Source organism: Ixodes scapularis, unplaced genomic scaffold, assembly GCF_016920785.2.
Source record: "Ixodes scapularis isolate PalLabHiFi unplaced genomic scaffold, ASM1692078v2 PGA_scaffold0__279_contigs__length_252992795, whole genome shotgun sequence".
NCBI classification, from domain to species: Eukaryota; Metazoa; Arthropoda; class Arachnida; order Ixodida; family Ixodidae; genus Ixodes; species Ixodes scapularis.
In genome coordinates, this window is record NW_024609835.1 from 37769688 (window position 1) to 38058045 (window position 288358).

Sequence of the window (288358 nt, forward strand, 5' to 3'; positions counted from 1 at the left end):
AACAGAAGGAATATCTTGAAAAAGTAGAGACTGCATTAAACAAGCATTCAGAATGTCCATAACATGTTCATGATTGGATCACTCAGCAAAACCTACTTTCGTCCTCTACTTCCCTTCAGCTTGTATAATTTATGTATACTCTAAAACGTTGCTCATAGCCTAGAAAATTTGACGTCTTGTAGGTTCAATATTTGTGGGTTGTAATATTTTAAACTATTTTCGGACCCACAATTTTTTATCCCATTGTACTGTACGAACTTCCCAAGAGAATGCTAAATGCACGTGGTTCAAGTTTTGAAATATCGGTTTGATTAAATATGCAATATTTTGCATACACTTGAATTCAAGTTAAACCAAGTTTTTAGTTACTTGTAATTTGACAGACTAGAAAAAAAAAGACCCTTCGGCTTTGCAAAGTTACACCAGCCACAAAAGGATGTTCGTTCGAATTATACCGGTCGGAATATTCTCACATGGCGTAATGGCATAATCTTCGAAACGTGTATCTCAAACTTCAAGACAAAGTGGAAGTGCTTCTTTGAGTATTAGCTTGTAAAGGCTAATCCTCGACTTAAGTATCATCAATCTTCTCATACTGGCAGGAGTTCACCAATTCAGAATTACAAAGCAAACTTTAGCATACAGTAACTATAATCAAACCAAATTTCCCACGTTGCCGAAACAAAAATGAATAAATTAAAAAACTCTGGTTCATTCCCCTCATATTAATTCAATATTTAACACATGTTTTGGAGCCGCCAAATGTACAAAGCACGAACACAATAATAAAATCAGCAGTCCGCCGCTATTCTAATTACGAGAGCAGTTTGAGGGAGCGTGCGCGACAACTATTTAAAGAGACCCGGCGCTCAACGCACGAAAAACAACAGCGACTTCTTATTACGACCGAGACGCGGTTTCTTCTCGATTCAATTTAATCTTCCAAACTCCGCTCCAATTAATCTCCTTTTTTTACTAACTCGGAAACATTTCGAAACAGCCTTTTGCGAAGCTTTTCCAACTTGATTAAGGACTCACGGAGATCGGTTTGTCTTGGTGCGCGCTCCCTCATTAACAATGACGTCAAGCACAAACCTTGTTTCCTATGGGAGGTATTGGACGGGTCCTTGAGATTATCAAAAACGCGAAGACGGAAGGAGAGAGTTTCGGATCAAGGTAACGTATGAGAAGAAGCCAAACGCAATATGCTAATATGCAACAAACCAAACCCGTAAAAAAAAATTGGCTTTTAAGATTGTGGATATAAACCATAAAGTTATTACAATTAGGGCCCTGCATATCCGCGGAATACCCGCGGATCATCTTCCTAGGATATCCGCTGTAAACTGGCGGATGCGGATAAAAATGAATCGGATTTGGCGTTTTGCGGATTGGATATGGATATCCGCGGATCCGGATCTACATTTTCTCCGAGGCGGCTCATCAACGTGTGCGACCGCAGAGGGTTGGGTGAATAAATGAGTGATAGTATGAAGTGCGTCATCCAATGTATTGTGGGAGCAAACGGCTGTCTTAAATGAAAGGTGCCAAGCGAAAGGAAAATGTTCTATACGTAAAAAAAAAAAAAAGTGATTATCATTAAAGATCGCCTTAGAACGTTTTATTTCGCCAAAATTGCTGTCCCCAGAAAAAGTAAAAAAATGCAGGAGCATTAGTCGTCCGGGGAAAGTGTGTTCTTGTTTGGCAGGTAAAGAGCGGAAAACGTTCTTTGGGCAGACAAAACCCAAACAAAACGTACAAGCCACAAGAAAGTACATGAAGCCTGCAAGTACTGAATTCAATCCTCTGGAGTGCGCAAAGTAAAAATTTTAGCACCCATAATTGTGTAAACAGGGTGTAAGAATGGTGTGAGTTAGAAAACACACCCATCTTGCACCATTTTTACACGATTTTCAATTATTGATGGGTGTAACAAGGGTGTACGGACGATTCACACCCATCCTACACCGTTCACACACCCTACAGGTACGTATCGTTCGTAAATTGTGTTAAAAGGGTGTTCGTCTTTCTCTTTACACCCATATCTACAGGGTGTGAGAGGGGTGTATCGGTGAAATGTCGGATTAACCCAAGGCATCAGTTAATCGAACTTTGTTACGACAAACAATGGCGATAAAGGCATCTCGACTGATCGTCACAATCAGGTATAGTTTGAAAGTCCTAATGAACTGCACGGGTAGTCCGACCGATTTAATTTCGGTACGTTGATGCGACCAAACGTGGAAATGTCAATTCGTATGTAGGACGATACAGCCAAATAGAAAAGCGCCGTCACGCGCGAAAGCCGGATGTAGAGGTTGGAAAGTACACGTGATCGAGCCGCCATCGCGTATACTTCAAAAGGAACGTATAAGTAGTCCTAGGGATGCTCGTGAAAATTTGGAATTAACGAAAATAAAAAACCACTCGAAGTCTAAATGTGCTAGGAAGACTTAAGTAGCAGGAGTAAAACACAAAATCTGCATCTTGAGGGTGGTGTAGTGGGTTGGACGCTTGAGCCGTTATCGAGGGGTTGTCAATTCATTTCCACGTGACGGAAGCTTTTTTTTTTTTTTCATTAGTCCGTTTTTGTATGATAGGAACATGAAGCCCACACGCTAATGCGTCGTATGCTGTCACTGACGCCCGCAACCGCGCATTTAATCGGCCGCTTTCGCTACTCGCGTACTTGTCCAAACACCCTTATTTGAGGGTGTGCGATATTACACCCCCTTTCTAGGGTATTTTCTTACACGAATAAGGGTGCTCCCCATAGGACAAGCCATTTACACGAATAAGGGTCTAAGAATATTAAGTGTGTGGTGGAACTTGCGCCAGCACGAGTTTCCGTACCTCACTATTGACGCGCAGTTCGAGCATGCCTTCCGAACATCCAGTGCGCCAACGGAGGAGACTCCTTACTAGCCGGTATTAAATTTAAAGTGGCGAACCAGTCGGGGAATCCGTCCCTGCTAACGATATTGTGTTTCTTCTACGCAGCAACCTCGACAAGTGAAAAGTTGCGTGTTAAAGCGTCATTTTTTCCCTTGACAATTGGCACCGAGTTGTTTTTAAGCATCTGGTCCCAAGCATGCAGTTGGGGGTTAGTATTTAAAACTCAAACCGATAGATGTGATTGCCATTTTAGAATAGCGAGCATTTCCACGTATACACGAGTACTTTGAGGTGGTGAGTGAGCGCCTTTCATCTCTCACTGTTTTTATTGTTTGATTCAAATAAAATTACACAATGTTATTAGTCAGTCCTCTGTTCATTTTCATGTTTGTACAATATATGCTTCTGCTTGAAGTGGGAAGAAGAAGCAAGGAAAAAAAAAAGAAAATAGAGATTAAAATTTTCTTCCTTTTGAGCGCATCTTCTGGACAGAGTGTCAGTGTCACAGACCCCCAAGACTATTTCATAACTGCAATCCTCTTTCCATCGATGCGAAATTTTTCTGGAAAGATAATTGCCCATAGTATATGTAGATCCTTTTTATAAAACTAACTTGCTGCGCCATGTCGGCTTCCGTCCTAAAGAAGGCAGTTCCACTGCCGAAACGTCGATGGACGTCAGCCCCTTTTTCTTTTTTTTATTCTTAGCTCTTTTTTATAGTCTTCATTTAACCATTTATTTTTGTAAATTCTTGTGTTTTACCATAGCCTCCTCTATACGGAGAAAGCCTGGCGCGTCGCGTGAAAAGACGGCCGCCGTAAATGGGAAAGGAGGGGCGGAGAAACGGGAGCGGAGAGAACCTTGCCTGCTAGCGCCACAAAAGAGCGAACGGCCAAACGCAGAAACAATCTTTTTTTTTTCTCTCTCTTTTCTCGTCGCTATCGTGGAGAGGAGAAACTCAACGTCCACCCTTTCCCGTTTCTCCCTGCGCCCTTTCGAATCGCCGCGCCCGTTTCTCCCGGAGTACAAAAACGACGGTGACGAAAACACAAAAACAAGCGTGGTTCGGGGAGCGGCCGCTCATGACCCAAGCGCTCGCTGTCTAGGTCTGCCCTTTCTGCTCTGCGCTACCATATTGGTCACCGTTCGGCGCGCTCCTCCTCTCCTTTTTCCTGCGGCCGCGCGCTCTATGGCTCCGTCGTCGATGTGCCAGGCTTTCTGCGTATAGAGGAGGCTATGGTTTTACCTATGACTTTTATTCCTTTTTTTTAAATATTTTTTCCTAGTCCCTAGTCTTGATTATTCTTGTAAACGAATGCAACTTTTTTTCGGCACTTCACCCTTTTTTCTTGTGTGACTTCTTTCCCCATTAAATTAGAAATTTATTTTATCATCCGACGGGCGGCTGTGTCTGCGCACCTTACTTTTGCCTATATATATATATATATATATATATATATATATATATATATATATATATATATATATATATATATATATATATATATATATATAACGGGCATGGTGGCGGGAGGCCGAAGGCGTGGGTATAAAACTGAAAAGAAAAAAACTGAGAAAAAAAATATATATATACCATAAACCAGAATCCAATCAAATGCCTTTCATCGTATTCTGGTACAAAGTACTTTTGTTTGAAGAAAGGCAAGCAGACGGCGTATATGATACGATCCACATACTTTTTTTAATCTTTTTATTCATGCTTGACTTTATGATGTAAAATGAATGCGCGGATGCGGATAGGATGCGGATGATCAAACTGTCATCTGCACAGTGCTCTAATTATAATGTACGCAAAATGTTCAACTGGCGCTAGTGTCTATGCGACTTGCGGGAAGCAAATTGAAGCAGACGGCAGCCAGTCTACTTTTGCGGTGCTCTGTTCATTCCTATCGGAAAACGTTCGTGCATTTTGTCTCTTCACCGGAAAATAACATAAATAACTTTTGTTATTTGGGCCCTACCGAATAGTATCTACCTTTTTTTAACATTGTAAAAGTGCAATTGTTTTAGTTAGCGCAGTTAGCGCATTTTTCTCTATCAGTGAACGCTGTTTAACTTAGGCCCAAACATGTTTTCCGCAGCAGGTGTGTAAAGACAAGCGGCGATTCTAAGCGAAATTACAATAGAAAAGAATATAGAGTGTGTTCAAGGCTCGCCAGCATTCCGTTAGCGAGCCTTGAATATGCCCCAGTCCTGTCAATATAAAAAAAAAAAATGATTCTGTCTTGCATCTTTGCGAGCGGTTAAAAACATTGGAAACGTAAAGCATAAAGTACGTGGGCTATGAAAGGTGTCTTTTTTTATTACTTCCTATTCCGGGCAGCTCTTATCAGGCGCCTATTTTCAAAGATTTCGAGCGTGCGGGTGATGTTTTGAACGCAGAGCAAACGTCTTCGCACAAAGCAAAAAAAAAAAAAAAATAAAAAAAAAATAGCAGTACTTATTTTTGGAAAATCGGACAATTTTACGGGGTGGCATTAAATTTATTTTGATCGTACATGCCCTGATCCAGTGTTGCTGCGTCGTTCTTGCCGTCTCTCTTGGTTTTCCACATGTCCTTCTTTCGTCTGGTACGTATATCCGCCGTGCTGAAAAGCGCCAACGTCGTGTTTGCGCTAACAGTGTCTGACAGGGAACAAAAATACATGTACGAAGGCGTTTTAGCGCCGTTTTTAATGCGACGAATTTGAACGAAAAACGCCGTAAATGACCAATTATTTCGTCTGCCTGACTGAAAAATGTTCCAAGCTATCTGGTACGTACAAATTATTCGTTATATTTGCTCTAAAAATCGAGCGCAGCGAGAACATGCGCTCACTTTATTTTACCATAAAAATGCATTACCGGAAGTCGAATTTCCACTGGCTGCTGTCTGCTTCAATTTATGACAGCACGCTAGCGCCAGTTGAGCCTCCAGCATACATTATAATAACTCAATGATATAAACTACTCATCGCAGAGAGCTGAAACTCCGTAGCATGAGCTTTCGTACGCTGCGCCACTGGTAACGTGCGCGATCAAAAGCGTCGCTGTGGTCGGCCTGCCATTATTGACCGAATGCTGACTATGACGTTAGCAAATGATTTTTCATTGACGGAAATAAAAGGAATGTAAGAACTTGAATTTTGACGGTGTTGGCAGTGTTGCTTTGAGAGCGTAATAGTTTCAAGCTTCCACCATGCCAATTACAAGCACCATCGAACTTCTGGTTCGCGAGGTAATGACGTCACGAGAGGGAACTATAGCAAGTATTCACTGGCGGCCATAGCTGTGTGCGCGACTGCTGAGCGCGTGCTGATGGATAGCTTCCAGGGTTCTTTTGCAACGTGCATTCCACACCGTCAAAATAGCCGGTCTTAGCAGCCTATTAATGGGGGCTCGTTCTGAGCATGCGGTCTAGACAGCACCCACAAATATGGCGCCCAGTGAATACTCCTTATAGGAGGGCGCCACCAAAATTATATCGTCGCAAATAGAGCGATGACCAAAAGCCTTTATTACATCAACTGAAAAAAAAATATTAACGCTGCGTTTACACTGACGTTCGAACCGCAATCGCGAACCGGATCAGCTCGTTTTCATGATCAAATGCGCGTAAACCTGCACTGAACCTTTAAGTAACCGAGATCACAACCACTTCGCGAATGCGGTCCCACTACCAGTGTCAATGAGGCATTCGAGAGTCACGTCCAGCGAGAGTGGTCGGTCCGGGTTGAACCAACTTTGATCGCTATGATAAAACAGTGAAGGCGTAGGCGAGCTGGTGTAAGTTTGTCAGGACGGAAGGAACAGAAAAAAAAAAAAAGAAACGACAAACATCATTTCCCTGTTTTTTCTTGTTTTTTTTTTCACTTTGGGGGGGGGGGGGGGGGGGGTTGTTTACGTTCTTCACCCAGACTCGGGTGTACAAAGAAACTTTGGCTGAAATATTCCGTACATAAAATTAGAGTCTTCCGAAAAATTTAAGTTAAGTTCCCGCATTCATTCGCACACTCTCCACTCCACTGTAGGACCCGCGTGTAAACGCGAGAGTCACTGGCATCTTTAAACAAATGCAGGGTATGGCGAGTTCTTAGCATATTTTTGATTTCCCCACAGCCAATGAGATTGCTGCATTGGCCGATAAGAGTGCCAAAGAACCAATCACGGAGCGAGAAGCGGGAACATAAGAAGTCACGCTCGGCGTGTCTTATATGATGTCAGTGACTTTCTAAGAATGGAACGGTGCCATTCCACATGTGTCTTCGATTTTTTTTTAAACTTTTATTTATACGCCTATCCTATTGTTCTGGAGACCTCACTCCTGGAAGCTGCGTCGTCAATTTTGTACCACGTGGTACAAACACCGCCTCTTCTTTTTTTTTTTCTCTTGCTCATGTCGTCAATACCATTGTAATAAGAATGACAGGCGCCGGCTTGCTTTGTTCTCGCGAAGTCGGACAAAAGAAAAAGAAAAATGTATACAGCAAGTGTTTTTGTTGTGACGAAACTCGTTTGAAGCTTGGTTAGAACGGGCGACATCGTGCGACGCGCATCGAATGATAGAACACGCTTTATTGTCGGCGCACGCTCTATGTTGTTCGATAAGTATATTGTTGGGTTGGCGGGGGAACCACGTGTCTGGATGAAGCCAAGCCGCATCTTCACGTCCCCCGAGTATTGATTGTATTGCTTCGTTCAAACCCTTGTTGTAAAATAGTTTTTTTTTTTCGAGGGGGGGGGGGGGGGGGGATAAATATTTTACGTCGGTCTCTCGTGCGCCGGTCTGAGGACATATTTTTTCGCAGACGCACGACGTAGAAAGGCTTTCAACTAAGTTGTGTCAGATTATAAAGGCGAACGCATCTTATTACTTATGTACGCCTGCACGAAGTGGAACGCTAATTAATAAACGTGTTTCGGGGTACAAATTGAGAACTGAAGAACGTATTAAGTTTTTAGACGGACTTAAAAAAACATAAAAATACGAAAATTCGCAGGGCCTTCTATGTTAACCCTAAGACGACTTGAAGGCGAAAACCCAAGCGTCGACGCATTAATGATTACCCATTGATTACTTTTACTTCTTTTTAATTACTCTTATTTCACTTCAGTTCCTTTTAATTCAATTTAATTCCTCTTAATTTGATTCATCATCCTTCCTCATTTAATTGCCTCTAATTCGCCTGAGTGGTCACGTAAACGTTTTGGTACCTTTCGCGTCGCCGACGTGTTTTCGCTCGAGGACGTCGACTGAACGATGAGACATATGAGGCTTTCGCCTTAATAAATTGTAGAGACTATACGTGGTTCAACTTTCTAATAAATCAAAATGACACCACTAGTAACCAGTAAGAAAGAAGTGCTGTCGTAGAGTCTTAGACATCGAAAGAGTAATGCAACATACCTCTTGCGAAAATTGGAGCGATCCTAGCGGCGAAGTGCCGTGCAAAGCATCTTGGAAGTGTTTTGGTCACGGTTTCGCTTTCGATTTGCCAACCTCAATTCACGAAATCCCGTCACAACCGGATACAGTGCATGCATTTTCGAATATCTGACTTTGCTTACCATTATAATCGTGAAGGTGTCACCTACCAATGCCGTTAGAATGCTGGGGCACGTTTTTTGGGGGCGCCCGACGTACTAGAGTTTGTGCACAAGTAATGTAAACAGAGGAAGAAGACGTGTACTGGGTAGATCATCCTTTTCTATCGTCTCAATGTCTTTAGCTTCATAAAAGATCCTTGACCCGGGACGGCCATGCTGCCCCCTGGAGTTGCAGCCAAGTCGGCAGAAAGGTATTCTATGCGGCCGGCCGTACTGCTACTCCTCGCTAAGTCTAAGCAGGTCCCTACGGCCGCTGGAATTCCGAGTTCCAAAGGGGCTTTCACGGAGATGCACGCGAGCGCTGACTTTATTTTCGTGCAGTGCTGAGATGCATTACTTTGTCAACAGGAGAAATTGACACTGATACAATGCCGGTCTTACTCATGGTAAAAAAGGTCCCATAATACAATGCAGGTTGGGGTTGCATGCAGGGATTTTTGGGAGTAGGCCATTCTTACCCATGGTAAAAAATGTACCTTAATACAACGCGGATTGGGGTTGCATGCAGGGATTTTTGGGAGTAGTCCATTCCGATTATGCAATAATTCATTTATCCTTCCACCTGCAGGTGGGCTTCCCCTCACTATAAGTCTTTATGTGGCCAAGCCAAACCTTCCTTAATATACTCGTAATCTACCACTCGTATGAAGCCAATGGAGACGACAATGCACCATGGAGTAATTTTAGCACTGCCGCTTTATAATCTAACATATTAAGAGCAACAAGCAGGTTATTGTTCTTATGGGAAGAGAGGAGGAGGTACAGCAGGTATTGGAGCTGGCTGGTTTCATGCGTTGCGCATGACCAGCCCCATTGCAACCAACGCTGTTTCATATTTTAACGACAAGTTTGACTTTATAGTCTTTTTTTGTTTGTGCAAGCTGATATAACTGCAATATGATAGACTGACAGTGAGTCGGTGTGATGTCAATATGACATCATGCCCCTGAGGGAAAAGCAAAACGATACAGAAGCATTGCTATAGCTTTGCTTATGTATCATTTTACTTCTATGTTTGTTTGAACAAACACTCGTAGATACGTGAAGTTTATAGAAAAGAAATACGCTTGTAGATTAAAATCCAACTCCACCGTACTGGGGTAGCATCGGTGGAACAGTAATTATTAAAACTTATATCACGTCGATTGTGTTCGTTTGTTCACGCACTTCCGAGCTTTCATTTTTACCTCAAACAGTCCATGTATTATAAATATTCAAACAAAAACCTAAACTTCGCGTTTGAATATAAAGAGCATGCGCAGTTACTATTTTTGTATATTACGCAGTTTGCTATCGTGTTCAACAGCATACGACAGCGTGATGCCAGCTCTGACTTTGTTGATGTCATGAAAGCATTAGACAACATATGAGCCGATAAAAGCTAAGAAGTAGAAAACATGGAGCCTTTAAAATATAAATTGTAGCCGTGGCTAGCCGCCGAATCGCACTATGAGGAAAACAATGTTCAACTAAAAATTTCGTAAATAACGGCGATCGAAACACCACGATGCCGCCTCGGTGTTATGCGCCTAGTACGGTACAGCTTTATATAAGGATCGAGTGACCTCAGACATATTCAACGCCGACGACGCGCGGGGCTACAAAAAGAAAAACAGACAAAGCAATGGCTTGAGACAAACAGGCGTCGGTTAAAACTGAGACAAAGGAGTGTACCGGGTGAAGTTCTTGCTCGCGTTTCGGAGAAAAGAGTACAAAAACACATCTTGACACAAAACGACATTATCACGCAGCTTAGACGAGGAAAATATTGATCGTAGTATTCACACTCTCGCGAACTTTCCGAAGATTTTGCTTCAGGTTCGCTCCATGCAACCCAGCGATAACAGCAAGTTTTAGTAGACCGTGTTTCCCCCTCCGCTACCCGGAATTCTACAACCAAGGCCATCGGCACGCAGGCGCAGTGGCGGTTTCTTCGCAGCGGAGGGTTAGCGGAGGGGAAACACGGTCTACTAAAACTCCCTATTACAGTTTAAACAGACACCCTAATACGTTGCATGCACTTTCGAGAACTAAGATGGTCACGGGCACAAATCTAATAATCCTCCAGTCGCGTCGACCGAAGCCAAGAAGGAATTCTACTATACTACAAAAGCGGAAGCAAACGCAGAAGGGAGCACGGGCTCGAAACGACAAGAAACCAACGTCGACTAAAGAGACTAGATTTAAGAGAGGGAGCGACAGAAACCACAGAGAGCATTTGCAATGTAAGAGCGGACGGCTCGTGCGCATGCGCGTGTTGTCGAGTGGAGAGGAGGATACCGTGGGTGGAGAGACGGAGTAAGGTGGAGAGCATGTGCAGACGATCTGCACTTTCGACTCCTTCTTGCAGCTCGTATTGTAAACGCGGCCCACTGAAACCAAGTGGCTACAGGCGAGCAGTTGGAAAAGCTCTGTAATCTGGGCGCACTATTGTCGGCCAGTGAGTAGTCGTCGTGCGCCGTACGCAGAGCGCCGGAAAGAGCAAAGGCAACGCTGCCCGAAGCATCGCAGCACGGCCACGCGGAAGACCCCGTCAGGGAAGCTCAGGCAGCTTTGATCATCGCCTGCCCTGAGATGAGCCCTGCGCTGACTTTTTCGGCTGAACCCCCCCCCCCCCCCCCTTCCCTTTTTGCTTTTTTGCAGCTCCTTTTTGCTATTTGTTTGGAGCCGTTCTTGGAAGGATCTTAACCTTGCTTTTTCACGCGTGAACATCCATCTTCGTGCGCTGGTTTCCGCGTATGTGTGTGCGTGTCTGTCTGCTTGTGTCAGTATGCCCGTGTGTGCGCGTACGTCTATGCTTGCGTATATATGTGTGTGCGCGTGTCAGTCTGCTTGTGTCTGTATGTCCGTGTATGCGCGTACGTCTATGTGTGCGTATATATGTGTGTGTGTGCGTATGACTTTGCCTGTGCGCGCGTGCGTGTATGTCTTTGGTCTTTCGCGCGCTTGTGTGTGTGTGAGCATATGCGTGTTTGTGTGAGTGTGTGTATGCATGTGCGTGTGTATGAGTGTATTTGTGCGCGTATGTGTGTGTGAGCCTGGTTGGCCATGTGTATGTTTGTGTGTGCGTGTGTGTGTGCGCGTGCGTGTCTACTTGAGCGAAATGTTTGGCTACGAGTCCGTGAAAGGATGGAGACTCCACGGGGATCCACGCTTGTCTGATGGCGTCTTCCTCGTAATCTGAGAGTTTCCTCGGGCATATTGGTTGCCCTGGGAGACCGCTAAGGTGTCTCGGGAAAAAAAAAAAAAAGCGGCCAGAATGCCCGTCGCGGTGGCGAGGCGGAGAGCGAGGCGCCGTGTTCGTACCGGCAGGAAATTGCCAGATTAGGCGGTCGTGTGTCCGCGAGGAACGAGAGCTCGCGCACGAATTAGTTTCAGGGTTCCTGGAGGGCTAATCTCGCAGCACGTAAGGGTGCCCTGATTCGCGTCCTCTATAAACGGTTTCGGACACGGATGAATGACGGCGAGATACTATTAAAAAAGTCCGACTTTATTTCACGCAAGGTTACTAACATGTGGTCATCATATGAGGTGCGAGTGTAGAATAGTGATTTTGAAATATAATTTTACGATAGCCGTTAAAATCCTAGAAAGCGGAAGTTTCCAGAAAAATGAATTGTTGCTTTAACTACGTGCCTGTATAGCAGTTAAAATTCGTTGCCTGTAAATATAACTATCGTGCGTGTTTTCAAAGTTACAAAGAAGTACCGGTTGGTGACATATTTAAATTAAGACTTGCAGATCTCCAAGCGTTCGTTACACAATCAAGTGTCAACTTCGCTATAACGTTTTTTTGTTTTTTTTTTCAAAACGTATATCTGATTATTAGGATGTTATTCAGCGTCACGTTAAATCGCGTACATCACGTGTTTTACGTGAGCCACCCTTTGTCATAACTCAAAACCTACGGAATGGTACATTGTTTTGCCTTTTCGTTCAGAACGCCATCACTTTTTATTCGCGTTTTAGCGTTGTTTCGTTGAAACGCGAAAAAACTAAAATACTAGAAAATATATGGTCCCGTATTGTGGTAGGTTTCACGGTTGTTGGTTCCGAACGCAAGAGCTCGTTAAATCCGCCCTTCATCTTTCTAAAATACTCCGAGTACGACGCGTTTGGATGAGTCGTGAATGAGCTCCGCAAGCGGACCCCTAAAATGACGCGAGCTGCTGCGACCCAGTTAAGCGGCTCGCAAATTAGCCCGGGCCCCTCCACTCCCAAGCCGAACCCGACTCCGTCCTGACACATCATTGCGAGAGAGATCGCGTCTTAGGCCGCATTCAGCGCCTACGCACAGCGCTCACCGCGGGTCAGTTCGTTCAGGCGTGAGCGTTCCGAATGACGCTTTCGCGCGAAACGTGGTAGGCTAATACCACCGCGAAGACAAGGCTTGCGTATGACGTCATCGTTCGTGGAACCCTTCGCAAGCGGAAAACAAGCTAAAGCTTGACGAAAGGCGACGTATTGGATTCCAAGCGCCAAAAACTTGTCAGACATACAAAAAAAAAAAAAAAAAAGACACACACACACACACACATAAGAAAAAAACATTATATAACAAAGAAACTTGCGAACAGTTAAACGTGAACTTCCAGTAACTCTTGGGTATTTATTGATGACTTTGATAGTAGAGATATGAAAAAAAAAGTGTAAATTCAGGAGCAAATTACAGAAATAATTGAGAAACATGTTCAGAGCATCGCTATAAGCTCCCAATCTGCTAAGCCATGGTACTTGCGCTCACTGAAAGCGTTCGTCAAAAAAAACAAAAAAAAAACAACGACAACACGTCGTTTTCAAACAACTAAACATTTTAAGAAGAAAACACACACAGCTGAATATTAGGATAGGTATAATGAATATGCAATTGAGTACAAAGGAACGCTTGAGCAACATAAACGCATTCTTCACCAGGAAACCCGTCCATTCCTACTATACTCAATAACCTATGTCAATTTGGCAAGTTATTTGTCCTGTTCCGCGTTCCCCCCTTACACTTACTGATGAGTTTAGAAATCCAATGGAGAATAGTCGCTGTGCTTCAGCCCTAAATAAAACGTTTTCTTTTCAGTTCACCGTCAGGGGTCCTCTTACGTTGCCACCACTGGTTTCCTGCAAAATTCCTTGTATTGACCCGATATTTATTTATTTTACTTTTTCTGGTGTTTCTAAACAGCCCGTGGTTCTATGGAAAGGTGCACCAATTGTCAGATAACATATTGTACTGATGCAGAATGCCTGTTGCAGAAAGCATACAAAGTCATTGTAAATAATAAAAAAAAAAGATTGAACACAACGTAGTTGAACGAAAGCAGTATTGGTATTGTTTACGAAGTATGTTTAAAAATATGCAGTCAGTGTAGAAGGAAATTGCACACTCCGTAGTCAATAATACAGTACTGTTACTTACGGTCTAATATAAACGGTTGAGACACGAAACTTGAAGGAAGAAAGGTTCACACAGCGTCTTTTTACATAACAGTTCGAGCTAAAAGGAAAAAAAAAGAAGAAAATTATTAACTTGAAAAGTTTTAGCAGAAATCGAATTGTAAAATTGTTCCCGCAAAACTATATCTGCCTCAAGCTTGTTAATCACACCCGACCGGACATTGGGAGGCCCAGAGTTCAAATCCTGGTTCCGCCGTTTTTTGGCTTTCGGCGGGTTCCTGAAAAACTTGGATTCTTTAATTCATTGGATTAAGTACGGTTCATTCATCTGCACATATTCGTTCATATCCTCCTCGGAGACCACGTACGATGACGTGAAAGTGCCCGTGTTGTATATTCAATAACGTGGCTCTTGATTCTCGCAGATGATGATGATACCGCGTCTCTAAAGCTCATAAACAAAGAATACTACTACATGTACACGGGGCGAGACAAACAGTGGGAGGATTTCTGGAGCACAAACGAGCACGTACCACGTGACACTAAGCGTCGCACCGCGTTCCACGCGGCGGCGTGTGTTTCCAGAACACCTCCGATTGGATACATTTCGTTTCTTGTGCATTAATAAGACAGGTGGGAAACGCCAGAAAGCCAAGGTGGAGTGGTGTAGTGGTTAGCACACCCGACCGGACATTGGGAGGCCCAGAGTTCAAATCCTGGTTCCGCCGTTTTTTGGCTTTCGGCGGGTTCCTGAAAAACTTGGATTCTTTAATTCATTGGATTAAGTACGGTTCATTCATCTGCACATAGTACGGTTCATTCATCTGCACATATATATATATGTGTGTCATTGTGTTTATATGTGTTAGTTGTGAAGCTGTTTTCAAAATTGTTTGATCCATGAAAGTGTCCTCATCCTGTGACATCGATAGCATCAACCCTAAAATATTAGTGCACAAAATGTTCCTCAAGTCTAGTATTCCAGCAATCATTAGGTACGGCAGCAGTTCCTGGGGATTTGAGAATTGACAAGGTCATTCCGGTCCACAAGAGCATTAAAAAATCATTTCCCTTAAATTGCAGGCCTATCTCTCTCACTTTGGTACCTTCGAACATTCTTAAGTACATAATCCACAAACAACTATAGATATATCTAATAATTTTGATACCATTTAATTTTTTCAGCAAAGCGAAGTACAGCTATCGTAAAAATTTCTCTTGTGAAACGCAGTGTTTTTTGTCCAACAAATTACTTTTTTATTAACCTGGATTCCGGTTTTTCCACTGATGCTGTGTTTCTTGACTTTGCTAAAGCATTCGACATTGTATAGCATAACCTACTGCTCCTAAAACTTTCATAATTAAACCTCGACACCAACGTACTCGTTTGGATTAAATATTTCCTCTAACAATGTCATCGGTTTGTTTATTATAACGGTTTGTCATCTGGTTTAGCTCCCGTAATATCCGGCGTGCCTCAGAAAACAAACAGTCCTTGGTCCACTTCTCTTCCTCATCTCTATCAAAGATCTACCGCTTGAAGTAACTTCGCCAATGTGCTTATTCGCAGACTGTGTCGTTCGTCGTAAAATAATATCCTGCCATGATTTCATTGCGCTACAAAATGACCTTGACTTTATTATTAGCTGTAATATCTAGTAAATGTCCCTCAATGTTTACAAATGTGAATACGTGCGTTTCTCTCGTTCCTTCTTTCAAGCCTCTGCTCCCCTTACTCTTAATGGTGCTTCTCTAAAACAAACTATACGCTTGTAATTATCTCGGTGTTCTCCAAACTACAAACCTTTCTTGGGATAGGCATATTCATTCAGTGGTGTGTTCTGCCAACCGAAGCTTGGGTTACCTCTCTCATAATTTCAGATCCGCCTCTTCTAAGTTAAAACGGCTCTTTTACATTCTTCTTTTTATCTGTATTAGAATATTTATTACCATTCTGGCACTCTCACTTCTTTACATTAACGGAGAGTACTGAGGCAGTTCAAAGTCGTGGCGCCCGATTCATTCAATCGGATTATTCACGTTTCGCCAATGTTTCCCTAATGAAGTAAAATTTGTCTCTCCCACTACTTTCAACCCGGCGAAAAAAGATTTCCGTCCTTGCCTTCCACACAAAGTCTTCTTTTTTTCTTTTTTCGTCATTGCTAAATCAGTGTTTTCTTTCTCCACCAACAACTTCTACGGCAATTGCTATATATCATTGTAAGAAAGCAGCACGGCCACGATTTTTTTCCACAGCACATCAAAACGCTGCGAGACGCGCTGCCGGTTGTGCTGACACACTCTATGTGGCGCTGTGTAAATTCACTTGTAATGATGTTTTTTGTTTTTTTTTAGGGAGGGGGGGGGGGGGGTGGGGAAGACGGGACACGTAGACTGTGCCCTGTTGGTGGTATTGAGTGGGTGCATTAGCCGCGCGAACTTCATACGTTATGCGAAAAGTTGGAAGAAGACCGTAGCCTCACGCGTCTTTGGCCCTTCTCGCAACGCTTGACTGGAGATTCGGTGGTAAATCGCTCTACTGCAACATTTCCCCCGGGGCTTGTTTTGAAAGAAGGAGCCACGGGTCGTTGGAACGGCACCACCGCGGTCTCCGGGATGAAACTCTCGGGCGTTGTATTTCTCTCCAGATAGTTCTTACTCGTGCAGCGCTGTAAAAGTAAACCAACAAAAACATTCCCTGTCGAAAAAAAAAAAATATCGGGGAAGTAGTGGAAACGGGGAGATGGGGCTGTTGAGTAAAGGAAGAAAGGAAGGCACTTTGGGACGACGTCGACGAAACGGATGACTGCGGCGTCTGAAATTTTAACGTCTGGCCACGCCGCTGAGCCGTGCACGCGCCGTGACGATGCGGTATATGTGACGGGAGCCATTTGGCTGGGATGGAAAAGCGGCCCACCGGGAACGATCATGAACGTCCTCTTGAAGGGTATTTTGCTCGCGGGGCTTGATGTATGGTAAAGGTCGAGCTCGCTGGTCATTCACACAATGTTTCCGCTGCAGATCGTTTAGTGCGGTAGCTTTGCCGTGACTGGGATGTTTCCTTTTATGACTTTAACCTTTTAGGTTGTTTTCAGGCATTTCATTTCACGGTAACTTTTGCCTTGACGAATTCAATAACGCCCTTCTAAAGTTAAAGTAGAAGCGTTTGACCTTCTGTTGAAATGTTATTTATTGTGCATCATAAAAAAAAAAATGAACTAAAGTTGTTTTGTGCTTTGAGTGAAAAAAGACTTTAATCGTCTTTCCTTTTTAGTTTGTCTCTAGGGCCACTGCCAGATTGCTCCATTGGTTTCACCCTCAACCAGAGGCAACATTTTTATTCCCCCCCCCCCCCCCCCCCCCCCCGAAAGCAACATCTAATAAAAGCAGTTCTATTTATTTAAGCACGAGTGTGAATTGCATGCGTCTCCAAACTCAAAGTACACCGTAAAAAACATTACAATAAATAGAGCGAGACATGTTTGACTTAGAAAGTGGTGTAAAAACTTACACAGTTGCGTTACATTTTTCGTATTTTTATACACGACGAAAACAACTCAAAGGACGAAGGCGAAGTGAAAAAACAAACAAGACAGGACGAGGCTGTCCTGCCGGCCATCTTGAGGGTGCGGAATGCACGTTGCAAAAGAGCTGCGCAAGCTCGCTGATCAGCAAGCGCTCATTAGTCGCGCACGCAGCTATGGCCGCCAGTGAATGACCCCAATCGACCGATGTCGCTAAGCGCACAAGGCATGCGTGGCGCCGCCATAACTGCAGTTCGTAACAGGCAGGCGCCATGTTCTGGAGACAGCTCGTGCCGTCTCGTGCTCCGCTCGCGCAAACCCCTAGCGGGGATGTCGCGCGTGCAGGAGGACTACAGTTCCCAGGATGCATGGCGGCAGCGGTGGCGTAATGGAACTAACTGGCTGTGAGATCGGTCTTTTCGTTACGTTAACACTTCTGTTTTTCATTTACGCGAAAACTACATTCTCATGATGCCAACTATTTCTGGTTGCGAAGGATTTGTGTTACTTCAAATGGTGAATAGTTGCATATTAAAGCAAAAATAAAAAAAAGTGGAGCTGTACTATGTGCCACCATCTATGAGCGACGGCGGCAACCAGACGACCGGAAAGCCGGTTGTCTGGTTGCCGCCGTCGCTCATAGATGGCGGTAGCTGTCCAGATCGTTGTGTCGAGATTTATTGGTCTACGGGCACGAGGTTTGGGAAACTAGCCCTTAACAACTCCACTGTAAAAAAAAAAAAAAAAAGGGGGGGGGGGGGGGGGGGATTGCAAGTAGCAAACGAATGGCGAGCTGGTTGGGTTGTCTTGTTCGCTATTTTACGTATCCTCATCTCGGGGCTTACTTGGATCGGGAGAAGTGAGATTATAAGCTATCTCCGTAATAGGTTCTCATTGCCAAATGCAGGTGAGAGTCTTCCTCCATTGTTAATAAACGTGCAGGAAAGCCACGAAGGGCGAGAACTGTACTCCGTACGTCAAGAGCGTAGCCAATGCGCGTTTCTTTTGGCGGTTTAATATTCCCCGCTGAACCAATCACGCACAAAGAAAATCGCAGGCTCACGGCGCACTCCCGGTACCTTCCTGACTTAGTTGATGTTAACAAACACACTCAGACGACGAGTGTCGTGATAATGCACTTTTTGCACAGCCTGATTGGTTTGATTAGATCGTTGCGCTGGCTACGGTCAGCCTTACAGGGGGTACGCCGACGATTTTCTTTTCGCTACCCCAACTAACTGTATTTTTGGACGTTCCGGCCTTTACACTCTCCGGCATGCTATGTAGCGTCGCGAAACTCGGAATAATTATTGTGAAATCGGCAAATGAAAAATGATCCTAAAACCAACGCTCAAATATACCCGCCCTTGTCAGTGCCACGACGTCAGCGCAAGGCAGGGCTTGCAGGTCGAGCGGGCAGTCTAAAAATGGACTATGCCGATCGTTTGTTTCACGCGCGTGGTAGAACGCCGGTGGCGGAGCGTAATCAGTTGGGAACAAAGTCTACGGTCCAAAGAGAGAACCCCTGCCTTCCTCGGACGTCACTTTTTGATTGTTGCCAGTATGGACTTTCACTTTGAAAAACACAGTCAGGATCAAAATAATAAATACAATAATTTCACGAGAAACAAAACAAAAACGAATTATTTCGGCCCAACATTTGGGTTACTATTTCAGCGAAGTTTGTTGGTGTGTTTAGAAAAATTATTAAAAACAAATCATAATTGGAAAGAAAAAAAAGAAAATCGCCGGAGTATTTTTTTGAAGGCGCCCTAGGGAGGTTTCTGAGATCGCCTAAATATGGCGATACCTCACTCCTGGTGGCTCTAAGCATTCTAGAAATCCCTAAATCATGACGATAAGCAGTCGATTTCTATTAAAAATAAGAAGCAATAAAAAATGGCAACACACCGAGGTCATCTCCGAGGATGGAACGAGCATGTTCCGAAACCAGGACCACTGTCAGTCAATAGCGAGCCAAAGATCCCTCGCCACCGAGCGGTGGAACCGCGTGAGTGATATCTCGAATGCACGCGGCTCGTTGCCCATACAGCGCGGACTGCGATTCAACCCAGCGAGCACACACTCGAGTGCTCGAGAGCTGTCCACCAAACACAACACTCCCTCTCAAAAGCAACATGTGCGTTGCTTTTGAGACGATTAAGCGCGAAACACATGTACGACGAAACCATCCGATCCGACGTCCGACCGCGAATACGACGGTAGGAGGCGGGGGTTTTCAACGCTCTCCGATGCTACGAAAACCCTCTCCCCCCAAGGTCATTCCGGCAGTCCGCACGTCTGTCGGGACGCTGTTCCGCTTTCCAAAGACGTTGCCATGCCGACAATTATCGCGTTCATTTAGGCTTAGAAATGCCCGGAATCAAAACACTATCTAAAACAATGCGGCGATGTCATTGTTCATGCTTTGCGGTTTAAGTGAGGTAAGGCAAAGCGAAAGCCTCCTGCATTATTCGTTGCTGACTAACGCGCCCGATATTGCAACCACAACGACATATTAGTTCCAAAGCGAGCGGCGCTCACTCACTGGGGCAACGCCATGTTTCCCCGCATCCCTACCGAGCCCAGTCACGTGATTTCAAAATCCCTCTCCTAGATACTGCGGCTAACTTTAGCCGCGGTTAGCGCTTCGAGCAAACGGGCCCAGAAGGTTTCGCCGTACATGTGGCTCGCGCTTCATTGAAGTATAAAGACCTGTTAACACATGCAGCGGAGCGCTACAAGCATAGCGCTAACCTCGCGCTAAGCGCGTCCTGAGTGTTCGCCAGCCTTGTATCGCACCGTCAAAACTGTTGCTCATGGCAGACGATAAGTAGCTGATGATACGTGGATAGTGCTCCATCAGCGCTTCGCTACATGTGAGAACCGGCCTTTATGTTCCCTCTCCGCGAAAAATGACAATTTCTCGACTACTCTTATTTGCATTTATTAAAAGCATACACATTTTGTAATAACAGCGTTTTCGTTGGTCCCATGTCGTCCTGGCTGCGTGAACAATGCTCCTCCCATCGCCGCAGACGGCCTCGGTGTGTTCGTTCTTTGATTGTTTCTTTTTAATATGGAAATCGGCCCGTATTTCCATGCTTTATAGAGTTCCGGGATTATAAGAGCCCGCAGATTGAGTTATTGCCATATTTAGGCGATCTAAAAAAGCTACTCAGGGCACCATTAAGTTGAAACGGGGTATACCATTCTTCATTGTCCTTTCCGTTTTTTTTTTTTCTTTTTATATAACTTGTCTGAATATCGTAGGCGTTTCAATAACAGTAGCTAGCTCAGCGGCTCTCCCTGCGGCTGGAGAGTGCAGAGCACATAGCTGCCAATGCGTTCAAGGGTATAGCCATCCGTTTATAATCTTTTTTTTTTTTTCACGTCTCTTATTACATTACTTGATAGTTTCAACCACGGTTCCGACCACTCTTCTTCTATTTGAATCACGTAATTTTGACGTCGAAAATAGTTCGAATTGAGTTACTAGCTGTATCTCTGAAGCGATGACAGTTCTCCACTATATTGACTCAGAAACAAAATATGCATTTCTGACACAAACCAAAAATATTCCCAATATTTTACATGCTTTGAAATGACTAAATACGCCCTGTCCTGTCTGACTCTCTTCTCTGTCCCCCCCTTTTTTTTTTGTGTGTGTGTGTCTATTCCCCATCACGTATTAAGTTTGCCTTTGACGATTGGAATCATGCTACTTCTATCCTATTATTGTTTCTTCTTTTTTTTTTTTTAACGATTCGGCAGCACTGGTCGACATCTCTGCGCCGTCCAGATGAACCCTTTTCAAAGCTCTTTAAACTAACATTCACGGTCGCAATTTTTCTTTAAAGCGTCTGATTAAATGCGACTGGTCGCCGAACGTTGACGATGCGCTCGTTTTCAATACAAGTTGAGCCGCGTTGTTGCCGAATACGGACGCAGCCCTCACGCCCAATTTATGCTCAAAGGGTACCTGCCAAAACAATTGCAAACTCGAGTATTTGGTTTTGCATGCTACTGGATGGTGCGCCCTTTTGAAAAGGGTGTACCCACCTTCACCGAGCGCTCAACGCGTTTCCCTTTCGTTTTTCTTTTTTACGTTGTTCAATCGCCTGTTTGCTATAATTGTAAGTTAACCTTAGCGGTTTTTTTTTTCCCCAAAGTCGGTTTGCATGTGTGTGATAGTTTTACTTCCTTGCCAACCTTTCGTGGTGGTGACCTTTCGTGGTGGTGACCTCACAATTGCGTCCTTATATGTGACAAGGTACTCAGCGCTCAGGGTGACATATATGTCCTCGGGCACACAAATGAAAGTTGTGGTGTATCCACTGGAAGCGCCATGCGTGTAAGCAGCTGTAGCGTGCACGTGAAAGTGTACACGAAACACAAATATGCCCGCGTGTGCCCACGTCAGCACTGCGCGCGCGCTGGAACCAGATTCACCCGAGATAGAGAAGCTGCTCATGCGCACTGCCGACGGCAGCGCCACCACAGTGACGTGGCGTGGTACGGCGCCTGGTTTTTTTTTTCAAAATCACGGTGGTGTATTTTCAAATCAATAAATATCACGCTACAAAGAGCCGCAAGATAACAAAAGAAAGAATTATATTCAAAAGTAAACAAAAAGTTCGAAGTACCTCAATTACGAATTTTGAAAGCAAACTATACTCGAACTCATTTCTGTTACGTCACGGCGCGGTGTTGGAGCGTCGGGCGGCGGGCGCACTTCCTCTCTGGGACTGTGGGCGGATGTCCCCATTTGGGACGTGTATTCGTGCGTTTGTTTGAAAGGAACCAGACAAAAACCTGCTTTCTCGTCAAAACCCCACGGCTGGGGCAGTACCAAAGAAGTCAAGCAAGGTTTGAAGGTCAGTTTTCATGTGCTCTGTTCGTCCAAGAACGGGATATGTGCCGTGAAAAGGGAAAACCAGACGCCGTGGGACCATGATTGCTTGGGCGGGGAGCACTCAGGGTTGAATTCACGGATACTTGTGGTCATCAGATTTATTTGTTTTGTTCCAACATGAACGCCGGAAAACCGTCAAGTTGTACGGACCACCTGCGGACCACGTTCAGTGCGTCTTCAAACGGCCGCCTGATTGTTCGAACTGTCGTCTGCTCTTTCAAACGTTTCTGCTTGTCGTCTGCTCTTTTAGACGACACCGGCCTGTAGACCAAATGCTGGCCCGGTACTTGCAATAAGAAGTAAGTGCAGGCCTCAAAAGACTTAAGTTTTAAGGTTGGTAAACAGGCTCGATGTAAACAGTGAATGCAAGGAGATGTTGATCATTGTTACCAGTGGCCATCACCGACTTGTTATGCCTGACTCACTTGGCCCGTCAGATTCTGCTTGCGATTTTCTGTATCGACGTCGACCATCTCAGCTACGGTTCACGCTTTTGCAGCCCGAGTGACGTCACGAGTGAAATTTGCGAGCGAAATCTCATCATGCGAATCGGGCTTTAGCGACCATTGTGCGGCGTCCAGGCAGCATGAATCGCTGCATGTCACAATATCCACACGAAGTTTTGCGGTGTAACGAGCCTCGGTAATTTCGCTGAGGCCGCTGAAGTAGTCAGACATTGCTGTGAAGACATAGAATCAACAATTCGAACGCGAAAAAGGGCAGGGGGACCTACGCCGACGCCGACAACATCGCATTTCAATGGTTTGTTTATTGGCGACGGCGAGCTTCTTGCCCACACTCCATCGCGCATGCGCGGCGCCGGTGGCGTCCGCTAGGGGCGCTCCGGTTTGTTTGCAAACATGAGTTGGTGTATAGATGAACTCATGTTTACAAACAAGCCGGAGCTCCCCTAGCGGACGCCACCGGCGCCGCGCATGCGCGATGGAGTGTAAGCGAAAAGCTCGCCATCGCCAAAAAAAAACACTGGAAGGTGATGTTGGCGTCAGTGTGAGTCCCCGTGTTCTTTTTCGCGTTGGAATTTTTTATCCTACATCTTACTGGCAATGTCTGACTATTTTAGCTGTCTCATCAAAATTAGCGAGGCTCGTACACCGCAAAACGTCGCGTGAATAATATGACATGCGGCGATTCATTCCGCGTGGACGCCACAGAATGAACGCTAAAGCCTGATTCGCAAGATGAGATTCTGCTCTCTATTTTCAATCATGACGCCGCTCGGGTTACGAAAGCTTGAACTGAAGCTGAGATCGTTGACGTCGATACTGAAAATTGCAAGCAGAATGGTACCAAGTGAATCAGGCGTAACAAGTCGATGATGGCCACATGTAACAATTATCAACATTTCCTTGAATCTACTGTTAACACCGAGCCTACTTACCGCTACCAACCTTCAAACATAAGTCTTTTGAGGCCTGCACTTACTTCTTATCGCAATTAACGGGTCCATATCTGGCCCAAGGCCCGCTGTCGTTCGAACGAGCAGACGACAAGTAGAAACGTTTGAAAAAGCAGACGACAGTTCGAACGATCAGGCAGTCGTTTGAACTTGAAGACGCACTGAACTTGTCCACAAGTGATCAAAGCAACTTGACGGTTTTCCCGCGTTCATGTTGGAACAAAACAAATAAATCTGACGACCACAAGTATCCGTGAAGTCACCCCAAAGTGCTTCCCGCACAAGCACTCGTGGTCCGACGGCGTCTGATTTTCCTTTTTCACGGCCTCTATCCACATACTCGAAAAAACCTAGCAGGCAGAAGACACACAAAAACTGACATTCAAACCTTTCCCGGTTTTTCTAGCAGAGCCCCAGTTGCGGCGTTTTGACAAGAAAACATGTTTCTGCCTGGTTTCTTCCAAAACAACACAGGAATGAACGTTCAACGTGGCGATTTCCGCCCACAGCCCCACACCGGAAGTGCGCCCGACGCGCCTACACCGCCCCGTGACGTAACAAAGCTGAGTTAATTATATTCCTCCATCCCGCTTCCAGGCTTAAGCTCGACAAAGCATTTATATACTACAACAACGTCCCTTCAACCACAATTTTTTTCCTTTCTTTTTTTTTTTTTTCTTTTTTTTTTTTTTTTTTTTGCGTTTGTTGGCTTTGCGAAAGGGTGTTGGTTGCACACTGGTTTCGATCGTCTGGTTGCAACGCTCCGGAGGGCAGGATAGGTATGGGATCTCCCGCGGTAAAAAAAAACAACCTAGAAGACAAGGCCCACGGATGACGTCACCACTAGTGGACCCCAACCCGCCCCACGCGGCAAACACGCTAAAGCTCCGCGAGAGTCGCCGCAAACACGTCAGTCTTTTCGTCTCGTTGTGAGCCGCTCAAAGACACTGCGTGGATCCACAACTGATGACGAGTGGAGGCGAAAGGCGCGAGCGGCCTTGTCTTCTAAAGGTGATATTGCCCCGTCCTCCTGCACGAATTAGATTACGTCAGCGCTCCCTTGTGACGGACGTACCCTAACACGAAAGCAGAGAGCGTTCATTACGCGTTACACGTTTCGGAAAAAAAAAATCAGTGAAACAATGAAAAAAAAAAATAAAAGTGAAACAAAGACGGCTACGTAGAAGATTTCGCCATTCGGTTCGTTTGAGCGGCACGCTCGTCTATTTCTTCTCTTTTCGCCGCTGTGGAAACGATTTTCCCTCGGTTGACAGGCTCCGGAAATTGGAATTGCATCCGAGCTGATCTTAGGCTCCTGTAGTCGAGTACGCGGACGCTCGGTTGTCGGGGTTGATTTCAGCGAACGCTGGGTAACCGTGCCCGCCGTGTTTGTGTTTCTGCCCGACTTATATGTGAGCCCCTATAGTGGTCTCGATTTCGCTGGGTGTGCTGTTGTAGGTAATTTCTCTCGTGTATAAAAGTTTGGCTGATATTTTTTTTTACGTCAGAATTACACAGCACTAAAGATACTTCTATGCCTAACCCGTGCGTGAAAACAACTGGGGTGTGTGCATGTTTCTACAGCCTGAACTTTGTCTGCTTCAACGGGCGACTCCGCTCTCAGCTGTAGATGAGAAATTTAGCGGGTGCAGTACAACCGTTAGCCTGGAGTCTTTGGTGACAGTAATATTCATGGTTTTAAAAATGGAACGAACGACGATATGGTGTTTGTTTCTCAAATAAAATAAGGCATCTAAGTTATTTTTGTTCCTGTTTAATTTTTTTTTTTTTAACCCGAGAGGCACGCGTTTTTTAACAACACGGCTTGTTTTTGCTTTGACCTTGTTTACAAAAAACCGACCTATAGTAATTCACAGAATGAGAGTGGCAAGGCGTGCCTTCCGAACGGCTGGCCGCTAGCACGCGCGCCGTGCCTTCCGTCATGCTTTTGCTGCGCGAGCGTTCGAAGTGCACAAGACGTCGAAGCGTTTTCGAAGGTAGCGATTAGCTCGCGCTTGAGGCGGGACAACTGAAACACCTCGCTGTCGTTCTTATTCCGTCAGTGACTATAACAAAAAAAAATTCTCTGCATTTATTAAAATAAATACCCAAGTACCGCGGTTTTAATTAAGGCCGTTCTTTGTCCTCTTGTCAATACGAGCCAAGCTTCAAACTTAGAAGTCCGAAAATGTTGTCCTCAATGGCGCCTTCACTTCACGAGCACGCGTACACGGTACGGAAGGCTCAAAGCGTTGCACTTGCTCTTCTAATTTTCCCCTCTCTCTCAATTAAAAAAAAAGTTGTTTTTAAACTTCAAAATAATATAGAGCGAGCCAAGCAGATGGTGCGAAAGCGAGCTTATGCTTTGGACGATCGATCGAGACAAGGCTCAGACTTGAACTACAGAAGAAATACATTATATATTTGCTTCTAAGCAGCTGCGCACAGATGCCGGCGTAATTGCCTTTTTTAAATATATTATTTTTACATTAATTTTAACCAACGCGGTTGGGGTTTCATATTTGACTAGTGCTGAAAGAGTTGATTTTAAATGCGGTGTACGTATCCCGTCATGTGCTTTTATGTGTGCGTAAGATATACTTCTCGGGATATTTATCTTTTTTCGTAGTTGATTTTTTTTTCTTTTCCAATTGACCTCTAATATTCGACCAAACAACAAAAAAATTACCCAACGTTTTCCAGCATTTCTTTTTTTCTGCACGTTTTCGATATTGAGCACCGCTGACGTAGTGCTGAAATCCACCAAAGCCTATGTCGTCCTAGTTATAAATGTATACACCAACGCTTATTACTCCGATTCGATTAAATCGCGCAATGAAACTTAAAAAAAGCAACAAAAATATAACACTTGAAAACTCTCCGGCGTCGTGTAGTAAACAAATATCGGCGAAAGGCACACGCACCCTTAACAACCGGCTATTTGCGCCGGCAACTTTTCACGCTGATTGATCTCACGAAAGAAAGAAAAGAGCCCATTTTCCTCGCGACATGACCCTCGTAACGCGTCTCTCCAACGATGAAGCAGGATACCCCGCTCCTCCGCACCGCTACCGAGCGGCAAGAACGGCTCAAGTCATCGACGGTCGTACACAAATACCGCGATCACGGCCCCTCACACAGGCGACCTTACGACGATCGTCCATTCTCGGTGGACGGGAGACAGCTCTCTCTCTCTCTCTCTCTCTACCCCCTCTTTTTCTCTCTCTCTCTTTCTTTTTATCTTTCTCTTCTACGCGACCTGCTCCTCTCTTTCCTTCCTTACCTTTTTCGTGTGCGTGTGCAAACGATCGACTGAGGCATCGATCCATCGGCTGTGAAGATTCCCTCCGAATGTTTCCTCCTCCCTTTCTTTTCCCTGGATCTTTCTCTTCCCCAATACTTCCACTCTGGCCCTGCCGTTTGCGTCCCATAGTGGAGCCACCCTGCTTCCCTCTTTCTTCGCACATTCTTTTCCTAAATCACGAGTTTTATATATTTTGCATTGATTTGTTTTGCTTTCAGCGAAGTTTCCGACAGACAGACAGACTCGGCCACTCTTGTTTTTTTCTTTTTTTTTTTTTTTTTCGGCATTGTCGGGGCCATGTCCTTGGGGAGAGTTGCGAAACTTTTCGTCTGCCAAAATAAGTAAAAATCTAGGCCTCTTTTCTTTTTTTTGTCTCTCTTTCGAAAAATGGGGAATCGTGTAGGCTTAGTCTGCAACCATTCGAGTCAGTAAGAAGTATTCGAGTGATCAAGCAGCCGGCATGTAGTCAGTAGGAAATTCTTGTTTTAGGTCAAGATTTGCTATTTAAGATCGTTCAATGAAGACGTGATACTTGCTGGGCAACGGAAGCCACTTTGGGATAGTCTAGACAAGGTACAAAATTGTACTCCTAGTTCCGGATTGGCTGCCTGCGATCGGTAGATGGAGGCGGGATACTTGCTTGGCAGTGGTAACAACTTTGGGGAACCTATTTAAGGCAAGAAACCATAGTTTCGCTTCCGGATTGACTATTCCCGATCATTTGACGAAGCCGTGGTGGTTGCTTGGCAGTGGTAACAACTTCGGGGAATTCGAACAAGATGTTCTAGCGCCACGGCTGGAATTGTCTCTTCAAAAGAATTTGAAACATCAAAGTAGGATCGGATTCCTTGACAACTCTCTTGACAAAATGTATATGTTCACGTTATTTGGTTGTCTCAGTCAGCGAATAGCGTATCAACGAAAAATGCAGTCTCGTTTAGAAACAAATAACCGCTTGTACTCGGTAAAATGGCGATTATCTACATATCCGCAGTATCCTTATGTGACAATAAACATGTCCGTGACCTTCGATATATTTGCAAACTCACCGAGCTTGACCTCAAAATCCGCCCCTGAGCTAAATTCTTATTATTTTTTCATTTAAGCGAGTCGCCCAACCCAACTACGTCATATTTCAACAACATTTCAACAGTCACTCGAAAAAAGGTGCCCGCATATCTCTGCGAGACGACGCGATCGCCGTGTTACCCGGGGGCTTCCTCGAAACGGGAAGAGGCCCCTCGGACGGCCTCGGCTCTTTTCGGCGTTTCCGCTCGAAGCACCTCCAGCTGCCTCGTCGTCGGTGATCCCGGGAAGCCGAGTCTGGACCGGCATAACTCATATCGGGGTGGTCCGCATATTGGAATTCCCCGGCGACGAAGGGCTCGGGCCGCAGGGCCCAGGGGCTGTCCAAGATGATCCGCTTTGCTGGGAGGCGATAAAGTGAGCGCGCCTCATGTGCCTCCGCTCGCCTCCTGAGTACATACACGTCTATTTCCCGCTTTCTATGTGGCTGTATATTCGCGTGCATACGTCTGCGCGGCGGTGTTTGCCCGCGAGGGAGATTACGCGCGCGTTCGGGAGCTTTATGAGGCTGTAAGGTGTGTGTGTGAGAGGGGGGGGGGGGGGGGCATGAGTATGTGTGTCTGTGTGCGTGTGTGTGTGTGTGGGCATGAGAGTTTGTCGAGATGGACGTAAATGAGCGGGAGTGCGTGATCATGTTTAAGTTTACGCTACGTGCCAGTGCAAGAGTGCAGGCGTACACGCGTGCACTGGTGGGCAACATTACTTTATTCGCCCCCTTTTTGTTTGGCAACAAGCTCAGTGGCGACTGTGGCGTCATATACTGCCAAACTTGAACGTAGTTCAACTACACTACTCAAGTTACCATAGTTTAACTACTTTTCTGAGTAGTTTAGTAACTTTGCATAACATTTTTATTTCGGTAATTAGTAGATTACTTTAATTAATTTTCTCGGGGAAGTTTCACTCAAATTACAAATTACTTTCGAATTTTAGTGGCAGGTGAACTTATCAACAAACATTCCTGCACAAAAAGGGATTAGATGTTGGAATATCAGCTGATATTTGACAAGAGGGGGAAGCATGTGGCGCAGGCTGGGCGGAAGGGGGGGGGGGGGGGGAAGGGGAGGGGGGAAGTTGTTTGGAGGATCCGGAAAACCTTAAAACTTTCAGCCCCCCCCCCCCCCCCCCCCTTCCCTCACTGCAACAACCATACCATAGCTGCGCGGGAAGCGGACAGACACGTCGCAAGTGAGGCCGAGTAACTGCAAGTTTAGATCCAAAAACTGGCGTGTTTTTTTTTTTTTTTTTTTTTTTTTTTTTGGGTGTGTGTTCCGAAGTTCAGGGAGACTTGGAGATTCGAAGACAGGGCTTGTACCCACTGCTCTCTACCGTGGAAACTCTCACCCACTACAGGAGCTGTACATACTGCAACTTCACTTGAAAGTGGCAACAAAATGTAGCACCCATTTTGAAGCTCACATGGTGCTCCTTTAGTTTGCTCTTTACTTGAAGAATCGCGTGCTAAAGGGCAACACAAAGGTTATCTGTTTGCGTTGCCTTTCCTCCCAAAACCTATAATATGCAGATCTCCCAAGATTCGACAATCGTTCGAGAAACCTATGTAATTCCCCCAACGTGTTTTTACACAAAACATAATAAACAATCTGTGTTGGGAAGGGGAACGCGACAGAATAGCACACGCCAAAACAGCACGCGACAAAACAGCACGGTCAAAACAGCACGCGTCAAAACAGCACAGCGTCAAAACAGCACGGCGACAAAACAGCAGGCGTCAAAATAGCACGCGACAAAACAGCACAACGTCAAAACGGCACAGCGACAGAATAGCACGTGCCAAAACAGCGCGGCGGCAAAACAGCACAGCGACAAAACAGCACGCAAGTAGCAACTTCGAGCGCGCTCTTCACCTCTCTCTGCGCAAATAATGTCGAACCTCCTTAACCCTTTCATATATTGTCGCTAGGTTATAAAGGAATTTATTGCCTATTTCATTGCTGAGTCAGTGTCCCGACTGGTGCTGCTGTGCTATTGCTAAAAACAAACGAAGTTAGCAGTTCTTGCTACTACTTAACTACGCTGACCACTGAAGAGATTGGGTAGTTAGAGGTGATATCTTCACGTCGATGCGCGTTGTCTGGTCTTCTTTCTTTTTTTTTTTTTTTTTAGAACCAACGAAAGATGACAACTTATTGGGAAAAAGAAATCCATAAGTTGAAGTTATGAACCGTCTGGTTTACGGCGGTCTGGTGAGGTTCCGTAGTACTCGTCGTTTCGTAATTACCACCTAAGCGTAGAACGTCTCCCCCAAAAAAGCAGGAGATGCGCCGATTACAGATGCCTTGATAGAACCGGGAAGGTAAGGTAACTTTAATTTCGAGCGAATTCAAGGTGTACAATGGGCAACGATTCTGCGGGGTTCATTAGCCGTGAATAAAATGTCCTAGAAACACGTGGCTGCAGCTTGTAGGCGAGAAGTTGTTTTGAGATAAATTCACAGATTATTTCCGACGAAGGCTTCGATCGAGTGGAAACCGGTGAAGCAGAAACATGCCATAACCTCAGTGCTGTTGCCGTACAGCGTGGGCTAAGTACACCGTTGCCGCACACACTTTCTGTTTTATTTTAACAACTAACAACAGCACACTGTCGTGCGATTGATTCGTTTATTGTAGACGACATCACCAGCAAACTTGAGCGTCAATGTTAGCAGAACTTCTCGAGAAATAGCCAGAATGCCCAGGGAGCCTTCATGTGCGAACTTGCTCCCATGAGAACGGATTCGACAAATTGGCCGTCGACGAGATGACTTTTGAGGAATCGGCCTAAACCCTCCATTCTTATACAGTGCCTACTTTGAAACATGAATTTTTTTAACTCCATCGCTATATTTAGGGTTCAGCGTTTTCGGTATAAACCAATAAAATGAGTAAAAGTACGACGAAATCTTTTTTTAAAAATTTGGTTTTAACTGAAAAAGGTCAATATTTTCGAGGGCGTTCGGAGGTGTGGGTGGGGGAATGTGCTTCATTACTGACCGTATGACCAATTCCTTCCGCAGTTTTAACCTGTCTCCGAGATCGGTTCAACTTTCAACAAAAGTTGAACCGACGCAATAGTCTTTTGGACGAAATGTGGGTTTTTCACCTGATAGAAATTTGTGTGTCGAATTCTTTGTTCAGAGAAGAGTTTAATCCGTAAATGCCGCACCCATAGCTTCCGTCCACTAGAGGGGGGCATAAATACGATTGATTTATTGTCGTTTCTTGGACTGCGCGAATTAACCACCTCTCGCAGTCGTGAAAATGGGGAAAAGGCGCACAGAGCAGAATGCTTGCAGTTTTGTGGATTTTGGTATTTGCCGCTCCGACTGAAGTGGTAGTAAAGCTCATGTTTGTCCTGTGTACAAGTACGAGCCCACGACGATAATGTCAGATCACGATAGGGCCCCAGTCCGTCTTGTCGAACAGGCCGCGTCGGCTGCCACAGAGAGCAACAAATAAGAAATTCAGTACCTGGTCCACTCACCATTCATTTTAAAGAAACGTCTTTAAGTATTGCATTTTTGTCAGTATAATGGTTTTCGTCAATAAACCGAAAAGAACTGAAAAGTTTATGCATATACTCAGCAATAAACCGAAAAATTCTGCTTGAAATAAACCGAAAAATGTACGCTGAATTTCAAAATAATTGAAATCGAAAACGCCAAACCCAAGCTCTATTGTCAATGTCCTGTTTTGACGCTGTGCTGTTCTGACGCTGTGCTGTTTTGACACCGCGCTGTTTTGGCACGTGCTCTTCTGTCGCTGCGCCGTTTTGACGCTGTGCTGTTTTGTCGCGTGCTATTTTGACGCGTGCTGTTTTGTCGTCGTGCTGTTTTGACGCTGCGCTTTTTTTGACGTGTGCTGTTTTGACCGTGCTGTTTTGTCGCGTGCTGTTTTGTCGTGTGCTGTTCTGTCATGGTGCCGTTGGGAAGCACTTTAACTACATGGTACTTATAGTACTACTGTTCACAAAACTTGTGCTTTACTTGAAGTATATTCTCTGAGCATGTACTTGTACTCTACTAAAGATTTTTTTTCTGGTATTTTTGAGGGAAGTAAAACTCCCAACTTCAATGTACATCCCCCAAATTTGAAAACAAAAAAATGGCGTATCGTCGTGGGAAAACGCGCTCTTTCGAGACGTCATGTGGTCATCTCTCATAGCGAAGTAATGGCGGCTATAAGAACGACATAAATAAGTCCCTTATCAGTTGATTGTGTCAAATAGCTCGTCAGCGAGAGTAAAACAACTACTTTGTGGCCACTTGACTTTATACATAATATGCTGTCCTTTCCGTAAAAAACGGATGCATCTCTGATTACCCCTGGAGCCATGCATACCACTTAAAAAACACTTGTATAGGGAATGAAAGGGCATCATGAAAGATTATGTTAAAATTACTTGTACTGTTCCTTGAAATATATTGTATTTATAGCGCGTCACTTCAAGTACATTGCACCCGGTGAACAGTAATAAAATTCCCGAAACCCTTTCCATGCCCTGTGTTTAAGCTATTAGGGACTATGGCATAACGGAAAGTCCTCAATCGGGAGTTTTAGTAGATCGCGTTTCCCCCTCCGCTAAGCCCTCCGCAACGAATTTACTACTGCGCCTGCGCGCCGATAGCCTTGGCTGTAGAGTTCCGGGTAGCGTAAGGGGCTTAGTGGAGGGGGAAACACGGTCTACTAAAACTCGCTATTGAAGGCCGTTTAAGCGGTATAGTTTCTGTTGCCGAGACTTGCTTGGCGGACCGCAAGAATATGTGAGTGTATATACATGTAGAACTCATCTCTGTTACGTCACGGCGCGGTGGTGGCGCGTCGGTCGCACTTCCGGTCTGGGACTGTGGGCAGAAGTCCCCCTGCCAGACGTGTATTCCTGCGTTGTTTTGAAAGGAACCAGACAAAAACCTGCCTTCTCGTCAAAACGCCGCGACTGGGGCCGTACCAAAAGTGTCGAGAAAGGTTTGAAGGTCAGTTTTCACGTGCGCGGTTCGTCCGAAAATCTGGATATGTCCCGTGAAAAGGGGAAAGCAGACGCCGTCGGACAACGATTGCTTCGGCGGGAAGCACTTTGGCTTGAATTCACGGATACTTATGGTCATCAGATTTATTTGTTTCGTTCCAACATGAACGCCAGAAAACAGTCAAGTTGTGCGGACCACCTGCGGACTACGTTTAGTGCGCCTTCAAGTTCAAACGGCCGCCTGTTCGTTCGAACTGTCGTCTGCTCTTTCAAGTGTTTCAAGCGTTTCTGCTTGTCCTCTGCTCTCTTAGACGACGCCGGCCTGTAGACCAATTGTTCGCCCGGTGCTCGCGATAAGGAGGAAGAGCAGGCCTCAAAACACTTAAATTTGAAAGTTGGTAAGCAGGCTTGGTGTAAACGAGCAGGCTTGATGTAAACGGTAGATACAAGGAGATGTTGATCATTGTTACCAGTAACCATCACCGACTTTTTAGGCCTAATTTTACTTGGTCCGATTCTGCTTGCGATTTTCAGTATCAGCGTCGACTATCTCAGCTACGGTTCACGCTTTTGCAGCCCGAGCGGCATCGCGACTGAAAATTGCCAGCGAAATCGCATCGTGCGAATCAGGCTTTGGCGTACATACTGCGGCGTCTACGCGGAACGAATCGCCACATGTCACATTATTCACGCGAAGTTTTGCGGTGTAACGAGCCTCGGTAATTTCGCTGACGCCGCTCAAGTAGTCAGACATCGCCAGGAAGACGTAGAATCAACAATTCGAACGCGAAAAAGGGCAGGGGGACTCACACCGACGCCGACAACATCGCATTTCAATGGTTTGTTTATGAGCGACGGCGAGCTTTTTGCCCACAACCCCATCGCGCATGCGCGGCGCCGGTGGCGTCCGCTAGGTGCGCTCCGGTTTGTTTGTAAACATGAGTTGGTGTATATGTGTTATTGCGTGTGCTGCGTGGGGCCTCTCCCCCCCCCCCCCCCCTTTTTTTTTTCTCTCCTTTTTTTACGTAGTTTTAATCTGCTTAAGAGATCCGCCAAAATTCCTTATTCAAAGGGTTGGTAAAGACGGTACGCGTTTGTCTTTGCCTGACGTGCACATAAAAAAAAAAAAAAAAAAGAAAGAAAAGACCAAATCAACTATGTTTCTGTCCAAACTTTCACTCGAGGAAGAAACAATTAAAAAGAAAAGAGTTAGAGGGTTTCGGCATTCCGGACGTGTAATTGTTTGCTGTATGTTTTTGTTTAAACAGCAGTGAGTTAGTCAGCTCAAATGGCCGTCAGGTGTCTAAGCTCCAGAAAAAAAAGAGAGCAAACATAATTCAACAACTCCCCCCCCCCCCCCCCCCCCCCAAAAAAAAAAAAAAAAAGTTGGAGTTTTTATTTGTTTTTGCAACTGAATATTCTTACAAGCTGGATTAAACGAGCCACAAGGTTTGAGCAAAATCTTGGAATTGTTTCCGTAATCTATTTTCGTTGCAACCACCTCACAATTGTTCGCACGTTTGTACGTTCGAGAACAAGCAAAACGCACGCACGCACGCACGCACGCACGCACACGCACACGCACGCACACACACACAAACACAAGTGGTGTTATAGCAGACTTGTACCGTACGCATTACAAGTAATCAAATTACTTGTAATCGATTACTTTTTGGAGTAATTTTGTAATCAGTTGACTACTTTTATTAGGCAGTAATCACAAGAGTAATCTGATTACTTTTTGAAGTAATAAAATTACTTGTAACCGTTACAATTTGTCCACGGACCCCCCCCCCCCCCCCCCTGGCACACGCCTTTTTTTTATAAAATAAAAAAATAAAATTAGCTTTTTTTTTTCAAACAGAAAAAAGAAGAATCGAGGTCAATCTCTTTTTATGTACAGTTTCTGTGGAATGTCCGTTTTTTTTTTTTGTTTTTTTTTTTCGAGCTGGTACTAGGAGTGGGAAGCCCCAGGGAAGCCACAGTGCGTGACAAAGGCCATTCAGGGCGAAGTTTGAGGAAGCAGAATGTAGCTTTGTGAGTCCTTCGTTCAAACTAGCCCCCTCACGCACACACACACACATAAATAAAAAAAGTAAAAAAATCCTGCTTAGGGGTACCTACTCGCAACCCGTAGGAGAACCAAAACCGAAGAATGCCTAAAGCGGATGCAAAATATAACAAATGCAGTTGAAATATTTCCCCATTTCCCCTACGTGGTCTTTGTGACAAGCAATGTTTCGAGTTGAGATGTGGTCGGGGCGATCTCTTCCGCTAATGGACACATGATCCGTTTCAAATCCTGGAGCTGGTGCACCTTTGTATAACATGCGAGCCAATCCACATGTGAATAATAAAATGAGCGACGCAAACTTTGGGCGACAACCTTTGATTAAGCTTAACAAGATCTAGAACCCCCTCCGCTCCCCCCCCCCCCCCCCCCTCACACACACACACTGGCAAACGCCCAAATCATTAAACGTCTTCAAACGAATTCTATGCTTGTGTCCGCATTGCGGAGGTGCAACGACCACGAAGGGGGATCCAGTTTTTCTTCTTCAATACTTGTGCAAATATGAAATATAGGTTGGCAGTAGTTCATTGTTATGAGCGCTAAAGATGTATCTTCACATAATAAAGTAACCGGAAAAGTAACGATTACTTCTTTAAGTAATGTCCAATTACTTTTGCGTCGAGTAATCAAGTAATCTAATCGAATACTTTTAGCCAAGAGTAATAGTAATTGTAATCGATTACTTTTTTTTAGTAACGTGTACAAGACTGTGTTATAGCGAGCTCTGTTATGTACGAAAGCAGCCGACGCTTCACTGATTAATCGTATTTTCAATAAGATGCGATATTTAAATCTTTTTGAAGCGCAGCTCGGGCGAATCTACGAAGATGGGCTTTTTTATATCCTGAACCAACGCAGGACTGAAGAAAATGTGGCCGGGGAAACCGGGCGCGCCTCTCTTTGATCTAGTCAAATTGCCAGTGCACGGCCGCGATAAACTGCAAATAGAAGTAAGGTCGGACGTTTACTTTTCGGCTCAGAACGGAGAATAGATATCCGGTCTTACTAAATTAAAAAAAAAAAATGGGTTCTCGTTTTTTTTGTGTGTGTGTGTTAGTTTAGTATTGACCCTATAGATATCCATTCACATAAAAAACACAAATACATACTTTTCTTGTTGCTGAACATATTGTTTTGCATAAGTGCCTTTACATTTTGTTTTTTCAGATTTGAATATATTAGTAAAATAGGCGGACCTCCGCATGCCGTAGGGTCGGAATCATGTGAGCAGTTTCGCCAAAAGACGCTTTTTTCGAAACTCCGTCTAGCAACATTGGTGGTCGCCATCTTCTGGACCACCTTGTTTGTCTTTTTAGACTGAAGCTAAGTGGCGCAAGCTACTGCCCGTTACAAAAAGGTATGTATACCAATTAACATCCCCCCCCCCCCCCCCCCCCCCCCCCCCCCCATTCATCCATCGAGCACGAACCGTGCAATTGGATCCCGAGTCCTCGTCGAATGCCGACACAGCCGCCTTTCTCGACACGGGCTGAGCCGAGTTCACGCCGAACACTTACGCAGCCCTCGTGTCTAGTACGGAGCGCACGTATCGTCTGCTTCTTTTGCAGGGGTTGTGGTGACGTCAGAACGCCGAGCTCTGATTGGCTCCGATTGAAGGACAGTGGGTAGACCTCAAAGCAAGTCGCCCTTCAGGTCTACCCCCTATCCTTCAATCAGAGCCAATCAGAGCTCAGTGTTCTGACGTCACTGCAACGCCTGCGAAAGTAGCAGACGATACTTGCGCGCTCCGCATACAGACAGAGAACATCTACCCACACAACCTCGGATGATTGGAGCAACAGCTGGCGCACACTTTTCCAAAGTTTTATGAAATGCTTCGGTACAAAGGCTTTTACCACAATCATGGAAAAGGGGTACGTTACACGCTGTTGACTCGCGACAAATGATACTTTAAATGGGAGTTATGTCTGATGCCTTTTTTGTTTAGTAGACGAATGAGCTCTTGAATCCGACTCTGCGCGTTCAACTTGGCTAACCGCGTCCATCCACATTTTTTTTTTATTGAAGGCCTTCTGCCTGAAGGCTTCTAGATTCCCGCGAAAAGGGGGAACTAGGATTGCGTAAATTTGAGTTTAAATAATATGATTATAAAAAAAGTTCGGAGTGCAATTACCCTTCGAAAAGAAATGAATAAATAAGCGTAATATACATTCCCAACTTCATTTTTGTTTACTTTTTGTATATTATACCGCTAGTAATTTCAGGGCCATATAATGTCCGGGTTGGGAGATTGTGGGGACTCGCCACGTTCTACATTTCTTAAGCTGTCATTCGCTATCGATAGTTTTATATTTATTTTTTTATATACGCTCCCCCCCCCCCCCAAAAAAAAAAGAAAAAAAAAAAAAAGGTCGTAAAGGTTTTGCTATTTTGTTTACGTCTTGTTGGTTTGCTGATTTTTTCTTCTTCTACAGGTTGTAATAAAAAAACACGAATGTTAACGATCGAAAGTTAACGTATTAACTAAAACAAGCTTGGTGAAAACGCCTTAAAATTTCACTGACCACGTATACGTTCATTAACCAACGAGAAGCTCTCCGAAGAAATTTCGTTCGTTTAGAGTTTTAAGATGCTTCCCAGAACAGAAGGGCACATATGAAGGATAAAATGTAGGCACTTAAAGACACTGCGAATTTCTGATTTTTTTTTTCTTACGACGGTCAAAACCTTTTCGCTAATTAAGTTAAAAAATTTAAAAAAAATAACGCTGTTTTAAGTTTAGCGACAGCCTTGTTGCACAGTTTCGCGCAGAGGCCATTTCATTAAAGCTACGCCACTAATTAGAAAGTTGCGAACTAATGCAGATGCCACAATAAAGCTTTCCTTAAAACCTCTAAATAAATGTTAAAAAAAAGAACTCGCGCAAAAAAAAAAAAAAAAAAAACGAGTGGGAAAAAAGGGTTTAATTAACTATCGCGCGATACTTAAGATAAAGGTCATTAATAAAAGGGGCCCTAATGACGGCGATTTGTTGTCAAATCCAATATACGAGCTCCGATAACACGCTGACGGCAATAAATTAACTGAACAATTTGCCCAGCCAACGAAGATCACTAAACCCGTCAGCAGAAACTTCCACTTACCGAGCGGCAATATCGTTCTAGTAATGTGAGACCAAATGTTAAAAAAAAAAAAAAAAAAACTTTTTGTTTTTTTATTTTGGTGAAGAAGGAAGACCTGGCGGAGCTGTACAATGGAAAGTAATGGCCGACCGCAAGTCGGCAAGCCAGAGTGGTAAGGCTGCCGCCATCTATGAGCGACGGCGGCAACCAGATATGTGGCTAGCAGCCGTCGCTCATAGATGGCTGTAGGTGTCCAGATTTCGGTGTCTTCAATTCTTTGCGGGGGACACGATCCTGTGGAAACTAGCCCTTAACAGCTCCGCTGTATTAACTAGGAATATTGGCTATATTGTTGTGACTGAAACTCGTGACGGCTGGATAAGTACTAGAAGGAAGGAAAGTGTAAAGTTATCTGCTGCCATCTTTAAAACACAAAAACGCTCTCGCGCGGAATGTGGCACTGAGGGGGGTCGTGAGTTTGTTCGGTGCCACATCACAAACTTTATCTTTATGTCTAAACATATTTGCAGCCCCTTCATTTGCCGATTTTCTTTCCAACTCCAGTCGTTAGCCCTACCAGTCTTACTATACGAAAAAAAAAAAAATTAATTCAAGGGTATTCTCGAAAATGTACGTTGCCTCAGGATTGGGATCTGAGGGAAGAAATGCAATAATGACAAGCTACTTTGGAAGACTCAATACCGTTCCAAGCGCGCGCTTCAAAACGCGCCATAAAAGTGCAAGAGAAAGCTTTCAGCAACGTCATCGTCCGGCAAAACAAGCTTCCAATAAAACGTTCTATTGTCGTTTTGTGTGATTAATCCGCGTACGAGTCTTCAAGGGCTACCAATCTGCTCGACATAAAATTACCCATGCACAAATACGCACGGCATATGGAAAAAACAAAAAAAAAACAATAACGAGGGGAAAGGAAAGGTGGGGGAGTGTTCTATAAGAAACAGGAGAAATAGATACACAAAGAGGAAAAAAAGTATTTCAATAGTGTACCGGACCTTCTCGTGGCTCCTTTAAAAAATATAATGGGCATCTCCTAAAAAGTTTATAAACCTCCATTTGGCGCTGTTGAGTGTTCCGGTTAACACCACGAAACGTGCATTTCTATAACACACAATGTTGCTTGGAAGTGAACCTTATATTTGCTATGGCCCTGTCAACTAGATGGTCTTTTTTGCAGACTCCACTGTGCAGCGTTTTGAGCTCTATCGCAAGAAGAACAAATTGGGAAGGGACCTTTTCCAGCATTCAGTGGTATTTCTATGGACTCTTCCGTGCAAATCAAAGGCACTCTTTGTTTTTCGTCGGTGCGGAGCTATGGCGCCTCTTCAACATACATCACACTGCGGTCATCCGTCAGCTCCTCTATTGGCAACGGTGAAAGCCCTATTCACTTCATGCAGCAGCAGATATAGAAACCTTTCCGGCCGTTCCAGTGATTGAGAGCTGCGTCTGCGCGATCGGTCAGCGAATGTGCGAAACTGACTATTGTCGAAGACGAATCTACGAACCGAAATGCTCGTTCATCGGCTCCCTGTCAGGCGTTCTATTCAAGAGCGCCCTGTGTCAGTCACGTTCACGGGGAGTGCGATATAAATGTGTTCACAGTTTGCACATAACGGAGCGCACGAATCAACAATCCATCATATACTTGGGTTTTGTTTTAGTCTGACTCGAGTCAATGCAACAGACCCGTTGCTCAATTTACAGGGACGTTTCGGAAGCATCCCCCGAGTGTTAATTGATAATGTACTAATTGTGAGACTGGGTGGGACCTTCAAGTACTGCACTTTACGGAGCGTTTTTTTTTTTCTTTTATTTCTCGGAATTAGGGTACTTTAAAGTAAACTCTTATTCAAATCAAGTCAGTATGGAGCGAAGAGAAATATATTCTTTTTTTTTTTTCCTAACCAGATCAAGCAACATTGGTTGTCGCCACTTTTTGAGCCCTAAATGTGTGACTAGATCTCAGTCTTCGTCGAACGTTGATAGCACCCGTTTTCGACACGATGTGAGACGAGTTCACACCGAACACTGACGCAGCCGATACATGTCCAGAGCGCGTGCCCAAATATGGGCGGACTCGAATGATTAGCACAGGAGCTACAAGATGGCATGCACTTTTCAAGAAGGGTGTGTGGTAATTTCGAGCTCTAAGGAGGTATAAATAATGCGCCGCATGCTCATTAAAAAAAAAAAAATTCGAACTATTAAACGCCTATAACGTTATCATTTTATTTAAATAAAAAAAAATTAATTCCTCGGCCAAACACGTACTCCCGTCATATAAACGTCGACAAGGCGTATACCCTGAGAATCATAAAGCGTTCATCTCCTCCATTACGTGTGAAAACGTTCTTTCGTGATCTCGGCTCCGTGTAAGCACTATAGCACCGCGTAATTTCGCGGTTCCTGGTTTCGAACGCGCCTAGAGCGCCGTGCTATAGCCGTTCCCGGGAGAGTCGTTTGCGGGACCGCGCTTTTGTCAGCCGCAAAAAATGAACGCCGCACCGAGGGACTTGCTTTTAAAATACGCCAACGGCGAGGGGAAAGTTACGCGTCGCCCGGAATCGCAGAAAGTGATGGCATCTCGTACCGTAATGGGGTTCGAAAAGAGAGTGACGCTTTGAAGAACGAGTGTTGCAGAAAAGTGAACAACCCATACTCGCGTTTACTTCAAAAATCACAAAAAAGAAGCAAAAAAAAAAAAAAAAGTCCGGCTGCAAGTGGACGTTAATAATTTTCCCCTTCATGCGATGAATTGGTCCTATATACAAAAAATAAACTACGCATCGCAGAACGGAAAACAAACAGCGCAAGGACAAGGACAGAGTAGAAGGCGGTAGACACACACAGCGCTGACTTACAACACTACCGCCCTCTACTCTGTCCTTGTCCTTGCGCTGTTTGTTTTCCGCTAATATGAATGACCAACTAGCCCAATCGTCAACACTACTGAACTTTATCGCAGAACGCTCATTCTGCATCCAAATGTAGCGCTAGGGGTTCGAACCAGCTATGCCAAAGTCTCAGCATTAACCCTTATCTTATTCGAAAGTTGTAAGTGTTTTTCTTAAATTTTTACTGGGAGAGTGGTGGCCCACCAAGCTCTCGAATACGTGGAGTTCTTCGGTGCCAGTTACCAAAAACGGGAAAAAATGGGTACCATTTTCCCGTTGAAAATGTCAAGAAATCACTTATTACTTTTGAGTAGGGTAACGGTTCGCGTGCTGAAACTTTGGCCTCTGGTTCGAACCTCTAGCACTACATTTTGGCGGAGATCGAGCGTCCTGCGATGTATAGTTTACTTTTGCTGTTAAACTTTTTTTTTTCTTGAGACACCCTCTAGATGCTTTTTATAAAATCTGAAAACACTAACAATGCAAGGACGAAAAGAAAGGTGAACAGGACGAGCTCTTACTCGCAACTGAACATTTATTTAAAAAGAACTAAAGTAAACAACCTCCGATAAAAATGCAATGAATCACTCAGTGGCGTCACTCATCACCATGCACGCGTCAATAAAATCACTCTATTTTTGATGCAGAAAAATCCACGGCTAGCTAACGCAGCCTTCAGTGCCCTCTTTCTTTATAGCTTTTTATATTAGCTTTATGTTATTTGATCAAGTCGTACACGTTTCGAACGCTAAAAGCATCGTTGCTTAATTCGACAACCAACTCTTGTAAGAACTACTTCACTCAGCGCAGGAATATTGCGCAAAACGTCCTTTTTTATGTTAGAAACTTGTGTGTCGCGCTGGCATCGATTCTCTGTGTGCGTGCGTGCGCGTGTGTTTGTGTGTGTGTGGGTATGTTTTGAGAGCATGTTGAAGGGGCCTTGCAAGGACTTTTTCTACTGGTTTTTAATTTGCACCGAACCTGAGCGCACTGAACGTAGTAACTTAATGAAACTTTCCTCTTCTCTAATTTTGCTTTTTTTTTTAAAAGTCATAGACAAATTAAAATTACAAAAGCAAGCAAAAAAATGACCCCCTTCGTGACGTCCTTAGTCGATTGAGTGGCCGTGGACTAGAGGAGGGGTAGTGAGCTAGGCGAGCGCTCACTGCTGCCGCACTCCGCGTCGACGGCTCGAGAAGGCGCCACTGAAGCACGTTCTGTATAGGCTTTATGAAGCGAACAGCCAGGGCGGCTCGCGTTGTATTTTCTGCGCGATTAAACACCATTTCGGCGTGACACTTCATTGGCCTCAAACGACAGCAAACACGGGGTAAAGATCAGTTCAGAACGGGAGCCATTTCGCGCTGCCATGCCTCCAAACGTCCAAACCGCAAGCCAAACCTTTTCGCGAAGGCCTTTGGAATGCTCGGAACCGGTCGGATATCCTCGAGCCTGTAACGACCGCAGCGCCGCCGCGTACATCTGGGACCTTTCTACGCTCGCCGCTCGTCGGTGCCTGATCCCAGTACACCTTTCTAGTATCCGCCGCCTTTTTTACTGCCGGGTATGTCGACAGGTCATTTCTTGTTTCCGTACTTTATGAACTGCATTCGTTTCTTTTATGATCTAAAATATTGGACAAAAACTATTTTTATATATAATTGAAGCAGTTCGCGTCACTTATATTTTTTTTATTTCTACTAAAAAGAAGTTTTTAGCGGCTCTGACCAGTAGTAACCCCAGGGCCAAAGACTTCACATATCGCGCGCTTTCGACACCGCGAGTCGCCCCCGTAGGTGGAGGATGTTTCCACGTTGTCTGGTTAAAATATGAAGCACTGATATTTAGTTGCTCTCTCCGTGCCCGCTGGCTTGCCCGAACCCCAAGAGACGTGAAAACCGTTAAAAAAGGTACACGCTTAAATATGATTGCAGGGCCCCTTTAAGGCGCTAGACAAGTGCTCCCTCGTTACTCATTTGTTGAGAGCAATTGTTAATGCAGATGACCCATATCTAAAATTATATATATATATATATATATATATATATATATATATATATATATATATATATATATATATATATATATAATTCCTTTTTTTAAGGATGTAAGCCGTTTAAGATTCTATACGTTACATGCAATTAAACCGTATTCGGCTGGATCCAAGGTTGATGCTCAGAGTACTGTTTTACAATGACTGGAGTTGCCTCTGTTTTCGTGAATACAAAACTGACTCGGCCTCGAATTAACAAAAAACGCTTCCCCTGCCCATCCATGTATGCAAGGAGTGCATTAATTAAGGAAAGCCTCTTTCATTCGATAAAGTTCCCTTTGTCTCCGTTATTAGTCTTGTTACTTCTTTATGAAACCGTCCAGGCGTTCAAACCGGATATATGTCCGATACCCATAACTGCCACGCACGGTGTACTCTATAATGGTGTAAGCAGTCGCCTGTGTCTTGCGACTGCTCCAAACCAAATTAACAGACGACTTTAAAAAACACAAAAGGACGTCACCTCTGTCATCTAACGCACGTAAGGACAGCATTAATTTAGCGCCGTATAAAGATCTCATTTCTCCCCATGCGTATAAGTGATGTCATATTATTCCGAGTGCTTCTTTCCTTTTTTCTTTCCCTCAGGGACTAACAACGGCAGGGATCTCTTTCGCCGCGTATTGAATGAGCCGGGAGCTTGTTGACCCAGTTCCGCCGGTCCCTGCGCTCGCTTCCGTCTCGGTGCAAGCGCGAGCCGGGGAGGACTCGGCTCAAGGTCGGCCATCTTTCGGGGCTCTCAGTGTGTGTGTGTGTGTGCGTACGTCTAGGTCAGAAGTGCAAGGCTACCCGGGGCGAGCAGAAAGGGCGCGCGCGTCCGCGGGCGATATGAAATTCCAGCTGGCTGTCATATATCCCGGCGGAAGGGACGACGCTGCGAAATGTTCCGCCCTCTCCTCGCTTTTCGTTCCGATGAATCCAGCTCCGAGAATAGTGGGTTCTATTGGTGAGTTTTAGTATTGCGTATACGAGCAAACGCAAGCACTGTGTGTCTGCGTTAGCGTTGCGCAAAAATCTGCGCATTTGATTGGGCGCATGGTTGACGACGAAGCTTACACGCAGCGTGGGGCACGCAAGGCTAACGCAAACCATGCTCCTCTACGTAAAACTAAACACTCTCTATTATTACGTATACGAGCAAACGCAAGCCCTGCGTTTGTGTTGGTAATGAATTTTCCAGACTGCGGTATTGCGGGTTGGAGCAAACGCAAGCGCTGTGCGATTATGTTAGCGTCGCATGCACCACGCCGGGCGTGTGTGCGCGTCGTTGCAATGCGCCAATTAGGGACGCGGTTTGGGCTCCGCGTACGTGCAGTGTGGAACACGCAATGCTAACGCAAACGCACAGGGCTTGCGTTTACTCTTATACGTAATACTAAACTCATTATTAGACAGTTTTGATGGACCGTACGCTAAAGAGATTGCGGGTCGGAAGAGCTCATGCGCAGAACGCAATAGAAGGGCTAGCGTATTGTGTGCTCCCGCAACGCTGGGGGTTTTGCGCTCCTAGCGGGCTTTGCGGGAAGCTCTCGAGGTATCTCGGGGTCCGCGAGGGCACTATAGTTTCAAGATAGCGGTTACCTCGACTGGCGCAGCATGGGCGACCTGGTGTTCGCGAATCTTCGTGTTACGTGAAATTACTTGGTGTCCAGCTCGGCGATTCTTTTCGTGACCTACCGTGGTGGAGTCAGATCGCCGTGCAGCTCAAGGTGTGCATGTTGCAAACGTTCACAGCTCGCAATGTGCGTGAACATTGCGATCTGCTTAACGCCCCTTCGCGCAGTTCATCACCGACGGACGAACGCTTCTCCCGAAAATTCGCCGTCGCTGCGCACTGGGCTTCATGCAGTAGGTCATGGATTTCTTCCCGCGATAGCATCGTTAAAAGGTGCTGTTTCCAAGGTATACGATTGACGGAGGCTCCCTGATCGAATTCAGCTACGTACTTGTCTCAGCCTGCGGGCATCAGAACCCCGCAGCCAAGCGAGCTTGTCCAAGCAGCTGCGGCTTGGCTTATTTTAAATAAAATATTTGAAAACGTTTTCATTTTTAATATTTCATTTGAGCAGCATGGTACGCTGTAAGCACGCGGAATTTTGCGGCTCTGGCAAATCGAATCAAGATCATGCGAGATATTCACTCGACAACGTTTAAGGAACGATCAACTAAAATCGGTCCGGGCAGCTAGCGTTTAGCGTACGCTATACTTTTGCGTACGTAAGAGCCAGCAACGCTATTCTAAAACTGTCTATTGTGGCGTGTGTGGTTGGGTCGCCGCCTCCATTAAATTACGTGTTTGCATACGATTGCTGCCTTGGTTCTCACTTTTTCTTTTGACGGATTAATTGAAATAAGAAAACACTATTACAATAAAAAATGCAAAGAGAAAAACATAAGAAAAACTAGGCGTAGAAGGACAGAAGGCGGACAGTACGAAAATGGTACTGTCCATGTTCTGTTTTCCTACGTTTTTTTTTTTTTTTTCTTTTTTGCACATTACCAATTAGTATTCGCTTCAAAACAGCTATAAAAATGTTAATTGAATATGTAGAAAGTATAATATTAATAGGGAGGTTTAGAATAACCCGGTAAAAAGCTTTGCGTATGCAAAAAAGAATAGCGCCGTCGCTATTGCAGATGCGCCAAGCCCGAACCGCGCGTTTTTCGTTGGTGCATCGCAACCGGCGCTATTCCTTCGCGAACTCAAAACTTCTTGAATGACGGAGCGCAAAGTAGGCCAACCTTCCACATAACAGTTTGTAAAATTAGACGTATCAATATTTTCCGTAAATTGTGTAAATAAAAGCAACACCATCGCAAAAAAAAAAAAAATATTGGACGAGTAAAAAAAAGCCGAAACGATAGAATTAATATTAAAAAAAATATTTTTATTTGGCTGTCTCGCTTGGTGTTCAGTCGACTGGAACCCTCGTCCCACACTGGCGAACCATCGCCTTGTGTCTTTCTATTGCCGCGCGCGCAGCTGGCCAAGTAGGCAGCGCGCGCGTGGCCTAACGGTTATCGCGCTTGCCTTCCGCGCTGAAAGCCAGGGTTCGATTCCTGACCGCGGAGGTGCATTTCTGTTGACACTGTAATGTGATGCTCTGGTGAATTCGAGAACCGTCTTGCTGATTCGAGGTTAGAATGTTCCACGCGCCGAACCTTCTACGCAGAACGATCCAGAAAGCCATGAGGGTACATAGGGATTCCGCAAGGCGAGCGGAGTCAGTTTCGCCCCAGCGTTCGACTCTGCTGTTACGCCGACTTCGACGCCCGCGACGCTTTGTTATAATGTTTTGTACCCGTTTATTTTTGGCACAAGTTCGCCACATTAAACGTTCATTTCTTTCTGTTTATTTATTGTTCTTTCGGTCACTACCCGTGACACTATTTACAACTCTATAGGGAGCTTAGATCGAGAAAAGGGTCTATGTACATACCAGAAAATAGGAATTGTTTGCCATATAATGGCGGACGCCTTACTGCGGAGATTGGTCGCAACTCCGCATGCGCTGCGTTTTCGCGTGGCGAGGAGAAAAGCAGGCGAAAAGGCGGAGGCGTTTGCAGACGACCAACGCTCTCGGTGCCTATTCGCAGCTCGTATTGCAGACACCGCCCATAAACCACGTGACCCCAATCGAGTAGTTTATCGCACGGTGTAATACAGCCTCTCCACACAATTCTATAGAGGATGCGACACCACTGCGGAGAAGTACCTCCTATTCAGGAGTGTATCGCGAAAACTGGAGTTACTCCTAGCGGTCGAAATGTAAAACGGAAAACAAGAAAATGGAACGAAATGCCACTCCGCTGGAGTTGCGCGTGCGCGCAGGCGTCTTCGAAAGGGAAATTACAGGACACGAAGGCCCCGGCGAGAAAACTCGATTTGCGGTGCGGTTCCTTAATTTCCACGGACGTGGCTTCGACGAGAGACGGCGGTGGCGCGCGGAAGTTTGTTGCGCGAAATCCGACCGCCCTGGAGTCCCAGCTTCGGCGTTTGTCCGCTCCACAGAACCCGTCTCCAGGTTCGTTCATCGGATTGAGTTTCGAAAATCGAGTTACTGGCGTAGAAACCCGTTCAAAGACCAAGCCTGAGAAGAAAAAAAGAATCTATATATCTATATATACTTCGGTTAACTTTGAAGAAACTCTACAACGGTGTAACTCTACAACGCGTTTCTCACTCCGTTTCATTTCGAATCTGTCCGCAGCAGACCGTACAATCCGATGGAACCAACAGAGTAGTTAAAAAAAAAAACATCGTCACGGTGCACTTCATATTTTTAGACTTAGGATAAGTGGCGCAAGCTACCGCCCGTCACTAAGGGTATAGCCATTAACATCCATCCATCGATCCTTTGTGGCTTGTTTATCACCAGCTAAACCAATTCCACACAGAAAAAAAAAAACGGGATCGCGGCGCATTTACTGTGCGTGATTGGTTTAGCTGCAGATAGCGAACGCACAAAGCCTATGTGCGCCGTGACGACGCACTTTTTTGCGCTGCTCAATCGGTTCTGTCAGGTCGCAACGTCGCCTGCGGTCAAAATTGATGTGAAATGGAGTAAACTCGAATCATCCACGGGAGAGCGGGTGTACGAAACTCACTCTAAATAAAGTGTCTGCAAGTTCGATTTCTTTCTGTAGAACCCTGAGACGGCCAATGAAGGCGTGGAAGGGTCCTGCGAATGACGAAGCGATTGGATGTGACGAAGCGTGAACATCGCACGCGACGCCCAGCATTTTTCTTTTTTAAAGGGACACTGACAGAATATATTGCCGCGCGCGCAGCTGGCCAAGCAGGCAGCACACGCCTGGCCTTACGGTTATCGTGCCTGCCTCCCACGCGAAAAGCCAGGGTTAGATTCCTGGGAGCGACGTGTCCTCTGTTTATCCCTGCAATTTAGTGTTCTGGTAAATTCCAGAATCCCGGTGGCTTCTACGCGTCGAACTTTCTGCGCCGATTATTCCAGAAGCCCACGCGTGTACAAAAGGGGCTTCGCGTAACGAGTCAGAGTCAGATCGAACTTGTACCTATCGTCTGCTAAGAACGGCGGTCTTGATACTGTGAAATGCACGTTGCGGACACACTGTAGATTCCTTCTCCAAGCTTCGCAATTCCATTAAAACCAGAGCTGTCTATAAATTTGCGCTGTACTTCCGTAAGTGGCTCTGGGGTGGGACGCTTTCAGCGTCATAACTATTCATCGGCCTGCCAACTACCAGGTTGTGTTGAGAAGTTTTTTTATTCGTTTTAAAATTCGTTTTCTTTGCTTTTACGAGCGGAATACTGGCGTTTCTAAAGTGCTCGCACATCGTAGAGTTTGACCAAACAAATAAATAAGAGCTGAAATTTTGCTTATGTACCCTTATTTAGCAACGCGCCAAAATGATATTATTACGTGATTTTTGGTATTTTTATATTTCAAGTTGAAATACATCTAGAAGGTCAGCACAATTTTTTTTTTTTATTTTTGGTGACCATTTTGCAATAGACTATATCATAGCCTCCTCTATACTCGCAAAGCCTGGCAGTTCGACGACGGAGCCATAGAGTGCCCGTTCGCAGATTTAGAGCGCGAGGATCTGCCTGCACAGAGCATCTAAAAAGCCATATCTCGGGGAACCTCGACGTCAGCCCACAGCCTTTGCAGCGGTGAGGACCCGAAACACACTTGTTCGCTCGGGAGAAATGTGTTTCGGCGTCTCGCCGCAGCGGGACGCCAGTCACGTGGCTCTCCTCTCATCCGTTGCCTGTTGCTCCGCCTTTTCCATTTCGGCGGCCACTTCTCGTGGCAATCTTCCAGGTTTCGTCGGCATATAAGAGGCTATGACTATAGTCATTGACAAAATAAGAACGGCTTTTTCAAACGTCCTGGACTAGCACGCGCTCGTGGCCTTTCGCAGTGCTTAGGCACCGCGTGCACGTTCGAGGCGTCGCCGAAGCGTTGTCGAAGGTACGAAGCTCGTCCTGGAAGCGTGGTATCCGAAGCTCTTCTCTGAGTTCTCATCCCGTCTATGACTATTGGCAATGTGCGTCATCAAAAGCGTCGCTGTGGTCGGCGTTCCACGATTGGCCAGATGCTGACACGACGTCAGCACAGGACTTCTCATCGACAGAAAGAAGAGTAATGTAAGAACTTTACTTTTTGACGGTGTTGGCAGAGTTGGTTTCAAAGCTCAACGATTTCAAGCTTCCATCATGCTTATTGTAAATACCATCGAACTTGTCGTTCACAAAGTAATGACGTCACGAGAGGAAACCATAGGAGGGCGCCACCAAATTATCTCGCCGCTAAAAGATGAGAATCAAGACGACAAGGGTGCGCACCCACCTAGCGACCTTAATTTTAAAGCGCAGCTCTTAGGGGCCCGTTTCCAGCCTGAGCGGCGTCGGCGTCGGCGTAACCGGGGGGGGGGGGGTCACGTGACCCCCCCCCCCCCCGAGGTCACGTGACCCCCCCCCCCCCCCCGAGATCACGTGACCCCCCCCCCCCCCCCGGGGGGTCACGTGACTACCCGCAGGTGACGTGACCCCCCTCAGTACCCTTCCGTACTCCTCCTCTAGAGCTGCGCTCCAATTCGGCGTTACAGGGACTTGTAAACGGCTTTCATTTTTTGTTAAGGGAGCTGGGAATCCGCGTCTGGTTATAAGGATCTGAACGATACGCAGATTTACGGGCACTTCAGACGAAGACGTCACCGAGGGCCACGCCTTATTAGCGTCGAGATGTTTCGGTGGCGCCCTCATTCGGTTATCTTTCGTGACGTCATTACCTTGTGAACAACAAGTCCGATGGTGTTTGTAATGGGCATGGTGGAAGCCTGAAATCATAGCGCTCTCAAAGCAACACTACCAACTCCGTCAAAATTGAAGTTCTTACGTTCCTCTTATTTCCGTCGATGAGACATCCTTTGCTGACGTCATAGTCAGCATTCGGCCAATCGTGGCAGGCCGACCACAGCAACGCTTTTGATCGCTCACGTCGCCAATAGAGCATCGTGACAATATGGGGGGTATTCACTGGCGGCAATAGCTGTGTGAGCGAATGCTGAGTGCGTGCTGATGGCGAACTTACGCAGTTATTTTGCAACGTGCATTCCCGTATACCATCAAGATTGCCGGCTGGTCTTAACAGCCTAGTAATGTAAGCTCGTTATGAGCAGTGCACTCAAATATGGCGCCCAGTGAATACCCGCTATAATCTGTGAAAATTTAAGAACACAGCTAACGTCTTGTTCGTTTCGAGAATTATAAATGGGACCTTTCTAGTTCGCGCAGAATAAATTATCACAAAATATTGAAGGCTTTTACCGGCTTTTCTTTTCGTGTTAAATCGATAGCTGCGTGACGATGGCGATGTGAAACGGAATTTTAAAAGCATAAGCAATAAACGTGCCGATTCAGTGCGCTCAGTTGCATCACCTGGGCTCGAGTACTGTAAAATAATAGCGGCACAACGCCTTTCTCGAAGTAGGCAGATATCGAAATGATCCGTGTGCTCTATGCAAGCTTTAGAGATAACGATATCAACCAACTAAATGCTCTTAAGAGTTTAGCGGGAAGCCCCTTTGAGTTGTTCTTCTAATGCAATTGTATACTCTAGAGGTTTTTTTTTTTTTAATACATGGTAGCTTGATTTATTATTACCTTATTATATGTTTTCGAATATCGTTCAAAGGTACTGAAATGCAAGCCACATATGTAAGACATGAGACGTTCAGTTTTCAACACTAAGGTATCTGAAATAGTCCGCTTTTAAATGGATCAGGTATTTTTTTCTCCAGATTTATAAGTACAGACTAAATAATTTATAACTGCTATTGCTTTTTTATGTCATGTATGGTTAAACGTGATTTTTTTAGGTGTACTTCTTTTGTAACGGATGAATTAAAATATTGAACCGAGTTTATTTTCATCTTTTTAGGCAAGTAAAAAGTACTCGAAACGCGATTGCTTCGATAAACAATCGCTTCCAAGAGATTGAAAAATCTACATAAATGTATCGCAATATTTCTTTTTAAATATTAAAACTCTAAACGCTGAATGAAGCACCTCAATTCTCAGATACGTTATTTGTAGCCAGAGGTTAATCCCAGCCTATTCTATGCCGCCAACAGTTAATCAAATATAACTTCAAAACTAATCAGGTTTATAATCCTGTGTTACCGTGTCATACATTAAATGACACTCAGATTTAAAAAAAAAAAGATAAGGCACGAGTATATTTCTTTTCCTTAATGTAGTTTATTTTATGACATAACAGCACCGTTTTATTAATAATGTGAAAAAACCAACTAACCTATCCCCAAAATTGTATTGACGTCACAACCAACCTTCAATATCTGTACTTCTCACTTCGACTGAAAAACGGAAGTTTATCACGAGAAGGTTAACATTAACGTCAAAATTGCATTTCCCCGGCTAAGAGGTTTGCATCATCATTATATTCGTGCTTCAGTAACATTAAATCACACCTAAAACATCGCCCAAAAGATACAAGCCAAAAGTCTGGAGCGGAGAAGAAACCTCATACGTGACAGAGTATAGTTTCTCCTGCTGCGTAGTGAGTTTACTTGGAAGAAAAAAAAAAGGTAAGTTTTTACACGCGAATACCACTTAGGTGTTCAGTCTAGCGGCCCTAAAAAGTGTTCAAATCTTCGTCATCATTCTCAACAAATGCCCATTGTATAATAATAAGAAAAAATAATAATAAAAAAAGAAAAACTTTAAGGACAGCGCAGAATGGGCGCAGTTAACAATCTTGTAAGACAGAAAGAAGATCTCTTGTAGCAGTGTTTCCAGTTACCCAACGCTCTACTCAAGAAGAAAACAGAACCGCGTTACGGCAGGGCCGAAAATAACCCCAGAGTACTAGAATTCTGCTTTTTCCTCACCGAGGAAAAGAATGAACCAAACATATATATTTTTGTGGCAAACTTTCAAACGTGAGAACAAGAAAAGAAGCATAAAAACGCACATAAAAGAAGAAGAAATGAGAGAGGTAGTCCTCTAAGGTGAGAGTTGTGGATGGTCTAAACATTAAGTCTGGTTGTTATCGATCTTGGAGGAGCCTGTGGGGAATGACATGGAGCTTCGCCCCGTAAAATCCGAGACGTTTTCAACTTCATGGCAGTTTGTCGTGGACCCGTTTTCTCGAGAATTGGTCTCTTCATTTCTAACTTGAGGTTTTTTTTTAATTTTTATCGCCAGCTATGAAACAAAGATAAGTTATCTCGATGGAAATAAATCACGTAAAAAAAGAGAAAAACATGAAAGAGAACGAAGCAGGTAGAGAACAGAAAATAGTTCGGTTTGCGGGTTCTCTCATGGCTGCTTCCTCTAGGTACCGGAGGAAAACTTCTAACTTTTGATGCCTTCTTTTGTTCTTCTTTGTTTTTTGAAGTGGAGTATCTTCAGTGAAAGAGAAATATAAAGAAAGCTGCAGTTCTTGTTCTAAAGGCTTACCTCTGCGGCTGTATGCAGAAAACATAAAAAAAAATCCGAGGAAGGGCACGTCACGTTTTCACCATTTCTTCTCGGATAATCCTCAATGAAGTTTATAATCCATCGAGCGCATCCTTTTATAAATAAAAAAAACAAAAAAATATTAAAATTAGAATTTAAAAATGAAGAGCAGAGTTATAAATCATAAGGTCTTTCAGCAAGCTTCTGTTCACGTCATAATATTTATGAATCGCACGATGAAACCAAGAGAACAAGACAGTTGGTTTCCAGTTTCGGAATTTGAGGCATAAATTCAAATAAATACGTATATAAAAGAAGTATCGCTTCAGTTTGATATTTGGATTATTAAGAAAGAAACTTTCTTTCCACTATGGCGGTATCTCATGGATTTCCGCTGGTAAACGATGTCCTATTCCAGTATTGTGAAGTTTGACTGAAAACGGAGTTATACGTTTGTTTTATTACCTAGAAAAAGAGGCTTTGCCAACCCTTCTTTTTCCTTTCCTTGCTTTTTTTCCCCTTCTTTGTTTGTGCCGTCATATAACTAAGAAATACATATAGGATGAAAGAACGTAGATATCTCATGCGACTGATAAAAAAAAGAAACAGGTTATGATTACTTCTAGAGGTACTTCTCACCATCAAGCGGTCCACAATTCCCAAATCTGTTACCCCAAATAATTCTTTTAATATTTTTTTTAGAAACCTACAAAGAGATAAGTTTAAAATTTTATTGAATTTATGGGGACGGAATTATTCGTGACCATTGATTTTCGGACTCCGCTGACCGCCATCTTTTTGTCTGGAAATTTTCGAAAATTACGCCGCACTTTGGGATCAAATAACATATAAAGTTCCAAAACTTCGACGTTTTGTCTTTGTCGCTGGGTCAAATTTGAGGGTCTGGCGATGACTATTAATTTATTTATGCCAGTGAGAAAAAGCACGGGCCACTCTCCTTCGCACATGCCTCCAATATTTATTTCCCAGGACCATACAAATACGCTCGCGGAAGACACTGGCACGACAAAGCTCTAAGAAAAGGGGAAAAGAAAAACACTAGCGACATCTGATGAGAATACTACGATTAAAATATATTAGTATCTAAAAACATGTTTTGTTATTATTTAGGCATTATATTTTTTAATTCGTTCCCCGCCAAGAAGCGTTATCAGTACCGTATATTTTACCACTGCCCACTAGACTTGTTTTTTTACACTCTTTACGTTTGATCTTTTTCTTAGAGTGCGAGCTGAGCATACGACATTCGATTTGATTTTTAGACTCGTATTTACACCGGTATTTTTGTCACATACATTAGGTCGGAGGAGCGGGAGAAATCTACAGAGAACTCGGTTTTACCAGTTTCCAGTTTGTTCATTTGTTAGGGCACCGCTCAGCCCGCATTAATGAGCTCAGGTCCCACACATGAAATAATCACACTTCATAGGTTTTTCTAGCTTTTTTTTAATGCCCACTTTCGTTTAAATTACGTCAATATTGCTAGGTACAAAAAGGCGCGCAGCGAGCAATCTAGTGTTCACATTAGATATATTCACAATTTTTGAATAAATCCACTCTTGTCAAGCTTGTTGTGCACTCTTATAGTAGCAATTGATACCTCAATTGTTTTTTGTTGTTTCTTAACAATAATAAAATATCAATTTACGGCTTCCCCGCTAATTTTGTTTGTAAATCTTTTAATTCTGTTGAAGTTTTTATTTTTGCTGCGTTTATGTTTTTTTGTGTTTTACTTACAGGACAAGTGCAGCGATATTCAATTGGAATGTTTTTCACTCTACACGAGCTTACTGGCACACCTGGGACTCAAGGATACCCACACGCAACGCCACTGGCCAAGAAACTCCTTTGTTGCGGTGTAATTTCAAGGACAAAAGCGATCATTTTCATTCAATCTCTCCTTTACAAAATTTGATGACGTAACGTGGGGATCGCAGTACACCCAAGTGACGATATTTGAATGCAGTTCATAGATTGGACCCGAGCATTGCGTGGGCACTCCACTTGGGCTCGTGATAATTGCTAGCTCGAGAAGCATTCGGGTAGTGGCCCCTGTCCAACCGCTGCAATGACGACAACAGCCGAGCCATAACAATGTCTAGAACTCAGCGCGTGTCCTGCGCTTTGCCAACCCCAGCGCGTGGCTATGGCCAACACTGGCGGCATATACTCGGCTCCAGATCACGTGGCCGCTTGTTCTGGCTGTGATTTGAGGGTGTGAACGCTGCTCAATTTTCTTAATTTTTTTTCTAGGACTTCCATTGCGTGGGGTGAAGAACGAACGCGTGTCTCATAGGTCATTATTGTTAGGGATCCGTTTTAAGCGGTATTTGCGCAAAGTACAAAAATTGTTGCATCGCTCCTTTAATGTCTCCTACCTGTAATGGCTGGAGAGAACTCGTCAGACACAATTGCCTTTTTTATTGTGCCGCCTTTCCTACTTTGGCTTTCAAAATATAAATTAAAATGAAGACTGAATGCAGGAAAAGAGCAAGAAGAGGCCTACATAACTAAGAAAAAGTACATGAGCATAATAAATATATTTATTGTGGTAGACGCGCGTTCGTCCGAAAAGTACGTCCCCCTCCCCCCCAGCGCTTCGTTGTTTTTTGTTACACTGTGTTTGTTGTCTAAAACAGATCGTAAAAAGTTTCTGTAACATCTACGCCAAAAACATGGGGAGAATAGCAATATCGTGTAGTCAAGATTTTCGCTAGAATGGGGATGATATCTTTGAAGTTGAAACCTCTCTGTTGCCTGTGGTGTCGCCTATCTCGGCATTTTTCTACCTCGTAAAACCTTCTCCTACTCTCCAAAGCAGGTGCGCTAGAAAAACTTGTATATAAGATTTAGGTCATAATTTTCTTCTTTTTTTTTTAATTCTAAATAAAAACCCATGGAGATTTTTTTTTTGATGGACAGAGTACGAACTTTAATGTTCTCGCGAAAGTAACCATTTCTACAATCAGAAATAAACAGCCTAGAATGCTTGGCAGGCCGAAATCCAAAGAAAAGAATAATTTTCGATGAAAGTTTGTCATCCGATGTAGTTAACGTTAAACTTCAAATTTATTACAATATTAATAACATTTAGACACATTTTTTTTTTCTCACAAACTTACCCGATAGAGCAAAGATAGTCAGCGTTTGTGAGATATATTCAAAATAATAATAAAACCGCCCTAGCAGGAAACGCTTGCGTTCCTTCTTGAAGACAGAATGGACGTGTTGCATCCAAACTTTATTTTTTCGTACTTTGCTGCTCAATATTTACTAAACGATCGTCTAATTTACGCTTGTTCAAAAAATGTTCTGTCAACAATCTATCGAACGAAAATTCTGGTTCTTCCATCATTTGAACAAATTAAATACCGGTCTCTGACGTTCAGAATGTTCAGCAGCGCGCCGTTTTCTTTTATTTAAGGATTTTTATTTTCATATTCTGACAGAAAAAAACATTAGTTCGAGGCATCGACACACTTTAGAGAAGTCTATTCAAGTTTACTACGATTTACAGCACCCAATAAAGTTGCTGTCATCAAAACATGACAACGAGGAGCAATATATGTTTTTCAGGCCACTCCAATCTTGAAGAGATTGAGACGAAGAGATTGAGACATTAGCCGATCAAAACCAACAAAGAACAAATCCCGTAGCGAAAAACTAGTGAATATAATTAAACCACGTCAAGTGTTTCTTAAGCCCATCGTACCGTAAGCTATCAATGACCGTACCGGACAAAATAAATGCCAGATGATACGCGATAAATCACGCCTATAGAAACCTTATATCGTTGCGCATACAGGCGGTACGATCGACTTTGATTGGCTGCACTGATAGCCCGATCGCAAATAGGGCCTCTCTGATCGCGACTACTCTCACTTGAATGCATCCTTCACTTCCGATTCCACGTGCGGCCGCCGGCAAAGCATTTCCAACTAACATCTCCAACAGGAGCGCGTTCGTCTCAAGGTACTCCAAGACTATCCTACGCATCTCTTTGAATGCATTCGCTCGGATGAAAGTCTCATTTGATAAGATTGCGCGCCCAAAAAAATATCTCCGAGTCGACAGAGAACCCTTTTCATTAAAAATTAAAAAATAAGGAAAAAAAAAAAAACAACTTTAAAGCGTCCCTTTGTGCGATCAGCGAGCCCAGGTGCATCCTTCGCCCGCGCGTTGGTTCCTAATAAAAGGGGATTGGGATCGAGACGACCCAAGTTGTTGACTTGGGTTGTTGTTGTTTTAAATCACGTGGACTTAATCTTGAAAGAAAGCTCTTGAACAGGCACGTTCAAAGGATTCGCCGGGCTACCTGTGAGTACGTCGTGCAGAGTCTGCTAACTTAAGTTCAGCGGAGGGTTTCACGCCTGTTGAATCCATTTCAGTCCTTGCCATCTCAATTTTTTTTTTCTTCTTCTTAACGTTTTGAGAAAGAGAACGCTTTAGGGCTCGACGAAGATTGTAAACAGGAGCGTACTTGACGACGTCCTCGCGAATTTCCCGAGAGAGCGATTCAGCGTGTGGACTGTCCGAGTGCCTTTTGAGCACGCCCAAGGTTTACTTGGCCTGCGGTCATTCCATACTGGACACGTTCATTGTCGTGCTGAGGCACCTCTTTCGCTCCATTTGTTTTGTTTGTAGTATAGTATCTCTGGTGGATGGCAGAAGTTGAATCGAACAAGTTTCTCTCTCTCTCTCTCTCTCTCGCTCTTTCTATATATATATATATATATATATATATATATATATTCATATATAAGATAGTTATTTTCAGTGAGGGCATGATATGCGTAGGACGTGGCTTCTTATAAAGATCGATGTCGAAGTTAAGCGTGTTAAAAAAAAAAAAAAAATCTTGCGCATTAGTTTTATGCACATTTCAGGTTCGCACATGAATTTAAAAATACCCTTCCTACTTGAGCAACATGACGTCACAAATATAAAAAAGTCAATTACTTCGCTATTGACTATGTATCATTATACTGCTACGAGGCAAACCGGACGCAGTAATCATTTTAGTCTTTTTGCTCCCCGAAATCAATATTAATATACCTTTTTATTGCGTGTAATCTCAATCCATATTTACTTCTCAATAACGTTTCTCCTCTCCCCCAATATCTCTTTCTTCCTTTCTCTCTTGCTTCTTTTTCCTAGAAGCAAAGAAAGCAACCCCAAACCAGTTTATTACTGCTGACCACACAGAAGTCTCTGAACGTATCTCGGTCGAAAAAAGATTTCTCATTGGATCATCTCCCTCACGGACATAAAACACTCCCCCCCCCACCAAAAAAAAAAAAAAACATTAAGAAAAAAAAAAAAAAAAGACTGTACCATAAACGCATTTTCATCGTCAGCATGTGGGTCAGGTCCACTAATGAAGTTCCACCAACAAGTGCACCAACTTGCGTTTCCATCTCGTTAGGCGAGAAAGCAGCTATAACAACGACGGAAGAAGAAAATAACGAAAACACGCCGAAAGAACTCGGAATTATCGAGCAGCATCGCCTCGCCATGGAACGCAGAGTTCGTCGGAGATAGTTGGTTTCCTTTTTACGCGGAGTGCTTATAAGTGAATTCAGAAAGCTAGGGGAAGGTAGCGAGGCAGTTTCTATTATTTTTCTTTTTTTATTTTGCGAAATGAAGCCATCGAGCCATCTCTCCTTTCCAATTCCCATAACTCCGTTTCCTCCCAGGCTGAGAGTGCGGTAGGAGAGCAACACGCTCGCCCAACCAATCACCCGGCTCCTTTTCATCGCTTACTTGACCCCCGCTCTCTGCTCGTGGGTATGGGCAAGGTCGTCGTGGTCACGTGGCGAAAAATGGACGATACGACCGTTCTGAGTATAGGCCAACGCTCCGTTCACAAAACAAGCCCACGCGAGCTGCGGGCGAACGCGCAGTTCCTACACGAAGTGCGTTCGCGTGGAGTCACGCTGCCTGCCGATAGCAGTGCCACCGCTGCGGCGTGACGTCAGAGACGCGTGTTTTTGTATAAACTCGGGTTTCATCTGACGACGAATCGAAGCGGCCGTCACGAGCCGTAGGAGTCAGTCCAGTGCCGTGTGTGAGCGGCACGTGACATGTAGTCGCGTGATAACTTTGCAGAATATCGTAAGGGAGGTGGTTGATTGGCTCGGCGATCCCGTAGTATCCACAGCACCGTCAGCTTAGGGACGATCGGGATATAGCGTCGGGAGACGGAAGAGGGGAAGGTGGGAAAGGGGCGAAGAGGAGGAGGGGACCTGCTCCGGTCCTCCGGGTGGGCGCGCTTCGATGCGACGGGGCGCGATCGACCATGTCCGGCCATCGATGAGTCGACGGAATGGGCGGAATCGTCGAACCGGAATGGAAGCACGTAAACAAAATGGGGTAGGGGGAAGCTACGAGAAGCCCGGATATTTTGGCGCCACATACGGCCGGTCGCTCCGCTATGGCATCGTCCCGACCTACTAGTCCGTGATATGTCTCTTTTGCGTTAGTCCAAGATGTATATATTTTATTTATGATTGTCGATTGATTTCGGGTTTATGTTTATTTATTTATTTATATGAGAATGTGGATGATACTATTAGATGCTACGCGCGCGGCTCATTGCTAGCCGGGATTTGGATCATTGAAGAAACCTTTATACTAAGGTGTTGTCGTCTGTGGCGGGAAAATTATGATTATGCGAAAATATGAGGTGTTGCCGCAGCTCGTAAATTGAATTATCTTCGAATATTTGTTTGCGGACCGAAATGTTTTAAAATCTAAATTAGGTTTGAATATTTATAAACGCACCGCGAGACCTAGATAGTATATAGTAGATGCCGTAGACACACGGCTGTACTCACTCCAATGTTGAAATTTAGGACAACGGCAGCGAATTCCTGTAAGGACAAATATTAAACTATCGTTTCCTGAGAATCTCAGTTTTTTTGTTGTTTTTTTTGTACTCAATAGTTCAAAATTGCCTCACAAACAAGGGATAACCGTTTCTTTTTTTCTGTTTTACCCTTAAAATTAAAAAGCAGTTGTAGTGTTTATGGTGTTACGAAAAGTCCTCATTTGGGACATTAACCAAAGTGGCACTTTTAAGACCCAAATATATTTTAAAATTAAACTGAAAAAAACACATGTGTTTTTTTTGTGCTAACAGGAATGCGCTGTCTACCTTGTGGAATAAAATATTTATATATTCCAGTTGCTAAGTGTACATTCCGGGAGTTTTCGCAATTTTTTTTCTCCTGCTAAAACCCGAAAAATTTTGAAAAAGTAAACGGCTTGCTTAACCTAAATACTACGCAGTTATCAAATTCCCAGCAAACACTCACCGCTCCTCTTCACGGGGTATCCGGTTGCCTCCACTGAAATACTTTTTTTATTCTTTAATTTTTCTTCCGCTGCGTGATAGCTGGTTTATTTACAGTTGGACCACTTTTTCGTCACCTAGTGTTGTTTATAGGGCCAGTTATAAACGGTCTTAAGGCCGGTTCAGACACTTGCATTTGAGTGCGTTTGACTGCGTTGCGTCGAGGACCGAAAGCGAGTCCCCTGCACATCTGTGCTTCGTATGAAGCGGAGAATCCAATTCAGGAAATCATCTTGGCACGAGATGTAAGCAGCGGAGATATAGGCAGCTGCAACGCAGTCAAACGCAGTCAAACGCAACTGTCTGAGCCAGGCTTCACTCTTACTAATAGTTTCTCCACTTGCTCTTAATTGTCGTTTACTGTGCATTGTCGAGGAATTAGTTGCTCTATGGCGTTCAGTATGTAGTTTCTTTTACCCATATATTTAACCTTTATAGGCTCCTTGCACTGACGTCACATAGCATACTTTTGAACACCATGTAAAAGAAGGAGAGAGAAGCTGCTTTTGGTGAGAATTTTGAGTGACAGGTTAATCTTCTATAATCTTTTGGGAGGAGAATAGCGACGCCTGTGCAAATCCGGGAGGCACAAAGGAGGATCCTGATAAGAGGGGAACTCCTTCTACCCCTTTTCTCTGGAGGGCATCGGAAATGACGTCATGTGCAAGCCACATATAAGCAGATATCTTCACTTAACAGGAACACACATTGGAGCCGCAGTTTGCTCGTGCAAAGTACAGGCTCTTATTAAAGGCGAGCAGTCTTATCTCTTAATCTTAATTTCTTATCTCACGTATACAGTGAGAATGTGAGATAAATTACCATGAAAAGACCGACGCGATGGCTGAAAAGAGGGCTTCGCCGCATGATTTGTCTTAATGCGGGGAAGCACATTTTGTGCTCCGAGGAAACGAGATATTCTACAGGTAGGCGCATTAAAACTGCTCTCCGATAAAGCATATAAAACGAGACACAAACACAGGAAATGCATGAATATTTACTTACCAAAATATATACAAGAATACATACTTTTACTGTTTTTGCTGCAGCCAAGCCCAATATGTAGGAAAGCTATAATGACAATAAACCGACGTCGTCTACATAGTTACGACCATTATAGCTACCAACGCGTACTTACGTTCTGTTCAGCTTGTCCACTTTCATGAGGATATGAGTTTTGTGCGCAAATATATATTGATTACTCGTGTTCAACTTTTTTTTTTTGTTCATATAGACTGCGAAAGCACCATCATTAGCTCTCATTAAAACTATATATCCACATAATAAGGTAAACTATTAATTTAGAGGGTTTTGAACAAGTGAATCGCGTTGTCAGCTTGCAAAAAAGCTCCAATAATCTAAGCGAAATTAGCTTTAAAAAATAAATCATTCTTTCTATGAGTCTGCATCAGCGGACTTCAAAGCTTCTGGCGCTGCGGTCTCTTTTTGAAGCCTAAGTCCTAATTTCCTATTCCTAAACCACTTTCTATTAATGCGGAAGCTTCCAAAGAAATAATGGTTTTTTTTGTCTGCTAAAAACATAAACAAAACGCGCAAAATTATTTTGGAACCTCTTTGAAAAGTATTCTGCATACTTTTTTTTCTCAGATCGATCCTGAATTTTGAAAATTTCAATCTACTTTTCTTTCTACCTCAATAACTATGCCAAGGCCACCTTTAAGAAAAAAAGGTACAAAAAAGAAAGATTTTTAAAGCAAGTTTCTGGGTAAGTTAGAATAAAAGCTCTCGGAAACTTCGCTTATAAAGAAGAGCAAATTCTTCGTCCGCGAGCACTTTCACTTTTCTTGCGAGAATGAGAACGAAGCATTACTAAATTTTTCACAGCTTCTCTGTACTCGTTTTTTTTTGTTTTTTTTTATTTCCATCAATGTGTGGTGCAAGAGTTATATTAATTGTATTTTTTTAAATTCAAATAGTGTTGTCTTTATGCTTACTAAGAATGTACAATAGGCATCTTAAAAAGTAACCAAATAAATGATAATAATAATAAAAAAGAAAACGTTCATACCACGATGCTAAGACTTTCGATGGAACGTTTCAGGAATTGTGTTAAATATATTTGCAAGCAGTGAAAACATTCCGCTTTGTGAACCCTGCAAGATAATTGCTGGAAACTTAGTTTTTCGCACTCAATAAATTTGTTTTACCGGATGGTCAGCTGGAAGTTAATTAGTTCCTACACCAAATAAAAAAAATATATGTATTTCGTTATTTATTGTACATTTTCATTTTGAACATTTTTAATTTTTTAGATATATGAAATAAAAAATATATAGATTTATTAAATTAAAAAAAAAAGACGCGACTGTTTAAAACGTTGCTGCAAATACACCAATAAAATATGGTAGGAGAAAAAGTAAAATGAAACGTTTTTTTTTTAACGTTCAGTTCTGTAGTGATCATAAAATGAACGCCGTTCAGATCATTATAACTAAAACAAAGCGAAGATAAGAGTTCCCTAAAAACTCAGTCTCACAGCGTGATAGTCGCTAATGTCTACATTTTATAGTATTAGTGTTACCTATTTTTTTTAGTTTGACTTTACGATTCAATCTTTATGTTAAACCAATAAAAGAGGTTCTATTATACCTTTTATGTGAGAAAATATTCAAACGCGGCATAAAACAAAACAAAAGAAACTAATAAAATTGTGAAACATAAATGCTACATCAAAACTAAAAAGTTCAGACGCCCTGCTTGTATGATTCGTTTATTTTGTGCTCTAGTTCATTCACGGCTTGAATTTGCCTCTGTTGTTTGGAATTCTCTAACAAGTACACAGTCTTTAAGTATTGAATCAGTGCAAAAAAGAATGATACGCATTCTATATGATATACACTTCCAGCGTCGCTTTTATTATGATTATGAATTTCTTCTTAAGAGCGTTTTACTTAAGTCTACTTTACTTAAAGTTTACTTAAATAGAAGATTTGTGCATGATCTGTGTTTTTTTTATTTTTTTTGCGCAGGATGGTAAGTGGTTGGACTGATGCTAATCAACTTTTGAATTCTGTCGATTTTCATGTTCCTTGTCGCGTTATTAGAAATTTTACTGTCTTTTATATTCAATTCATGTATTAACTCTCACCACTGTCCCGTATGCAAATTTTATTTAATACAATCGGATCGTCTAGCTTGGACATCTTCACAGATCTCCTAGTTTTTCGACGGAACTTGGAGAGTCTAGTTGAAAGTTGAAACTCTATTACACTGTGTGTGAAGTGTGCGACCTATTTTGTAGTCATGCTAGTTTGTACATTTTAAGCGGTGCGTGTGCTGTGTTACTTCTTTTTGTCTTGTTTGCGCCAATGTGAAGACCCGCGTGGTTGTTTTTGTGCACATTAAATAAACAAATTATTATTATTATTACCTGCGGTAGCGTTAGCAAACATGCCTCGAAATCACGCGTGTATGTTTTTTGTGAGTGCGAACTTTTACATGTCATTAGAGCCCTGCGCAAATAACAGTTTGATCATACTGCGAGAGCATGCGTGGCCGAATGGTTTCTGCGCTTGACTGTCGCGTGTAAGGTATGGGTTCGATTCCCGGTTGAGGAATGCTCTTTTATTCATTCTTTCTACTTGTCGTTCTCGCAAGTTCGAGAACTTTCCGTCTCACCGAGTTACGAATGTTCTACGCGCGGAACATTCTAGGCCGAATGTTCCAGAGACCCACGCCAGTACAAATGGTGCTCCGGATGGCAAGCCAGTCTCGACCCAGCGTTCGGTCCTGCTGTTGCGCCGACTTCGACGCCCACGATGATATGTTGTAATCTTTTGTTTGGTTTGGGCACAAGGTCGCCCTCGTAAACATTTGAGTTTCGTCAGTTATTCCTTGTTTGTCACCTCGTCATTCGTGACAATACGCATCCGATCCGTATCCTGAAAATTTGGAACCGCATCAGACCCGTAAATCGCGCATTCATTTTACGTCATAAACTCAAGTGTGAATGAAAAAAAAAAAGGCATCCGAATAGTACCTTATAAGCCGTTTGCTTATTTGGGGATAAAAAAAATTCTCTTCACGTCAGAATATGGTGAAAGGCATCTTAATTATTGTATTTTGTTTCATAGTATTTATATTATAAGCGAGCATCCTTCCAGTGACACATTTTGGATTACGGGAAGGATGATCGCATTTATGAAATCGTCCTGCGAGTCTGGGGCACGCTTCCTACAAGATGCGCTTAAAAAAGAAACGTTTTTTTTTCAATTGCTTTAAAAAAAACGCATATTTTATGAGCGTTAAAATTAAGCAAGAACAAGCTAATAATGGCAAAAATAATCCCTGGAGAAGAGGGAAAAGGGGGACAAAGGACAAACACAAACCTCCAAGCACGGCTAGTTGACTAGTGCGCGACCGAAAAAATCTGCCTGTTCCCGGTCCTGGACGTCTAACTTCTGGTTAGCTCAGTTGGTACAGCTCTAAACTAGAACTGGAGATGTCACTAGTTCGATACCAGGACCAGACGGGTTTTTTTAAGTCGCGCACCAGTCACTTAGCTGTGTTTGGAAGTTTGTGTTTGTCCTTTGTTCCCCTTTGTCCCCTTCTCCAGGGATTATTTTCGTCATTCTTGTCCAGCTCGCTAGCGCGTTTGCATTTAATTGCATTATAATCACAAACTAAAAATGGAAGCCGTTTACCCTTGTTGGTGTTAGACTGGTGGCAGCTGCTAAAGCCCGTTTGCTTTACTGACGTCTAACTCCTGGTTCGCTTAGTTGGTAGAGCGCTTCACTGGAAATGTAGAGGTCCCTGGTTCGATACCCGGACCAGGCGGATTTTTTCGGTCGCGCACCAGTCACCTAGTTGTGTTTTGAGGTGTGTGTTTCTCCTTTGTCCCCCTTTTTTCTCTTCTCCAGGGTTTAATACCGTGGCTTGGGTGCACCTTTGCATTTATTGCATAGTAAACAAGCTAATAACATTGTGCCATTTTATTTAGTTCAAATAATAGAACTGAAAGAGGAACGGCGAAGTAGGAGAAAATTGGCTCCTACTTTTTTGTGACTTGTACCTGTACGTTTTCCGCTTTTTTACTACCAAACAAGAACACGTTTTTCCAATACAATTGATGTCCCATTTCACCTATTCTGGGGAAAACATTTCTGGCAAGATAGCACGCCCTAGAGCGACCTTTGGTGACAACCAGGTCTTCCTCAGCGCAAAGAACAGTTGTCTAACCCGATTGGCACCTTTGCACCAGGAGTTTAATGATCTCCCACAAAAACATTCGACGATGAACTGCACAGTATAACTCACTTATTCATTCTACATTCCGCGGCCTCACACGTTTACGGAACACCTCGCAAAAGTGTGAATCTGGACGCCCGGATCTTCACATGCGATCCGTGCCCCTGGCGTCTGCGTCCGATCCGCAATCCGCAAATCGTATTCATTTTTATCCGCCTCCTCCAGTTGGCCGCGGATACCTGCGTATGATTTGCTGGTAATCCGCGGATATACGAAGCTCCACTTAACATCATCACCATTGTTATTATGAAACCTTCAGGGCCCACAACAGCCTTACACAAGGGAGTCAAAGATGCAGAACGTTATTTAATAAAAAAAAAAACGAGAAAAAAAAATGCTAGCGCTTAAAAGTGTTCATACAAAATAACGAATTATATATTACACTCCTTTAAAGCGGTCTCATAACATTGATCCTGCATGCAAAGCAGTCGCAAACATCTCTGTTCACTGCTTAGTTGAGTCTCAATCTGAAGGAAAGTACAGCCGATGTTCACAACACACCGTTGACTGAAATGTTGTCATGCGCATGACTCTAACCAAATTATGTGGCGGTTAATATTAATCGCAAAAATTCAAATTCGCCAAGGTGTGGATGACGTACGAATGGTGAGCATAAAAGAAGCTTACTAAGAACTGAGCAGCAAGCTGCTGCTTGAGGTGCAGCTTGAGCACGATGCGCCGAGCCCTAGTGTAATATGTATGCTAATGCACAAATATCGGCCCTGGTGCATGGCCCGAACAGCTTCGATCGAGCGAGAGTGTTTTTGTGCCTTGCGGTTCGTTCGAACAAAAACGTCAATGCGCGTCATGCCTGCAGTCGCATAGATACACGCCCCATGATCGATTGCGACTGCTACTTGCCTTCAGAACAACAACTGACGCGTCTCTATTAATTAAAAAAAATCAAACTAATTCATGAGCTTATTGCCGCTTATCCTAAGGGCGATGTGGCGGTGGTAGCTGTGGGCGGCGGAGAAAAGCTCACCGGAGTAAAGCTCACCGGAGAAAAGCTCACCGGAGATAAGCTCACCGGAGTAAAGCTCACCGGAGATAAGCTCACCGGAGAAACGCTAACCGCAAAACCGGTAGATGAGGAGAAAAGCTCACCGACCTTTGAACGGATACGGAGAAAAGCTCACCGATTTTTTCTAACTTAGCGGATTCTCCGTCAAACGTGGCAATTTAACACAATTCGCATTCGTCACTGCATTAAAAAAATGTTTCATCTTTTTTGTAATATTCTTGAAGATTAATGGGCATAATTACTAATTCCTTAGAACTTAGTAATCACCTATTCTCTATATCAATGAAGCCGCAAGTATAAAATGTGAACATCGTACGCCGGTAAAATAGACAATTTACTGACAGTGCGACGTCGTTAGCTCTGTCAAATAAAGATGTCTGTTCTTTGCGAGCAATATGAATAGCGGTGTGTTAACCGTTTCAGTTCCAAATATTGTGTACTGCCTAACAGATAAGTAGGTGTTTGTTGATGTAATCAGTGTCGGCCCCGCTGTTTTCTCTCTGGTAATTTCAGTAGCAAAACTTTAGTTGCCAGACCAGCTTCGTCCTGTCGGTTTTGTTGTCTTCACTCCGTCATCGTCGTTATAGCGGTTTTCATCATGTATAAACTTTACCAACTCGCCCTATTCGCTAGCTTACAGAACACTACTTCTTATATAGGTCACCAGTAAAAAAGGTACCAGTGTGCAGCAATGAAGGTCATGGAGAGCTCACGGTAGAAGGGCACTATCACACAAAGGCAACGTGCGGAAACACCAGCACGAACGGCTAGAAAACGTGCATGTCCATGGAAGAATGAAATCTTGATATCCCATTGACTGTTTTATACTGTAAACAAAAGATTCAAAGGGGATTTCAGGCACCGCCTTGTTGCGCATGCACTTTCGGATTTTCGGCATTTACAGTTTTGATATTTAGGTTTTATGCAGACATTATTCAGTTTTCGAACTTTTTCCTGTTCTTCAAGTTCATAAAGATTTCAGTTAGGCTTTTGTTGCCTAGAGACTAAGCCACAGAAAAGACGGGTCCGAAATTATTATTTTGGGAGCAATATACCCAATAAGCTTAACACATAACACAAAAAAGTACTTTTTTTGTTTTATAAAATTGACGAATTTTAATGATAATAAATTGATATATCTTACGCATGATCCAACAGCCTCCTTATAAAAAGAAAAAAAAAATCGGTGAGCTTTTCTCCGCATACGCTCAATGGCCGGTGAGGTTTTCTCCGCATCCGCCGGTTTTGCGGTGAGCTTTTCTCCGGTGAGCTTATCTCCGATGAGCTTTTCTCCGGGATTCCGGAGCTGTGGAGGCGTTTTCAAACTCATTATACATTCGCATCTTACAAAGAAAGAATCCTACAATTCGTTTCAAAACACGAAGCACAATACTTCTTGGTTGAATGGTTTTTGAAGGTTTCCAACGGCATCACGCCGTAGAAACTCACACACCACAGGCCTATATGTCCAGTAAAGTTCACCAAAAAAAGTCCGCATATTCACCTCTGTCTTTGGTGTCTGGGGAAGTGGTCGCACAGCACACGTGAGAGGTTTATGAGTGCTGAAGTAAGAGGAGAAATTTAGCGGAAAATATTTGCGCGAAATTTATCGAAGAAGCGAGTCAATTTTAGTTTAAACAGCAAGGCTAATTTCGCGTTACTAGATTTTCATACTTCTAACAGTATAATTTCTCTTGATTTCGATGCATAAGTGTGTAATCAACGTACCATCGATTATGTACAGCACTCACAATTGTAGAACATATATCATGCGTCCTATCCATTTCGTGTCTTGAACTAACCAATCCCAGATTATTATTTTAAAACAAATGTTGACTTTATAAAATAAACATTAAAATTATATCTGTTACACTCAGTAGCTTCGTTTTTTTAAATATAAAATATTAAAAATATGTCCTGCATACTTTTTTTTAGAGTTGTGCGGAATTTATTAGAGCCAAAGCGAAAAAAAAAAAAGAACTCCACTTGAGGAATTTACATTCGTATAAGTTCGAAACTATTGCGCCCCGAGAACCTGGTATTGTGTTGGGCCCGTCACCATAGCAACACGCCGAAACCACTTTTTTTTTTTTTTTTTTTTATTCAGTAGGTTTACATTAGACAGGCCTGTGCACGAACTGCTTGTGTTGTCGATCCTTCCTTTGTCGTCCTACGCCAAGCAAAATGGGTTCTTTGTCGATTCGATTAAAGATAGCAAAACCAAACAATAAACTCGAAAAGAAAAAAACAAAATGAAGCGTGGATAAATCTGGAAAAATGGTGTTCACGATGTTCCAACCTTTATTTATTCACTCTGAATTTGAGGCGGGCAGCGAGTTTGCAACAGATCTCGAATTGTCGTTGTCAGCAGTGAAGGACAACTTGCATTACAACGACTATTCAGAATTTCACTTACTTTTTTTTTTTTTCTGGTAGAAAACATAAACAGCCGCCTTCTGAGTCGCCGCCCTGCTTTGGGTTTCAAATAAAAGTTGAAAAAAATGTCTTAGGATAGGTTTATCTCAAACGTTCGGAAAGAGGAGTGAAGAAGAAAACTACAGATGCCACGTACTGAAAGAAGCAAAAACTATCTTCAACAAGATATCTCAATATCAAATGTAGTGCGGTCCTCTAAAGTGTCGAAACGAGTGAGCGAGAAATCTACGGTTCCTCTGGAATATACGAAAATGAAAAAAAAAAATCTGATATGCTTTTTTTCAATAATTCAAAACGTAACTTTAAAAAAAAAAATCCAGTTGGAGTGTATGGTAGGCATTTAAAACAACACTGGGTTTGAACCTGGCACACTTTAGACAAGCATACTCAGAGAAGCGCGATGAAAATACCATCGCACGCAACGTCACTGAGGCAGGTGCTTCTTTATTGCCCTCTAATTTTAAAAACAAAAGCGATATATATATATATATATATTTGCTGGGTTTGTTGGCATGTAATTGCTGGAATTACGATGTTGTATTGATAGTCGAGTATGGAATGGCTCAAGGAACGTGGACTGGATAAGAGCACTGCGTGAGTTTAGGATAGGACCAGCTTCAGCTTGGAAAACGAAAACATGAAAAAGCAGAGATAGAAATTCAAACGGAAATACCGCGCTGTGCTTCGGATCCCCTAAGCTGTTTGAGGTTTCGCACAGCGCATGCTCGACTCAGGCATCCCAAGCTCCTTGGGGCTCCCTGTTCTAAAACTTTCTAATATAAAGATTTAGGTTAATGGGGTTCGAACCCTGTGCCTTTGCGTGAGAGCGGCGCTCGATGCCAACTCGGCCATGCACACGTTTATAGACGTCAAGTCAGCATTGCATCGGCGCTGAGATCGGCAGTCTTTCCTGCGCCGACTTGGTGCTGCGCTGTATGTGTGAGCAGATCTTTAGGATGCACCGGGAAGAAGAACCTTTAGACGCCTGCAACAGGTCACCGTGAAAGCGTCAAAGGTGTTGACGACGACGCGTATTCCTGAAGGCATGCATGATAACAACCCAAGCAGCACAGAGTTGGCCAGTCATCGGTCAATGGCTGGCAATGGTCTTTGGTCAAGTGGCCAGACAGTGGCCATAGACTGGCCGGTGACTGGCCTTTATCTGGCCATTGGCAAATTGCCACTGGCCATCAGCCATCGGCCAAGCATTGGCCAATAAATGGCCACTGTCTGGCCACTGGCCAAAAGACCATCGCCAGACACTGGCCATTGCTTGGCCAAAATCCGTGCTGCTTGGGAACAACATGGAAAATACTTTCCTCCAGGTTTCTGTTTTTTTTTTGTCTTTTTTACCGGTGACATTAATTATATTTACTCAGACGACGTCTCTCATTTTCTCTTTCAGCTGTTCATTTTTTTTTTTAATTTTATGTGTGAAAATATGAATGGCTAAACTTTTAGCTATTTTTTTACATTTTCCTTATGGATTGGATGCGTTTTTGTTACTCTTACGAGAAATAGTGTAACATATCTATCGGAGAGAAATTTTGTTATAAAACGTCGGTCAATTAAAGTCTGCGTTGCCGTTTTATTTTCTCTGGTAATTTAAAACTTTCATATCTAAAATAATATTAAAAAAGTATTTGTAAATAAATTTAAGGCATTCTTTTATAAAATTGGAGCCTAGTAACGTATACGTGTCCATTTAACACTAGTCTGATCTTTGAAATATGTTTGGCAGCATCTGAGTTCATCCCCTGTAATGTTATACAGCATTATCCATTCGATTATTTTTTTGTTTGGTTCCCGGCAAAGGAAACTAAGATTACGCCCCACAAATCAAAGATTTCGCGAGTAAGCAAAAAAAAAACAGTGACAAAAGAGAGTCGTTGCAAAGCGTGCGCACTCTAGTGTGACATCTGAGACCAGTGTCCGTGCCCAGGGCACCAAAAAGAGGATACAGATCGGAAGCTTTTCACACAATGGGGCGCATCTCCGTGCAGGCAAGGTCTTCTTCAACTTATTCAAAGTAAGTTTCTTTTTTCCTTTTTTTTTTTCTTCCTTTTTTGTTGTACTCCACGTCTTGCGTCGTATCTTTCCTTTTCTTTGTGTAGAAAGCGCTAGACGAGCCATACATAATGCAGCAGGTTTTTCTGCTTTTTGTTTCTTTCTTTTTATACATTATCCGTAGGAAGAATCCAGACAGTCAAACATAGAAAAAAACCTCACAAAACTTTCGGCCTCTAAAAAATAAGAAATACATTCAAATAAAAAAAACCGTGTATAGGAGAGTCGCGCATCGTTGACGACAACTCTTGCCAACCGACTCCTCGAGACGGCCCGGTTGGAAGTGGTCACGCCGCGCAAGTGAGGGAGATTACCGTCCCCAAAATACCAGAGCGTCTGGAAAGAGCCATTTACGCATCGTCCTCCATTCACGCCATGTTGACGCGTCTGACAGCTTCCTTCGCTCCGAAAAGGTCGGCTTACGTAAAACGCGGACGTCACACAGGTCTATATTTGTATCGCAGGGCTACAAGTTACGAGCCTAAACGTAAGTGAGGCGTGTTTCGCGCGAAGCAAAATATAGACCCATCTCTGTAACGTAAGTGAGTGTGTGGATATATATATATATATATATATATAGTATATATTTATCATACACCTGAGGTTGATGAGTATCTATGTTTAGCGCGCAATCAGTTTCTGCAATGTTCGTGCATTCCGTGCCAAAAAAAGAACTTAATTTTAAGAATGAATGAGGGGGGTGACTCGGGACGCGAGAAAGAAAGTTTGTTTGCTTGTTTGCTTGTTTTTTTGTTGTTTTTTTTTCTGGGGGGAAGGAGTAAAGGGCATAGACTTTAAATGATTGTAAATTCTGAGACTGGGATGGAACATGATGGTAACCCCTACTCTCCAGGCTTGACTTTCATGTTCAATATATACACCAGTTCACCAGTCCGGTAAAAAGACACCAAAATAAAATAAAAAAATTTTAAAGGCCAAAAGGTTTCGTAAAAAAAGTTTAGAAAAAGCGCAATATTCATGTCACCAGACGCAATTTAGGTGCGAGGTTGCCCTGCTCTATGTCGCACTCATTCCCGAAAGGAGTGTAGCAAGCTTGATATGATTCAAAAACCCCGAGACTGCAAGTAACGACATCACACACTCAAAAGTTTCAAACACGATTCAAAAAACCTCAGACTGCATGCAAGTAATGACACACACTTAAAAAACTCAAACACTATTCAAAACCCCGAGACTGTAAGTAAGAGCACACGCACTCAAAAGTCTCAAAACATTATTCAAAAACTCCGAGACTGCAAGTAACGACACACACAATCAAGTTTTTTTCTTTTTTTTAGACTTTTGAGTGTGTGTATCGTTACCTGCAGTCTCAAACTTTTCGAATCCCGTTTAATATACACCAGTTCGTTTGCGCCCTAACATTTATTTCAGTAGCGAGCTACGCTCCGTTTCTCGGCTCTCATTAGTTGACCCCGTCAGTGATGACGTCACAACATGGGGCTTCTGTGCTCCAAACAAACCGTTACTAGGGCCGTTGTTATGGACGAATGCACGGGTGCTCGACGTGAAGTTATATTTGTCTGATAAGAAAAAAAAAACACCTAATAATTTTTGTAAGCATTGTGTCCTCTCAATAACCATGAACACATTTTTCGTATCGTCATAATGTCATAAAGCGATGACAAAAGCCCGGAATAAAGTTTCCCGACCACTTCTGCCCTGCTAGAAGGCGACAGAATGGTTTTGCAGGTTCAATGGTTCTTTCTGAGAGAGTACGCGACTGCGCTAAGTTGGTGACGAGCAACAAAAGTTATATTGTCGGGTTTAACTTTCTCTTGGACTTTGGATGCCATTAGTGTCTGTGTAACTTTATGCCCGTGTGCAGCTTTGATCGAAGCTCGAGGTACGCAAGCGCGCGAACGCCTGTCCGTGGAGGGTTCCGCAATATTTGAAAAGGGTGAAAATACTGTGTAGCTGAATCACGTACGACGGTGACGAGAAGTGCATCAATGTCTACGTGCAGGCCGGCACACGTTTCAAAAATCTCTGACGGCACAGAAGTTGCTCCAGTGCACATTCGTGCGATCAAACGAACCATCCGTATCAAAATAGCTAACCTGATGTTTCTTCCCAGCTATTTTGCTATTTCGGATCATGCGGAAAACAAAAAAATCGGGATGATTTCTTTTTTAGTGCGATGGTTAGAAGCAGGAACGGAACACACAGTTCTAGACTTCAAACTCACAGTTTGAAATCTGGAACGGGGAATGTTAGAGTGGCAATGGTTGATCCTTCATTACGATGCACGAAAACTGCAAAATAAAAAAAAGGGCATGACGCAGCTTTGATATCATGTTCTAAACTGAAGCCTCTCTCGCTCTATTTTCAGCATATCTCCATACGTGTGAGAATTTTCGTTTGACGCATTATATCCCGTACCGTGTTAAAGTACAATTCGTTTTTATAAACCTGACGAGTTTTTTTTTAGACCTGCCATGTTTCCAATAAATTCGAGATCAAAATCGAATCATTATGCAAACGATTCAAACTGTTGCAGATGGCATACTCCAGTCATTCCGTACGCGTTCGCGTCGTCTGCAACTAGCTTATCGAGACGTCTCCAGGACCGAAAGTCGCCGTCGCAAATATTTCAGAAACAGCCGATTCTCAGCAAACTTCTGTCATGATAAATTTGACATCTAGGTGTCCTATATACCAATATTTTTTTTAGACGTCTAATTTCTACGTCCAATATTCGAACGATGTTTTTTTCGGAGCGAAATCCAATCCCATGTATTTGTCCATCGAAAAGCCCCTAGCAACGGTTTGTTTAGAGCAGTGACATCACATTCACAGGGTCAAATGGAGATGATTGACGCGTGCAATGTTTTTTGCAAAATTGTTTGTCTCTTCCGATGTAGTATATTATAAAACTTGTTTTCTTTGTGAAAAGCAAACAGTATAAAAAGTAATTATTCTTTAAAAAGAAATTCCGAGGCCGCCTTTTTTGCGTCAAGTTTAAAACGATAGCAAGCACTGCTCTACTGTGCAAGATGTCACTAGTGTTGTCGTCCTACCTCAAAACTTCACCGAATATAGACAAATTTCTCGCTTTTCTTAGTCATTGACGGCCGGAGAGTTCTGATAATGTTATTATCGCGCCCCAGCCAATCAGGTTGTGGCATTAGACAATATAAACGCAAAAGGACCAATCAAAAGCGATAAACTTAAAGGTAATGAGCCACGGCCTGAGTTTTCTAAACTCAATCTTCACCGCCTAATTTTTTTTTTTTTTTCATTTGCTTTTACGGGTTTGTTTTTAGGCCACCAGGCGCCGTGCATACCTGACTCGCCCGAGAAGGATGGCGAGCGAACCTGCCACCAAAGCTTTCTGTACTGGCCGCCAGGTGCCGTCGATTACGCTTAAGTCGCCAATATACATTCATTATTAAAAAACTTATAAACCTTGAGGCAAGGACACATCACCACCGTCTCAAGAACTTTACAAGGTGGTGTGTACATGTCCTAATTGTTTCCTCGTCTCAGCGGCTTTTCTTTTTTTAATATTTGATTATGATTGTTTACTAGCTCGCCTGAGTTTTGACTCTTATTTCAGGACATGCATTGTCATATTTACTTTGCGTTTAACAACGACGCGAAAAATAAAAACAAAAATTGAAAAGCTGCACGCTCACACTTGCGTCTCCCAAAGTACCCCCTTATTTTTCATAAATAGATTTGATAGCTAATATAAGAACTATACGGAGCCCGTTTCTTTTAGCTCGAAAGTTAATAAAAAAAACTAAACTAAATCAAATGCAGCGCACCGGAATCCCAATTTTAGATGCCCGTCTGCACTGCTTCGTCCAGTGAGAACGCGAACGGCGGCGGTCCCCTTGCAGCGGGACATACGGCAAGCTCAGTTTGAAAACGGGAACCGTGATTCCCAAAACGGATGACCTTCGACGCCGCTTTATTCGAAGCAGAAAAAAAGAACCGCGGGATCGCAACCACCTGTCTCCCAGAGCGGCACTCCAATCTGTGTAAGCACTGCCCGAGCTCCATCCAGTAATCCATGTTGGACGGGCTCCCTCACGCAGATGGTTTCGACGACTCGTGCGACTCGTCTGCATTAAAAAAAAAAAAAAGCTTAAAACGTGACTAGAAGCTTTGAAATAGCTTCCTTATACCTAGCTTAAATAGCATGATATTAGAAAGTTTCAGGGAACCGTTTTTGCGCATCTGATACGGTAGCGTAGGCTCTCCGGTACGAATTACGTATGTGCTCTTGCAGAAGACAATCACATTCGCGGTTCGTATTGGACGGCCCGTTGTATCGTATCGGATTTGAAAAAACGGTTTCCTAAAACTCCCTATTAAGGTGGCTTTGGAAAACCGTATGCTAAAATGAAAAGCACGCTAATGACGTCCAGGTGTCTCCCAACGCGTACCAAATCGAACGGCCACGCTATTAGCACCGAGACGCTTCGGTGGCTCCCTCTTTGGGTTTCCGTTCCTGACGTCACTACCAGGATTTGCCTCTGCCTCGCCGTGCATTGCACGATTTCCCTCGTGATTGGCGAGGAAATTCGCCTAAATCATGATCGGCGATTGACCAGGCTTTAACAGTATACAGGGATTTATGGTTTGGCCAGTCGCGGACTTCGACCACAGCGACGCCTTTGGTCGCGCACGTGGCTAATAGCCTTTTTTTTTGTGGTTGCTATTGGTTTGGTTTAATACTCATATATCGCCTTTCGTGTGCCACTTCGCGCTGTGATCGATTGAATTGTCTGTGCGATCCGCATAGGTCCAAACATTGTAAGCGAACGTGGAGAAGTGTATTCTGTGCTACAAGGTGACTCGCCGGGCTTGTCTTATTAAGTTCCCGTTTCAACTAAAAATCCACAAAAACCGCGCTAAAGAAAACAAAATTGAAAAGTCTGGAAACGAAAGTCAAACCTCTTTGCACATTGCTTCACTTTACAATGTATACCATTTTCGAGACCCCATCGAGCAACATTGGCGGCCGCCATTTTTTGCTTTCTACCGGTATCATATGTAGCGGTACCAGAGTCGGGAGAGGCTACTGGGTGCGAGTGCCGCAAGAGCAGGAGGGAGAGCAGGAGGAAGTCTCGAAGTAATAAGAGAAATCAATCGACTCAATATAGGGTTTTTAAAATTGCAGGGAGGTAGAAACAATATAAAGTGGGAGGAGGCTGTGTGCTGATTTCTGATCTCGGCATACTTGTAAACGATTAGTCACGTAAGAAATTTTTTTTTCGCATCTTGACTTGCGTCATTTTACCAAGTTGCTCTTGGAGCGAGGCAATATTTCAGATAGTGAAAATAAACGTGCTATATACTTTGACTTGGCGTTTACATAAACCTCAATAAGCGTGCTAAAACATCAATGATCACTTATAGGATGTTAAAACACTATATCTGCATGCTGGGCACGCAAGATGCAAGTTCTATAAAAAAAAACATTAAATTGAAACATATGTGTTTTTGCGTCCTGAGTTTGTACTGCCTCGTTTGATGTCTGTACAACGAACAGCCTGTAATAGAAAAGTACCAACACACTCGCCTGCGTATTTTTTTATTCATTCCAATTTATGTTTGTTGATATATCTTGAACTTCATTGAAAGCTTATGCCGGTTACGCAGAAAAATTAGGAAAGTGTTTACGTAAACTCAATTCAAAAGACGTCCAACAGTAAATACACAAAGAAAAGTGTAGACCTTATAAAAACTGCTTCCAGGGTCTTAGACGGAGAAAGAGTTCGGGTCTGAATATGACATCCTTTATTATGTTTTTGCTTCCTCCATCAAAACTTCGCAGAATGGCCTTTTGGGTGGCTCTTGATGTTGCTTTCTGAAAATATTAAATTAAATTAAATTTCGATTCAAATCCTGTTAGTTACTTATGGTTTATGGTCTAATTCATTCGCGTTCCGATGAGATTAAGGCACCTCGAGAGACCTTCAGTGCAGTGCAGCCCCTAGGCAGTAAACGAAAAGTGAACGACAACTCTAAGTAAACCGAGAGATGGCGCGAACTGCCAAAACAACTCGAAACCTCTCTTGGCAGTATGTATTTTTTCTGTGGCGAGCGGACAGCTTTGCCGAGGGCGGCAGAATCAGTATGCGCCTGCTCGTGGCATGACGCTTTTTTTATATTTCTTTGCTCTCGACTCAGTGCGTGAAAGAGCATGTCTTGTCCCGAGCTTTTACATTTGACAGGTGCCACAACGCCGTTTTGGTACTCGATATTTTCTACCTTTTTTTCCTGCAATCGCAAGCTGTCGTCATTGGGCAAAGATTGGTGCCGAAGATGAAGGACCTGAGGTACCCTCGCTTTACCCGACGAACACTTTCTGGTCCCGGACAGGGTTTTTTTTTTTTTCCCAGATTACAAAAGTCCATCTCGGACGCATGACTTCGTCAACACCTCTCACCAGATCGATTGCATCTAAATAACTTGAGAATTAAACCTGAACGTTGTTTCACTTTAGCATAAGATATCTGGATGTAACTATATAATAAAGATAAGATATGTGGTCGAAACGAATGAATAAGGAATGTAGATAAGGCATCGTAATCCAATCGGCGAAAAAAGGTATGGTCACTGGCAATGTGAGAAACGCAGGGGCGTGGCTTAGTATGCTAATCGCACGTCTTACTTTCTGATTGGTTCTTGGCTAATTTCGCTATCTGATGGACTGCGGGGCGATAATGAGATGCTTGAAACTCATTACGCCTTGCGTTTCTTAAAAAAAAAAAAGGCTGCACTTGAAATTCTTTTTTTTTTTAGGGATTATAGATGGGACAGTTGTTTCTTCATAAGTTTTCCACGGGAAAAAAACCAATTTCACAAAATATTTACGCCGATAAACGCAATTTAAGTGGAGGTCATGGTCCGCTCTCAGCCTCGCCCACAAATCAGTTGTCCCGCCAATTTCTACAGGATTGGCTTGGCTGCTCGGCCGAACACACTAACAAGCCTGGTGTCTCCCTTTCCCGACATCCGGTGCATCTATAGTCCGTTGCAACTCAAGAAGGTAGGGCGAGGGAAAAGAAGGCCCAGGAGGAGAAAGCAGACGGAACGCTGAAGAGGAGAGGGGGAAAGCTCCTCCTCTCTCCAGTGTTCTGCCTGCTTCCTCTTCTCCGGGCTTCCTTTCCCTCGCCCTCCCTTCTTGAGTTGCAACGGATTATAGTCTGGCGTCTGACAACGCCTGCTAGTCGTGCGAGCAGACGAGCGGCAGCCCCCGGTATCGTCTCTATTTCACCACCGTCTATCGTCGTCTGCCATGCCCGAAGGACGCGGTCAAGAACGCTGCCCGTCGGCGTCCGTTTTCTACTTCGTTCCTCTGCTATCCCGCCCCTCTTTAACAACTTTTGCAACGCTCGCAAGACTCAACCATGAAAGCGGCGTTCTAGCGTACCATCATGCGCGGGCGACGGTTCAATGCAAGCGCCTATCAGTGTCTGTCGATATGCGTTAAAAAGCGACCGAGATGACGAAAAAAAGCATTAAGTGCTTTCTTTCGTCCTCTCGGTCTATGTATAATATATAACGCTTTAAAATCTATTATAAATAAATTTTAGGGCATTTTGGTGGCGCTTTGAGCTCAAGATGCTTGCGTTCTAGGTGGCGCGAGCCACCACGCTATTCAAGGAGCTCATTCATATGTATACAATCAATCCGCTTGCCTTTGGGTTCGATTGTCAAACGCAATTAAACTTTACGGCGAAATCTGTGTCACTGTCCACTCTAAGTTGCGTCCGTAATGTGCACTGAAATCGTGTGTGCTATTAAAAAAAAGCTTTTGTTGATTTTGGCCTTCGGCGGAATAAAAGAGAGGTGTCTAAACGGCGCCGCCTCACCATGGAGCGGGTGTGGAGACGATTCACTCGCATTTTTTTACAAACGCCGTGGGATGGCGCAGCACATAAAGGACCGATAAGAAGCAATCGAGGAGCCGTCCTTATTCGTGGACAAGTTCACAAGGCCACGCGGCGCGCGACCGTGTCTGCGTGAAGGCAGCAAAGATCCGCCAAGCCCGAGCAAACTTTTGGCGCCTCGGCTGGTCTTGCGGACTAAGCTCATTAAGTAACGAAACGAAACTGAAAGAAATAAAGAGTTCGGGATTTATTTAAATCAACACTAACGATACAGCCACCCAGAAAGAAAGTATGTACATTTGTGTACGTGTTGCAATAGGGACTATTTCCGCACCAAATAAGGCGTCCTTTGTTTTGCGTGATGAATGGGGCTGCGAGTGTCCCGTGTTAACTGGCCAACGGAGGTCTCTTCGCAAGCCACTGCAAAGACCGACGCAGAGATTATACGCTTCGGGACGCCAGAAGCGTTGTTGTAGAAACAAACCGCCCTTCATTTGAATTGCAAACAAAGCGTACTATAGGCCCCGTCGTCCTCCGGGGGGCATTCATTAGTACGACCTGTACCGTTTAAGCCGTCTCAAATTCTCCCGGCCGAGGAGGGTATTTTAAACGAGTGAAGCGAATCCCAACTTTGCACAGCGATCGTCTGTTCATATGTCATGGCCCGCGTTGTTTGCATCGCCGCCTGTGTATTATGAACTGGGTTTGGCTAATCCCCGCTGCAGTCCGTCGTAAAATAACCGAAGCTTGCGGGGAGTCTTTCCTACCTCGATGTGGCGACATCCCAATCGAACGCAGCCGACTCGGCGATTTGGCCCGAGATCGACGCCGAACGTCCTTCGAAGCATTGGCCGTGGACATCACGCGCTGCCGACGGCTGACCCACTCCTCGTGTCTCATACCGGTCTCCGCTCGACCCCACTGTGATGACGTCATAATGGCGCGCGTGCATGGGCCTTAGTTATTCTAAGTGGTATAAACCCTTTCGAAAATTCAGGGTCATCTGGTTGCTCAAAAAGATGTTTTGCTTTGGACAAACTGATGGCGGTCATGAAATTGTATCTCATCGGGTACCATCACTTTCGCCCGCGTCAATGGCAAATGAGATTTGGTTCTTCGATCAACCGATTGATGTATTTCAGTTTCGATGGTGGGAACGTAAGGACGGACAAGTACAAAGTTGCGCCGCATTGGCCCCCTTTTTAAATTTCTGCCACCAAAAGGCTTTAGAGTCAAATTTGAGCAGCCAAGAAATTGATTGGATTACACTACGAAATAAACGCTCATGCGCCCTTTATATCTAATTCCTGCGTTGCGCTGATACTGACGTCCTGAACGTACGGGCCTCTTATGTCCCCCGCTTGGTACCATCTTCAACTTCTTCCTTGATCAGCCTAAAGAAGGCCGCGATTATAGTTTTGCATACAGATGTCGTACACCAAGAGGTTGATAGTGGTCGAAGTTGCCAGACTGATTTTTGAAAAGGTTCTGTTGTGTAGAGAGTCAAAAACATGATGCTCGCTCTGAACTTCCGGAAAATAAGAGCGGACTATTTATTTATTTATTTTTTTCTGTCTGTCCCTATGTTTGTTTATTTTTTCTGTTTTTATTTGACTACTTATTTCTCTTCTTCTTTTGGAAAACTTCTTTTCTGCTTGCCGTGATGCTTTACAGCCGCGTCTGCCGACTCCGGCTCAGAAATTGGATCTGAGTACGGCGTCATAACTCGTTCCGTAACAATCAATCTGACGGCGAATTGGCTGGTACGTGTCCGTGACCAGTCCGCCCTTGCCGGGAGGAGACGGAAGATGTTACCCAAAAAAATCGGCAGGTTTATGATCGCTAGTTAACGATGGTCCGGCAATTTGCTAAACATAACCATGTCTTCGGCTTTATGGAAACCTTGACCTGTCATTGTGCGGTGGCTGTGGACAAACATTTCGAACTATAATTAAACTTACACTTTTTCGACTTTTTACTACTTCTGTTGTGAGCAATATGTAAAATCTCATAAAATATAGTTCATGAGACAGTAACAACAAAAACAAAAAACGCGCTTCAAAGAAATAATAAATGAGTGTTAAAATTCGGGTTCACTTTACCAGAAAGAGATGTTCATTTTTTCTCAAAGAATGAACGTCAAATTTTAATTTAATGTGACCTAAAAATAGATGCGCAGCGTAATTCAAAATCGCGTATAATGGTCCGGGTTTCTCCGTTTGAGTTTGCTTCTTTATAATAATTCGTAACGATAAAAATAAAGTACGTTCTATGTCGAGCTATATACAAGTCGCTGCTGAACGGCACATATGCATCACATTAAAGAACTACTCAAAACACGAAAGTACAAGGAGCTTGTATAAAGAACTTCAAAAGAGACCGCCCGGAAGCTTCAGGGTAGTTATTAACGCTTTGCTAAGAGACAAATAAATTGCCATTAAAACATTCGCTGCCACTCGCAAGTATTTTTAAGTTTTTTCTTCTTTTTCTTTGAGGAACGCTAAATTTATATTTTTATTAGATTACGCACGCCATGATATAAACCAAACAAAACAAAAATAATTGGCAGCGGCCTTTATAGGCTGAAATCTTTTAATGAATATGAAATTTATAATTTGATGAGCGATATTTTATACTTGTTTAAATTACATCAAAAGATTCCTCTAGGGGAAGCGAGTAATAGCACATTGTTCATGAATCGCCATCACCCTCTTCTATAGATCGTATAAGGGTATTCACTATGGGCTAGTTGGTGATACACTGTGGCGACTAAAAGCGAGTGAAGAAATTAGAGGATGGTGGGTATCCACTGAAAGAAGTGGCAAAAAGATTATTGCGAGAACTTTGGGGATCAGTGGTGGTGAGCCCGGAAGTAACGTTAGACCAGCTGTTAGCCATAGTCAAAAGAAAGTGGGAGAAAGAATAAAAGACGTTTACACATATCTGTAATGCGAAAATAGAGCGCAGCTCTTCAGGAGGAGGGAGGGAGGCTATGGAGGGGAGGGTTTTCCCCTCCTCCTTCTTTCATCCTCCTCCTCTCCCCTCCTCTATAACCTCCCCTCCTCCTCCTCTATGCCCTCCCCTCCTCCCATAGCTTCCCCGCTATATTTAGCTAAAAAAATGAAAGCCGTTTACAACTCCCTGTAACGCCGAATTAGAGCGCAGCTCTTGAGGAGGAGGAGGGAAGGCCACAAAGGTCACATGATCCCCCTGAAATCACGTGACCTTGGTGGGGTCACGTGACCCCCTTCCCAAAATCACGTGGGGGGTCGCGTGACCTAAGGGGTCCCGTGACCTGGGGTGTCACGTGATCTCGGGGTCACGTGACCCCCCAGGTCACGTGACCCCCAGAGAAATTTTCCCGCTAGAATTAGCGGGAAAATTTTCCCGCTAAATTCAGCGGCGGAAATTTTTCCGCTAAATTTAGCGGCGGAAATTTTTCCGCTAGATTTAGCGGGGAAATTTTCCCGCTAGATCTAGCGGGAAATTTTTCCCGCTAGATTTAGCGGGTAATTTTTTCCGCTAGATTTAGCGGGGAAATTTTCCCGCTAGATTTAACGAGGAATTTTTCCGCTAGATTTAGCGGGGAAATTTACCCATGATGCACCGCGCGGTTACGCCGACGGCGACGCCGACGCCGCTCAAGCCAGAAACGGGCGCCTAAGAGCTGCGCTCTAAAATTGACGCCACGTGACCTCAACACCAATTCAGTTTCCCCTTGCTAAATTTAGCGGGGAAAATGACGTCCCATGACTTCGTGTCACGTCACCCATGAACAAATTAAGATCCTCTGCTAGATTTAGCGGAAAAACTGACGTCACGTGACCTCAACACCGATTCAATTTCCCGCTACATTTGGCGGGCGGTTACGCCGACGGCGACGCCACTATACGCGGAAACGGGTGCCGAAGAGCTGCACTCTAAACCATGGGGTTGCCGTACCTCAGAAATTGCGTAAACTGTGTGCAAGAACAGAGCGGGGGATCTGGGGGGGGGGGGGGGGGGGGGGGGGGGGGTTCTGCAAGATAACTTATCTTACGCACACTCACCCCCAGATAGATAGAGCAATTAGATAAGGCATCTGACTAGACTTGTAGAGTGCAAGAAAGGGGCGGTATATAGAATACTTTCAACATTTGGGAGATCGTCGCCCGCGGGTGATCTGGCGGTGCACTGCAATAGATGCGATTTTGTCCCAAAGTTTCAGGAACCAATTGTCTTGAGCCGGAACCGAAACCAAGTGACAAGGGAAATTTCAAAACCATATTTTATAAAGAAGCGCGGTCATGATACATACGTTAGCGCCCCATTGATTGGCCTATATATGATTCAGAAGTGGCGCATTTACTGCCCTTTGATAGGCCAAGCTAGTAAGAATATATGTAGATTAATAGGACGATGTGCGTACATGACATGGGTGTTTTGTGGATATGGCATATAAATTATTTTTCTTGTTCGATCAATTATTATGCATCAGTTGCGAGTGAGCTCTTGGTGTGTGCGTGCGTCCTTCGACTGGTCCTCGTCTTTTTAGCACTTTATAGTCGCTTCTATAGACCGTTTTAATGGAAGAGGGCAAGAGAAAAAAGGGAAAAGGGCTACGGGCCTTTTTCTTCTTGCTGGGTATTTAGGAACGAGCGGGAGACCCGGAGTTCACTTGTTTTCTAAGCGCTTTCTTTTATTTCTTTGCTTTCAGATTTAATTGAAGCTAGCGCATTCAATGACAACTGCCTCCTGGTCATTGGTACACTATTGTTCGCTAATAGACTGCATGAATAACAATCGAAAGTGCAGAATAATATCGGAGGACGTCTGCGCGTAGGGGATCCATCAAGGCAACCGCGGTTGTAATGTCTTTTAACTCCATCGCTCTCCAAATGGCCAAGACCTCCTCCGGCGTCAGTGAGTTGCGTTCGTCAATCGAAAAGACTTTTCCCCTACGCCATCCTCTCGAGTGTGCTCGGCACATTTTGTGAATGGAGCGCGCACCGAACTTAACACTGTACCGTCGATGAACATGAGCTACGCTCGCAAGGTGCGTGCAAGTTTTCTGGTGATCTTAGCTGTTTCAGCTTGTAACTTTTTGTAGCCCAATTTGTCTTAATGCTGATATTTTTCAGGGGTGACATTGACTCGATTTTATCATCTAAAACGCTTAGCTGAAGGTTCCTTTCCGCCACCGGGTGTGGCTGGAAATTGTCAAAAAGTTAGTTCTATCGGTTTTCCAGAATCACGATCTTCTACGCAATACCAGAGAGCCGTGAATTTATGTTGACCACAACGCGACTGGATCCTTTTTAATGCGAAATCATTAACTGTCCCGTGGAACCAGCCGACGTCATCAGCCACGCCAGACGGCAGATAAATTCCCGAAGCCGCGATCTGAGGCCTCCTAGCTTTGAAACTACGCAAAAAACTATACAAGACGGCAATGATATGAAGCCGACGCGTGTCAGTTCTAATTAGAGCCACCCATGGCGCTGCGTGCCCGCGCCGGAGCAGAAATGGCCGAGGCGCTGAGAGGATCAGAAGCGGCCTTGGTGTCCGTGGGGATCAGAAGTGGCCGCAGCGCGAAGAACGACATTCATGCTTTTGCATTCACAACTCATAAGAAGTGCTTAGGTGTACCTCGAGCCTTTTATTGTTAAAATTAGTACATAACGTAGCTGGAAAGAAAACTTCATTTATTACGCTTAAATAGGCTTGTGTATCGATTCCGAATCGTTCAATCATTGATCGACTCGCTCCGGCAATGGGCTCATCTCGACTTTGCTGTTTTCAGTTCTCGAGAAAGGACACACGCATCGACACGGGATCCTCAATGAAAACATTTATAAACATGTGCAAGCCGGAGGGAGCTGCTTTCGATCGTTACCTGCAATGTTCTTATTTCGCGCGACTTTGTTTACATTATATTTATTGTTATGAACGAAGCAAAACACGAAAAGTATTCTCAGTATACTGCGTCTAAAACGAAAAAAAAAACCTGAAATAAAGTTCAATCGCTGTTCATTGATACAATATTTCGAGTTCTCGCCTTCGATTTCTATCGGTGGCGCGTTCAGTGCCGCACTTCTCGGCATCGCCGCTCTGGCGGATGCCATAACGCGGGGCAAGGAACGTTCCCATTGAGTTGAAAAACGCCAACCGCGGAACACAAGAACGCAAGACGCGCCCTAATTCGGATACGCAGCACTTTGGAGCATCCAACGAGCACACCCAACGGGGGAGCGTCGCAGAAGAGCATCTTCGCGAATGTTTCTAACCACTCAGCATGGCCGCGGAACCTGACGCTCGCTACGTGCCACTACAGCTCGCATAACGTCATACCAGTGCGCAGCTGACGTACCCTCGACCCTCGGGGCATTTTCGGATTGTCCGTTGACACAGGGTATGCAACCGCCAAGGTCAACGTTACTAGATCAACTCAGTTGAAACTGCCGTAGAGCCTGATTTGAAAAATTGACTGATCTATGCTCGGAAACCGAACTATAGGCGATCGCAACGCCGCCATTCCCCCGCAGCAGTCACTCCGGCAACTGCATGGCTGCACCTATTTGTTCAAGTTGAGTCGCCTATGAGGCCGGCGGAGCCATCTTGCCACTTTCAAGTTTTGGCTCGTCGCCAAAGGGCGGCGCTGTTATCGCATCCAGTTTGGTCTCGGCGGACGCGAGCGGTCTTGGATTCAAGGGTGACTTTTCCCAACTGCGTGTTCTAGTAACGTTGGCCGGCGGTATGGGCGAAAAGGCTTAAAACGAACGTCGTGAGTTAGTTCCGAGATAGTTTTACGGTGTTACGATTTCCGAAAATCTACGGTTGTCTGTCTATTAGCGCGTAGTCAGCTCCGTCATTCGCCGAGCGAACTTTGTAGATTGCAGCGATTGGCTGTACCAAGTGCCTTTGCGGAAAAGTAGTCATTCCACACTTCTTAGTGTGTATGCGCGGACGCACGTACGGACCGACAAAGATTTAGGACGATAGGGTTTCGCCATAAATTATTAATTATAATGAATTCTATGCATTTTTCGTTAAAAAGGCTAGTTAAATATAAGGCTGGTGGGGATTTTAGTTTGTCTTTTTATTTTAGGTCGGCCGTTTTGAACGCCAGTGAAAAACACCCAGCCTGTTGTGTTATTTGAAAAGAAACTCTTCTTGCAATTCCCAGTGCCAAGTTTCAGCTTAAGTACTTCTTAAATTTAAGTAAGGTACGCCTCTTGTTGAATAAATTATTTGCTATTGCTTCGTGTTTTTCCCCGCGTTTTAACTAACGGTATTAAGGAAATAAAAAAAAAACGATATTTACTCGCTATATGGCGAAACTATTCATCGAGGGATTTTCCGGGTTTCCGGTGAGCGTGGATTAACTGTTTTGATGCGCGGAACACAAGGAGCAGGTAAACACGCACGCGCGCACCGTTTCCGCGCACAAATTAATGCATAATAAGGCACAATCGCCAATTTAAACACGGCGAGACGTTTAACTCTTCTTGTTAATTCCCATTTACTTTCCAATGTAAGGTAAAACCCCCTTTTTTCAATTCCATCGCGTTTTCCCGCGGGAGCTTGAAAACATCTAAACTAAGACTTTAGCCGGACCTTAAAGGGGCGGTGCAACGATGTTTAATTCGAATGTTTTTCACTTTACACGGGATTGCTGGCACTAGTGGGGTTCATGGATACTCGCACGCAACGCCACTGGCCAGGAAACTTCCTTTTTGCGGTGTAATTTTAATGACAAAAGCGAGCGTTTTCATTGAACCTCTCCTCCGCAAGAATTGATGACGTGGCTGGGCGGCCGGAGCACCGCCCAGTGCCGATATTTGAATGCGGATAATGGACTGGACCCGAGCATTGCGTGGGCACTTGATTCGGGCTCTTGATAATCGATAGCTCGAGAAGCATTCGGGTAGTGGACCGTTTCCAATCGCTGCAATGACCGACAATATCTGAACGATAATAACGTCTAGAACTCAGCACGTGTCCTGTGCCTTGCCAACCCCAGCGCGTAGCAGTGATCAAATTGGCGGCATATAATCTGCTCCAGATCAAGTGGCCGCTTGTTCTGGCTGCAAGCTGAGAAAATGAACGCTCCTCAATATTTTTTTCTTCGCGACTTTGATTGCGTGTGGATAGAATTGAGCGGGTGTTTTACAGGTCACAAACGTCAGGGATCCGTTCTAAGCAGTATTTCCGCGAAGTACAAACATTTTTTTTTCCTTTTTTTTTTTGCGGATTTGGTTTTTGTGATTTGTTCGCTGTGTGAATACATATTATAAGCTGTCAGGGACCACAGCCATTGGAACAAGATATGAAAGTTAAAGGCGAGTTTAAGAATTTTTACGTGACGAATCGCGGCGAACAATATAAGGGCTTCGTCATTCACTAGGACCCTGGTATTGTCCGCCGCGATTGGCTCTCTCCATGGCCTGCAGAAAATTCAACTCGGAGACCTTTTTTTAAAGTGGTTGATGCAAGCTACGCTGTTCTATTCCGAGCGATGACAGCCACCAGACGAAATTCCGAAGCGGCCCACACGTTTCCCTGGACGTCATCTGGAAAACTACACTTACGGAACGCTCGCCTTCATTTGCGAGCGCCCCACCTAATACATACGAGAGAAGAATGCATCTACAGAGAACAAAGCTGGCAGCAAACGGAACGTCGATCGAACATTCGACTCCCCTATCCCCCCGCCCGTATCTTTCCATTTAGATAGGGATTGCAAACTACAGCCTCGGTGGTACCGCCCTTCCTATTTTTGCCTCGCTTACATTTTTTATGGGGATGGCGCGGCATGCAGTGAAGCTCTTTTTATCTTGCTACCATTGTCGAGATGGCACGGATCACTTTCATTTCGTTCTCATTTTTTCTCATTTTGCGTCGTTTTTATCTGTGCTGTTCTGGTTTTTTTTTTTTAGAAGGTTAGTAGAAGGTGAAAGGACAACCGTATTCAGGTACTGTACGTATACGGAGTCCTATATTCCGTACGTCGAAAACAAAGAGCGAAATCGGAGGACAGTGCATAATTTTTTTTTTTTCATTGTCTACAACTGATTTTTGTTTTGTTAACTCTATTCCTATTGTCGTCTTTTAACTCGTTCATATTTTAGTAGTTCTCTCTTCGTACCACCTTTCATTCCTCGTTTGCACTTGGTCGCGCACCAGTTTTCTTTTCATTATATTCGTATTTTCGTACTTGGTTTCGTTCGCATTTACATTCGAATTTTAGTTTTCTTTTCGAAATCGCCGGTTGCGCAGTCTACCACCCAAGCGATCGCTTGCGCTTCTTCATTTTTTATTATTTTTTCCGCTGTTATTACGGCAGGTATAGTTCTACTTCCAACGACGGAAATGATGGGCCTTTAACTTGTTTCTTTACATTTCTAGAAATCTTAGGTATTATTTTACGACAAAAGCGTCTTATAATCACGTCCCTTATAGTTACAGTTTCATTACAGTAACAGTTTTGCAGTTATCAAGGATCGGTTTACATGTTAAAAAAAACACAACCGGTCTAATCGCAATCCGTTTATGGTTACACCTTTCCCTGCAACGGCCCGGCGATGACTATAACGGGCTTCTATACTGTGCCCTGCTATATCAAGAAAGCAAAAGAAAGTAAAAGAAGTCTTATCTTAATGTTGGCCCCATTTACTGCAACTTTTCAGACGCTTTTTCTGTTTCTTTCCTTTTTCGTTTTTTTTTTTTTTTTTTTTCTACGTCTTTCAGAATCGTGTTCTTCTTCAATCAATCTTACGCCTTCGATCTTTTTTTGTACACATTTTACTTGCTTTCTTTTCAGCGATCACATTTTCCTCTTTTCTCATCGTTGTTTATTGTGATTATTTTATTTCACCTTCGAGAAATCGTCGGTTCTTTGGGAGCCATCTCACGCTCGGCCTTAATTTGTTTCCTTGGGCGGCGAAGGAGGGGCGTACTCTCGCCGGTGCCTCGATCCGGCGACGCACGGCGCATGAGTCATTATTATTGTGGCAAAACGTCTTTCAGGCACGTCGCCGCAGGAACTCGTTAATTCTTTTTATTTGTTGGTGTTTTGAACCGGGCATTTGGTGCGAAGGAGATAGCGTTCTGAAACTTTATGCTTCTCGTCATAGCTGACGCAAACAGAAAGTAGAGAATATCCATGAAGTTATGATAGCTAGTACGCACCGTTATCACTGATATAGATCTCTATTCGCGACTGGCCGACGCTTCATGGGCGTTTATTCTAAATTACCAGCTTAATGAGAAGTGCGCACTATACTTCGTTTCAGCTTCGGTCCGAGCGCGGCCGATGTTATGAGCCGAAGGACCAATCAAACGGCGAAAGAGGCAAACCTCATGGCGGGCCCTGTGCAGTTGATAGGACCAGCCGGTATTCGCCGTCTCTCTGTGTGTGCTCCTCCGCCGGCTTGTCCTATCAAGCGCAGAGAGCACGCCATGACGTTGCGCTTTTTGCGCTGTTTGATTGGCCTTTCGGCTCATAACATCGGCCGCGCTCGGACCTAAGGTGAAATGAAGATATGTTGTAGGCCTATATTAATGTCTTCAAAGAAAAAAAAATGTTTTCGCTTTTCCCTCTGCGTTTGGGCGTACCTTTCCTTCGTTTCTTCTTTTAACCATATGTTTTCTTTTAATATTCACGTCTTTTGGCTAATATTGCCCTACTTAGAAAAATATATTAATGTATACGGTTTGTCTAATAAAAGTATTACAACTTATATAAATTATATATAGGCATATTTGATTGTTTCTTATATGATCCTATATGTTCCCACATGTCTATTGAACTCATTCTTTCTTTTTTTATGTTGGAATTTAAGAATTCAAATTTCTTTTGCCTCGCTATTCATATCTTGAAACTTTTACAGTATACGGATTGAGCACATGGCGCTTTTCTCCTTGTCGCTGAAGCTAAGGAGCAAGCTTTTAAATATTAAGGTCTGGGATGATTTATTCATGCCCGACAGCTAGAAGACGATTCTCGAGAAAATCGCTCCGAAAATACGCAGACTTGGTGACAAATTTGCGTTCACCTTTTCTTTCTTTCTTTTTTTTTTTTTTTGAGTATAGAATCCGAAATGTCAGCTAAACTATAGAGGTATGTGAACAAAAAGCAAAGTGCCTTTTATAAAGTGAGAAAGATATATTGTATACTCGATATATCACTTCACGATAAAAACTTACTCGTCAGGCTTCATATTACCGCTTTTGCCCGTGCTAATTTAACTTTCCTGTATTCACTCGTGGGGGAGACCGGAGAATGTTTCTAAACTGCTTATTCACCCATTTCACAAAAAAAAATATCGGTATACGCTTCGGTGGCTCACTTATCACAAACGCTATCGTTGATGCTTATCGATTTAATGAACGAATATATGAGTGATGATGATGAAAATATTTATGTTCGTGAAAAGAGATACACTCCGGTTCTTTTTATTTGAGTACCACCCTCAAAGTTACACCCCCCATCTCCTAAAAAGGCCCTGCCGCAGTCCAACCGCCAATTCATAATCTCATGGTTAATATAACGTTTACTCATTTAGTCGTCTGTAGCAGCCAACAGTCGTTTGTAATCAATACGAGCTTACCTTACCACAGCGCTGTAAGAAACGTTCAGGACCATACTCTGTGCTAACCTTTCCTAAGCACGATCTTGAAAGCCGCCATCATCTCGTTCCCAGAACGCCTGATTTATCTGCCAGCGATCGAAGAGAAATCTGATAATATGAAGAGCGAAAAATACTTCTTAAGTAAATTTTATCAGTTATTGGCACTGTGAACGATCGTCCCGTAGTGATTTCTGGACCGTCGAACTCGTTTTGTAGTTGCACATTCCAGCGCAGGTAAACAAAAATTGCGCGACGGTCACACGACGCAATGCGCTTAAACAGCGCAGCCGTGTTGTTTATTCGACGATATGACGATGACAATCGACTAAAAATTGCGCCATTGCGCCGATCGCGCGTCATGCGGAGATTTGATAATAGGGAGTTTTAGAATAGCGCACGCTAAAGCTTTGCGCACGCAAAGAATAGCGTCGTCGCCACTGCGCATGCTCCGAATGCAAACCAGGTTTTGCGCTTTGCGTGCTCAATTTTAGCGTGCGCTACTTCTTGGAAATAGCGTGCGTACGCAAAGAGCCTTTGCGCTTCTCCAAGGAGGATTCGTGATGAGAAGTTGGCTAAAGCCAAGACGAGCAGAGTTAAGCGAAAATGGCGGCTTCCAGGATTATGTCGGCGGCTGCCAAGGAGGTTAGAAGTACTAGGAGGGGGCCCGTTGCAATATTGATGAAGCCTGGTCATAAAAAGTTTAAACGATTTTGTGCCCAGCGTGACCGCAGATCTCTCTGGCGATTGGTGCGCGTGACATGTCACGTTCGAGATGGATGGTTGATTGTAGAAGGACTCCTTGCAGGCTTGCGCGCGCTCTGTCCGGTAGGATTTATCAGATCGAAGGCTAGACTGTGGTGTATTCTAGTACCCCATAGCAAGACGAAGGCTAGCTCCGGTCACGTGATGTGGTGACATTGGCGTGGTAAGTGAGGAGAGTATGGAGGAAAATGGAGAGAGAGGCGAGGTGGTCAAGGGAGCATGGCTTGTGGAGGCTACGCGGCCGACGTCATGCCCTCTCCTACCCTTCTATCCTCCTTGGCGGCTGCTTTGGCGGCGTCGTGAGTGCGAGGTCGGCGGCATCCTCGCGACTGCGATTTTCAATATGAGACGAAATTGTACTCGGTTTGGCAACGGTCACCGGCAACACGATGCGACGCGCGAACACTTCTCGGCGAAGGTACGATGTGCGAAGGTCAGTACACGAGACCTCTCTTGCCGAGGCGACGCAAGCGGGCACGACCGGTCAATTGCTCGCGTCGCATTCTCGTGTTTAAACAAATCTAAAATGGTACTCTGGACCAAAAAACTTGTTTCTTTCTGAAGTTACAGCATTTCGTGTGTGAAATAAAAATTATGACTGTATCTTGGTGGCGTCGCAAGCGCGAGATGCTTGGGCTTTTGCGTCGCGGCGGAGAAACGCTAGTCTAAAACTCTCTTGCGTCGCGTGCGCTAATGCAAGCGCTAAATTTAGCGCTAGCGTGCGCTGAAATTGCGAACGTTATTCTAAAACTCCCTATTGAAATGACGTCGAGTTAATTTAGTGTCTATACGTTATTGATGAATTAGTGACGTTAAGGTCATGGTGTGTTTTTAGGTGCATAGGTCACGTGACGTCAATGTTTCCGCTATATGTAGCGGGAAACCTGAATTCGCCTGTAGGTATCGTGACCTCAGGTCACGTGCCATCCCTTTTCCTGTCAGATTTTGCCGGGAAACTGTTTATTTTCGTTTCCTCTCACGCCATCGCGAAACCAAGCGACGGGCCACTAATAGCTGCCCCTGTAAAAAGTGTATGCAAAATTGCTAGGCAATTATGTTGCAAACGTAAAACGTTCTCGCATCACAAACGTTTATATTACGAGGAGAAAGAGGAAAAGACAACCGGCCGGTTCAAGTTTTTTGCGTTTTCTGCCTCGAGGCGCTTGAGTATCACGTACCCCGAGGACAGCAGCTTTTATTCCTTTCATCTGTTGTTGGGCTCTGCGTGTGCCTGACCCGCTACAGTTATGGCCCCCTTGGGACGATTTATGGCGGATTTCATGAATCGTTCCTGTTATAACTAACTTTCTTTTGTCGGTGTGTCTGGTTTTGAGGTGAGGTTTCGAGGTGTGCTGCTTTGAGGCGCTGTATGAACACTGCGTCATTTTTTCTGTTGATATGAAAACATTCCACAATACCATTATATTGCGGATGGTAAGCTGTGGTTCGTAGTCTGGTCGCTCCAAGAATATGTTGAGCACTTGTAAAGAGCGACGACTTGAGTTCTCGTCCAAGGACTGTGACAATCTGGGTGGGACTTCCGAATCTGGATACCCACGTCGAGATGAAGGCGGTAGCGACTATGGAGGCAGTAGGAATGTGAGGTAATGGTGTCACCTCTGGCCATCTGGTAAATCTGTCAATGCAGGTTAGGAAGTATCGGTGTTCCTGTGACGATGGAAGAGGCCCGACCAGGTCCAGATGAACTTTGTCAAACTCGGCATCGGGTTGAAGAAAAAACCTGGTGGGGGGCAATGGGTTTCGATGTGCCTTGGAATGCTGACAAGAGATGCAGGAGCGTGCTCAATCCCGGACGTCTGTCTTGAGCTTCTCTGTTGCCCGAACGCCCGGGTGGGACAGGCTGTAAGTATACGGAAAGGATGACGCGCGCAACGCTTCGAGCTCCTGATTGTCGACTTGAGTGAGTCCTGCAGGGTCCGGGAGCGGTGGTAGCGAAATGGTGTTAGTGCGGCTTAGGACGCCGGAAGGCACCTTGTCCACACCTCTGACGTGTCGGATGCCAGTCATGAATTCTGATGGGAAGGCCAGCTTAAGTATTTTCCTTAGTGAGTAGGGAAATATCCAGCGTTGGAAATGGCATTGGTCAGGGGCTTATGATCTGTCCAGATGGTGAATTGTCTTCCTTCGACAAATTGTAAGAGGTGAACAGCCAAGTATGAAGCCAACAACTCGCAGCCAAACACGCTGTAGCGCGTTTGTGCGGGCCTCAGCGTTTTTAAAATGAAGGCGAGTGGTTGCCACTGGGCGTCGATGCGTTGGTAAGTAGAGCTCCGACGGCGGTAGCCGTGGCGTCCATCATAATCAAAGTCGGAGCACTGTGCATCGGATACTGCAGAAAGGTGGTCTCCGCCAACGTTCGCTTTGCTTCGCAACAAAGCTTGCTCGGCTGCTTCAGTCCAAAGAAGAGAAGACCGTCCACTCTTGCCGAGAATGTCAACTGGTTGAAGCAGCTTGGCACTGTGCGGAATAAAGCGTCTGTAAAAAATGATGAGGCCAATAAACTGGCGATGCTTGGTGAGTGGCACTGGCCGCGGCCAGTCTTGAATAGCGCTAACTTTGGCGGGCAGAGGTCAAATGCCTGAGCTATCAAGACGGTGGCCGAAAAAGCCCAGTTCGGGCACTCCAAACTTGCTCTTCGTGACGACGGCGACGACGACGTCGTCGTCGTCGTCGTCGACGGGGACGGAAGAAAATCGGTGGACCTATTGTTGGTATGTGATGTGTGACATCCTGTTCAACTGGCTTACTCCAGTCGGGAGGTCACGTAAGTGAGGAAAACTAAACGACCAATGCTTAGAAAGGGTCTTGCACTTGAGTGCTTGCGGAGGCGAACACCGGAGTTACCGTCACGGCAAATTCTTTTATGTAGAGAGGGGTCATTGAGTCGAGAAGGCGTTTCTTCTTGACGTCGACTAGCAGCGAATGGTGCTCGAGAAGGTTTGCGTCAAGGATTACTTGATCTACGTCAGCCACCAGGAATATCTGCCGAAAAACTCGTCGAAGGCCAAGATTCACCGATAGTGAACGTTCCGCGTACACGGAAATGGACGTGCCGCTCACAGCTTGCAAAAATCAGATAGGCTAACGTGAGCGGTCGGCACGTGTCGCGAGAACGTTGCTGACCTCGGCACCCGTGTCGACGAGTAGGCGGTGTCCGGTGGCTCTGTTGGTCACGTAGAAGAAGCGACTCTCTCGTAGGCTTGGAGCACTCTTCGCCTCTAGTTGTTGGCCGGCCGGTTTACCGGTTATGCGCAGGGGAGCTGGCAGCGGCGTGCATCGGGACCGAAACGGTGGTGGTAGTAGCAGAGACCTGATGAGTGATCTCTGCTCAAGCTGTAGCTGTCAGGTCGGCGCGATGTAGAGCGCCGTCGTCGGCTGGACGAGCGCACGGAGTCTCGGCGTCCTGTCGCAGCAACGACGACTTGCTCGAGACGTTGGCAAAGCTGGTCAACGTATCTTTGGGACATGTTTGGGGTTTCGACGTCCTGTGCCATGTTGGGGACATCGCCTGCCGACTGAGCGGTCGAGGTGGCGATGTTAGCGGACGACGGAGTCGAAACTCCCATGGCCGCATCAGCCAAACCGGCGAGTCCCGCAAGGGTGAGGGGCGCGGCTGTTGCAAGTGGCATCTGGACGTTCGGTGATAGTCGCTGGAGAAACAGTTCTCGGAGTAGAACGTCGTCGACCGTGTTAACACGATCTCTGAGAAGCTGTGTCATTTGACACAGTAGCTGTGAGGGACGTTGGCCCCCAGTTCATCCACGGGAAGTAGTGGCTGCAAGCGGTAACGTTCAGAGGCTTCAGTCCTATGTCGCAGGGAAGCCTTCAGCAAGTCGAGGGGAGCAGTTGGCGACGGGTTAGAAAGCAGGTCATACACTTCGTCGGTTACAGTTGGGGAGAGAGTCGAGACGACGTGATGGTATTTGCGTCCCTGACTTGTGATGCCTGCCAGGTGGAATTGTGACTCCGCCTGAAGAAACCAAACTCGCGGGTTGTGGTCTCAGTACGGCGGCAGCCGAACCGCAACAGCCGCGACTGGAGCTGGAGTCTAAACCGGTGGTTGCATGTTTGGAGGATCGTCTGGGTCACCACTTGTAATAATAAAAAAAAAGAGCAAACAAAGAATTCCCGTCCGGTTTGAGTTTTTGATGTTCTTTGTCTCAAGGGGCGTGAGTATCACGCACCCCGAGGACATCAGTTTTTATTTCCTTCAAATGTTGTTGTGTGCCTGGGACACTACAATATCGTCGTTTATGAGCACGTCTAATCTGTTAAGCCAAACGCATATAATGTTGTGTTTTTGTTTTTATACAGCCGGAAGTTAGTCCGTCTCAATGGGCGTCTGGTGTCTAAGCTGTAGATGAGAAATTAAGCCACTGCGGTACAACCGCTAGACTGGGGTATTTAACATGCACTGCGCAGTAGGGATACACGACCGCACATCGATACGATGCTCATCCAGGTCGAAACGGGCAGGAGTGGAGATTATACCCAGGATCTCAGGGTTCTGCAGCACAAGCCTTCGCTCCGCGTGCTCCGAGCTGGTGTGCACTAGCCCACTCGGCCGCCTATATCCCCAAACCCTTGCGTTCACGGCGCTCTTCATCCGATAATTTAACGCATGGCATTTGTGCACTAGAAATGATAAACCTGGTGATCTTACAGAATCTTCTGACCACCCTCCTCTTGCACTTCGCCTCCACTCTTACCCTTTTTCCTCACTCCGCCTCTGGTCACATGACCTACCCGTTGAGCAACCAGCGTCGAGCACCTCACTCCTCCTTTCACCCCGTCAACCAATCAGTGTCGAGCCTCGCCACCACGCTTTTATCCAGGCTTCACTTTCGGGTTGCACGAAATGCCGAATACCTAACCAAAGAACGTTTCACGTAAAAAAAAAAGAAAAAAAAAAGAAAGCATTGCGGTATGTTGCCGTCGCTTCTGTTTACAACTGCGGGACACACGATTGAACCCAAGCTCGAAGTCACTCCTGCCGGTTTAATGATGTTAAACACACATACAAAGCAAAGCTGGGCGCGGGTATGTTTTCGAATGTGAAGGTGCCAAACCTGCTGCGAAGCGCAATTGATAAACAAGGCCGCGGGAAGGGACACAAGCACACAAGACACCGCGGGCACACCAGAACAGGGGCACTAAACTGGACACTCGGAGAGAATGTCTGCGAGATTTCTGACCGCCGCGATTGGTCAGCGTTGCGCTTGACCATGGTGCTGGACAATCTTTGCGCTCGTCTATGCGACGTGACACGCATGCCGCCGTTTGTTGCGCTGCCAACATGTTGCCAAGAGAGGTCTGTGCGTCCCCTTTAGATATCGTACACTCCTAATAGGGAGAGCGACCATTGATCAGTATATTCCAGTAAACAAGTCTCATCGGCGTGTTACGTAAATGCTATATTTCCGAATTAAAGGTGAAAAAATAAGGCCTGTCAAACTGCAATGTTGATGTCAAAAACCAATGGCAGAAGCTTTTTTGCAAAAAACAAAAAAATAATTACATGACGCCTACTTTATTGTTGCGCATACATTCAAGTTTTCTGGTTTTCAGTGGGCGACGATGTTCACTCCTGGATTGTTACGGAGTGGCGTTTGAGAAGAGCGTGACTGCGGACCGTCAGCGCTATACATATGGGCGGTAAATGAGCTTTCGGCGATACGTAGTCTATTTTTACACCCCCCCCCCCCCCAAAAAAAAAAAAAAAAAAAAAAAAAGACTCGTTAACTATTTTTGTTGGAGTGGAAGTATTGTATATTAGATTCATGAACTAAAGAAAAAAGATTGAAATCGCTTTAAAGCAGAGACGACACGCATGCTATGAAAAGCGTCAAGATACTGTAAACAAAAACAAAAAAAGGATCACCTTTTACTCTGCTCCGTTTCACCTTACGATGGACCGCGTCGGACGACCACGAGCTATCAGAGCCAATCCGATGGCGTGTGAGTGGCACGTGACCCTCGGGACGGGCGTACCGACGCGCGGGCCAAGTGCTCACGCGACAACCACACAACGCTGGACTGGCTCGCAGAGCTGGTGGTACATGCCCACTGCGGTCCACCCTAAGGTGAAACAAAGCGTAGAAGTTCTGCGCAGTAGCCCGGAGGGCGTGAGCGTAATCGGGTTTCTCTCGGAAAGGTGTTCCCTGCGCAAGTCCCGGCCCGCCTTTTCGAGGATACCTCGTGAGATAAAATATAAAGCAGCGGTGTCACACCAAACAAATGACAGTCCACCAACACTGTCTGCTAAGGCGCGTTCCTCCCTTGTGCGGCGGTTCTGCCACATTGGTCACAAGAAAACTGCCTATAGACATATACGAATCACACGTATGTATGAAGCAAGCATGCTTCGAAGGTGTGTGACGTGTATCCGCACATAAAGCGCGAAACACATGTACGACGAAACCGTCCGATCCGACGTCCGACCGCGCAATACGACGGTCGGAGGCGAAGGTTTTCAACGCTCTCCGATGCTACGAAAACCCTCTCCCCCCAAGGTCATTGCGGCAGTCCGCACGTCGGATCGGAAGGTTTCGTCGTACATGTGTTTCGCGCTTAACTCTGTCACGATCTCTGCAGCGAACCTAAACAAAAAGCGAACCTTCGAGGAAGTTTTCCGCGTCTGAACGAGCCCCCATGTTGACTCTCTCTCCGACGTCGATCGAACCCCGACCCTGTCTCGACCCGCTCTATCGAAAAACCAAAGCGTACTATAAAAAAGACAAAAGGGGCCGAGGGTGTTCTAATCTGCTTAATCGTGTCGATTGAATTTTGTTTGCGCAAGGGAGTGTGGGAAGCCAAGAAAAGCTGTCTGCGGTGTATTTCCCTTTTTTTTTTTTTTTTGTTTTTTCGCGGTGACAGCCGTTGTTGATGAGGTTTCGCAGCTAATACGTGGGCGTGTTTCCCGTAGGGCCGTGACAGGGAGCTCTAGCGTGACCGAATATTGTGTCCTACTCAGTGACTCTAGGAAGCCTATAGAGTGAAACCTGGAAACAGTGAATATTCAGGGACACTAGGAAACCTGGAAACGAAATCAGTGACTCTAGGGAGCTCTACATAGTGGAGAACTTTCGCCGCTATATTCAGCGGTAAAAGAATGATGGCCATGCAACCGTGAGACACCGGGTGTAGTATGCAGAGGCACCGTTACTAGATCAACTCAGTTATGGAACTTCCCAATGACGCTGTACATTGGAGGGGGTCCAAAACCGTGTCCGATTTTTTTGCAACTAGGTGGCGCTGCCGGCGCATTATTCCACGCGTTTTCGCCTGCTACTGCTCCGCAGCTGCTTGCGAGTCCCGACTCCTCTGGAGGTTCAGCATGGTTTTCGGCTAATTTTTGCCCTTTCGCCAGTAAAATATATAATTTGAGCATGATAAGCACTACGATCGTTTTGGAATACGCTTTTCATTATTGTATTTTGCTGCTGCTTTAGCTCTACTGACAGCGTGAAGCGTTTCGAACAACTAGAATTCGTCGACGCCACTACAATCCGGTGGCTACAATCAAAGCGAGTTTCCGCCGTAGTAGTAGATGTGCAGTCTTACCAGGGCAATTTTATTGCTGGTCGGACATCCAGGACATTTTTGCACAGAGGAGTCTCAGGTGACCCCCTACTTTCAGGCTTCCTTTCAGAACGCGGCAAATGTTCCGGGAAGGTCGCAATAACGCTTGGGGACGGAGTCGGGTTTCAGAGTCCACTTACCCCGTGGCCTTACGACGACTTCTCCGCGAATCTCGTGCTCGAAGTACTTTAGAATTGACTTTAGAATTTACCTTTTCCTAAAGCACAAATCACAGAGGACGTCCTTGTGCGATAGATCTCGCCAAGGGAAGTTTCTCGCCCCTAAGACGCGTCGTTTCTCGTTTCAAGGAACTTTGAATATATGTCTCGCCTGAGTACCTGGCACCGACCATTTACGATATCGACACTCCGGTGCGGACCACGCCACCGGCATATTCTCATAAGATTGTAGACTCACAGATTGTCGCTTCACAAATTTTGAGCAATGTGTGAATCCTCTCTCTGCGTTGTTTTTGCAAGGCGTGAAAGGCGCGCGGACGTTCCCGTCGCAGCGGTTGCAGACGACTGAAGGAACGTTCGCGCGCGTGCGATCATTATTTTGCGCCGACAGCAGATGACACTTGGAATGTGGTTCAGAGTCAACAGAAACACAGATTAAATTTTTTATTGGTTAAAACAAGTATCGGAATTTCTCATATGTGACTATCAACTATAGCAGAAACAATTTGAAAGTCGTCTGCTACTGTTAGAGAAAGCGCCAGGAACATCCGAAAGCTCAGTAAGCCAGATGCAACGGCCACAAGCGCGCCGTCAATGATGATGGTAGTGAGTATTAATGCGGAGCGCGCGCCCTCTAACAGGCGCCACGCAAAGGGACCCCCCTCCGAAGCGGAGTTAAAGAACTGAGTTGGTTCTAATAACGTTGTGTAGAGGCACCAATTTAGCTAGCGGACTTAATTACTTACCCCCCACTAAATTTAGCGAACGATGGTCATCTGACACTGCGACGTCCCGTGAAACCTTAACGTTACGTGGCACCATAGAAGCTGTTTTATTACTCTTTTTTTCTTTTCAAATGTTTTTGTTTTTTTTCCAAAATGCACGGGCGAATGCACAGGCAAATTTACGGGCGAATGCCTCTATGCTTTTCAGAAGGACCTTGTGAGAAAAGTAGACGTACTGAACTTGTTGTTATTGAATTATATACGAAACAAATAAATGAATAAAATTAATAAATAATATTATTGATTTTAATGCTAGGTAAATGATGGGGACCGAGAAAGAAAGCAACATCATACGGCTTCACGATCGAGCTCGCGGCCCTATGCGTTCTGCAGTCATATAGCGCAACGGGGAACCTCGTGCAAAGTACACATAGTGAACTAAACATTCAGCGCTCGAAAAGACATCATATAAAAAAAAAGCACGAAAAACAACGAGAAGTATCTGCACTACGAACAATTTGAGCAATGCGGTTCAATAAGCAAATATTTAGATAGCAAACAAAGGTACTCCCTAAAACCAAAGTCACACTGCATGCGTCGTACAAAAACACGGTTTTCGTTGCAAACACGATGACAGAATTGCCTATGGACACGCCTCACCCACGTTCTGAGCATGTCTGTTTCATACATACGCACGCACACTCCCAACATGTCTGCAGGCAGTTTATGTATGAACAATGTGACAGGACCACCATGCAAGGAAGGAACGTGCGTCAGACAGTGTCTCTATAAAGGATATCGTTTGTACGATGTATTAGCACTCCGACATCAGCTTAAGATTTGTGGTGTTCATATACACGAATATCGTGAGAATAACATCAAATTTAGAAGTTTTGGAATTCGGTAGGCCTTTGTCTGAAAAAAGATCCTAGTAATCAGCGATACTTGATGCCTCCCTTCCCACCCACCCACCCCCCCCCCCCCCCCCCCAAGAAAAAAAAAATGTTTGACTATTAAACGCGGCAAACTTCAGGGCGCGGAATCTCAACAACGGAGTTGTGTATTCTCTTTCTTTCTTAGCCTTGACGACGTGCGTCTTCGTTCAGCGCCCCGGGGAAGGCGGCTCGCTTGTCGACCCGAAAACAACCGTCGGGTGATAGCCTCCCGGCGCCCGTGGCAGCGAATTAATGAAGTACGCCGGGTCGGGCGAACAAACGCCCGCGTGCCCGGAGCACGCGTGCACTCGGTGCAGGGGCCGGGTGCCCTCCATCCCGCGCTCGTTGGACCAGCACGGAAGGTTACACGAGAGACGACACGGCGCTTAAGGAAAGCGATTCGGACTGCTGAGTGCAGCGACGTTCCCGAGGTGTATATAGGCATGGGCACGTCCCTCGCGTGTCCCTGGATCCACGCCTGCGCGCAGAGTTACCAACGTTATTTTATGTTATTTAATGCCAGCTCAAAAGCCGATCCTTCCACACATCCCATCGCTGTTCATACAAAGAAGTGTGGTGGGTGCGCACCCGACTTCGGCGGCACCAAGGTCCAGGGGAGGCACGTAGCTAGGGGGGAGGCCCATGGGGCCCGGCCCCCCCCCCCCCCCCGAAATCTTCCAGTTTGCTGGGACCTCTTCTCGCCCCCTCCCCTCCCCCCCCCCCCCCCCCCCCCTGCCCCCGAAACAAAATCATTGCAACGTGCCTGGTCCTGGGAACGCATAATCAGCGATTCGGACGTGAAATCATAGAAACATTCTTCTTCGAAGAAGCAAAAAAAGAACGTCTCATCTGCATCATTAGCCTTAACAAGACGCGAAATAGAATTTATCGAGCCCGAACTGGAAAAGGAAAAATTGTAAACATGGCCAGTCGCGGTACGCTGACTCAATCCCACCTCAATCCTCTTGATCGCTCCCGCGATTGTAACCTCCACTCCTTCGGCCCTTCCCCGTTCTGGTCTACGCGTGAATTTGTCGTGCCCGAAAATGCATTCGTCGTTGCTGAATTCAAGAGTGTGGTTGTCTGTGAAAGTCCTCCGGGTTTTCATTGTTTCTATTTTAAGCCTTTATGTTTTCTAGGTATGATAAATTATACCTGTAATCTCTCAGAAACTTCTGCATCTCAAACATCCGCGTGACTTTGGAAAGCGCCTTCTGTGCGCGAAAGTGCCACCGGTACAAGCAAAGCAAATTGTTTGACTTGGGTTACGAACCTGTGCGTTTGTCTACACCACGGAGATTGGTGGTATATACTATATAGAGTATAAAAACAGTTTTTTTTTTTAATATTTTGTATTTTAAAACGTACTGGAAACATGTGACAACTTGTACTTTATATTTTTTTAATTAATTAAAGCATTCTTGACACTGTCCTTTATCGTTAGCGTTCCTGTTTGTTTGTGTGTTTGTTTCTATTAAGGGCGGTCTGCAAGGAAGTTTTCGAGAACATAATTCGGGTTTCGTTTCGTCAACACTGATTACACAACTTTTGGCTCGTCTTTATTAAGCGTCCACACTTACGGATAAAAGGAGAGATCGATCGCCCACGACATTTCCGTTTCCTTGCCGTATGTTTTAATACCCCCATCGGAAGAACAAAAAGGCTGTTCGATACCTTTGACCCATTGTACTAATAAAAAAAAAAAGGCGGGGCGCCGAACAGCAAAAAGAAAAAAAAAAAAAAAAAAAAACACGCCTTTCATTTTTTTTACGAAATAGATTTTTTTTTTTGTGAGGTAGATTTTTTTACAATAGCATTGTCTGAAGTGTTAATGTGCCGAAATAAAAATAGGAAAGTGGTATGAAGCTTCATATATTCTATACTCCAGGAATAGTTTTCTTTTTGTTTGTCTAGAGTTAATTTATATAGTTTACTTTCCCACGTCAGCCGTTTTTTGCGCAAAAGCCCACTCTATCGTTTACCTACTTTACTAAAAAACAAAAAAACACGCACACACACACACACACACACACGCACACACACACACAAATCTACTTAAGATATTTTCTTTTTTTCTTGTAGCCCTCTTTGTGTTTCTTTGAATGGGTGCACTTCCGTCAACATTGTGTCAATAAAACTCTAAAAGATACAAAAATGGCATGCTCCCCAATTTAATCTCGAGAGAAATTCGTTCACATTTTTTACTGCTGTTATCATTTTGTGTTTAATACAGCTCGTTCCTCAAAAGCGCGCGCTTCGTGTTCCGGGAAAAAAAAAATCGAAGTTATATTTCGAAACTAAAAAATCCGGGGATTTAGGTCCCAAACTAATGAAGCGCATCTTCCATACGCCTGCAGCTCAGGCAAAAAATAATATTAATTTAAAACAAGTTTTTCTTTTTTCTTTTTAAGTGCATCTGATATTTCGATTACAGAGTGTGCCTTCTCCACACTAAGCCTTTCTTCAGACTTCAGGAATCTCAGGCGGGCTGAAACCTTTAAAAGCCTCCGAAACTGGAGATCGGAGGCCCGTTTCTTTGCCTAAAAATAGCTACTGAGGCGTCTTCCCAAATTCATGAGAAGCGCACAAGAGGCGCTTTTAACGTGAAACGACTTTTGCTATTTGCTCCGGATTTCGTAAAGCCGCATTTTGTGAAGCCACTTTTCGTGAAACCGTGGCCTGTGACGTCCCATGATGCAACGCGCGCAGTGTTGCATTATGGGACGTCACAGTGCTACACACCAATTCAGCTTCTCCGCTAAGTTTAGCTGGGAAGCCGAATTGGTGTATATGTCACGTGACATTAGGTCATGTGACGTCAGGTCACGTGAAGTCAATTTCCCCGCTAAATTTAGCGAGAAAATTAACGTCCAGTGACGTACACACCAATTCCGTTTCCCCACTAAATTTAGCGGAAAAATTTACGTCACGTGACCTGATGTCACGTGATGCTAGAACGTTTAACGTATGCTACACCATTGCCAAGCAACTAGCCATACAATGCTTTTACGTACAATGCTTTTACGTACAAGTCTGCCTCAAACAATACTGAATTGCTTCAACAGAAACGTGTAGATAACTCTAAGTTGTTTGTCCTATATAGTTCAGTGGTGATTTGAATTACATTTGTTCGGGGGAGTTTTGGTGTCATTAAAATAATTTGCTTCCATCTCTACAAAAAAAATATTAAATTATTTGCATAGACATTTTTCGAGAAAAAGCCAAGACAACATAGGCTGATCGACAAGGCACAGTGCTCACAGTGCAATTAAAGACGATGTGCAGATATTACGTTTACCTGTTCAAAAATGACGAAGAACGCTGGCGCGACATCCTGGAAACTTTTCTGAAGACTTATTAAGCACCATATTCTTGAGGACGTCTCGTGTAGAGGGCGGTTGGCAACGCCAACACACGCACCGCCTCGCCAGTGCTCGCGGAGGTAGTGCCTAAAAAAAAAACACGTTTACTCCCTCCATTTCGACAAAACGCTTTCAGCAGCACATTCAAAGCTTTTAAGGAAAATGAGATAACGACGGATTACGACTAAATTAAAGACGTCATTTGTTATTAAAATTAAAAAGAAAAGTTTCGATTAAATGCGCAATGTAGGATGGCACACGTTAAGGAACTTCGCATGATATTAAAATTCTACATTTTAATCAAGGTTTGCGAATTTATTTTACGAGATTGGGCATCACTTTGGGTATAGTATGCGTGCCCAAAGATGTGTAACTGAGTGCCATCGTCAGCTACGACCCTCTCTTTGGGAGAGTTTAGTGAATATTGTCACTAATGACGAGGTGACGAAACAAAGAATAAGTAAGGAAACTGAGACGTTTAATGGGGCGGACTTGTGCCCAGAACAAAGAAAAAGAAAACAGAAGATAATAACAGAGCGTCGCGGGCGTCGAAATCGGCGTAACAGCAGAGTCGAACGCTGGGGCGAGACTGACTCCGGCTCGCCAACCGGAGTCCCTTATGTACACGGATTGGCTTCTGGAACTATCGGCGTAGAAGGTTCGGCGCGTGGAACATTCGGACCTCGAACAAGCCACAGGGTTCTCGAATTTACCTGAACATTAAACTGAAATAATAAATAAAAGACACGTAACTCCTAGGAATCAAACGCTGGGCCTCCACACGAAAGTCAAGCACGGTAACCACTCGGCCACGCACGCGCTCGCTCGCCGACGCGCGTGGCAATATACTAGAATGACAATTATAATATTGCTGACTACGGTCGAAGCTTGGTTATTTCAAGATTAGCTTTTCAAATAAAGGCCGGTTCTCACATGCAGTGAAGCGCTGATATAGCGCTGCTCACGCGTCGTCAGCTACTTATTATCGTCTGCCATGAGCAACCGCTTTTGACAATGCGATACCAAGCTGGTGAAGGCTCCCATCAGCACGCGCTTAGCGCGAGGTCAGCGCTATGCTTGAAGCGCTCCACTGCATGTGTGAACAGGCCTTAAAGCTTAAATTTAGACGACGAATAGAAATGCAGCTGCGTGACTATAAATAAACGATATTCATCGCACTCTTCACTTCTCTTCGTTTTCGTTGGGCAATACCTTGCTACATACCTCGTTCACTAATAGTTAAATGGCTGTCCAGAGCGATTTTCCGCTTTCGTCTTTTTAACAATAAAAAAGTATCCTTACTTTTACTATTAAGCGCCAGTCATTTTCCGAAACACGGAGGTTCGCAAACGCACACTGCCCCCTTAAAAAAAGGGGAAAAAAAAGAGAGAACTTAAAATGGAAATTAAGTTTGTGTTTTCAGATTGACGCGCACATAGTAATTATTTATTTTCGCGATAATGCGCTCCTAAAATAAGCGCAGTTCCGGAGTTAAACAACGAATATTGGATGACAAAAACACTTCACGGGCGGTCATCAAGTCAGAATCCATTATTCCTCGCGTAATGAATATCTGCCAAAGCTCTTCTTTTTTATCAACATAAACCAATTAGTGAATGCCATCCACCATGTTCGCCTCAAGGACACCATTATAAACTGGCGCGGCTTTTACTAACTATTTCTTTAGAAGCGCAAACAGTTCTCTGAAACAAAAGACAGAATGCATTATAAAATTTTGTATAGTCCAGCTTATGACACGAATGCCTGTACTGACGACTTTAACAAATTGAGGTTAGCCGTAGGACTAAAGTCAAAAGCACAACTCGAACATTTAGTTCAATTTTATTCATACGTTGACACGAAATCAGGAGTTTTTGCTACAAGCGTTTTAACACTATAATGAACATTTGCCATTTAGTACCTACTATACTTCGCTTCAGCTTCGGTCCGAGCGCGGCCAATGTTATGAGTCGAAGGGCCAATCAAACAGCGAAAGAGGCACAACGTCATGGCGTGCTCTCTGTGCAGTTGATAGGACCACCCGCTATTCGCCCTCTCTCTGTGCGCGCTCCTCCGCCGGCTAGTCCTATCAAGCGCAGAGAGCACGCCATGACTATCTAGCCACCATACCATGACATTGCGCTTTTTCCGCTGTTTGATTGGCCCTTTGGCTCATAACATCGGCCGCGCTCGGACCGAAGCTGAAACGAAGTATAATTCCGAAAGCTATCGACAACTTAAAAAATAGGTAATTCAGTTGTTTTTTTCCGCTTCGTGACTGGTTGGTGATTGTTTTTTGTTTGTTTTTTTATGTGTTGCTGCGATATGATAGCTTATCCAGTGATATGGTGCGTGTCTGGAACTTTTCGCTTCGTCACATTGTCGCTTTTAAGCTACCTCTGACTAAAGATTTGATATACATGCATATCGAAAACAAAAGCGCAAAAGTTACAAATCAAAAACGATGTGCGCCACTGCAACATTCCTTCCGCCTGTTAATATATTCATGCGTCGATGACCATTCATGATAATGAGATTCTGAATTACGCGAGCGCCTGCATTCGCTTGGATCTATCATAATCTACAACATACTTCTAGAGGCTACGCATAATTAAAGAAGCCGTGGTCCCGAAAACCTCCACATCAATGCCACATGAGTATTGAATGAAAAGTAGAGCTTCCATGTGATTTACTTGTGATTGAATGGAAGTATCTCTGTAAACGAAAAACTACAGTAATTTTTAGATTTTGCATTCTAATTACCTATACTCATTTCTCGGCATCTCCGAAAAATAACTGAACACACTTATGCCAACGATGAGCCAACTTTTCTTCTTTTTTTCTTTTTTTTTTTTTTTCTTTTTTAGAAGTTTTTACAAAAGAGGTACGCTCTTAATTTCCGCAAGAAATTTGTTACAGCTACCAGAACTTTTTGTATTGAATTCAATGCGAGGTCAAGTTTCGTTAAGCGTAAAGGATATCGCTGGGAGCCAAGTCTGCGCTGTTTTGAGTTTAGTGTGGTGAGAATCAGTTTCTTGACGTTTTCGCTCGTATGACGTAAGGTGTGTGACCTGGCATTGCCATGATGCGGAAAAACTTCTCTTTTCTCCCTGCAAATAGTCCTCAATCACGGTTCTAGATTTTGTAGCGTCAAAATGTAACGTTCTGGGTTGATTACCTCTCCATGTTCCAGGAATCTAACATGGATTACACCACCCGGACTCCTAAAGAACTGTTGACCTTTTCCAGCTGAAGCCTGAGATTTAAATTTCTTTTTCTATAAATTTTTATATTGTTTGTCCCATCGACGCACAGTGCTCACATTAACACGGTCACCGTAGACGGCTTGCACTTCTTTTGGAATTTCTACAGGAGTAGCACTTTTTGCTGTCAAGAACTCAATGACAGTACGTTGCATAGATAGCAATAACGGGGGTTTCTAACACGCCCCCATCTCTCACGGTATCCACCCACAACCATTTATTTTAACGGCCTCACACCAAATGAGGGAATAGATGATAATTTACACATTTCACTAGTCGCGGGCAATTTCTGCCATTTTTTCACTACTTATGAAGGTGAATGCTTTATTTTTCATTCAACCTTAGTAGACAAATGTATAAAACCAAAAGGTGATCTACTTTTTTTTATTTTTTTCATGCCGAAATGGTTGTGGAACAAAACGAAGTTGACTCAGGGGAAACGTCCGTCGATGGCCCCAAACAAGCAGCTCAGTCTCGATGCGCAATCAAAATAAAGCGTAGCTCTCTTGCAGACTCAGGTATTGCGGTTTATTGAGGAAATAAAACAACTTAGTTGATGTCATAAGATAAATTCGTTGCCGTTGTATCGTTGCTGACATAACAGGCGTTATTTCATTTCTGGGCCAAAAAGGCCGTATAGCTGTGCCCGATGTAAGCCCGTGGAATGTGAAGGTCCGACCTGTAATGGTGTCCTGCTGTCCTCTCGGAAGTGATATAAGGGCAACTGTGGAGAACTGGCCCTCGTCATAAATATTCATTACTAGTCGTATATAGCAATCTTTCCGCTCGGTTTCGAGTGTCGCTCGAATTGCAGGCTGCCTTCGGAAAGTGTTGCCCGTCACATCTATTCAAATTATAGTGTCTTACGGGCTTCAGCTAGTTAGTTCAGTCAGCGGTGTGTACGTCCATTCCTCACTTGCCCAGGTGTATTATTCTGCATCTTCAAGGTGGTCATATATAGAAATAATATGGATCGTCGACCACGGGCCCTCTTCATCGCCTGTCAGCAACGCAACTCACAGAGGTGATTGCCGCAATTGCTGCCGGATGCGATCGGAGTATCGATGGCCGTTGCCGACTCTCCAAGGGCACCATACAGCTTGAAAGTAGATAGAGCCTAAGCTTGCTAACTTCTTTAAATTTTAACCCAATATTGTTGTGCGTTTTTTGGAACCAGGAGTAATACTACCCGGTAACTTTAAAAAAATATGAAAACACAAAAATTAAATAGTAAACTTAAACTTCTAGAGAATAACTTTACGGGCCTCAAATATATGGAGGGCGCCCGTGACTGGAAGGAGTGTGAGATGTTTAATTCATGATTTCCATCATAACATGAGGCGCAACGTCATGTTTTTGTTGAATCAGCTGTGATCCTTGTTTACAAACTCATAATTCCAAACAGTTGTAGTCATCGTATGCTTAGTACTGTTTACTATAGCGTTTTGTGCTCTTATTTGTCACCTCGAATGGTATATAAAGACCCACACAAAGAGGTATCGCAGACATAACATAAATATAAGTAGCATTTAACGGTTTTGAACTAGGGTTGCTCTGGGTTTATCAAAGACAACAAAATAAACCTGCCAAACTCAAGCGTAAGTCCGCTCCTACGTGCTCGCTCGAGAGGCGGTGCGAAGCTAAACAAAGGAAAAGCCTTTGCGCGGCTTTGCTGACGGGAGCACCCGTACCCTCGACACTGTTGCCTTGGCAACTCCACGGAATACTCTTGCTGTTACCGCACTCTGAGGACGTGAGAAAACTGCCACGTTGCGGATTTTCTTTCTCGACCCAATGCGAAAGGCGCGCGCCTCTCGCAGTACATGAAGACGTTATACCGTACAGAGACGGGGCTATAGTGGTGAACTGTACGTACGCTTACTCACCACCGAGCTTAACTTAAAGTCACAGTCACTCCTCACACATCATACAAGAGACACGGTGTTCGCTGTAGACATAATAGAGAGTTTTAGGGAACCGTGTCGGCACATTCGATAGAGTACGACGGGCCCTTCGGTACGCGCTGTGCATATGCGCGTCTTCTCTGGTCGCGCATGCGCAGTTCGTACCGGAGGGCCCATCGTACCGTATCGGACGCGCGAAAATGGTTCCCTAAAAGTCCCTAACAGGGAGCTTTAGGGAACCGTGTCGGCACATTCGATAGAGTACGGCGGGCCCTTCGGTACGCGCTGTGCATATGTGCGTCTTCTCTGGTCGCGCATGCGCAGTTCGTACCGGAGGGCCCATCGTACCGTATCGGACGCGCGAAAACGGTTCCATAAAAGTCCCTAACAGGGAGCTTTAGGGAACCGTGTCGGCACATTCGATAGAGTACGACGGGCCCTCCGGTACGCGCTGTGCATATGCGCGTCTTCTCTGGTCGCGCATGCGCAGTTCGTACCGGAGGGCCCATCGTACCGTATCGGACGCGCGAAAATGGTTCCCTAAAAGTCCCTAACAGGGAGCTTTAGGGAACCGTGCCGGCACATTCGATAGAGTACGGCGGGCCCTCCGGTACGCGCTGTGCATATGTGCGTCTTCTCTGGTCGCGCATGCGCAGTTCGTACCGGAGGGCCCATCGTACCGTATCGGACGCGCGAAAACGGTTCCATAAAAGTCCCTAACAGGGAGCTTTAGGGAACCTTGTCGGCACATTCGATAGAGTACGACGGGCCCTTCGGTACGCGCTGTGCATATGCACGTCTTCTCTGGTCGCGCATGCGCAGTTCGTACCGGAGGGCCCATCGTACCGTATCGGACGCGCGAAAATGGTTCCCTAAAAGTTCCTAACAGGGAGCTTTAGGGAACCGTGTCGGCACATTCGATAGAGTACGGCGGGCCCTCCGGTACGCGCTGTGCATATGTGCGTCTTCTCTGGTCGCGCATGCGCAGTTGGTACCGGAGGGCCCATCGTACCGTATCGGACGCGCGAAAACGGTTCCATAAAAGTCCCTAACAGGGAGCTTTAGGGAACCGTGTCGGCACATTCGATAGAGTACGACGGGCCCTTCGGTACGCGCTGTGCATATGCGCGTCTTCTCTGGTCGCGCATGCGCAGTTCGTACCGGAGGGCCCATCGTACCGTATCGGACGCGCGAAAATGGTTCCCTAAAAGTTCCTAACAGGGAGCTTTAGGGAACCTTGTCGGCACATTCGATAGAGTACGGCGGGCCCTCCGGTACGCGCTGTGCATATGTGCGTCTTCTCTGGTCGCGCATGCGCAGTTGGTACCGGAGGGCCCATCGTACCGTATCGGACGCGCGAAAACGGTTCCATAAAAGTCCCTAACAGGGAACTTTAGGGAACCGTGTCGGCACATTCGATAGAGTACGACGGGCCCTTCGGTACGCGCTGTGCATATGCACGTCTTCTCTGGTCGCGCATGCGCAGTTCGTACCGGAGGGCCCATCGTACCGTATCGGACGCGCGAAAATGGTTCCCTAAAAGTTCCTAACAGGGAGCTTTAGGGAACCTTGTCGGCACATTCGATAGAGTACGGCGTGCCCTCCGGTACGCGCTGTGCATATGTGCGTCTTCTCTGGTCGCGCATGCGCAGTTGGTACCGGAGGGCCCACCGTACCGTATCGGACGCGCGAAAACGGTTCCATAAAAGTCCCTAACAGGGAGCTTTAGGGAACCGTGTCGGCACATTCGATAGAGTACGGCGGGCCCTCCGGAATACCCGCTGTGCATATGCGCGTCTTCTGTAGTCGCGCATGCGCAGTTGGTACCGGAAGGCCCATCGTACCGTACCGGACGCACAAAACGGTTCCCTAAAGTCCCTAACAGGGAGTTTTAGGGAAGCGTGTCGGCACATTCGATAGAGTACGGTGGGCCCTCCGGAATACGCGCTGTGCATATGCGCGTCTTCTCTGGTCGCGCATGCGCAGTTGGTACTGGAGGGCCCATCGTACCGTGTCGGACGCGCAAAAACGGTTCTTTAAAGATCTCTTTTGACAGAATTATCTGCGGATACGACCCCAGCACGTTTCGAGCATTTTCGCTTCGTACATTTGTATATGCTCCGAACATGGCTGCAAACAGTTTTATACGACCAATCTGACGGGACCGTCATACAAGAAACAAGCCCCAGACAGTATCTCTAGACAATACTTTTAGTATCACGTATTAGCAGCAAGACTGTAGCTTAAAAATTGAGTCGCGAACGGACGTGACTCGAAAGGACAGGACAACCGCTCTTGTCCTGTCCTCTTGCGCAATCATATATATGTATTCTTTTCCTCTTGAGCTATTATATATAGTATACGATGTTTGACCAACAAGGTTTGATTTTGAGACCCATCAATCGGTGATCTAGCATTCAGTGACCCTGCTTAACGCCTGAGTGGGAGTGCGAGTCTCGTGTTTCGGCGCTTGTTCCGATGACAACACCGTTCATGACGTGACAGGGATAGTTAGAGGTTTTTTTTCTTGTTTCGTTTAGAGCAAACTGTTGCAGCTTAAAACAGACTCCGGTATTGGAAACTGCTGTATACCAATATGTACTGTGACTTGACCACAAAAGATCACAGGTTAAGATGACTCTTTTTTTCCCCCCTTTCAAAAAGTTTTTTTTTTTTTTTTAGTGAATACTTGTAAGACGTCTTTTTATGGCAAACTGGCTTTTCGCTATGTAAACAGTAACTAGGGCTCCTTGATTTCGGAGTTTATTTTTCGTGAAGTTCGGAGGGTGTTTTTCGGAGTTTATTTTTTATCAAAAATTAGGTGTTTATCGGAGTTTATTTTTCGTAAATCCCCAATTCTCCGAAATTCGGAGATTACTTTCGCAGTGTTTCCTCTTAAAAATAATAAATAATAACCGGATGCAAACGTATGCCAGATAAAAAATGAAACGCGCTCGTATCAATTAAGATTTCTTCAGTTGAATTTAGCGTTGGTGTCATTGGCAATACTAATTTGTCCCACGACAAAAGTGGCACACAAGTATGGCTTCGATAAACGTCGATACCTTAAAATCAATCAACTGCCGGAGGCAGCCACAAGGAAGCTCGTGGTCATCCCATCCATCTATCCCACGGCCGTGCGAGGTGGAGGGGTTAAGGATGGTAATAGACAGGTTTCAACTGCCCCTCTTCGCTATTTTGTACAATCGCTATGGTCCATAGGTTTCACTGTTACCCCCAGAAACATACCCTCTCCTTTCTCTAAATCCCATGGCCCAAACTAGAAACCAAAAGAGTGGCTTTTGTCGTGACACGAATGGTACGATGACCTGTTTCCTTTTATTTATTCACTTCCCCACAGCGCCAGGGTGGCATTACAGCGGGGAGGAAATTTTCATTAATGTGATACATTTAAGCAATACAATGGAGCATAACAGAACGCGCACATGCATACCCAGTACACGGGAAACAAAAAAGAAAACACTTCTCACAATGCAGCACGGAAAGCGTCATTGTCCAAAATGTCAACAACCTCCGAAGGCGATTGATTCCATTCGCTAATAGATTTGGGGGAAAAAGAAGATTTAAACTGGTTTGTGTTACATTTATATTCACATACTTTTCGTTCATGATCGACACGATGAGAGATATAATCCGGGGGGAAAATGTAATTTTCGCGCTGTGTACTAATTCTGCAGTGGTAAATGTTATGAAATAATTTTAGCCGTAGTTTTTTCCTTCTTTTTTCAAGAGATTCCCAGCCAAAGAATTTCTTCAGACTTGTCATGCTGAGTCGCCTGTTATAATTCCCGGGAACACATCTAGCCGCTAAGTATTGACCTTTTTCAAGTTTATTTCTATCAACAGCAGCTGGTGGGTCCCAGACTGTACACGCGTGCTCGAGAACAGACCTGATATAACCCTCAACCAATCTTGACGAGACAAGCCGTAAAACCCTCCTTTGACAACGGCCCGAGACTTGAAAAATGTTAAGGGTGTCATTTTCCCAGGACCACTCTTCCCGCGCTGATCAAATTGTAAAAAAAAAAAAAAAAAAAAATTGTTGTGGGGCACATAACAATTCGGAGTTTATCGGATAAATCCGAATTGTCAAAAATTTTACCGGCGGGTGTTTTTCGGAGTTTTTCGGATTTATCCGAAAACACGGAGCCCTAACAATAACCCAACAAACTTCACATTTATCTAAAATTATAGCAGTGCACGGTTTAGTCATTTCTGCGACTTGTGGCTCTTGCAGGCCGTTTGAATAATCTCTGGCCGTGTCCTTGTGTATATATAGCGTGTTATAGATTTGTCAGGTGACGGGGTCCCGTGGTTACGTCTCGTCCCGTCCCTCTGAACATCGCCCGCCAAATTTATTGAATGAGGTCACTTTCTTCTGGCGGTCTTTTCCTACATAATTAGACGTGCTCTGCTTTCAAGACATTTCTAAGCAGCTTGTTCCGACAGCTCCAAAAACTGTACTCGTCAACGATACGATGCTGTACTGCATCGTATCGTTATCGGTTGTTGTTCTTGGAGTGCAAAAACGAGCTGCTAAAACTCCAAATTAAGGAGTTTTCCTAGATCGTTTCGGTAGACTCGTAACGCTCTCCGCAACCAAAAACGAAACCTTGGAACTCTTCAATTCAAACAAGGAGAACGTTGCGCATGAGCAGTACGGCATCCTCATTGCGGTGAGGGTAGCGGAAGTAAGGAAACTATTCATGAAAACTCCCTAATACGCTCGAGATCCTCCTTTGGAAAGCTTCACACGCACGGACTTCTCGCGTTCGCTCGGCCAGGGTCGTGGATAAATAGCCCAAGCAGCACAGATTTGGCCAATCATTGTTCAATACCTGGCAATGGTCATTTGGCTTGTAGCCAGACAATGGCCAGCCATTGGCCGATGAATGGCCTTTCTCTGGCCATTGGCCAGTGGTCATCAGCCATTGGCCTACCATTGGCCCATGAATGACCACTTTTTGGCCATTGGCCAAAAGACAATCGCCAGCCAATGGCCAGTGCTTCGCCAAAATCCGTGCCGCTTGGGAGGGCATCTATTCACTTCTAGGGAATGCATTTTACCTGGTAAGCGTTTGAGACATAGCTCCCTTCCTGCGAAAATAAGACCAACAAACTTGCCAGGGTCGACGGTGAACGTGTTCGCAGATGCTCGAATGAGCGATGGTAGTGAGCCTGTATTACAGAGAAATTACAACTGTTCAGTTGGGGTCACGTGGTTTATGGGCCGCGTTTGCAATACGAGCTGCGAGGAGGTGCCGAAAGCCGTTTGCGAACGTCGCCGCCTTTCCATCTGCTTTTCTCCGCGAAACGCGAAAGCGCAACTTATGCGCACTTGCGACATACCACCATAGGAGGGGTCCTCCATTAAACTGCCAACAAACTAGCACGTGCACGTTCGTCGCATCACGCAGCGAGCAGAGCCAACACCTCCCTGATGAGAAAGCCTGAGTGCTTTCCCGCGTCACCAAAGAAGGCCACCGGCCACTGATCGGGTGAAGCTGCAGTCGTGTCCAATCTCTCTCTTACGGTGGCCTTCTTTAGTGACGTAGGAAAGCACTTGGGCTTTGATGGCAGAGCTGGTGTTGGCAAAGCACAGCTTTTTCCTCCCTTTCCGACAGGCGCGGCGAGCAGTCGACGCACTGTTTCGCCTGCTCGCTGTGCCCATCGCGGGAGATGGCGCCAAACGGTACAACCACCGCGGTAACTCGATCGTCTGCAAAACACGTTCACCGTACACCTTGGCAAATGTGTTGGTCTCATTTCCTTTCCTAAAGAAATGAAGCTTTGTTTCGAATTGGTACCCAGTAAAATGCGGGCACTCAGCCGCAGTCACACTGCACCTCATCGTACAAAAGACACGATGTTCGGCGCAGACGTCACGACAGACTTATCTGCGGAGATGCCTCAGGCATGTTTGCTTCATGTGTGTATTCGCTCCAGGCATGTCTGCAGACAGTTTGTTTATATGACCAATGTGTCAGACGCGTCATACAAGGAAGATGGATGGGTGTTAATGCCTATGCCTTTTGTAACGGGCGATAGCTTGCGCCACCTAACCTAAGTCTAAAAAAGAAACACACCTCAGGCACTGTCTGCAGACTGTCTTTCATACAATGTATTAGCAGTGTGACTCACTTTTAGCATGTTGTGTATTAACCCTTTGTCGAATCCAAATATCTTGTTTTTTCTTTCCCTGATCTGTCGCAGGTCCCGAGGCCAGCGCAAGAGTGCCCCGAACGGTCGTCGAGTAAGCGGCGTGGGACCCGCGGCGGTCCCGTGAGCGGAGCTTCGCCCTGGTGGCAGCCGCCATGAAGGGGGACGAGGACTCCGAGTCCGTGTCCCTCGTCGGCCGAGACGCCCCCGGCTCGTACACCGAGGACCCTAGGCCCACAGCCTCGCTCAGGGAGACAGACTACGTGGACACAGATGTGCCGCTCCAGTCCCAGTTCCACGAGGACGCCGTCGCGCAGGTGAGGAGACCCTTCTTCGAAAGTTCATCAGGCAACACTGGCGGCCATCATATCTTGGGTATCCCTTGTTGCGCGAAGCGTGTGTTTGGGTTCGCGTTGATTTGAACCCAGTGTCGCCGAGCGTTCTCTCGAGCCCGTGTCAAAACCTTTGGATCCGAGTATGCGCCGAACGTTGACGAAGCACCCATGCCTGTCGCAAAACTTGAAGTGAGAGAAAAACAGTGCAGGACGGAAAGAAGGTATAAAAACGGTGGCGCCCTCGCGAGTCCGCGCGCACCTTTTGCTTTTACAAAAACAACAAACAACAACAACAGTTGTCCGTTATCCATCTCCACCTACGACTTACCTTCCTTTCCCAGTCCTTTGGTGTATCCTCCTACTTGCTTTAGTTTCCACTAGAAGAGGAGATGTACTAAACAATTATGTTTTAGATGGGGCTTTTTTTCCCTCGTTTGTTTACGCAAAATACACACACATTCACAAAAAAAAAAAAAAAAAAAAAGAGGTGGTCCTTTGTACGACTATTGAGACTCCTGGGTGGCGCTGCCTTCAAAATAATGAATTGGGGTATAGTTAATTTGAATTAGAAGCTTAGCCTAGGTGGCGTAAACCATCGCCCAGATTTAGCAGTATCCGTCTATCCGTGCATCCATCTCCCCCCTGCGCCTGCCTCTTTTCCTCCCACTTTTACCGCGACCTGGCGGTCTATTTTTCTGGCGCAGAAGGCGCAGACTTTATGGCGATGAAAGGTTTAGGTTGCGCCCTCTAATGGGCCCTATTCCTGAGGTCACGGCCAAGATTCTTAGTAGCGAGCAACAATCCCGATGGTGCGTAAAAAGCAGAACGGAACTCAAGTCATCACGTTCCTAAATAACTCCGTAAGAGCTGAGTCTGACTGGTCTTATTTTCGCTAAATAGAGCAGAAATAATCTTACTCAAGACGTCATAGTGAGAGTCTGGCCAATCGTGGAAGGCCGATCACAGCTACGCTTTTGGTCGCGCACGTCGCCAATAGAAGAATAGGCCAGTACATTTTCAGAGTTCACTGTTTATTTTATCATGGGGTGAAGGGAAAGGGGGAAGCCTTCATCATGTCCAAGATATGGCGGTTAATCACCGGAGCAGAAACTTCAGGGCGCACACTTTGAAAATAATCTATTCACGAGTGCAGAGAGGAGAATGTCTGTCTGGAAGATATCTCGGTAAATCAGATCGTCGCAATAGATGCACCCTCTCCATCAAAAGAACAGCTCATGTCGAGCTGTGTCGACGACGATGTAGAAATTATTTATTTTTAACAGGAGCTCAGCACCCGAGACTTATCAGGTTTTCCACAGTCGAGACGCTTATCTTTATTCCTGGATCGGGTGTCAAAATTCGCCCCCCTGAGGTCTGCTACAGAATTTCTTCGGGGGACGGGTCTCCTCAAATGTTTATGGCTGGGTTTACATGAATACTATCGTAGCGCATCAAATTCAGCATTTCTGTTATAGCCATCTACTATCGAACAAGAAGTTCCAATCTCGATTCCGTGCTCTACGGTCGCATTCGTGTAAACGCAGCCGAATGGTCGGTAACAGTTTAAGAATTTAGCATATGTGCTCCGCCTCCAGTGCGAGCTTGCTGCCTTTGACGACCCTGCGTCGCACGTGCAGCTAAAGCACTGCGGAAGGCAACGAATGCTTGCTGGAGGAGGAGGGACTTGAACTGGATTTTTAGCCTGTCACCGACTGTTGACTGTACACTTTCCTCTCCACGGCTTTATAGATCCCTAATGCCCCGACTCCTTCTTCAGTCGCCTCTCCTACGTGCCGTATATCTGTGTTTCCTCTTTACTTTTTTGTTTCTGTGTTGCATTTGTTGTATAACGCTTTATACGGACCAGCCATGCCAAGCCTGCACCTGCTGTTGACGATACAGACCACCAACCCTACTATCGATTTCACTTGCAACACCCGCGGACATTTCGGAATAATAAAAAAAACTCGAAAGAAATGCAAAGTCTGCTGGAGGAGAGCTGCCTTGGCATTTTGAGCGATTTTCAAAGTACCGGGGATTTTTCATTGCTTCCCAAGCTTTCACTGACCACAAAAAAAAACAAAAAAGAAACAGACATGATTATAAATTTTGAAATAACCGCCGTCAAATTCTTTCGTCAACAGATATATATAAATAAAACAAGCTCTCACTGCCCACAAAAAAAAAAAAAAAAAAAGGAACAATCATGAATATAAATTTTGAAATAACCGCCGTCAAATTGTTTCGTCAACAGATATATAAAACAAAAATATTTTCACTACGGTTTTGGAGTAAGACTCGTGCGAGCTCGAAAGCAATTTCGGCTGTCCCGGCCATCCGGCGCAGGCGACATGCTGGTTATGAAACACAGGCAACGTGCACGGCTTCGAAAATCTCGATTGAAAACGTGCGCGGTGAAGTCCGCTTTTCACGAATATTTCTTACTCCGTAACCACGTCTTTCTTACGCTGAATCCCGCACAAAGCATCGAGAGTTTAAAGTATCGCCTCCAACGAAAAAACGGAGACCGCATAGTGTAGTTTCTGCGTGTCCCCCATGTGTTGTACCCGTACAATAAGTGCAAATCTTCCGCCTCTTGTATTATATTCGAGAGAAATGAGGGATAGTCTGTAGAGATGTGAAGATGGGAAGACCGGATATATGACCACAAGATATAGATGAAAAGGTAAGTAGCTGTTAAACTTATAATATTAGGAAGACGGGCTTCAACGATGGCAAACGTGAGTTTTTGTCAAAGTTGGAAAAATCATAATTTTTCTCTAGAAAGATAAATAAAATCAGGTTTATATGAGTTATATTGAATTTATTTGATTTAAATCAAACTTACTTGATTCAAATCAGTTCAACTAGAAAAGGTTAACTTTTTCGTCAGTGTAGCTTTCCTTTTTTTTTTTTTAATGGCTGCCTAAAATGAATGTTTCCTTCCTGATCATTATTTATTTTAAATACAAAATAAATGTCTATGAGAAGCAAGCACTGATAGACAAATGGTAAATAAAAATGTTTTCAGTATTATTTCGGGGAAAAGTTGGATTTAAGGCATCCTAGCAAAATCGGTGCGATTTCAATCCCGATATAAATCGTTCTAATTTTTGTTATCTACCCTGGTTTCTCCTGAAATTAAGACGAACTAAAAAAGGCTGAAAATGGGTTTTGTCACACTTCGAGCTGGAATAACGTTGCCTCAATTATTCTTTTTTTTTTTTTTTTAAGGTTAGCGTTGTAACTTGTTTTTACATATAGTTTTGGTACATTTACTTTGTCACATGAAGATTTATAGTCACTGACAGTTTAAGTAAAGCAAGGCGTGGCTTATTACGTTTAGTTTTCTCGCTTTGTGATTGGTTCTTCTTGGCCGATGCCGCAATCAGATTGGCTGAGGAGTAAGGTCATCGGAACGCGCCGTACCCTACTTTTGTCAGTGACTCCATAGTCGAGAACACCAGGAGGCGCGCGAATTGGGCGCGGATCGGCGCTCCAACGGCTCTCCAACGGCGGCCCTTCTCTTGCAGGCGGGGGAAGGTCTCTTCCAGTGGCTGGTGTTCCTCGTGTGCGGCCTCGGGCTGGCCGCGGACTCGATCGAAGTGATGGTCATCGCCTACGTGCTGCCGTCCGCCGAGAGGGAGCTCTGCATGGACGACAGTCGTAAAGGCTGGCTCGGTAAGTGCTCTATCTATACAGTACTATAACACCCCCCCCCCCCCCCCCCCTTTTACTGGGGTTCGTGGCGACGTGACTAGGAATAGTGCGAACTCTATATTCGAACCCAAGGTTTCTACGTTGAGCCTCGACGCTCGACCAAGTTCGGCGAACCTTTAAACGTTTAAACCTTAAACAAAAAAAAAAAACTGTTCGTACATTGCACAAAAAGACACGGGGTTTTGTCTGCAGACCTTAAGACAGAGCTGTCTGCGGACACGCCTCAAGCGCGTTACAAGCACGTCTGCTTCATACATTTGTTCGCATCGAACATTTCTGCGGATGCTTTTTCGTACGATCATTGCGACAGGAGCGCCGTACAAGGTATAGAATCACACCTCAAACTGCATCAGCAGGCTGTCTTTTGTGTCATGCATTCGGTACGTGACTGTGGCTTTAGAGTCACCGACGGAATGAAAACGGCAGGGTGTCTTTTCCGAACGCCTTCCGGCGTGCTTTGGAGGCCTTCCGGAGTACTTTGGCTGCTCGCGCGCGCGCTGAAGATGCGCGAGACGCCGAAGCGTTGTTGAAAGTGTATAGAAGCTCGCGATGGAGCCAGAACTAATTAAGGTCCTCCCTGCCGTACTCACCTTGAATCAGGAATGTTGCCTTGAATGAATGAATGCATGGATGCAACGAATGAATGCATGGATGAATGCTAATGACTGTACCTTTTGTAACGGATGGTAGCTTGCGCCACCTGGCCTAGAAACTAAAAACCAAGAGTACGATTCCTCCTCCTGATTTGAAAGCGAATAAGAAACGAGGACAAGGTAAGAGACACGTACGACGGATAAGCGCTCACTCGCAACTGATATGTTTATTGAAACCTCAGAACACTAAAAAAAGCACCCCCCCCCCCCCCCCCCCTTCCCTGAGATTGCTCATCTCGCCCTCTGTTCTTTATACGTGCCCAAAATATTTGTGTCACCGAACACTGGAGGGCAGCCGCACCTATTACAGTGGACCGCCAGGTGGCCCGACGGAGTCGCTCGAAGAGATGCATGGTGCGCCCTAAGCATTTCACTAACGCAGCGTCCAATTCGGCCAACACTACCAAAATAAGGAGAAAGCCTCCTCACTGTCATCAGAGTCAGATCGATCGAGGCCTGAGATTGGGCACGACTGCTGCGTAAGTGTTCGGCCAGGACTCGTGTTCAATCAGCGCGTCGAAGATCAGACTCGGGTTCAATAGCCGAGTTAGCGCGATTCGACTGTGATGACGTTTCATGAAGGGAGAGGAGGCGATGCGGAGGATTTGGTTATTCTAGGTGGTGTTGGTTTGGCCCACGTACACCTTGCCACAGGACAGAGGAATGCAGTACACCACGCCCACCCGACATCGAACGAAACGGTTTACATGCCTTTTTCCACAGGAAATTTCACCTCTCTTCTTCCCCTGCCCCGACTCTCGGTCAAACCTATAGTCGGCGTTACCCCAACACCGGGCCCACTGGGAGTCAGGGTTAAGACTCTGGTCCGGAGCCACGCGGAAGGGAATCTTCATTTTCTTCTGTCCCACCTGTTCCCCGCTGTTTTAGTGTTACGCCATTCAATTCTCCCTAGATAATTTCCAGAAGTCTTGCAATCCCCTCTTTGTTATTAAATGCACTTTTCATCCATTCTTCCATTCTCGTCTGCAAACCTCGGCGCTCTGGCTAGATCCGTCGCCCCCTGTGAGGGGAGAGAGCAAGCCTTGTGCACCTCATACCCAACACCACGTGTTATACTGTCTCGTCTTCCCCTTGGCACACGGCACACCGCGTATCCACTTCCTCATGCTTTGCGCTGTATGTCCTAGTCCGCTAGTCCTCAGTACTCCGGTTTAGCCTCAAACAACAACGAGCACCCCTATGAAATATGTACCAAAGAGCCTTCCTTATTTTCTGTTTTCGTCCCCCACACATAGTTAAACCTGTTTTTCCTTGCACCTCTCCTCCCACATTTTTCTCTCGGCCTCTTTCACTTCCTTTTCCACAGAGGTCGTTGGCTCTTCCCCTTCACTTCACTCTTGGTATTTAAAATTCAGTCTTCGGGTTCGGTCTGCCCATTTGGTGTTCAGACGTTCCATGCACTAAAGAAGATGCTTATAAATCGTTCTTCGAAGTTTGACTTATTGGCAGAGTTGCCCGACTTCTGCACAAATATTTCGAATTCTGGAAAACAATAATGTACAAAGCAGTTTATTTTATATCTTTTAAAATGGTAATCAATGTTTACACGACGTAACAAACGAAATTTTGTACTTTTCGATTCGTTTATTACTGTGAAATATTGGAAAAATGTACGCAACAAATACTTGCACTTTTCGTGTGCCAGGCGGCGCCGGCTCTTTTTTATTGTTGTTATTTTCGCACATGTGCGCAAAAGTGGAGCTTGCGTCGAATTTGTGTCTGACTTCGCATTCGAAGTACAAGAAAATTCGAGCCTGGTTGAACTCGAACCTCGAAAGGCACTCGACATTCCTAGATATTACAAAGGAAGGCCGTCCTTCATCCCCCCGTTCTCTCTTTCTCGTTTGTATTTCACAACGTTTTCCGCCTCATTTGAATTTGACGTGCGAGTATTTTAAAGAGACCATTGGATACAACGGCGGGAGTAAAAGAAATCCGAAAGGCATGCACATATACGAGGGGCATTCAAGTTCCTAGGCCTCATAATTTATTTCTACAAAAATATACATGTAACGAAAAGCACAAACTTCGTCACTTCTCCCCATAGTCGCCGTGCAGTGCTACAATGTGCGCAACGTCGACGCCACAACTTTATTGCTGCTGCGGATACTTCTTTTGGGGGTCTGCCGAGACTACTGGAATATTGCCGACCAAACAGCGAAGCGCCTCGAAAACACTCGCCCACGAAAAGTGTCATTCACAGTCGGGAACAGCTTCGATAAGAGCAAAAATCAGTTCAAAGTTGTATTCATGGACAACCTTTTTGAAGAAGAGTCGCCCGATGAGCCCCGGCATTGTAGTGATGAAAAATCACGACTGTGGCCTTTCCCGATTTTTTTCCCCTATGTGGGAGTATTTTTTTCTTCCTTATTGAGGAGGCGATTGAGGAGTGGCGCTTCCTGACGGCCACATCGGGAACTAACGCCGCTGTATGGCAAAGAAGCCCTCCGGCCGCAGTCATTAGTGCATTCGCTGCCATGGAAGACGACTGCGCACGGCTCGTGAAAGATATGTAATATATTATTCTTTTTTCCTAAATGCATGTAGATAGAAGTAATCTAGTCCCCTCCTGACGTTCAATGTCATCGAAGTCCTCATGGAAGGCAAAACAAGCACATGTGTGGTCACGCGCGTGCGTACAGCGACTGTTTGTGGTGATGATGATGATAATGAAAGTGCACCCCCTATGGTTTGATCTCCTCGCCAATAACGCCTTCGTAGGATGCAGCCGTCACTGTCGTCCCCTTCGGGATGGAGTCGGTGAGAATGACGCCTCCACTCTCTCAGAACTGACCACAACTACCTTCTCCGCAATGGCTGTAGCGTGAAACTTCGATGGCGAAGAGACGCGGTGCTCCCATTGGGGTGCTATGCTATGCTTTCTGAAGGTTAACGTCGTCATTTTTAGTGTCTGAAACATTGGTAAGGCCAGGTGGCGAAGAAATCGTTTAATGACTGTAACAGTGTCGCTGTAAGTTCTCATTCTGCATAGTTTAAGGTGCTTTTCATGTTTATACACGTTCACAACCCAGAAAGAGAAATTATAGGCTGACTATGGGCTGAGGAATTAAAACAATGAACGTAAATTGCTTCTCAATAACTACTTCAAAAGGCTTCTGGCATGTCACCTACAAAATCCTAGATTTTTACGGAAATACGACTATAAAACCCAAGGATCTTGAAAAAAAAAAAGTTACACTTACGCCGCTTGTGGAGGTGAGTTATACGGCCAGGGGGACAATATAGGGGGCTAATTGTAACAATCAGTCAGTTAATTAACTAAAATTTGTTAGTTAACTTATTAAATAGCGAAAATAGACATATGGTTTCAGGTAGAAACTTGCTGAGCGTCATCGAAAACCACTAAATCAGTAATTTTGAGAAAGATGTTGAGCACGTGAGAAGCGTAGTGGTGCATTAAATTGCATTTGTTTAAAAAAACCGTGAAAGCTACACTAATGCGGTTTGTGCAGGTGGGTTATACGGCCAGGCGGACATTATGTGGGTGGCTAATCTTTGGAAGAAGTCGTCTAATTAATTAAAATTCGCTAATTAACTTTTTTAATTAGTGATAACAGACATATGGTTCCAATTAGAAACTTGCTGAGCGTCATCCAAAACCCCTAAATCAGGCATTTTCAGAAAAGGTTTCAGCGCATGAGAAGCATACTAGTGCACTAAAGTTACCACTCGTGGAGCAGGTGCGAGGCTCGCGGTTGCGATAAGGCGCCCTCCCGATTTTTCCGTCTCTTATCTAGCCCCAGCCTTGTACCTGCTCCACAAGTGGTAACTTTAGTGCACTACTGCGCTTCTCACGCGCTCAAAGTCTTTCTGAAAATTACCGATTTAGTGGTTTTGGATGACGCAGCAAGTTTCTAATTGGAACCATATGTCTATTTTCACTAATTAAGAAGTTAATGAACAAATTTTAATTAATTAGCCGACTTGTCCTAAAAATTAGCCGCGCAAAAAATGTCCGCCTGGCCGCATAACCCACTTGCACAAACCGCATTAGTATAGCTTTCACGGTTATTTTTAAACAAATGTGTATGAATAAAAAAAAAACACCCTATATATACATATATTTGCAATCCAAGAACCAAGGGTTTTTTTTTTTTTTTGTTTTTTTTTTTTTTGTCGACAACCGGCAGTAACACGGCGTCCCTCACTTTCTTTTTTCTCCGGCGGTCACCTGTAATGACGTCACAGACCTCCAAATCTTCGAGATGTAAATAATCTGTACGTAACACCATTTTCATTACTATATATATATATATATATATATATATAAGAAAAACATCTTTCGACCACTGAGAGATTGCAACCGCCTTTATTTAGAAGAAGCTTTACTGGCACAGAATGTCCTGCGACTGAACTGGATTTTCTCTGATGTCACACTACTCCGCGCTGGTTTCTTGGTGTCGGTTTGACTATGGTGAGCAGGCTTGACTTTATATGTAGGTATGTTTTTGTTCTTCTCTTTTTTATCACCAAATACATGATCCTGCAGCGAAATGGTTTATGGATTCTGAATTTTACACCACAATCTCGAGTTAATCGCGCACACACACACACACACACAAGTGCTACTTCAGGGATGCTTGAAATACAAATAATAAAAACAAGAAATACAAGAAGAAAGAAAGACAACCACGCTCTTCTAACGAAAGAGTGTGGTTGTCTGTGAACCTCCTCCTTGTCTATTCATAATTACAACGCGCTGGCTTTAACCAGTTTAGGGATGTTTCTCATGCTTCTAAAAGATCTTGATATGTAATGTTCTCGTTTCCTATAACGATCACATAATAAGTAAAACTTGCGTGTTTCTTTTTTTATATGTGGTTGTCTTTAATTTGCTTCGAAGCCCAAGTAATAACTGTCCGTTCGCGTGACATTTTTCCCCTTCAATTTCCTAGTGGTGGAAGAACCAAAACACTGCAAAAGCGGCTGCAAACCTGTCTCGAGTTTACCAGTCATCGATCGAGCGACGGTCATTCAAGTATAAACCTAGATGAAATGAATGCACTTCTTGCTCAAAACAAAAACTGGGGCTGTCGGCGAAAGACATGAAAACGACATGTAGGCGCTGTCATGTCCGACAACAGTCAAATGACCTTTTTATTTGTTTCTTTTTGTAAGTACGCTGTATATATTCACATCTAGTACTTCCTGTCCGACAGCGTTCGGGATCGAAATTTATTTCGCCCTAGGTTTTATGACCTGCTCCGCTTTTACATCGATGGGGGCGTGACAACGTAAAACGATGTGTTGTAAAGGAATAAAATATATAAAAGCAAAAACTCGCCGGCTTTTGCGAATGCAAAAAAGAAAACAAATGACATCTATGCGTGAAAATCAAAATAGAGATATCGCGCTACGTTTGGAAACATAACAGTCAGTAGCAGATTGGTACACTCCGAGTCGCCACATGTTTGCTCTAAATAATGTCACTCTGTCAAATGCGTTTTGTACGGCACTTCAAAAGGCAGTGGCTGAAATCATCGGAGAGAGCTCAAAAAGCGACAAACGCCAAGAAACAAATAAAAATCTCACCTTTAAAATTTGATGATACACTGGGTGCAACTTTATGCTTGTGTCAAATTAGGCCATCCATTTCATAACCTCCGAACATTCATCGTGTACTTTTAACTTACAGGGCGCTTAAGTTCACGAAAATCCGCTATTTTTATCCGTTTTCATTCCGGCGACATTTAGCAGTCGGTGTGCTTTGGCAATATGTTTACAACTATGAGCCGCGCCTAATATTTTGTTCTCGGTTCAATGGATTCTAATATTATCCGGCGGTGTGTCATATCACGGTTGTATTTCTGAGTTATTCTTTCTGCGTGTTATTTATGTTTAGACATATTTATAGCAGTGTTTTTTTTTTCGATATGCAAGTCGCGGCGTATATGCAGAAAGATTAAAAATGACTCCACTTCGCCCTGCGACTCATTAACTTTTTCTTTCCTTCTGCAACGAGGCACTTGACGTGGTTTGCGCGCGCTCCGTGGGTCTTCCTTTTTGGCCGATTTCTGAATGACTAGGGGCACGCTTGACAGAATTACCTTCTTAGCTCACTTCGATTCTTCACTCTTTGGTTTCTGATTGCCCTTTAATTCTACGCTCTGTGTTCGCTGGACCTCAGAGCGAACACTAGTTGGGTACAAACGCTATCATCGTCATCGCACACAGGGGATAAATTTTGCTTTCACCTGCAAATCGAAATATTCAGACTGTACCATAATTATTGGGCAAACAGAAACTTATTTTTTTCGACAAACATTTATTTTAAGGCATGCCTGTCCTAACCAGGTAGAAACAATTTTTTTCCCTAGGTTCAGTGTTTCTTTAAGTCTACACGCAGTCGACGCTACAAGCTGATGCGACCATTCACACAGAGTCAAGAGCACGCCATCATGGCGTTCATCATGTTTCCCTACGCGTTCTATCTTCAATCATGAACAGAAAAGGCTCTGTGGCGTGCAATTTTGATGCTGCTTGATTGGTGTAGAATTTAGATTTTCTCACACATCAAATGGCTTCCCAGAAGACTTCACGGCCTGCATGAACTGTTATTGCGGCGCAACAAGCAGGCTCTGTTGAGATAACAACAGCAAATCCAGCGCCTCAGACACCGTTTGGGCCAACGCTCGGAAGGGTTGAAAAGCCGGTCAAACGCTCATTTTCGGGACAAGCCGCTAAAGGGGTATTCACACGAGGGAGAAATCCCGGGGATTTCTCCCCGGCACGCGCGCATCACGAGATGAAAACGCGAGGCTTTTGCACATCGCAAAGCCTGACGTTTTCGTCGTGGGATGCGCGTGCCGGGGAGAAATCCCCGGGATTTCTCCCTCGTGTGAATACCCCTTTACTATCTGTGGCTTCATACCTGTTTGCTCAATGTGCCATCCAGCCCACAGTGTGGATTAGTACCGATTAGTGGCCGATTGGTAATATCCGAGTAGTCAAATTCTCTCTCAAATCAATTTCACTGTACCAAACGTGTTTTGTAGGGCACTTAGAAAAGCAGCGACTAAAATCGCCGAAAAGAACTAAAAAGAAAAAACGACAAGCGCTAAGAAAAGATTGTTAATGTTTTCGCATTAAAAATAATTCTAAAAGAGTTTTTTTTTTAATTTAATGTGACACTGGGTAAAACGTTATGCTCATGTCAAATTAAGACTTCCATTAGCTCTGAAACTTCGTCGTGTGCGCTTAACGTGCCGGGCGCTAAATTCTACAAAAATCTGCTTTTATTATTTGTGTTCAAGCCGGCGACCTTGAGCTGTCAGTTTGCTTTGGCAATACGTTGGCAGCCTGTGCCGCCCGTAAAATTTAATCTCTCGGATCAATAGATTCTAAAATTATCCGGCGGTGAGTCGTACCACGGTTGTATTTCTCAGTTATTTTTTCTGGGTGTTATTTACCTTCTGACATATGTATAGCAGATTTTTTTTTTTTTTTTTGACGTGCAAGTCGCGGTGTATACGTCGGAAGATTAAAAATGACTCCACTTTGCCCTGCAACTTATTAATCATTTTTTCTTTCCTTCTGCAACGAGGCGCTTGACGTGGTTCGCGCGTGCGCCGTAGGTCTTCCTTTTTGGGCGATTTCCGATTGACTAAGGCACGTTCGACAGAATTACCTTCTTAGTCCACTTTCAATCTTCACTCTTTTGTTTTTTATTGCCCTTTACTTTTTTATAAAAAAATCTCACTTTGGACGCTACGTCCACAGACTACGCTTAGTCTCTCTATCCAAGGATTATATAAAAAAAAAACAAGGATTAGATATAGATTGACTAACGTAGAAGTTTGGGCTAGTTGGTATTTCATGATTAAAAATGAAAACAGCGCAAGGACACGGACAAGAACAAGAAGGTCGACGAACAAGGCGCTGACTTACAACTGAAGTTTATTCTTGCTAACATCGTGCTAACCCGTGTTTCAGGGTAAAAACCCGATATTTTGTGATATTTACACCCCAAACATGTTCCTTAAAAATCAAAATACACCAAATTCTTTTTTTTTTTCTTTCGAATTTGGAAAATAAATGCTTCTATTTCCCAAATTACTCTCCTCCGAAAATAGTTTCTAGAATGCAAAGGGTTGGTAGGAATGCCTGCGCTAGCTCCAGACTTCAAAAACAAACCTGCATTTTGTTGGCTTCAGTCAGGAATGGGCAGTATTTCAAATACAAGTATTTGAAATACGTATTTCAAATACTTTGTGTATTTTGCATTTGTATTTAATTACAAATTGAATAATGTATTTGACGTGTGTATTTAAATACTAAAACGTGGGTATTTCAAGTACATTTGTAATTAAATACAATTTTGTGGGCGAAAATACACCCCTCAAATTTATTGTCACTGTCAAGAGCAGGAAGAAAACTACGTTCTGCACCGAATGCAGTGTCTCTCATTCAAGCACAAGCGTTTAGTGACTTTGTGATTACGGTGCTAGTCCAGGGCAAGAGTAGTGACGAAATCGACGTTCACAGGCAGACTGGCTAAATAAGTGCCTGTGACAACCTGTGATGCTTTCCAGCCTGATTTCCATCCATATTTTTGCCTGGAACATTCTAAATGCGCGGGTCGTCCAGATTTTCGTAACAGGTGCGAGTTGCAACAATAAAAAATTCTCTGGCTAGTACTGCGCGTCTTGGCCGTCTCGGTTCTTTGCTGGTCTATACCAATATGTAATCGAAAAAAAAAAAAAAAAGCTGCTTCAAGCTCTGTACTTTTTTCACCTATTACGTCCAAGCTGATTACATTTTTTTTTTGTGATTATATTTCTATTACGTTACTAGAGCCTCGCACACTAACTCCCGAGTGTGCGATGCAAAATTAAAATGAGATACCCAGAAACCCGTAGCAGGTGCCTTAAATCGCTGACGCAAATTTTGAGGAATGTATTTGGAAAAGTATTTGGAGGAGACCAAATACATGTGGTTGTATTTATATCTTGTATTTAAATGCTTTTTTGTAAATGTAATTAGATTTGTAATTAAATACATTTTTGACGAAGTATTTTGTAATTGTATTTCGATACATATTTGCCTGTATTTTGCCCATCCCTGGCTTCAGTGAACGGCAGTGACATGGATCGAGTCCCAAAATGTCGATTTTATGTCTATTGTAAAGTATCTTTTGTCCATTATTCTTTTTTTGTTGTTGTTTCTTTTAGTTTTAATTAGCGAGGCAAAGAAAAGCAAAAAGAAGGATGAGAATCTACTCACAAAACTTTGTATCGAAAGAAACAGCAGATATTTGAATCCGATGGAACTGAAGTGACATTTTTGTGCATTACAAATGTACGCGTAAGCTGCGATGTTGCGAGTACGTTCTCTCAATTCAGATGTATCCAAAAACCAGACAGGACTAGAGGATTGATGGAGGTGCTCTGCATGCGATTACGCAAGCAACGAGGATTATAAAAAATCGAAAAGCCGAAGTGAGCTCGTGTACCATATACCAATGTTATCTTGTGTACCTCAATCATTGGATTGTGAAGAAAAAAAAAAGGTTGGGGGGGGGGGGGGGGGACTTTTCACATACTAGCTGACGCAAAATGAGTCTTATAAATTTCTAAATATAACCTCGAAAACTCGAATTGCAGAATATATATATATATATATATATATGGTGTTTCACGAAAAGGGACAAATTCGGTATTGCAAAAACTATGCATCGCACAAAAAGAAAAAAAAAAAAAGCTCGTGTGGTTTTGGTTTTGGGTCAGGGGCTTATTTAGGAAAATTATTAAAGTTTGGGATAATTAAGTAGTTAATTATTTTTCCGTAATTAACTTTTTTAAACAGTGTTTATGGTTTCAATTAGAAACTTGCTGAGCATCATCGAAAAACACTAAATCAATAAATTGCAGAACAATAGATGGCACAACGATAGATGGCAAAACGATAGAAGAAATAGTGCAACTAACCTTTGATGTGTCGCGCGAGGACAGCGCAGCAGAGGTTTTTTGCACTATTTCTCCAAGGGGCGCGGTGCCATCGGTGCGGAGACGCGCTCCGATTGCAAACTCAAACCTAAAAACCCGTCGAAGTTGTACAGTTTTTCAGAAAGCCGTAAAGTGTTTCGCGTGCCTTCTATCGTTCTGCAATTTGTTGATTTAGTGTTTTTCGACGATGCTCAGCAAGTTTTTAATTGAAACCAAGCCCTTAAACACAATATAAAAAAGTTAATTACGGAAAAATAATTAACAATTTAATTATCCCAACTTTAATAATTTTCCTTAATGGGCCCCGGCCCAGGACCAAAACGACACGAGCCTTTTTTTCTTGCGATGCGTAGATTTCGCTATACCGAATTTGTCCACTTTTCATGAAACCCCTTGTATATATATATATCAGGGTGTCGAACCGGAACCGAACCGAACCGAAAACCGGAACCGAACCGGTATTTTTTCCGGAACTGAACCAGAACCCGAACTGTTATATTGTTATCGCGATGAACCCGAACCGGAACTGAACCGGAAAAAAAATAACGGTTACCGGCTCATGTCAAAACGGTTCGGCCACGCGCTGTTGACAATGAATGTGCTATCCATGCCATTTGTTTTTTAAGTGCCGTCAACTGACACACACCTCGCTTGCATATTTTTCTTCTCCACTCAGTCTTAGGAATATAAACGCTGCATCCATGAATCTTGACAAACGCTGCATCCATGAATCTTGACGTAGGAACCAGTATTGCGCTGGTCGCGGCTTGCACGGAAGAAAAAAAATTGGAAGGCTGTGCAAAAAAAAAAAAAAATCGCGTCACTGGATTTCATTTTTCTACAATCTCGTAAATCCTAAATGCTGCTGTGTGCTCATTTCATAACACGTTTCTAGAACGCGCGAGTTCTTGAAGCTTGCTTCCATCGGAATGAGAGAAGAAAAGGCTGTGGAGTTTGATAATAATGCATCCGGTTTCGTATAGGCACTTAGAAGCTAACATATTTGTGAGACAGCGAACTCTTCTATTTTAATATTTATCCTATTACGTCCTTCTGGCGTTGCGTTCGGTGAAGTGTTTTTTATATTCCGTATCTTGTTTAATGAAAACTTCTTTAAAGGTCTAATTTGAGTTACCGAAGGCTAGTTCAAATAAAGAAAGCTGTATTTTCTCCCCACTGTTCCTTCAATTGCTTACACGCGGAGGTGGCGGGATAGTTAGCGAGTTCTACTTGTAAGTGCGTTTGTAAGGAGGTCGCGGATTTTACAGCTACTGCGTCGGACCCAATTAGATGAAGTCCGAATGCGTAAACGTCGGTGAGGTAACCTTTGAGTGCACATAAAGAAACCATTCCTGATAGAAATCCCTGAGCTTTACACTACGATGTATCCCGTTTCGTATGTGCTGATTTCAGATGTTTTATTTGTAATTTATTTTGATGTTGCAATTTGTCATTTATAATTTCCGAACCGGTTCGCGAACCGGTTCAGCTCCCCGAACCGGTTCGCGAACCGGTTCGCGGATCGAATTAATCGAACCGGAACTGAACCGGAACAAAATTAATTTACCTGAACCTGAACCGTAACCGAACCTGTATTTTTTTCGGTTCGACACACTGATATATATATATAAATGCGGTGCTTATCTTATTCGCGCTTCTTGCTGCCTGCTTTGTCCCCGGCATTTTTAATGTCTAATGGTGTTATCTCGTTGGCAGCGGAGCGATAAGAATTCCCTCAAAACTCACAACGCCCCGCATTTCTTACGCCGCCAGCGGACGTACCTTCTAATATAGATATCGCAATTTCTGGCTTTTGGGTGTTCGGTAGCGCATTGGAGAGTTTTAACAAATCGATGACAGAATATCGAATCGGTCTCTCAAATTAATGTACCTTCATACGCAGTAGTGGCTTGAGCTATCCAACATCCATATCAAAACTGAAAAAAAAAAAGAAATAAAAAGTTATATTTATACCTTTTTCTTGTAAAATCACAGCCCTGGAACATTTCATATGGTGGGCCCGTATTTCTGCTGTCACGAGGAAAAGCATGTAGTGGTCAATGGTTTCCATTTCGAATGATCTATGGACCGACACGGTACTCAGAAAAACCGCCGCAATCGATTCTGGATTCTGGATTCCACCATGTAGAGAAGGGGGTATGTACATACACATTTATAGAATGTATTATATTTTTAGAGGTCTGGCAGATCTACTACATATTGATAAGGAACCCAAACGTCAATTCCAGAAAGGCAAGTCCACGTAACACTCAATATATATGTAATATATATATATATATATATATATATATATATATATATATATATATATATATATATATATATATATATATATATATATATATATATATATATATATATATATATATATATATATATATATATATATATATATACGGCGTAACGATTATAAAAGTGAAAGCCTTCCAGAAACAGGTACAGAAGTGAAAGGATGGAAGGGAGCCAACGGTCACTTGCTTTTGTTCCCGTGTTTTCTTCGCTCGAGATATTTGCGAATTTCAGAAGCACTGCCTCGCCCTCGCACTGGGGGCATAAGGATGTCGGCGTTAAAAATCAAAATGTAAGCTTGCATTCTAAAAACAGTCCGTGAGTTTAATTTCCTGCAGAACACGGATACAGCCGATCAAGGCGAACAGTAGAGGGGCTCCCAGCAAATGGCGAATTTGACAGAACCATTAGATCTAAAATTGCAACGTGAGCCAGGACAATGGGGAAGTAATTGTACCTGCGCACATCGCACTTTTGCGGTCTAATGGTAATTTGTGCTTCGGCATTTGCTGGGACGATATGACAGGGACGTCAAGGCGAAGTCCACTGGCTCCTTCGAGTAGTGCAGTTATGACGCGCACACACACTCACACACTGGGGCAGCCACGACGCCAGGAGTGCGCAGCCGCAGCCTTCCCAAGCGAAGTGTACCAGGCACAGGATTTCTGACGTATCTCCAGTATCTCCCGCAGAGATCATTTTCCGCCTGGAAAGCGCGGCAGATGGCACTAGCTGTCCCCCAGACATGCGCAACGCGCGCTCGTGCGCATGCGCTGTGCTCGATTTTTTTTTTCGCATTGTTTAGCGAGTTGCGAGCACTCATATATTATCAATTAAAGTAAGCACATCAAGCATACGTTTCAAAAAAGCACTCTGTTGGCTTTATTGCCACTTAAAGGGATACTGAAACGAAATTTCAAGCTCACAAGACAAGGCTGGACGGATAAGTGAGACGCTGCAAAACCCAAAACCGCCACCCATACAGCGATATCTCTCACGGATCGCCTTATTTCTGGAAAAGAAGGGCGCGATTGAACACGGCCGACGAGGCCGACGAGACAAGTCACGTCACGATTCCCATTCCCTCTCCTCGTCGCTAGGTCCCTTCGGGCTGGTGAACCGAACCAAGGGGGAGAGAAGCCAACCACTTCCCCTCATTCTCATATTTTCCAGGTGGACAATGACGTTATAGCCCTCGCTAGATCGCGCCCTTCTTTTCCAAGAGTACGGCCATCCGTTTGAGATATCGATATATGAGTGATGTTCTGAAGTTCGTAGCACCCAGTTCAACGCTTCTGCGGCCTTATTTCACGAAATCCAAATTTCGGTTCAGTATCTATTTAAAGGAATACTTCAACAAAATTTGAAATATACCCGTCGCGTTAACAAATAGGCTGAATATAATCTACAATATCCGTAAATGACAATCACACGTTTGTATTTTGAGCCTGATGGCTGTATTTCTTATTATAAACGGCCTACCCTGGGAAACGCTCGGAGAGCAGCCAGCGAAGAGCACGTCACATCCGCCGCAATCGTGACGTAGTTTGTCTCGGGACCTTACGTCTGGACCCAGCGGACGCTGCGAGCTATCCCAGCCAATGCCGCTCTGTGGACGTAGCCCGTGATACGGATTCCACGCATCGGTGTGCCCTTTCTCCAAGGTCACGTCACAGTAACATGGCCTTGGATAGGCCCTGACGGCTCGTAGCATTCGCTGAAAACAGCCGAAGCACACCAGCGATCGGGCCACCGCAAGTAACCCCAAAGCTGCCTTTGTACGAATTTTGAGTGACGGGTCTCGGTATGGTGCCTGGAGCACGTCACCGACTGGTGCGTTTAGCGTCCTATCCCGCCCATACATCAAAAGTGGTCCCCAAAGTGGCAACAAATGACGTCACAGAAGCCGGAGTGTCATGTTGTAGACTGTCGCGATTCTGGCGGTTGGGCGTAGAGATGTTGACGAAAAGCTCGAGCGAACGTGAGTGTCGCTGTCGTCACGGCTTCCTGCTGCTGTAGCTTCCGGGGACTGTCGAAGTGAAGAGCGACCTGCAGCAGAACAGGCGTCTGCCACATCCACCACAGCTGCTGGGACACCGCCAGGATCGCGGTAGGCGACAGCATGACACTTCTATGACGTCATGAAGCAGAAGTCGAGGGACCACTTTTTTGGACGCGGTAAGCACACCAGTCAGAGACGCCTTCCAGGCACCATAGTCTCGGGGAGAGGGGAGTTCCGCCTTCCCCTCTTCTCTTCTCCCTCTTCTCTTGTCGTGGCCGGAGGTGAGACAGTTACCGTCACTACGTGCCAAGGTTCCTAGACGGGCATTACAAACGAGGCGTTAGCGACATTACAGTGGCGCCATCCACAAGGTACTCTTTGCCAACCGGTTAATTCGTTTTAAAATTTCTTTTCGTGTCTTTTTTAACAAGAGATTGGTGTGTCTGTTGTGATAATGCTCCATTGAATACGAAGTGACCAAGAAATAAGCGCCGAAATTTCGTTGTAGTATGCCTTTAAAAGTACAAGTAAAAATAAGTACACCATTTTAGGGCACGTTAAAGCCCTTCAGAACGAACGCTTGCCTCTAAAAATTAGGCAAACGAGAACATAGATCGCTTGCCTCTTCGCCGATTCTTCAAAGGAGTGCGTTCTGAGGGCTTTTTTTACTTGCCCACAAGAAATGTGAATTACACGAGTATGAATCAACGAACAAGTTTCAAACAAAAAGAGATGAAAAGGAAACAATTGGCAAACTATACAAGTTTACGAACGCAATATTTCGAAAATCAATTTCAGTTACAGGCTGAATTGCCCACCATGGGGAGAAATTCGGCGCTGTCTGCCTCTGGCGGCTAGATTAACTGTATAAGCTCTGCTTGCAGAGCATACACAATTACTCTACTCGCGGCGAAAACGCTAGATATCTTTCAAATTCATCCAGCGCTTTACTGGCGGCCACTGGCGGCATTTGTCTGAACCGTTCGAGCCGCCAAGCTGCATTCTCCTGACGGCACTCGCTCTGTCTCGAAACAGCGAAAGGTCAGCGCTCATCGTCGGCACCGCTACTGTCCTCCGTTTATCCCTATAAGCCGACAGTGCGATAGGGGCTACGGGTTTGCCGGACCAATCAGCCGACTCCCTTTCATCCGCTGGCTCCGCTCCCAGTGCGTATGGCTGGCTACCTAACCACGTGGCAAAAGATAGACGTATGAGCGGTCCAACGAGCCCCTTCCACCGCACTGTTGAACGGAGTTTACGGTGTGCAGTCAAAGCGGCAGGAGGATCGTAAATCACGCCCGTGGAAACGAGCGAACCCCGGAAGAGAGAGGCGTATGGATATTCCGGCGCGTCCGTCGAGCGGGAGCGGTGCGCCGCCCGGGCGTGACACCCCGTACTAAAAGGATGGAAACGAACAAGCCTGGCGGTGAAGTTTTTCCCATCAGAAACGTGCATGAGACGCTGGAAAGAAGAAGTAATAATTAAGGTTCCGTGTTTTTTGTAAATACCGATAAACCCCAATAAACAACCCCCGACTGTTTTTTTTTAGAGCGCAGCTCTTAGGGGCCCATTTCCGGCTTGAGCGGCGTCGCCGTCGCCGTCGCCGTCGGCGTCGCCGTCGCCGTCGGCGTAACCGCGCGGTGCATCATGGGAAATGTCCCATAATGCACCGCGCGAGCCCCCCCACCGGGGTCACGTGACCTCGTGGGGGGCATGTGACCCCCCAGGTCACGTGACCCCCCGATGTCACGTGACTCCCCTGAGGTCACGTGACCCCTCCTCGAGGTCACGTGACCCCCCGAGGTCACGTGACCCCCACCGATGTCGCGTGACCCCCCGATTACGTCATCGTCACTGATGACGTCACCGGCATCCACATCGTCATCGGCATCATCACTGATGACGTCATCATCAATGATGACGTCACCGGCATCCACATCGTCATCGTCATCATCACTGATGACGTCACCGGCATCCACATCGTCATCGTCATCATCACTGATGACGTCATCAGTGACGTCACTGATGTCGTCACCGGCATCCACATCGTCATCGTCATCATCACTGATGACGTCACCGGCATCCGCATCGTCATCGTCATCATCACTGATGACGTCACCGGCATCCGCATCGTCATCGTCATCATCACTAATGACGTTACCGACATCCGCATCGTCATCGTCATCATCACTAATGACGTCATCAGCGACGTCACTGATGACGTCACCGACATTCGCATCGTCATCGTCATCATCACTGGTGAAGTCATCAGTGACGTCACTAATGACGTCATCGGTACCCGCATCGTCATCGTCACTGATGACGTCATCAGTGACGTCAGTGATGACATCATCGGCATTGGGGGTCACGCGACCCCCAAGGTCACGTGACCCCCCCTGGTTAGTTTAACCCCCCCCCCCCCAGTGCCCTTCCCCCTCCTCCTCAAGAGCTGCGCTCTAATTCGGCGTTACAGGGAGTTGTAAGCGGCTTTCACTTTTTTTTTTCTCGGAATGGGGCAAAACCGAAAAACTTCAAATTAGACCTGCCATTAAAAAAGAAATCCTCGTGACCGAAAACAAAAAACAAAAACAAAAAATCTTTTAGCTTTTCTACTTTGGTGAAGAAGGAAAACCAGCAAAGCTCTACTATGGTGGGAATGAAGTATTGGCCGGCCGCAAGTCGGCAAGCCAGAGTGGAAAGGCTGTAGCTGTCCAGAGTTTAGTGTCATCCTTTGTTTGCTGACACGATATTGGGGAAGCTAACCCTTAAAAACTCCGCTTTAAAAAAAAAAATTCTGTGCAGCTTTTTTTTTTTTTTTTTGGTTCGAACGGAACTTTTAATAACTTTCAGTAGAGTAGATTGTTGGGCTAGTTGGTCTTGGAACTTGGAATGCATTTTAGCGCTCAAAACACAAGGACACAAAGACGAGAATCAGACACCACAGCGCACTGTGGTGGCTGATTCTCGTCTTTGTGCCCGTGTGTTTTGAGCACTAAAATGTATTCCAAGTTTCATCAACTGTTCTTGAGGTTGGTGTTTTTTGGGGAACCACGTTCCTTGCCCTGCCTTCTTCTGTTCGGGATACAGGGATGACGTTTTCCAAGCATTTTGGGTCACGGCCTTGAGTTCCATAGACCTCGAAAGAAAAGACACTGGAGTGGAGAAGGTGCCGGGGGGAGGGGGGGTATTTAGGGTCACAAGTTTATAAATATGCGCCCGTTTTATAACATGACCGCCGATAAACCCCGACCTTTTCTCACATAGTTTCTCGCTGCATAGGAAACTCGCGCTTGAGTTGGGACAACTGAAGTTCCTCTCTGCCGTTCTCACCTCGTCAATGACTACTGGTGACCCGCGCGACCAGAAATGTCGCTGTTGTTGTCCTTCCACGGTTGGCAAAACTATAAAAACTGTACATTAAAAAAAAACGGAGACGACAGAAGAAGAAGGGCACAAACGCAAAACGGCTCCCTGTTCGACCGTCAGTTCCTTTTTTTTTGTTGTTGTTGTTTTTTTTTTTCAAAAATGTGTAACATCAACAAGCTCGCCTGTTTACTTTTTCTCTAAAAGCTGCTTCCCACAGTCCTGTTTTCTGACGTTACTCCCCGAAAGCTTACGTACGAATCACCGGGACGTTTGTGCGTCATATTAAGCGTGGCTACCAGTTCAAGGAGACGGCCTGGCACGCGACATTAGAGACACGAATGTTTCCCTGACTTCTACGTAGCGTAAGGGAACGGTGTTGTGTGAACCAGCCATTTCAAGGACACCATGCCGTGTTCCAAAATTTACTCAATCCTACTCCAGGGTAAGCGTTTTGTACCTTGGCGTTCTAAAACCTACCCGCGTCCAGAGGTTTTCAATCTGTGTTGTCATGTGACACGACCTGCCGGAGCAACTCGCATCCATTTGGGTAAGATTGGGAACACAGCCCTTGAGCATGATGAATTCTGCTTTTGTTTATGCAAATAAGAGCAGCTCCGGACTGTCAACTTCGACGGTGCTGGTTTAAGAACTCGATATCTCCGACCTTACACCGTGCTTTTACGCACACCATCCAAATCGTCACTGGCAATCGGTAATCCTGGTCATGGCGTCACAGATAAGCATCGTAAGAGGGAGCCACCGAAACACCTCGTCGCTAATGGCGTCCCACACGGTCGATGCTCGGTACCTCTATCGAACCCGGCCGACGGGCTGAGGTTAAGGGGACGCTTTTATGCCATCCTTGATCCATGACTCGAGAACACGACCGTAATATTCTGTATAAACAATGTTGGTGTTTTTATGCCCCACGAAAGTGTCCGGATATCCAGTATTCATGTAGAACTCACCGTGACAAAAAGAGCTGTAATATTATCTGATCCCGGTAGAGATCGGCAACCCACATTATGCGCCGACGTAGTCCCATTAGTGGAGGTTGATCCCATGCTGCAGTCAATGTGTAATTCACGATAATATAGCAAGGGTGCAGGCGACCTGGTGAATGTTAACCATGTTTAATAAACCTGAGACTGGGGCAGAAATGAATATATAAGTCGAAAGAACAGAAAAAGACAGGACGACGTCTCAAGACGTCACACTGTCCTTTCCTGTTCCTTCGACTTATATATTCATTTCTGCCAGGTTTATTCAACATGTGTAATTTGTATTCAGTTCATATCCTGAGCTCGATTATATATATATATATATATATATATATATATATATATATATATATATATATATATATATATATAGATATAGAGAGAGAGAGAGAGAGAGAAAGAAAACCTCAGCACGCATTGCACGACGTATTTTTATGAGTCATTTGCAAGTCGCATAGCTTTACAACGATTGAAGCAATTTTTGTTTTACTATTATTAGCGAAAAATAAAAAGCTGAACCCGGGTTTTGTTGCCATCAACATTAGAGTTTCGGTCTTTTCCTGTTTAAGTATATTACAATTTTGTTTTTGGAGTTACATGCACAAAACCTACAAGAGTTTTTTATTATTATTATTGTTTTGGTGCTTGTATGTTAAAAAAAGAAAATGCCACTTCTGTTAGGCATTTTTTTTTTTTTTTTTTTTGTTTATGAACAGCGTATCTATCTGGGCCAAAAAATAAAGTCCCTAAAGTTACGAAACATTATGAAACTTTTGTATGGTCTTTTCAAGCTCAAAGCCGGTTATCATGTTTCGGACTACGTAGAATAGCGCTCTGACATCAGTCCGTGTAGTAATACTCACACGTATCCAAAAGAGGTTTTCGCTGCTTCAATGTGATTCTTGATTCTTGAACCGTAAATATGGAATTTGAAATCGCCTGGACTAGTGTTCGGGTTTATGCTTAAGGCTCCAGTCTCACAGCGGTCATCTTGAATGTTCACAAGACAATATTTAATTTAGTAAAACAAAAAATACAAGCTCAAAAACAGCATTGCTAACTTATTTCGCGTGTTCTAGGGCAAACTCGCAGAGTCGTAGGTTGATCATTTATTTAAATAATGAATAGTAAATATTAACACGGGTTTCTAGTTTTTCACCTCTAAAATTAAAATTAGAGAATGTTTCTTAATTGGGTTTATGCGTTATATTGAAGTGAGCAAGGGCTTATTTGAAGAAGTAGTGTCAAAGTGTGTTACAAAAGAAAAGTAATTTCTACCACAAAACTTTGGGTTAAAAATACAAAATAAAATTATAAAAAATGAAAATATCTTGTCTAGTCCTTTGCAAATGAAAAGCCAGTGGAAATATTTACTTGTTAAATATCTAATTCAGACATTAACCTAGATGACTGTAATAGCTTGCCCAAGAATCCCCCAAAACACGTTCGCAAATCTAAATTTGGACATATATATCTATCTATATCTATATATATAGGGTGTTTCTTAGCTTTCAAATTTGCTTAAAAAGAGCCAAAAGTTACACTTAAGCGGTTTGTTCAGGTAAGGTATACGGCCAAGGGAACATTATGTGGGAAGCCAATCTTTGCGATAAGTCGGCTAGTTAAGTCAAATTCGGTCATTAACTTTTAAATTTGTTAAAATAGTCACATGGTTTCAATTAGACGCTAACTGAGCGTCATCGAAGACAAGTAAATTAAACCTTTTTAGAACGACTTGAAGCTCGTCGGAAACTGGGGGACGCACTTAAGTTACCATTCGTGAAGCAGGCGCAAAGCTATACTTCGTTTCACCTTCTGATGTACCGCAGCGAAGGCTAGAAGCGCGAGCTCGTAGCGTTGGCAGTTGCTCTTAAGTCACGAGAGCTTGAGCCGCCGAGATGTGCCCCAGAGCAAGGAGCTCGCGCTTGTAGCTTTTCCTGCGGTACATCATAAGGTGAAACAGAGTATAGTAGTGGCGGAACGCGCATGATTAGATTACCATAGCGTTCCGCCGCTGCTAGCTTTGCGCCTGCTTCACGAGCGGTAACTTTGGTGTGTGCGTGTGTGTGTGTGTGCTTGTGTGTGTGTGCGCACGTGCGCGTGCGTTTGTGTGTGTGTATGTTTGTGTGTGCTTTCATTTCTTTAGGTTTTACAGACTTGTTTTAAACAGGACGTGAACGCTACCTTAATACGGTCTCTGAATGTGAGTTATAAGTTCAGGGGGACATATTATAGTGGGCTATTCGTCACAAAAAGTCTAATAATGAACTAAAATTTGTTTTATCTATGTATATAAACGTATAGTTTCAATTAGAACCTTGATGAGGGGAATCAAAACCACTAAATGAGACATTTTTTGGCAGACTTTGAGCGCGTAAGAAGCGCAGTAATGCGCTAAAGTTACCAGTCGTGCAACAAGCCCAAGGCTGACGTTGAGAAAACGCGGACAATAAGAGACGGAAAAACAGCGCGGGCGCTTTATTGTGCCTGTAGCCTTGCTCTTGCTCCACGAGTGGTAACTTCAACGCTCCACTGTACTTCACACGTGCTCCAAGTCTTTTCTAAAATTGACTGAATTAGTAGTTTTCTCATGACTCTTAAAAAGTTTCTAAATGAAACTATGTATTCATTTTTACTGACTCAAAAGTAAATTAACATATCCTAGTTTATAACCCGACTGGTCGTGACGCCTATATTATGCTCCCCTGGCCGTATAACTCACCTGCACAGACCGCATTAGTTTGATTTTCACAGCTTTCTTTTTAAAGGCCGACGACTAGACCCGATTCTGCAGGGCAGAAGATCCTCTTCACCATGGGAGAGGAGCAAACAGGCAACGGTGGACAGAGTTGAAGAGGGAGAGGCGGAAGCGAGGGAGAAGTGGACAGCGCGAAGTGGTCGTCGGTCTTTAGACAAATCTGTAAAACCTAAGAAAAAAAAACGGCTTCGACGTTACGCTGTTGAGGTGGCGCTACTGTCGGCGTGGCTCATGCGCAAATATTTCCCTTCGCGTCAATCTAGTTTTGCGCATGCGTAGTGCTCACACCTGGTGTGGTCCAATGCGGGCTTGTTTGTAAAGTGCACGTGGGCGATTACCATCTGAAGAGCGCTTCTGACCGGACTTGTGTGGGGTGTTCGCAGGCGGCGTGTCGTTCGTGGGCATGATGATCGGCGGCCTGGTGTGGGGCAACCTGGCCGACAAGATGGGGCGGCGGCGGACGCTGCTTTCGGCGCTGCTCACCAACGCCCTGTTCTCCGTCATCACCACCTTCATGCCCACCTACGGCCTCTTCGCCGTCACCCGGCTCTGTTCGGGCATCGGGTGGGTACACGGAAGCGAGCCTGTCTCCACGCTCCTAGGCGGCAGAGAGAGAGATTTTAAAAAAAAGTTGATTGACGGGAAAACGAAGGAATTCGCCTTTTGCGTTGCGCTGTGGCGCCATCTTACGGGGCGCACAAGAAACAATATGGTTGGCCTCGAAGTGCAGACGGCGCACGCGCAGTCGGATCTTGCAAAAGGCGAATTGCGTAGGCGTTCGCGTTCGCGCTGGTTTGGTACTTTGCATAAGGGAGAGTAGGTGGGGAGGCAAAGGGATCACGAAGCTGTAGAAAAGACGAATGCAAGTTAAAGAACAAATTCCTAAAGGTTACGAATATACGTAGATAAGAGGTGTGCGTATAAACTCATGCGCCTACTTTATAAATATTTAAATATGGGTATGAAAAGGGCAAATATATCCTACAGATCCGATCGTACAGTTTAAGATACTTTTTTTGTCCTTGTGCTACATGACCGCTTTCAGTAGGATATACCAATAGTATTCAAAGTATACCTTTTTGTTTTCATAATTTCCTGGCACAGATGACTTTTTGGCGAAACAAGATGTGAAATCGATATTTTATCATAGTTTTTGGTGCACTCCTGCATGAAATGTTAAACCAAATTTATTTATGACGCCACATGATGTTTTTTGGGGGGAAACTCGATATAAATGTTGTTGGAAGAAAACGGCAAACGCGTATCTGAAAAGATGTATCTTTTCAGTTATTCGCTTCTGGTGGATAACTTAAAATATTCGAGGGTGTTGCGGCATTGAAAGTAAGAACTTAAATTGCTTTTTTGTTTCTTTTTTGTTGTTTTTCGCACTTGAAGCACCGAAAAAGGCCACAGACACGAACTAAAAATGGAATGACTTACGATCACATAGGATGTGCTTTATACACACATAAAAAAAATGACAGACAGAAAATGTCCTCAGGATTGTCAAGAAGCACCGTCTGCGTAATCTAGAATTCCCGTACATCGAGGAGTGTTATGACAGCCCTTTCAGCGCAACACTCTCCTGGTTAACTAATTAACGCTTATCGCTCGGTCCGCCAGCTTAAAGCCGAAATGAACATCAAACAAATTTCAGCATTATAAAGTCTTAACGAGATGGTACCTTATTTGACACTCCGCAGATCCCTTGCCGGCTAAGAAAGCAGAAAAAAAAAAAAAAGAAACAGTGAATTTTGGTTAGTTCGGATTTTTTTCCTTTGCAAGTTTAGGAATTTCGATAACTTCCGTCGTTAAAAAACTGACTTTCAACGTCATTATATTTGTTCCGTATATAAGTTTCTGCCTTTGGAAGTTAGAGTCTGGGTTTGCATTTTTAAAAGCTCCAGCTTTATTGCGGGACATGTTTTCTTTGCCAGAATGCTGCACAGAACAAAACAGCAGAGAACCCCGAAGTCCGAAAGGCGCGCTGGCTGGAAGTTGGAACGTCGAGCAACCGGAGTGTGTTCAGGCCCATGCAGGATGTTCGGATGTAAAAACTGATGAACATAAAAAAATACTGCTTAATTTTATCTAGTTTATAAGAATAAAACTATTCTCTTTTAATGGTGTGTTCGCGTCAATCTGAAAGTGTTCCGCGCTTTAGTATCCGTTTCCCTTCTTCCATAGTCGCATGCTTTTTCAACCGAACCTAGAGAGTATGCTTCATGTTTAGCTGTCAAAGCTCTGACTAAATGGATAGAGATCATCGCCCTAGGAGGATATGTCGTGCAACGTGTCGCGGTTCCCTTAATTTGAAGATAGATTACATTAACCTAATTTTCTGTTGTTGATAATGGGGTCTGTATGATGGGTGTAAAGGGCTTTAGCTAAGAACGTCAAATAACTAACTATGCTCAACCGCAATACCGTTCACTGTCGTAGGATGTCCAGTCACCGATACTATTGGTGTAGTGGAAAGCGCTCATTCAGGGCACTAACTTAAGTGGGAGAATTTGATGGCCGACAATATTTTCTGAAGGTATAATGCAAAAATAAAACGCCGATATCGTGTTTGCCCCAACATTACTCAATTACTGAACTGCTCATAGACGCTGCTTGCACAAGCAGTACCTCCGCCCCCCTCACCCCACGACACGCCTCCTGTCGTTCGACGCGCCACCTTTTTTTCCTTTTTTTTTTTTTTTTTTTGGGGGGGGGGGGGGGGGAAGGGGGGACGGCTGCTATCGTAACTGCAGCGTATTCTATGGAATATGTATGTTTCGAAGCACATTGTCTAGATGGCGCTTCAAACGACCGGCTTCAAACGACCGCGAACGCGCATGTCCGTGAACTCCCGTCTGCTCCCAGCTGTGCGTGGAGTGTCGCCATCTTCCTTCATTCGCCCAATAGAATGCATGGAATCGACATCCAAATTTCACTTTTTTCCTTTTATTTTGCTGACTCTGGCAAGAAAAATATATAGTGTTGTTCCTCGGTGCGTTAAAGAGCTAAGGAATGCAATTTTTCCGAGCTTGATCACAAACTTTTTTTGGTGTGGAAAAGAAGTCGGCCCGTAGCAGACGACGCGTAGCCTCAACACTGCATGCTCTGCGCCGAAAGCGTGTTGCGTCAAAATGGCGGTCGTTTCCTCTTTGCTCCCTCCTTCCTCTCTGGCTCCCTCGGCGCTCTCCCCCGTTTCCTTCACCTTTCTCCTCTCCAGTGCCTTCGTCGCTACACCTACTGGCCAGATTCCCAATACACGGCTCTGCGGTAAGCGGAAAGAAGGGAGTTATGGAACCCCCGTCTCAGCGAGGGTTCCACAACTGTGCAAATCTAGTAACGTTGGTTTGCACTAACAGCAATGCGCAGTGCACGAGACGTGTCTTTTTTTTTTTTTTTTTCCCGGTGCAGTGTGGGCGGCTCGATCCCGATCGTGTTCACCTACTACTCGGAGTTCTTGCTGAAAAAGCACCGCGGCCGCAACCTCTGCTGGCTCCTGCTCTTCTGGGCCATCGGCGGCGTCTTCGTCTCTGTCACGGCGTGGGGGCTTATTCCCAGGACAGGTACGAAGATCCGCCGGAGACGTGTTCCTGGTTTTAACCGTGCATATTTGACCTACTTCCCCGTATCCCGGCAAGACAAAACGTATATCACGTTGCATGTTCCGCGAAAAAAAAAAAAAAAACTGCAAACAAAAGAAATTTACCTAGCGATATTTTTGTGTTGTTTTTCATTTACTTGAAGGTTAGTCCCGGACTCCCGTTAAATATTTTATGAACAATAACTTCAAGGGCGCTTCACAAAAGATAAAAACACGGCACTCAAAGCGAGCAGGTGCGGTCGGTTCAAGACTAGCACTCACGGCGCGCCCCTATACGTGAAGGGTGGCGTTGCAGATACACCAGGGAGCTGACGTCGGCGAAAATGAAACAAAATGGAGTTATAACAGATCGTGTTTCCGTTGAACGATGCAGGTATAAGGATACCGCGCTGCCGCATCGAACCATGCTACGAAGCGAATACTGGGAGTGGTAATGGGCCTTTGGAAACGGTCGTCTAAAATTTTACAAAACGTTTAAGCGGTTAAAGGAAATCCTGTTTATCGTATTTGGACTAATCTGGATAAATCCGGAAAACGTCGCACAGGCTGCCTGACACGTTTCCGTGCAAACGATTTTTCAAACAACCCAAAGTTACTCGATCGCGACTTGTACGCAACAAATTACAAGTAATGAATTACTTGTAATCGATCACATTTTAGTGTAATTTGGTAACGCTTCAATTACTTCCTTTAAAAAGTAACGATCCTTGTAATTGAACTACTTTTTTGCTGCAATCGATTACAAAATTACCCATTACAATTTTTTTTTTTTTGGGGGGGGGGGGTGGGGGAGGGGGGAGGGAGGGGGGGGGGAAGGGGGGGGCGAACGGGACCTCGAGGATTAGTAGGCCCCTTTCCTATGCTTCGTTTTTCTGGGTAAATTTTGTTTTGTACACCGGAGACTACGTCCGGGTATGAAAAAGTAACTTATCCAGCCTCTTGTGAGTAATGTATTTAAATAGCGATATTTTTATTCTATTTGTTTTTTCACGAGAGGGATTGGGCGTGTTGCCGTCACTCACTCTGCTCCAAGCAAACGCGGTCAAGGCTTTATTTTTTTTAGAGCGCAGCTCTTAGGGGCCCGTTCCCGGCTTGAGCGGCGTCGCCGTCGCCGTCGGCGTCGGCGTCGGCGTTGGCGTAACCAAGGTCATCCCAAGGTCACGTGGCCCCCCAAGGTCATCCCAAGGTCACCCCAAGGTCACGTGACCCCCCTGAAGTCACGTGACCCCCCGAGGTCACGTGACACCCCCAGGTCACGTGACCACCCCCCAGGGTCACGTGACCCCCGCCGAGGTCACGTGACCTCGCCGATGACGTCATCGTCACTGATGACGTCACCGGCATCCGCATCGTCATCGTCATCAGTGATGATGACGATGACGATGCGGATGCCGGTGACGTCATCAGTGACGTCACTGGTGACGTCACCAGTTATGATGACGATGACGATGCGGATGCCGGTGAGGTCATCAGTGACGTCACTGATGACATCATCGGCATCGTCACGTGACCCCCCCCCCCAGGTCACTTCACCCCCCCAGTACCCTTCCCTCCTCCTCCTCCTCAAGAGCTGCGCTCTAATTCGGTGTTACAGGGAGTTGTAAACGGCTTTCACTTTTTTTTTCGCATTAACTGAGCACGGGACCCCAAGGATTATGCTACCGTAATTTAAAAAGTTGAATGAAAAGTAACTTGGGAAGTAATCGAATACTTTAGAGTAATTTTTATTACTTTTTTGAGGCCGTAATTATAATTGTAATCGGTTACTTTTTACAGTGAAGTAATTGTAATTGTAATCGGGGTTACTTTTCAGTAACGTGTACAAGTCTGATTCGCTCATCCGAACCACCACTGCTGGTCGGCCGCTAGTTACAAAACATTTTAAAAAAAAATCTATTTTTGAATTAACTTGTATTTTTATTTTTCACAAAAATGTTCATCTTCTTCTTCTTTTTTTTTTTTTTTTTTTGCTTGCTTCGGAAGTATGTTTACGTACCCAGAAATCACAAATTGTTTACCCTGAGGGATAAGTAGTTTCGATTGTGCATAAACGGGGTTCTGAGAAAATTTGCAGTATGTGAAGTTGGTATTGAGCCTCCAAATGGACACCGAAAAGAAAGCCTCCATTGGTTGTCTAGCTGTGGTCTGAGTTTTAATTTGCATGCAGTCAGAAAATGTCTGCCCTTGGTAGCGCTACCCCTCCCAAATAACTAGATAATATTTTCTACCATTTGAATCACTAAGATTAGGATTTCTAAGTTTACATTTTCTGTGTCCAATTGATAAACAGAACAAAAAAAAAGTTGTCTCTTCAAATAAATTATGCTTTTAACAAAAATGCCCCTGTCAGATAAATTGTTAGCGCCTCCCAGCTTCAGAACAAAATTCTGTTGGAAGCGATCTTATTTTTAGAGTCTTAGCGCCTCGACGAAAGCAATCGAGCGAAACCATGCGTGAGAGCTCCTCGCTCTGTTGCTTCCCCGCAATGCAGCTAAATGCGTAGGAGAAGCGCTCTTCTCAGCCGAGGGCGAGGTCATCCGCCTATAAGAAGAAAAAAAAAAAAACGAAAAGTTAGTTTGCTCCAGTTTCAAGCGTGTGCTCGTGTTTATGCGCGTGCACATAGTCTGTACTTCCGTGTTTGCATGTGTCCGAAAACTACCCTTCACCTTTTACGAAGTTGAGAAAAATGCCAAGTTTACTTTGTTAGGAAAGCTTAGCGGCGATTCAAACAAATTACAGCGTTGTTAATTTGTGTTCTGTTTTATTGCTGCGTATATTGTATTGTGTATTGCACTTAAAGTAATGTATAGTATACATTCTTGCGCTTCCGTTTTTTTTTCTAAGGTTAAAAAAATAGTCAGTGCAATTCTTTTTCCGTTCGTTACAACTTTGGAATGATGCTTATAAGGCATGGGAAAAATAAACCCTTTAGCGGAGATTGAAACGTTGTCTGCCCCCTTAATTTCTGCCATTTTCATGTCTTTTATTCTAGTCTCAGGTCTTACCGTCGTAAGAAAACTAGCTATGCATTGATGGCGCAGGTGAGCGGTGTAGATTTACCACTTTCTTAAAGGGGCACTGAAAGGTAAAATATATTTTTTTATTGTTAACCTAAACGATTGAAAACGATGTCTCGACATTGCCCTCAAAATTCTAAATTTGGGAACTCAGTATTTGTGAAGAAAAAGAAAACCATTTCCAAAAGCAGAAGTTGAAGTTCCCGCGCGATTTGGGCCAGGGCAGTGACGTCAAAGATTGAGTCGTTCTACAACTCGAGTTTTCCTCACGTCTCCGAACCGTCCCGCCCGAACCAACCGCTCTTCTCCACGCGATCTGCCTATCGCTGTGAGCAGACAACGCTTCACTTTCGAGTACGAAGTTCTTTTAGGGCCCTCTCAGTGATCTCCAATTCTTTGAAACAGTGTGAAGTCAAAGAGAACGCGCAGTGGACTTTTGTGAGTGACGTGAGGGGCCACGTCGCGCCGGTTTTGCGTGAAAGGCTGCCCCGGCGGAGTTACAGCCGAAACTACGGTACACAGACACCAAACCTAGTTGTTTTGACCGTTTGACAATTTCCATCTCGAAGTCTGAGATATTGTCGGGCACACTCACTGAGCGTCCTCAGTGCTACATGTGCCGAGCGCCGCCATGTTCTCCGAGGGAGGATAGAAATCTGGGAGGTGACATCATTCCGGACTCGAATTTTCGGTATTCCAAAAAAGAAGGGCCGTAGTGCGTTCGCAATTGCGTTAAAAAAAAGACATATTTTACGAATGCCGTTATTAAATATCATAAAACTGTCACGTACAAAGCATCTAAATTTCATAATCAATTAAAACACAAATAAAAAGAAGTGAGGAGGTGAGAAGAGGTACGGAAGGGTGGCAAAGATAAAAAAGGCCAGCGCGCGCGTGTAAAAATATTTTTTTTTCCGTTGTGGCACTGAGGGGGGGGGGGGGGGGGGGGGCGGGGGGGGGGGGCGGGCGAGGGGCGAGAAGAATCCCAAAGTGCAAGAAAAAGAAACAAAAGTTTGAGACGTTGCCTTCTGTCATTCTACTCCTTTTTTTCTTTACTTTGGTTATTTCTCTTTCTTTATTTAATACAAGCTAATTAAAAAAGATTGCAATTATGCAGGGATATTTTTCCTCCTGATAAAGAACGACTGAACATTGCACCGCGTGCACACAGGCACGACCCTGCTGGGCCTCGGACGACTCCATTTCAGCAGCTGGAGGGTGTTCCTGCTCGTGTGCTCGCTCCCTTCGATCGTGTCCGTGGTGGGACTCGCCTTCCTGCCAGAGAGCCCCAGGTTCCTGTTAGAGGTGTGTGCACGCTTCCTCCCCTTTTCCCCATAGCGAAAAAAAAATAACGCAGTTTTGGTTGGCCTTAAAAATCGGCAATAATACTGATATTAGACCAGGGGTCCTCAAAGTTCTCGATTTCAGTGCACTTACTATAGGGAGTGCTAAAATTATGCATCAATACAACACATAGCGACAGGAACGAGCAAGACAATTTGGGAGCTTGAGGCACCTGTGAGAGTACTCTGGAGAATTTCTGGGCTCCTAGTAATCCAGTTTGAGAGCCCATGTGCTAGAAAGTACAACAAATGAAGTATTTCGCAAAATTTCACATCTGTACGGCGCACAAGTGTATCTCTTCATTAAAGAAAGAGAAAAGTCCTTTCTATGAAAAGACTAGGAGAACGACCTTTTGGAGCGTAACCCCAAACTTGCGTATGCACCTTTTTTAAACAAATTTGAGCTTTAGTAGGACGTTGCGTTCTGTTTATTCTAGTAATTAAACGTCAAAATTATGTACGAAAAACTTGGATTGCAAGTGACTTACATAGCCGTATTAAGGAAAAGGTAGGATTTCCCATAATTTTATTAAATGTCGGAACCAAAATCTTCTCATCAAATTAAAAAAAGAACAAGAAATAAACTGAAATCCGATTTTAAAAAGGTCAAATCTGAATATTATCGAAATATTTTTTAAGGGTATACCATGACCCAAGAAAGATATGGGAAACTGTAAACGAAATTACTGATAGGAAAAGACGCGTGCAAGGAACGCAAAGTGTTGCTATCGACGGCAGGAACGTGAGGAACGTGAGTGAACAAAAAATGGCGAATCTATTGATTATGCATTTTGTTGACGTTAGTTCACCGCTAGAACACGCAGATACTTCGCAGTGATGTGTCACAGAGGCAATGACTTCCCACGTCAGTTCATGCAGTTCTGGGTCATTGTTTAGATAATTTTGTTAAAAATATATATGAAATCCATGTTCTTGGGAGCAACATTCAGCCATATATGAACGGGGGTAACATTTGTTTTCGCTAAGATATAAAATAGAGAAGCTCGAGGCGTGGAAATTGAGAAGATTTCCCGATGCTACTTTGCACAGTCGTCATTTCCTCGTAGAAGCTTTCACGTCACCATAACTTTTTAATACATTTTGCAAAAAATATACGACACGTACACAAAAAATAAAAAATATCAATAAAATATATCTATGCAAAAAAAAAAAATCAAACATGGCATAAAAACGTGTTTTAGAGACATATTCACAATTTCTTTTTTTTTTTGCAAAGAAACCATCTTTATAATACTTTACAAAACATATCAAAATGCGCGTCTTTAAATATTGTTTACGAATATGTAAACATTATATGCCCACCAATATTTGTCTTTTTGTTATCAACGCGGAAACGCAGCTGATTTCTCAAAATGTGGCAAGATAGGGCGTGGATATTTAAAAAAAAACCTCGATCTTTAATTTTTTTTTTTAAACTCCCCTTGGCACTTTGCAGTGACTTGGACTAACTTGTGATGGCAAAACATTGAGTTACGTATGTGACCTCCAAACGGGAAAAGCTACGACAAACCTCCACTCGCAGCGATCCGACGTCTTCGTCATAGCGGCTTTGCCGCACAGTACCAAACATATAGAGCGTTACTTCTGGCATGTATTTTATATTTATTAATTTTTTGTTTCAAAAGGGGTGGGTATAACTGATGCGGAACGGTACTTTGAGCTGGAATACCATTAAATAGCTTACAATTCACAAAAACAAAACGGCCCCACTCTGCAAATTCGCTAACTAAGCATACATAAGCTTAAAACTCTAAGTTGCGCAAGTGGCCATGTATCCATTAGGCCTCTAGGCATACAATGACTTCCACAGATGAGATGCCTTAATTTCTCTCACGGGTTTTACAGTGGTTCACCCAGCTTGCTTCACCGCACGAAACTCTCGAACCCGTTCCGCAGACAGGTGGAACGTGCAGACATTTGCTACTTTTTCCACGTAGCACTTCCACAAAGTCTTTAGCGGTGAAAATCGTTGAGTTGAGCGAAGATCTCAAGTTGGTGAGCGTTACGTGGTGTTTAGAAACACCATCTACTTCTTTCATTTTCCATACTCTTCGGCTTTGCCGAACAGTACGGCTTCCGAGACAGTTCGTGCAATTGGAAACGATTCTTGAAATGGCCTCTATGGCTAGGAAAGCGTGAGCTGTGTCATCTGTCGTGTCATTGCTGACAACGGCAAAAGCTTTGCGTGCCTTGCGTGGACCTAACCACACATGTGAAGAGAAGCACTTGAGTTTTTTTGTGTTTTTTTTTTTCAATGAAAACTCTGCACTTCGGTTGGGAAGATTACTGTCCGATTTTCCGCAAAATCGAAGTGGAACATCACTGCCTTGAGTGGTAAGGTGGTTCTTGTGTCATGTATCAGGCTTCATTGAAGATCATGGATGTAAGAATGTCTCATATACTCATACAGTTTCTGCTCCATGACTCCAATTCCTGCAAAAAGGCGGAAGTGTCCATAACCTTGTTGACATGTTCGCCGGCGTCCCATAACGCGAAACAGATATCTTCGTCTTCGTCCAGATGGAGCGACTGCGGCGAGATGCTCTGCATTTTTGGGCACTTTTCGCAACGGCGCAGGAAGCAATCGTTTTCTGGAGCGCTGCAGAGGTAGATGAACTTGAGGTCGTCTTCACGAACTGTCTTCTTTGAGGCATTTGTTATTGCCGTTAAAAGCAACTGAAAATTAATGCAATATTGTCACGGGTGGTGACCAAAAACCAATAAATAAACAGGAAGAAATAAACGTTTAATGTGGCGAACGTGTGCCAAAAATAAAAGCGTACAAAAGATAATAACAAAGCGTCGCGGACGTCGAAGTCGGCGTAACAGCAGAGTCGAACGCTGGGGCGAAACTGACTGCGGTTCGCCACGCGGCGCCCCTTATGTACAGGGTGTCACAAAAGAAAATTTACACGGTATTTTTTTACCGCAAAAATAAACTAGGCAACGCCGAACGCTCATCCTCCGCCCAAAGGTAGAGCTAGAGGTCGCAACGAGATGCCAAAGTTTCAGCCCGATCCGATAACTTAATCAAAAGTTATAAGTCATTATCTGAAAATTGCAATGGGAAAATGGAGCCCATTTTTGCCCGTTTTCGGTTTCTGGTGCCATAGAGCCCCATGTGTTTGAAAACTCCGTCGGCCGCCATTTTCCCATTGAAATTTTCAGAAAATAACTTTTAACTTTTGATTAAGTCATCAGATCGGGCTGAAACTTTGGCATCTGGTTGTGACCTCTAGCTCTACCTTTGGGCGGAGAATGAGCGTTCGGCGATGCCTAGTTTATGTTTCCGGTAAAAAAGACCGTGTAAATTTTCTCTTGTGACACCCTGTACATGCGTGAGCTTCTGGAATAATCGGCGTAGAATGTTTGACGCGTAGAACATTCGGACCTCAAACACGCAACATGATTCTCGAATCTACCAGAAAACTAAATTGCAGGAATAACAAAAGATGTAGCGCTGCCACGGATCGAATCCTGACTTTTCGCGTGGGAGCCAGGTACGATAACCGTTAGGCCACGAGCGCCGCCTATACTTGGCCAGCTGCGCGCGCGGCAATATATGCATGCGCACAGCTCGTGTTTCGGACTCTTTTTTACCCGTTTTGGTCGTAGGGAATACAATTTGGATATGCCTAGTTTTCGATGGGGTCGGTCCTTCCTAAACAGCTGGTAAGCTTCCTTAATAGAACGGGTCATAAACCTTTTTACGACTTTGGTCTTTTTGTCGTTGATCATGGTTTTAAAAAGTCCTTTTTGTTGGGGCTTTGAACAGAGCATGCGAGGTCGTCGCGTGTGTAGTACTCAAATGCCTTTCTCACGTTTTTGGCATTCGCCTTTTTTTCCATGCAGGGATCAGGTGTTGCCCAGGCACCACCTTTACGCTTCAGTTTTCTTGTTTGATCAATCATGTTGGCAGTCACTTCTGGTACCAGACGCAATATTTCTTTCTTCGAGATGCTTGGTGGCAGAAGCGTGTAGAATCGCTTGAGTTACTGGTGGAAACTGCATGCCTTCAGCGCTTCGCTGAATGCGTCAAACCACTCCGTGCAGTGCTCACAACTGTCTTCGCCGGTTTTCGCGCCATAAACGCTTGGCAGCTTTCTTGTAATCAAAGAACTAACTTAAGCTTGTCTTTTCTTTTTTTTTTTTTCAAGTACGCTTTGCGCTTTTTTTTTTTTATGGTTTTACGTGGTTTCAATGGGGTTACCAACGGACTAGCAGCCAGAGCTGGCCAAATTACTCATATTTTGTAATTAAATTACATTACTAATTACTTTGCTGAAAATCGCTGAAATGTAATTAAATTACATTACAAATTACCACAGCCAGAAAGTAATTAATTACGATTACGAATTACTTTTAAAAGTAATGACATTACTTTCGCATTGCTTTTGTATACTTTTAAATATAAAGGATCTATAGATAACTTCCTTTTACAGATAACTTTATTAACATTATTTACACCAGTTCGTGGCACACAGCTATAACTCTGTTGCATGTTTACCGATGGACAGAGGAACGCACGCGACTGATCCGTTTCCCACCCCAACCCGGACAACTATTTTTGGAGATGACTGAGGACCCTACGCGGATTATCTCTGGGTGGGGGAGAACACTTGTCATTGTTCGCAAAATCGCGTCGAGGCCGTTCCACCAGGGGCCTTAGTTCGACCTACTTCCCCTTCTTCGCTTCCCGAGAATGTCGAGCAGAAAAGCTCGAATGGCAGGCACTTACCAGCCCTATTTCTCACAGTGGAAGATAACACAGAGAGGGACGCAGCATGCACCAGAAAAAGTAAGCGGAAACTTTCAAGAGGGGCCAGAAAACGTCGAATGCAAAACCGCAAAACATAGGTAGAAAATCGCGCTGAGCGGGTTTTCACAGTTCAAGAGAGTGGCAGAAAATGTGTAGCTGATAGCGGGCGCGAGAGTCGCACCATGCCGCATTAGCATCAGCAACATAGCGGCGGCCAAAGAGCGTTTTTTGGAAAGGTGTAGAGGAAAAAGGAAAAGTAAAATGAAAAGAAAAGCGCTCTTGTGTATTGGGGACACAAAAAGTGAAAGCCGTTTACAACTCGCTGTAACGCCGAATTAGAGCGCAGCTCCTGAGGAGGAGGAGGGAAGGGTATTGGGGGGGGGGGGGTCAAGTGACCTTGGGTGGGGGTCACGTGACCTAGGGGGGTCACGTGACGATGCCGATGCCGATGACGTCATCAGTGACGTCACTGATGACGTCATCAGTGATGATGACAATGACGATGCGAATGCCGGTGACGTCGTCAGTGATGATGACGATGACGATGCGGATGCCGGTGACGTCATCAGTGACGTCACTGATGACGTCATCAGCGATGATGACGATGACGATGCGGATGCCGGTCACATCATCAGTGATGATGACGATGACGATGACGATGCCGCTGACGTCATCAGTGATGATGACAATGACGATGCGGATGCCGGTGACGTCATCAGTGATGATGACGATGACGATTCGGATGCCGGTGACGTCATCAGTGACGTCACTGATGACGTCATTAGCGATGATGACGATGGCGATGCGGATGCCGGTGACGTCATCAGTGATGATGACGATGCGGATGCCGGTGACGTCATCAGTGACGTCACAGATGACGTCATCAGCGATGATGACGATGGAGATGCGGATGCCGGTGACGTCATCAGTGATGATGACGATGACGATGCGGATGCCGGTGACGTCATCAGTGACGTCATTGATGACGTCATCAGCGATGATGACGATGACGATGCGGATGCCGGTGACATCATCAGTGATGATGACGATGACGATGCGGATGCCGGTGACGTCATCAGTGATGATGATGATGCGGATGCCGCTGACGTCATCAGTGACGTCACTGATGACGTCATCAGCGATGATGACGATGACGATGCGGATGCCGGTGACGTCATCAGTGACGTCACTGATGACGTCATCAGTGATCATGACGCTGACGATGAGGATGCCGGTGACGTCATCGGGGGTCACGTGACTTGGGAAGCCACGTGACTTTGGGTGTCACGTGACCTTGGGGTGACCTTGGGTGTCACGTGACCTTGGGGTCACGCGACCCTTGGGGAGGGGTCACGTGACCTTGGGGTTACCTTGGGGTCACGTGACCTTGGGGGTCAAGTGACCTTGGGATGACCTTGGTTACGCCGACGGCGACGCCAACGGCGACGCCGACGGCGACGGCGACGCCGCTCAAGCCGGGAACGGGCCCCTAAGAGCTGCGCTCTAAAATATGCCTGGTGCGAAAAAGTAATTAGGTAATTTAATTACAATTACCCTCGCTGGAGTAATTCATAACATTACTAAATTACCTGCTACAAAAAGTAATGAATTACATTACTAATTACTGGAACAAGTAATTAAATTACTGTAATTTCATTACAGTAATTACATTACTGCCAGCTCTGCTAGCAGCACACAAGTCTTGACTCATTTCAGCCAAAATTTCATCAGAGTCACGGAAAGAAGAGTTTGATGTACTCGCGCTGTGAGGAGAAGTAATCTGATTCTTGAGGTATTTGTAGCAATGCTGGCATAAAAGTTCAGAATCGTTCACTGTCCGTGAAGCCAGTAGCTTTTCCAACCACACGTTGTTGAGTGCGGTTGGAAAAGTCGGATGCATACATGGCCACTTGCGCAACTGAGAGGTTTAAGCTGATGTATGCATAGTTAGCGAATTTGCAGAGTGTGGCCGTTCTGTTTTTGTGAACTGTAAGCTAAATAATGGTATTCAAACTCAAAGTCCCTTTTCGCGTCAGCTATACTCGCCCCTTTTGAAAAAAAAAAAAGAATTAATAAATAGAAAATACATGCCGAAATTAACGCTCAGAATGTTTGGTGTTGTGCGGCAAAGCCGCTATGACGCTATAGATATATAAATATAATATATGTTTTCACTCCCGTTGAAAGGTTCGACAACACTAAGGTGACAATATATTTTTAAAATAAAATTGTAGAGGAGTTTACAAAACAAAAACAAAATTCCTTGGTGTGTGGTTCAATCGGGAGTTAAGTTGGAACACGTACATAAATAAGCTGAGCTCTGAGCTATCCTGAGCCACTGAATGTATTCATAGAATAAGAAATCTCATACCCTTGTGACTAAAAATTATTTATTATTACGCATTATTTTACTCAAAATTGTGTTATTGCATTTTAGTCTGGGGCACGAAATCGGCAACCAATCATAATAGGTTGATCATCTTACAAAAAAATTTTGCGACTATTTGAAAATTATAAAGGTAAGCCTCAATATCTCCCAACTGAACCACTATTCAGCAAATATGGCCGACTTAAGGTAAATCAAATTTATTATTCTAAGAAGTTACAGATATTACAAAAAAAAACAAAAAAAACTCCGCGATTCCGCCAGAAAGCACAACCTATCACAAACTTAGACATAGAATCAGGCGACATCCAAAAATGAGTGCCAATTATGGAAAACAAACGGCCAACTTCCAAGTCGGCAAAATTCTGAATAATACAGAAGATCTAAGAGATTTTAACTGCAACATACTTCAAATAATGAAAAAAAAAAAAAAAGACTAAAGACACTTCTGGTGGACATTGTGTTCTGATATATGTGTATTTTGTACTTATTAAATCATGTCCATATTTTCTTTTTTAATTGTTAAAACATGTTTCCGACTGATTTGATTTTATCATTCTTTGCTGAAAATTTATCGTGTGCTAACTGATTGATCCTGTTTTTTATTTCTGTGTTGTATAGGATTTTGTAGCTTCTTTTCTCTCTATTCTTCGTGTTCAAAAATGTATGTGCCCTACACTACTGTGTTAGAGCTGTAAAGGGGACAGGGACCTCGTCAGGCATCACGCCTTTAGTCTCTCCCACCTCCTGGTCAATCGGGAAAAGAACGAATAAATAAAGAAAGAAAACGTGAAATGCATTTTAACAGAACCCGCCAATCCGTCCATCCGAGCATTTCCCGCTAAATTTAGGGGGGAAATTGACGTCATGTGACCGTGACATACACACAAAGTGGAGAAATTGATATCACGTGACCTACACTTCAACTCAGTTTCTCCGCTAAATTTAGCGGGAAAATTGAAGTCACGTGACCTAAACAACAATTCGGTTCTTCCGATAAATATGGCGGAGGAAATCAAATATACAATAATATAGTTTCCCCGCTAAATTTAGCGGAGAAATTTGTCACGTGACACATCAATTTCGTCTCCCCATCCCCCTCCTCTCTTCCCCTCCCTTTCTTTTTTCCCACCCCTCCCTTCCCTCGTCCTAGGCTGTCCTCCCCAATTACCTTGTTTCGCCCTCTCTCGCCCTCCCTCTCCATCTACCTTCAGAAATTTAGCCAGTGCGCTGCAACCACTAGCCTAGGGTATATAACCAGCTCCACGCAGGGTAGTTTGCGGTTTGGCCGTTTGGCGGTATGGCAGCGCGTAGTGACTCCCGTTCTGAACTGATCTTTACCCACGTTTGATGTCGTTTGTGGCCAATGAAGTGTCATGCCGAATTGGAGTTTAATCGAGCAGCAATTGCAATGCGAGCCACCCCGGGCCGCCCACTTAATCCAGCCTATCCAGCACTTGCTTTAGTGGCGCCCTCTCGAGCCGTCGACACGGAGCGGCAGCCGTGAGCGCTCGCTGAGCTCACTACCCCTCCTCTATGGTTCACGGCCACTAAAGCCGGGACCAAGGACGTCATGGAGGAGGTTATTTTTTGCTTGTTTCTTGTAATTTTAATTTGCATGTAACTTTTAAAATAAAGCGAAATTCGAGAAACGAAAAGTTTCCCCAAGTTACTACGTTCAGTGTGCTCAGGTTCGGTGCAAATTAAAAACCAGTCAAAAAGTCGTTGCAGGGCCCCTTTAACGCAGAAGGCTGGTTTTCTCCAGCGTCTCATAATTTGACAAGCCTTGCACGAAAAGCATGTGTTAAACCAAAATTTAAAAATCTTTTTTTTGTTTTTTGTTTTTTGTTTTGTTTTACAGAACATGGGTTTAAAGTCCTGATGTGCCGAGCCCACGATGCCTGGGTTCGGCAGCGCGAGCTTTCGCTCCGCGTGCTCCGAGCTGGTGAGCGCTAGCCCACTCGACCACAGATCCTCCCACCTAAGCTAAGCAAGCTAGTGAGCAGGCCCTTTGAAGAAAAAAACCAACTCCCGGCTATTTCCTCAGCACGGCGGCGCAACGTGCGTGGCCGCCTGTTAGGTAGCTTAAATTGTATAGAAGATCCATCTCACACCACAGGGAGCGTTTGCAATTCAATGGCGGACGCCTTCTGCGGTGATGAGTTGCTAATAAATATATTCTGCTTTTTTTTTTTTTTTGTTTTGCGTGGCGAGAGAGAAAGCAGGGAGAAAGCCGGAAACGTTTGCAGGACAATCAAAGCTTTCGGCACCTCCTCGAGCTCGTATTGCAAACTCGGTCCATGTATCACGTGATCCCGGACGAGCAGTTGGACACTATCTGTAATACAGGCTCCCTGCCACCTATTTTTCCAGTCTCTCCCAGCCAATAGAACGGTCTGAGGAGAGCCCTACGCGACAAAGGTCTCGGAGGCCATGGCATTTCATTCGTGATTCGCAAACAACCCCCCAGACGACGCTCGTTAGTCGAAAACGGTCCATTAGTAGAGCGCTCCGTTTGTAATGGAGAGGTCCCGGGTTCGATACCCGGACCAGGCGGATTTTTTCGGTCGCGCACCAGTCACCTAGCTGTGTTTGGAGATTTGTGTTTGTCCTTCGTCCCTCTTGTTCCCCTTCTCCATGGATAATTCTCGTCATTCTTGTCCAGCTCATTTGCACCTTTGCCTTTAATTGCATAATAACCATTCTATTCACTGTGCCAAAATCCCAACACTGCACAGATTTTTCTTGTAATTTGAAAAGTCGGATTGACATTGTAAGAGAGTGGGAGAAGAAATAAATGTCTCGCAGAGTATAAGAAGAAATAAATTAACAAAACAAAACTAACTTGGTCTTGGAATAAATATAAACATGTGTTTATATTTTATTGCGTTCTCTTGAACTCCGAAAGAAATTAAATCAATATAAAAGACAGACCAGGAAACTAAAGCAGAAATCGTTGAATGTCGTAATATAAAAGACAGACAAGAAAACTAAAGCAAAAATCGTTGAATGTCGCATGCGACATTCAACGATTTCTGCTTAAGTTTCCTGGTCTGTCTTTTATATGCGACATTGCGCGATTTCTGCTTTAGTTTCCTGGTCTGTATTTTATATTGATCTGCTTTCCTTCGGAAATTGGGATTACTTTAATGCATCTTATCGACGAAACTCCCTAGCTCCCGTTGACGTGTTTGTATTTGTTTTAAATAAAATATTTTGTCATTTGCTCGATGTTCCTAATTTTCTTATATATCATACAAAATACGTCAACAGATCTCTCTGAAGTATGGCTTGATGTTTAAGAGACGCCTGACTCAACCCATGATACTTTTCATTTCAGATGGGCCGAGATGTAGAGGCTATGTACGTCTATCAGCAAATATTCAAAATGAACCACTCGAACAAGTCAGGAGTGGACTACCAGGTATGCTTTCGAAAACTTGCTAATCCTCTTTTACAGCGGAGCTGTTGAGGGCTAGTTTCCCCAGTTCCGTGTCCGGTACCAAACAAATGTCGATACAAAACTACACAAAACTTTGGACAGCCACAGCCATCTATGAGCGACGGCAGCAACCAGACAACCAGTCTGGTTGCCGCCCGCGCTCATAGATGGCGGTAACCTTTCCAGCTATCATAGAAGAATGGATGGTTGGGCGAGCTGGTGGGAATTCTTCGCAGGAATCAGCGCGCAAAACAGACGAAGACGAAGAAGAAATACACGGGACTATCGTACAGCTTCGCTGTTCCTTCTTCGTCAGAGTGAAAAAGCTGCAAGTTTTTATTTTCTTTTTTTTTTGGTTTACGGCACATGCTTTTAGTTTAGAATTCGGGGTACCCCAATGTGTATTGTTTCGCCTCTTCTACGAGCTGTGTATAAGCCACACGTGCCTCAGCTTTCAACAAAGAGTCAGCAGTATATCTGAATAAAACTATCTTGAGCTCTTTTGAAAGCCAGCCTGAAAACGTCTGTCCTAACCGTTTGTTAACTTAAGCGTATGCTTAACACTTTCTCTTCATGGGAGCCCTTCAAAATAAGAAGGAGAGGGAAACAGATCCTCTGCCTTGCATAAAGTAGAAATTGTGCACTGGGCTATTAGCGGAAAGCGCGATCTAAACCAAACCGGATTGCGGGTTGTGAGTCCCAGAGCCCGCAAAGTTCTTGCGAGTTACATGACGTCACCGGTGGCGTTTTGGGACTTCCGCTAACTGCATTCGGAATTGAATACATTTCAACTTTCCGAGACCCTCAACGGCCGTGCGGCTAGCTATCGTCCATCCTAAACAGCAAAATGTCTCCCTGCAACAAGTAGCGCGAGTAGCAAGGATCTTGCAATCTCTGGCACACGCCACCAGCAGCCCGGTGTGGTTTCGACCGCCCTTAACTGAGCCGTGCATGGGTGAGCATATTTTGGCAACAACAGCAGCGCCTGATTTGACCTCGAAAGCAGTAGTAAGGAATGTTAGGCACCTCGCGGAGCGTTACCAAGTTTTCTCTTTCTGAGTTATGTTAACCTTATTTTATAGAGACAGATGTATTTTTCAAAAAGCAAACGACATTTTTTTGTGTTTTTCTATGAATCAAATTTTGTAAAAACCATACTTTCCACAGTATACGTACTACGAGAAACACTTGCATGTACTTGAGGTGCCGATGATTATAGTTTAAGTAACAGTGTTTAAACTTCAGGAGTGCATTTTTGAATTAATTTGAATGGGAGTGGGTGCTTGGTTGCCCCGCTCTCCCGTGAAGTGGCTGGGGTTTCTCGAGACAGGAAGTGTCGAGAACATCCGCAATAACGTGCTCTGTTGCAAGCTGTTCGTATAAGTGGACAATAGTCTGCGGGTTTAAGGACGAAATAACAAACTAATGCGAGTAATAATTAAAGGCGTTGCTACATATTTTTATTATATTCACTAATTTGCACAAGTGCACAAGATCCCCTTATCATCACTGGTTATTTCAGAAAAATTATTCGTTTCCAATAATGAACTCTCAAACAAGACGTTAAAAATGATATATTTTCTGGTAGTATGAAGAGCACCTTTTAGCGTAATCACAAAAGGGTGTGCATATTGATTTTGCCTTTACCCTTCGTAAAGAAGTGGTGCAACGATTTTAAGATGAAAAGAATTTGCATCTCGTCCTTTTTACGTTGTTTATTCTGTCCTGGAGGATAGAGAAAACATCTTCATTTAAAAATGTCGCGATTCCACTGCATAGCCGCAAAGCAAAAGTCGAGCTTTTTCCCCCACCTGCAGCCGCGAGTGGAAGCCGAAGAAACTCCGGCGAAAGGCTTACATGACCTCGCTCGGCTCTAAGCTGCAGCATAACGCCCGCTAATGTCAGCAGAGAGAGGTAGAGGAAGCGTCCTTTACTTCAGAAGTGTCAAAGGACAACTTCCACAAATTTTTGACCAAAATCCGGAAATCGTTGCAACCCTTCCCCTTTAAGAAGCTGACATGCACCCAGATTCAGTAATTCTCAAACACCACAGCACCCTTATAAACACCACCAGGATGAGTCTAACCCCCCCCCCCCCTTTTTCAACATTTTTTTCACATGATGTACACAACCCTATAGTATATACATCCCAAAGCATCCCAGAAATTTGATACGCCCCCCCCCCCTTCCCCTCAAATTGAGAATCCTTGATAAACGCCCCCAATTTTTTTAAATTATGCGCTGAGGTGCACTGATATAGTCACATTTCATTATTTACTATGTGAAAGACTCCAGCGGGTGAAAAGTCTTCCACACCCTTTTACAGCATAAAAACATAAGACACTTTAGTGCATAAAGATCAAGGCAACTGTATGACTCGCAATTCCTTCTAAACTTTTCAGCTGTCTGAGTTGGAGTTACCAGGAAGGAGGGCCTTTCATGGAATTCCACCAGCGGTCAACCGGACCTTGTTGTCAGATTTTTGCTTCTCGCTGGAGAGCGTAAGTATACACTGCTTTACTGATTTGAAACTATCATGTGATAATCAAAAAACATTTGACCATTTCTGCATGTTTAATGGACTATAACTGCATTGTTAAAATGCTGGTACCACTGTAATGATCACTGTCTTTTAGTTTAATCTAAAGCGCTCATCTTCTTCTAAACCACATCCTCTTCATTCTTTCAGAGTTTATTTATAAAACTTAAGTTTATAAAAACTACTTTTAAAGGCTATATTACTAAAAGTGTAGTCAACTATTAAAAGTGGAATAAGTACAAATCTATTTGAGTCAAGTGCTAGACTGGTTCGAATAAAACGCCGGTTGACACACATTGTCCCAGCATGCTTATACAACCATTATGGTTGTATAAGTAGACAAAAACCAGAGGGAAAGAAGTATTATTTTAAACATTACCAGCACGCTTAATTAAAGAAAGTCTGTATATCATTGGCAATAATTATATCTACAGAAGTGAAGCTTAACCTGTGCACGCTATGCACCTGTTTCTAAATTGCACAAAGAAGCATCCTGCGTTGTCTCTGCTTGCCAAAAAAATATTTCGCCGGGAAACTTCTTGGGAAAATGTACCTTAAAACATTTGAGAGCAGCTTGGCTGCTTACGTATACTTCTAGAAGCAGCATTTAATGCTCGCACTTACCCACTTTAATTGGGAAACTTTTGCACCGTTGTTAAGTTACTCCGCACACATTTGTTGTTAGGAAACTGACCATGTTTGAGGTATGGCTTGTTTTAAAATATTTTATTATAATACAGCAAACACAAAATAAATAATACGTTCTATCATATACAGTGTGATAACAGTTGGGTAGCAATATTTTATTTTACAAAGCATCAAGCCATATTTGTTAGACCTAGTACACACTCTTTCTAGAAGTGCCAAAGAAACACTTGACAGCAACTTGGAAATCACTGTCTAACAATCTTTTCGCGTTTGCCAGACATTCGTTGTTTCTGGCTCCTCGGTATTATACTTATTTCACTCTTTTCATACATGTTACCCTTACATAGGTAGTCTTTTAACTATAATGTGCGATCCTGCATTGGACAGACATGTGCATGCATATGTACGCAAACTACATGCCACAATATCACAACCTTGCATTTTTAAGACTAAATTTAGAGGCTAGGAGTTGATTGAAACGTAGTTTTAAATATAACACTTCAACTGTGAAAACAATTCCATTAGCAAGGCAATAACGAAGTTAAACCCATATCAGGGAATACAAAGATTTGTTTATATCTTCTTTCCAGTTCTGGAGTTCATTTTTCCAAATGATGTGCCCACCTTTTGCAAAGGTTACAATGATTATGTTGGTAATTTGGCTTACCACCTCATTCGGGTAAGTGGATTTAGTTTCTTTTATGTCAGAGGCCACTAATTTGACATGGTGAACCATAATAAAGAATATAACCACTATTTCTTCACAAAATTGATTGAAAAAGAACAAACTCGCCCTGGAGTTTTTACGTTGCCCCTCGCGTTAAACTCATATCAACTCATGCCGAACTAAATCGAGACAAACTTGATACACTAAAGTAGGTAAATTTGTAAAATTCACCAAAATGTATTATAATTAATAAACTATAATAAAGTTATGAGAATTTGAACAAAATAGCCAATAAAATTTGCTGAGTCGAAGTAGTTAGGAAAAGGACAGCATAAAGGAGGCTAAAGCACTAATTTAGCGCAATATGTAGTCAGTGTAAGAATTATGCAACTATGCCAGTATCTTCTTTATGCCATGCAATATTTTCTACTTGTCAATATACTCAGCACATCTGCTGGAGTACGTTTCAGTCTAGTTTTCGTAAAATGAAAGTCACCAAAAATGATAGGGTGTTCTAAGATATATGGCCAGAAAATGTTCTTAGCAGAGTAAGGCAAATACCTTTATTTTTACGTGATCCAAAGCCTGGGATAGAGAGGAAGAGAAAACACAAAGATGTGTTGTGGTATGGCTTATTTTTTCATCGTGGCAGATGATTTTCAACAATGTCGTTACTAAACCCGCTCGCTCGCACACTTTTCCTATTTTACATTGGAGTAACTGTTGCAAGAAAAAATTATTGCAATTTGTTTCTTTTGGCATTTGAAGCATATCTACAATACCTTTAAATAATTATTCCCAGACGTCTCAGTCTGTGCGTTCTGTCTTGCAGATTCTATGGAATGAGCATCTGGTTTCCAGAGTATCTGAGAAAGCTGCAGTCTGAATCATACAGCTCAGAAACGGCAGTTGAAGCAAATCACTACATTCGGAACTACATCTTCAATTATTCAATTGAAAACACGAATTTTGAGAGCTGCGTCTTCCACAATGTGAGGTTTACTGGAATTGTCCTCAACCACGTATTATTCACCAATTGCTCCTTTATCAACAGGTAAGCTGGCTGTGTTCACACTTTTGTCAATATGTCAGTCAGTACAAAACAATAAATTCTGCAGAGAATGGAAGCATTTTTAGACAAAAAAAAAATTTCCATTCGTTTATACCATTCCCAGCCCTTTCTAAGACACCGTGTTAGGTCGTGAAAACATTAAATAGTCTAATAAGACGTCATAGAAGTATTTCCGGTACTGAAGTGCAGTATACTTCGTTTCATATGGTGTACAGTGGTGTAAATGCTACTGGTTCTAGCTCATGGCTTCATCTATCATTTCATTTGTACGGGAGCGCACAAAAATAACCGCAAGACCAAGCAGCCTGCTCGCGCCGCAGCAGCTTTCAGAGCGTTGCACATAACTCACATAGTTTTTATATATACCTAATATCCCTTACAAAAAATGTCACAACTTGTCTTTATAGTTCAATTAGTGTAAAAATAAACGACAAACATATGTTTTAACAGCAGACTAAACTGTTTGTTTGGGCTTGCCGCTAGCTGATTGATGAACATTTCGGGGTAAAGCACCGCAACGGGACACGGACGAAGTAAAACGAGACAGTATACATGTACTCTCTGGTCTTTACTTCGTTCATGCCCCGTGGCGCTGTTTTACCCCGAAACGTAACAGTAGACTAGACTCTGGAACGTGCAATATCATTGATTGCACTTTATAATTTAATCTGTAAAATTATAATTTCAGTTTTATAACTCTTTTTTGTTGGTGTCTGTAATCTTCAGAAATTTTGCGCAAATTAAACTTGCAATACTTTTTTTAACTGCAACCTTTAGTTATGTTTAGAACTCGGTTCAGTCTAGATATGATGTAGTGAAGAAATCACCAGACATGCGTAATATATATACATAATTAATGTCACGCTATAATCCGTTCATCCTTAAGCTGAGACTAGAAGCACCGCCTTCAGCGCGAGCTTACTACCCTTGCTAACACAAGTGTGAACGCACAGGCACGCGCAAGCAAAGCACTGCGGAAGCCAGCAAGCTCGCGCTGAAGGCGGAGCTTCAAGTCTTAACTTAAGGGTGAACGGAGCCATGGTCAGATACTTGCTGGTCTAACATTAACAAAAATCTAGAGAATTATAGCACAACAGAGTATTGAAAATAGGCAGTGCAACCCCCACCCTTGACGAAAATGGCACTAAGTAATGATAATTCTGAATGAGGTTTATTTCAAAAGGAAGGCACTCGACGAATGTTCCTAAGCAATCACGAACACTTGTTATCGTTCTTGTTCCAGCTCATTTAGCGACGTTCACTCGAGTCGAAGCTTCTTTCGCCAGTGCGACTTCATGCGCGTCCGCTTCGTGGACACTGACTTCTACGACTACCGGTTCGACGACTGTGCCTTCCACAACAGCACCACATTCCTGAACCGGGACACAGGATGCGCCATTGACTTCGATGTCAACTTCCGTCTCTCGGACGTGTTTGTGGAGAATCTCTTTGCTCAGCTGGCCATCATCCCGGGAAACATAATCTCGTCCTGCGTCATCGACAGGTTCGGAAGAGTCAAGACGCTGGGTGCGTGTTTGTCAGCTTTGCTTCCCCCCTAGTGAAAAAGCCATTTGTATGAGAAATTTCTTGAGTCCAATAAACACATATGAATCATACAAGATATATAAGAAGATATGAGAACCATATAAGAACTATATAAGAGGATATAAGAACCATATGAGAACTATATAAGAACATATAACAACCATTTAAGAAACTTGTAAGAAGTTTCTCGTATGGTTGTTATATGTTCTTATATATCCTATAAAGAAATTAAATAGTTATTACATCGTCCTTATATGTTCATACATATCTTGTATGATTCATATCTGTTTATTGGACTCCGAAATGTCTCAGTGAAATGTGATCGAGGTTCTTTCTAAATAATATGGTACACGTGCCATGCTAGCAGTAATTATAATGCTGTGGATTAGGAAATAACAATGTCTAAGGAGATTTTAGCCCAATTGTATTATTGGAGAAATCAGCTTGGGAAGCGCTTCTGACATGGGGTGTATTTTGAAGGTTTGTGAGCAGCATGCAGTCTTAGAAACCATCAGGTGTGCCCATGTGCACTGCAGAGAAGTACATAAAACAAATGTCATGCGGAACACACATACCCCTTGAAGTTACAGGATCTTTTTTTCAGTGCACAAATAAACTAGTCATTGCCGAACACTCATTCGGCGCCCAAATGTAGCACTAGTGGTCCGAACCGTGTGCCAAAGTTTCAGAACTAAGCGTTATCTTATTCAAAAGTTTCAAGTGCTTATAAACCTTTCTATGGGAAAATGGCGGCCCATTGAGTCCCAGAAACATAGAGCATATAGGCGCCATTTAACGAAGGTGGGCCCCATTCTCCCATTAAAATTTTCAGAAAATCAGTTACAACTTTTAAATAAAATGACGGTTAGGTTTGAAACTTTGACATGCGGTCCGGACTGCTAGCGCGTCATTTGAGCAGAGAATAACCGTTCGGCGATGCGTTGTTTATTTGTGTGGTGAAAAACACTGTAATTTTTAGAGAGGACACTCTGTAATATGATTTAGTGACCCGTTAGGACATTTGCTTATCAAAAGCAGATAAAACAAAGAGGGAGCACTCTGTTGTTTTTTTTTGTTTTTTTTTATATTTTTGGGTTTTTCCAATTAAAGGCCCCAATGACCCAAAAGATTTTATCAGCTTGACACGGGTTGAGCTCAATGCCATATCGGTCCATAAGAAAATTTGAGCTTTTAGTTGTAACTTCTGATGGAGATAACTTTTTCCTTCATATCGTTCACAAATTTAGTCATTTTCACAATTGCGATAAATTACAGTGTCCTAGAATATACAACGGATTTAATTATATATTCGAGGTAGGTTCGGTCACGCGCTCTACACGTATAACTGCAAGGTGTCAAAAATTGTATCTGACCCTCAGCATACATGTTCTACTTTTTAGGGGTCTCTCTTTTCCTGTCGAGTGCAAGTGTGCTGCTGGTGTGGGCATCAGTCACCAGGTCGTCAGTGATAACATTCCAAGCCATCTTCAACTTCGTCTCCATTTCGGCCTGGAATGCTGTAGACGTCATCACCACCGAGTCGTACCCTGCGACGCTAAGGTTAGTTATTGATATATATATATATATATATATATTTTAATTCGACCGATTTTTTTTTGACATGTCACAATTCATCATGTGGCATAGTTCCTCACAGAATACAGGGTCATTGATTTTATTATGTTGTTAAATTACTGGGCCGCATAAGTCAGTTGCTCAAGATCACACCCCAGAAAGCATGTCTCCTTTCTTATAGATGGAGACCATTTGTGTAAAAATAATGAAGTAATGGATACCGGTGTGTTTGTGTGAACTAAATATAATATTAAAAAAAAAAACGCTTGAGAATTTGCTGTTCCCATTGTCTCAAGACTTTGCTTAAACTTCGGCAACTCAATATTCTGGTTTCTAGTCTTGCGAGAAATAGGCTCAACAGGTAAAGTTAGGTCTTAATTTTTTCTCCTTCACCAATCCTTAATAACAACACTCAAAATAGGCCGACTTCTGAATTACTCCTGTGTGATAAATTACTGCCGGTTTCTAATTCAAAATACAAAGTAAGATTTGTCCCCATTTAACGGATGTCTCCGATAAGATGCATGATTAAAGAGCAATTGAACATGAGCCGTGCTGGGAGGGAGTTCCCAGAACCCTTTTCCCAAATTATTTGAATGGTCCACTGCCTTCATGTGTAAGGAGCTCGTTTTTATCTGGATTATGAAACCAGGGGCGGAGAAGGGGCAGGGGGCGCCCCTTCCCATTTCACCCCAAAACGCCCAAAAGCGGTTTTTTTTTTTTTTTTTTTATGGAGAAAACAACCTTAGAGGGCGTTACCGAAAACTATTTTGGTGACGCCACTATACGAATATTTGGAAATCGCAGAGAGTAAGCTCTCCTTGCACGAACTCCAAGTTACAACTCCTTATGACGCCGTCAAATGGCAGCAAGCGCAGAAGCATAGACTCAATGATAAGCAGTGCAATGAAGTTTCGTCGGTGCTCCGTTAACCTATCTAGAGCACAGTTTTTTTGTGTTTTTTCTTTATGCGTTTCAAGCACAAGGAGCATATGTTGGCGCCGCCCAACGGTGGGGCAGGGCGGGTGAAATTCTTTAGTACTTCTCGAAAACTTGCACATAATATATTCCTTGGCCTGTCCGGAGTCTCTTGGATTTTCGCCGAAAGGCTGAGAATGCAAAATCAAAAGTGCCGACATTTAAAAAAAAAATATATATATACATATATATGTTCGAGATTATTTGTGTAGCTATCGCGAAAAATATTTGCTTGAAGCTCCACCTAGTTAGTTTGTTTTTGCCATTTCTGCGAGCACTTCGAACTGTTTGCGGGTCATCGAGTTTCATGTGGCAAATGACAAACGAAATTCGCTTGGCGGTACGTACCCTTTGTGTGCGGCGCAACAGTCACTATACTGACGCATACCCAGACCAAATGCCGCCAGTTGATGAGAAATTTAGCCAGCGCAGTATACAACGCTAGCCTGGGATTTTTAACGTGAATCACGCAGTAGTGATATACGACCGCACGCCAATACGTTGTTCATCCAGAACAAAACTGGCAACACTGGGTTCTGCAGGGCGAGCTTTCGTTTCACGTGCTCTGAGCTGCACTGCGTTGACCCTAGCTAGTTTACAGACTTGGGGAATTGGTGGCCGAGTGTGTTAGAGCACCGCAGCTCGGAAAGAAAACTCGCGCTGCAGAACGCAGGGACCCTGGAGGTTCAGTCCTCACCCTTGCCCATTTTAATCAAATTGGATGATCATCGTACCAGCGTGCGGTCACGTGCCACTACTGCGCGATGCACTTTAATAAACCCAGGCTAGCAACTGTACTGCAGCGTAAATTTCTTATCTACAGAGGAGAATCCACATGTCCAATGGGGCTGATTAACGTCCCTCTTACTAAGCAATCAAACAAGAAAAAAAAAAAAAACGTTTGCGGTAGGAGAAGTGCGTGTTGTGTCCACGTGATTTTTGCCCCACAAAACTGGAAGTCATGGCGACTTTTGGCACAGTGCGAAATGCCCTTCCGGATTGCAAGCCGACTTTACGCGTTCACATCATAACTGATCTACTCTCTGACCATTGGAAATCTTTATGACAGAGGACGATTGTAAGTTGGAATTTCAGCGTTATTTTTTTTCTTCTGAAATCTGTAAGCGATTTATGCATCTGTATTACCTAAAGCTTTTCTCTTAAAATATGCTTGGTTCCCGCAAAAATATTGAGAACGGAGAATCAGCCTCCATTGAGATTTGGGATTAAATTGGGCGCTACATTTAGCAGAATGTACCCTTTGCCTGTCACGTCACAACATCTCACTGTAAATCCCTCCCCCCCCCCTTGATGGAACTGATCTAAAGGCAGTCCGAGCCCAACCGGATTGCTGCGTACAAACAAACGTAAAACCCAGAACCATAACCTAACCTAACCTAACCTAACGTAACCTAACCATAGGCTACGCCAGAACCCATCTTTTTTTTCTTTCTTTGTTTTTTTTTCGTATGATGTAACTAACCGTTTTTCTTTTTTTTCGTGGTCGCCATCAGAGTTGGAGATATTTTAACTTTCGGCGACCAGCACGGGAGCGGGATGGGCGCTCCTCGCTTTTCTGGAACTTTACAAACAACGGAGACAGTCGCTTTTGTTGTATTCTCCTTCTCGAAGTCCCTCAAACATCCCACCCACTAAAGGGGCTTTATCCTCTCTCCCGCACGTGGCGTCCACCACTGCGAGTTCTTTTTCCCCGCTGCAGTTGTTGTTGTAGGCGTTGTGGTGAAATTAGGGGGGGGGGGGGGGGGGGGGGGAAGAGTCAATCGGTGTAGAGGGCCAGCGCAACGAACAACTCCCTTGACCTTATCCCCCTTGATTTCCATTGGCCGTTGTTCGTAACATCACACAGAATGTGATTGGCCGCCTGGAGGATCGCCGTGACGTAACTTCATCGGTCGCTCCGGCCGTCGGTGCTTGTCGTCAAAACACAACTGCACACTTTTGACCGGCTACGGGCCCCGGAAGTTATAAAAAATAACCGGGTTCCGGGTCCTGCACCCGCCCGAACGCTGCAATCCGGTTTGGTTTGGAGCGCCCTTTAGCTCAACCCAGATGGATTGTCTCGTTTCCTGCTCGATCCAACTGGAACCTGTTCCATAATGAAGCTTGAAATGAACCCATTTTCACCTAGCTGTTTTATTGCCAACTGTAAGAATACCTTCACATTTTTCACAGTTACATGTAAAAATGGTTAGAGTCAGGCAATTGTAACTGCACTAACTTCTGCCTACTTGATTCCGAATTGCAGAAGCACGGCTTACGGATTCCTCAGTGCCGCCAGCCGCCTGGCCGCACTTTTGGGGAGCCTTACCTTTGGCCACTTCATCAGCCTGAACAAGTCCGTGCCCATCATCACCACTTCCGCCGTCCTGCTGCTAGGCTGCCTGGTCTCTTGGCGTATGCCCGAGACCAAAGACGTGCTAATGTAAAGTCACCTCCCCTCTCCCCCTCTACAAGACCGACTACCATGTTGTTGTTGTTGTTCAGAATGGTGAGGATGAGGAAAAAGTCAAAGTAAGCTCAGATTTCATTTACAAGTACCTCTTCCCCTCAACGTTTTTCCCGACCGATAAAACTAAATAAAGAAATGAAAGCTGGAAAAAACTGTGCCCCCCCCCCCCCCCCCCCCACACACACACACACACGCAACCTGTCCGGGCAATATGAGCTACAACACTTGATCAGATTTTGTGCTATGCCTTCAGTCAAGGAGTTCAGAGACTGAGACATAATTATTAAAAACAGAGCGTGTTGGTAAGGTTCATATGCATACGAAAGAATAACCACATTGCACGGAGCACAGATGTGTTTGTCCCGTTATGTCATGAACTGTGCTCCATCCTATGGGTTTTATATATATATTCATGTGCATATGAGACCTAACTTCGCGTTAGACCTTTATTCGAAACCAGAGCTTTTTCAAAATCTTAAACATACATCAAAAAGCATACCGGGCTGTTTACACTCATTCTGTCTGCAGTAGTACACCACATGGCGTCGTTTATGCCCTGTGGCTACATTTTTAACAGTAGAAAATAATGAAAGTATTGTGAGCTTTCCTTTTTCCCTCCTTTTTAGGTGGTATAGTACTTTCTAAATTGTTGATTTTTCTGATTAGGTAGGTTTCCTGCATCATCCATGTCTTCTTAATGCAGCGGCTGTAAAGGTATTTATCATTGTTGCCATTGGCTATGGGCAGCCAACCATGTGGCTTGTTTGTTTTTATTGGAGGTAGTGGAGACACATCTTGATGTCGGTTTTCATTGAAGACTGCGTAATTATTTACAATACATATAGCTCTACGGTGGAAATTATATAGTAAACTTAAAAAGAATTAGAAACCTGAACTAGAAAAAACTAATGGAGGAAAACATATCTGTTCCCCAAAAGAGAAAATATATTTACTAAAACATGTTTAGACCAGTCTCTTTTAATTCGGGTTACTAATTACCACCAATGTGCTCCTTTCAATACATCCTTGAAAAACAAGATTGAATTTCTCGCCTAGCATTCACCGCTCTAACTGGTCACAACCTTCTCGATTGTGCGCAGTCTCTATCTCGCCGTCTTTTCCACGAAGCTCCTGTGACAGTTCGGCATGGAATGAAGCGCTGCAGCAAAGCGTTCTCCATTTGTGCAAACATTCAATGTCAGTAGGCAGTCTTCTTGGGAAAGGTAGCTCCCGGAATTAATTTATATTTGACTTGCTTCCTCTTGAGTGGAAATCAACAAGCGGTGTGTACAAGTTCCCACTGCTGCTGGCTCTTCAATGCCAGAGGACAGTGCACTGGCTCATTCATAGTTCTACCGATCTTAGTTGAATTCAGCACTAAGTTTCGATTATAGTTATGCATTCGTAAAAAGAAATCTCATGTCGACCATAGCTGACTATATGTGTGATAGAACAGACAAAAATGTGTACATAAAAACAGGCTTTTGTGCTAAAATTATTGCTTTTTTCTGCATGTTTTGCGACAAAATACCCTAAAGATGCTTATCCTGTCGGCACCGTATAGAATCATAGCATCTCAGCGTCACCAACGTCAACTGACGCTAATGAAGGAGGGCTGTAAAGACCCATAATAATTGATGTCTCAAATCATAACTTTATTCTGATGTCACTTTCTATAGCATTGTGTCTATCGTGGAGTTCAAAAGGGTAGCTCCCTCTCAAGAGTCATTTGCGAATAGTGATTTTGTTAACACTATCTGTAGAGATTAGATCTGCATTTAAATCGCAACCACATTTTATTTAAAGAAAGCTGTATCTGCGTTCGACCTACAATCTGATTTTATTTTTATTGTGCATTTCACAGTTCGGGCATGTATAAAATAAACCACCGAGGAACCACATTTGCACTTTTAGCTTTCATATCATTGTATGGATCGTATGAGAACATTAACAAAAAATGTAGAGGCAATGCGTAGATGGTGTGTGGTAAAGTAAGCACTGTGCAAGCTAAATAGCCGTTTGAGCAGAAAACTTGGAACTGCAGCCATGCACATCCAAAGCATTTAAACGCCCTCCATTGCGAAAACCTCGGGTTTGTAAAAGACCTGTCAGCAAAATTGATTAACCTTCACTGCAGTCCTTCAGTTTCCATGTGGATAGTTGTTAATAATTTGCGTTATGAAGACTAGAACCCCTATTTGTGATGTGCTGAAACACCAAGATATATTATCATCTCCACTAAAGGAACAGTGTAATGTTGGGGCGTGATATAGCACATATGCCCATGGTAGGGTCTGATATGGCATATGCCTATGGTGGGATGCGATATGGCATATGCCTACCATGCTGATGCAAAATGGCTGGACCTCCACCTATACCTGGGGTGATCCAGTGGCGTAGCCTGGGGGGTGGGGGAGAGGGGGAACTTATGGAGCTTCAGCCCCCCTCCCCTTTCCTGCAATCCAGCCGACTCTATAATATACACATGCAGTTTGACCCCCCTCCCCTAGTCATAAACATTCCAGCCATCTGAGCACCCCCCCCCCCCCCCCCCCCGGAAAATATTCCCGGCTACGCCACTAGGCTCATCCACCCTTTCAGAAGTTTTTTTCCCGAATACACAGGGGTGCAGAAGAGAAGTAGATGAGCCTATGTCAACTGATTTTGTTTTAATTCCTAAATGCCAGATGTGTTGAACACCGTAAGAGGCAACTCCAACTGTACACACTATCCTGTAATGCAGCTAGTCATTAACGAATATGTTCATATTCTGTTAGCACTTTCTCGCCTCCCATTTTCGCCTAAACTATTGGTTTGCACATTTATCATCCTTGACCTATCCCCAACATGTTTCGCCCCACTGCTGCTACCGCGGCATTGAGGCGAGCTGTATCTATAGGAATAACACGATAGACACAATACTCCTCAGACTTAAAAAAAGAAGAAATCAAATCACAACGAAGAAAAACATATGTAAATAATACGGTACAAAATACTAGAACAACTTAAAACAATTTCTGCATTGCCTATGAACAAGGTCCATGCATCCATATTTCCACAAAGTGCAGAGACAGTCGTTGCCAGCTACGAAATGAGCCAAGCAAATGACAAGACCCAGAAAAGTCTTTATCCCGATTCTTGACGATGTAATTTACTCTGGCTTCTAATCAAGCCTAACATCAGTTTCTGTATCAGAGAGCGGATGACATTTTTGCATAAGAATGCTTTTTTGCTTCGTCACTTCCTAAGACCCCTTACACAGATAACAGTGAGTGACTTTCCTTGTGCCTTGCAGAAACGCAGATGCACAGGCTGTGTTTATACAGTGTGGAAATTATGTGAGTCAATATAAAATATGGCTTTTCTTGTGTCTTGTAGAAATGCAGATGCACAGGCTGTGTTCGTACACAGTGTGGAAATTATGTGAGTCGATATAAAATGTCAACTAGATGGACGAAAATCCTTGTTGCTTAGTGTGTCTACACATTTTAGTACGACAAGGATTGAGTGACTGCTCGACTTGCTGGGTGAAGGTCCTCTCAAGTTCTAGCAGTTTTATTACAGACCTCAAGATATTGATGCAACACTGTGATTCAAGCGTTCAATCTGAGGAGACTCGGTTTAGTTATGTAGATATTTTATTTTACTCAGCGCACGAAAATCAGTGGATGTGATGAACCACGTGCTAACCCTCTTCATGAGGGATCCAACAGTGCAGAACACCAAAGATAATCCACCATAACTGTGTCCTCAATTTACTAGTCTTCAGCTCTTGTGTGATATTCGGAAGTCGCAAATTGGTCATGTCGCAAAGCCACCTCTTAGAGTGCTGTAGTTGTAGAAGGCACATCCGCGAGAATGGTGAAAGCTCTGCTACAAGTCAGGAGCGGGTGTCTGTATCCCCATAGACAGAACCAAGGTAATCTTTGTCAATGAAACAAACAGCATTGTGCATAACCTCATTTACTTTGGCTATGCAGTGGCCACATCCCCCCTACCCCAATATTGTCCTTTCAAATCTACAGGAACTACTATATTTATAGAGCAATATGCTGCAAAACAAAAGGCTAATTTCTGCTATATGAAAAAAAAAAAGTATTCGAAACACCCTCCCTCAATTTCGTGTATTTCACTTGTGTGCATTAATTACACTTCAAGACGCACATATTACGAATGTGAATGTATTTTGTAGTGCTAATTTACTGGAGAAGCAATATTCTGCATTGAATGTTTGTTGCAGTCTTATCCAATCAAAGTTAAAGGTCTGTCCTTCGCTGTGTGCATGGATGGCTCTGGTCACGAGTGTGCAGCACTGCGCGTTCATTTGTTAAAGAGCAACGTGCATGACTGCAGATTGTACATTCGTCCTAGTGTGATACTTTTTCCTTGTTTACATTGTACATAGATATTGCAGTATGCGTACTTATCAATGTTTGTTCACACTAGCAAACGTGAAACACCCATTGTTGACATTCGTGCCATATTTAGAAGGTATAGAAATGGCAACAAGACGTTTGCATTGTGTCGATAGACAGGCTTGGTTCATATTTTACCTTGCCTAAGCCTGCCTGAACCAAGAGAGAGGACAGGCATAGTTTTAGATTCAACATTGCAGGTTTGACTGCACCAAAATTTAGACATGATCATCCCAAGGGTGACATTTCTCATGTGTGCTCCATTGTAGAAGTGTGAAGTCTTGGACTCTCCGTGTGACATGTCCTTGTATGTTCTGCTTGTTACTGTGGCAGTTGTTTCGGCACCAAGCAAACAAAAAGGAAAACCCTAGGTCTGCACACACACGAAACATATCCTCTTGTAAATGAATAGCCTATTAAAAAGTTGACAGTGTTATTTAAGACAAACTGGTTTCTGTTCTTTACTTTCAAATGATTGCGACCTTATTTCATTGCAGGCATCTCATGCATTGCATGGAACAGCGCAAATTCTGCTGTCATCTCAAGTCTTTAGATGCTGCAAGCTTCCTAGACTGCCAGTATTACAGCTCGAGCTGTTAGTGGCGCATCCCTCGGTTTCGCGACGGCGTGAGCGCGAACGAAAGTTTCTCCGCTAAATTTGGCGGGAAAATTTGTCACGTGACCGGACGTCTCGGGATAAAGAGTCAGTTTCCTCCACTAAATTTAGCGGAAAAATTAACGGCACCTGACCTATGCACCAATTCAGTTTCCTCGGTAAATTTGCCGAAAACATTCACATCACGTGACTTACACCAATTTAGTCCCCGCTAAATTTAGCGAACAAATTGACGTCACGTGACCTATGCACCAATTCAGTTTCCCCCTAAATTTGGCGGGAAAATTGATGTCACTTGACCTACAAATTCAGGTTCACCGCTATATTTTGCGGAAAAATAGACGTCACGTGACCAATGCAGCAATTTCGTTTCTCCGCTAAATTTGGCAGAAATATTCAAGTCACATTCCAGTAGGAAGAGGACAGAGAAAAAGCTTGGGGTACGCTGGTTCTGAAATTATCTCGGCATACTCAGTCAGGAAGTACGCATGTAACAAATCTTATGGCCGTTAGCAACCGCCAATTGCTCGACTGTCGCTTTCTTCAAAACGGTTTGTATGTGTGAATGTGCCTGTAGGATTGGGCATGATAACTTCATGCGATATTGAATTAGTCGAATCCAAGCGTGTAGGGACTTCACTTCCTGCAGTGCTGCGGGTCAGTATAGCTATAAAGGGATAAGAAATGTTCAATTTTAGCCTTTCATCTTCAAGATTTACCTCGCGTACACGAGCCTTGAAAAAGGTAATTTCGTCAATGGACGCATAAAACAAGTAACAAACTTGTTGACCAGCAACACTAATGTAAAGTTGCGAGCTCGGTGTACGCAAACTTATTGGTTGTTACAGCGTGTGGACTCGTACATAAGCAAGATCCCCGAGCTTCGCAGCCTTGAGATTCCTAGCACTGGCTCGTCCACGTACCTCGAAACGCTAACAGGAAGGCTCGAGTACAAAAATAAACAAGCATGTGCCAAGACAAGGCTACGTATGGCTCGGGCTTGTGCTGATGCTTCAAGGTCTGGCCATTTAGGTTAGTTTAGAGACCCAAAACGATGCGCTCGGGACCCGGAAACATTAGATAGCGGCTGTTTATAATCCACACTCTGCGTATGATCTCTTCTCGAAACCGAAACCATGCCGCTCTCCTCCCTGGCCAACTAGTTCCCAGAGTACAACGCGCGCAGAGTTGCTCACTGGGATTTATGGTAGTCTATCGCATTGCTTCAGTACCACCGTACAAAAATAGTTGTGTGAAAATATTATCTCCGCCCTATCATCTTCTGGAAGACTGCCAGGCCATATGGTTTACCTTTACATGCCCCAGAAGAAAGACAGGGCGTGGTGTATAAACAGTGCATGCTAGAATTAAACATAGTATACATCAGCGGACCATCTGCGGATTACTCGAATAGAAACAAAATCCTTGTGATACAATCAAATGTATAAGGCATTGCTCCTATATTAGAAGGGCCATCTGAGATAGCCTGCTCCTGGTAATGGTGAAGAGTAGAAATCCAGGAAAGAAAAAGATGAACAGAAAGCACCTATGGAAAATACACAATCACAATTGAAAGCAGTGGAGAAGACACTACCGTATAACAGCGGAAAAGTAAACACTAGAGATAACCAACCTACACATGCTAAAGTTTCAGTACAACAGTTGTCACTGACAATCATATAAAAAAGTTAACACCGGGTGTTTATGCAAGAGATCAATAAAGGGCAGTCAGCACAACTCAGTGAAGGTAAATTTAAACCACCTGCAGATTTTTGACAACAGAGAAAGCCTTCTTCAGCAACGTCTCCTTCGAATTGTGAGCACCACGACAGGGATGTGAATCGGAAAGCAAGAGCTGCACCTCAGAGCCACTGAGCCAGCCGTGACAATGCACAGTACTGAGAAACGAGTGTCAACTGAAACCCATACCTAGAGTGCCTTTCACACTGTATTTGTCAATAGGAATCTCCATGTACACAGGGCAAGAAAATAAACAGTGTTTGGGAAAGCTCAATAAATACTGTACAAATGTGGCTTCCATGACAAATTTGGCTCCATTTAGATGAAGTCAAAATACTGAATAATGCTACTTTAGAGTGAGTACAAGTCTTTACATCCCACCCAACACTGCACGGCTTAGTACAAGGAGCACCTTGGCCCCTTGGCAATGTCACTACCGGACACACGGCTTGACCTACAGTGTTCTTGTATACCTTCTCTTTTGACAACCAGAAAGATGCACTTAGAATTACGAACTAGCGCTGATTGCTTGGTAAGTTGGAGTTCCAAGTAATATTTGCCAACGCTACAGCCTATCACAAAAAAAAAACAGGCAATGATAGATTGTGTCACCGTGCTGTAAATAGAATGCAGATCCAGCCATCACTCAGAGACAACCGAAGTAATTATTAAACAAACATGTGAATAAATATTTGAAAAGCCCAGTTTGGCATGTCTTCCTGCCATAACGGTAGCGAGGGCAGTAGGCTGCTAGTTTAGACTATGGATGCATACCCCAAGAGAAGTAATCTCATCTTTCACTTGGCTACACTTCTTTACTTGAGTTAAGAGAACCATAGGGTGGCTGCCATCAGTCCGCGTCCTTTCATGACGGCTATATGAGGACCTTGCCACAACAATGGAATAAAGGAGTGTCAAAAAAAAAATTATAACAAAATGTGTCTTTGAAAATGGGAGGAGGTAAAAAGAGTACATTTATTCCAGGAGGCTTCGGTGCAATAATATACAAGTCTCGTCGATGTGGCCACTCATGATGCTTAGGAACCACTGAAAAAATAAGAAAGACAGACGAAAATTAACTTTCCTATTTATGCAACCATTATTTAACAATCAATGGCTATAACATAAAGAACATGGTAGGTGGTTCTATTTTTTTACTTAACATGCTGCATGGTTCACAGATAAACTTAGGGGGTTTCCTATTATCTGAAGCAAAACCTTCAAGCAACACCAATTCACATGATTCTTATTTAAAAAGGTGGCTTCAACATAATGAAACCGAGTTGCTAGCGGCAATATATACAACTTATGGAGAGCAAAACATAAGCAACAAAATGCAGATAAAATACAGCAGGCCCCTTCCCCCCACCCCCAAACAAAAAAGAAAACAAATATTTACCGCTATTTTCCAGTCCAAAAATAAAGTATGCATCACCGAACGCTCAGTTTCCACCCAAATGTAACGCTAGTAGTTCGGACCAGATGCCACTGTTTCAAAATTAACCGTCATCTTATTATTCGGAAACATTCAATGGGAGAAAGGGGCCCATTGCCAGTAGTTGACACCATTCATCCCAAAATAGCCGTTCGATCGAAACCATGCCACTCCGCTCCGTGGCCAACTGGATCCCAAAATTGTACACAAAATGTAACTGTCCAGCATACAACAAAAAACAGCCCAGCCGCATGTGCTTGCCAGAGCGGCTGGCGAGGTACAAGCTAAACATACAGAAGAAACTAACCTGAGCGCTTCGATGCAAGACATCACGAGCCGGGGTCAAAAAGTTCTAGGAGCGCTTTGCGCAACGACTGAACTCGAGACAATCAAGCGCGCTGTGCGAGTTCAGCGTGCACACATTGCCTTTGCTTTAGCTCACTTCTCTTCACCAACTCCTTAGCTTTAGATTTTTCACATACCGGGGTCCCCCTCGAAAGAAAGCGTACCGAGAGAAACCTAGGTAAACAGCAGCCTTTGATCTAGAGGGATTTTTGCAGTAGCGTATTAAACAAGAACAGAAACGTTGATGAACATTAGCGCGGTCCTTAGGTTTCAGTTTAGAAAGCGCCGTATCTGCAGCGACGTGGCGACGGCAACACCCAACGTCGCGCGACCACGGCGACTGGCAGGCAGGGACCATATATAGTTTTCCCACGGCCGTTGCTTTCAGGAGTGAATGCTTCAGCTCACAAAGTAACTCCTGCTGTGCAAAAACGTGGTTTCGTTTTACAGCATGACGGCATGGCTGCCACCCGGCACACTAGCGTCAGAGCGTTCGCACATGCCCGCGTCTATCGTTGAAAAAGTTTTAAAAAGACGCGAGACAACGAGAGACGGCAGGAAAAACCATGCAAGCGGGATGAACGGTTCATGCAGGGTACTTTGTGTCGGGCGGCCGCTTGCGCCACCTAGCTCACGTGTGCTTATTGCAGTACTCAGTTTAGTTTCGGTTTTAAAAGGCGAGCAAAATTGGTTCTTCGTCTTCACGACCTCGGTCGTGAAGACGAAGCCGCTCCACCTCTGCTCCACGCGCCCGAAATGCCGAGAGAAAACAAGTGGAAAGGAGGTGATTGCCGACTAAATCGTGTTATCAATATTCAATATTGCTCTAAACTTTTTTTCTTTTTCATGTAATATTAATTAAGCTCTTTAAAACAAGGCAATTTTTTTTTTCAATGTAGATTTTTATTATTTGTTTGCACCTCTAGTAAATTCCAGCACAATACGTTGAGAAACCGATTTTCGCAGGCCGTCTAAAGTGCCTTAAAAGCGCTAGTTGACATGAGTAATAATAAAAAAATAAACAAAAAAAGGCAGAGTCCTCCCTAACTTTCTGAAAGTCCAGTCCTCAACAGGTCATGTTACAGGATGCAATTTGTATTTTCTAAAATAATGCAAACTTGGCAACTACGCATGCTGTTTTTTTTTTGTTTTTTTTTTTGTATTTTTGAAGGTTAGTTTGAGTAAACAGAAAATTATTGGAGTGAGATTTCAATCAACCTGTAACGCTACTCTAAAGCCATTTCTTAGAAGACACCTCTGGCAAGCTTAATAAAGATGTCAAACTAGCAGCTTACAAATGCTTTGTGCACTCAGCATTAAAAGATATGAATGCCAATAATGGACCCAATTAAAAACACCGAGGGTCTCAAATGAAATGGATCGAAACCCTAGCCCCGCCGCTTATTTTTTGTATGAGCAGGCACATAGAATCTGCTTCCGCCATGAAACATGAGGCAAGGACTAACAACCAAATGGCAGAAAATAATAATTAAAGGAAGTTTTTTCTATTGCCAACAATATGACGAAATATATCCCCCAGCTCAACCTGTTGCCTTCAATGTCAATAGCTTAGAGGATCATAAGTGCCAAGGTAATTGCCTCACTTTTTAAATTACGCTTTGCCGGACAATAGTGCAGTGGAATGCTTTGCCGAACGAAGTCATCTGCTGCTTTGACTTTAAAGGGGCTGTGCAACGACATTGGGTAGGAATATTTCTTACTTTACACCAGCTTCCTGACACTAGTAGGACCCAAGAATACTCAAACGCAACACCACTGACCGAAAAGCGTCTTCATCACGGCAGAATTCAAAAGATGAAAGCGGAGCTTTTCTTTCAGTCTCTCCTTCCAACGTCGCCTTTTTGCTCCTTCACGAAATTTGATGATGGAGCTGTGGGGACAATGGTAACAGTACGATCCCCGGGAATGCGCCATCGAGCATTGCGGTAACGATATTCAAATGCTGCTCACACAGTGGACGCGAAGACTGTGTACGCATTCAATCTGAGCTCAGGACAATCAATGCCTCGACATGCATTCAGGCAGTGGCCCGTGTCCAATCGCTGGAACGACGACAATAGAAGAGCCATAACAATGTCTGGAACTCGGCGAGTGTCCTGTGCTTTGCCAACCTCAGTGCGTGGCTATGATCAACATTGGCGGCATATAATCTGCTCCAGATCACGTGGCCGCTTGTTCTAGCTGCAAGTTGAGGGGGTGAACGGTGCTAGTTTTTTTTTAATTTTTTTCGGGGACTTCTTTTGCGTGGGGTGAAAAACGAACGCTTATTTCATAGGTCATTAACGTCAGGGAGCCGTTTTAAGCGGTATTTGCACAAAGTACAAAAATTGTTGCATCGCCCCTTTAAAGGGGTTAGGAGAAAACCATTAAACGGATAGATTATTCTTGAAATATAATGCTCATAAGGATGCAGCACACATGTGCAAGATCGTCACAGACGACGGAAAGTTTGTCCATAACAAGCTCGTTATCGTCGCTGGAGCTGGTCGAAGCAAAATGACCAGCTTTCAACATCTTTTCATAACAATCACTCTCAACACTGCTGCGATCAGTGTCGAAGACTCAGACAAAGCGAGCGGTGCCGTTATATTGAAATGTGGAAGGTAAATGTGGAAGCGGAAACGCAAGGGCCTAGTCAGCGAGTGTGTGCAAGGGGACACCGCAAGTTGGGCGACTGGCATCACCAACCCAACAAACATGGTGGCCTTCTCGAAGGGGGTGGATACGAGGGTCCCACATACAAATAGATTCATTCACAAAACTATCACACCATTGTCAAAACAAATTTAACAAAAATATAGAAACACACAATGGATCCTAGCAGTGTAGTTATCTCACATTTTATTTTTGGCAAGTAGTAACCCCTTTAGGTCATTTGAGCTGGGATTGCAAAGATGTTGACCTCACTAATCGATGTATGCACATGGAAATAAATGGCTCAAATAAACCCACGGAGTGATTATCATTTCGGGGGAGGACGCCCATATATATGACGGGATATGAAAGGAGCAGCAGACAACCATTATGTGCACCCAACATGCATGTGACACCAATGGGATGAGAGATGTTATGAGGGCTGCTACATTTGTGAGTGGCATTAATGAAGGCCATTAAGAGGTTGTCATATAACATTAGGTGACACTGACAAAGAGAGTGAGCTAATTTCTTCCAAAAACATCTTAAAAAAGAGGTGGATTCATGATGACTTTACCCTGTTGTAGTATGCTATTTGAGGCAAACAAAACTTAAACAAAAAAAAAACTGGAGAGTTACATTATTAGGGCGACAGAATGCATATATGGCAGATTAATTGCCTATCACTAATTTCTAATGAGGAAGAGAACAACATACTAAGGAGACTATTAGAGGAAGATTTTTGCTTGAATGAAATGTTACTTACACAATGATGTTGTTGATGGGGATGTGTATTAGCTTCACGAAGAAACCGATGAATCCCATGATGGCAAAGCCAATGGCTGTGGCCATTGCAATCTTCTGGAACTCTGAATAGAAGCACATAAAAAAAGGAGAAACCTTGTTAATCGTAGGAAGTTTCAATCAAACATAAAGGAAAGAACATACACAGGCACAGAACCAGTCCTAAAAACGTGAGTATGACAAACTCTGTAAGCTTGCGCAGTTCAGAGAAGAACAAGAAATTCCAAAAATAGTTGCACGAGATGCAAGCTTAAAGCTGACTTTGAACTGGACAACGTGCTTTGTCAAAACCAAGTTGGGATAATGGCGGATAGCTTTGACAAACTCGCTCTTAACATTAAAGGAGCTGTGTAACGATATTCAGTTGGAATGTTTTTCACTATACACGAGCTTACTGGCACACCTGGGACTCAAGGATACTCACACGCAACGCCACTGGCCAAGAAACTCCTTTGTTGCGGTGTAATTTCAAGGACTGAAGCGATCATTTTCATTCAATCTCTCCTTTGCAAAATTTGATGACGTAACTCGGGGATCGCAGTACAGCCAAGTGACGATATTTGGATGCGGTTCATAGATTGGACCCGAGCATTGCGTGGGCACTCGATTTGGGCTCGTGATAATTACTAGCTCTAGAAGCATTCGGGTAGTGGCCCGTGTCCAATCGCTGAAACGACGACAACAGCCGAGCCATAACAATGTCTGGAACTCAGCGCGTGTCCTGCGCTTTGCCAACTCCAGCGCGTGGCTATGATCAACACTGGCGGCATATAATCGGCTCCAGATCACGTGGCCGCTTGTTCTGGCTGCGAGTTGAGGGGGTGAACGCTGCTCGTTTTTCTTAATTTTTTTTCTGGGACTTATATTGCGTGGGGTGAAAAACGAATGCGTGTTAGGGATCCGTTTTAAGCGGTATTTGTGCACAGTACAAAAATGGTTGCATCGCTCCTTTAAGAAAGTTCTCAAGAACATCGCAAGCGTAACGTAACGGGGAAACGCCAAAGGAGGATAAAAGAGACCGTTTAGAGGTTAAAACGCAACAAATGAGCCGCTAGTTTCAAAGTCTGGCTGACTCGGCGATGTCACACGCAGTTCATTCGTCAAATGCGTCTCACCTTTGCGATCGGGCTTTGTGCACCTTTTGATCAGTCGGATAGAATCCTTCGATAGTTGCTTGAAGGGATCGATAAACGTCATAACCTGGTCCATGGCTCCCTAAATGAAAAACACAAGGGACCGCAAAAAGACGTTACAAGTCACCTTCTTGTGACCGACTACTTGACGACGATACTTGGGCTATTTCTAATAAAACAGATTGGAAACCAGTGCAATATAGGCAACAATAAACCCTCTTTAGTGTCTACAGCAGAAAAAAATATTATGATATTGAGCCATTACCGTCTGATCTTGTGCGATGCAACCTCTACAGTCGACTGGAACGGTTGAAAGGAGGACGCCAACGTTGAAAGGATTTTCCTCTTCGCCGTGCGACGAGTTGCTGCGTTGGTGCCACGAGTATCGTACTCTCGACCTCACAGTACGTCACCCTCGTCGAGTGGCATTCTGGGAAGTCAAGCGCGCGCACTCTCCTGCGTTCGAGAGTTCTCGTGTTCTCGTCAATGTTGCATTGTGGGTAAACGAGCCATGTTTTACGGTTAAATGTTGTGTACTCGAAAATAGCAGCACAAACAAGAGTTGGTTTGATCTGTTTGTGACCGAGTGTGATCACCGTCTGACTGGATTATCGACACGTCGGTTTCAAGTCGTCCAGTGACGACCGGGGCATCTACACCACAATGTTCGGTGTCGAAGCAGTGATCGCTTCTCGCGCTTTGATTTTTGATGCTCACAAGTTGACCTCGTAGTATCACTTTAGGCCCAGGTGTTGCTGTTAATTTGACGCCAATTAATTTAAAAACTTCTCATGAAGTGTGAACCCATACGCCGGACCCTGTCAACGTGCGTGGAATGTTGTCGGAGATGAAGAAAACGCAAGCGGGACCGAGAAGTGTGTGAGGTACGGTCGCGGGTTGTTTTTCTTCATTCCGGTGCACGTATAAATAGGCTTAAGCGCTTTTAGTAAGGCGTTTATAAGTAGGCCTATATTGCATATTAATGGAGCCTCTTCTTTTCTTTATATCTACCCACGATCGTCCGCTCGATCAAACCGTATAGTCGCGGACAGCTCTGATCGTCGGACGTAGCTGCGGTGGGTTGCTCGTGCTGGCAGAGCCCCTTATGCTCGCGAGCCGAGTCCCATGTAAACAGGGGGATGATTTTCCGTTTAATATGGAAAGCGGGCGCCCGTAATCGCGTAAGAGCATGGTCGTGTTAGCGCCACTCTCCCCTCGGTTCTGCCGGCGTTTTAGCTGCTTCTATTGATTGCGGCTAGTAAATATGAGAAAGCGGGGGACGCCTGTCGTCGTGTCTGTTTGGTGTCGGACGACACCTGGTAACGTTATCTGGGGAGAGTTGTTTGGAAACAGCGGAGTCAGCGGAGTGCGAAACGGCGATCGGGTGACATCACCGGGCCAGCCGCTGTGTCAACGGCAGCGGCAACGTTTGCTTTCGGCGCGGCGTCGGTTGCTGCTGCGGCGTCGTTTCGATCACGTCGCTTTGAATCGTCTACGCTCGCGTGTCTCCTGTGCGTAAACACACTTGCCGCGCTTGATTTGACCTTCGGGCCTGCTTCGTGTATTAGGGAAACTCGTAACAATTCGAGAGCTGTGACGCACGGTTGCAGCGGTTACTTCCTATCGAAAATCTGAAGGAGTCGTAAAAAAGCGTCCTCCGACGATAGATTGTGTACACGTTGCTACCTGGAATTAATTCAGAGCGCAAAAGAATATTACATGTTAGAAAATAGCGTACACCGGTACACGCTTATTTATCTTTGTACACTTTATTATTTTTCCCTGGGAAACTTTGTTGGCCATTTCTGGGGGAGGCTTTGAAGCGAAAAGAATTTGCACTAGCTCAAAATATTTACCTTGCTAAAATATGCTAGTTAAATACTAAAGAACTAGAGATGGAGGAATGAATAAATATTTAACATGCTAACACAATCCTGTACTTGAGCCTCCTTTTTCTTCCCCATCTCGCCTCCCTTTCCTCTGTTATTTTTATACTAGTTAATCTAACTTCATACTTAAAATTCACCAAAGACCACAAGAGAGGTAGAGAGAGATAATAGATGTATTTTAGAGGGGGAAGACCACTTGGAGTATCCTCATTTGGAGTTGCTGTCATTCCTAGAGTTCTTCATTTGCACAAGGGGAAATGAGTCTCTCAGTCCTCCTTGCTTATGTGAAGGAAGTTAGTATGTTTCTAGTGGCCTTGGGACGCCACAGTTCACAAAATGTTGAAACTAGCTGATCGATCTCATTTTTACCAAGGTACAACTGCAATTAGCATTTTGTTTAAGGCTAATTGCAATGACTGCATGTATTAACGTTTCAGTCTGTGTTGGAGGTCTCTCAGTGGCCCCAATTAATTCCCAGTCCTTCAGTGGGGTGCCCAGGGTGATAAATGAAAGCACTCTGGAAATGGCAACCTTAACACCAGAACAAAAGCACACTTAGTACTATCTAACATTGTCTCTTTGTACCAATTGGGAATAAAATATGTGTGCGCGCAGGCACTCAATAATGGTTCTTCGTCTGAACGTTTAATCGAGCGTACAATATGTTTCATATAACAAGAAAGAATAACTGACACATAAACCCCAGTTCCCCCGTGGACAATATGAGTTGAAACACCCCATCCGGCCTTTTTGTGCGTCCGCAGTCCCCACAAGTTTTTATTATCTCTTAATTTGTCAAATAGTCTGAAGCATGGGACCTCCAGCTTTGTGTTTCATTCCAAATTCAGGCTACAGCTCTTTCAAAAACTGGCAGGCACACCAAGAAGCACAAAGGGCTGTTTCAGCTAGCATTGTCTGCAATAGTATGTTGGGGCAATCTACAGCCAGTCACTTTTTTTTCTTTCTGCTGTTCGTTGCAATTGTAATTGGGGCTTGATTGATTGATTGAGTTTGTAAAAGTAGAGCCGAGATCGTGAACAATCTTGATTTGGTCTCTAGCACTTTAATTGCCTCCGCTGCACCGACAGCGAGCACTCTGCAGTAGTCTGTCGATAGACATTGTGTCACGATTCCGGTGACGTTCCCTGACCAATGAAATTCCAAAATTCAGTGATGTGATTGCTGCGCCAAACTGCGCCAGAGCACATGCCCTGCTACATTTTGCTATATTTTGCCAAGATGTGAGGGATTTGCGCCGATATTGTGCCAAAACTTATTTTCACTATATTAGTACTGAAAATATAATAAATCATCCTGTTACATGGCCGGATTTTTACAATAGGCTTTTGCGAATTTTCAGAACTTGAATATTGCCCTAAAAAATGTCATATTCAATTTGATCTCTGTATCATACATTGACAATTCTCTGAAGTTTCGCAATATTTATCATGCTCTTTGTACGTTCTGACTGGATAACTACCATCAATGAGTGCGCTTGTCACCGTGTATATGCCATTTCACGATAACTTGGCGAACTGTGGGGGCTGCAGCTTCCGCGACCCAATAAGAGTGCCAGAGCAAGGCACGTGATCACACTCCATGGTCGAGGCCACGGGGGCCTTGTTACTGCCACAAGAACAGCGCTGTTTGCGACAAAACATAGTTCTAGGCTTCTTGTTCTTTTAACTGCAATTTAACTCGCGCAATTTTATCTTTACTGAGAAGATATGAAAAATATATAATAAATAATCACAAATTTATGACTTTCAATACTATCAGGGATGGAACGGCTGCGCCATTTGCGCCAGACGCATGTGTCTGCGCCATCCTGTGCCATGCTGCAGAAACTGCGCCGCAGTTAATACCTCGCACCATTATGCGCCAAATGGCAAAACGTGCGCCAAAATCTTTTTTTTTATTTTGTCTTGGTTTCGGTTTTATTGACTCGATTGGCAACAATGAGCGCAATTAGCCTGACCGGCCTTGCAATCCTTTGTTCTGTTTATTCTCCCTGTGTATCCCGAGTCAGAAGCACGCAAAAAAATTCGGGATTCTAAGCGCTACACCACCTGCGACTGAATTGTTATTCTTTAACCATAAGCGGTTAAGCAAGTTGGCTGAGCTGAGGTTGAGTGTTAAGCGTCAGATTGCCTGAGGCTCTGCGGCCCGGGATCCGGACGTCAGCCAGTTGAAAACAAATGAGCAAAATATTCCTTTTAGTACTTCATCGTTAGAAGTTGGAACCGCATTCCAGCAAGATAAATCGGGATTTGATAGAACCGAAACGCGGTCCGATCCGAAACCTTGCCGGCCAGCAGCTCTTACGCGAGTGGTAAATCTGCTCGACGTACATTAACCTTGCTCCTGCTTAACGCTTCAAATACGGTAACTTCGTTAATCGTAGTCTGCTGCTTCGATATCGAGTTGCACAATAAGATAAACTCGAAATTTGTTGCCCTATTCCTCCGTGCAACTGCACGTCTGTTGCTTACGCACGTCATGTGGTTCGCACATATAATTACTATGTCGAGCACGTGTGGGTTGTGCGATAAGCAGTGCTGGTTTGCATTTTGAGCAACTGAAATCCTTTCAGAAAATATCAAGGACGCTATCTTCAGAAACATAGGGTACTTGCTTTTGTTTTTTGATTCTCATTAACCGCTCATTCCCACTGGAAGCGGATCCGCGATCGCAAAGCAGTTGCTAATGCGGATCCGCTTCCAGTGTGAATGAGCGGTAAGGCTCACAAAGTTTCAAGTTTCTGTCTGTTACACTGTTGTTATCCCATCTACCTAGGTCCCTAACCACTCATGTTCATCTGTGCTGCTAAGCAATATTGAAATTGCTCCCGTGCTTGTCTAAGACACACGCTGAAGTGCAATGAAAACTGATCTGAGCTGCTCCTAGCCTGCTTCAGAGGGTAATTTTAGCTGCTCCCAACCTGCTCCAAAACAGCTGTTCAGCTGCTCCCGTGGCTGCACCCAAGTACATTTCATGAGTTCCACCCTTGTACTATTTAAACAAAAAAAGTGATGTCACATCCGTATTCACTCTTGATTGTTTTCTCCTCGTGGCGCCGTGGCTGTTGGCGATCGGAGCCATGTAGTCGATTGTTTCTGTCAAAGCATCGCATTGGGCCCTGGCATTAGCACCCATCACAGATTTGCAAGTCAGTTGACCATATGATTGTCTCATGAACTGTTTCCGAAGAGCTCGCTATTTTAGCAGACGGAAATGTTGCGGAGGGGGATCCTCATCCGAAGTTGGTTGGTTTCACAGCAGACGACTCTCGGCCAGCGGACGGCAGCCGATTTCTCCGGTCCTTGCATTTGGTGCAGGGACATACACGCTCCGTGACTTAGTGTCCCATGCCTCCCTCCTACGCATGGCCGTAGCCTCTGCAGTGTGCTAAGTTATTGTGAAACGGAGTACAGTATGCGTTGCAATTTTGCATATCTTGCTTCATGGCAGTGCACCCGCAAGCTAAGGGGAAAGCATTCCCCCAAAATGGGATGTTACACACAGTTTCTGAAAAAATCTGCGGCTAGTATATATGATAGCAATATTCTGACAATATCTTTTTCACGTTCAAGATTCATCAAGGATATTTGAATATTGCTAAAGAACTTTTATAAACTGCTCTATATGTTTATTTTTTTATGTCATTTCTCGCTTAGTTGTTACTTGTATACAAGTGCTCCAAAGGGTGCTTCTAAGTCACCCAGTCCAATCACATCACTGAAAATTTTAATTTCATTGGTCAGGGCACGTCATCCAGCGGACCTCGACAGCCTCGTTAGATTAGGAGAACCACGGGGCTCCATTCAGTGCTGTTGCTATTCCTAATTTGGTGGCCTTATAGCTAGTTGCTCACGAGTGCCTCGCTCCACCTTTTGGTGCCTGGTACATTTTTCCCACTGTTGTGATGACCATGTCCTCACTTTCCGGTTTCTTGGTTTCCACCTTGTGACGTCACAGTTGTGTCATGCAGTTGTTTGCCAGAATTCTGGTGGTGGTGTAGTAGCAGATTCTTTTTCTGCTGTAGGTAGCTCTCGAGCTCTGCTGCACACGGAAACTTCAGCAGTTATGAGTTGAGACACTGCATTGACAGCAACACTTGCATGCTCCTCATACATTTTGGAACTTCTATAACCAACCGCCAGGATCACAACATCTGGCAGCATGAAAAGCCGGCTCCCATGGCTTAATAGACCTTTTCGGAAAACTCCAGAAGGCCTTGTGACAATCCTAGCTTGCACTGCGCGATGCAAGCAACGAATAATTTTTCAAGAGGAGTCCTACGTATGCAGGCACTCCCGACGCCCAGCTGAAAACGCTTAAATTGCAGCACCTGGTTTATCTGGGGGTTGATCGGCGGAAACAGAAGAAAGCTATGAGTTATTGAGTAGCGTTGTTGCGTCGACCAGGGTCCGGCAAACACCGCCTAGACCTACCTAGACCCTTCTAGACTCGTATGGACCTCTTGCCTTAGCCCATCGCAATTGTGCGTTGCCGGTTTGTAGTGGTTTTGTGTAAAATGTGCTACGCTGGCAGAATACATGCCGGATTCGTTGTCGCCGTCTTGCCAACTGGGCCATGGTTACTTGCATCACAGTCACCACAATCTCGCCGGTCTCGCTAGGTGGTATGTGTGCCTTGTTGCCTGTTGGTTCTCCCTATAAAGTTGATCGGGTGGCGTGAAAATCCCTTGTCCCGTACATCTGTACTCCTGGTGTACCATCTGTGCTGTCAATACAAACTGGAAGGGCATGACAGTTGGTAAAGCAGGTCCCTTCAACCACCTCTAGCTTGTACATCCACCGCCGGGTGGCATCTTCATGCGAAAAAGGTCCATTGTGGGGTTGTCCCGACGTACGCCCCAGCTGTCTCTGACCCTTTGTGTATCCTGGAAGTGGCATGATCTATTCCCTCTTATCCTTGTGAGTTGGGTGCAAATATAAAAGCGAACAAACATACCATAAATTACCAGGGAAGTGCCCCCCCCCCCCCCCCCCCCACACGCACACTTTCGCTGAAAACTGGGTTAACATAGATATCGGCGCTTGCCCGTCAAATTGGTAAAAACCAAAATGGTGGTCAATATAGAGCTTTGAAGGCAGGGCGAATGAAATCGGAGAGAGAACATTTATTTTTGCGCAATAAATGATGGGCGGCCACTATAGTTGGTGACAGGTTAAGAACGAAGTAAAAGCTCCTCCCACCTCTTTCAACTTTAGCAGAGCAAATGCTGGAGAGGAGGTTGCCTCCTTTCCAGCGCTTGCTCTGCTAAAATGAAAGGGGGTGGGAGAAACTTCCACTTTGTTCTTTACCTGTCATTGACTTAGTACCTATTCATCTTCACTAAACCCAGAAAACGACTCTTCTGAGTCAGTGCACAATAGGAGGTCAGTGCTCTCGTCACAAGTAGTTTTTTTTTTTTTCTTTTTATCACAAGAAAGCGGATGTCTTTGTCATCGCCGCTGGCGGTCTCTTGGCCGCTTCAGCAAGGTTGTATATTTTCGGCCGATGCCTCTGCTTCAAAGGGGGTGGGCGCTTAACGTATAATTTGCGGAATTCCCAAGTTTGGGAAATGTTAACGGTGGATTTTTGTACGAAGTGGGCGCTTCCGCGGTATTTTACGGTACAACAAATTCAGTACAAACTTTGTTTTTTTATCATCCTGCCTTCTTTGCATTCTGCAATTACAAAATATAGAACCAACATCATCATCTTTTTTTTTTATCGCAGCATCTTAGTGTAGTATGTCAAATCGTCATGATGTGTCGAGAAGACGACGAGGGTGCCGCAAATTTCAGAAATTGTCCATTTGTTGCCACTTCAGGACCAGTTTCGATGCGTGTGCTGTATAGAACCGTAAAATGCCGGTGGAAGACATGTTCCGGGCACCAACCATGAGCCCCTAATGCTGATGTTGGTTGTTTGTCCAGATCTGCAGCGGGAACCGGGGCCAGCGCCTTGCTGGGGCCCGGCGGGGGCCCCAGCGCCCCGGGCAGGCTCGGGGCAGAGCCCCCCGGCCAGGCGGGGCATGGCCCAGGCGGCCCCATGGCAGCGCTCCAGCTGAGGGTGCCCTCCACTGCCGGGCCCACGCTGGTGGCTCCTCTGCACTGGGGCACGGGCCCCCTCGGGGGTCTGCCACCCCTCTCCCCACTGCAACAAGGTGAGCCCCTCCCTCTTTCCCGGTCTCGCTCGAGCTGACGGGCGGCGGTCGTTCTACCAAAGATGGAGTTTGAGCGTTTTCTCAGAGTTGTCGGCGCTGCTTGATTGTCTCTCCCGTGCAGTCCTTAGGCTTCGGGTTCTGGCTAGGCACATTGTTGTAAGGAAAGAATACCTGCTGATTGATGCAATGCTGGGAGTATGGTTGATTTAAGGCTGGAAGCTGCCTGTGCACATTTTCACAGTTTTCTTTGAAAAATGTTGGACAGAGCTTGAATACTCATGAAAAGCTTGTGGGGAAAGAACCAGGCGTCTGTAGAAGATGATTCGGGCATCATGAGGAAGGAGTGCACTGGATTGGTTGGTGCTCGTCGCACAAATGGCCTTTTGCTATTTTTTGGGGCAGCCATGAGTGGTTCAGGACGCAACAGTGTTGCCTGCATGTTCACCATGTTGTCTGCACGATCACCACTGCTTGGGTCATTTTCAATTCGAGACTTCCAAGCTCTTGCGAAGCTTGAAGTCAAAAGGATTTATTTGTAAAAAGCATGAATTGGATGCCATAAACAATTTTGTACTATACAGTGTCCAGTAAGTAAGCAAAATGTGGTTTTCTTCACTTTACTTCATGCATTCGTGAGTGAAATTGAGACCTTGGTGGCAGGTTTTTTTCCTGCTCACAAGTTGCTTCAACATGTAGCTTTTCTGCTTCTAAGCTGCTCCAAAATATGGATTTTTTGGTTACAAAAATTGCTACAAAACCAGTTTGGTCTGTCCCATCCCTGTTTAAAGGGATGGTGAACCGAAATTTGGATTTCATAAAAACAATGCTGGAGATGTAGGCGGGACGCTACAACCCCTACAACACTACTAGTAAGGCGATATCTCAAATGGACGGCCATATTTTTGGAAAAAGAAGTCAGGATTGAACCAGGCCGACGAGGCGCGTGACGTCAAGATACCTAGTTTCCTCCTCTCTTCGCTTCGCTCCCTGAAGGCCGCGAGGCGGAGAAGACGCGAGGCTGTTCCCTCTCCTTCTCGGATAAACATGACGTCAACATTCCTGCCAAATGCGCCTCTCTTTTTGAAAAATACGGTCATCCGTTCGAGATATCGCTGTATGAGTGATGTTTTGGTGTTTGTAGCACCCCGTTGCACGCTTCTGCCGCGTGTTTAAGGGAATCCAGATTTCGGTTCAGCATCCCTCTAAGGAACATGCCAGGTATTTGGGAAGTGCAAAAATATTCTTTGAACATAGCATGGGGCTCTTCTGGGCACGTCACAGGGGCTCGTTGGGGTCGCGGTTCACTCTCCGATTGCTTAATTGGTGCGTCGTTGTGGCAGCAGCGGAAGACAAGGGGCGTGAGCTGCTCAGCAGGGCAGAGAGTCCCAGGGGAAGCCTGGATGTTGCAGCAGATGCCGGCACCAGCAAAGATGCGAGGCTGGCGTCGTGCTACCCTCCGCCCGTGCCTGTGCCTCCGGGCTGGCGACGCTCTCTGGTCCGGGGCAGGATCGTCTACTTTAGGTAAACGTCTCGCTTAATTAAGCAGACTGTCTTTAAAATGAGTTGGGTTCTCCATTGGATCTTCCATCTGATCTCCTAGTGAAATCCATGAATGTTTTTAAATATATATTTTTAACAAACTGCAGCAATATGATCGTGGAGAATGTTTTGTGCGCATGCTCTTAAGATTCATGTGGTGTGCCACACTCAAATAATTATTTTTAAATTAAAATATTGGTTTAATGGATTTGAGCCCCACTTGTTAAGTATCAAAATTTGCTCATATCTGCTCGAAATACTGTTCTACTGATTAATACACATATTTATTTGCTGGCAAACTATAACACTTAGGGAGTCACTAGCAAAATACATTGGAACTTAGTCAGTAATTTAATGCTATAATGAGCCTCCTTGTGACTCTTTAGTGACACTTGAGTGATTTATAGTGATAAATGTTCATTTTACAATTACTGGGCTTTATGCAGCTATCCCCTTTTGACATCCAGAAACACTTGGCCAGTCCAAAAGATATTGCATTTATGCGATGCCTTCTGCATTGTAGCCATGTATATGAATTGCCCAAACACAATTCTCTGGAACATTCCTTTTGAATGTCAAATTGAACCGTGCAAGCGTTTCCCCAGAGTCGTGTTAGTACTGCAGCAGGACACTGTTGGTGTAAACAAGCAATTTCCATTCTTCCTTCTTTTTTTTTTTTTTGTAACATTGACAAGCTGTCATAGAAACTACAGGCCCACTTGAAATGACGAGATAAAGGATGAACAACAGGGGGTGGACTATCTTTGGAGATACGACAGCAAAACTTTATAATAAAAAAAAGTTTAAAAAAACACCGGGCTATCCGCTACAAACCATGTGCAAACATGGCAAATTTGCGTTTGCTATGTGATAAACACTCCGGAATCCGTTACAAACTTTTGTCCCACCATGGTAAAAGGTATTGTAAATTACGGATACAGCAGATTCGCTTTACACGGTGCGAAGGACGTGCGGGAACCTGCCGTGAACTCGCATGTCATGGGAACCGATACCTCAAATCACGGATGCAGTAGATTTAAGTTTCACGGCGTAATAAACACGTGGGGACGACTCGAATGTCACGGGAACCGTTATCGCATCTGCAGATCGTGGACAAAAAACGTGGGAACCCACTACAAACTCGCATGCCAAGGGAAAGAATACTGCAGATCGCGGACGCAACAGACTTGCATTTCGCAATACATTAAACGTGGGATCTACTCGCATTTCACCCGAACCAAAATCACATGCGCAGATCGTGGACAAAAACGCGTGAACTTACTACAAACTCTTGTCCCATGTACCGGTACCACAGATTGCGCGTTTTGCGCATGTTGTCCAACAAGGTGAGCAATGTTTTGGAATTCTTATGCTAGGTATTTAGCCTGAAGAACAAGATGGGCAGTTTCTCAATGGGAGGGGCCGCCCTTATGGCACTTTTCTGTAATGTGACGGAAAGTTCTCATTAAGGGAAATAAGCCAAGCGGTAAAATTCGGTGCCAATCTGTATCGTTTCTGAAAAAAATGCAAAAAAGCACCGATGTCTTGTTACAGTGTATCTCTACATCCAAGAGGGTGTTAAAATTCACAGACATGTTGGAAAAGAAGACGGAGGCAACAGGTGATCGAAGCCCCAGAGCAGGCGGCTTCTATTTTTTAGGGTGTCGAACTGGTAAAATTTTTGGTTCAGTTTCGGGTGCAGTAGCTCTGCATTTTGTTTCGGTTTGGTTTGAACAAGCATGAACCAGTTCATAACTATACCTTAGACCAGGGGTGCACAACTAAAAATTTAGGCGGGCCAAAATTGGTTTATCGAAAACTGTGCGGGCCGCACCTAGTGTAACGTGTTGCACATTTTGGTTGCGGTCAGGCTTCCGATATCATGTGTCGTCTCACTCGTTGCCGTCGTACGCGCATGTCGCAATGTCATGTCCGCCATGGAAGATCGAGGGCGGTTCTTGTTGAGAGTCATCAGTGAAAAGGTTTGCTCACAGACATACGTGCTCCCGAAATGTGACAACAATTTCTAGGCGTGGTGCACCAGGTTTCCGTACTTGTTCTTGTCCAGGCTTTTGTAGAACTCATGCAGCTGAAATTCGAGATGAATAGTCTTCAGCGCCGGCGGACACTGGAGGTCGATAAGCTCCAGTTTCATCGTCGGATCACAGTCCTCCAATCCGATGATGCGACCCCTAACTATTCCAACAAAAAGGGAGAGGGTTGATAGCGTCCGTGGTGAAGGAGGGAAGAGATCTGTTGAGAGACAGCAAAAAGTTTTTGCGTTTCATGTACAGACATGTTGAGACAGATCCACACCATGGACAGGGACAGCTGCACATGCTGTTTTATTGTTCTCAGCGGGATTAGTGAAGAGGGAAAATTTGAATTGAGAAATCGTAGTTACTTCGCCGAAGACAAAGAAGTAGGTCACAGGGTTTTACTGCTGCTTGCCAAGCGGAGCGGGCGCTCAATGGATAGAACCGCATAGTAAGCGAGTGTCTGTGCTGAGCCGGGCCACGGGCCGCAAGAAAAGCGCTCGCAGGCCGCATGTGGCCCGCAGGCAGTTTGTTGTACACCCCTGCAGTAGATGTTATGTAGGTTGTTTTCCCCGACCTCGATGGACCACCTTGACGTTGCCGTCGAGGACCGGGGGATCGTGGATGAAGCTAGTTGCTGGAGGGCTGAATGCGTTGGTGGTGATGCTGAGGCGACCGACAACTCGGAGGGTTAACGAGATGAACGAAACTTTACTTCGATAAAAAAAAAAAAAAAAAAAGAATCAAACAGTTACATAAAATACAAGTGCGAACTGTAATAAACTGCCGCGCACGGCTTACAGACTGCACAGACGCCTCGGCGTCGGATGGCCCTACCGCGCACGGTAAGGACGGCGACTACCTTGTAGCCGCGAAGACGAAGATGCTGTCGCGCACGACAGGTAACGCGGCGCACCGCGGGAGCTGAACGTCAGTTGGGTCGCTCACGAGCCCGTTCCAAAACTCAAAGATTCCCCTGTCCGACCAGGGTCTAAAACAGCGGGCTCGAACCTGCGTAGGCCAATCAGGGTTCGACCCTGGTCCCATTGGCCAGAGGAACCAAACTTTAACGCCTACACACAGCGCACTTTCGACCAATCGGCTGAGAGGTCATTGCTCCGGGAGTGAACCATAAGCCGAGCCTTGGTTCTCAGAAGCCGAGAATAAAATAAGACTTATGGCTTTCCTATCTGGCCACAGCGGATACACATTCGCGAACGGCAAGAACCATCGAGACATGTCGGCTGGGGCACGTCAATGCCACCGCCAAAGGCCGCCGCCAGGCATATGCAGAATATATAGGGAACGCCTGGTTCCCGGGCGTCACGGAAGAGTTCCGAGACACGACTTCAAGAGCTCTGAAGCACTTTGTCTCCCAGCAAACGACCTGGCGACCGGTGACGTGTTAATGTCTCGGCCGTGGGTTCCCCGGCAAACCTTTACGTCTGGCTTCGCGTCTCAGGGTCAATGGGTAGACGCACGCGGCGCCAAGACAGCAGCCTCTCGTCGGCAAGTTAAGTGTTTTCACGTGGGTTCGAAAACCAGAGTTCCGCATGAAATGCAACGAAGAGGGCGAAATGCCCGCGGCCATTTCCCCGATACCGGGAAAAGCTCATAAACAAGCAGAATTCCAACTTGTAACGGCACGGGACCCCTTGCAACGCGACACTCGACTTCCAAAGCGCCTCCCCACTCCCGACCGAAGCGCCGTCAGGCGGCTAAACAAAACAGAGCGGGGTATGCCGTCCTGTCGGTCAAGAAAAAAAAGTAATAAATAAAGGCGACCACCTCTACACCTGCCTTAGACTGTGGCCGCCCACACATTTCCCGCGTTGAGCAAAAGGAAAGTTCACAGCTGCCGGTGGTTTAGAAAATAAAGGCATGTTTGACTCAGCATCATCCGCATTAAATATACTACAAAGGGTGATTGACAAAAGCCATACCATGGAAACAAGAACCAAGCCAATGGACGCTTAATTTAGTTTTCTGAACATGGCTCTTTGTCGTAAACACCGTATGCAAATTACACGGTCATAAAAGCGCTCAAAAATAGTACCAAGGGACAGTACTCGCACTCCAAGTAAATCACTCAGCACCCACAGGACACTGCAACGCTAACACATACCATACTCGCAAACTACCCACAAAAAAAAGCGAGCGGCAAACAAAAAAGTTTTAGCCTCTTGACATAGTTTGATGTACTCCGTTTCACTTTGCGATGGACCGCAGCGGACGCTATGAGCCATTGCAGTCAATCCAGCTCTCAGAACGTTCCACCTGACTACACAACCTCCACATTGGTGCTCCCAAGAGTCTCGTGACACCCTCACTGCATTGGAGCGACTCCCTGGCGCATAGCATTTACAACGGTCCATCATGAGGGGAACCAGAGTAAAGAGTAGTCCAACGCCAAGTCCTGCTGCACACAGACACTCTCTTTTGTTCAGTCAACATTGCACTGATGATGCCACAATCGCAAATATTTAATTTCTTTTGTTTTATTTCTTTTTCTTTTTTTAGTGAGATTAGAGTTGACAGCTATACCTCATTTCACCTTATGACCAACCGCAGCAGATGCTATGAGCTAGTGGATCTAATCCGAAACAGTGGGAATGTTACGTGACCTCGGAGGGGGCGCAGCGACGTGCGGAGAGCGCATCGCGTGCTACGTTCAGTGAGCTGGATTGACTGGGACGACTCGTAGCGTCCGCCACGGTCGGACGTAAGGTGAAACGGAGTATGGGAGCGTTGCGAGAAGCCCTGATTCTGCGTCAACGACCTTGCCAAGAGGATCCTTTGTGCTCCCGCAGCCCCAGCCACCACCAGCTGCGCAGCGTGGAGGAGGTGGCAGCCTACCTGCAGACGGAAGGGGTGTGCAAGTGCGGCCTGGACTGCCCCCTGGCCCTGGACAGGACCTTCAGCTTCGACCCGGCCGCTCCGTCGCTCCCCTGGTCGCCCGGGGACGATGCGACCGGGCGCCCTTCGCAGAGGCCCTGCCGGACGCTGCCGATCGCGGCCGTGGTCACCACCACCACCACCACCACCACTACGACCAGGACCACTCCACCGGCGGTTGTGCCACCTCCAACGGTGCACGCGGTCCCGGTGCCGGCAGCCTCGCTTCCTGCGAAACCAGTTCCTGCCACCTCGGTTCCCACCGTCCCGGCCCCTGCCACTCCGGTGCCCGCCACCTCGGTGCCTGCACCGGTCAAGCCGGCGAGAAAAGGTGCAGAGGGCTAGGCGACGCCTGAACGCTTTCTTTTAAGTTGTTTAATCTTTCAGACCTGTTAAAACACTCTTTCTCAACCACTAATGTTTCTGGGGTTCCTTCTATGTCGGCAGAAAAGATGGGGAGTCCTGTCCACTGGTGGAGAGGGAAGTTTGACAATTATAACGACTAAAGGGCACATGAAGAAAGCTAGATGATGCAAACCAACTTTGATGCCGTGAAATGGAGGAAAATCAGCCGTGATTTGGGACAATTTAGCTTTACGCGACAACCAGCATCAATTGAAGGAAAGTTTTGTCGCTTGGCTTGACTGACGGTCGAGCTTTGGGAACCCTAAGAAGGCCTTCGGAGACCCCAAAGGGTTCGCAAACTCCCACTGGTGAACCACCGCATTAAAGGAACAATGCTTTGCCAAGGAAACAAAAAAAGTTTAGTTTCAAGCTGTCCAAATGGGTCATGTATGCCACAAAATGCATTTTTCCTGACAAAAAAAAAAAAAATAATTATCGCAATCAAGAGGTGACAACAGAGTGCCAAAACTTCAGCCTGAATTAGGTTGGCCATCTGTTCAGCCTTTTATTGTTGGTGCTGTGGTTTCGGTACTGTTGACCACACCTTTTAAGCAGCTTACTTAGTGCATTGGAGGCTGCTGCAGCCTACTTGGAAAGTTGTTTCGTTTGAGAACAGTATAACTATTTCTAAAAGGGAGCACTGACTGAGTTGACAAAAGAGTTAATTCTTTCGTCAGCACACAACGGTGTCCACAGGGGAATTCCCCTGTTGACCTTGCATGTGGTGCAGCTCTGGGATTTACTTCGAGAAAATCTTAAGGCCGCTGTCTCGCCATTTGAACAGAGACCACACGGAAACGCAACTCCCGCGCCAAGCAGCGGGGTCCCTTCAACGGCGTCCTGGTGTCCCAGCTACTGGCCCAGCTGGACCGGCGTGGGGCCTTGCACAAGCAGACGACTCCGGTGTCCCATTCGAGCCCCGTTCCCATGGCAACACTCCAGCAAAGCCACTCGCCCACTCCGCCGTGGCAGACTGGCTTCAAGCCGAATGTGGTGCAGTGCCAGCACATTCCTCCCCTGCCAAACGGGGCGGGTACGGCGGTGTCCCAGGGCACGTTCCTGGGACACTCTTATCAGGGTGGCACTCTTATCAACGCCTGTTCCAGTCCCCCTTCCTTTCCCGGAACCACCGGCCACGTCGGGGTCTCCGGCGCACGCCCCAAGCCCCAGAGGAAGAGCAACCCCCGCACGAGGATGCCCAAGCTGAACGCCATCATCTCCAATCGGGCAGCGTGTCCCAACGTGGACGTGGGGCAGATGGCGGGGGCCGCGAGGACTTACCCGTGCCAGGGGACGTACTACGGGTGCTCCGGCCACGAGAGCCATGCGCCGCCGTCTTCAGTGGCCCTTCCGTTTGTGCCGTGCCCCACAAGGGAGGTGCCTCCAAGGACTACGTACGCCGCCTGCGGGCCCCACGAGTACGCCGTGCCGCGGTTCGTGACCTCTCGGTGCGGGCCGGGCCTCTCGCACGGCACCCAGGTGGGGCTGCTGCCCCAGAATGGGCTGTCGCTGGTGTCGGCGTCGCCTCTGCAGACGCAGTGCAGCGTGACTGTGTCGGCGGCCCCTTTTGCAGTGGCGCACTCCCCGAACACCTCTGGGAGCGGCATTGTGGTGCAGCAGGTGTACAACCAAAAGGGCTACTCGGAGGCCAAGACGATTCAGCAGCAGATGGGGGTTGCCTCGCACCGGCCGATGCTCGTGGAGCCCCCGAGGACGCTCTCCGGGGCGCCCTTCCTGCAGCAGCCCGTGCTGGGCCACTTCTCACCACGGCTGGCGGAGGGGCCCCGGACGTGCGGCGGCACCGTGGAGTGCTCGACCCTGGTGCTGCCTGCCCAGCCAGCCATGCCGCCGCTCTCCGTGCCCAACGTGACCAACGTCACCACGACGGTGGCCCAAGTGGTGCCCACGGTGGTGCAGCTCATCAACCCGCTGAACCAGAATGCGGCGCTGCTCATCCCACAGCTGCCTACCCTGCGGCTGGACGCGCTGCCGGGGTTCGGCTCTCCCGCTGGCCTCTTCAGTCCCGGCAGCGCCTTCCTGTCCCCGTCTCCCATCCCGGTGCTAGGCTCCCCCGTTGGCTCCGACCCCGGCTCGAGCCCCTCCATTCTCAACGTGGGCACTGTGCACCAGCAGCAGTTCTACGCCGAAGCCATCGGGGCCCAGGCAGGGGCCCTGCAGGGAAACCCGCTGGGGCAGCAGCACTGTGTGTCCTGCGGACCCAGCGCCCTGACAGACTCTGTGTGCGACGTCAACGTTTGCCGGCTGGGCATGGCCAATGGGGTGAGTGGTGGCCGCCCGGCGTTCGGGGTTGCGGGCACCCCTCCTTCTCGAGGCGGGTTCCTCGCGTAGCAAGGGTGGTGGGGGCCTTCGGCCATTTCTTGCAGCGCTCGGAGGTGCAGAACGTGCGGCCTTGAGTAACTCTTAACCGGAAAGCGTGTTGGAACTTGTTCAATGTAGAGTTTGGTCGTTTTCCTCGGTAGGCACATTTGTTTTTTTAACTTTGGGCTACTCTATGCATCCTTGTGCCCTCCTTTAGGGTGCAATCTCCGGACCATGTCTGGTTACAGCTCTCTTTGCGGAGTGAAAGTTTGGCGCGAAGACAGATTTTTAATGAGAGTTTCAGATCAATGCCAACGAGATTTATTATAGTCATATTTACGCACTTATCCCTTCAAGGCACAAGTAGTGTATCTTTTCTTACTTTTTAAGATGTGCCGTGGTTGCAAGGAAGCCTGAATGAAACTCCAGTTTGTTATCAAGCTCTTCCCATATTGCCTCAAGTTAGGTTGTTATAAATGAAGTACTTGAAAGTTCAAAAGCCATTCTAGCCTCTCAGACTAAATCTTTTTTGCAAGATTTGTGGACATCTACAAAATTGAGGAAACATCAACTTTTCATTTGCTATCGGTTTCATTGCAAAAGATTCTAAAATGATAGAGATATAGTACCTGCTTGCACGACAGATCAGGCTCTCCTTCGAGGTGTTCTCGTTTGCACAGAATGAGAGTACAGATTCCTACGTCCAACTCTTTTGCTCAAAATTAGACTGAAAAAAAAAAAAAGGATGACTGGAAAGCAGCACTGTAGTCTGTTCCATCCTTTCTTTGCTGGTTTACGTTCTACTTCGATATCATTCAAGATCAGTCCATATTTCCTTTGTAACCCTTTGCTATCCTGAGACTCCACCTTTTGGGTCATGTTTGTGAAATATTATATCACTGGCATTGTTTAGAGCTAATTCAGGCCCACGAGTTTGTTTTTCTTTGTTATTTGGGGTAGGAAGGTTGTTATTTACCAATAACTCACAATGTCGATGGAATTTACATATGGAAGCAGCAGGGCAATTTGCATTTGTTTGTCTGTTGTAGGTTGAAAAGGGCAATGTTGTTGTATTTATAAATGTATGAAAATATGCATGCCACCTCTAAGAGAGCCAGTTTCTTTTGTTAATTTAGTCATTTTTTTATTCCATTTGTGCACACGCTTGCAGGAAACTCATTTTTAGTTTTACCTATTTAAACAAGAAGGATTGCTAATCATCATAACCTGCATGATGTGCATATCATTGGAGAGTCATCATGATATCATCATGTACATGTAATCATTTTTTAATTAAAACATTTTCATTCACCCATCAAATGTTCTTCATTATTAACATTGCACAGGAAATATTGACTGTGTTTTGTCGAATTGCAGCTTTAGTTTCAAGACGTTAGAATATGCCAACTTTTGTCCCATAAAATTGTTTACTGTACTTTGTATTTTGGAGACAGTGTAATATTCAAGTGTACTACAAGTCGTATCTTTAAAGGGCAGCTAAAGCAATCCTTGAATTTGAAAAAAACAAAAAAACAGTGAATGTTTTAACGTAGGCACTTTACAAGTAATATGTCTTTAGTTTTCTTGCAATCTTATTAATAGGAGCTTCGTAATCGCCAAATAAAGATTCGTCGTAGCCCCGCCCATTGTGGCGCGCCAAGCACAGAAGAGCACGAAGAAAAACTAGCAAAAACGACATCATCGGCATGGTCAGCTGGCTCGGGGATTCCAACGGGATGTCATGACGCTTTGGACAGATAACAGGCGGTAGAAAGGCTCGTTGCATGTCCTGCGCCAATCGCTGCTCATATTTTTCAAAATGAATGCTTTTTACCTCTGCCAAAGTTAAGTATGATAACTGAATTCATGTGACGAAAAGCTATAGAACTCCACTCCTAACTCAGATTTCCCGAAAAGTGCTTTAGCTTCCCTTTATAAAGTGTAAAAGAAAAATGGAAATAAACATTTCCTATGAAACAAATGATCCCCAAAATATTGTTCCTGGTAAAGATCATCTGGTCTCAAGTAGAAAGAAATAGTCCCAAATGTGCCACTTACACTACTTTTGCCTGCTATTGTCACTGTGGCATGAGCTGTTAGCAATAGATCAGGGGTGGCCAAGCTGACTCGGCCTAAGAGCCGCAAACAAAACCACGAAACATCCAAGAGCCGCAGGGAGGGGGGGGGGGGTGCAAACTTTTGTCCAGAGCAATAAACGAAACTGAACTACTTTTAATCTACCAGAGTCAAAAGCTGTTCAACTGTACGTAAGGTAGCACAAGATTACCAAACCGCAACCTGTCTTTCGATTTAAAACGCGTTCCATTTCTCTTTTTGGGGAAGTGCTCGTGTGACCGGGAGGGGGGCGGGGAAGTTGGGGGGGGGGCTAGGTAGTTAGTGAAGGACCGCGAGCCGCACTTTAACACGCCAAGAGCCAGTTCGGCCACCCTTGCAAAAGATTATCCAACAGCCCTCCCCATATTTTTCATTGTCTAAATGCTAAGATGACTAAAAATATTATATTTTGTCATAGGTAGGGTTTGCGAGACCCTCCCCATTAAAAGGTTTATTCCATAATTTCAGTTTTTGAATGCATAACTGGCCTAGGTTGCTCTCGAGCAATGTACCTATGTATTTATTATAAAGATCATTAGGCATATTTTGATTTGTTTTCACCACAGTTGTTGCTATGTATGAAGCTATGAATTTCAAAGTGCTAAAAAACACTATTTTTAGAAACCTGATGGTGATAAAAAGGACCTATAGGGCATGCATAATTACTGCTAAAAAAACGCTGCTTTCTAAGCAGGCTATCGGCAAAAATGGCATTTGAACAATCAGTTAATCTAAAATGTGTGCATAAGGTAGATTGCTATATAAACAGAGACAAAAAATTATGCCGTATAAAATTTGGCAGTCACAAATAATTGAGTAGTCTTTCTTGCCAGGTCCATATTTTCCAGGAACAGTTTTTGTGAAAACATTTGTTCTAGAAAATAGTAACTCAAAACAATTTTCGTAAACTTTTTTTTTTTTTTGGTGGGGGGGGGGGGGGGGGGGGGGCAATTTTCTGGTATCATTTTGTTTTTTCAATGGCATGTTATTAATAACAATTTTTCTACACCTGGGCATAAAATATTTAGGGCTAGTTCATTTCTAGTTCAAAAGCCTACCAAGTCATTATGAGGTTGCATCCCAAATGCCATATAAAAGTGTCACCTTTACTGGAAACCACCAGAAACTGGAGAATAATCTTGTTATTTATTATCCCATAGGATTCTTTCATCTTGCAATGTCTGCAAGTTATTTGAAACTTTCAGAGCTTGTATTAGTAGACAATCTTGAAAGGCCCTTCAATGTTTTTTTGAGTTTCCCATCACACTATAGGAATGTTATAATTGCCAATTCCCTTGACACGGGTAACGTGACGTTGCTCTCCATACATTTCTGCAAAGTTTGTCTTTTTTCATGCCGTTTTAACATTTATTTTTCCAAAAAATGCTGTTGTGAATGCTATTTTAGAAGAAGAAAAAAAAGCTGAACAATTGTCTGTTTTTTTAGCTTATTTGTTTTTTCTTGTTGCTTACCGACTAAGCAGGGTGTCTTTATATCAAACCTCCCCTCACAAACTTCTGTAGGTGTAAGCAACTCGGCAATCTGCAAAACCCCTTATGTTGATTCTTGTTTTCCGACACTGCTTGAGATATTGTTCTATAACTTTTTTCAGCTGACAACATCTCTGAAAGATACACACAGAAAGCCAACAGTTCTGTACCTTGTTCCTATATCTCCAAGGGTGGTATGTATACTTGTGACCTAAATCAGGATAGGTGTTTTGTGGGTTAAAAGCAGGAATGTTTAGTTACTGATTGGGAACAGGAAAATAAGCTAATGGGTGGTGTTGGCTTATAAAGTTTTAAAAAATGTTAAACGTAATGGCTGCTCATTATTTGAAATTGATATACTGGAGCCAAGTGTAATGGAGCAGAACGGAAGTTTATTTGCTGTTCCTCATTAAATAGTGCAATGGCAGAGGGAAATGAGTTTATGGGATTACACTTCCCGCTGGTAGTAACTACTAGTTTCCTGTTCGCAGTATGTAACAGATGCCGCTAATCGGGAACTTGCAATTCTAGCTTGAGTCTGCGCGAAGTGCATTGCAGTTGCATAGAAACTGCTTCCAGCAACACAAAGGTTTCCTTCGTTTTGTTTATCACTGAACAAACCCTTTGCCGCACTATTAAAAGTAGCATCACTGTATGTTCGTCAATGCTGTTGGTGTCAAGCAAGTATGCAGATTAACTAATTTGAAACTTGGTATTTAGGAGCCTAAATAGAGTACAGCACAGACCTACCCTTTCGATGCCTAGCCTTTTTCGCAAGGCTCGCAGCTTAACTGAATTTGGCTACAATCTGACGGAAATCAAATTCACTTGGTCCCAGCTGAGGCTGATTTAAGTAGGGACACCTGAGCTCAAGACCATAGCAGGCCTGGCAAAGTGTTACGCCTGCTCGGTCCATTAAGAAGGAATGCTGCTCTACGCCACAATTTAGAGGGGGAGTAGCAGCCCAATAATGGCATGTGAGACTGAAAGAGAGGACATATAGTTAATGCTCCAAAGATAATGTTATGACAAAGATGCCAATGTAGGTATGTTGGATAGTTACGATGCAGAGACAACACGGCCTCTTTATTGAGGTTGCTTTCTATCTCTTGCTACAGAGCGAGCAACATTCAAATCAACTGAAATCATTTGTATCAAACAAGCTACCTGGAAGCATTTGAAATGAGGGCTATTAGGACATATGGCTATCAAGAATAAAGGCAGAATAATACTACAGCATTTTCAGATCAATGCAAGAAGCTTGCTCAGTGCCTGTAAAAAAAAAAAAATGGTGCGATGATCACACAATGAGATGCGTGTAGACAGCGACAGCTGTGCTGCTTATTCGATGCCATGACGGTGAAAATCATTTGACATTGCTCTGATCGTGCATCATATGGAGATCTGATATTGAAATGACATTGCATTGATTTAGCGTCGATACATTGTTGATAAATAAGTGAGTTTAAGGTCGTGATGTGTTTTCCCGCCTAATTTGGCGGGGAAACTGAAATGGTGCATAGGTCATGTGATGCTAATTTTTCCGTTAAATTTAGCAGGGAAACTGACGGCGTTTATGCTCACGCCATCATGAAATTGGGGAATGGGCCACTAACAGCTGTCACTGTAAAAACAAAACAAGCGAGAAAGCATGTGTCAACAATTTGGACTTTGGTCTAGCAGCTGAAGAGATCAAGCCGTGCCCAAGACTAGCAGAAACTTGCACTGTTTGGCCCGGGCTTCTGGGTAGGGGGGGGCCCATTGAGCATTCTTGGGCCTGTATAAATACACTTTTTTTCCATCCTTGTTGCCAGATTCAGGGGGGCCTATAGATGTGACATAGTTCTTGTGATAGAAAACTTACCTGTGAGAGTCGACAGTATTAGCAGATTTTACCTGTAGATATTTGTAAACTGACCAGACAAAACAAGCATGTCCGGTGCTTGATTGTAGTCTGCAGAGTCCACACCTGTCAACGCGGAGAGTCCAGCATAACTGGAAGTGCTTTTGAATGTACCCACTGCAACTGCAGATAGTTGAAACTCCTAAAGGGAAATAAGGTGGATTTTCAGATCATGTTTTTATGGCACAAATTCCATCTAGGCACCCTAAGTATCCTACGAAACCTGGAATCACAATCGCGCATGCCCTTTTTCACTTTTAAGGACGCGACCAAACATTGCCACATGCCCCTTTCTCTGAATGCCGTAGGAATGCCACTGCAACATGTTCCTTTAAGTGCTATGGGAATGCCATATAAAGTATTTAAATACACATTGGTCCTCTTGCGCTGTGGTGTTGTCTCGAAGCTCCTCTTTAGAAATAAGCAACTTGTGACCATGTTGTTCAGCAAAGGTACGAGAATGTAGTATGTCCACTTCTCATCACCATCCTTCAAATTATGCTAAAATTAAAAACAATAAAAAATTCTAAATGCTTAGCTTTTTGGGGTCATCTGTCGGATATCTTCCGACAAATAGATATTCCTGTTCTGGAGAAGTGTTGGTGCTCCCCCGACAGACCCGTTTCTCCTTTGCGGTCAAGCGTCGGGCGCTTCCCGACAATTTCAACTTGCACCATCTCTTGTCGGGTATGTAAACTATGCATATTTAGTTTTTTGTCCCACCAACCAATCCCGCAAAAGACACAACCCATATTTTTCTTTTTTTGCTAGTTGCGGGGGCAGGCATTTTGCACGTGCTTTTGGGCGTTCAAGATGGCAGCCTTTACTTCGTCTGCGTTTTACAGTCTGTAGTGACAGGAAAGACAAAGGGCAAAGATGTGGAACTGTTTTCTACTGTAAAACCTTCACTTGGCATCCTGGCTTGCACCCCAGCATTTGCTTTGAAAAGTATCATACGCTGTGCAAATACCATTAGTATAGTTCAATAATTCATACTGATATATACTGATCATAGTATATTGAAGAGTTGAATTTGAGATCATTGATCTGATCTTTTTTCGCTTAAACTAATTTTGACTAGAGGAGCCTACAGGGGGAAAACTCACATGAGCCCCAAAAGGTTTATAGGGACACTTCTGTTTTCATAAATTTTCCACAAAAAAGATAAAGCATTTGTGTGCATAATTTATGATGCTAGGTGCAATTTAGGTGAAGTTCACCACCCGCTTGAGGCCCCACGCCCTACCACCATGCAGAACGGTGGCCCCGCCCATTACTACTGGATTGGCTTGGCAGCTTGGCTGGACACGTTCCCTGATGCTCCCCTGTCGCGACATTCGATGCATGTTGTCTGCAGGTCTGACATTGTCTGCTAGTCGTGGGAGCATAGCAGACGCGTAGCAGCGTATGTTTGCTATTAGAGCATACTCTACTACCTCCCATGGAATGCCCTAAAATGCAGCCATGAAAGCGGCGCGTCCGCGTCGGCCATCTGTTGAGTCCTTCTGCTCTTCTGCCCCAGTCTAAAGCCCTTGGCAAAGCTGGCAAGACGCGACCATAAAATGGTGTTCTAGTGTTCAATCTTGCACATTCTTTTTTTATTTTAAAGAGTAGTAAACATATTGCTAATTATGATGCATCAAATGATGCATTAAAACATAGGTATTCAGACTATGACTGCCTAATGCTCTAACTTCTGGGTCGTTCATCTCGGTGAACAGTTAATGTTGAAGACTGTACTTTTATTTTCAAAGTTTTACTTTGCACCATAGACTGCAAGTCCATAAAGCTGTACAAATGCACAAAGGATGTTTGTCAAGTTTAAATGCTAAACTTGGAATTTGGAGATTTTTTTTTTTTAACGTTTGGGGTTATATCAATTTATAGTATGATTTTAAAAACTCCTAAATATATAAAGTGCCCCATGCACACCGCTATCACTTCTGTAAGTAAGTTTGTCTCTAGCTGGCACTGTCTTTTTTTGGTCGGTCAGCTAGCGAGCTTTCATGGTGTCATGTCACACAGAGATGATGTTGCATGTAGAACTGAATGTCTTCCAGAGCACTTCTTTTTCTTTTGTACAAAAGCTTGGTTTCTCTTAGCACTTCCTTAACTTCTCTCCTGCTGCTGTTTCCATAGCTTGTGGCGCACATAAAATGTGTGCCCCAGCTCGGGACAGCCTAAAATTTAGAACATCACTTTCCGACGAGCACCCGTCGATATTCTGCACCTTAAAGATAAAACATTGCTCTAGGAACTAAAATCAAACTATCCGACATCATCCACAGTGTTCACTGCTGCTGTCATACAATCGACAAAAGCAGTTAAATCGTGTGATTGAGGCTGTCTTTGTAGTGGCCCCTAATGTCAGCAAGACGTCATGTTTGACAAGTGCCATTGTCGCACAGAGATTTTTTTTTTTTGATAGCTCACCAGCTTGGGAGAAATTGCAAAATTGAAACCGAAGTTGTACTTCTTAGGCTCTTATCGAGATGGCGCACTGTGTTCCTGCACGCCGGAGTTGTATACAGGGAGAGTTTGGCCAGTCTATGATCTCGCAGCCGTAACGCCCTCCTCTTGAGTGAGCCAATGAGCCTGCGGCGCAGAGCGAGAGGTGTGAGCACATGCGCGTTAACTCCTGGCTGCTCCCAGCTGAGCGGGGGGATGCACCATTTTCATTCATTCACTCGGCAGAATGCATGAGATCGGCATCTAAATTGCAGTTATTTGCTTTTATATTGCTGGCTCTGGCAAGAAAATGATATACTGTTATTCCTCGGTGGGTTAAAAAGCAAAGAAATGAAGTTTTCTCGACGTAGCTTTTATTCAGGCAAAAAAGAAGTCGGCCCGTAGCAGACGACGCGTAGCTTCAACAGTGCTGTGCTCCGACAGCGTTGCGTCAAAATGGCAGTCGTCTCCTCTTTGCTTCTTTTTTCTTTCTCACTCTTTTGACGCTTTCCTCTCTTTCCTTCACTTTTCTCCTTTCCAGCACCCTCGTTGCCACACCCACTGGCCAGACTCTCCCAATATATGGCTCTGCTGCACGCCAAATTAGAATTTTGGTGGCGGACGGAAACCATTGATTATGGGTGATCTACAGCCTGTGGGCATGGTACGGAAAGAATTAAGCGATCAGAGGGGTCTCTAGTACCCGAGAGAACGCTCCATACAGTTTTGTGGACTTGCAGTTTGTGGTGTTCAGAGAAACTTGGAAAATGTTTATATTATCTTCAGTGTTGGCCGTACACCGAGATGAAGGACTCGGACGTTACAGCATCAGGCAGTCATGGTCTGAGTACCAATCTGCAGTCTTGCACGTGTAAGCATGCTACACCACTGCTAGTGTACAGAAAATGAAAATTGCATCCTGCCACTGTTTGTGGAAGGTTGTTTCCATATCTGTTCTGCTGTCAACAAAATTTAACGAAGTTAAAGGAGCCGTGCAACAATTTCTGTGCTTTGCTTAAATAATTTGGGAGTTGGTGTCTCGACCTTACTGAAGTAAAGAGCAAAAAAACGCTTTTGCTTTTATGTCCTAGTTTTTATTTTAAAAACTGAAAAAGATTGAGGTTTTCGGCACCCCTGAACTCCTTCACCATCTTCCGAGTCACGTGCACTGTGACGTCAATGGGGGTTGCGCAGGGTCCCGGTGAAGCTCTCTCTTCAGAGCCATCAGTGAGCACAGAAAACTCATCCGCTCGCGACCGCGTGACCACGTGTAGCGCAAACAATATGGTGAAAGGAGGAAAGTCTCATCCAGGTCCGGCCATCCTTGTCTGGCTTAGCACCACTGCCACGCTGTGCCCCCGTCCCCCTCCGGCTTGTGGCGGCTGTTCGCGGTAGCAGATAGAGCTCACAGTTTTTTGGACCTAGGATAGATGGCGCCACTAAAACTCCGTATAATAAATGTTTTGTCGGATAATACCAGGTTTTTGACGCATTTATATTTATGTTGGAACGACAAGATTTATAAAAAAGTTACCTTTTATCGAGCAGGTATTCGCAGAACTTGCTATCTTTCTACAAGACCCCCTTTGACATCATGCCACGTGGTTCTCATGGCCGCCGCTCGCGGCTGCAGGTCGGGGAATATTAAAATTTTCGTCTCACGATAACGCGGTGGAATTGCAACATTTCGAAGGAAGGAGGTGGGTTTTCTGTCTTTTTTGACAAGATAAACAATGTCAAAAGTAGAAAACACAAATTCTTTCAACGTTAAAATCGTTGCACAGCTCCTTTAATTATCTGCATCCACCCATTTCATTCTGGATATCTATGATGTGCTGAATGACTCGTCAGCATAGACCAGGAAGGAATTGGCTTTGTCTTTACATCAGCCTGTCACTCATTGCAAGCTTTTCAAGAAGAGAAGTAATTTTTGTTCCCTATTGGCCCCAGATATTCATACTCCCACGATATTATGCTCTGCATGCCCACATGTAAGGAGTCGCATGCGGCTTGCAAACCTCGGTCAGGCCAATCCTAGTGCAGTTTCTATCAGGTTTGACAGTCTTTGAAAGCTCCTAGGTGTGAGCGAATGGCTCCTTCTATACTTAATTCACCCTTAAGCCGGGACTGCAGCCAATGCCACAAGCATGAGAGCACGAGATCAAGACTTTGAAACATTCTTCCACTGAATGAGCGCTCACTCTATAAAGGCACGTCTCAAATCCAGGAGTGCGGGCTAGCTCGCACTTGTGGCTTTGGCTCTGAGAGAATTTGCATTTTCTCAATTTTTATATTGTTTATTTTACCAGAAGGGATGGAGAAACCGCCTCATTTTTTTTAAATATTGCGATTCCTTTTGCGTGGTAGCAAAGCAAAGATCGGGAACATCTCGCGATTTGCAGCCGCAGGATGGCAGCCATAACTAAGGCGTAGCGCATACCTGGGTGTCTTGTAACAAGTTGGCAATATGTGCCATTATGTGCTCAATCTAACGCTATGCCTTATAATTATTGTCATTTTCACATGAGTAAATGCGTCAAAAGCCTCATATCATCGACAAAATTTTACTATATTCCGTTTTAGTGGTGCCATGTGCCCGAGGTGGAAAAAAAAAAAAAAATTCCTCCCTTCAATCTCACCCGACTGCTGCTACGTCAGTCCAACTTCCTTAAAACAAAGCAAACATTTCGTGCTTCCCCTCCCCCTCTATCTCCACATCTGTCAGACCGACCTTCAAGGTTGCCATGTGAATTGCAAGCAGAGGCCTCTCGTGCTGGATGTTCTAAAAGAGAACCCTACCGAATACTCCCTAGTGCACCCGGGAGCACGTCACTTGCGCACGTGACTCGACGGTGTAAGAGTCGAGAGTGGTTGGGAAGTGCCCAAAATGCCAATTGTTTGACAATTTTTTTTAAAAAGAACTAACATGCTAGCACAAGTGGGCAAAATTGGTTATCAGTTCTTTAATCCAGACGTTACATTGGACAACCTCTACAAATATTTAACCAAGGTCCAAACATTGTTGCACTTCATTATTGCACTTTCTTTTTTTACATTTATCAGCCTCCCAAACTTGTATTAGTCAGGAAACTGCGAAAAAGGCACAGTGCTTTTCCTCAGCCTTCATTTGTGCCCGTATAAAAGGAGGATGCTATCAAGGTAGGATCTCATACTTTCAGCTTTCTAAAACTGGAAACAAAGTTTGCACTGAAAGACAAGGCATAGTACTTGACTTTGGTAGTGAGCCCATCGAAGCTCTTTATACTAATGTATGCCGTACTATAATTAGAGGCATATTTACTGAAATTAGCGATTCCATTGCAAGGCAGACTGACTTCTTGCTGTAAAACAAATATGACAAAAATAATCCCTGGGGAAGGGAAACAGGGGACGAAGGACAAACTCAAATCTCCAGACACAGCTAGGTGACTGGTGTGTGACTGAAAAAGTCTACCGTGTCCTTGGATTGAACCATGGGACCTCTCTATTTCTAGTTGAGTGCTCTACCAACTGAGCTAGCCAGGAGTTAGACGTCAGTAGAGCAGTCTGGTTTTATCAGCTGCCACCAGTCTAGTACCAACTAGGGTGAATACCCTTCATTTTAAGGTTATGAGGATAGTGCAATTAATGCAAAGGTGCAAGCAAGCTGGACAAGAATGACGAAAATAACCCCTGGAGAAGGGGAACATGTGGGACAAAAGTCGTTCTTGTCCAGCTCACTTGTACCTTTGCATTAATTGCGCTATAATCAAAGCAAATATGTTTTCTTTTTTTGCAGCATGGCGAGTTACGTGCATTTCCATATTGTAGGTCTAGTCAACTAACATCTCGGATGCACGGTAGAAAATGGGCTATTTCCTATCAAACCAGTGTAGATGGTTTCATATGATGACACCACTTTGCATTGCCATTGCAATGAGCACAACTAGTGTTGGCGTTTAGTGATGTCCATCACCACACCAATAGACCACGAATCTAAAAGTGTGACGAAACATTTATTGTTTCGAGTGCAAGCCAAGCTATGACACAAAACACCGGTATCCAATTAAACTGCATTCAGTCCTAGCTTTTGGTGCATCGGTTAAGTGTCCGGGCTTAGAAGTCGGTGTGACTAAGGCTAGGAGGTACAGGTGGCAAGCTAAGTATGTGGCACATAGCTAGCCACACGAGCCAAAGTGGCGCCTCCTCCATTCCCCAGGACGACGGCGGGGTCAAGCCCAAGTGCGGCCCCACGGAGGTCGGGAGGGGCCCCCTGAACGTGGTGAGCCTCACCGTGTCCGGCCTGCAGCAGACGACGCTGCCCACGGTCACCGTGTTTCCGGCTGGCCAGGGCCCTGTGGTGCAGCCGCCCCTGCTCAACTACGGGGCCCTGCCCTCGGTGAGCCCACCCCAGCTCGTGATGGGCATGATGCAGCCCCTGGGGCTCCTGGGCATGCCCATGCACAACGTGGGGCCTTCCATTACCCTCCTGCAAGAGACCCCCTGCGCAGGCAGCGGCACCGTCACGCACCAGCCCGAACAAAAGCTCGGGCTACCCTCCTTTACCAGTCAGGACGTCAACCCGACGTCAGCGCCGGTTCCTCCTTTCCATCAAGAGGTCAGCGAAGTCTGCATCCACGACGGATCCCACGACAACTCCTGCGACGATGTCCAGGACTGCACGTCCGAAGAGGAATCGGCGACGACGTGTTACGTCGACCACGACTCCGAAGGCCTGGAAGAATGTGCGGAAGGTAGCGAGGAGTGCGAGAACTCAGAGCGGTTCTTCACTGCCGTGACGGAAGAGGGCGAGGCAGCGAGGCCGGAGAGCGGGGGTTTCTCGGCGTGTTGCAACTGCAGCAGCCCCGGCAACAACAGTCCCGGCGACAGCCTCGGCGAGTCCGGCGAGAGCGGTCGCCTGTGTGCGCGCAGTGTCGGGGTGCAGAGCGTGGCAGTGCCGGCAGAGGACGAAGGCAGTTCGGCCGTGTCTTCGACGGTCGTCGTCAGGTCAGACAACATCCCCAACGACCACCAGGCGGCGCCCGAGTGGGAGTCCGTGGGGACGGAGCAGGAGGGGCACATCTCGTCGAGCACGGAAGCAGCGGATGACTCCGGCTGCTCGGCGCTCGATCTGAGCCACCTGCAGCAGAGAGACTTTCCAGTGGATGACGTGCCGGACAAAGGACGGCAGCCGGAGGCCACGACGGGCGGCAGGGACTCTGGCGTGGAGTCGAGCCACGAGCCGTCACGAGGACTCTCGACCCTCGCGGAAGAGGCCAAGGACAACACGTCGGACGGGGGAGACGGAGCACTGAAACAGAAAGCCAAGCGGGACCCCAAGCGCAGGAGGAGAGAGCTGTTGTTCCTGATGCAGGACGAGTTCAGAGACGACTCAGACGGTGAGCCACGCATCCGATCTGCCAGCAGCGGCGAGAAACATTTGTGTCATTACTCGCTGCTCTAAGGTCAAAGAACCGCATGTTAGTTCTCATTCGTAAGACGTCGTAGAGATGGCTACATTTTCACATTCAATGAATACCCTAAACCGTTAATGAAATGATTTTAGTGGGCTAGTGCAATATTACCGTACCTTGTTTTACACCAAGTGCAAGCGAAGACAAAGTTACGAGTGTGAGAGGGTTACCTCGAGCGACGGTTACGCTACACAAGCGTGCATGCACAACATACCCATGCAAAGCATGGAGCTTGCTTTTGTAGCTTCTTTGCTCTTACTGAAATGGAATAGAATGAAGTATACATGAAAACAAGTTGTTTTTTTTAGAAACATAATACTTATTAATATTTGAGCACTCTGCGATTCTCATTCTGTCACATAAGATATCTGGGGCATCCTCCAGTTTCCAGTTGTGTGTTTCTCTTGTAAGAGTTGCTAAAGGTCTGAGGCAGCCCAGCTCATGGCCCCCTTTTTTTTCCAGAGGAAGAGCGGGACTCACCCCCGCTTCCCCCCCAGCCCCGGACGTTTGACATTGGGGACCTGGTGTGGGGTCAAATCAAGGGCTTCCCCTCGTGGCCAGGCAAACTGGTGCGGCCAGACCAGGTTCGAGGCCACCACATCATGTCCGAGGATGGCAAGGTAGGCAATGTCTTCTGCAAACCACAAAGGTGTATGGCACCATGTGTGCAACCCAACCCCCTTTTCTTCTCTTTCGGCACATTGCCCCACTTTCCTCCCAGGTGTTGGCTAGGATCTTACTGACCATTTTATTGTGGACACCTTAGCTTGGCACACTATAGCTTTTGTGGCTGCTGCACCCCTAAATTCCTTATTACCGTTGTCATTATTGCAGCCCCATCCTGAAAACCATTTGGCTCTACGTCATTTCTTGATATGGCCTGCATGCTTTTATCTTTAAAACAGTAGCAAAAATGGTGGTATTAGTGAAGGAAGTGCGGTGCCATTTGCACCATAAACGAAAGTCTTCTACATCTTGTGCCAAAATGCCATTTTGTTTTGCTAAGAATTGCACCACCTGCGCCGAAATTATCCAAAACGAAAAGTAAAAAATATCTTATTATTGGTTGACTTTTATATTCAGAGAATTGGAAAGGAAGGAAGGAAGATGGTACAAATATGTATTTCATGGTGCGTCTACTCACCATATAGTTTGTTCTGTCTACAGGTCAGAACACAGTCAAAGGCTCGAACACATACAACCATGAATGGACATACTAAAAGTGCAAGTCACGGAACGTTCGCTGCACTTGACTGGTTTAGCTGATGAAAGAACACGAAAGGAAGGTGACAAATGCCATGGTGTTGCACTTTGTTGCTGTTTCATTGGTCCCATTGGCTCCTAGCATCGGCTGCGCTTTGACTTAAGGGGAGGCACGGTCTAGAAATCGCGATTTTTTCAAAAAAGTTACATTTTTGGAAAATAGGCTGACCAGCTTTTACAACTCATAAAGAATGCTGTCCAAAAAGTTTATTCCTGTAAGTAAAGTATTTACTCTGAAATAAATTATTTTCAATGTGCTGGCGGCCGCACGTGCGCGCCGACGACGCGGCCGATTACGAAAATGTGCCATTTTCAAAGCGCGCTCCCTCCGCGTTTCTTAGGACTAGCATGGACAGGCCCCCCTCGTTGGAATGAGCGTCTCGCCCTCTTTCGTTCTGTTCGCAGCATTGTTCGCGATATCGCGCTCACAGACCGTAAAACCCCGTAGAAAACATAGCTGTGCACGCTCATATTGGTCAAGCTGGCGAAACAAGAGCTCTGATTCGCTAGGATAAGCCACGTGACGTGGCTCGTCCTAGCGAATCAGGAAGCTCTGTTGGAAATTGGCATACAGCCAGGGAGCTACCAAGCGTCATACGGAGAGAGGGCCACCAAGATGAAGGTTGCGAAGGCCCAAGTGAAAGCGCTCAAGTCCTCCAAGATGTCCCACAAAAAAAGAAAGATGGAAGCTGTGGCCAAGGCACAGAGGGACCGTGCAGAGGAAAGAGTGACATATGCCCCTGTAGCATTATAGATGAAATGGCAAGCCCCATCTAAACTAAAACACTGTTTGAACTTTCAAACCCGTTTTTCTCAGCTTCATGTTTTCACCATTTTTTCACAGCTCAAACTATCGTTCGATGAGTCAAGCGCCCCCAAGTCTAATGTATGGCATTTTTGGCATGAAATTTACTGGAGAACTCGGCTATGCGCTTACTTTTTGCAAATTGTTATTTCTTCACACAAAAATATTGATGTTTGTGAAACAAGAAAAAAATTAAAAATTCATACCATTATTGCAAGTTAATTTTTACATGAAATATGGCCTTAAAAATTATTTCAAGCCTACTACCGATTAGTTTAGTCATTCAGCGTTATATCCCAACAAAGAAATTGTGCCTTTTTATTCATATTTTGAAACGATAGTTTTTTTCCTTCGGCACGGCTACATGTACATTTTTTTCAACGAATAAGGCTGTAACTTGTCAAAAAATAAACCTTTTGGGTTGAAAGTTGGTGTAGCCTCCTAAGTTTTGACGTTTAACATACCCTAAAAATTTCATTGACCTGGCACAAATACTTAAAAAGTAGACCCTCCAAGGGAGTGCCTCTCCTTAAAGGCCGCCGTACAATTCGCGCTTTCCACTTTTTTGCATTTCCTCCTCTCCTGCCCTCCTTTCCTCCCTTCACCGCCCTCCGCCACTTGTTTACCGCCTTCCCCCGAGGGGCCAACACGGAGAATGGATTAGAAGACGCTTCCGTTAATCCGGCTTAACCCGCCAAAGAGGGGGCCTGCTGCTTGACTAAAAATAATTTCGCTGCCCAAAAAAGAAAAAAAAAGAAAAAAAAACAATGTTGCGGGCAGCGATTGATTGCGCTTCGCCAGATGCGCAACGCTCCGTCCGCCTTGAACAAACTTGCATGCTTTGGACTAACATTTTTCGAAGCGCGGCAGGTTTAGTGTAGGTCCTATCATATGGTCCTTCCTGCAAGTCCTCCCTGTCCGCCACAAGAACATAACGACGGCAGGGTATTCAAACAGTGTAAAATAAAATGTATATAATATTTATAAGAACACCGTGGTCTTCACTGCTTGGCTTTCAAATTTTTAGCGCTGCAAATAATCGCAATCAAAATATTTTTATGATTAAAGACCCCTCGTTGCATCGAACCCAAGATTACGCTTACGTGAAACATGATTCTGCGCAAGAGCGGCTCAAATCACCGTAAACTTTTTTTTTTTTTTTTTTTTTTTTTTTTAACGTGGATTTTGTTTTTTAATTTAGCTGAGGTACTACTGGCAGAACACGAATCGCATGCTTGGAAGGTATCTGAAAACTCATATAGCTGGTTGAGTGAGTGCAATACTATCGCATTCGTTGAAGCTCGATTTCTTGATTAGAACTTCAACGAATCCCCCACACGCACCCATTCTCTCTATTCCTGTTTACCCAGTCATAGTAGTTCCCTCACGATGCAATACGAGTACAAGTAACGGCAGTTTATGCAATGTTGACGTTACACAGCCGTGATCGCACGGTTTTTAGAAGCGCTATAGAACGAACACAAGCGTCGAATTTCGGTACACTGATTGATTTCTGTCTCCCCGCCGTGACGCCACACGAGAAAAGCGATTTCGTTCTGTCTGTGAAATTAGAAACACAGAAATCAAGATATAATCTCGGCAATAGAACAAAGTGCAATGAATCTCTGCAGCCAATACCCAACCGTTCGCAAGGTGACTAGGCCAAAAGCATATATAACCTCCCTGCCTTTACCCTCTGCACACCGCCAGAGAGAGTCATACAAACTCCCTTGCGCTATTATCAACACGATTGCGTTTGCAAGCCGGTAGTTTGACTCGGCTGGGATTCGTCCCTTCTGGCTTTCATAGCTCTCTATAAAACCAGAAAGGTAGATACTTTTCTACATTCGGTGGGTTTGCCCGGCGCCTCCAGTTATTTACGGCCAAAATCACACTGGAGGCGCTTCAGCAATGTTCACTCTGGTGGACACACGTGCTCTCTAAAAATGCCTGTCGTCTACTTTCCCAAAAGATGCTTGAAGAGCCAATTATAGAGATCGACGGATAACAAGGCCGGAATTATGCTTATACCTAAAAAAAAATATATAACACAAATTTGGCCTCGTCATTCCCAAACTGGTTGCCGGCCGAAATTCTCTATGCGAATTGCAAGCCAGGGTTGGTAATAGTAACATAAGATACGTACGGCAGAATTCCCTGCCATAAATAAAATGATTTGGCTAATGCCAAAGCAACGTGAAATAGGTCCAAAGAGTTTTGCGAAAGGGAGCGTAAACCGAAAAACGAAGGAAAAAAAAGAAAAAGACAGAAGAAAAGGAGAAATAAAAAAAATAAAAAATCTCTGGTAACATGGCCAAAAAAAATGTCTGTTCATGTGATTTTTTTGTCACGTGACCGAACAAAAAAAATAAACGAAATAAAAAGGAACACGAGAAAAAAACCATCCCCTGCCCGGTTTTGAAGCTAGGTCTTGATCTTGAAACTAGTGTGCTATCCGTTGCGCCAACATAACTTTTTTTTTTCTTTATTGTAAGTTGCGCCAACATAACTCTGCCTGTAATGCTCACGCATTCTGACATCATAGGCGACAGCTTAGGTGCCTTCATAGTTTTTCATGCATGTGTTATTTTTATTTGTAACAAGAGTTCACGTTCCAGAATGCTTTTAGAGTTTTGGAGCAAAACGAGTTTTCTTCATCCGAGCCACCTTCTAGAACCAGTAGACCGCACTAGGTCGTCCAACTAATCAAGCAGCTATTTTCACATTCTCTGACACGCCCGTCCTCGCATCCGAGGTCGCCGTTTGACAAGCTTATCTTTCTACCACCTGGTAGCCGGAACCCCCACGACAGCTTTGTTCCGTCCCCACTCCCTCTCGAGAGGATGGCTCGCCCCGAGGCTAATCCCATTCTCTAGACGCTCTTTCCATCCTACGCTGGCCTTTTCCCTCCCCGTCCCCCAGCTTCGGGAGAGAAGGTTCTTCCCTGCAGAACGTCCCGCTTGTACAGCGGCCTTTAAAAAGCCTCTGACACGCCAAAAAATATATATATTTTTTTTTCATGCTAGGCGTTGAAATGGCATGTCAGGACATTACAAAAAATTGTTTCACTAAAGAGTTGCGTAGTTTTTTCTTAAAAATAGAAATAGGAGGCCGAATTCCAAGTTCCCGCCAGTGCACTGTGACGTAACAGTGTACCGCAAGGTGTCGGGGCGGTCAGAAGGGAGGCATCGACCTACGTCACTAAAAGTGGGTTCGCAGGAAGTCACGTGAGTTTCACTCCTCGAGCTCTCCGCGACCTTGCCTAAGACTTTTTTTTTCTGCTCTTTGTAGGAGCAGTTGTAGAAAACAAAGTTTCAGTTCCACTAGGGTGCCTCAACGACCTTCTCTTTAGGGTAATGCCACCCTTTGTAGTACCCGATGCCGACAGCACGCGCTGACGGGGAAAATACAAAGAAATCGACAACAACAAAATGTCGCCATAGTACAGTCAGCGCCACAGACACGTGCAGGGACACGCTCTTTCATGCACTTCTGAACAAAAAATAAATGTAAAAGTGGGAACAAAATGGCGAGATGTCTCCACCCTAAGCAAAGCGCACATGAAGGCACCTTAAGTTCCACTAGCTCTTTATCGCTGCACCGTTGATTAGTTTGCGTGCCGTAAAAGTTGAGCACGAAGAGTCAGTAAGGTCAATGATGAAAGCATTGCGAGTACAAGCCAGTGTACGAGTGCATGCGATCAGTTTGATGATACAGAGCTATACTGGGCACAAAAGAAGCTATCAAGTCTTGAAAAAAAAGTTTAGAACGCTCGCAGAAATTAGGATTGCTTGCGTACGACACGCCCAATTGCATTGCTGAAGGTTCGGACACCGAGGTCGTTGAATCATTGTATACTCTCCAGGCTGAAGATGCCTGGTGTCCCTCGGAAATGCATGCAGTGTGATCTCTTCTTCAGTTGCTGAAATACCGGGACAGTCCCTCACACAGCACCTTCTAGGCATTGTAGTTGATCACGTCATAGACCCGTTGCTCTGGGGCAGGGGGCGTGCGCGCATCCGCAAGACGCGACCATGTTATGATGATTGAACCATCCAGGTGGCTCTGTAACATTCGACTTTGCACGTGCCACGTTCGAATGCAAGCATCTGAAGATACGCGATAACGAAACCTCTAAAAAAATAAAAATTAAAAAAAGAATTCTGCAGCTCGCACCCGCAGCGTCCCATTAAACATTCCTTTCATCTTTGCCTTCGTTCGTAGCTTCCGCGAGCACGTATGTTTCACTTTACGTAATAGCGAAGCCGAAGCTACTCGCAAAAGCACGTCCTCCTGAAAGATGCTCGCACTGCACGAGCGCGTGTGCTTGACAGGGACGCTGAAAGCTCGCAGCTCGCTCTTGTAGCCTCTGCTACGCTGGCACTTAGAATGGAACGGAGTAGAAAAAAACTCTAGTGGGGAAGCGTATTGACGCATTTTCGAAACCTGATCCAAATATTCTATTTTGCTCGCCTGGAGCGCTGCTCAAAACTTGAGAGCTACGGGCCTATTCACTGACTCCTCTTTTTCTACTTTTACAGCAACATGAAGCGATGAAAAGCAGATAAAGAAAACCTTGTTTGCTTGGATCGCTCATGGAGGTGCGGAGAACAACAAAAGTATTTAAAAAATATCACACACGCTCGCGGTAAGCACGAGGAGGGATACAACTCGCGTGACTTCCGGGGATGCCTCCCTTCTGACCGCCCCGACACCTTGCGGTACACTGTTATGTCACAGTGTACTGGCAGGAACTTTGAATTGGGCCTCGTATTTCTATTTTTATAAAAAAAACTGCACACCTCTATAGTGAAACAATCTTTTTGTAATGTCCTGACATGCCATTTCAACGCCTAGCACGAAAAAAGAATAATTTTTTTTTGGCGTGTCGGAGGCCCTTTAAGGTGAAATGAAGTATAGAGATTGCTCGTCAACCATGCTGGCCTCTTGATCGCCTGCACTGTCTAAATTTTCAGATGACGTCGGCAATGTCGGGCAAAAAATCAGAAAACTTTGCAAACTAGCAAAAGAGTGACTATTTGTACTCCTGATGAGATCGCTTGATTGTCACGTCCGCCACACACCTCCATTCCATGGCTACAGTGCTCCACAACACTTGCACTGCTCGTGTAAACGTGTACTTCCTCTCATCAACATGCGCGCGTCGAGCTTCACCACTTTGCACTGGGATGCAAAAAGCAGCGGCAGACATGGGGGAGTGACTGGGTTAACGTGATGGGCACGAAAGTTATGGTCAATACTGTTACCGGTTTACCTTCTTTAGTCTTGATTGTAAGTTCATCTCTCATTTTAAAAAGCTTGCCAAGGAAAAGACAAAAAAGAAACACTGGTCTATATTTGAATAGATAATGCTAGTCAAGATAGTTCCGGTGCAGCTGTTGATCAGAGGGGCGGCGAACTTTGCTCTTTAGCAGCGTTGGAACCAGAGTTTTAAGTCCATGTCACCTTTGGGGAGACATGCTCCAGGGGAAAACATTATTTTTTTTTATCTGTTATGATAACTGCATGGCATTTTCACAGTTTGAATTATTGCTTTTCTTCCAAGTTCAGTGTGGTCCCGACCGAATATTTTTAACCGGATTATTCTAAGTGTATTGGCGGCCAACCATGCTTATTACGAAGGCTGCGGTGCCGAAAGCATGCAAGCCTACATGGAAGCGCATGGAGACCGTTGCATCCCCTTCCTCTTCTACACCGAGGCAAACAGCAAGCTGGGAAAACGGAGTAAACTGATGACGGAGGGCAGAGCATGTGGAGTGCCGCTTTTGATGCTGATGCACCGACACTGGGATGCAGGCAGGGAGCAGCGAGAGCAACGTCATCGTTTCGACGCTGCCCGACTTGTCGGAATCTAGTCAAGAGAGCAATGAAGCCCAGAGGAGATTACCCCTTCAGGAGCCCCTGACATGCGCGCCTGTGTGGGCGCCCTTGCGGCATACTATACGTACACATGCGTTGTACGGGAGGCCGGGAGTGTTTACCGAAAGTCGCTTAGATCTGCAAGGTTGACAAAAAGTGGCTGGCCCAAGTCCGAAAGCGCCAAAGAATTCTAAATTCCGGTATCGGCTGTTTGACACTATCCACCATTTCGCAGAACCAGCAAGGCATATTGGATGGGTTCGAGAAGGTTCTCATGCACGAGAAAGCGTGCCCGCTACCCGAAGATGAAAAATCGCCAACCGCTTCGCAAACGTTAGATTTTCTTCCGCGAGCACACTTGTCGAGCCGGCACATGATTTCCATAGCTGCAGTGATCTCTACAGGAGTGTGTAAAAACATCTTGGTAAAGCCACCGAGGATAACTTTGATTCATTCCCATTGTTGCTCCTGTCACGGATGCTGCGATCATAGGCCTTGCGTGCGGCCGGGGTAAACACAAGCGACGTCGGAGAGGAACCTCGGGAAACGTCGACGACTGCAGAGATGCGAAACATCCTAGGGCTACTCTGAAACAAAGTGAAGTGCAGCGGCAGTGTCATTGTTCTTTGCAATGCTTGGAGCTGTTCGAGGAGAACTGATTCCCGGATGAAATTATTGGCAAACTCTACTTAATTATTTTTTTACTCGGTAAAGCTGCCAAGAGATGTTCATAACCAAGGTTTGTTTAATTGAATATATGGTCAGTGTTCTGCAGCGTTCCCGTCCACCTCCAAGGCTGCTAGGGCCTTTTTTGGGGGGGCTTTATTGCTTTTATCGATTTGCCGCTTATATAAAATTTTTTTGCCGTCCCAATGACTTTGTTTTTCGCGACTCCAATTCACCATAGGTGGCGCCATTGTTTTCCAAAACGGCAGTTATAGTGAGGGTCGGAGATGCGTGCTATATACCAACTGCTGAGCCTGTCTAGTGTGCTGGCTTCACTGAGCGTCACAAATTATTCCTGCTTATACGAGGAATCAAGCTAGGGTGTTAGGAGCGCTGGTCACCTCTATCCTGAAAACAAAAACATTGTTTAGCGTGATATTTGTGCCAGGAGGCATGTTTTAATTCGGGAACGAAACTGAAACTAACCCATTTTGGATCTAATTTCTCGGTATATGTGTTAATTTTGGATTCTTTCATAACTCAAGATGTGTCTCACAGTGTAATTAGTGAGCTAAAAACATTGTTCCCAGAAACTATATTGTGACATACATTTCAGATTCTGGCACTTCACAATATTTTGAAGAGTTCACTGTTCCTTAAAGACAGGGTCTTTCATACACCTTAGAGGTAACAGAATGTTGTATTCGTTGAAAAAGTCACTGCTGGTATTTCTGTGTTCTTGCTGTCTTTTCTTGCTCAGTTAATTGTCATGTGAAATATTGAACTGCAAGATTTCAAATGGGTTTTGGGGTATTTAGATGATTAATTGCTTTGACATTATTCTCAGCACAAGAATAACAGAATCAATCCCAATTTTACAAAATATCATCATGGGCGGTAAGTTCAGGATATGTTTACAAAACATGTAAGTTAAGAAACGCTGTTCTCACCACGAAAACCCAAAGACGGAATTCGAGCCAGGCAGCAGAATGTGTGCGTTTTTTAAAGCAATGTGTGACGGATAGGATCTTATGTTGCGTTAAGTGCTTGACTGTTTGCCTATCTCAATAACGATGTCAGAGTTTTTTATTTGCTAAAAAGAAAACAAAATGAGACCTTTATGAAAAGACTATTATGGTTAAATGGCATATTTTTGTGATCGTGGCATTTATTGGGGGCCTACACTGCCGCAATTCATAATAAAAGTTCTAATACAATTAAGGTATTTTAATACATAGTTTTTCAAGCTCTAATATAATTTGTTGCTTATGATCTAATTTCAACCGTGTGAACAAGTATGGCAATCAAAAGTCTGCAAAATATTATCACTGGTGTCTATTGCAACATTTTTAATTAACAATTGTAAAATAAAAACAGTCTGAAATCAATTAAAACATTCTAGCTAATCGAAGAAATCCATGTAAAATTACATTAATTGTGGGTAAAGCATATGGACACCACTTTTGACAATTGGCAAAATTTCCAAAATCGCTGCAAATCCTTCTGGACCAAATGCCAACCCCACACTAAAAAAAAAAAATTTTGTTCTTACATTTTTTTTAGGTTATTCTTTTTTTTAAAGCACTTCTTTTATTTTTACGTGCTGTTGTTTTGCCAATATCAGCCTTTTTGGTTTGAAGGAATGCATACCCGCTTGCGCGTCTCTTCACTGCAGCACACTTCGTTGGCGTTGGAAACCGGTGAAACAGTAGTGTGTTTTAGTATTGCATATATGAGCGAACGGAAGTACTCTATGTTTGCCTTTTCCATGCTGCGCATGTGCGGTGCCATAAATCTCGGTTTTTGTTTGGAGCATGTCGACGACGTGCATGCGCAGCGTGGAGCACGCAACTCTAATGCAAAGGCACATTGTTTGCTTCTTTACACAATGCTAAAATTATTTAATAAGATGCAATCTCATACCGACTGCACCACTACACTGGGACAGTAAAGAGTGTTGTTTGCATTGGGTAATGACATGATCACGGCTCGTGCCGTGATCATGTCATCGCGAGCAGTTCCGCTGTGCCTGCTGAGCAGGAGAACCGGGGAACCCTCACTAGAGCGCTTCCCGTTTCCGCCGCGGGAGGGCGAGCAACAAGCTGGACACGCGAATAACGAAGGACTACTGTAGCTTGTTTTGTTTTTTCTATTCTAGATGCAATGCACATGAAAAAAAAAAAAAAAAACATGTTCTTGCTTACACATGGGGCATGGCAACATACTTAGAGAGCCTAGTAAAATAAGCTAATTCACTCTTTGAAACCAGTGATTGCAATGAAAAACAAAAATAGTCTGTGTGGGACCTCTTGTTTACAAAAACACCCTTTTCAAAGGGCTAACTAAAGTTCCTTTAAAAATATATTTCTATAGTTCTAGTTCTACAGCATGTAAACTAACACTTTTAACCCTGTTGACAAGTGTTGCCTCCTGGCAACAAACCACATATTATTTTTTTTTTTCAATAGTTTCAGTTTAATCAGTTTCTTTTACCTAGTAGTGTGGCATCTGACACTAGTGTCATTAGTGAGAAAATATGCAAATAGTTGTCAAGAAAAAAGAAGTTTGGTGCACAAATAGGCGACGACCGAGGACTATGTTTCCCCAGATTTTTGGGCAAAAAATATGAAGAAGTGTTTCTCTTGCCACTAATATTTTGCGATAGGTGACTGTTTTACTTGAGGTTATTGTAGGCTTAAATATTATTGACATTTCATAGTTATCCGTAGAGGTTACGCACAAGAGCCACCTTCGGACTTTTGACTGGTGTTGCCCACAGGCAATGAAGCTATAACTTGCAAGTTTACCTTACAAGTTTTTTTTATTTCATTTTTGTTCTTTTATTTCTCTGGTTAAACATTAATATCTTAAACATATGTTTTAAGAAATATTTGTACATCTCGTCAATAAAGGGGTAAGGCGCTCAAGATGGCCTGTGAAAATCATGTTCGCACGAAAGCACGAGCAATGCCCATTTCCAATTCCACACAACTACCAGAATTTTTCGAATTGAGTCGCCAAAGGAATTCTGCAAGCGGGTCACTCACAGAGGGTGTTGCTGTTATCAGCGTTGCCGTTCATTGCCTTTTTCGTGATTCATGAATTACACAGGCAACTATGGCTGCATTTCATTAGCTGTCAGTGCTATTTATATCAACAAAAAATTATGGTGCAAGCGAGCTCATGAAACTTAAACATGGTGACTTTACCCAAGAAGGAATGACGTTTGTGAAGGACGACGCAAAGGACGATACAAACACAGAGAAGTCGCAAACGGAGCTGACTTTTAATGGACAGAAGAGGTCTTGTTATTAGGCATCACTCATCTGTTATCACAGTGCAGTTTGCAACTAAACCCAGATGCACAAGTCAAGGGAACTCTTTATGCCGTAAGTTCAGCGTTTGGCAAGCTGTGCTGCGCATGCTAAGATTATGAGCTGAACCGAGTGAGGCATTTATACCTAGGATATCAGTAGGGAATGCAGTGTTGCATTCAGGCAGTGCTTGGTGTGGAATCCCATCGTTACACGCCTAATCCAAGAGACGCTGGTTTTGTGTGGGATTTTCAGTTGAGTTTTTGTTTAACCTGCATGCATCCATTGTCGCAGCTTTGGGTGCAGTGGTTTGGTGACCATACTTTCACCCAAGTGGAGCCCGACAAGTTGAAGACTCTTTCGGAGGGGCTGGAGGCTCACCACAGGGCTCGCAAGAAATACCGCAGGTCAGTATCCCCGACATTTTTTTTTTAGGGTGCAGGGGGCGTCTGTGTTTGGCAGATCTGAGGCCAGATTCATGAAGAGCTTCTTGGGTTATGACAACTTATCTAAGAGGTTCGTAAGCTAAGAACATCATAATAAGAAATATTGGTATTCACGAACGCGTTCTTAAGTGAGAGAAGGAAAGCGACGTTCTCGTACGGGAAAACTAGAACTTTTGGTGTATTGCAAGCCCCACAAAAGCGGGCTGTTGCTATGGTGACACGTATTCAGCAACACGAACAACCAATTGGAGAGCTCAGCAGGGTTCGGAGCACTTGGATTTTGAATAACAAATGCAGGCAGCCTTTCTGCCACCGCTTGTCTGCGGTTCATGTCTGTGCATTGAAACGTCGATGCTAACATGATTTAAATGGGCCCGAGTACCAAGGCCGAGATAACCGCCTTTGACAACTGCTACGAACTCGATCGCTACGAAGTCAACACAACTGTCTTCATTGCCAAAAGAAGACTGCACGTGCCGGTCATTTGCAAAGCGGTGTAGATGGAAGCAAATTCCTGCGGCGTTTTTTGTGGCCTCTGAGATGCAGGAGCGAGCCATTGAGGTCAGCGATCAAACTACTAATATGGGAAGGGCCCACAAGGGTCACGCGGGCATATTCCATTTAGCAATCCTGCCGGTCGTGGGCAGACGGTCTTGGCCAGGGAGCGTCAGAGCAACGCTGCATCGGGCCAGGTCAGAGTGCCTTGCTGTATTGTGCCGAGCTCGTTAAGCTAGCCCTTGGCAGTCGCTTGGTCTGTGGGATCATCGCCGTTGCAGCTTTTCCCGAATGTTTGTGGATCCAGCATTTATGTCTGTTGTGGTCAGTTTCAAGTGCTTCTTTCTTTTTTCTTGGTGCTTGAAGTCGGGACGCGGGAGATAAGCGCGTAGAAAAATAAATGTCCGTTAGTTGTTGCGACCAAGTAACTAGCGACGCTGTCAGCCATGTTGATTTGATCGTAAAAAAGTGCACAAGACAGCTTAAGAGCTGTCGTAGGATTCCATCGTAGCCTGCGCAAATTTCGTTTGGTAAATACTAATTTGTTCTTACATTTTGTCGTATGCACATTTTTGGCAGAAGATCGTTTCGTGAATCTGGCCTCCTGGTTGCTCACCGAGCAGGTTCTAACGCTTTTGACAGATTGAAATTGGCATGTACCGCTGCAAGCACCTGTCTAAAGCAGCATTGCAGGATCATATTTCTGTTGGTTGAGAAATTTTAATTAACTTCAGTGTCCTTCAGGTAAATGCAAGTTTGAATCCAATCTCCAGCTCAGCATTCAGTTCCACTTACTTCTCAGAGATGATGGTATTAATGCAGCAAATACAGTGCAACACAAGAGTGTCTGGCAGTCAAGTCCCATACGGCGCTGTTCGGCTCTCGTTAGCAGCCAGTGAGACCATACTGCTGGGACGAGATTGTTGAGACACATTTACGTCGGTATTGAGTGCTTTCACAGTGCTCTCTCAAATGTCAGGGAGGTAATCGCTTAAAATGGCGTGGCATTAAATGTTAAAGCTGGGACGCTACACCATAGAAGCGGCACTTTTAAACATTGCATCGCTAACTAAACCTGCGTTTTGTGAAGGTAGTTTCAGACGATTTGCAGACTGCACTGTAACAGTCTTTCAAAAGGGCTCCCTTTCTCTCCATAGGGGTCGAAAGCTGAACGGCAACCTGGAGAACGCCATTCAGGAGGCCATGATGGAGTTGGACCGTCAGACTGGCACAGTCATCCCCTGACCTGCGCCCAGACTCATGCCCCGCCCTTCTACCCCTTCAGTTTTTTTTTGTTTTAACCACAGTCCCGCGTTTGTTGTTTCTCGCTAGCTCGCCCCACACATTTGTTGTTTGCCCCCTTCCCCTCGTGTAGAGGAAGAGCTGAGCTTGCTGCACTTCTGTATAGTATAGAGAGAGGGGAAAAAGAAAGAGGAATGGAGATCTTTTTTATACAGATGCTATATATATATATATATATAAATATATATATATAAATATATTATATATGACAGCGTTGCTGTTGACGTTTGCCGTTCGTCGTTTGTTTGATTGTTTTTGCATGACGCCCACCACTTTCTTCTCGCCTCGCAATTCATCGCTTGCTTCCTTCCCGTACTGCCAGTTCTGGCCTACAAAGAAAAGGATGGGAAGAGTTTAGTGGGAGGGCGTTTACTTCTTTTAGTCCTCGAGACAATTGCTCTGCGGCGTTTTTTGTTTCCCAGTGTTTTTTTTTTGTAGCGGTGAAAGAGATGGTGACCACCACCCGGTTGTTGAGCCTTTTTGGCAAGATTGCGTTTTGCATTTTTAATGAAATTCGTGCTACAAGAAACGATTGAAAGCGATGCAATGGCTGTCCCGCTCCGCGCGAGCTGTGGCTGCCGGGTTAAAATCCCGTATTTTATTTCTGGGCCGATAGTCTCGACAGAGAGCCGAAGTGAGATGCTATTTTTGTTTTACACGAATACAAGCAAAATAAAAAGAGAATGAGGAAATTACAAGCTGTGTCTTCGTGCCAATGTTATACACTCCGTGCGACGCGACTGGCGCGCCGCCGCGCGGCCGGTACCGAAGGTGGGCAGTGAGAACCCCAGAGAAAACGAAACCGAAACCACGCTGCGTACGATGATACGCATTGAAGTCGGAGCGGTACGTGCGGTTGCGCTGGGTTCACAGCATGAAGTGCTGCCTGTGCTGCGTCATTAAGTGCTTCAATAGTTATGCGTACTATCTCGTAGGGATAAAATTTCACAGCTTTTCACCTCGGCGATGTTTTGTGGGACAGCGACAACGATGGACCCATGCCGTACTACGCGAGAAATTTGGTCTCCCGATCATGTCTGTCACTGTGTCGGCACGGCTGACATACTCTACACTGCCGCTTTGCGCTCTGCGTGTATTTTCGTACCAGTAACGCCTACATGTGTTAGCGCCGAGGGGACGAACTGAAATTGCATTTCACACTCGCGGGTATGCAGTGCCAATTTCGTTTGAGGAATGCCCTCCAAAGAAGTTTTGTCCCCATCGTACGAGTCGATGATATTTCCGGACAAGTATGGCACGAAATCTGTACTTCATGGAGAAAGATTCGAACAGTAAAAAAAAGTGAAAATTATTAATCTGAAAAAAAAAAATGAAACTCGGAATCACTGGAGAATTGACGTTTGAGTATGGAAGTTTATGTGGTGTGCTTTCTTTCTTGATCAGCCTTCTTTTGGATGTGGAAACGCTGACACCCCGAGCTCTGTAGACAACAATTTTTTTTTTCTAGGCTTTAGAGCCACCTATTGCAAAGTGATTCGAACTAGAAGTACCGTCCACTGGTCCTTTCCTACCTGTAAAGTGTGCACCTCCCATGATGAGTGGTATTATCTGACAGCCTTTGACAATCAAAGCCAGTTACCATTTAGTTACGCCGCCCAAACTAAATTTCCACCTGGTTTCGCTATGCCAACTCTTTTTGGTTTAATAAGTGTTGTGTCAAGTTACGGACATGTCAAAGTACCTGTGCGCCGAAAATCAGCACCTCGCACAACAAGTTATTACACAACAGCTGACCGCAAAAGACCTTGACGGCCAAACCGTGTGTTGGCCGACAACTTTGTTTTCTCAGCTTTGGAACCACCTTTCATAACGTTGTTTCAATTGGAAGTACAGTCCACTAGGCCCTTCCTACCTGTAAAGTATCCACCTCCCACGACCAGTGGTATTCTCTTGACAGCGCTTTCATGGTCAAAACCGGTTCCCATTGAGTTACGCCGCCCAAACCAAATTCCCACCTGATTTCCCTATGCCACCTCTTTTTGGTATAATAAGTGCTGTCTCAAGTTACTGTCAAGTCCAAGCACCTGTGTACCTAAATCTGCACTTTGCACAGCCCGCTATAACACAACATTTTGGGTCCAATATTGGATATCCCGTACAGCTTTATTTCTTTATTCGTTAGAAACATGACTTTCACACCTGCTGTCTTAATGAAACTCGGCACACTTCGTGCACAAACTTAGTGAACATCTCACTTGCCTCCAAATATCATCGTTCCAGCAGTCCAACGTTTACAGCGACGAGCCAGGTAAATTTCCCACTCAGAGCAATTATAGTGACGGCCGTCTTGCTTTTCGGAAAATTGCTCCAACTCTTTTTTCAGCCGCAACTAGAGATATTACCCCTAATAACGACTCAAGCTCAATATATAAGAAGTGAAGAACAGCTACCTTCTGCCCCAGCACTCATGCAACGTCACCTAAAAACGTATCGGCTCAAAAAGCAAAAGCTTCATCCGTGCGCGCTTCCGCCGCCGCAGCTTGGCATGCGAAAAGGCGCCGCAGGCTGCTGAACGCGCCTCACTGTCGAACGCCAGCTCCTCCGCTAGCGGCGCTGCGCGCGTTTGTCAAAGCGCCCCCTATAGTTCCCGCACGGAGCGTATACCCGTCATTCTTCACGCAGAGTGCACTGTGCATGCACATTTTTTTTATGAGAATGGATATGATGTTTAGCTCCTTTCAGTCACTTCAAAATGATTCGAAAGCACCAGTCATGTAGTTAAACTCTGGCGAGTTCCCAAAACAAAACCCTGGAAGCCAAAAATCATCTTGAAACGACTCGGAGCAGCTGAAAATGTGATGTCTGCGGGCGTAAGCTGATGTGCAATGTGTGCTCTGCATAGACGGGCCTTGCCACACGGAGCACACCGACCTCTCTACAGCTGGCGCTTTTTTTCTACTAAGCCTGCCAAGAATGATGCCTTAAGTCTAGATACATATGAAAAACTGCAATATTTTTCGAAATATTAGATTTAAAGTTTTATTATTTTTGAATCTTGGTATTTTGTGTATCAAAATAATAAGAACAGTTATGATCATGAAATTAGTCAGATACGCATTTAAAGATCTCCTTGCAACCCAAATTGGTATAAATTTGAGCCATTTTTTGTGTGCGTGGTTCTTTAAGTTGTAACGTGGCCCGACGTCACATTTATGTTGAGAAGCAGGCCTAGCCATCTCCTCAACAAAAAGAGTTAATTTTTCTCACCTTGGAAGAGTGTCGCGACACATATATGGTAACATTCAAACAAGTTTATCTCTGCGTAATTTTGAGGCGGGACATCTTCACAGTTTGAGCACTAGAAAATAGTTAATTGCACGGAAATTCTAGACGTTACTATTGCTCTCTTTATGCATAGCTTTGACAGGCGCATATTCAGCGCCTGTCAAAGCTATGCACTAAATTTTTACAAAAACACCAAATTTTTGGGTGTAGGAGACATAATAGAGCAGTTAGCTTTTTATGCCATCCAATGGCACTTTCTGGGGTCTGCTGCAATGCACAGAAAGAGGGGCGTGTCACGATCTGATTGGATTTTTAAAAGGCCACGAGTGTATTTTCGGGTTTTTTAGGATGCTTGGAGCCCGTAGGTTGAGTTATCACCATAAATAGACGATACCGGAAGTGCCCCTTTAAAGGGAAGCTGAAACACTTCTTGAAAAAAACGATTTAGAGGTACATTCTGGCATATTTTTATCCAGTGAATCTGAATATCATGTTTGTTTTTCCTGAAGAAAACACGCAAAACCTCCGACCAGTCGGGATGTCATACTAGGATCTTTGGGCCGCCAAGCGCGTGTTCCTTGGCGGCCCAAGCTTGCAATTGCAGCTCGTGCAATTGCAAGCTTCCCAGGAATACTTTTTAGCACTGACGCCAGTCGTGACGTCTGTTTATGACCTTTTTGAAAATAGCAAGAGTGCGCGTGCATAGCTTTGACAGGCACTGAATATGCGCGAGCAGGGATTTCGAAAACTCCTAATATGACGTCGCGTCCAGGGAAGGAAGTGCCTCAGCGGTACTTTCATTTCTGCGGTCTCCGGCACCAAATTGAAAGATAATCTCGATATTCGTGATCGTGGAGGCCAAATGAATATGATTTAAGTGTTTTTCCTCAAATACAGAACTGCTTCAATTTTCCTTTAAATGGTATTAAATTGAATTAAATTGTAAACATCACAATTGTGGCTTACGGGGCGACATCAGACTGAGACCCGCTTTGGAGATCATTGTGACATGCCTGAATCTGCCATATTTTCCAGGCTATACATAGCTTGCGCCGACGTCACGTCGCATATTTTTGGCCTCCATGTAAGAGGAGGAGAGGGAAGCTGCTTTTGTAAGAATTTTGAGTGACGTGCTAATCTTCTATAATCTTCTGGGGGCAGAATAGCGACGACTGGGGCAAATCCGGGCGGCACAAAAGGGGGCCCTGATAAGAGCGGAGCTTCTTCTCGACCTCCTCTCTGGTGGTCAACGGAGCGCCCTTTGAATGACGTCACGTGCAAGCCATGTATAGTCTACACCACGTGCATAGTCCACAAGGGAAAATTTGGGGTCAAAAACAAACGTTTTTGCTTAGATAGTTTGCACCCGGTTCATAGTCCGCATGCCGTACATAGCTTTGCACCTGGTGCTTAGTTGAAACAAAAATCTGCTTGTACAGGGTGTCACAAGAAAAAAGTTTTGTGACACCCTGTACAAAAAAAGGTTTTTTTTTTTTTTTTGCTGCAAAAATAAATTAGGCATCGCCGAACGCTCATTCTCCGCCCAAAGGTAGGGCTAGAGGTCACAACGAGACGCCAAATTTTCAACCCGAACCGATACCTTATTCAAAAGTTATGCGTTTTTCTGAAAAGTTCAATGTAAAAATGGCGGCCGACGAAGTTTTCGAATACATGGGGCTCTATGGGCACCAGAAACCAAAAACGGGCTCCATTTTCCCATTGAAATTTTCAGAAAATCACGCTGCCACTCGGCTACCCATTATAAGTATCCGAAACGTGTGCCTACCTAACACATGACTGGCACATATACAGCGTGTCCCCCAAAAAATTTGCAGAGTATTTTTCATTGCAAAAATGAACTATGCATCGCCAAACGCTCATTTTCTGCCCAAATGTAGCATTAGTGGTCCATACCAGATGCCAAGGTTTCGGAGCTGTTTTCTGTCGAAGGTTATAGGTGATTTTCTGAAGATTGGCTTTCAGCCGTTTTCAGTAACTGGCGCCATTCAGCTCTATGTATTATAAGAGGTTTATCGGCCACCATTTTACCCTAGAAAATTTTCGAAAATCGGTTATAGCTTTTGAATAAGATGACGGTTAGTTTTAAACCTTGGCATGTGCTTCGGACCTCTAAGGCTACATTTTGGCGGAGAATGAGCGTTCGGTAATGCATAGTTTAATTTTGTGATGAAAACCCTGCAATTTTTGGGGGGTACGCCCTCTAGAATGCAAACACCCGACTACAGACCATTCCAGAAATTTTTGTCATCCTTGCTGTTTGTTCAGCACATTTACAGGAGCACGGTACACAGCACGCGAAAACATGCAGCCAAGTGTGTGGGTGCTCCAAATAGACCTTTCTTACAAATCCTAAAAGATTTTGCACGAAGCTCCTGTATGCTTCTTGCCTCCACCTCCACCTCCACCACACTCAAGAAAGCGAGAGAAAAAGTAATGCAGTTGCTCACCTGCATAACCTCCTTTTTTTTTTTTTTTTTTTTTTTAGCACTGTAAACTGTGTCGCAAGCTTTACAAGGGTACAGTAAGAGTAAGTCCGAAAACTAGACTCTTGGCAATGTTCAGTGGTGGGGTGAGGTTGTCTAGGATCTGCCATACCAGACTAAAACAAGCGCCAAAAGCTGCGCACCCGAAGAGGCTGCAGAGTGTGGCGCACCTTTTCTAGGACATGACCATAGGAAAAGGCAATGCTGTCAGTTTGACCCGCAAGGACTCTACCCACTGCATGTCGCTTCTGGGTGAGACTTCCGTCGCTCATTTGAGTGTCGGTTTTGATATCCTAGTCTACTTGCAGCTTAAATTTGCCAGAGAATAGCACAGAGCAGTTTGGTTCTCGGAGTTATAACAGCTTTGGCATATTTTGATGATGGGGTAACAAATCTTGGACTGGAATGTGCCAACTAGGGCAAATATTTCAGAAGTTAATGATACCCGGTACTAATAAAGGGACACTTCAGTGCACTGGCATTCAAGGTGAACAGAAAATTGTATAGCTCGACTTTTTCTCAGGAAGCTCGGGTTTTTCTCGGCGAAGGAAGGCTCCAAATCGGGACTTTTCGGTTTTTTCCGTTCAGTTAAAGAGCTTGTGTCGTAGAAGTCGGTGTCGGTGGCGTGAAGGGAAAATCATGATTGGTAGATGTGGTTATGACGTCGCAGCCACATGGCGTCGCGCGGGATTTTCACACGATGCTCGTGTAAATTGTGGCATCACGAATGGAGTGGAAGTGATTAAAAAACATGACCTGTAATGTGAATTTAAGTTCCCGGCATGTCTCAAATTATTTCAATTGCAAAGTAATTTGCTTCAAAGAAAAATTTGAATTTTAGGCGGGATTCGAACCCACGACCTTTCGGTTGCGAGCCAGACACGCTACTGACACCGCCGCACTTCCTGCTCGCTGGCAGAAGCGAATGAGAAGGTGATGCGAACGGGGCCCGATAACGCCATCGCGTTCCACTCTTAAGAAAGTGCAATACCTCTATTTATTCCTCCGTTTTGGCACCAGATGGCGTGGTTAAAACGTGCGACTTCTTGATGGCGCCATTATTGAAGTGTGAAAAAGCCCGCGTTATCCGCTGCGGATAACGCGGGCCTTTTCACCATCCTTCGCCGAGCAGCGTGGACGGCGAGCTTTGCACAGTCGCGTCTTGAGGACCACCTTCATTACTCTCACAAATGAAAACCTCCGGGTTGGAACAGAATGGCTTGATCTCACCAGAAACCTCGGCATACTAAGTTTCCACAGACGGTCGCTTACAAGTATTCTCTATGTGGGACTTCCAAAGCTTTTGCTTGCATTGGGAGCCTGCTTTCGACCCATGACGCCGTAGGCGAACGCAACACTTCTGAGCGACACAAATTCAAATGCACAAAACGCGAAGTGCAGCTGCACTGAAGTGAAGTGCGCCTGCTCTTGCCCGCGTGAAAGAGAATCGCGTGAATACAAAGAAAATGTGTGCACCAAGCTACATGGCGAAACAACTTGATCTCTCGTCCTTATTAGTCCTTGCGGACAGAGACTACCATATAGAGGGAGAACAAAATGCAAAACACACCAAAATTAGTTGAAAAATTGCTTTCGGAAATATTGCCGTAGTTCCGATACGGATTAACCTACACTAATTATTTCTCTACCAATCGATTCCGTGTTAAACTTTATAGGAAATGATGCGAACACAAATGTTTTTTTTTTAATTAGTAGATTATGTAAAACGTTGAACCCAAAAGTGTCAAAACAGCTGTGTTTAGTCGGTTACACAATTTTAAAAAAAATATATGCTCTAAATATTGAGATATGATTTGCAGCGATGCACCAATTAAGTATTAATCTCTTTATCGTAAAAGTTTCAAACAAGTACAAAGAGCAGTTCTCGTGTAGGAATTTTTCAAAAACGTCAAAAATCTACATGTATTCTTTATGGTGTTTGTAGGTACTATGCCCTCTTAAAGGCGAAGCTTAGAGGAGCTGGGCAACGATTTTAATGTTGAAAGAATTTGCTTCTTGTATTTTCGACATTGTTTATCTTGTCACAAAGAACAGAAAATACACCTCTTTCCTTTGAAATGTTGCGATTCCGTTGCATCATTGCGAGGCAAAAATTTTAACATTTCTCTATCTGCAGCCCTGAGCAGTGGCCACAAGAACCACGTAATGCGACGTCAAAGGGGGACTTCTAAAAAAATTACAGGGCAGCAAATTGATGGTCGAGGCAAATTTGCAGAAACCACAGGGGTGACTATCTATGAACGAGATATCATTTATCGTTGTACACCGGCAAATTTAGCGGGCAAACTGAATTGGTGCATAGGTCGTAACGTCAATTTTCCTGCTAAATCTAGTGGGCAAACTCTGAATTTAGCATCATCCTCTAGGACGACGCTAAATCCTAGTTGTCCTGGAGATCACCCTAGAGGTCGTCCTAGACGTTGTTCTTAACTTCGCCCCAGATGTCTAGGACGACAACAAGGTTGCGAGGTCCTAAGAGGATGCGAATGAGAAGGAGTGCATATTTCCGCTTCACATACGAGCGGCACAATGGGGTGCGAGCAGCGAGCTGGAATGATCTACCGCTCATACCTACTGCGCATTAGGAGGCCAGAATATACATAGCTGAAAATCTTTTGTAGCATAATATCCTATCGCATTAAAAATAGCAAGTTGTGCAGCTACCTGCTTAATAAAGGGCAATTTTTCTATAAGTCTTGTTGTTCCAACATAAATATAAATCGTCAAAAACTCTATCACTGACAAAATTTGTATTATATGGAGTTTCAGTGGCACCATCTATCCAAGGCCAACAAAACCGTCGGCTCTATCTGCTACCACAAGGAGCCGGCAGAAGCCGGACGGCCGGATGGACACACGAAACAGCCAAAGAATTTCTACGAGCTTTGAAAATTGGACAAGCAGGAGAATTACCACTCTTCGCAGTCGTGAAGATAGGAGAAAAACCGTTTGTTTACGCTGCCAGGAAAAGTTTATTAGTGTTGTCGAGAGCAACTCGAGTCAGAGTACTTCATTTATTTTTCCTTCACCAGAAAAAGAGAATCTGCATAAAAATTGTCCAAGTACTGCTGGGAAGCAGCCTTAAAGAGTACACAAATCTGGGCAGAAGCCATTTTTCGCTAAGCATTTGCCAAATGTACACCTTGCATTGAAGCCTGACTAGCAGCTTGAAGACTCAGCTTTCAATTGTGCATAATCACATACTTATAATGCAGGTGATGTCTTAAAGTACCCATCTCAGAGTTCCGGCAGGCAAACAATGCAGGCCTATAAGGCGGACCATGTCGCTGCCGACAACATGCATATCTTTGATGGAGAGGCACGACTGCACATGCGTGATTGGTCATGTGCCACCGGGGCTGCAAATGCACGTGACTTGGAAGATGGTGAAGGAGTTGAGACATGCCGAAAACCTCAACCTTTGTCATTTTAAAAAAAATAAAAACTGGGACGTGCAGGCAAAAGCATTTCTTGTTCTCTACTTCAGAAGGGTCGAGACACCAACTCCCATAATTATTTAAGCAGAGCAGTGAAATTGTTGCACACCTCCTTTAAGCATCCTCTAAGTTTTGATAAAACCAGCTCTGGGGTCGATTTTCAGGGTTTATCCACATTTACCGAAAACATGGAATCCTACTTGTAAACCTAACATCTGTCAGTCGACAATTTTATCCTGAAATCTTTTATTTCAAGTGCTTTTTTTTATTCTTCGTGGTTGGTAATAAACCCTGTATATTGAAACGAAGACTGTTCTGAAAGCAGACCTCAACAAGAAGGTTTTGGCAATTTTCTTTCCTGTAAATAGGAAAAAAACGGTCTCTTTTTAGAGTTTTTTTTTTTCTCGAAAACCTAACCTTGCAAGATTACATATGTTTGACAATAACTTGACGAATAGTGGAGGCTGTGGGCCCCCCCGATCCAATGAGAGCATCCAGAGCAAGACACATGACAACACCCTATAGTCGAGGTCACAGAGACCTCATTAGTGCCACAGCAAAAGCGCCGTCCGCAACAAAAAGTAGTTCTAGGCTTCTTTTTCTTCTAGTTGTGTCAGACTCCTCTGACCGCAGCATGACACAACATTAAAGACGGACGACGACATGTTACCCTTCAACAATACTTAAAGGAGCTGTGCAACAATTTCAGGGCTTTGCTTAAATTATTGTGGAAGTCGATGCCCGACACTTCTGAAGTGAACTACAGAAAACAGATTTTGCCTGGATACCCTAGCTTTTATTTACAAAAATGAAAAAGACGCAGGTTTTCGCCGCCTCTCAACTTGTACGTCGTCTTCCGGGTCACATGCGCAGTGACGTTGAGGGGGTAGGCGCAGAAAAGTTCTCTCTTTAGAGCCATCAGTGAGTGGCAAGAACTCATCCACTCGGGACCGCATGACCACGTCCTGGCAGGTGCCGTGCAAACAATCTGGTGAAAAGAGGAAAGTCTCATCTGGGTCCGGCCAGAGCCTTTTATACTGGGTCCGGCCATAGCCCGTCCGGCCCTGTCCCCCTCCCCCTTTGGCTTCTGGTGGCTGTTCGCGGTAGCAGAGAGAGCCGACGGTTTTGTGGACCTAGGATAGATGGCGCCACTAAACTCCGTATAATAAGTTTTGTCAATGGTACCAGGTTTTTGACGCATTTATATATACTATGTTGGAACGACAAGATTTGTAGAAAAGTTACCTTTCATCGAGCAGGTATTCGCACAACTTGCTATCTTTTTACAAAATTCCCCTTTGACGTCACGCCGCGTGTTTCTCGTGGCCGCCGCTCGTGGCTGCGGGTCGGGGAATATTCCAAGTTTTGCCTCGCTATTACGCGGCAGAATCGCAACATTTCGATGAAAGGAGGTGTGTTTTCTGTCATTTGTGACGAGGTGAACAATATCAAAAGCAGAAGATGCCAATTCTTTCAATGTTAAAATCTTTGCACAGCTCCTTTAATACAGACCAATACTTTTCCAAGAACAATGTGGCTTTTGAACAATATTTGATTGATCGCGGCCGTGTAATCTACCACTTCCACTCAAAACATCCGCCTGGCATTAGAACCCGCCACAAATTCGAGTGTTCATCGAGCGTATGGTTGTCTCATGAACTGCTCCCGAACTGCTCGCTACTCTAGCGAACAGCAGTGTTGAGGCGCTGGACGGTACGAATCCAAAGTTGGTTCGTTTCGCAGCACATGACTCTTGGAGAGCAGACGACAGCCGGTTCCTCCGGGTTTCGCATTTGATGTAGTGACACGAACGCTCCCATGACATAGTGTCACACAGGGGCGGATGTTTTATTTAAAAGATTTTAAAAAAAAGGGGGAGGGGGTACAGAGAGCTCTTGCTGCACCTCTCATTGCATGTTGGATCTTTGTTCAAACACATGTATAAATAGTAGTGATAGGTCCCTACTAGTTAGAGGCCTATCTACTATTGGAGACCTATCCCCCCGCCCAGGATCCACCACTGGTGTCGCGCGCCTCGTTTGAACACTCTTAGTAGGTCGTGGGGGCTGTAGCCTCCACAGTTCGCCAAGTTATTGTGAAACGGAGTATAGTATGATAAATGCACCACCCAAAGAGACTTTTGTAAAAAGTTTTGATGCACTCCTCTGTTTATTGGTTTATTTATACAAATTCATTTACGTGCGAATATCGCTTGAGAACGCCATGCAGTGCGATAAAACGAGCAGGCCTTATTTCTTCTTCATAACTTTTCTCATGGCCTCAATCTCACGCTCTTCAGCAACGAGGTCTTTCTTGATGTCGGCCAGCATCTGCAGGAACTCTCTCGTCTGCTCCTGCAAAATATGCATTCAAACAACGGCCCTATTGACACCACAGTAGAACACGACTCTGCCTGGCAAAGATTGACCGCGCGCTGTACAGCAGTGCATCTTGACGAGAGACTCGTCAAGATCCATGATCCCAAACTGCAGAACATGCGCAAGGGATAAAATGAAACAAGATATCAAAATGGACGCACAAAGTAGCCATAGAATTTCTACAAGAGCTTTGAAAGTTGGACAAGTTGGAAAATTACCACTCCTCGCAGTTGTAAATATAGTTAGGGGAAAACTGTCTGTTTGCACTGTCAGAGAAAGTTGATCAGTGTTGCCAAGAGCAACTAAATATAAATATGATGGGGTCCGAGTACCGCATTTATTTTCCCTTCAACAGCAAGTTCGCGTTGAAGAGAATGTGCATAAAAAAGTGAAAGCTGCTTACAACTCCCTGTAACGCCGAATTAGAGCGCAGCTCTTGAGGAGGAGGAGGGAAGGGCACTGGGGGGGGGGGGGGTTAAACTAACCAGGGGGGGTCACGTGACCTTGGGGGGTCACGTGACCCCCAATGCCGATGATGTCATCACTGAGGTCACTGATGACGTCATCATTGACGATGACGATGCGGGTACCGATGACGTCATTAGTGGCGTCACTGATGACTTCACCAGTGATGATGACGATGCGAATGTCGGTGACGTCATCAGTGACGTCGCTGATGACGTCATCAGTGATGATGACGATGACGATGCGGATGTCGGTAACGTCATCAGTGATGATGACGATGACGATGCGGATGCCGGTGACGTCATCAGTGATGATGACGATGACGGTGCGGATGCCGGTGACGTCATCAGTGACGATGACGATGTGGATGCCGGTGACGACATCAGTGATGACGATGCGGATGCCGGTGACGTCATCAGTGACGATGACGATGACGGTGCGGATGCCGGTGACGACATCAGTGACGTCACTGATGACGTCATCAGTGATGATGACGATGACGATGCCGGTGACGTCATCAGTGATGATGACGATGACGATGTGGATGCCGGTGACGTCATCAGTGATGATGACGATGTGGATGCCGGTGACGTCATCGGTGATGACGTCATCAGTGATGATGACATCATCAGTGATGATGACGATGACGATGTGGATGCCGGTGACGTCATCAGTGACGATGACGTCATTGGGGTCACGCGACATCGGCGGGGGTCACGTGACCTCAGGGCAGTCACGTGACTTCGGGGGGTCACGTGCCCTCCACGAGGTCACGTGACCCCGGTGGGGGGCTCGCGCGGTGCATTATGGGACATTTCCCATGATGCACCGGGGTCACGTGACCTCGGGGGGGGGTCACCTGCCCCCCACGAGGTCACGTGACCCCGGTGGGGGCTCGCGCGGTGCATTATGGGACATTTTTAATGATGCACCGTGCGGTTACGCCGACGGCGACGGCGACGCCGCTCAAGCCGGAAACTGGCCCCTAAGAGCTGCACTCTAAAAATGAAATCCGTTTTCAACTCCCTGTAACGCCGAATTAGAGCACAGCTCTTGAGGAGGAGGAGGAGGGAAGGGTGCTGAGGAGAAGTATACCCCTCCTCACCCTGTCTGCTACCCCTCCCTCCGAGCGGCGATGGTGTCGCTGTCGGCGTAACCGTGAGGTCACGTGACCCTCGTGCCGTCGCGTGACCTCGCCTAGATCACGTGACGTCACCGGGGTCACGTGACGTCACCGGGGTCACGTGACCTCACCGGGGTCACGTGACCTCACCCTGACAGTGACGCCCCTCAAGCCGGAAACGGGCACGCAAGAGCTGCGCTTTAAAATTGTCCAAGTACTGCTGGGAAGCAGCCTTAAAGAGCACACAATTTTAGGCAGGAGCCATTTTTCAATTAGCATTTGCCAAATGTATACCATCCATTGAGGCCTGACTAGCTTGAAGTCTCAGCTTTCAATTGTGCATAATTGCACTCTTATAATGCACGTGATGTCTTAAAATACCAGTCTCAGAGTTCCGGCATGCAAATGATACAGGCCATAAGGTGAACCATGCTGCTGCCGACAACATGCATGCTTTTGAGGGAGAGGCACGACTGCACATGCGTGATTGGTCACGTGCTGCCATGGCACTGCTGCACACTGCTTAATCTCCTGCAAGAACAGTAGACATTTCCCCGAATACTTGAACACCACATGGCAGATATAAATGAACCATTAAAGGGATGCTGAACCAAAATCTGGATTCCCCAAAACACACGGCAAAAGCGTGCAACGGGATGCTACAAACACCAAAACATCACTCATACAGCGATATCTCGAACGGATGACCATATTTTTAAAAAAAAGAGGCGCATTTGGCAGGCATATTGACGTCATGTTTCACTGAGAAGGAGAGGGAACGGCCTCGAGTCTTCTCCGCCTCGCGGCCTTGAGGGAGCGAAGCGAAGAGAGGAGGCAACTAGGTATCTTGACGTCACGCGCCTCGTCGGCCTGGTTCAATCTCGACTTCTTTTTCCAAAAATACGGCCGTCCATTTGAGATATCGCCTTACTAGTAGTGTTGTAGGGATTGTAGCGTCCCGCCTATATCTCCAGTATTGTTTTTTTGGAATCCAAATTATGGTTCACCATCCCTTTAAGGTACAGTATAGACCACTTACAACGTAACCACTTATAGTGCAGGACCGGGTATAACGCGGCGTATAACACGGCGCACCCATAGAACTTTATGTAATTACATACTGCTTAAAATGCAGGCGTGTGAAGCGAAATACCGGTTATAGTGCGGTTTCTGGAGCAGCGCGCCGACTGACCCTCGCAGCGAGCACGCTTCCCTGCGCGACACTAGATGACTAGATAACGGCGCTAGCCGCAAGCGGCACTCGCGGGGCCAAGGATTGCAAGGAGGTTGCTCGAAGAATCGGGGAAAAGCGAAGAGAGAGGCTTCAGTTGCCATAGCGACGGAGGGACGCATGTACGTGTCGTTCAAGGCGCGGGGCGTTGGAGCCACGACCAAGAGTTGGTCGTGGTTGGAGCCAGCCCAACCAGCCGTTCGTGCGCGTTGCATGCCGGTCGCGGGCCGGCCAGGGCTGGCTTCTATCCGCAAACATTGCATCAATGGTAATCGTTGACGTCGACGGCGTAGTGGAAGCTTATTGTTCCGCGTAAAAGCGCCATCCTTGACTGTGATTTTTCGTTGTGTGTCGCTATGATAACCCAGCACGTACTAGAAGGGAAGATCCACCTACTCGTGCAGCGATCTCGTGGCGGCACTCTCAAGACAGCAGAAACGCCCGTGTCGTTGTGTTTGTTTACTTCGACTACAGTGGTGCTTTCTAAGCATTTGTGTTTTCGAACATCGCCCGGATTTCTTATTTGGAGCATTTCATGCGCGCATTTCATGCCTTTTTTGGAGCATTTCATGCGCGTACCGAATAAAGGATGCAAATTTTCATGAGTTTTCATCACCGGAGAAAAGTGATTAGGGTTAGCAATCCTGAACGCTCGTAACGTCCGTCCGCAACCCGCGACGCCGTTAAAAGGCTGTGCCAGGCAAAAGTCTCTCATTTCTTTCAAAATGCGTGACACACTTGAGAGAGAAGTGTACTAGTCTGGTGAAATAAAGACTTTCCTCAAACTAAGCTTTATTTTTCATCTAACATAAAATAAATTCTTTTACAAAGGTAAGTTGTCTGATGGCATGTATTTTGGCCTGAAAAATTGATGTTTTGGTTATAGCGCGGTACCGCTTAGAGTGTGAATTTTCCCGACTCCCGCGACATACGTTATATGCGGTCTACACTGTATAAAGGTAGCGCCCCTGCAGCGCGCTTGGGCACCACGGACGTTAGCCCTGGCAAACACCTGTGGTGTGCTATGAAAAATCTGGCATAAACCACGCATGAAGTGCGGTTTGTGCTAGTGTCTCACACGCCTGTGCGGCGCACAGGACACATTCTCTGTCTCTGTCAACATGATTGAGGAAATTTTTTTCTAAAGTAATTTGATTATTCTTTTTTATTGACATGAGCAGGATTCAAAGTATCAAGGGTTACCGACTCGGAAGTGTCGGCGGATTTCCTTACCTTGGACAGCCTCTTGGTGTTTTCCATCCTCTTCTGGCAATTGTTTAGGCCGTCTTCATATTCTTTTTGTGCCTTTTCCAGGTCTCTCTTGGCACTCTCCAGGCTAGTGGAAGATACATTTTTAAGAACCGGGTGAAAACTCGGTAACTATAGAAATTAAAAAAAGTTTACATTAGACTACCATCACTTTCTATAGAGCAGGCAGGAGCTTTCAGCCCAAGAGCCATCAAGGATGCCAACAGAGTAAACAGTGAGTAAGGGGGATTTAATTGCACTGTAGAAAGGTTTACAGATGAGCCTTCTATACCTGTGTAAAAAGGAAGCAACCCATATTAATTCTCATTCAAATTCGGAATGCTGTAGTAAATAGGAACAATGACATGAAACACAATCGGTGCACAGCTATGCAGGCTATGGAGGTGGTGTTCAAAACGGTGAAACTCGCTGAACAGATTATATCTTTCCAATGTCTGAAAAAGAAAATTGAAACATTCAAAGATATTAAGGGGAGGCACCCTTGGAGGCTAAACTTTTTAAATATCTGCACTATTTCAAGGAAGTTGGCAGGGTATACTAGGCGTGCAAACTTGCGTTAATTCTGTGCCAAGTTACAGCCTCATTTCTCAAAAACGGAGCAACTAGTGGCACTGAGGAAAAAGACCATAGTTCAGAAACGGCACTAAAATGGCACAATTTTCCTGGAATGTAACGATGGGTGATGCTAATTGGTAGTAGGCTTGGAATAATTGTTATTGACATATGTAGTAGTGAAAAAATGAACTTTGAAGAATATCTTTTCTTCCCCTTCATTTTTACACTTACAAAATGCATTTTCTTTGTCAAAGCAATAATCTTGAAAGGGTATGTACATAGCCAAGAATTCTAGTAAATTTCACTAAAAACAACAGAAAAACTGCCTGGCAGGTATGCAGGCATCTCAGTCATCCAACAAGAGATTTAGAGCAATAAAGAAGAAATTGTCAAAACATAAAGCCGGGAAGGATGCATTTCAAGGGGGGACATTGGCTAGAGTGTCCCCCCTTTAAATTATAAGAACTATTCGAGGGATTGGAATGAAATTTGCAGGGGATATTTAACATCAGATGTAGGTGATTGTGCAAACGTTCAGTTTTTTAGGACTATTTTTCATTCCTGCATAAGAAGATGTGTCCCTCTTCGTTAAGAAATCTATTATATGCAAATGAAGCTATTAAACACTTTTTGCCTGCTTGGATATAAAGAGGGAGATGTGAGTCTTTGAGCTGTCTAGTTTTTATAACTCAAATGTAAATATTTCAGGAAGAGTTATCTCAAAATATGAGCTGCATATCTGTTCTATGTCAATGTTTGAAAACATAGTTCTTCCTCAATGAGGACTTCAACTTAAAACAAAATGAAGTTGATAGCCCAATTCTCCAGTGAATTTCAGCTCAGAAACATCTTGATTGTGGTATCAAAACAATTTTACCTTTAAACAAGATTCCTTCATATGAAATTTGCAGCAAAAAGTGTAACTGAGAAAAATGTGTTCAAACATTGAACTGCTTTACTTTGGTACTGCTTAACAATGTGTTGAAAATATTTTATATCATTGTAACTATTTGGCATATGGTTATCAAATTTAGTGTAAGGGTATATAATATATTGCCGCGTGCCAAGTAGGCACCGCGGCCGTAGCACAATGGTTATCGCGCTTACCTCCCAAGCGAAGGGCCAGGGTTCGATTCCTGGTCGCGGCTACGCATTTTTGTTTACACTGTAATGTGATGTTCTAGTGAATTCGAGAACCGTCTAGCTGATTCGAGGTTAGAATGTTCTCCGCGTCGAACCTTCTACATCGAACGCTCCAGAAGCCAACGCGTGTACAAAAGCGGCTCCACCTGGCAAGCAGGATTCAGTTTCGCCCCAGCGTTCGACTCTGCTGCCACGCCGACTTCGACGCCCGCGACGCTCTATTATTATCTTTTGTACTCTTTTATTTCTGGCACAAGTTCGCCACATTAAACGTTTATTTCTTCCTGTTTATTTGTTATTTTTGGTCACTACCCGTGACAATATTTCTCACACCGAAAACATCAAATTAAAAAAACGAGCCTTTTAGAATGAAACTTGAAATTTAGGCCCATGTCCCCCCCCCCCTTAAAAGAATACTGATACGAAATATGCATTTCCCAAACTAAGGCCGCAGAAGCGTTGAACGGGACGCTACAAACTCCAAGACATCACTCGTGCATCGATATCTCGAACGGATGACCGCACTTTTAAAAAAGAAGAGTGCGATCAAGCGAGGTCTATAACGTCATTGTCATCGTGCAGAATTTGACAGCGAGGGGAGGCGGCCTCTGTTCTTTCCTCGCTTCAGTTGACCAGCTCGACGGTACATAGTGAGGAGGAGAGGGAATGAGAATCGTGACGCGACTTGTCGGCCATGTTCAATAGCGCACTTCTTTTACAAAAATACGGCTTTTTGTTAGAAAAATCGCTGTATGAGTGATGTTTTGGAGTTTTGGAACGTCTTGCCTATCCATCCAGCCTTGTTTTGCGAGCTCAAAAATTTGTGTTTATCTTTAGATAGGGCGTGCCATTTCATCTGAAATGAGGCATAGGTCAATCCTTTCCCTGTACGGTCCTTCTGTGCTTGGGCAACAGTTTCCATCTTTCTTGTGGGACACCTTCGATGACTGGAGCGCTTTCACATGGGCCTTCGCAACCTTTACCTGGGTTCCCCTCTGTGCATACGACGCTTGGTGGCTCCCCGGCTGGACGCCCACTTCCGACAGACTTTCCATGATGCCTTGAGGCTCCGGGTTTAACTTGAGGACTGCAAGGGCCACGGCACGCTCCACAGTCCTGAGGGAAGCGAACTCCACCTTGAGGCACCTCTTCCACACTAAGGCATTGAAGCTTCCATTGGTGTTCCGAGTATTCCTCCGGGAACACCTCTTGAGCAGGTGCCTCCATGACAGGCGGTTGTATAGGGGTACCAGCTCTCTCGCAATCTCCCTGGAGAAGGCTCACTTGTGTGGCTGGGACGCAGGTGGTTCTCCCGCTGCCTCGGGGGCCTTGCTCCAATTGTAGCAACACTTGGAGTCCGTGCCTGTGGGGCATCCCATGTGCTTTGGCTCCTCGTCAGTGGAGTATGAGTGCAGAAGGGATGTGTTGGTCAGCTTCTTCGTATTGAGGTTTGTTAGCTTCCCTTTTTAGCAAAATCCCTCCATTGTCTTTTTCGGGGCTTCTGGGCCTGTATACGTGTTTTGCACCATGGTTGACACAGCCTTCCTTTTTTATCTCCTTGTCATAATGGTCGAGATTTGTTACCTTGGAAAAGACCTTGCTGGATCGCCATCACACAGCATGGTCGTATACTGCATACCGTGTTGCACCACTGAGCGTCAAAAATAAATTGTGGCTGCTTTTTTTTTATGGCAACTGGCTCTGCCAGTTGAGGCAGTGATCTTTCATTGACTTGTGTACCACTCTGTAGCTGGGTTTGGACCCCGGGTGCACAGCTGGCAGTAGTGACAGTGGACGCTGAAGTCAAGCACAAGATCACTCTTGAGTTCGATGGCGACACCAATACTGAAGAGAGACGTGTGGCCACGTGAATGCCAGGTTTCGTCGTACGTGACGCACATGTCTAGATGTTGCCTGTTGTTGGCCATCTCTGCTTTGCATACCAACTAGGCAGTGCTCATCACGTTGCTGGCAGCTGTGATAGCTGCATCGTCTACCTTCGTGGCAACTTTCTTAAAAATCTTCGGAGTCATTGGCAGCGGCAGATTTATGTCAGAAGGCTGGGGAGAGACTTCCTCTCCTCCCAGCTAAAAATTACTATTAGATCCAACTGGAACTCCAACTGGTTTTAATTGGAACCAATTGGTTTCGTGGTTCCAACTGGAAGCACACTGGCCAATGGGTCTCACCAATTAAAATCATTTTTCCAGTTGGAAATTGAATAGGTTCCAACTGGTTCCCATTGGTTCTTGTTGGCAATGATCAATTGGTCGTCCGAAAACCTTACTGGTACCAATGGGAAAATTACAGTTGGAACCTAATCGGAATTTTTAACTGGGCTCTCTTTCGTCCCTGCTGCTCTCCCTTTCTCCCCTCAGCCTCCATCGCCCTCCTCTCGTAACAAACTTCCTATAGTCCGTTGCAACTCAAGAAGGTAGGGCGAGGATAAGATGAGCCAGGGAGGATGAAGCAGATGGAATGCTGACCTTCTCTCTAGCGTCCCGTCTGCTTGCTCCTCCCTGGCCCGTCTTACCCTCGCCCTAACTTCTTGAGTTGCAACAGACTACAATGCTCGCCCTTTCTCTTCACCCGGCGTTGCCTTTGCCTGCACTGCACACAACTAGTGATCGAGTGTAGGCACCATGCAGTTAGACTAATGTCTCAAAGCGTCCCGGCTGGTGCCTGTGTCGTGCAATCATGTTCGCATACAGATAGGGCAACTTCGGCAGGCTTGCAGCTGCGCGTGCTTCGTCGCGCGAGCGAAGACAACAGCTGCCCGATCTAAACCGAAACCATGCCACTTTGCTCCATGTCACTGTCGAGCATACGAGAAAAAACAGTCCAGCTGCACGTGCATGCCAGGCCGGCAAACAAGGTACAAGCTAAACACACAAAAAAGAACCTGAGCGCATCGATGCAAGACATTGCGAGCCAGGGTAAAAAGTTCTTGGATCGCTTTGCGCAACGACTGAACTCGAGACAAACAAGCGCGCTGTGCGGGTTCAGCGTGCTTGCATTAGCTCACTTCTCTTCATCAACTTTCTCTTGCGGCTGATTTTTCACGTACCGGGGTACCTCTCGAAAGAAAACCCACCGAGAGAAACCTAGGTAATCAATACTTTGACACAACAGTCTTTCAGTTAAAGGGGGATTTTTTTAGTAACGTACGATTAAAACAAGAAAAGGAATGTTGATGAACATGCGGCAATACTTAGTTTCATTTAAGAATGCGCCATATCTGCAGCAATGTGGAGACGGCAAGACCCGACATCACGCGACCACAGTGACTGAAAGGCAGGTACCAAATATACAGTTTTCCCACGGCCGTTGCTTTCAGGAGCGAGTGCTTCAGCTCGCAAAGTAACCCCTGCCGCGCAAAAATGTGGTTTCGTTTCACAGCATGACGGCATGGCTGGTACCCGGCATGCTAGCGTTGGAGCGTCCGCACACACCCGCGTTTATCGTTGAAAATGTCTAAAAAAAGAAAGATGCGAGATAAGACCCACGACACGACGAGAACGCGGGAAAACCATGCAGGGTACTTTGTGTCAGGCGGCCGCTTGCGCCACATAACCCACGCATGCTCAATTACGGTACTCAGTTTAGCTTTGGTTTTGAAAGGCGACCAAAATTGGTTTTTTGGCGCCAGGTTTGGCGCAGATTACCCATATTTTGGCAGGATGTAGCAGGGTTAGCCCCTTGGTGCAGTTTGGCGCAATTGGCGCAGCAATCGCATCACTGCAATCCTTGCAACTCAAGAAACAATGTTGAGATGCAATCTTACAGGCTCTTTTTGTGGCCGACATCCTCCTCCTGCATTGCCTGGCGTGTCCTCTGCTGGGCGGAAAGTTCTGCAATCTCGGCCAAGGCTTTCTCATACTGCTCGTAGACTGCTTCCTGCTCGTCTCGGAGTTGCTGCACACAAAATTGCCCTCGCTCAACCTAGAGCCACCGAATAAACTAAGCTCCGAGTATCAGCCTTAACTCCCCAGTTATCTCGTGGGAGCCCCCCTTTTCAGCGCTTAGCACAGAGCGGGTGTAATTGATGATCGTTGAAACTGTGAAGATGAGATGCCTCGAGCGTTAGATACCATGTCGGGAGTTCAGACACTGTTTTGAATTGTGGCGGTCCTTTCTGAGACTCCTGAAAAACAGAAGGACGTTTCCAGCAATTTCAAGTAAAGCTTCAGAGAGCTGGCAACAATCATTTTGAAGCACCAAGATGGCTCGAGTGTCGTTACTCCGAAGCATGGCCTATTTATTGGCTAGTTCAACCAGTCCCCTTACGAGAATGCTGCAGGTTCTTGGATGTATGGTACCACACTTAGGCTTGCTCACAAATACAGCACCGCACTAATCCGGTGCCAATTCAGATCTCGAAACTTTACGTGCCCGAGACAATGAGAGACTCTTTACGTAGCCGTGACGTTGCTAGAATGTGTTGCAGTGCTTATGATTCTGGCAACTCGTTCCCGTTTTTGGATGAAGATGTTCGATGTGTGCAAAGAACGCCGTCAAAGTACCAAGCTTGACCCAATACTACAAATTTTGTTGTTTATCCGTTGTGACAGCGGACAAAAACAAAGTCTGCACCAGGTGCGCCTCTATGGTCCGTGTAGGATCTTGTAAAATTGATCTCGCTGCAGCGAACTACCCATGGGTATTGCAAGTTGCAAGAAGGAAATATTTGTAGTGAGGAAATAAACTTCAGCAATAAATTTGTTGCCAATTATGGCACTGCATTTGTGAACCGGCCTTTACACGACTATAATCCAACCTCTCCTAAAAGTATGGTCAGTCAGTTTCCCAAGGACACTACGCTCTACCGACATCGCCCAACTTTCAAGATATAAGAACATCTCGCAATAGGGAATTTTGCTCTGGACCCTTTTTTTCCGGTAACAAAATGTGCACACAGCAAAACATTTGCTCACCTTTACGACAGCTTCTGCACAGGCTTTGCTCTTCTCTGCTATCCTCTGGTCCGATCTGAGCTCCATAGTGATATTCTCTATGTCGAACTCGTACTGCAAAGAAAGTACACTAGACTAAGAAGCACACCTACTACAGTAAACCCCCGTTAACTTGAACACGGATATCTCGAAAGATAGGTTAAGTTGAAACTTTTGTGCATTGCGAAATGAATCCCCATTGGCCCCATGTATTTTGACATCGCTTATCTCGACAAGTTTCCGGGACGGGCATCGGATATCTCGAAACTTCGCCTGCAAAAATAAAAAAAAATATTCCTGAAAGGACGCTGAGGCCGAAGGAAAAAGTTTATCTCCATCGCAGACGAGGTGACCGTGACCTAAAAATAATGCTAACAAAGAGAGAGAGAAAGAGAGAGAGAGAGAGGGTCTTCGGAGAAAAATAAACAAAAGAATGAAGCGCCCGAGAAAAATAAACAAAACAAGGAAGCGCCGGAGAAAAATAAACAAAAGAAGGAAGTGCCGCGAACGCGTTCCGGGCACACAGAACGCGACGAGCGTTCAAGGACGTTTGTTTTCTTGCTTTTTGCTTTCTCCCCATCTCCCGGGACTTTTCTTTCTCCCTTTTTCTCTACGCTTGTGCTGGCTTGTGGCGGTCTGTCGGCTCTCCCGATCTCGTGGTCGCCGTAGTCGCCACGCCGCCAAGCCGTTGTCGCGTCGCCTTCGTTCAACCCCGTCCACATGGATGACGGCGGCGCTCTTTGAGGAATATGTGCGTGCGCTGGACCGCTGGACGCTTGTTTCCAATTCATTTTTTCTCGTTTTAGAAAGTGATTTCTTGCTTAAAACGAAGCTGTGATTGGTACGATTTTCGGAAGCGCTAGATTTTCAAAATCCGCGGTCGGTACTTCGGAAATTTCGGTACTCCGCTTATCTCGAAATTTCGCTTATCTCGAAATTTTTTCCCAGTTTTTATGACTTCGAGTTAACGGGGGTTTACTGTATACTCCACTTCACCTTAAGTGTGGGCACAGCAGATGCTGCAAGCCAATCCAAGGCCGTGTGAGCATCATGCAACCTTGGAGAAGGGGCACAGCGACGAGCGGCAACCGTACCACAAGCTACCTCCACGGAGCGGGATTGGCTAGGATAGCCTGTAGCGTCCGCCGCGTTCGGACGTATAGGGGAAACAGAGTATAATGCGAACTCTTCTAGGCTTTGTGTGCTTGTGTAGTGTAGCCCATTGGGCCGCATTGCAAGGATGGGTCAACAAGCCGAGAGAGAAAGCATGCAAACATTAAGCTGGCTGAAAACTGTAAAAAAGGAAAAGAAACAAAGATACTGAAATTTATATTTTTGTGCAAACATTCAAATATTTTAATAGTTGCAAATAATACGCTATTCGATGTTCGCTTTGAGATGAACCGAACACCGGTGCAGTGCAGAGAAACAACACCCGCGAAGCTCGCTTGCGTGGGTGTTGCCTCTCCGCAGTGTACTGGTGCTCGGTAACAAGCGCGCTCAACAGGGCAAACCCACAGCGATCAATGCTTCGAAAAGTACAAACATCGCAGTCGCGTGCTTAAAAAAAAAGCACACTTTAAAAGCGAAGTGGAGCATGAGCAGACCTAGTGTACTTAAAAAAGAAACCAACTTTGACTAGGGCTATTATGCAACAGTGGTGTCGCCCAGCTGTACTCATGAATGTTGCTCCCAAACTTCCACTTGCTCATTTCTAAACTCTGTTAATTTCAACATCACGTGTGATGCCATTATGGGAAACGTCCCATAACGCAACGCACAGTTATGCCGGAGGCGACGCTGCTCAACCCGGAAATTGGCGCCTAAGAACTGTGCTCTAAAAAGGGGGGATGTAGACCAGTGCTATTTTGTACCAAGAGTGCATAAGGAGAGGGAGCAATCCCTCAGCAGTCGTTCAGAGTCCAAAATCTGAAATCAACCAGACATTCAAACAGAGTGCACGGACGGTACACACCTTCTCAAAAAGCTCCTTTTCATTCTTGATGTGGGCACAGAGCTTCTCTTCCACCCGCGTCATCAGCTGCGAGAGCTGAGCAGACGCAGCCTCGTTGCAGGATTCCTGCTGCTGCAAGTCTTCTTCGGTGAACACTGGGCGCAGGTCAAAGTCCTGAAGCACTGCACTCTGCTGGCCCCGCAGAACACTGCTCACAGGCTTCTCAAGAAGCTTCAACACTCCTGCCCCATCCTCACGCAGATCTTGAAGCTGAAAGTAGGACATCTATCAACGTACAGTACAACCCACTGCCAAAAACCAGGGGTTATGTGCCTTTTATGGTTCCTTATAAGCAACGAACCCTCCTGTACTTGTATTGCATTGCACTCCAATTTAGAAAACAGGTTAAACAAGTACAGCAGCATCCTAAATAATATCAGGGTCACTTGGCTATATTTAGAAGATGTCACCTCGAGAGGTATACCTCGCCAGCAGATGACATGCAGTGTAAAGTGACACTTGCATGTCTAATGACCAGGGCAATGCGAAGGCACCAAATAACCCCCTCCTGCTGGTTCACGCTGGTAGGAAAGTGCTTCTACTACCCTAAAATGCCGAGCAAGCGCCCACTCAAAATATAAAGATAATCGCGAAAATTGGGGAATGGGTGCATGTTAGGTCATCTATTTTACCTATATATGTACTGTGCACATTTTTTCAGATGTTGCGAAATTTGGGGGTGGTTGCTTAGAATGGAATGGTCGGATATCGGTATCTTACGGTATGTCTAGCGGCTCACTCCTTTTTTTTCTTTCTCATTAGTCGTACAACAGAATAAACCATAGGCAAAAGTCCATGAAAAGGAGGATCAAACCTTCTCGTGCTCCTTCTTCCAGCCCATCTGCAGTTCGATGTGCTCTTCCTTCAGGGCTTCAATCTGGTTCCTCCTTCGCCTGATGTTGTCCTGCAGTTCGGACCTCTTTGCGTTCAAGGTCACCTCGTCCTCTTGCCTCTGAATTTGTTCCTGAAGCACCGACCGAAGCTCGCAGAGCTCGGCCTTCAACATCACTTTCTCCGCCTCTGTGAAGAATAAAAACGGGAAGGAGAGTAGGTTGTGCGGCAGCCTTTCCCCACCCCTCGACCAAATGACAATCGCCGCCGTTTGGTGGCAATTACACATTTGCAAGATCCTGCCTAAATGCAAAAACATGCACGCCCCAGGAGGTGCTACTTTCTGCTATGTCTTTAGAGAGCCATAAACATTGATATTAGCACCGTTTCGCTTTACTGGGGCTATTTATAGTTTCAAAATAGGACGCTTCGGGCTTGAGATGAGCGCACGATGGTCGCTTTGCATGTCAGCTGTTCTCACGGTAGCGACTACTGGAACAGCGGCTCTCCCAATAAGCCTTTCAAAATTGAATTCTGAGAACAAGAGCTCCTTGTCCGATGGAGAGGCTCTGTAACGTATGTTGGTTTGGAATCCGAGACCATTGAAATGTCACGGATGCAGATGCGTCAAAATTAAACCGAAATCGAAAAAAAGCGGCAACTTTTTGCTCTCAATGTTTCCATCTGATGCTTTTTCAATCTGGACAGCTTGCAACCACTGCACATACTTCCGCTAGATCATCTCAAAAAACCTGCGCATCGACGCTTTCTTTGTACTATCCCTTTGGACAAAAAGTCACCCTTTTGCCGTACTAGTGCGGCAAAGGCAGTGGTAACACAGAATCTGATGAGTTAGTGCAAACGTAGTGTGAACGAACTGCAGAAGTAGACGGCCGAGGATTAGCGTATGTGCCGCTGCGTGCGGCACTTGAGGAGGAATTTGATGCCACCACGAGATTGCAGCTTTCTTTAAAGTGAGTCGTCCGCTCGACTGAGGACCTGGAAGCACACTTGGAAGGCTCCGTGCGCACAACTGGCCTCGCAGCCCTGTGTCATGCACGGTTGGCACATGAATCCTCCGTTGCTGTTTTACTCGTGGGTGGCCATCATCTGCAGTGCCAATGTGAATGCGACCTCCTCAGAGCCTGCTGCAGTGCGAGACGCAGCAGACCGGCCGTGCGGAAAACAGAACAATTGGAATACGGCAGCACCGTAGAAAGCCTAGATCAGAGTTTCCGACGGCTCGATCGGGGTCACGTAAATCCTGTGCCGCGTGTGCAATACGAGCCACGAGGAGGCGGCTGAAGCGCCTCTTCGTGGCGTGGCTAAAGCGGCAATCGCCTGCGGGTCTCTCCGCCCGCTTTCCCATTCGCCATGCGATTCGTAGCACGTGCAGACTTGCAAGTAATCTCCGCGGAAGGTGGCGGCCATCACATTGCAAACGCTCCCCATTGGTTTGAGACAGGCCCTCTGTTCACTCTCCACTCTCTGCAGCACAGAGCAGACCCCTGGAGCCAGCTCGTGGCAGAAGAGAAAAAAACACTCAGATTATCTTGACCCGTTACGGCAGAAGGAGCAGTCTAATGTAGCGCAGGCTTTTCTGTCGCACTCTCCTACGCGCCCTTTCTCAGGGGAAGCCTGGAGCACGCACGTTTGACGGAGCAGAGAGCGCTGTAGGTCCAAACGCACAGTGTTTAACTCCCTCTGGGAGTGACACGGAGGCACTCTAGGAAGGGGTTCGGCTGACACTGGTGTCCAATCGGTGAGGAGACGAGCGCTGCATGAGCGATCGGCTGGCAGTCAGCATGTTGCCTTCCGTTGCAAGGAGGCTGACCCGATATGGTTAGAAGCCAGCCATGGAACAGATTCTGCATTAAACAACCACTGGGACACAATTTTTGGGAAGAAAAACGGTTGAGTGGAATGTTTAAACTTTAATATAGTCACGTAGGGTGCAATAATATCAAAGAATAAAATTGGAGAAAACAAAGCTAAAATGTCACGTTAGAAATCTGAGATACTCTTTGCCTACAATGTGGAAAAAAGTAAAAGCGAGAGCTGTAACACGCTCGCACACCTCTCGATCCTCACATCGCCATGTATGTGCGGGGCAGCCTCTTGTTGGTAGCCAGCGTGGGCGCAACGCCGGTCGCGAGCCGCGTAAACCAGTAGATTTCTTAGCGCTCACTCTTGGGACGGAATACAGACTTGGTGCGGCGACGCCGTGACAAAGAGTCTGCGGCAGTGACGACGCAAGCGAAGGCAGGTTTTCTCGGTGTTGTTGAACGATGAAGGGAGGAGATAACGTTGACGTCAACCTACTATTTAACCCGCTAACGCTAATCTGCTAACAGGTTAAACCAAAGTTTGACTACCAACGATAACCTGCTACTTGAAGCCGTCGCTTTAAGGGGGACACTGGCTAGAGGTCGAACTTCTTAACTACTCAAGTGATTGGAATGAAATTTAGAGAGGAGATTTAACATCAGATGTAGGTGTACTGTGCAAACTTTCAACTCTACAAAACAACTTTACATACTTGCATAAGATGTGTCACTCTTTGTTAAGAAATCTATGATATGCAAATGAAGCTATTAAGCACCATTTTGACTGCTAGAATATAAAGTAGGGGATGTGGCACTTCGGGCTATCTAGTTTTTATAACACAAATGTAAATATTTCAGGAAGAGTGAACACTTTCACCTTCGAACAAAAGATTCCTTCGTATGAAATTTGCAGCAAAAAGTGGAACTGAGAAAAATGCATTCAAACATTGAGCTCCTTTATTTTTTTACTGCCTCGCAACGTGTTGAAAATATTTTATATCAACGTAAATATTTGGCGTATGGTTATCAAATTTGGTGTAAGGGTGTATAATTAGTTTCTAAAACTGAAAACGTCAGTTGTCCAGGATACATACCGGAATCTGCGAGAGATTTAGAAGCCTCCTGTATGCCAGTCTTTGTTGCTTCGCAGTGCTGCATCATCTTTTCGAAATAGAGGTCATAGTTTTGTATCTTGGTACGAGTCTCTTTGAGCTCCATCTGGACTTCCTCGTACGTGGCCTGCAAAACAAGAAACAAAAGCTGTACAAGGAATTCTTCACATTTGCCACAAAAAGCAGCGTGAACAAAAAAGCACAGACAACTTGAGGCCACTAGCACTTTACAATAGTAGTCGCACTGTAATTACACCGTTCAGCACTGCTGAACTTTTTCTGTTGTTCAACAGGAGCAGCTTAACTATGCGCAGCTGATTTGGCTAAAGTTTCATTACTTACAAAACAATGAAGTATTAAAAAATGCTTATTCATCTGTAATACTTCGTTTGGGAATTTACGAAAGAGTAGAACATTTGTTTACTAAAAAAAGGTTTTTGGGAAAAATACTTGCTTTTTAATACAAGTCTCTGCACTATATCAGAACATATAAGTGCCTCTACCACTACACTAAGCACACTTACACTTTGCTTCACTATGTCCCTAGCTCTACAATATCTCTCGCTTTGTAGTGCCCACTACAAATTTTTCTATCAATTCATCATCTCACATCACGACTTCTGTGAAGTTCCGAGAGAATGTCCGCCCCCAAGAAATAGCCCATCGCGTTTCAGGCTAAATATCTGTAATATAAAAATTCCAAAACATTGCCAACCCCCCCCCCTCCCCCCTCCGATTCCTGTCGGACGTCATGCGACGTCCGACGGAATCAACCGCGCAATTCACAGTACCGGCATGTTTCATGAGCGAGTTTATAGCGGGTTCCCGCAGTTTTATCCGCGATCTGCATGCGCAATATTAGCTCCCGTAACACACTAGTTGTTCCCGCGTGTATGTTTCACCGTAAAATGCGAATCTGCTGCGGCCACAATCTGCGGTATCCATTCCCGTGACCTAAGGTTTGTAGCAGATTCCCGCATTTTTGTCCGTGATCTCGATTTCACATGAGTTGGTCCTGCGTGTATATTGCAACGTGAAATATGGTTCTGCTGCGTTCGCAATCTGCAATATTTGTTCCCATAACATACAAGTTTGTAACGAATTCCCGCGTTTTTGTCCGCAATCTGCGCACGCGATATCGGTTCCCGCGACAGGCAAGTTTCTAGTGGGTTCTATCGTGTTTATTGCACCCTAAAACTTGAATCTGCTGCGTCCGCGAGTTGAAGTATTCGTTTCCCGTAAGATGCAAGTTCTCGGCGGGTTTCCGCGGGTCCTCCACATTGTGAAACGCATATCTGCTGCACCTGCAACCTGCGGGGTCCTTTTCCGTGACACAAGAGTTCGTAGCAAATTCCTGCATGTTTATCGCATCGTGAAAGGCGGATTTGCGGTGTCCACAATCTGCTGTATAATTTCCCACGTCACGTGGTTTGTAGCCAGTGCCAGGGTGCTTATCATTAATTTTTGATACAGTTTTGCTTCGGCATCCCCAAAGATAGATCACCCCATGTTTCTCACCATTTATCTCTTTATTTTGGGTGGGCGTTCCTCGAAACTTTATGGTAGTAGACTATAATGAGGTCAAGCATCAATTCCCCAACCACATTATGACCCAAAAACTGAAAATTTCAAAAGTTAATTGAAGCTTTATTGCTTATTATCGATTTAAGAGACCCATTTCACCTCTCTTCTAATGGCCCCCAAGGCCCCCCACTAAGCCCCAGGGCACTGTAAGTTGAATAATTCACTAAAATCTGTAAACCTTTTAATTATTGGTTTTAGGGGTCATGTTGCAATTGCAGATATGAAGGTAATTACAATTGAGGCCAGGTCCATTAAAAGAATTTTTTTTTGTTTTATTAGTTATTGAGATATTAGTCAATCAAATTTTATGTTTATAGCCAAACATAAAGACTGTGGACAAAAACCCCTCTGCAAGCACTGCACACAATGATGCTCAGAACAGTGAGTATGTCCCTCCATCATTGTGGGGCAGGGTTTGCAGCATGTTTTTTTTTGTGCAATTTCCAGAAAAAGGTAAGAAACATGAAGATTGATAAATTAATATCCTAAACATGATAAACTTTTACAAATTCTTTGAATTGGTCTGGCCTCTAATAGCAATTTCTGCCAATACCACAATTGCAACATGACCCAGAAAAGCCGTAATTAAATAATTAAAAAATCACAGATTTAAGTTAATTAGCCAACTTACCATGACGATTATTCTCTCAGCTTATGTCCGCCGAGCTCGAGAAACACCAACGGAAGACGGCGTTCAATTAGCAGTTTGCATCAACCCCGTATATCTGCGATTTACTATAGAATGGTTTTACTGCATATATGCAGCAGGACTTTAGAAACTAAAGACTTCGCCCTCCTGTCTTTCCAAGAAGCAAATCCGAAACGTACTCAGACCCGTTTTCAGGGATTAAAGGAATAAAAAGCTCGAGGTAGTCAAAGGCTGTTATAACAGACCTTGATTTTGACCAAGATTTCGGTCTGTTGTAAAAGGAGTATGTTGTATGTAGGTATAAAGTTGAGTCAATGGTACACGGAGGAAAACCAACCAAACTTCACAAATCAGTATGCTATATTCAAATGTTTGTTGTAATGAGCTTAGACTGTACGCCAAAGCACTTCTTATGTGTTGTGAATGCGAAAGCATGCCCGTGATTCTTCCGCTCCCTTATTTCGTGTGTGGTATACTTGCGTTGACAATCAAGCGCGCGCTCTATAGTCAGATACAACATCAGAAAGACCGGGCGAGGGGGAAACGGGCGCACACGTAAGAAAGCTGGAGTGGAGAGGGGCGACCTTCTTTCCACAACGCCTTTTCTCTTTTTTATAGCTCTCCTCGGCGCGCTGACCTTGGGCGTGGAGCAGTGGAGCCGCTGCCTCGCGGGCACGCAGCGCCATGGGGTGGCAGTCGTTGAAACTGACGTGCAGCGGCCAATGGGAGCCTTGTTTCTCTCAACTATGACGCGCGCCAGCCAATGGGACCGTAGCCAAAGTCCATCAGCTTTACTCCGCTCCTTTGGGATCGGGCAAACTAGGTGATGTTTGGCTAGGCTTTTCACGTGGTTTCATAGCTGGGAGCTGGCTTCACTTGGAGAAAGGAGTTAAAGTGCCGTTTGGCGCAATTTCAAAGCTGATGACGTTGGCTCGCTCCACAGAACAATTAATGCTTTTTCATTAAAAAAAAAAAAAAAGAGAGCATTGTGTCACCTTTTTTGCTGAATAGTGAAAATTTAATTCTGAACAGCTGAATGCCCAAGAAATAATTAATGTTTCATGCATTCATACACATCAGACAAAACATGCATTCTGTTGAATGAAAATGTAGCTCTTCCTAGACAAGATGCCCACAGTGCACCTTTTGTGATGCAGAGCTTTGAAACCTGCTTACACATACACTAGTATTTTCTGGGAATCTGAAAATGATGCAGCAGCTTCTGAATTTTGCCATATTTTTCGTTGCCACATTTGCAAGGATACATCAATTAAGGGCAGCAAGGTTAATCAAACTGGAGTGCAAAACATGATAAAATGAGCTGGTCTTCCGTCTGCCAATACCGATCAGAAAGGCAGCTATGCAAATAAATGCAAATCGAAGGAACGCCACGAAACAGGAGCTCCGGCCAGAGCTGCCACATACTTTCCATCGCATTTCTGAATTTTCAGGAATAAAATTGCATCATTTAAATTAAGAGCAAGTTAAATCTACATACCACACGTGCCTCCATATCTGCCAGAACTTTCCGCTCCCTCTCAATGTCCTCGTCGAGTTGGTCGTCCTCCTGTGGTACTTGTTGCGCTGCTGGTTACAAGCAAACAAGATCAACTGGTGAGGTATGCATACATTACGCCGGCTGGAAGGTGGTTCCGACAAGCATGTTTAGTGCATCTTTCACTCTACATGCCAAATTTCTGCCTGGCGATGCAACAATAGACCAGTCACGAAGGCAGTGCACGAGACAGCTTGTGCCGTCTCGTGCTCTGCTCGCAGCAGGGTAGTAACGTTTGCAAAAAGAAAACAGTTCCCAAAGGTGTTTGGTGACAACGGCGGCATAACAAGACTGGCTGGCAAGACCAGTCTATCGGGCACTCCAAAATTATTGCAACCCTTGTGGGAGTTTCCTAAACTGCCAGTGCTTGAAACAGTGAAACCAACAGGTATCCCCGGAACAATATGAGATGCAATACTTTATCTGGCCTTCTACGAGACCTGCAGCCATCACAAGCTTTAGGTGTGCGTCGTCTCTTGATTTAAAAGGGTGTTCAGAAACAGACCTAAATCTTGCAGTACAGTTGTAGAGAGGACCAAAGATTCTTTAAAAACTGGCAAGTATGCCAAAGAAGAGCGACAAGCTGTTCACACTCATTACATCTGCGAAAGAGCATCTCCGCATCTCACCCGCCTGCCAGACAATAAAGCCAAAAACCCTCACTGTATATGCAAGACACTTAAAGGAGCGGTGCAACGATATTCAATTGGATTGTTTTAAACTTTGCACAAGCTTACTGGCACTAGTGGGACTTGAGGATTATCGCACGCAACGCCACTGGCCAAGAAACTCCTTTGTTGCGGTGTAATTTCAGGGACAAAAGCAATCATTTTCATTCAATCTCTTCTTTGCAAAATTTGACGACGTAACGTAGGGATCGCAGTACACCCTAATGACGATATTTGAATGCGGTTCATAGATTGGGCCCGAGCACTGCGTGGGCACTCGATTTGGGCTCGTGATAATTGCTAGCTCGAGAAGCATTCGGGTAGTCGCCCGCGTCCAATCGCTGCAATGACGACAATAGCCGAGCCATAACAATGTCTGGAACTCAGTGCGTGTCCTGTGCTTTGCTAACCCCAGCGCGTGGCTATGATCAACATTGGCGGCATATAATCGGCTCCATATCACGTGGTCGCTTGTTCTGGCTGCGAGTTGAGGGGGTGAACGCTGCTCGTTTTTCTTCAATTTTTTCTGCGACTTCGATTTCGTGGGGTGAAAAACAAACGCGTGTTCCGTAGGTCATTAATGTCAGGGATTCGTCCTAAGCGAATTTGCGCAAAGTACAAAAATTGTTGCATCGCCCTTTTCAAGAGCCTCTTTAGCCTAAAATACAGGTTAGTTTCGTATAAAAACCTTGCAACAGGTATCAGGACGTCCTCATGGAAGTGTTCACAAAATCTCTGCTCGTCATTTGAAGAATAAAGCATATAAAATGCCTACGGAAATTCCTGTATTGAAACATGTTCAATAAACGCACCGTCTATACATAGCTTCTCTCGCCGTCTGGCCTGTTGGCGGGATGGGGCTTCTGAGAGAAGCTAGACATGTTTAAGGAAGGGAACCGCAGGAGGAGTCACATCACGGTTAATGGCTGTGGTATCCCGTTACGCCACAGTTTTGTGCATAAAAACGCTAGCTCCTCGATTTAATTTCTTGATGAAATCTTAAGTTATTCTGGTATGATAATTTTGCAGCGTAATTTAAAATGTGTAAAAGTGAGCAGGCGCGAGGACCTACATTCACAATATTTAGGCTGGAGCGGCCCTGCACCAACAGTGGCATCAAAATTGTTTGGAAGATGTAGGGGCAATGGGAGTGGGGGGCGAGAGAATTTCCCTTCTGCCCCCAAGATATTCATTAGAAATGCTGAACATGTCTGGAGCGGAGGATGGGGGCATGGACCTCACCCCAGGCTGTAAGATAGACAGGTGGGGAAACGAGAGCCAAATGAGCGACCGGATTGTGTCCCCCTCGATTTTCTCTTTTTCTGTGGCGCCATCTATGTGGAGCACCGCAAACTCTCCCTCCGGGTGGGCGACCGGCTAAACTGCCGGAGATGGTTTCTCGTGGATTTTCAATGGAGGTCTGTCGTGCCCTCGGTCTATTTTGCTCGCTTTCCCATAGAGTTCTATGCAAATCCAATTCAGATTTTTTTCTTCTCGCCGCAGCGCCATCTGTCACAATTCGGCGGTACCCGCAAGCAGACGAGTACACAATCCAGTCACGGCGCTGCGGTAGGCTTCTATCGGCCGTTTCCCCACCTGTCTATCTTACACCCTGCTCCACCCCCTGTTCCAACACCGCTGCTTAGAAGCGTTAAATGGCAATGTACCCGACTAGACATGAGGTATAAGTAAATTGTAACGAAAGTGATCATCTTATACTCTTTTCGTAAAAAGTTGCAAATGCAGAAATTTCTCATTTCAATCTGGGCAACCAAAGACTTGGAGCAATCTAGATCCTAAACTGTCGAGACCGGTTATAACAAAGTCAACGGGAATCGGAAATCACTTCGATATAGCCGCTTCTTTAGTTATATTTGGACTCCATAAAAGTAACACGCAAAAAAAAAAAGAAGAAGATAACACAGGCACATGTTTATCATGCCTGCAAAAAGAGGCTGGGGCTTCCCTGCCATGCACTGTCTGCTAGATCGGGTGTCCGCCTCTCCGAGGGTTCAAAACAATTAAATGCTAGACGCACTTGCGCCAAGTGGCCAGGAGGCGTCCACCATTAAATTTTCAAATGCTCTCAATGGTTTGGGTAGCTCCCTCTCTTAAATCTAGGCTCTCTCCGTGATCACAGTCGGTACTTGTCGTTAGCGCACGCCACGACAGCTTCCCCGCATGCGATGTGAAAAAGCCGCTTCACGAACGAGGAGCGGGGAGCAAACGAAAATGCAGAGGCTACCGCCGCAGCCCTTGCAGTGCACCTGCGGCCCGTTTTGGTTCGAGCCGCTCAACTTCTTTCGTTAAAACAGACACAAATACACTGAAAAAGTGCAAATGGGAACGAGAAAACATTATCGCTTCGCCGTAGCCGCCATTTCGTTATGAACGGTCGTGACAGCACTAACATTCAGCCACAGTTGTCCAAGAATCTGTCGGTGTGCACACACAAAATGGAAAATTCTTTACCGAGCAACTGAAGAAATCTTTCGCAATCCGAGTCGTCAGCATCAGGATTGTCCAGGCAATTGAGCAGCAGGTCCGCAGCGTAATGGCCCTGCACACGAAGGAAACGTCTGCCATATGGCACTACACTGCAGCTGGCTTCGTCAGACTTTAATGCAAGTCCTGTAAAGTTGCATGCAATCTGTTTGTTTTAAAACAGTGTCTAATACCGCTAGAGTAGGGTGGATGAAGAACGACAAAGTAGAATATGTTTGGTGTAGTCAATCTGCCAACACAGTTTCAAGATATCAGTCAATCTGTCGAGCATCGGCATGCTCAAGTTTTACTGCTGGGACATATTTCACAAATGGTTAGAAGCCATTCCTACTACATATTTTGGCAAATTGATGTGCACTGTGCATGTCAGTTCTGACCTTTGGGAAATATGGGCTTCAGCTTCCAAAAAGAAAAGAATATCCACCACTGGTCGAGATGGTGACGTGTCAAATTGAGCGGACTTTCTTCTCGTTACACATTTTGGCGACTGCCCGGGAGCTATACTCTGGGAAATCTTTTCTTAGCTTTTCCGAGGAGGAGGAGAGCTTGCACACAGCTTTAATCAGCACTCAAAATGAGACTGGGCACATGTGCCCATACCTTTGACTGTGTTGCCTAGAAAAGTTGTAAACGAGTATACTAACGGAAATCGCCATAAGAAATAGTACCTAAGAAAAAGTATGCATCTACTCAAATATAAGTCGATCACAAATATAGGTCGATGATTTTATATGAAACTCTCCGAGAATAAAAAAATATGGTAACTCGAAAATAACACAACCTTTCTTTCTTTTTTTTTATAAGAACAGTGGAATGTTTGGGCAAAAGAGTGAAGCAAATCTTTATTTACAGTGCTCTCAGCTAAATCACAATACCATGCCAAAAACTTCACCAACAGAACTTCCGGACATGTCATCGTCATCGGAAGCTTCGTCGACATCCTCACCAATTCGCAAAAATACCTCACTGACACCGTTGCAAAATGGCGACAAGAAACAAAAAAAGATGGAGATGGGCAAAGTGACGAAAGACAAACTATAAAGACGCGAGCATCGCTGCGAGCCACTGCTAGCCGCCGCAAGCATCGGCAATGCCGTGAGGAGCCGCCGTGAGCAACAAGAAGCAAAACCTCTGTATTTTCTTTTGCTGTGCGTCCGCAAGGAGGAAAGGAATGGAGGGGAGGGGGCCAGGTGCGTGGCGCGTCACGTCCCCCTTCCCCCTTGTGCTGCGAGAATCACGCACGAGCGGCGCAGGCCGCGGCAGCCACGAACAGGCGCAAAACCTGACACCCAAGGGATGCGCACGAGCGGCGGCCCACCGGCTGTTGCCGTTTCGGTTGTTTTCGTGCACCAAAAGCTTTCTGAAACAAGAAGTGGCTCAGTATGACGAAGCCGCCGGCTTGGTGACTTGTTAGCTCCGTGGGGTCGCGAAATTCGGTCACGAAAGCAGGTCGAAATTCTCTGATCACGATTGTAGGTCGACCCTTAACTTTTGACAACATTTCAGAAAAAAAAAAAGGTAGACTTATATTCAAATAAATATGGTACTCCCCATATATAATCATTCTAGCCTGGTCAAAACAATAAGCGCAACAAGCAATTTCCGTGAAATTGATTACGAAGTCCCAATAAAAAGTTAATACGGGAACAGTCTCTGTCTTGCACCTTTACAGACATATATACCAATAACCTTGGAACCACATTGTACAGCTTTCACACTATGTGCTGAATAATCATTCCCGCTGGGCTGTGACTAACAGTTCACCTAGATTTGAGTGTCTAGGGGAGCATATGCAGCCGCAGTTTGACAACACCTAATGCCTCTTGGTTATGGCACCACAAAGTGCTACTCCACGTCTGGGACTACTCGCCGGTAAAATGTTTGTGAAACCAAATTTATTTGAAAAGCTCAGAATATCAAATATACAAAAAAAAAAAAAAAACTCATTGAGAGCACAGGGTCCCAACCAGAGGTCACTTCAGTTTCCTTTCTAATGTTGCATTAATCGCAAAAGCAGGATTACCATATACCTCGTCAAGGTTCGTTTCGGAAAAATGATTGTGTATCGGCTCAGCAGTATTTTCTCTGCCTGCGCATTTTTTAGTTTCTGCTCCAGAGTGGTCCGGTGTTTCTGTGTTGGTGCTTCTGCTTCATGCCTTGCTTGGATTGTAGGCTGCCGACAAGCTCACTCCGAAGAGAAAGGAACTACCAGACAAGCGGTGCCGAGCTGCTGCTTATCTGCGTAGCGGCCAAGTGGATTGCACAAGGAAGAACCAAAGCAGTGAGGATGAGTGCAGTCAAAACATAAACTGATATTTCTTCCATTTCCATTGACTTTTTACTTCTATGTCCACACGGGAAATTGATGCGGCCTCGGCTAGCGTTATAACATTAACATTTTTTTTTCTTTTCGAGGACATCAAAATTTGCCCTCGCGTTATATTCGTGGTTGCGTTATATTCACACAAATACGGTAACCCAGTTTCCCTTTCCACATTTGCACCCGTCGATTTCAATATGTACTCTCTTCATTAAGAGAATGACGCTTAGGGGACACAATGTCACCATAGCGACTCAATGATCTTTCTGCGTCAACAGAGTTGATTGGCATTGACAGGTATTTAAGGGCAATTGAAAAAAGTAAATTGAAGCAAGTATTGGAATGAGGTGTTCCATCCCTGCCCATAAAGCCAGTATATCAAAATCTACGCCTGGCTTTTCTTGTTTAGAAAGAAATGGCACTAAAATCCTGTCACTAGATTTGAGTTCTTGGGCAGACTTCAGGTAGACTTGCCATTCAGCAGCTAGGGCTAGTGATTCCGCCCCAAGTCGAGGCACGCTTGCAAACTCCGATCTCTTCTCTGAGAGACACCCGACTTGCAGAAGATGCAAGCACCTCACGCTGTAGAAGAACTTTCAAGTGTCAGATCTCTCCAAATATATTAGCGCTTTCCTAGCCGCTTTGCTCATTGCAGCCTTCGTTTTGTTTGCAATCTGATGGGCCTCGTCGTGTGCAATGTTTTCTTTCGTCAGTTGTGTTTCAAAATCCCTTCTTGTGCAGCTGCTTCCAAATATCCCCAGAGTGTAAATGAAATGTTGTATGCTTTATGACAGGCTACACGATGACCCTCTGCTACTTTCAGCAGGCTTGCAACTTTTTTTCGAAATACTGCAATGAATTGCAAGAAAATCAACGCATGCTGCTTCTCCATACTTTTCATAGGTTTGCCTTAGCAAAGAAGGTTAGTACTCAAAGTAAGCGGAATGCTGTTTAACAGGTTCAATCCACGAATTCCACCTACTTTTGACTAGTGCTGGAGGTGTTTTGGCACATTAAACCCCACACTTTCCAGATGAGGTTTGTAGAAAGCTTTATCTACTTGACAGACAAAAGGCCTTCTTCATACAAGCTACAAATTTGTCCATTAAGGGAAAAGATACCTGCAATGTACTGCCTACAATGTTTACTGTATGGGTTACACATGTAATGTCAACAGCACCCTTGCAAAGTGGCTTTATGCACTCCTTAAAAGACTTCACCATATAAGCAGCCTTATCGCTTACAAGGTCTGTTACGTCCTCAAACTCAATTTCATACCTTGTCGGTGTTCTTGTTAGCGGCCTATCACGGACGAGTTCACTTCATCCACGAATTTAACTTCCACAAGTACAGGTTGTACCAAACTTGCACTTCTGGCTCACTGGATGAACAACACGTTGACAATCGATTTTGATTGGTCATCTGTGGTTTCATCAGTAATTACCAACAGCAAAATATGTTAAAACATAGCTTTCAAATCTGTCTCATGCTTCTCGAACCAGGCACCATCCCGCCATTCCAAACGTGTGTCTGCAGAAACATTCTCAGTTTCAGATTGTCCCCCTTCTCTAGGGATCTATTCGCAGATATCAACGCATCCAGGCATCCGAGCACAATGTTGTGCCTCGCTTTGCCAGAGGTCATTGCGGATTCCAGCATTTGCAATTGACCTTGCTTTCTCAGTGTTTCTGAACCACCAATGCCGTCTGCTGATGGTTCTTTGCCACTTTTTTGCCTGGAAATCTCGTTTCTGCATTTTTAAGATGCCGGTTGCTCTCGAAGTGTTCGTCAATAGCTGACTTCCGCCGATAGTCAACAGCTCTCATGCGCAAGCTCGGTAAAAGAGGACTCCTCCAACTTCGCGTGCCTGTATTCTCGAGCGCGTTCTTCGACTGTTTTTTTGCTTAAATAAGATCCCGAGGGAGCAATCTCAATCACCAACTCAGAAAACATAGACAAACAAAAAAAATGGCGCACTTTCTGTTGCGTCCTATTGTGCAAACGTTGGATGGATAGATGACTACGGCTATGGCTGAGCCCTTCGATTCGGATGGCGGCTGTGCCACCTAGCCATCTCTTTTTTTATTTGATAAGGTTAGAATATAAAATTTAATTTCTTCAACAGTAAAAGGTGATGAGCCAATAGAAACCCTTTTGCTATTAACTAATAAGACAATACTACTTTTCCATCACCTTTTGCCACCTTTCATTTAATCTTTCGTTTTGAGGACGTGTAGCGCCACCTTCTGGAAGCAAGAGTTTCTCTGTACGTTTTTAACATTTTTTTTGCACTTCTGAAAAAAAAAAAACACGTCAATTCTGTGTTTTTTCGCGGAACCGCGGAAAGCTAGGGCCTCTAGCCACTGTTCCCAGAAAGCTTTGTCATATTTAGGCTACCTTCATGCTGTACTCGATTAACTTCCCAGTGCCCAAAACTTTCATACAGCAAATAACATTTCAGTGTTTGCAAATATACAAAAAAATGTCAAAAAAAACAAAAAAAAATTTGTAGCTGAAAATTCAGAATTGCACTCTGCCACGACACAATATTTCAAAATCCTAGAAGAACCGCAATCAGTGGCAATCTTGACCAATAAATAAAGCATTAAAAATGCTGTATTGGCATTTTAGAAAATGAAAAAGATGGCAGTTGCTACAACAAGAGCAGGAAACCCCACTGTGCAAACCACAGTAGCAACTTACCGGGGCATCATCATTTCCAGAGCCTGGCTGCCTTCCAAAAAGATGATCTATGACGTCCACCTCTGCATAGTACTGCCAAACAAATAAAAAACCACATAAAAGACTTGCAGAAAACAAAATGAAAGAAGTTTACAATCCCCTGTAACTCCGAATTAGAGCGTAGCTCTTGAGGAGGAGGAGGAGGAGGAGGGGAAGGTACGGAGAGGAGGCTACGCCCCCTCCTACTCTCCTCCCATTTAGGGGAAAATTTAACGCTAAATTTAGCAGGGAAATTTTCCTGCTAAATTTAGCGTGGAAATCGGGCAAAACTGAAAGACCTAAAATAGAGATTTTCCCTAAGAAGAAAAAGTCAAGCTTCACAGGAAGAAAATCTTTATCTACAGCTGTATTTTGCGTTAACCCGAAAACGGCCCCCACAGAAATGTCTGCAAAACGCCTTCATTCTGAAAAAAAAAAAAAAGAAAAAAAAAAAAAGAAAGACCCAATGTCTTGTTTCCTTCTCCTATTGGTATCAGGGCAATTTCCAAGTGTTTGGCTCATGATTCCTGGAGGTTGGGGAGCAGACGTCCCATTCAACGTAATCCTCGATGGACCCCGATTTCTTGCCAGACAGATGTCACATTAATCCGTGGAAAAAGAATAAACTACAAACCCTACTTATATAACTTGGGAGAGAAAGGTCAAGTTAACTCATTCGCTACCAAAGCCGGCGAATCGTCGGGCGAGCCGTCAAAAGCTATACAGTCGAACCTCGATATAACAAACTTCAATGTAACGAAATTCTCGATTTAACGAAGTATTTTATTTTTCATAATTTCTTGCCCATAGACCCCATATGTATGTTTAGTTTCTATATAACGAAGTTTATTTTGCTGCTATTTCAATATAACGAAGCGCCATTGCCATAGAAGGCAATAAATAAATAGACTCTAAAGAACAACTTCGCAAAAAAATTGTGGTTAAATAAAATTATGCGCAAACGCGAGCGCTTGATAGGTTTCTTCACGGGGACAGGCCTTCCAACGTTCCTAGGCTGCCTGAGGATGCGGCGCCGGCAGCGCCGGCGAGGCATGTGGCAAAGTGCATTCCGTGGGGCTGGCCAGAAAATGCTGAGCAAAAAGTTAACACGGCATAACAGCATCACCACTGACATTCACTGATCATCATAGTCCACTGTACCGCGGGTAGCGCGGGAGCTAACTTCAGCGGGGGAGAGCGACGGATGGCGCGACCGCACGGGCAGTGCCATCTAAAAGAAGACCGAGAAGACTGATTATCGTCTTGCGAGCGTGATGTAAAGCAAAGGCGCAAGCACACTGTGGGTGCAAGGGGGCAAGTAAACTGTGCGGGCAAGAGTGCTGTGTAGGTTAGAAACATTGGCACCGCCTAAACAGCTTTATTTTTCAACCGGGCGGTTCACTCGCGTGCTTGCTGCCATAGGGAAACGTAAAGTTCTTTCTTTGGACGAAAAAGCAAACGTTTTGGACGCCATACTGAAGAAACTGCCGAGATCACAAGCACTCGGGAAGTGCTCGGCGCAATGGACGTACTGAGGATGTACACGGCGTCGCATGGGCAGCAAGATGCCGTGCAAGCGCTCTGGGCGCTCGAACGCCGCATGAAGCCGCTACTACTGTCGAACAAGGCGCAAGCGAAACTTGCGGACTACTTTGCCCCTTAAATAAATGTAATTTTCGGCGAGTTTTCATATCCGTAAAATGTTTCGGAATTTTTTTTTTGCATGCTAAAGCCAAATTTCGATATAGCGAAATTTCAATGTAACAAAATAAATTGCGAATTTTACCAACTTCGTTACATCGAGGTTTAACTGTATTGCCAAAGCTGGCAATTTGCCAGGCTCCATATATTTGTTTAAAAAAAAACGCATCTCCACGTAGTGAATAATGTTGATTGGGGCGAAGCTCTGGTGGTGCTTGTCTGCGTAGACGCTGAGCCGCAGCATGCTGAGCCTTTCGTTCGTTTTCATCCATGTCACGCTGCGGTCAAGTGCTCAAATGCGTATATAACCACGTTCCATACCACACATTATCTTTCTGACATGGATGAAAACGAACGAAAGGCTCGGCATGCTGCGGCTCACCATCTACGCAGACAAGCACCACCAGAGCTTTGTCCCAATCAACATCGTTTACCACGTGCAGATGCGGTTGTTTTTTTTTTTTTTTTTCCCTAAACAAGCAGAGGAGCACAAGCACCCGACGCCGGACGGACATGGCTAGCCCCTAAGGAGCTTTGTCCCTAAAACCTATTAATAGATAGCATGCAATGTTGACTTTGAGTAGTGTAGTTAGATACATTGCCAACAAATAACAAGAGTCATTCTGTTCGCTGTGTTGGTTTGACCTTTTTCCTTGGATGTGTCGTCTTTCCCGCTCGATCGCTGTTTGCTTGGAGAAGATGGCAGCTTGAAGCAGTCGGCGTGGCCTTTCCGACGATGCAATCGTAAATATCCTCTTTGACAGCGATGATGACGGGACGTCTGGTGACAGGAGCCTTCTTCCGACGAAGGGAGCGATTCCGACAGCACTTCCGAGTCAGAATCACGACAAAATAGCCTAGGTTGTGAGACGCCTAAGCAACCGAGAAAGCAGGAATGGACCTGGGCTGATGACAACACTGCTGAAAAAAATTAGTAAAATTCCCTTTTCTGGATCTGCGGGACTCAAGCGGCGAATGAGCGCAGTCCTAGATGACAACTGCTCGCCTCTAGAAACGCTGAATGCGCCCTTTGGAGAAGATGTTTGGGAACTGGTGACGAACTACACAAATGCCTTTGCAAGGAAGGAGCAGCGGATTGAACCAGACCCTGCGTGGTGCCCTACGACACCAGGAGAGATCAAAGTCTACATTGCGTCGTGCATCTTGATAAGCCAAGTGAAGAGAAGTTTCATAAACGCCTACTGGTCACAAAGGATAGATCAGCACCCCATTTCTTCAAATCAGTGAAGCCGAAAAAGCGCTTGTGGGTGCTATTGAGGTACCTTCATTTGTGTAATGTGGAGGCAACAAGGACAGACAACAGGCTTTGTAAGCTGCATCCAATCATCGACCACATGGTGAAAGCATTTGCAAGTGCTTACGGCGATTTCGGGTCGTCAATCGTCGGCAACTTATCTTGCCCGAAAATCTGGCAAGTGTTTGCGTGAACAGTTTCCAGCCGGCACACATCGGTCGAGTGGTGGTTCTCCAGCAAGCACCAGCAACTTTGCAGCGCTTTTTAAGCCCGAGCTCCAACCGGCCGGACAACAGACTGTATCCGGTGTCGTCACCTCCGAAATGGGAGAGGTGGCAAGTGAGAAAAAACGAGCAAAAAACAAAACTGATCTGAAGTCACTTCAGCAGAATATACTCAAGTCAGTACAAGCCATTAGGACAATACCACAAAGAAAATGGAGGACACTGGTGACGGCGGCGACAGCCAATAGCCTCTCGCTAGCAGTGTCTTGAGGGCAAGCGGCGAAGTAAACTGCCACCACCTGGAGTTTCATGTTCAGATCCTGAGGGTCACGTAATGTGCAGCTGGCGCGTTTCTGGTTGCTGGTGCCGCCGGCTTGGTCTTGCTCGGTCTCGCCGGCAATTGACCACCCGAATTCGCCATTACTCTGCCGATATAAACCTTGCCGTGGACGAGAGCTTCATGAAGCTCTGTGGACGCCTGGCGTACGTCCAGTTCAACTTTTCCAAGCGTGCTCGTTTCGGAATCAAATTTTACAAGCTTTGTGAATCTTCCAACGGCTACTGCCTCAACCGCTCCATCCATTTACACTGGCAAGAAGACAAAGTCAGATGGAACCGCTTCAATGCTATGCAGCAAAGCAGTTGTTATCGACATACTTAGACTTCTTTGGTGGTGGACAAACCATTTTAGACAATTGGTACTCCTCACCGTGTCTCTTCCTGGTTCCAACGCTGTCGGATCAGTTAGAACGAACAGAAAAAACATGCCAAAATATCTCAAAGCACTGAAACTCGCCAAGGGTGAATGTAAAACTTCATTCTCACATATGGCATCATGGCTACTATTCAGTGGCAGGATCGAAAGCCTGTTGCCATGCTTTCGACATGCCACGGTGCTGCTGACATCACTGACACTGTAAAAAGATTACACAGGGGAAAGGAACCAGTACTGAAGCCTCTAACCGTGTAAAAGTACAACAGTGGAATGGGAAATGTCGAGCCGCAAGACCGACAGCTTGCCTCATTCCCGATCATGCGTCGCTTCTATGTCCTTGACATGGCTGTGTACAATGCCTACATTCTTTGTGCGCAGAAAATAGGAGGGAAAGCTAAACTGACTGGAAAGTGGACCTCTCCAGAATAATTATTGAGGAGACAGCTTTTCCCGGATGCCGGAAACTAGGTGCCTTGAGGCCGCAGAGCGGGCATACTTTCCCGTAAGATTCTGCCGAATCCCCGTAAAGTAAAACCCATCCAGGCAGTGCCAAGTGCGCAAGGCACAAGGTAAGGAAAGTGAAAGTCGATGGGAGTGCGAGAAGTGCGGTGCAGTGCTGTACATGCCCAAGTGCTTCAAGATGTTCCATACGAGGAAAAATCTGCGAGTGCCTAGTAATTTGTAGACTAACTAACCACTTAAGCATGTAAATAAAGATGTTCTCTTGTTTCTTGCACCGAGTTTTACTGCAAAAGCTTATTACACAAGCAAAACAGCCACGCCTAGAGTGGCCCCGTTTTAGGGGAAAATATGCGCAATACGGACAACCCGGCAGCGTGCGACATGCACGGTAGCCAATGGTTTAACAAAGTAAATTGAAGAGTATTAGAAACAATGTGACAAATTTCCATGAACGGCAAGAAAAGTCCCGTCATCCTGGCCTGTACTATAAGATCAGCAAACGTTTAGGCCTTACTTGACGTCTCTCATAATTTCTCATTATATAAAAAAAAGACTTTAAACTGCCCACACGCTTTATGTAGAAATACATCCTCCCCATGCCCCTTTATTTTGAAAGGGGGATTGACGACCTTTTGTGCCCAAGAAGTTGCTTAGAAATAATATGCTGATTCTGCCTCAAGTTGTTACCCGTGTCAATCTGCCATTTCAATGCTTTAGCAGTAGTAAATATAAACTGAAACCCAAGGTGAGGTCTGGCGCTAAGTGACCTGAAGGGGTCACATAGATTCCGTTGAAAGGCATTCAGCCTTTCTATGGTGACATTCCATCGGGAGCTTGAGAAAACCCTTGTAATGTACACGCCAGTTTGGAGTCACGCCTTGGCCCCAACCTGGCCCGCCCAACTGTCGCTGTTGGATAGATTAGTCTCCTTGGAGACTGGGTTGGCACGTCCCATCCAGCGATTTTTAAGGCGACACTCATTTGACGGCGTGTCACCGAGTTGCAAGAGTAATTTTTTATAACCGGACAGAGCAATAGAACTTTACTACTAATCCGGCAGGGCAGGTTGCCTACATCCCATCTCACATTGCAAACTCTGCGTAGAAATGACTTACACTGACGATGTCGTACAGCCACATGATGACTGCCAACGCTTGGGGGAGGCGGGACCCAATCCCCATGAGCATGCTCTTGGACAGGGTGTAGGGGTATCCCAGGCGCTTGAGGCACTGCAACGCTGCGTCCTCCACTTTGCCGGCTATCGTGAACTTGGGATCCAAGAATGTCACCAAAAACTGCCACAACAGGAAAAAGGAAAAAAATCAGCAGCTTTTTGCGACAGTGTGCAAAGAAGTGGTGGCGATAGTTGCTATTGCGCATAATGATGCCCACTTTCACACACGTCCCTTTATTTACTCGATCACACGAAACGCAGCTTTGTGGTCACTGAAGAAAGTGGGAAAGAGAACACACTGCATACGAGCCAACGTTACTGCCTAAGACTAAATCGAGACCGTTAGGAGTGCTGCTTTACATCCAATAGTAGATGCAAATCGAGTTTTACGGTGAGGAACAGGTGATGGCAATCCCCTGCCAACCATAAAAGACTAAAGTCGACAAAGTCTTAATTGTCTTCGTCTTCCTCATCTTCCGAATTAAAACGTCAGTTGCGAGTAAGCGCTTGTCCTGTGTAGTCTCCCTCTTGTCCTCGTCTTTTGCGCTTTTTATTTTCATAATGCAGCGGGGAGGTCTCTATAACAGCTATCGCTGTTTGTGTTAATTTAGAAACACTGCCAGCCATCACTTGGTAGCCCAGGCATGGGTGAGATACAAAAAGGAAGGCAAAAAGAACACTGAGTAAAAGAGCAACATCTCCAAGGACACCACAAGCAATACGCAAAGAACGATAGGCTATCACAGCGGAAAAAATTTTAAAGATATGAACCCCCCTAAAGGGTTTGTGTCCGGCGCAAGTGCCAATGTTTGTGCTCTAAACCAGTGCATGTGTGCTGCTTGCTACAAAAACTCAAGGAAATATCTAAGTGCTCTTGAACACCTGCCAGTGGCAGCCTTTCCATAATGTGGTAGGAAGCGAGGAGGACGCAGGTAGGAAAAGGACATTCTTGGCACAAAGGTATTGTTTAGAAGTGTTTTTCACCAAAAATGGACAAACATGCCGTAACCAGGGTAGTCCGATTTTCATGTGAGCAAATATAATTGTCACCCAAACAAAAAAGCAAGTGTTATGCATAGTAGTTCATGTGCTGTGCAAGGTGGTGCTTAAAAGATTGGGTTTTCAGAGGAAAACAGACTCCAGGTATCTGAAATGTGCCCAGGCTAATAAAATAACAAATAACCAATCTTATAGGCAACTCCACTCGATTTTTGTCATTCAGCAAACACTGCGGTTGTGTTTAATGTCACCTAGAAAGTGCACGAGTCGCATAGTAAGACGTAATTCCATCTAAATGTTAATTCAAATTGCCAACAAATTTTCACAGGTACCAAGTCAGCAAAACCTGCTGGTAGAGGACATCTGTGATCTCAACTGTGTCAAAGGCGTCACTATTTAAACTCCGCAGATGGTGTCAGCCAGGCACGGAGCCAGGATTTCGTTTCGGGGGGGCCCGCCCATGACAAAATGCTGTATGAGCTAGGGGAAGGGGGGAGAGGAGTTCCCAGCAAAATTGAAGGTTTCGGGGGGGGGGGGCCTGGACTCCATGGGCCCCCCGCCCCCCCCCCCCCCAGGCTACGTGCCCTGCGACATGCTTTGTGTGACACGCATAAGCCCGTGCACAGGACTGTGTCGTGAGCGTGCAACGACAACAGTCTGCTAAGTGTATATCGAGTCACTCCTCATGTATTATATTTCCCCTCGGTCCCGTAACGGCTTGCTTACAAACCTCGGCAGAGTTTCTAAATGACACGCGCCCAAGTTTGTCTGCTTTTTTTGCAGGGGTTGTGGTAACATCAGAATGCCAAGCTCCGATTGGAGGATAGTGGGTAGACCTCAAGGCAGCTTGTCTTGAGGTCTACCCACTATCCTTCAACCAGAGCCAATCAGAGCTCAGTGTTCTGAAGTCACCACACCCCTGCAAATGACGCATAAACTTCACCTTGTAAACCCTGAGATGGGGAACGAATAAAAAAAAAAACTGACAAATACAACAAAATCTCAAACGTGTTTGAGGTTTTGTTGTGTTTGTTCATTTTTTATTCGTTCCCCATCTCAGGGTTTACAAGATGTTGCTTAATTACCAGCTCGCCTGCACTCCATCACTGCTTACAACACAAACTTGCACTCTGCACTTACATAACATGAGCGTGCCATTTCACAACACGGAGTCAACATTGCTGTTACAGCTTCGGTTTAGTGATACTGTCTAAAGCAAAATTGTACGAAAAATATTTTATGTGTTAAAATGAAGCAATGTTACAACATTTTTAGAACTGAGTGGGATTGCACTTTAAATTTGAGTATGAGTTGACCCATTTATGACATAAAGGTGGAAACTGGAACCAGCCCACGAGAAGCCGGAATTCTTTTACGACAATTCTTGATGTGAAAACAAGTATACAATACGTGGCTTGCACCCGACGTCATTTCCGATAACCTCCAAAGAAAAGAAGAAGGAGCAGCTCCCGTACTATCAGGAGCCGCCCGGATTTGCACAGGCGTCGCTATTCTCCTCCCAGAAGATTACAGAAGGTTAATCTGCCACTCAAAATTCTTACAAAAGCAGCTCCCCTCTCCTCCTTTTATATGGTGTTCAAAAGTATGCAATGTGACATCAGTGCACGGAGCCTATATGAAACTACCCAGAACACAACAAAAAAAAAAATTATAAAAAAAACAGCAATAAACGCACATTTGCCCATTGGGCTGTCTACCATTACCTCATTATTACAATTCCCAGTTGCATTCATCAAATCACTCTCAGAGATTCCCATTATTGCTCGCCAACATGGAGATGTCCGAGACATGTTGCTCTACTGCTTGCAGAGTCGGAAGACAATTCTAGTTCCTATCTCGGGCACCTAGTGGCATGTTCTCAATGACTGAGCATCTTACTTAAGTCGCTGGATGCTTATAAAGCAGAGGTCGGGTACTTCACCTACGCACTTTGAATCACTACAAAATACAACAAAGAAAACAAAGCCTAAAAACAGGCAGACTTACTTGAAATATTTGTTCGAAATCCTTGGTGGACATCCTCAGCAGCTGCTTCGAAGTACACTGATTGGCGTACCCGTGAACCTGCAGAAACTGCGAAATACAAAAAATAAAATAAATCTTTTTTTGTGAGGTGCAAGCAGGAATCTTTAAAGGGGCGGTGCAATGATTTTAACACTGAACGAATGTGCAGCTTGTATTTTTTATATTGTTTACTTCCGCATAAGTAAGCGAAAAAGTGCCACCATATCCCAAAATACCTCTATTTCGCTGCGTAATCGCAAAACAAAGAACGCTTTTTCTCCCAACCTGCGGCCACATGGTGGCCGCAAATGGAACTTATGGTGTGACGTCATTCGGAGTGGTTTTTGTAAGTGATAGTGTTAGGCAATTGTAAGCTTGATTTAAGGTTAAGTTTAAAAAATCTCGTTGTTTAGGCATGCAGAAACGCTTCAGAAGCCTAATATTGCCGCTAAAAGGGTATGAATTATTTGTGGCGCCATCTACCGCAAGTCAACAAAACCTGCCGTTGCCGTCATCCGTCGACGCCCGAGGCGCCTACGGCGGCTACACGAGCAACCCGGACGTTTTGTCTTTCCCTCGCTCGACGGAGTGCGTTGGTCGTGGTCCGTAGTATCGTGGTGTCTCGACCTCGATTTCGACTTCCACTGCCCGCCGCGTCGACTGCCCGCCGCACAAGTCCAAGACTTGCAATACGCAAGCATCTTGCGCTCGACGTCGCTCAGGCCGTCCGCCCATGCCGTCCGCCCATGCTGCCATGTTGGTCGGGAATCTGCGGGAGAGCGGGAGAGCGGCGAGCCCGGCGAGCCGGCGAGCGCTGGGGAAACGGAAGCCAGAAGAACCCAACCGGAAACCAACGCCACTCCGAATGACGTCACAGGCGAAGCTGGTGCCGCTTCAATGTTGAGTTGAGGGGTGCCAGAGATATCAATTTCTTTCATTTTTTTTAATGAAAACTAGGGCAAGCAGGAAAGAATAGTTTTCGGACCTTCGTTTTATATGTGGCCGGGATCAATTCCCGCAATTAATTAGCCAAAGCCTGCAAATTGTTGCACCGCCCCTTTAAGAATGCAAAAGCAAAGGGGAGTCCCCGCACAATCCTTGCTGGTTGCAACACTTGGATGGGCCGCCCGAAGTTCGGCAGTCCAACTTTGATATGGCTGTCCTTCACATTTGAGGCACCTAACAGACGAATCTTGCATATTACATCATAGTTAGTGGATCCCACAACCTGTCCCAAGCAGCAAATATGCCAAAGTCACACTAAAGAATGTGGCAAAGCAGCAGGTGTGTGTATCTTGGTACTGCAATGCACCAGCATTCCATTTGTCGAGATGGTGCAAGGACTTGCACCAAGACGTTAGCTAGGTGGTGCTGCGGGGGTCCTCCAGTGATGGCCTTGTGAAAAAGTGCATTATTACATAATGTTGCTCCAGACCAATCCAACACTCACAGAGCTCTCTGGGAGTGTTGATGATGCCAAGTTTAGTTTGTGGGCTGCCAGCAGAATATAAGCCGTGTTAAAATCGTCACACTGTGGAGAAGAAAGCAACTGTTTGTACAAAAACAACAGAAAGAATCTTCAGAACAGTAAGCTACTTGATGCTTTTTCTTACCCTTTTTGGTGGATTTCACAAGCAGGATGCCTCAAGAGAAGAGATGACACCGAGAATATGTACAGCAGTTGTTTGGATAACAACAACCCGTGCCATAGAACCTCAAACCTAGACATCAACGGGAAGCCCGGCTGTCGGAAGAGAACGCCCTGTTCAATTTTCTTGCCTCCTTTGATCTATTGTTAACGAAAAGTGTCTCAAAAGCCAAGAAATGACGCCAAAAATAAAGGGCTCGCCTGAACTTGGCCCGTCAAAACGCAGTGTACTAGACACTCCTTGTAGACACCAAATGTAGGCCTAAAGAACTTTCTGAACTGGGTTAACCTATGGGCACCCTGGGAGCATCCCAAATTTTTGATTACAACTTGCCCTAAATAAAGTGTTCTACCCAATTTAAGCAGTATTTTAGCGTTCCTGAGCCATGCAATAAGGTACAACGATGAGCCAAACAGTCCCCAGTGTGTGCACTAGTGTCAGCAAAGTCCGTAGGCCCCTGCACTGCCTAAAGATGCCAAAGGAAGGAGGAGCTGTTTGGTATAGTCATTCAAAACTGATAGGCATTCCTCAAGATCAAGAAGTTGAACCTCTGGTCTAGGATGCCACTAGAATTTCCAAATCACAATTTTCAATTAAAGATGAGGAATTAGTGCCAACAAATCCAAAATCACGACAACCTGTACTAAGCCAGATGTTTGCTCCACCTGATTAGGATGAAGAAATCTTTCTTGATGCGTGCAAGAGTCGACCGTACCCGTGCTTTCCTTCTCTCAAACTTCGCTCTCAGAACAAAAAGGTATGAATCCTGCCAAATCCAAATAGTGGCCGATTAGGAAAAATAGTTTCCACTAGGTATGTGCACTGAAACCCAATTAACCACCCAAACTTGCATGACAGAACTCTGCATTAAAATTCTTACCTCGGAAAGCTTCGCTGCACACTCTGCCTGGTACGCCTTGTCTGCAAGTGGCCTCTCATCTTTCACACTCTTCTGGGGACCACGACTGAAGCGGCCGCTCGAAGCCGCGCTGACAAAAAAATTGTGAAGGTCAAGGTTTGTGTCTAAGACAAATATTACATCTATAGTATAGGGCAGTGTTTCTCAAATGGGGCCATGGACCCTTCGGGGTCCGCGAAGGCATACTAGGGGTTTGCGAATCACAGCCTTATCAGTCAAGCACAGCAATAAAAGTTCTTTTCTCAGATTGAGAAGAAATGTTCAGATTTTCGGGCGAGTTTTCTCGTGTATATGTCAATAAGAAAAGTCTACTTCACACTAGCCCTTAGTTATATCCATTTATTAACTCACAATCATAATTAACCCATATCTTTCTCTTCCCCTCACCATGAACGGGGTTCTCCATTATCTCCCCCGATCCACAAGGGGTCTTCGAAACATCAATGGCTGAGAACCACGGGTTACAAAGTGTTTGAAATACCCAGGCTCAATCTAAAGTGGACCATAAAAATTGGCACCTGCATCTAGCAATCTAAACTTTTTGTCAAAGGTGCATTTCACAGGTCGGTTTTACCTTGCAAAATTACAAAGCGTAGCTCCCTTTCCGTGAAATATAGGCCAAAAATCTTGCCAGGGTCAACGGAGGACAGCAATGCAAGCAACCAAGTCGCGTGGCGGGGTGTGTTTGGTGCACGTATTGATAGATGGCGCTACCTCCTTATCTGCTCATGACGACCATGGTCTATCAAGATAAACATATTTTTCTAATGTACTTTGGTTTAAAGGAGCTGTGCAACGATTTTAATGTTGGAAAAATTGGCATTTTCTGCTTTTGATATTGTTCACTGTGTCACAAATGGCAGAAAACACACCTTTCATCGAAATGTTGCGATTCCGCCACGTAATAGCAAGGCAAAATTGAGAATATTTCCCGACCTGCAGCCACGAGCGGCGGCCATGAGAAACAAGCAATGTGGCGTCACTTGGGTAGTTGTAAAAAAGATAGCAAGTTGTGCGAATACCTGCTTGATAAAAGGTAACTTTTCTATAAATCTTGTCGTTCCAACATATATATAAATGCGTCAAAACCCTGCTATCATCGACAAAACTTTTATTATACGGAGTTTTAGTGGCGCCATCTATCCTAGGTCCACAAAACCGCGAATAGCCGCCAGAAGCCAGAGGGGGAGGGGGACAGAGCCAGACGGGCAAGGACGGGTATGGCCAGACCCGGATGAGACTTTCCTCCTTTCACCGTATATTTCGCGGGGCGCCCGCCAGCACGTGGTCACGCGGTCGCGAGCGGATGAGTTCTCGTTGCTCGCTGATGGCTCTAAAGAGTGAACTTTTCCGGAACCCCTCGCCAACTCAAGTGACGTCACTGCGCACGTGACCCGGAAGACTATGTACGAGTTGAGAGGCAACAAAAACCTGGATCTTTTTTATTTTTTAAAATAAAAACTAGGGTATCCAGGTAAAATCTGTTTTCTGTAGTTCACTGCAGAAGTGTCAGGCATCAACTTCCACAATTATTTAAGCAAAGCCCTGAAATTGTTGCACAACTCCTTTAAATATAAATGCGGACATTAACAGCAAAACTAGAAGTAACAAAAATTTTAAAAAATGCAGCTGGATAACGACAGCGACAACGGCGCTCTTGCTGCCGATGGATTTCGTCTGCGTGTCGTCTGCTTTCTTTCGCTGGCGGGCTAAACCTTCCAATGCTGCTCCCGATGCCATCTATCAATATGTGCGCCAAAAGCGCCCCACCACTCGACTCTGTCGTCTGTGTTCCCGTTCACCCTGGCAAATTCCTTGGCCCAATTTTTTGCAGAAAGGAAGCTACGCTGTAATTTTGCATGATAAAACTGACCTGTAAAATACAGCAATGATGAAAAGTTTAGATTTTCATGTGTAGGCACCTAATTTTATGGCTTACTTCGGATTGAGTCTGGGTATCTCAGACACCTTTTAGTTTGAAAAGTGCACCAAACGTCTAAAGTGCGCCATTTTCCCATTTAAAGTTTTAAAATAATGCTTAATCTTTATAATAAAATAACAGATAGTTCTGAAACTTTCGCATCTGGTCAAGTTCGACAGCGCTAGGTACATCTGGGCAAATATTGAGCATTCGGTAACACAATCTTTTCTTTTTTCAGTAGAAAACAGAAACAAAAAAGGCTCAAGGTACACCTAAGCACTTCTAATGAGTTGTAAATGCGAAAGCATGCACGCCGCTCTTCCGCTCCCTTCTTTTGCCGACGGTCGAGCGCGCGCGCGCTGTCCTCGGGCGTGGAGCTGTGGAGCTCCACGCCCGAGGACAGTGGACTTTAGCGAATAGTCGGACGCCGCGAAGCGGCGTTTTTGGGTGGACCAAATGGGTTCACATTTTTTCTTATGAGCCGCCGCAGACTGTCGCCGCGAAGCGGCGTAAAGCGCAGCGCGGCGGATGGATTAACGCGCGCCCCCGTTATTCGCTAAAACGTCGATTCGCTCAAATGTCGCTGTTCGCTAAAACGTCATTCGCTCATGTTGTATGGACCCGCTGTGGGCGTTGCCGAGCAATTCCGAAAAACTGCTTGTCACCGTTTTACTGGTTCCCGACGCGCCAGATTTTCGTCAAAAGTAAGCAAACTTAAAACAATGGCTTGCAAGCGTCCCGGTTGGTGCCTCTGTCGTGCAGTCTTGTCCGCGTGCACATGAGGGCAACTTTGGCAGGCTTTCATTTGCATGTGCTTCGTCGCGCGAGCGGAGATGGCTGTTCGATCGAATCAGACACCATGCCACTCCGCTCCGTCGCCAACATGGTTTCCAAAATTGTATGCAAAATACGACAAAAAACAGTCCAGCAGCACGTGCTTTCCTGGCCGGCAGGCGAGGTACAAGCTAAACACACAGAAAAAAGAACCTGAGCGAGTCAGGTCAAAACAAGACATCGCGAGTCAGGGTCAAAAAGCACTTAAGCACTTGGAGCGCTTTGTACAACGACTGAAGCACTGAAGCGTCAACACATGCCCGCGTCTATCGTTGAATTTTTTTTTTTTTTTTTTTTTTTTAAGGCGCAAGACGAGACAAATGAACGACGCGAGCGTGAAAAGAGAGGTGGCGGGAAAAACTATGTAAAACCAGATGGACGATTGATACAGGGTACTTTTTGTTGGGCGGCCGCTTGCGCTACCTAGCTCATGCATGCTCAATTACGGTACTCAGTTTAGTTTCGGTTTTGAAAGAAGACCAAAAGTGGTCTTTCGGCGCAGGCTTGGCGCAGATTACCCATATCTTGGCAAAATGTAGCAGGATGTAGCAGGGTTAGCCCCTTGGCGCAGTTTGGCGCAGCAATCACATCACTGTGCTTTATATAATGAAAGTGCTGGGGCACCCAAGATAGTGCCCCAGGTGAGCACTTTTCACAGCACAATTCGAAGGAGAGCATTTCAATTGGGGTGGAAACACAGAAGAAACTACAGATGGCTTGTTCATGCTAACTGTCATTCTCTGCACACTTGATCTTTTCATGTGAAGGCATAATGAAAAAATCTGCCCAAAAACATTTCCCGAAATTAGGAAACCTGCGCAGCTTGTCTTTCTTCTTGAGATCCAGCCAACTTGTTAAAAACCAATTCGAAAGTGAACTCGTCGAATTGATCAACTGTCTATCAAGGAGGGAAAGGGCAACTTCTCAAAGGGAATAATGTCAAATTCGACGTTCCAGGTGAAGACTGTTTTACTGTTGTAGATTCTTGTTTGTCTTTTTATCTGTCGGCTTATTTCATTTGTTCCCTTTGTACCAGTGGTGTAGCTGGAAGGAAGGGGGGGGGGGGGGGGGGGGGGGGGGGGGGGGCTTTCCCTCGACTGAGTAATGTCAATAAGCAGAGCTGCGACCTAGAAAGAAACCCCCAACTGTACTGTAAAGCAATGACTCTGTGGCATGACAATGCAAGCAAAAGTGGTCCACAAGAAAACATACTGGCAATGCACTGTCACATTGATGCTCCAATCAACCCTGTGGTTTCAGTGCTGTCCTGGCACAAATTAGTAGAGGAACATTTCTGAAAGAACAAAGTTTCGACGTACCTCCCGATGCTGCCACGGTTCCCACGCAAATTTGAGTGCCTACTTCCTGGGCCCGACGCTAGGGAAGCGCCACCGGAGGATCGGAGATCCCCAATAGACGATGTCCGCCTTGGTATCAATGAGCGAGGTGTGAAGGCATTTGCGGAGCTGCTGCGCCTGCCGCGTAGACCAAACCCAGACTTTCGGTTCATCCTGCACTTTCTGCAAAGCAACAGCACGCATACTTTGAAGGAAGAGGCGTCCCCCTACGGCAAGTGACCAAACACTCAAGGTAAGGCAGAAAGTTGGGAGAGTTGGGTGATCATCTTACAAGGTAAAACAGCGCAAAAACAAAAAATTCAACTACAACAAAAAGGCACAGATACAGCACTTTGTCTGTGCCTTTCTTGTTTCTTGTGCCTCAGTTTTTTGCACCATCTTATTTTGTGAGATAAGGCAACAGTATGATTTCATTTGGGTCCCGGGAGTTACTGACAACCAGAAAAATATGTGGCCCAATCGAAAAGAACTAACGAATAATCGACTACCTCAACACACATCCTCTACAGAAGGCAGCGGCATTAACATCACACAAAGTGGAAATGCCAGGTTATGCTGCAACCAAGCAGGTTTCCGAATACTGCAGCTGACAAGGTGGTATCCAAACTAGAAGGCCACAAGTTATAGGCCCTCAATGACAAATGAATTGAGGATGTCAGAAATTCAAGGTACTCGGACAGACCGATCTAACATGGCCTTCATGGTCGTGTCTGCAAGGTGCGACCATAAAGGCGGCATTGTAAACGCCTTTCAGCCATGTGAGGGACCGGAAGAATGTACAATAGAAATGCAACCTAAATATATCAGAAGTGGATATACATAACTTGCATGTCTTGCCATTCGCGGCCATGCCAGTATTACGCGCGCCGCCAGCGTTTGGTGTGCAAGTTTCACTACGCAGAAGTTGTAATTCAAAGAAGCCAGTAAGTATAAATAATTGTCAGTACCCAGCAATGGCGACCCTTGCAAGCTGTAAAGAGGATGTGGACTTAAGAATCAAAACATTTGGCAGGCCTTGGAAAATTTCAATTCCTAACGCATACTTGAAATTGGGCATGCGAACATAGTTTTGCCGAAAGTTCTGTCTATTTTTTTCAGAGCTCAATTCTGAGGTAGTGAAATATTAAAAATTTAAACAAAATCGGAGGCTGTGCAGTTCCTATGCACTAGACCGGACGTTGCACACTGGTGTGTGAGCTTGTTCCCAGGTGGTCATTGTTAATATATTTTGTTAAAAGTATTAACTATCGCGATAATCATGCTCATTGCCAGCCTCTGCTGTTGGGTTTGAGTGTTTTTGCATTCAGCAAGTCACTTGGGAGCAGGCTCATGAACCAATGTGCAGGCGACAAACAAGTTGGTACTCGCAACTTTCACAACCTACAGACGTTTGCAAGCACCCGCACATTGAGAGCTAGTCTGGCCACTGTGGATGGAAAACGCTTTGGGATCACATGTGTGTTTTCAGAGGGAGCTGAGGCCGCGCATCTTAGCAGTCGCTGAATGAAGACGACGAAGTCCCATCGTAAAACTTGCCCCTTTTCGATAAAACTAATTAGTTTCTTTGTAACGTGCTTGGAGTGTGTTCTGGATAGAGGAGCCGGAACAGACGAGGAGGATAGTTCAGGAGAACTTTCTGATGTCGGTTCAGTATTTGGCATTGCAGAGCCCTGTCCCTTGATGATCGGTGAAGGGTCTGGAAGTGAAAACGCACCAGAGGTGTTCGAAGTAGAGGATTTCGTCTCTGAAGATGCCTGGCCTGAAGCACATACATCTTTTTTCCCATCGGGATCTGAGTCGAAAACTGGATAACTTGAAATTCAAGACGATGTTGAACTGCATTGTTCCGAATGTTGGGCTAACCGACTTTGCATGTCGTCGATGTGCCTTCTTTGTATTCTTCCATCTGAAGTTGTTAGTTCAAATGATTGGGAACCAACCTGGTGGAGCACCTTAGCTTCTATCCATTTCGGTTATCCCGTGAATCCCTTAATAAAGACGGCTTGTGAATTGCTGAACTTAGCATCTTCCTTACCCCGCAGATGAATATTGTCCAATGGGCAAGACTGCTGTCGACCAAACATCAACTCTGCTGGTGTTTTCTCAGTTGAGCTCGGCACGGTTCTTGTTTAAGCACCATACAACACCAAGCTGAACAACTGGGAAAACACCAGCAGGGTTGATGTTCGGACCACAACTGTTGGGCCCATTGGACAATATTCATCCGTGGGGTAAGGAAGGAGAAGGCTGCAAATTCAAAAGCCGTCTTCATTAAGGGATTCACGGGACAACCGAAATGGATAGAAGCGAAGGCGCTCTGCCAGGTTGGTTCCCGATCATTTGAAGTCCATCCTCGTCACCAGTGTTAAGTGGTGGTCTTTTTACATATTATTTACAAGAGAAGACTGCAAGCGATAGGTGGTGAGCTAGGATCCCTCCGAACATGTCGCTAGCTTAACCAGGAACAGTGTGTAGTGCGTAGCCAGAGCTGAGGCCGTGCGTCTAGGCTGTTGCTGAATGAAGACGACAAAGTCCCATCGTAACACGGCACTACGGTTTGTTCCTTCCCGAACACCCACCCGAAAACGCCGCTTCGCGGCGTCCGACTATTCGGCAAAGTGTCATTCGGTGAAACGTGGGCGTTCGCTAAAACGGCATTCGATCAAGTGAGTGCCTGCCCACTGTGACAGGCCTGTCAAGCCAGTCACGGTGGCTCGTGAATCCATGAAACCGAACGCAAACATGCGTTTGCATACCCAAACCTCTAAAAACATAACTAAAAAAGAAAAAAAGAGGGGGTTCACACACTTTACGGCAACGAACGCGGCCAACCGCTTGAGGCCGTGCTGGCCGTGAGTGGCACGCGCACAAACAAAACCGCTTTACCGAACTGCTTTGTTCCCCAAGGCCTGCGCTAACTGAATACTAAAAGTAACGAACGGCCTCAACGTGGTCTCAACACTTACCGGGATACTGACAACGCTGCTGAGTTGTTATCTGCTGGTCTGCTACCCACACCGCCCACACCACCTAAACTGGCCAGAAGTGCCTCCGGTGCCTCTTCCAACTTCCAAGGAGGTTTTCCGATTTTTCCCGCCGATGGATGGATGGATGGATGGATGGATGGATATTGGCTGTTCCCTTTATATCGGGCGGTAGCTTGCGCCACCTAGCCTTAAAATTTTTAATTAAGAAATTTGTTTTCCCTTTACCTCTCTGCAACTATCACCGGGCGGGTAGAGTACTTCCCAGGAAGACCTTTGGGGGATCGGGCAAAAAAAAAATTAAACACCGCCCCCCGCCTCCTCCCCCGGGCGAGGGAGTCGCCAATTTTCCTCTGGTCAACCTCGTCGGTGTTCCTCCTTAAACCACACCCACTGGGGGACAGGTGTGGGACTTTGGGCCGGAGCCACGCGGGAGGGAGTCCCAATATTCCTCTGTCCCTCCTGACCCCCAGCTGTGCTAATTGTTCGTCCTTGTTTCATTTTCCCTAGACTGTATCCACCAGTTTTCCAATCTCCTTTTTGTGATGGTAACCCTTTTTTTCTCCATTCCTCCATCCTCGTCCGCAAAAC

The 288358-nt window shown here is 44.9% G+C and overlaps 4 protein-coding genes across 6 annotated transcripts; 2 read left to right on the top strand and 2 right to left on the bottom strand.

The window, feature by feature from the left end:
* Positions 1-115317: 115317 nt before the first annotated feature.
* Positions 115318-171599, top strand: LOC8043017 (synaptic vesicle glycoprotein 2C). Its single transcript, XM_029982663.4, has 12 exons — positions 115318-115577; positions 119129-119276; positions 141775-141955; positions 144803-144954; positions 149181-149314; positions 159859-159942; positions 162363-162461; positions 163738-163826; positions 164647-164868; positions 166130-166413; positions 167832-167991; positions 171251-171599. The coding sequence occupies exons 1-12, from the start codon at positions 115416-115418 to the stop codon at positions 171429-171431; spliced, it is 1896 nt and encodes a 631-aa protein (XP_029838523.1). The 5' UTR covers positions 115318-115415; the 3' UTR covers positions 171432-171599.
* Positions 171600-179181: 7582 nt separating this feature from the next.
* On the bottom strand, positions 179182-185006 carry LOC8043016 (protein transport protein Sec61 subunit gamma; the record flags this gene model as incomplete). The annotated part of the gene is made up of 4 exons (XM_042291696.1): positions 179182-179272; positions 183427-183529; positions 184580-184679; positions 184863-185006. Coding segments are annotated over 4 exons (357 nt in total), but the record flags the coding sequence as incomplete, so codon positions are not given.
* A 54-nt stretch (positions 185007-185060) lies between these two features.
* LOC8043018 (methyl-CpG-binding domain protein 6) lies at positions 185061-230133 on the top strand. 3 transcript variants are annotated; one of them, XM_029982648.4, is made up of 10 exons: positions 185061-185481; positions 192435-192664; positions 194005-194185; positions 199050-199465; positions 200324-201819; positions 205586-205657; positions 214013-215192; positions 215730-215887; positions 227490-227602; positions 229294-230133. In XM_029982648.4, exons 2-10 carry the CDS (start codon positions 192550-192552, stop codon positions 229379-229381), a joined length of 3819 nt encoding a protein of 1272 aa, XP_029838508.3. In that variant the 5' UTR covers positions 185061-185481; positions 192435-192549; the 3' UTR covers positions 229382-230133. The 3 variants fall into 3 exon arrangements, with proteins under 3 accessions (XP_029838508.3, XP_002415991.4, XP_029838512.3); XM_029982652.3 differs by having other exon boundaries at positions 185075-185481; positions 194008-194185; XM_002415946.5 differs by lacking the exon at positions 205586-205657.
* Positions 230134-240791: 10658 nt separating this feature from the next.
* LOC115322285 (kinetochore protein NDC80 homolog) lies at positions 240792-287886 on the bottom strand. The gene is made up of 15 exons (XM_029982674.4): positions 287750-287886; positions 284745-284945; positions 280632-280740; positions 278085-278171; positions 275020-275199; positions 269530-269601; positions 264474-264561; positions 261277-261365; positions 257528-257672; positions 254591-254796; positions 253738-253986; positions 251745-251837; positions 250595-250725; positions 245077-245179; positions 240792-241000 (listed from the first exon to the last, which is right to left on the bottom strand). The coding sequence occupies exons 2-15, from the start codon at positions 284933-284935 to the stop codon at positions 240896-240898; spliced, it is 1848 nt and encodes a 615-aa protein (XP_029838534.3). The 5' UTR covers positions 284936-284945; positions 287750-287886; the 3' UTR covers positions 240792-240895.
* Between the last annotated feature and the right edge of the window lie 472 nt (positions 287887-288358).

Excerpts from the sequence above, each read along its gene's own strand:
- LOC8043017 (XM_029982663.4), top strand. The coding sequence starts at position 115,416 with ATGAAGGGGGACGAGGACTCCGAGTCCGTGTCCCTCGTCGGCCGAGAC. Across the intron at positions 149,315-159,858 it reads GCCCCAGGTTCCTGTTAGAG|ATGGGCCGAGATGTAGAGGC; the intron begins GTGTGTGCACGC and ends TTTTCATTTCAG. Across the intron at positions 163,827-164,646 it reads TGGCTTACCACCTCATTCGG|ATTCTATGGAATGAGCATCT; the intron begins GTAAGTGGATTT and ends TCTGTCTTGCAG.
- LOC8043018 (XM_029982648.4), top strand. The coding sequence starts at position 192,550 with ATGGCAGCGCTCCAGCTGAGGGTGCCCTCCACTGCCGGGCCCACGCTG. Across the intron at positions 194,186-199,049 it reads GGCAGGATCGTCTACTTTAG|CCCCAGCCACCACCAGCTGC; the intron begins GTAAACGTCTCG and ends GTGCTCCCGCAG. Across the intron at positions 201,820-205,585 it reads GGCTGGGCATGGCCAATGGG|CTGACAACATCTCTGAAAGA; the intron begins GTGAGTGGTGGC and ends AACTTTTTTCAG.
- LOC115322285 (XM_029982674.4), bottom strand. The coding sequence starts at position 284,935 with ATGAACCGAAAGTCTGGGTTTGGTCTACGCGGCAGGCGCAGCAGCTCC. Across the intron at positions 257,673-261,276 it reads CAGATATGGAGGCACGTGTG|GCCACGTACGAGGAAGTCCA; the intron begins GTATGTAGATTT and ends CTTGTTTTGCAG. Across the intron at positions 251,838-253,737 it reads AAAAGGAGCTTTTTGAGAAG|TACGAGTTCGACATAGAGAA; the intron begins GTGTGTACCGTC and ends CTTTCTTTGCAG.